The sequence below is a fragment of the Epargyreus clarus genome, unplaced genomic scaffold (assembly GCF_041222505.1).
Source record: "Epargyreus clarus isolate Ecla_fem2 unplaced genomic scaffold, WU_Ecla_fem_2.2 ptg000004l, whole genome shotgun sequence".
Classification (NCBI taxonomy): Eukaryota; Metazoa; Arthropoda; class Insecta; order Lepidoptera; family Hesperiidae; genus Epargyreus; species Epargyreus clarus.
This window is the reverse complement of record NW_027332212.1, coordinates 1206832-1466330: the sequence shown is the minus strand read 5'-3', so window position 1 is coordinate 1466330 and position 259499 is coordinate 1206832. Positions and strand designations below refer to the sequence as shown.

Genomic DNA, 259499 nt, shown 5'->3' with positions numbered 1-259499 from the left:
TAACTATGTAGTTATGAGGCATTCCAACCTAGTCGTCATATGTAGTAATAGTTGTGCGGCTGTCCTCAGGCTTACTCTCTGAGGTGGAATACCACTGTCTATAAACAGCAGTTGCTACTTAGCATTAGATCGACTGCACGCTCTTGGCTACTTCGATATAAAATAAACTAAACAATTTAAACAAATTTGTAAACATAAACGTAAGCCAAGCATGAAATGCAAAAAATAATCGTAAGGAAAACAAATAGATAAGATCGGGATAAGGAAGCTCCTTCAAAGATGCCGTTCCGTTTTCATTTCTATGTGACAGTTCGACTGCGCCGCTTTATCTCACGCTGAGCTGATTGGGAAAGATGCCCCCATGTGAGAGCTTACGGGAGCTTTTCCAAGCTTTTAAATTCACCCCAATATAGTATATTTCACAAAGTTATATCTCTACACAAAAAATCTATGTGACTGCATATACGCTTGGTTAATTAAAATTTTCTATAATAGAAAACTTAATGGATTCTACAATAAATATGTATTTCAGAAACACGCCAAAAAATTAAAAAAGTTTTAAAAACAGGCTTTTTAGTGACATTATTCTTCCCAGATTTTGGTACCTATATCATGGGGATGAATATAAAGCTATTAGCCCGCATGCTTGAGACATCATATGGGATTTAGAATGACATCTTATGAATAACGAATTTAAAGTCAGATATAATATTTCTAACATTGCGTGAATTGTATGAGTAAAAGAGAATTATAATGTATTGGTGTGCTCCGTGAACTACATAGATGAAATTATATAATTAACGTTACATTCTGTTGTTGTAAATATAATAAATTGTGATATGGACCTATAAGTTACCTTCAAAAATTCAAAAATAAAAATCGAAAATAATTATTTCTTTAACAATAAATTGGTTTACATAATAAGTGATTTGAGCCGCCTAGTAAACATCCTCCGCCTAGTACCTTAACCTTAAAACTTATACATTTTCCCGAGCCTGTGATGTCTTTGGAAAACCCACCTCTATTAAACCATAGACATTTTACGATTTTTCATTACAAAATTGATTGATTGGCAACAGTGGGGCAAGAAGTTAATTACATTTCTTAGAACACTACAACGCAGCGGAGATACTGAGAATGTAGCTTTAAAGGGGGAAATGTGTAACTAACATTAATTTTATTGACAGCTGAAGTACTTCTGCTAATAGCGACTACGCTACTATTAGATAGTATTTACTTAACCTTTTCAGGGGGCTTATTGCTTGTTTGGAAACAAAACAACTGACATGGGCTACTACCTCATGTATCTACCTCCATCAATCCATATAAAAATACACTCTCTATATTGGTAGAATACACTCCAGACATTCCTCAATTGTGGAGAGAGACTCAAGCCCAACAATACAAGGCCAATAATGACAACGAAGTCTTAGAAAAGTTTATATAAAATAGTTACACCGCAGCTTTGCCTATATTTCCTAAATTACTAATCATTCTTGTAGGAAAAGAAATTTAAAAACATTATATAACCACTATTTGATGTTGAAAGCAAACGGAGCTGTTACCATGAAAACATATTCCTACCTAACCTCGACTCGTTTCCCGCCAAAATTCATATCGTCATAACCATAAACAATAGAACGGAGTTTTCTAATATTATCTGTTGCTTAACTGTACGAAGAGTTGGGCGTACACTGGCGTCTAATAAAAACGAATGGTACAATAAATTTTATTCTAAGCGCGTGCTATTTTTAAATTTATATTCTGCTTTCGCCTTATTTATTGCACCCGCCGGAATTATGTTAACCGGATACAATTATCCTTAAGTCGCGTAGTTTTCTTTTAATTTAGAAGCGAAGAATCTTAGTTGCCAGGGTTTATGTAAGAATTAACTGGAGTAGATTTCTTGGAATGTGTTGTTTTAAATCTTTTATCTTTGTTTAAGTATATTTACAATCTGCTTTTAAGAACGTATTAATCTATAATTATGAAATAAATACTTATTACACCATATTTATTAATCATATCTGAGGTAATATTAGCAGGTATGTTTACTTCTCTCTTTCTCTTTGCTCTCTGTAATAGAACTAGAAAATCTTAGACCCGTTTGAAAAATAAACGCAATCCATAGACACTGAGACGACCATGAGAAAAATTGACCGTATTTAGATAGCATTCAAAACCTTATGCCTTGCATTTGAATATCTAAAACTCGGATCGTAACCCATACATTTCCACCGAAATAGTAACCATAGCCATCCTCTTACGTTTAATGCAAATGATTCCGTTGGATAAACATCTCAAGACTCGGGAAATGAAAAGTTTTATTGGCGTTGCTCGTTCGCGCCAAATCGTACCCTTTTATTTTATCTGTAATACAATTTCCAGAACGCCCACAGACTATACTCTAACTGCACATTCAGCCACAGATAACGGATAGTTGCAACTAACTTACTAATGCTAACCAATTACTTTGTGAACGATCATAATGCTGTTTCTAAACTTAATTATATTCTCCCTTTTCCATATTGTTGGTAAAACGTATTTTTCTGTGTAACTGAATATATTATTTCTTGCTTATTTTTCAATTTCCTTTTTTCAAAGCTTTAGAATACTTAATGGATCATTTTCATTCTGAGATAAGATCATTTATAGTAGAAAAGAAGAATAATACTTATTTCAATAACATTACAAAATATTTACAAAATCCTCTGTGCTAAGGTGAACGTATTAATATGTGCTCCGTTTACCAAGACTTACAAAATATTACTTTTTACGCCTTCATAAGCGCATACACACGCACCAACTTTATGTCTGAGCTAAACGGGAATAAAACATACGTAATATATGTATAATACACGCGTTAACGAAGTTTGAGATCCGTCCATAAGTTTTCATGAATTTCTTGTCCAAAAGTTCTCATCAAATTCATCATGATGAAGGTAATGTAGAATGCATTACGTTCTGATGACACAACTGCCAAATTCAATTTTTCGACTCCTTTATAGTAAAGTTTTTCCTATCATGCGGGTTTGTACCCCGGCGTGCTTCTGATCCGCACTCAGATTCTACCATTTCATAGAGAGTTTTCCTGTCATTTAAGCCCATCTAAACCCGTGAATAAGAATAAAAGTGTGTTTTTTTAGGTTTTGAAAGTCTTATTTATTTTTAATTTTTTAGTCTGTGACAAACTTATAAATTGGGGAATTAATTAATCTAATAAGAATAATGGGAAACTGTTATCAAATTGCATTGTCATCGGTCATTGAAACGTGTTCAAAGTTTCAAATTAATCAGAGTTGTGGAAATTGGTGAAAATTGAACTCAAAGATTCCGTTACATAGATACACCCAAGATTAAGATTTAAGATTTTACGTGTGAAATTCGAAACCCGTCCGAAACGGACGTCGTAACTTCAGGAAGGGATTTCCCGAAACTTCGGATCATACTATGAATTTTGGGCGTATAGAATAAACCATCAATTTAAGGGTAACACCCAACAAGGGCGTTAAACCCTTCAAGCTTTATCGTAATGACTAACAATTCATTCAAGTGAGGTGTGGCGTACGAGCGTTTACCCTAAAAAGTAGAAATTTAGGCCTTACACGATATATATTGAGGCTGACATAATCTTCTACGTATCTATATTATTTTAAAGCTATTTTGTCTGTATTTTCAAGCGTCATACCATGAAAGCAAGAGCAATTTGTTTAGAAGCTTATGATTAGACTTAAAAATTGTTATGTATGTTAAGATTAAAACTACTTCGCAACAATCCGCTACAAATATGTATGATGGTATATTTTTAAACCATGCAGTATGTACCACCCTCCCTCCCTCAAAGGATGCATGCAGATGCAAAAATTAAAAATATACACCACCATACATACCACCACCAACACGTGTTTCGCTCCAAAACGGAGCATCATCAGGGTAAGTTGACTCTACGACAGTTAATCGCTAAGTCAAGTGTTATGTATGTATTCGACAACCCGCGTGGTGAAGAAAATACCATACCGATCTGAACCAAACGGCCCAGGTTCAATTCCCGGCCAGACACATATCTAAATGATGTACATCTAATTTTTCTATGTCTGTACATTTTTGTATTTGTCAGTGTGTGTCCATGGTACATAACAATGAAACCACCTTTTTTCATAGCTCAAAAATGTTTAAACTCCTAATTACGTGAAATCTTCCTTTGATTTGTATTTTTTCATTTTTACAGTTCTTCAATTTACTTTTAATCCACCACCATGGCCATGAAGCTTAAGTTAGTTCTCCTAAAATAAACACAACACAAATCTGTCTAGGACATTCAGAATGAAGCCTAAGCCGGCCCTTTGAAGGCGTTATCTTAATGACTAACAATCCATTCGAGCGAGACGACCGAGCTTCTAAAACTGGAAATTTTAACCCAATTTTAGCCTAAATATAATTAATTATTATTAAACGCCCGGTTTTATGCCTTATATAGGTACGTATACAGGGTTACTGATAATTCGATACATTCCCTTGGAGGGGTAAAAGTAGAGCTCATTTGAAATAGGTTTTGTCATAAAGTACCCTAGCTGATAGTGATTTGTTTTTGAGATATTCAAATGAGCTCTACTTTTACCCCTCCAAGGGAATGTATCGAATTATCAGTAACCCTGTATATGAATTAATAACGGTTTCTAAACTGATAGTCCTTTTTTTTTGTTTACGAGGGGAAACCTTCAAAAGGTACCCTATGCCGTGGAACTGATAGTCCTATGCCAGGATTTTATCCCGTGTCTTGGATGCTATGGTCACACATAAAGGCGAATACCATCAAATCACGAATTACCCAGTCCCAGAACGGAAATCTAAATTAATTATTTAAATAACTGTCTGGCCGAAAATCGAACCCGGAACAGTCAGACAGATTTGGACCATCATAGTTCCATTATTTTGACTAAGTTGTTCCAATGGACTGATTTATAACCTCAGGGGGCATCAACGGCTCCTAGATAGAACTCTATAACCCTATTTAGGATTATTTACATATGCCCATAGGCGACAGTACCATATGACTTAACTTACCGTCAAGTTTTTTTTTAGGAGTAGCAGACGAGCATGCAGTCCACCTAATGTTAAGTGGCTACTGCCGCCCATGGACATCCGTAATCAACCCCAGATAGGATTAGATATTCCTACCTTAGGTCGGCCACAGTTGCGCCGCTACCCCTGAGGACTAAGCTGGAACGCCTCGGAAAAGTATGTCTCCCTTTACCACACCCTTCGAAACGGAACACAGCAGCGCCTAACACTGCTGTTATAAAGTAAAAATAGGTGTGGTGGTAGTGCCGCCGGAGTCGAACCACAAAGGGTTCTACCACCTTCAAAGACAAGTAAGACTACATGTTCATTGTTAGACCTAGTTTAAACAAAAATATCTCTGGTTAACCACACCTTCACAGAACACAGTAGCACTTAACAGCTATTATAAGAGGGTAAGGCGTGCCTGGTGAGCCCGCAGTCACGAAGATCCCTATAAATAAAGAATCTACCTAAACATAACTCGAAATATCCAATATCCAAGCCTTTCTTTTGTGTACTTTCAACGAAACAAACAAATGTCAAGGGTTTAGCGTTACGGGCACATAAATCAAAACCCGGCCCGGATATTGCGTTACCAAAAGCTGTGATCAAATTATTATGTGCCTAATTCAAGCTCATATTTACAGCCTCCACAATGAAGGCTTTCAGCGGACACTAGCCTATTGTGAAACTGAAAAAACAGCAAAATGGCTGCCCGCCGCCGTATTTGTTTTTGTAATGGTGGACTTCCGAGCGGTGCGGCGTGCGGCTCCGGCGTGGGGCTGCGGCTTGCGGCTATATGACGCGGTAAATGTATGATTTGTATATACTATCCAGAATTTAATCCTTATAAGACACCTTATAAGACCGACACGGACAGTGTTGCTTATAAGGATATATAGCAATAATATAGGGTGCGTTTTTTTTTTCAAAATTAACTCGTTCGATTCCCGGCTAGGGAAAAAGCTATTTATAAAACTTATAAAGCAGTTTTTGTGTTTTTATCGAAATCGGCCTCGTAACTCCTTTCAGCATTTTTCGCTAATCCTTATACGATTGAGATTCGGTCCTGAAGGTCCATTTGCATACTTAGAAACCCTTCAATAGTTACATATTCTTGACAATTTTTTATGTAATAAGAATGTATGATTGTAATAAAGTGTGGAAACAGCATAGACAAAACAAATACAAGTCTGTGTACAGACAAACAGACTTATTACATAAAGAATAAAACTTTACAAAACCATCCGTATACATCGTAGCCGCACGCCGCAGCCGCAAGCCGCAACCGCACGCCGCGCCCAGCGCCGTACCATTACTCAAATCACCGGCGAACAAGACCTCATCTATCAAAGTCGGACCGTTAAAAAACGTTCACGCACATTTTTAGGTGACTTTGTTCTGTATTGGAGTTTTTACATCGCTTTTTCGGTTTATGGGGTAACAATACACGCTGGGTATTTTATTTAGGTATGATATGTTAGTGTATAGACATATTATTATACAGAAAAAATCTACGTAAAGGTTTTTTGTAACTAGAATGAGACGGTATTACAGAAATACATATTTCTGTCTTATAACAGGAATGTGAAGCCGCTGTTTTGGCTTGAGTATAAAATTTCACCACCATTCATATTGAATACACCGGTACATGGTTACTACCGTCCACTAATAGTCATGACTGACATTTGTAAATAATCTCAAAAACTGTCAAGTACCCTATTGGCAACACTAGGAGAACAGAGCGTACATCTACGCCACATAATCATAGCGTTCACTCCACCGTTAGGCAAAAAAAAGGTGTGATGATTAGTCATTGCTTGTGATTGTACCATCGAATTAAGCCGTGAAAACCCTTCAATTTTATTAAACGTTAACAAAACACTATTCACCCAAAATTTAACAACAATGACACAAGAACTAAGCAAGCTTACATCTGCGCCGCGGGATGACAAGCGTATAGTAGTCTCCCTCCACTCCGGCTTCCTCGAGAACGTATTCAATTCAGTGTTGACCCTAATTAAAGTTTAAAAACGTTGTGACGTTATAACTAGGCCTCTTACTACACTACTACTCTTACACCTTTCAAGCCAGATCATAAAAACCCTACTCTGATATTAAAAGGGAAAAATAGGTGTGGCGGTAGTACCGCTAAATTCAAATAAGTAGTCTATAATAATTATATCGTTCACTCCACCGTTAGGCAAAAATAGGTGTGATAACTAGTCAATGCTGTTGATGGTCCCATTAAGACGTGATGAGTTCTTTCAATTTTATAAACAAACCGTTTTCTTCAAAATTTCAGCAACAATGACAGTAAGAACAGAGCGAGCTTACATCTGCGCGCGGGATGACAAGCGTCTAGGATTCTGTTCGCTCAGACTCCTCCGCTCCGGCTTCCTCGAGAACGAATTCAATTCAGCGCTGGCCGTCATCTTGTCTCGTTAGAGCTTTGAGAGAACGTGTTTTAATTATAGCCGACTGTGCTTTTCACTATGATAGAAAAGTCTGAGGAATTAAGACTTAATTGTTTATTGGCTACAGAGTTAGTATGATGCGGTCCTATGCTATAATGTTTTTTCCATTTACATATCATCTACAGAGCCAATATCAATATCGTAAAAAGAAAATAATCCAAGTTGAACTATCTAAGATATCTTATTTGACCAGATGGGTTATTATTATAAGAATAATTTAAATACGACGTGAAGATATGGGATCCTAGAGACTAACAACTACGTGTGTAAAAATGTTATTAATTAATTATTAATTCTGCTAATATAATATTTTTTTTATATAATATACAATTAGCAGACGAGCATGCAGTCCACCTGATGGTAAGTGGCTACTGCCGCCCGTGGTCATCTGTAATCAACCCCAGATACGATTAGATATTCTTCTAAGGTCGGCCATAGAAGCGCCGCTACCCCTGAGGACTAAGCTGGAACGCCTCGGAAAAGTCTGTCTCCCTTACCAGACCCTTCAAACCGGAACACAGCAGCGCCTAACACGGCTGTTATTAGGTAGAAATAGGTGTGGCGGTGGTGCGGCCGGAGTCGAACCACAAAGGGTTCTACCACCTTCAAGTTTAAAATTGAAACCTATATATCAAATAATAACCGCATGTGTTCGTACATTCATATGTAGCCCAATTTCTTAGAGAAACAGTTGTGCAATAGAATTGGCCACTCAGTGAATAGCTTGGCTCATCGCAGCTTACATCTGTGACGCGCGAGGCCAGTTGCTTGACAAGCGACACGCTCGCTTGTTGCTGAATAGCTAAATACAGATTTACCAACAAATTCTATAAGAATATTCTTACGATTGAATAGGGAATTGTGTGTGGTCTATGGAACTGAAACATTCAACTCAATGGTAAATTGTTACTGCCGCCCAATGATAGTTATGAATGGGAAGTTAATCCTAAATAGGATTGAATTTTTAGAAGTAGGTAGACCGAAGATGGTCCGATCGGAGAGGTTACTCACACTTTTTCTAACATGAAACGGTTCATTTGTTTCCATGCAAAGTTGTGGGTGCCAGCTAACTTAGGAGCATCATTAGGAGTGGCAACGTAGTCCTCAGAAGAATAATACATTTGTGATCAGCTTCAGGTAGTCCTCTTGTTTTATATGGAAATGAATACAGATATCATTCTTATAAAAATGGAATGTACTAAGGCGTAGTAATATTAAAAAAAATGCGAAATTTGTGACGTAAAAATTTAAGATTTTTTTCCAATATTTACCACACATCCGAAACATCATTAAAACACTTTCAATCAAATCAAAAATTAAGCCTCATAGTACACTAACAAAAAAAAAACAACCAGATACCAAAAAGAAAAGAACAAAAGAATACTTTCGCAAAACAGGTCGGCTCTGTCAATCGTTTAGCACAGTGCCTGTACACTGTGGATGCCGTGCTTTTAATTTTCCAATTTGACTGTACACGCGAAGCCTAAAATCATAACCCTCGCGCTAAACAAAACTTAATGGTATGTGAAACTAAATTGCCACGAATAAATATTAGTCAAGTGCACTGTTTATGGCCATAATAAAAACTATTTTAACCGAATGGCCGGGATACAGCGTGAAAATGTTGCACAGTGAATTGAAAACGTCGTTTTTCTATTTTAAAATTTGTAAACAGTAAATAGAAATGTAATCGGCAGAATTGGCGAGCGGCTACTTGGTTACCCCTCCGGGAGTCGAGCCTTCTGGTCGCTGGCCAAAGCTGTCGAGGGTAATTTCTGCCGGTCTTCACTACCGCCCCTGCGGAAACCAGATGATTCTCTGGCCCACACGGCAAAGGGGAAAGCCGATCTTCTTGGTACCCTCTTTGCCTCAAACTTGACTCTTGATGACACAGGGGCCACACGGCCTACCATCCCGCGGTGTGAGAGCTCTATGCCGGATATTCGCTTTACGCAGAAGGCTGTCAGGCGAGCTCTATTGTCCCTCGATATCAAGAAGTCGAGCGGGCCAGACGAAATCCCCGCAGTGGTGCTCAGGACGTGCGCTCCCGAGTTGGCTCCCGTCTTAACGCGCCTATTCTCGCTTTCCTACACCACAGGACAAGTACCGTCTTCGTGGAAGGTTGCCCTTGTACACCCTATTCCCAAAAAGGGTGACCGCAGCGACCCGGCCAACTATAGGCCTATAGCGATAACCTCCCTGCTCTCAAAAGCTATGGAGCGTGTTGTAAACACGCAGCTCCTTAGGTACCTGGAAGAGCACCGGCTGATCAGCGATCACCAATATGGTTTTCGCAAGGGCCGATCAGCTGGTGATCTTCTTGCGTACCTCACTCACCGTTGGGCGCAGGCTGTTGAGAGCAACGGGGAGGCGTTGGCCGTAAGCCTGGACGTCGTCGTTGGCCGTAAGGCCTTTGACCGGGTCTGGCATAGGGCCCTTCTCGCGAAGTTACCATCTTATGGTCTTCCCGAGAAGTTGTGCACATGGACAGCCAGCTTTCTGTCTGAGCGGCATATTAAGGTCGTAATTGACGGGTGCTGCTCAGACACGAAGCTCATCAACGCTGGCGTGCCCCAAGGGTCTGTATTATCTCCCACGCTTTTTATTCTGCATATCAATGATATGCTGCTAAAAATCGGTGGCATTCATTGCTATGCAGATGATAGCACGGGAGATGCTGTGTACACAGGCCGTGCGAACACCTCTCGGACATTCGTGGAAGAAAGCAGAATCCGACTTGTGTCTGAAATCGAGAACTCTCTGGAGCGGGTCTCGGAATGGGGTCGTCTTAACCTTGTTGAGTTCAACCCCTCGAAGACACAAGACTGCGCGTTTACCGCTAAAAAAATTTCGTCATCGTCGCCATTCGTCATAGCGACTAAGTTCCAAAGTACCCCGCTCACCATTGGTACAAGTGTAGGGATCCTGGGAGTCGACATCTCGTGCGACGTGCAGTATCGGAGTCATTTGGAAGTTAAAGCCAAGTTGGCTTCAAAGAAACTGGGCGTCCTAAACAGAGCCAAGCAGTACTTCACTGGGGGGCAACTCCTGCTGCTTTATAAAGCGCAAGTGAGGCCCCACATGGAGTACTGCTCGCATCTCTGGGCAGGGGCACCACAATACCAACTTAACCCACTTGACTCCGTACAGAAACGCGCGGTGCGAATCGTCGATGACCCAGCGATCTCTGATCGGTTAGAACCCTTAAGCCTTCGGAGGGACATAGGTTCCCTCTGCGTGTTCTACCGACTTTACAATGGTGAGTGTTCTGAGGAACTGTTTGATCTGGTGCCTACGTCGCCTTTCCTTCATCGCACCACTCGCCGAAGGATGAAGTTCCATCCACATCAACTGGACCCGTGGCGGTCCTCCACGGTTCGGTTTAATAGATCATTTTTGCCGCGTACGTGCAAAATGTGGAATGAACTTCCTCCTGAGGTATTCCCTCAGGACTATGACATGGGGCTCTTCAAGAGGGGTGTAAAAAGAGCTCTCCTTCAAAGCCGGCGATGCATTGGCGACTCCTCTGGTGTTGCAAATGTCCATAGGCGACGGTGACTGCTTTCCATCAGGCAGCCCGTCTGCCTTATCGTTAGGTTACATATAAAAAAAAAAAAAAAAAAAATTGGAACTTGGAGGCTGTTAAGAATATTAACAATGGTTTATTGATTTACTCCTATTATTGTTATTATTACCTAATCAGTCAATAAAAAAAATTAAACATGACAATTTCGAGTGTTCAAAAATTGACAAATGTAACATGATTTTATAATTAAAGTACAAAAACAAATGAATACACGTCTCATTTTCTTAGCGAAATGAAAATGAACTTTTCCAGTACAAAAAAGAAAACCAAGTTTTAGAAAATAGGATTCTTCTAAAACTTCAAAGTTTTCTTTAACCTTAAAGCTGCCTCGATTAAGTTTGGAGCGGTTGGATATTAAACCGGGTCTAGGAACTAATTTCGACCTAAACCAAGTTCGCGGCTCTGTTGTTGGAGTACTTCGTCCCTTGGCGCTTCCATCCGTTCTTATGTACAAATAACGCTTTAAATAAATAATTTTATATACTAATCGCTCACTAAGATGTAGTGTTGTGGATAGTATAGTCGTATACCAAGATAAACACAATACCTATACTTGGAACATCATTAAGATGTTTACCTAGCCGAGTATTAAACCCGGAACCTTGAGCCGAACCTAAGGTAGGCCTCTAATGTTTTCGGAGTTTGCAGGCAGCAGTGGCTTACGATCCGACGTAATATATGTACACTCTTTGGCCACTTTAGTCATAAACCAATATAGTAATAACGAATCAAATTGTGTAATTGTAACTCAGGTTAAGTTATAAAAAACAATGCAAAGCGCATTGTTTTTTATAACTCTATAAACTTAATAATAATATAAATACTAACAACTCTTTCTGGTCGTCAGTGTAGAACTGTAGACCCATGGTCACCGGATATGCATGTTATGTTGCTCAAACTGAGAAGCGAACCGCCTTGAAAACATTTGTTACATCGGCCCCTCGCAGTGAAATCTGACCTCGAATGCCAAGGTCTTGTAATAAATTAAGGGTGATCGCATTTGGCAACTAACCCAAAAATCGGGGAGATTTCCTAAAAAATTAGGGCTTATTGTTTTTCCACATACCGGCTTTAACTATTCACCCACTGTTGAACACGAGTCTACCCCTGTGATTCGGGTAGGTTTCGAGGGTATTATACTACAGTACTCCAATTTGGACTGGTAAAGGAAGGTACGATAAGGTATTGGACTTCCTGCTGAATGTTTTTATACGGTCCAAAAGATTTCCAACAAGGTTTAAGATAAGAATCCAGTGACAAAACTCAGGATCGATGACTTAATGTTTGTTCCGACGCAAAAAAACATAGTTACAAAACTCATAATTTTTAGTTAAACTTAAACGAAAATCTTCACAGTCTTCAAATTCCTACAGAAACTAGGACACGAAAATAAAACAGAACTCCACGTATATCTAAAATATCTATCCTGGTTTAACGACTAAAACAGATGTTAAGTAATATTATTTTGAAAAAATACTCAATAAGCTGTTACTGTCCCAAATTCTTATTATCCAAACTATTATTAACTAAACTACCAAGTATAATTTTAACAGTAAATTTAACATAGTAAATACATCATAGACATGTATGTACTTACAAATCTCATCTAAACATGTGTTAATTATTTGCATGTATTTGCAAAGGCTCTTAGTAATTATTATGGACACAAACGCCTATCCCTAGATACATAACTGGGAATTAATTCGGGAATTCAATACAGGAAATTAATTTAGTACTACACGCACCAATCTAGAATACTAGGTTAATAATATTGACTAATTTATATTGGATGATTATTTATTTTATTTTTGTATGGTTACTGAAATTTAAATTGAACTAATAACTAATTACACACATGTGAATACAAAGTTGTAATATAATTTTGAGATAGAGTTAAATTTATTAATACATTTTCGAACTAGTCATATGTTTGTTCGTGTGTTGGAATGAGACGAATACTATTATATGTAAGGAACCAGACTTTATATCATAGAAGAGATCTTACTGCTGGCAAGTAAGAATAATTTCCCAAAGAACATTTACATTAATAATTAAAACAGGAAAGGATTACAAATTTATTTGTATAGTAAAATTGATTTTGTCTTACGAAGGTGGTAGAACAACAACATTGTAGAACATTGTTGTGTTTTAGTTTGGAGAAGTCAGGAGACACTTATATGAAACGTTACAGAATGGGTAGTAACGGATACTAGATTACTATTAGCACGCTGATTCTATCTGGGGTTGAATATAAACGAGGCTGCTAGAACCAGAGTGGCCTAACAGCATTTTAATGATTTTCGAGCTATCTGTATTTTCGTAGTTAACAATGTTGTATAGTCCGCGTAAAACTGCTAGTCTGCTCTGAATATAGAAATAAATCGAGTCGCCATAGTAAATTGTATGACTACACCTCCTCGCAACTTCAGAGCGGACTATACACTTTTACTTTTCTCCATATTGTAAATCATGTTTATGTAGTTAGGCTACTCTGGTTCTAACAACCTCAAATGTCCACAAACGGCAGTTACCACATAAGTGGACTATACAATAAAAAAAGAAAGGTAATCGTGTCCACGTCACGTCTCGGTCTGTGAAGGCACCACGCACGCCTGTCGCCCGAGCTTACTATGAAGACTTGTATAATCGATTGATCGCATAAAATTATTATGACTGTCGAAAGCAACAGCGTGGTTTCCACGCAAACTCAGTCGCTTTGTAATAAGCCTTTTATGTTTTACTAGTTCCGCGACTTTCGCGTGGACTGGACTGAGTAAATGGTCCGTTAAAGTAAAATTGCATGAATCTTCTCCATGAAAAACCTTGTAGAACGTTTAGATATACCAAGTTCTAGGTTTAGGGTTCAGTAGGAATAAGAGTAAACCTTATTTATTTGCCACAAAGCTCTATCTCTTGAACCGTATTAGATAGACACTTGAAATTTTACAGAATGGGTTTCGGCCAATACATTACAATCTTTATTGAACCAAGTTATACCTTCATTTGTTATACAATTATGTCAACTTTGTAGCAATTAATTCTAATTTCGGTTAATTATTTATTATGTAATTGCATTAAGGCTAGATCAACATACATCTGTAACCAATTCAAATTAATACATAATTAATTCTCAATCACGCGTTTCAATATTAAGACAACCAATAACATTTTGTTACATATATTCATTTGTAATACCAGATATTTACTCAGATACATGTACACTATATATTATTATTATGTTTCACATATTTGTGATGTATGCTTACAAGGAGTCTTTGATACTGATAAGTCATTACACATTTATTGTAAATTAAATTCCTAGTTATTAAGTTAAGATGGCTCATATAAATGTAATAATCGTTGGTAATTTAATAAATAAATATAGGAGGAAGAGTGCACGACCTAATTCTGCCTGATAACAGTAGTGTTAAGCGCTGCTGTGTTCCCCTTTTATCCACTGTATAAAAATTAACCACTATATTATCGTGGCCATGTTAAGAGTACCATCTGGTCAAATAAAGTCATCTTTATTCACCTTTGCACACATCTACGAGTATCATATATACCACGCCTGAATAAAATGTAGTTGTAAGTAAACGTCTCCAATTTAAAGTGACCATATATGTCTGTCCTTCAAAGACAGTCTAGGACACAACTATAACAGTCATGAAACACGCATTTGAAAATGGAAAATGGTCAAGCGCTACATAAAATACTTTTATATCAGTCTGTATAGTAATTATAGTTAGAAACATAAAAATGTCGTAAGTGCATCTCAAACAACGTGGTACCGACGAAAACAAACATGTTGGCTTGTTACGTTATTTTTAACAATGGCCCGTTCTGAAGTATAACAATGCAAGGCGCTACGTCTCAACGAAGTCGGACGAACCTCAATAGGACCTTAAATATTTAGCTACGAACATTCTACGAGGCTACGGCGTAGCATGTACTACGGGCTACGAAATGGGAGTGAATATGAAAAACTTTCAATTCATACTTTCATGGGCGGTTTAGTTTTAGATTGGGGATTATTAGGATGTTAGTGAAATTTAGTTTTGAAATGTACTCGTAACACATGTATTTTATAGAAAATACAAGATTATATGTGTAGTTATTCGGCGAATACATATTAGGCTTTTTTTATTATAAATCTTAACATAAACAAGTAAATCTTTACACGAAACTCCTATTCAAATCAGTTCAGACGTAAGTTTGTACTGGCAACCAGCAGAAGTTAAATGGTTTACCACTAGTACCTAAATAAATTTTGCGAATAATCTGTATCATATTCCACCAATCACTATCCATATTAAGTAACGTAGTCGAATATACTAAAGTCCCTACCTTTTTTTTTATAATGTTACCCCTACCATGTTATGGGAAGAGACCCCGTGCCCAAAATGTGTCCCATACACATATGATCGTATTACAGTTTTCCTACAAGGCACGGGTTTCCTATTAGAATTAGAAGAATTTCTCACAACTTTAAGAAGATTATGAAGCTGACCTTTCCGGGTTGATAATGATGCCGTACAAATGCGGTACAAATTATAACTTTGTGGTTGAATCTCCGTCTCTTAATCCAAAGTCCAAGGTACGATTTTTTTCCAAGTTATGTTCATACGAGCTTTTGCCCGCGGCTTCGCTCGCGTTACGAAGTAATATTTTCATCCCCTATTTTATCCTCTTGAGGGTAGAATTGATCAAAATCCTTTCTTAGCGGATGCCTACATCATAACATCTACCTGCATGCCAAATTTCAGCCCGACCCGTCCAGTGGTTTGGGCTGTGCGTTGATAGATCACTATGTCAGTCAGTCACCTTTGAGTTATATATATTTAGATTAAAAATTAGTGATCACTAGCTACAACAGTGAAGTAAACCATTGTGTAGAAACCTTTCGTGTATGTAGAGTCTAACAATTCGCATTTAGTCGAAGACCCTTGAGACAGTAATAGATCGAAAAAATGCAGTGATTACTTCCAATCTACTCTAGTAGCCACTCTTTAGTACTATCATTAACACGAAAAATATTGCCAATAATCTCTCATTCCAAATACACACAAAGGTTAGACGCAAAATATAATATTTATTGTATATGTAACAAATAAACATTATTATCATGGAGATGTATAAAGGGTACATAGAAACAAAATCAGAGGCGGGTTCAATTCAAACCTTTCCTTTGAAGGCTTCTAACAGTTAATATAAAAAGGAAAACCGTACCTGCTGTTAACTGTACGTTTTTATTTTAAAATAATGTCAGTAAAACTCTTTTTAATTTTAACATGTAAAATGTATATTTTTTGACATTACAACCCTAACGAAAAATGCCTGTCACTTGAATTGCTAAGCTGTTAATGTTCATTAATATAAAGGTCACAAGCTGTAGTTTATTGTACGTACTGCCTCACCTATAGCCTAAAGCCTACAATACAAATATAGCCGTCTAGCGCACCAGCTAGCCCTGGCGGTGTTCTGCCTTTTCCGGTAGGTGGCGTTACGAAATTGTTTTCTTTATTATATTTTCATGTATTGAGAAAAGTATTTTATAAATAACTCAACTACAGTTATCGTCAATCCGTTTATGACTTGTAACTGGTTATTGTAACTAGTCACCTCACATAGACACATAGATATCTTGTGGTGTAGAGCTAAGCTAAGCTCAGCTCTACACCACAATCTGTCGTCGTCGTCAAACCATTACTATCCCACTGCTAAGCACGAGCATTCTCTCAAAGTGAGAGCGACTTAGACCATCGTCGACCACGCTGGCCATGTGTGAATAGGTAGACTTTGTGAAGTGTGTGCACCTTTGAGAACTTCTTTAAACAATCCCCAGGTGTGTATTTCTCCTTACGACACCGTTATATCTAGAAATAATTAGTTCCTAATACACATATAATTTCAATAAATCAAAAGTTTGCCTGCGTTTGTACTTCAGCCTTCTCGACTGAGAGGTTGGGTTTCAACCAGTAAACTATTACTATCTTTTTAGTAGACATCTAAAATCACCCTGAATGAACTGAACAACCCTCCTGAACAATAATGTGCAACTGTCCCTGACGACTAAAGTATTACGCTCCGTCTAGAAGCCCTTACGAAATCCTCTAAACCGGAGCACAGCAGCTGTTAAACCTTATGTTATAAGTATAAATTGATATAACAGTGGTTACACCCCATTCTAACCACGAAAACTCCTAACACTTTCTAAAAATAGTGTAATTAAGAAAAAAATCTTAAAAAGAAATCCCATAACAATAACCTCAATGGTAATCTTAAAAAGCAGTTAAGATAATTCTAGAGCTATTATTTTTAAACAGTACAGACTGAAAAAGTAGAGTGCTTATTATGTCGTTAGTGCAATTACTTACATAAGAAGGCTCGTTAGTGTTTAAAAACTCTATTTTCTTAGTTCCCGGTGAAAAATGGTCACTATCTGTGATACTAACACTTAAAAGAAAAACCAGTCGAATGCGTTATCTTTCAATGTTTCTTTAAATTTTATAAACTTAAGGTGGTAGAACGCACAGTGGTACGACTCCGGCTGCACCACCGCCACACCTATTTCTCCTTCATAACAGTAGTGTTAAACGCTGCCGAGTTTAGGATTTGAAGGATTGTAAGGTAGACATAGTTATCCGAGGCGTTCCAACTTATTCCTCAGAGGTAACGGTGCATCTGTGGCCGACCTCAGGTAAGAATCCTATCTGTGGTTGATAACCGACTTCCATGGGCGGCAATAGCCACCCAATAGCAATGGCAATAGCCACCATCAGGTGGACTGCATGCTCGTCAGCTACTTCTATGTTTTAAAAAAAACAGCGTCACATGGATCGTCAAATATACCGTACATTTTTACATACCTATTATACTATACAATATACTTTTACATGTCGGGTAGTTAAAGGTCAAAATCCTTAGTGGCCATAGAATACTGTACAAAAAGTTGCTTTCGCTCGCATTAGCATATGAACTATCAATCATTATTCGCATAATCTAGGACGAAAAGTGTATACCAAGTATTCTGGGTAAAGCTGAATGACATGGCATACCCTAGAGCTTTATTATATAAGGTTTAGGTAGATTTTTAAGCTTCATCATTAACGAAAGTTAACATAATTGTTCCATATATATTTTTTTTAATTCTTTGAACATAAATATATAGAACTGATTTAATTTTGTTTAAATTGAATGAAGATTGAATCCTGAACCAGCGCATTGATTTGGTGATCACTGTGCAATACAGGGTAATGTTTATTTTTAGTTGGTGTGTAGGAGACACTATGGGTGACGCGGATTATTACAATATGCATCACAATAAGATAGATAGATATATAAAATTGAGATATCTGTCTATGATGGCATAATAATTTCAATTATTATACGTATTCACTCTATAAGCCTTTTTTGCCTTTCCAGCATTGATAAATACTTTCCAGTGACGATATGACTTTAAAAATAAATTATACGTCATATTTTTGCAATATGACGTATAATACCACTTTATATAAATAATTTCTAAAAAACTAATTACATCTCGGATTCAATTTATGATATTTGTTTCATTCGTTTTAGATAAAACCGTTTACATGATAGTCCAAATCGAATACATGTGTTATGTCATTGTTAATTTAATAGTTGTCATCTTGTACGTACTCTTTTCGAGTCAAAAATAAGTGTGGCAGTAGTACCAGATGAACCACGGAGTTCTACAGCCCACAAACGAGAGCAGAGCCGCGGAATGCTACTAGAGAACAATGCGTTCTTGTCTTTGAAGTAGATATCTTGCGAACAAAAGGATATGCTTTTGTCGACAAAGGGATAAATTTAGCTCCTTTTAAGTGTTTCAACTTCATTCATGGATTAATATTGTAACATAATTGTAATTAGAAATAGTTAAAACTTAGATCGAGTTAAAGTTGGTTAAAATGTGTGTAAATAAGAAATGTGCCTAAAAATTCTTATAATTTATATACAGCAACGCTGTAACTACAAGACGTCTTCCAATTCTACCCTGTAAAAAATCTGCAATCTCCAATATAACTTATATTCTATAGTTCTCAAATTAAAATTAAAATTGTCCTTTATGTATCCTACTTGCAATTAAAATATCATCTATCACATGTATTTTATACAAATTTATTTCGACTGAGTTACATATGAGACAACTTATATTCCCTCAGAAGTGTCATTTTTTTTTTAATAAGAACCTGACTGCTTAAAAATATCTAATCCTATCTGGGGTTGATTACAGATGTCCATGGGCGGCAGTAGCCACTTACCATCAGGTGAACTACATTCTCGTCTGCTACTCCTATATTATAATAAAAACAAACGATACGCTCGACAAAACATTACCATCCGCCGACGGAAAAAAGCATACATTTCCTGACACAAAATGCTACGCCTATCTCAAAAATCGAACACCTGTTCCGATATCGATTAAAATTCTAAATGGGTCGATGTTATTGTACTCAAATAATTACCGCCTCACTATCTGATAAGACAATGTATGGTTTGCGTCACATTATAATAGGATTTGATTGCGTTGACCGATGACCGATATTCTGAGTAGCCTCCGTTTTATCTTGTTATGGACGGCGTGTTATCTTTGAAGCTATGTTTTATAAATGGGCGTTACCTTGCAGGAATTCAAGTTACAAAGAATAAAGACGGGATAAAATTCTTAGAATAGTACACTCAAAGGTACAAACGGTATACCTATTTTTGTATAGGATTTTCTTGTCATTCCTATTTCTGGAAAGGATTTTCTTCTTTTTATAATAGTGGTGTGAGAAAAGATCATGCAATCTGGTGATAAAAGGCTGTTTACGCTCATGGTTTGATGTAATAACATGCTATAAACTGCTTTTGGTGGCGGTGGACCCTCTGGAGTCCAACCACAAAGGGTTAAACTTTAAGTTCGACTCCGAAGGGACTACCATCACATATATTTATGTAAGGAAGATATCTTTGTTGGGTAATTGAGAGTTAAGTTGTTCATGTAATCCTACTTTGAAATAAATATTTTGACTTTGACTTTGACATCCTCGAAACAACTCCAACCCCACCTAAGGTTGATTATAGATGTTCAAGAATTTACATATGCTATATTAATGATCTTTGACCAGATTTAGCTCGTTTTGTTCGACATTTATCCGTTATTGTAGATTTTACGGAAGCTAAGTCCATAAACATATACAGAATTTTAAACTTTATAAAATTTAAAATTGGACTACGATATTCTTTATGTATTTATATGACCGCTACGCGTATCATCAAAAAACTTGAAATCAAATGCTTTGCTGCGTTTTTATGTGAAAAGAAATTAATAATATCTTTTAAAACAGTACAATAAGAAGTAGTAGAAGGAAAGTTTCTGATATTTTTCTTTTGCAACGAAACTTATAAGGATTAGATTAGCTTTTAATTAAATTTTCCGGCTTAGTCCTATTTAAAATCAATTTGTATGCCGTTATTAACTCCGCCAACTGAAATTTATTCGCCCTTCAGCTAGTTTTGGCGTATTCCGATCTGATATGTTCGGCTTATGGAAGTAAGCCTATTTTTGCCACGTTATACGTTTTTCACTTAGAAAAATATTTAGTTTCATTTTTTATTAGGTTGTAAAAGAAAATGTTATTGGTACGTGATGTGAGTCCTACATGAAAATTACTATTTCGTGTTAAATAAAAAAAAAAACAACTTGCGCATTTTTTAATTTGACCGTAAAACACATGGTATTCTATTTCTTATTTTTTGTGTACCTTTAAATAATATTTTATTCATTTAAAATGACATTTTATAATAGAATACAGCTAAATAGTTTGGTATTCATTTTAATACAAAGATTGAATGTACTTAAAATATTATTAAAAATGTTAAGCGTACCTGTGACATACATATCAAAAGGATTAATATTAAGTTCAGAATTGAAAGTATTTAATTTTGATAAATTCAAAAACATAAGTTAGGTTATAAAATTAGGTTGTAAGACAGCTAGACAGTATTATATATAAAAAAACGTACTTTATAGCCCTAAATAACCAATAAACCTTAACTTTCATACATTCAAGTGACAAAGTAGAAAGATATGAAATATACGTCAATACTACAACGAAACTGTTGCGTATCGCTCACCAATCACTCCATATTGAATGGATATTGTCAACGTCAAACCGAACAAACGGACAGGCCAAATCTACGTTTACATACACATATTAATCTCCATTTTCCACCAGGATTAACCGGACACAGATATAGTCCGGTCTTTCTCTGATAAAGAGCAGATTATTGATTGAAAGTAACTCCCTTTATGTATGTAGTTGACATGGCGTTTCGACGCTACACATACACATTTCTCAATAGGATCACATTTAAACAAATTAATAACGTCATTTGGTTATCCTCGTACTGTAGACATTCACCATCAGTATGGCGAGTATTCAGCTAGGTCTAATTAAGGACAGATACAACTTAACAGATAATAAATACGTTTTATCGTCACGTGGCGGATAACCAGAGGATGTTACAATGAAAAACCTTTGTCTTAGACGTGGTTTCTCTCATGAGGTTTATAAAGCGGCGTGTGGAGAGCACATTATCGGAATGGTACGTACCGGTTGGTTTAGTGGGTAGCTCGGAGGGCGAAGCGGCTCAGCCGCTAGCAGCCATTCCCAATGAGACCACGTGATAGGAAATTGTAAACAAATTGCATTAGTGATTATCGGTGATACGTAGGGTCGGTCGCGGGGCGGGCGCGCGAGCTGGGCGCGGCGCGGAACGTGACTGCCAGATGTAGTGACGCGAGCCCCTAAGAGCCTCCCCATCGATTAAAACGCGAACCTTCCACTCATTCGAATACGACTCCAGACGTATCGAGTAATATCGAATACCGTTGAATGAAAACTGTTCTAGTATTTCGCTCAATATATGTAGTTAAATTTTTTGGGGTATTGTAATCTTCTCCTAAAGTCAAGTTATTAAATCACAAATTTTCACGTGAGATTTCACATCATGAGAAAAAAACAGTTAAAGTTAAAGGTTACAATTAAGTTTAATAATCTATTAAAATTACAACATAAATGTTTGCTATCAATCCTAAATCACTTAATATCAGAATAGAGTGTGCCACAATTGCGGGCTGATACTGTATGTCTTCATAATTATAGTGAACTAACCTCACCGTTTAAAAATCAAAAGAAAAGTGTCACATATTGTTATATGTATTCTATTTTTGAATCTATAACCTACCGCCAGTATTAAAATACCTTACCATTACGTAGTTTACTACCACGTGACAGCTAAATCAGTATGTCACTGTCAAATTTCTACCCAAAATGCGAATACCTTCTTTCTTTGAAAGATATCTTAATTGACAGATTCAAATGTAATATTTCGATGTATTTTTAATTTTAGAACATAATATAACCGTTTATTTAATCTTTATCTGTATTTAAAAGACAATATAATCGTCCTAACTCATTCGATTAACTCGCAACTCGATTCGTCGCTTGTCTCGATGTCGGTCCGCGCGGCGACACGCATGCGCCGGTCGATTCCACACTCGGTCAGTGGGCCGGTATGAGTTCCTGTTGAAAACAAACAGGCTCCGGGCAGACGGCGAGGCGCCGTGTCACTTAACCTGCACCTGTGGAGTGTCAAAAAGTTAACCTGAACCTCAACTACACAGAACATACACTAAAGCCGTAGGACAGCTGACTTATATAGGGCGATCGTCCTCAGGAGTAGCATGCATCTGTGACCAGTTTCGTCTACCTGGTCTATATGGGTCTGGTTACCTATGTCTATGGGCAGCAGTGACCACTTATTATAAGGTGGACTGTATGCTCGTTTGCTACTTAAATCTTAAATAAAAAATCGAGAAATCAAAAACATACAACTCATTACTTATTTGGTCACTCCGAGATACTACTTTGTCATTGAGCAAAACCGTCAGAATGTCCGATTCAGTAGGAGCGACATCAGTTTTACCTACTAACTCCCCCCCGGTGGCCGTCCCCAGCATTGTGTGGAGAACTCCGGAATCTCATAGGAATGCAACCTGAGTCCTCTGAGCGCGGTACCCCCGCTTGGCGCTACCCGGGATATCTTTATGCTCGTCCCACACCTTTTTTGGGTGCTTACAACCGGCGTCTATAATAAATCAACGCCAAGTGAGACTGAACTCCTACCTGAAGTCGCCGTTCCAACTGACACGTTACCTATCCTTAAGGTTTAATTTGAAACGCTTTAATTAAGTGTGTAATTATAATTATAAAAACGTAATAACTTAATATTAATATTACACACTTCATTTGGGGCTTTGTCACAGCCTGACGTCACATATTTATGTATTTTTCAAATATTTCTATTGCCGTATGCAAATGTTACGCAAACATAATCTTTACGACAACATATCATGCAAGCGAATCGTTTAAAATGTATTTAGGTTCATTCATCATGATACACGGGGTTCTATGATTTACATATAAAACAATAGCAAAGGTGCGGTGTAGACCGTTTTAATGCGAACTAGTTTTATGTAGTTAATTTTTAATGACCGATCGAAGTTTCGGTTTCGGTCAAATTTCGGCAAAAAAGAGGTTTCGGTCGAAGCTTCGAATTCCAGGAATTAATGGAAAAATATGTAAATTTTCATAAATAAATTTTCATTTCTGTTTCGGTTGGTCATAAGTAATTGTTAACTTATGATCAGTGAGATCAATAATACGTCTCATGTAGAACACAAATTATTGTTACAAAGAATTTAAACTTTGTTCAACTTTATGACCGAGAAATACGTAACGTAAGAGAATCAAGTAAACATTAGTAGCAAATACGCATTCACTTATCTAAAGTGGTGACTGCTGACAATGCTGACTGATCTGTTATCAAACCACCTATCTACCACGTGAGAAAGTAATAATCCAATACTTTTTCTCCTTTTTTTTTGTTTTTGAGGGGGAAACTTTCAAAAGTTACCCGACGACGTGGGAGCGACGCCGGGTTATGTGGGATTTTTACCGCACTAAAACCCCTCCGGTGGCCGTCCTCAGCGCTTGGTGGAGAACTCCAGGATCTCCAATGGAACACAACCGGAGTCCTCCGAGCGCAATGCCCCGGTTGGGCTCTGCCCTGGGGGAGCACTTTACGCTCATCCCGCACAACTGGTGCTTACGACGGCATGCGACCGCACATGCCGCCGTCCCTCCCGGGGTTGCTTTCTGGAAGGTTTGAGCTTCCACTCTTGCCGCCGGCAACCCCGGAAGCCCCCTTATAGTCGCCTCTTACGACATGCAGGGGACACCGTAACCCTATTCTAGTCCCGGAACTACAGGGACACCGCGCCGGTGTCCCTGTCGTTTCTCCTAAAAAAGACCGACCTGGAGAAAACTGACCAACGAAAATAATATCCACGAGGTGTCCTAATCCTTCTATTTACATGTAATTTCAGAACCATATGCTCTTGTAAATGGGTTGCAACCAATCAGGAAACTAAGCCAGAAACTTAGGTGTAGCAATTGACTGGCGGGTGGAACTAATCTCCAGTAATCTCCCTTTATTGGCAACCATCTTAACTATTACTTAACCTAATTTCGACTCACTCGCCAACCGTTGAGTTAAACTCATCTATCTTACCAGATTGTTACAAAATAGATCAGTTGAGTTCGGTATCAATCAATTTTTAAAAATTGAAAATCAAAAGAAAAGTTTTCTTGGATACAAGTCTTTGTTTAACAAAGAAAATCATTACTACACAGTCGCCATTTTATAAATTTTGATGTTATTTTATTTTATTTCAAAAAAATATTATAAATAGTAAAGACAAGTTTGAACAGCACAGCACATGATTTGAGTAAAATTACAATTTAATAAAATAAACTAAGTAGTTAGAATCCTATTTCTTCCGCTTGTAATAACCTGCCACGGAGTTCGGAGATGAAGGCCTTTGTGGTACGACTTCAGCAGCATCACCGGCACACCTATTGCTGCCTCATAATATCAGTGGTGCTGTCTTGTTCCGCTTTAAAGGGTATGCAAACAGAGAGTATTCCGAAGCGTTCCAACGTAGTCCTTCAAAAAAGGGGTAGCAACCATGGGCTTCCGTAGCTAGTTATAATCAGGTTAAATGCTTGATCGTTTGCTACATTTGTATTATAAAGCGACAAACAACTTCCATTGAATATAATTATAAATACTATTATACTAGTTCGTTCAACTGCGATAACAGTGACATAGTCATAACTCCAAGAGTTAGAGAACATCGCAACTGGCGATTGGCTAGCGACTGTTGAAATGGAAATCGAGTAGAACTTTGTCGTTGTTTCAATAGGGAGGACACTCTAAGCAAGTTTATCAGAAAAGTAAATGCGTTTCCTGTCTTTTTAAATGTTTAATTGATAGATTATATTTAGTAGCCTGAACTTATTAATAGAGACAGTTTTTAGCGTATGATTGCTAACCAATTAAAGTTACTAATACCAAAACAAGTAAAATTAAGAACAAGCAACAGAAATGGCTTTAAAACGATTTTTTTATTATTATAATTTTAATAGTGGTTTAAAACCACCGATTTATACTTCAATTTTAACAATATCCACAGACCATCTTAGCTTTGCGTTATAGCAAATAAATGTATTTTGTCAAAAGTTCATAAGAGTAAAGTATGATTTACTCAACATCTAGAATTCGGTGTAATCGGTTAGTGTTTTAGCGCCAACTTGGATCTAAACGTCATCATGTTCCGACAGTTGACTCAAAGCTAACCATAATCCCTTCGTAAAATGGAAATCCCACGGAACTTCGTCGCTCTAGCCGGAACATTTGTGAGAATACCTCAAAGAAAGTTTTATTCGAAAAGTGGATACTGTTGCTGACCTGTCCGACGGAGACTACGATAAACTATTTTAAATCCAAAAACTGACATCTCTAAAAAAACTAATACTTACAACATTCTGATTTTTAAATGTGGTAGACTTAATACCAGAAGCATAAAAAAATGGTGAGATGTTCCTATATAACAAAACTGTGCAATTAGAAACAATTTTTTGATACGTTTCCCCTAAGGAGTCATAATAGTGATTGTATGAATGCAATAGGACAAAAATATGTTTTGTAGTTCTATAAGATATATAGTACAAAACGACTGTTTCCGGTCTTAACCGTGCCTAGTAATAAAACAATAATAATTTGATTATTTATATTTTGTAGCTCGCTTATAACCAGTAAGACAAGTACCTAACAGTGCTTGTTCGACTTTTGTATTGTTCCACGATCGGCATTTGTTTTCAGAATGGAATTTTCGTCCGGCGGTCCGGCGGACTCGCCCGAGCCGGAAAACGTTCTGAAATTAGTTTGCGAAATAGTTTTCTTTAACCATGTTTGGGACGAGGCAGTTTAATCGATTGGTGAGCTTAAAGTAAAATGGCAGTAAAGTACTTTAAGTATTAGGATAGATGCATGTAACCTGAAGTTGAAATACCTCTCATAAACGTATTTCTTACACATTAAACTCAAAAGACAATTGTGTTTACTGGTATAAGTCAGAATTAGGACTAGCGCTGCCATACTAAAACAGTAAAAATGATAGCCAAGTGCATATTAGGACATCCACGGAACAAAATTGATGCCATCTTTTGATGGTTTCCTTCTCTACTAAATCAAGTCATCATTTATTTGTACTATGAACATATGACGTCAAAATATCACCAAATGTCTAGGATTCGAACGCCAGCCCCAACGCTAAAACACTGAATCTCAATCCACTAGTCTATAACTACTTAATACCTGAATAAAGTTCCTTAACCGTATTAATTGGTTCTAAAAATTCTTCCTAAGTTTTCTTTAGCAAACATTTTAAAGTGAATTGGCTACGTAGAGCGCATACGAAAGGCTCTAATAAAGTGGGCGCAAACGCACGGACGGACCAATGTAAATAAGTCGAAGTGAGCCGAAAAGCCACTTGCAGGTGGTCGATCAACGGCTTAGATGCTTAGGGATGTGACGTGTTTGTGACTTATTGTCGATAATTTAAGAAAATTAACGGTGAGTGTTTGGTACCAAGATAAAATCTAGTTATTTTATTTATTGTGAAAACAAGATATAAATTAGGTTAATTACAACAATAACATTTATTCAATGTATTGGCATTTTTTTGTATAAAAGCCTCAATATCAATTTGTTAAATTATAATCTCCTTTTAACATTTTTTTAATACTTGTATAACTATTTTAACGTAACTATGTAAACAATCATGCTAATTTAATTACAGGTATTTCATAGCCGCATTTTAACAAAGCCTCAAGTACTGACACTATCTGTTTAAAGGATTACTGAAGCCCAGAAAAATGACTTAAAAAGTATGAATTTACATTTATAATATTTTATACTACGTCCAATATTTTTTAACATATTGCTCTCAATATTACTACAAAAATATTCATGACATAATTTATATTTCTGGGAAGAAAATATTTATATAATACACATATTACACAGAACATCCGCATAGTTACAAGAAACAATTCTATTTATATATTGACGTCATCTTTCATAATGAAACATAATAAGTCTCCCCAAATACAAATAGACTAGAAGGACAATCTAATATTGTGCTATACATCAAACCATGCAAATGAACTATGCCTACGACTTCCAACAATGGCCAAAAGAGAGCGGGCCTAGTCATGTTAACTAAATCGCTAATTGATTCCATTCGATGTAACAGTTGTATCGATATCTGTTGGCAGCGGCCCAACACTGGGCGCAAGACGGCCGACAGATTAAAAACGAACCCATTATTTTGGAGATTGCAACATGATGGAATGACGAATTGCATTTTTTAGGTAGGGTTCCGTTGGATTTTATGACCCGTGATGTATAAAAATATATATACCTATTTTAGAACTAGATGTGTATTTCTCACAATTTATTTTCAGTGAATAGGTGATAAAAATGAATCCAATGGGTACCATGGCATATTTTAAATGTTTAATTAAAAAATACTTATTTGTGTAGATTTAACTTTTCGTTTTAAAGTTCTGAATGCATATTAGAAAGTGTCTCTTAACGTTCTTATTGAAATAAATTACTTTAAATCACTAATAACAGCATTTTAAAAGAATTTTTATTTACATTTCAAACGTATGTAAAATCTACCGATAAAAGTTTTGCAGTTCGTACAGATTTTACATGCCAATTTAGTATTTTTATTTTCGATGGAATCGCTCCAAAACTCACGTATAGTTTTAGGAAAGGAATGAATAGAATATTCGTAGTATTTGCATTGCGTAGCGTAGCTTCCATTGAAGGTCGGTGCTGTAGCCTCTTGTTTACGCGTTGCCCGTAGCACGATGCTCGTAGCCTCTTGTTTGTAGCTCCAGCTCGTAGAGCCGTGGCTCGAGGTCGTAGAAGCGTAGCTAGAGCTCGTAGACCGTAGCGTAGCGTACTCGAGCTTAGAGTAATCGATTCACGAGATTTGGTAAACCTAGTTGCTTAATACCTAGAGTAGATTACAGGATTACAAGTATACTGCACGTATATATTACCTGTCTACGCTCTTTGTTCATAATCCCAACCCCTAAATAACTAAAGAGAATTTTAAAGTATTTTCTACTTTTTACAAGATATACTACTTACGGCATTTCGTTATTTCTGTAACTATTATTAAATTCTAAATGAACAAATAAAGTAAATAGACATATACGAGTACTTTTATTGTAAACTAAAAAGTAAGTCAATAGTAAGGCACATCAAATGTAAACTAAAGATGTAAAAACTAATTATAAATAATACATATGTTCGAACTAAATCTTACCTAACAACATCCTTAATAACACATGCACACATACATCGTAGATATTCGTGACAAATAGGTGTGATGATGGTACCTTTGACATCGTAATGCCTTTTGATTTCTTGCTCTCGGTAACTGTTCTATGAATACTTACGAGTAATTCATCCATGACAAGGAAGGCATTGCAAACTTACACTTGAAGTATTAAAAGTACTGAGAAGATTACTCGGCTTATATAGTTCATGAGAGGCTTGTATTTGTCACTTTAAACAGCGGCGTTTAGAAGTTTCGCGGCTCGAAGTGGCAAATGCTTGCGAACGCTTAATTCGCACCGCTACACAAAGTTTGCTGTCACAATTAACTGTACCAAGTGAATTTTGTAAATTTACGCTGCCAAGACTGCTTGTACTATTTTTTAAATGGCAAACGAAAATTCTGTTCCGTTTGAAATACCTATGAATTCTATTTTTATACAACTGAAGACTAAGTTTGGACCATGCTTACGGTGCATATGTAACGCATGGTTTAGGCATGCGTGACAAACAGATATTACAGATATAATTCACATACACATACATACAAATAAGAGTAGGCTACTATTCAGTATGGCAACACACCTTTAATCTAATATAAGATCTAAATAGCAATCCGTTCTGTAATATCGGTTGTTAATCGTTTATTGGTCAATAACTGGTGGGCAAAATGTTTCTTTGCTAATTCTACTAAAAGATAGTTGATCTTAATTAATATAAAATGACCGTACAAAAAACTTTTTATTCCGATAAACACGACTATTAAAAGTTTGTTTATACTGCCTTTGTTTCGTTCAGTTGTTAATTCGTATAAAAATATGATTATGAAAAAAATCGTAGTAATATATTCAATCAATGCTTATGAATATTGGCAATAGTCTAATCCTTGGTTATTTCACTCTCTAACACCTTTCGCCACAGAGTTACACTGTAGAATTAATTTTGCAGCTTAAAATTATTTTTACGTCCACTTCAAGGCCGCTATTTTAGATGTATAACCATGAAAACAACGTAATTTTATTCTAAATTCTCATCGTAAACACAAAAACTTGCTTTGCTGACCGTACTCCCTTCATATTTTATAGTAATTCATCTCGTCTAGACTTACTTTACGGCTTATTTCATCAGAGCTCATCACAGATGGCTAGCTTTTTACTACGGACCTCGTCTGTTAGGTACTGTTGGGAATGCTAAGTATAATATATGCAACTTTGTAACATTTGATACGTACACGTCGTGTGTGAGGTAGCAAGTGAGCAAGATAGGGCGTCATTTAATTCATACTTCCATGTAACGTATACGATAATATAGTTGTGGTTATGACAACAGTCGCAAGTGTTAGAAATATGTTCAAATTATTTTATTACTATTATTTTAATTAATTATTTTGTATTATTTTCAAGTGTTATTTTCATAATAATAAGTGCCCATTTATGTAGTCACTGGTTGGTACGATTATATGAATTGGCAGAAAAAAAGAAAAATAACGCTCTTGACGTTGGAGTTGTATTTTGCGCGGGAATAATAAAAGTGGTAAATTGGATCAAGAAATAGTTTTACTTACTTGTAATTGTTCTATTACAAGTAAGTAAGTAACCATATAGTTGGCGCTGACGATAAAAAGCTGTCCGAAAACGAACAGGTAAACCACTTTTATTAGTAGTAGGCATAAGCAGTGGGCAGCATTAATGAGTACCAAAAGTACCAACAAAGTGTACCGTATTTAGTCAATAATTGTGATCCATAATCCTAATACAAAATCCATATTATTTATTTTATTAGACAGATTAAATATTAAATGACCAACATTTCTGATGTTAAATGGTCACTCCTACTCACGTTACCAATTTTCTGTTAGTACCTACCAGAAATCGGTCAGTTCGGTCACATATGTGTTCCTACTCCTGAGAAATATAGCAGACAGAAAAATAAATGTGCCTTACTGTATTAGAAATTACTATTACTATACAAGAATGTGTGAAATCTACCAACCCGCACTTACTCGGTGTGGTGGATTAAACCCTTCCCACTGAGAGCAAACCCATGCCCAGCAATGGGACAAAATTGGATTATAAATAACAAGCAATTTGTCTATTAAAATACGGGCCCAAGCCACCACCGACGGATGCTGGCTAGCCATTTTTTATCCACAAAAATACATCGCAAAGTTTTTTATCCATATTCATCTTAGCTCGTTCCGCGGGATCAGCGCATTGGATTTGTTTTCCGAACTGAGCCGCGCTACGCCAGTATTATTTTTCTCATTGCTCCAAATTGAAATAGCTCGCGAAACTTTATTCAATTTATTTAGGTACTCGGAAAAAATTTAAATGGTATTAGAAGTTGTGTTCGGTTTGTGGGCCTGTTTATGTATATAAATGGTGCGCAAATGGAGTGGAACGGAATATGATAAGTATAGTATACAGTATAGTAGTAGCAATGCTATAATGTTTTAGTAATAATAGAGCTATTAGTGGTTCATATACACTAGCACATCCGGAACACCAGCTGTTTTCTGGTTAGAAGGATATAAGGAAATTGTAATAACAGGCATTCCACCTTCAGGTAAAACTCCAATCCTACGAACATCCTACGAAGGGTTAATTACTAATATCTATAAAAAACAATGTCCATTTACCGTCATCCGGTTTGCATTTATACTGTGTTTGCTATTATAAAAAATCGAAGAGAAGGTAGGATAATTTTAAATAAACAAATAAACGCCATTTTAAAGTTACTTAACGTAATTTTATCACTAATTATTTCCTATCTAGACAACGTTGGTAAAATGTTAATTTAAAATTTCACCACAGCAGCCTTCAATAAGTTGTTTGACAAACACCAAAATAATCCAATTTATCATTCCATCCCGCAACTTGGTAACTGTCATCATAGTTAACGTCTCAAAAGGTCCGTCTGTTCACAAGTCCTTTATAATTGGAGTCGAATTGATTTACTAATTGTTTTAGGTACAAAGGGGTGTCTCTCCGACGATATAATTACGCTACGAATACTACAAGATGAAAATTATTTATACAACGATGCTTTAATGATGTTTAGCTAAATGTTTGAAGTTATATGTTTGGTATAATAATTATAATCAGTACTTAATAATAAATAGTGAGATATATCTATCAGTAGTTAAAGAATCGACGTATTTAATTGCAACGTTTTTACGTTCTTGTACAGTACCCTTACCATGAGCTTTCAAAACATCCCACAATTTTACGTTACGTTTACTCAATGCATTATTCTGTTCCATTTGCTTTAATAGGCTGAGTAAACGTAACAATAAGTGCTCAAGTCTTTTTGTCTACCTCACATGTTCGCAAAAAAGAGAAACAAAACATAAAGCGACCTTTTGTCAATTAAAGACATTTAATGTTACGTTACTGACACTATAGTTCTGATACAATTTACTAGATGCGCTGATTTGGAATTGTATGGGCAAATACGTAAACAAATACCAAAACAGTCACATTTGTCAAAAAGTAAAAACTCATGGTAAGGTACTGGTCTGGTACTGCTAGACACGGCCAACCAGTACCGGAAAGCCGTAGATTTCGCCCTAAAAGTGGGCAAAACCTGGAGCCCTCCTGGAGCTGGAGTTTATTGTATGAAGGGCAGGATAAATGGAAAATCTGTATAGAATACTTACATGAGTACAAGGTTTCCGACAAACTTTAATGTATTATAGTTCGCGTCCAAACTTCTAGTCCGCTCTGAAGCTGTTGCGAGCAGGTGTAGTCATACAATTTGCTATGGCGACACAATTCTATATTCAGAGCGGATTAGCAGTTTTACGCGGATTATACCTATCTAATTGTAACAATCTGAATCAACGGCTTAACGTGTCTCCCGAAGGACGCAAGCCGAAGCGCAAATTAGCAGTCGCCGATCATTATCCTAAGAATTTTGAAAGACCTCTGGAATACGGATGTAAAGAGGACACCATCATAGACATATGAGCACGAGAACGTTAAGTAAAGCGTTTACACAAAACTAAAACTTGAACTTACGCTATGTTATGCTTAACTTTGATCCACCCCGTAAGTTTTGGGGCGAACAGAATTTAAATCCCACCCTGGGCGCCTATGAGCGGCTACGTCACGGCAAATACTTCCTTGTATGTGACGTAGTCTTCACGAGGCACAAAAACTTATATTTGAGCCATCGTTTAGGTACTCGTAAATGAATCCTGAATATAAATCAATAGAACGATGCAGCAGTAAAGATCAGTTTTTAGTTTGATTTCATAAAATAACAAAATCAAATTAAAATTAATTTTCAAATTACCTAAATACAAATAGCTTAAATCCTCAAACTTTTTACGAAGATTACTATAGTCTTTATCGCTCATAGATATTACGCCCTAAATTCGCTTTCAACGTCCTAATACAATACCATATAGTTCCCAGCGCACGCTTAACATAACAATTACTTCACAGCTTCTCAAGAAAATTTATGCTTGTTTACAAAGTACAATTAAGAGTTTCCGCTCTCGTGGGCCTCAGTTCAGAAACCGGAGCGCCGGAGCGGATTAATTAATTATTTAGGGTGGTCGTGAAGGGTTGTTTTTGTACATCTTGGGATTTAGACGTACTTGATACTGGTGTGGGCGTGTGCTCTTGTTAAATCTTTAGTCTTGTGACTTTAGAATTTTGTGTTGGAATTGCATTAAAAATATTCTGGTTAGATTTTGAATCACGTAACATTTTGTAGGTGGTAAAACTCTTTGGTTTGCTGGCAGAGGAGCAACCTTCTGCTTTAAAACATGGCATTATATTTTATGTTTTGGTTTGATATGTGTGATAATGCTTATTACCTATATTTACAAATCTTAGTATTGTATCGGACCGAGATGTATCTTATATCAACACATCTAAGTCATATATCTCATGAGTCGTGAGCGACACGCGAGCGTGAATCCAATTGGATTATTTAGGCTAGATTTTATTAAAAAATTACAGGGAGTGTGATACTTTTTGTGCGTAAATTGAAATGTTGTGTAGTAACTACCTAGCATTAAATGTACGAGTAACTTAATTTAACGAAGTCTTTGTTAATTTGAATATTTACTTAAACTAGCCGACAGGAAATTACGTAGATGACTAGTAACGAAAGATTCTTGAACATTTGTCCCCCAAGGGACTTAACAGAAGAGTAAAAGGTGATATAAATAAAACACGTCATATTTTTAAACATTTATTGTACATTACAGTTTCGTAACATAATACAATATAAGCATTTCTATAACAGCATGCACGATATACCTATCTTGAATTTCATACATCCGTTTTGCACAAACGAATCAAGATCAAATGTTTTGAACCACTAATCCTATTGGTATTATTGTGTGACAGCATAGTATGGAGAATTATTATTGGCAGACTATAGCCTACTATAAGTACTTATTTACGCGTACATAACCTCACCATACAGCGATAAAAAGTAGGCAAGGTGTGGGTAAATAGTGTCTCATTAGCTTCTTGTAGCTGCATTATGGTAACTATAAGAAAGTGTATTTGCAATAGAATGGCGGCCTCACGCGCGATTTCACAGTAGTTGCCTGCGATGTGGTCAGTATCGTCCACACTTGATTTGGACGATATTGTGGCCCGTGTGAATTAAACTATGGACTTACCCTTACTTTATTTAATATGTATTTGTAGCCCGAATGTTGGGAGGTATTCTATCAGGTGGTTGTTTAGCAATTTTTTGGTACATAAACCTTATCTTTCTTATACGTTAATCAATTTATAACAAGTTATACTACTGTAATATAATCAGTAATTTAATGCTGTCACATAATAACCCCACATCGCATTACACTGCTAATAATTTAATATTATTATAGTAATAATCTTCGAAGTATGTAAGTGATATACTATTATTAATAATACATAACATATATTACGTTTATCTACATTTTAACGACAATTATGTTAGTGAGCTTGTGTTTTTATTACAAATATATATTTTATAAAGTATTAGGTTTTTATGAAGCATAGAAATAAGATCCTTTCTTATATTTGTACCTTAAGATGCATAGAATCATGTGGTATTTACTGTACGCTAATGTGCATTGTACCTTAGGGTATAAAGTACATTCGGCTAGTATACCTTAAAGTACATTAAGATAAGGTATGGTACCTAAGGATATAATGGTATTTTAATAGATTTAGCTATATTTCCTCTCCTTTTAAATATTAAACAAGCCTTTTAATACCATAACCGAATTTAATTTTAAAAACACAAGCCCATAAGATTACTTTTCTAAAGGAATGATATTAATAAAAAAATAAAAATACATAAAACTAACATTTAAAGGGGCTCTATAGTGGACAGGAGACTAACTAAACATAAAATATAACTACACGTCTAAAATATCAATATTCAAGTTTAAAACAATGTTGATTGGTGATTTATAGAAAAAATCTCAATAGAATTTAGCTATTGGTAAAGAAATTTATCGAATATTTTTAGTCATCAATTCATAGTAAATAGGGCTTCTAAAAACAATAATTGGAGTATATTGTAACTTTCAAAGGATTGATTATAAAAGTGTAGCGTCCTTTCGCATTTCTCTACATTTTGTTAAATTGTAAGAAGTTACAAATTGTAAAAAAATCTTTCAAAATCTATGTATTTCTTAGTAATGTGAAACATTGTAATTTTAGAGAGTTAGAGAAATATTATAGATATAATACTATTACAGAATATAAGAGTCAGATAAATTTCTCTATAATAAACATTCTAATGCCAATTCATTCACAAACTCCTTTCAATATAATAAGATCGTTTTAAATAGGTTTTTTAACTAATTTTTGTGCAATAGCTAATTTGAACTAATAAAATTTTCAAACATAAATGTTGCATTGAGATTCGTGTGGTATGTTACCGACTTTCCCGTAAAGAGTGGTGAAAGTTCAGCTTGGTGGTGACTGACCACTGTTGGTGTCTTTATAACAAGTACATGTGTCCCGATGATAACACTTGAAAAACGGATAGGATCATTTCTTCCTTTTTTAGGGTTCAGTACACTAAGGGTAAAGATTGTCTGTCTGTTTGTCTGTCTCAGGGCTCTATCTTTTGAACGAGTAGACACTTAATTTTTCACAGTGTATTACTATGGCAACTATAACAACAAATACTAAAATAAAAAAATGAAATTGTACGGAACTTATTTGTACGGTACAAAACCCTCCAAGTGCGAGTTCGACTTGCAACTAGCCCATTACTAAAATATAAGCTATTCCAAATTCATAATGTAGATTTTATATTATTTACGCAAGCTCATAATAACTCCCTCACACTTCTCAAATAAATTTTTCAACCCGTTTCTCTAGTGTTATCAAAGCCGTCACTAAGCAGGAATGCCTAATGTTCTATAGTTGCATAAGTTCCTCTTTTAACAATAATGTGGTACAATCATGTATTTTTACTATATATTTAACAAAATATTTTATTTAACTGCCCCGCATGATTTACAAACATAAATAAAAAAATATATCAACGACAAAAATAAAAGGAATCTCGCATCTTAGGAAATTGCTTCGTGTTGTTGACAAAATTAATATATACACAATGTATTATGTAACACGCCATTTACCTATAGTTCAACTGTATCCAAACCGCTTGCAGAATCCTGGAAATAAAAGAAGCAAATTAAAACTCCTTCAGATATATTTAAAATACATAAGTGCAAGTATTTCCTAATGTCCACAGTTTGTTTTTTTTAATCAACACTGTTGATTTTGACGTAATCCTGGGGGTGTTGCGTTCTCTCTACATATCTCCGACGACAATTGATTGATTTCGTAGGCTTATTTGGGCGCCGGCAGCGTATTCACATTGATGTAAATTTTTCTAATTGGTCCAATGCAATTGCCGGAGTACCACAAGGTGGCGTGTTGTCTTCCCTCCTTTTTACGATTTTCATTAATTTTTGCTTTTTACATCTATATGCAAACGAGCGTGCAATCCATCTGATGGCAAGTGGCTACAACCGCCCATGAACATATGTAATCAACCCCAGATCCAAGTAGATTCCTACCTGAGGTCAACCAAAGATGCATCTGACCAAACCAGAATACAGGGAACTTAGCAAGTGCTATTATGAAGCAGAAATAGATATGGCGGTGATGCCGCCAGAGTTGGACCAGAGAGGTTTCTACCACCTTTAAGGTACAGTGACACCGTGTTCTGAGTTCAAATCTATAATATCTTCATAAGTTTCGGGATGTCAACAGAATTTTACGGCTTTAAGTTTGAAACTAGAAAAAATGCAGTTACACTAACGTTTTCATTGGATAGATGTTTTCTCAAATAAATATATGCCATGTGTCATCGATGCCTCCTAAGTGGAACCAATAAATTCTACCTCCTGTCAAATTATATACCTCAGTGTTTGTTACTTACAGTGAGCAGTGATCGTTTAACATCTGGTCTCGTAGAGGCCGGAGCGGCCGATGTAGCGCACCCATTTGATCACGTCGTGGTCGGAGTAGTTCAGCTTCGGCTCGAACACCTTCAGGTAGCGGACCTGGAACAATATATGAATAATGTGGATACTAAAGTAAGGATATCCTTGGTACTTTGCTTAGCGCATGTGTGCTATATTATTTGCCAGTAGAAGTGATGTGTAGAAGTATCTGTTTTGAAATATGTGAATTGTTACCTTGTGACCTTGTTATATTGGGTTATTTTAAAACACACTCGAATCCTCTATTTTATAAATTGAAAGTGCAAATTTGATGGTAACTGAGCACTGCTGTCCACAAACACCTATAATCAACTCCAATTAGATTTGGAGCCCTACTTGTGATCGGCCACAGATACCCCTGAATTCTATTTTAGAACTCCACATATTTCTGTGTCACATGTGCTGTCACTTCAAAACAGCAATTAGCAGACCTGAATTGCTATTATATGTTATAAAAGGAAAATAAACGTGAGGTTTGCCGCAGTTGAAAACCTAAAAGATTTAAAATCACTAAATTACCTTGAAGCCGGAGGGCGCGAAGGGTACCTCGAAGCCCATGGAGATGGGCGGGCGGGTCCATTTCTTCTTGGTATCAGTTTCCAGCAGCTCAATCTCAGCTGAAAGTTGTGTCTCCTTCATGCCAGCCATGCGCTTGATCCTAGAAATAGATAAAAAACGATTGTTAATCATACGTCCAAACACCAGAATCTTTATTGTTTGACTCAGAGAAACAACAGGATCTAAATTCATAATTTATAGGCCTGCCCGAACCTCACTCATACCTGTAAACTTCTATGTGTTAGACTGGTATAAGCTGAGCTATGCAAATCATTGAACTTGATTTTGATTTCCATATGTATGTAGCTTCATTCCAGCACACTCTCACAATAATGTTCGCATTTATTATGTAATAACCAGAGACATTTGGGGTAAAAAGAAGCGAACACTCCCTATTAATATTTTTAATGTACATAGAGGTACAGTCTTTCAAAGATAGTAATAATTTTAGATTTTTTGCTACTTGCATGAGAATTATACTGTTCTACAAATAATAATTGGAAAATTTGAATAGTTTAAGTTCATATTTATTTCCTTTTCTTTTCAACTTGAGTCAAATTCAAAGCAACAAAAATCCACTCACTTCCAAACAATAGCATTCTCCGAGGCCTTATACTTCGCCTTGCCCTTCAGACAGATGAGCTGCACGCCGCTAGTGTTGAGCGGCGTGGGGATCTTCACCTCGATCTTCTGGCCGAGCAGCGACGGCTTGAAGTTGGACTTCAGCACCACCTTCACCTCCATCTTGGTGCGGCCCACCTCGCGCACCAGCGGGATCACGCGGAACGGTAGCGAGATGTCTTTGGTAGTGCGGTATCTGAATCGAACAAAAATATCTTTTATAAGGTGTATGTAATGAAATTGCCCAACGGAATTTGAAATTAAACCAAAATAGGATTGTAACCGAGATTGAAGTGGGGTATAAATTTCTTGAGTGACTCTTTTTGCATATATAACCACCCAAGAGCATTTGGAATTAAACCAAAATATGAATGCAATCGTGATTGAAGTATACTACAGATGTCTTAAGTGCATCAACACTATACAAACTTTATTCCTAGTGTTGAGATGTTAAATCTATATTTAATTGATCTCACAGACCTACTTAGAAATTTAATAGTCAAATACAAAGTGCATTTTAAGACATTATCCTTTTACTAAAAGAATGCAGTCACACTAATCTCATTAAACAACCATTCTAACTGACCTTATGCTTACACCTTACACTAGTAGAGAAGACGCATTTAACTTTCATCAACCCTTATACTCTCATATACTAATGATCTCATACTCCAACCACTACAAAGGTCACATTCCGAATGGCCTCACACTTTAAATCTCACACATATACAAAGAGTATGTGAACCTGATACTGCCTAACCTTTCAGATCAATCTCATTTGTCCACTAGAACTGACCTCATAAGCTCGAACTCCCCGTCAGGCGGTATGAATGAGATGGAGTGCTCGGTCTCGAACTTGCTGAGCTTGACGCACTGGTGGAACTGGCAGTCGTCGATCACCACCACCGGCTTGCCCGCGCGCGCCGGGTCGCTGTCCGCGTTGCCGGATATACCACCTGCATACAAACACATTAGCATAATATATGCAAATTTAACCATAGTAGTGAAGATATGGGAAAGTAAGGATATAGTATCCAAAATTGCATCAAAGGATTGAATTCATGAATGAGTATATTACATGAGTATGAGTACATTATGTTACTTAAATTGGAATTTAGATATTAACACTTAGGTTGACATTTAATTGTTAAAAACATTTAAATTCAAATATTTTCTCAAATTTACCTTTGCACTCAAATAGACCAAAAAGATATAAATAAGTTGCCCCATTCTTTCAAAAAATTGTATATTATGGCAAATACCAAACCAAATTTAGCTAAGCTGTTAAAATCCCTGTAGCCAATACCCATCAGTGAACTCCCTATGACAGATTAAGAACAAACCACTCACCATTGCCCTTCCCCTTGGCCTCCATAACAATCTTGTCATTGATGCCAAACTTGCACTCCGGCATGCCAGATAAATAAGACTTCATGACCACCTTACCAGCCACATGAGCTGACAGGACTTGACCTAAAAATGAAAATTGAGGATAAGGCAAATTTTGTAAAAAACTATTTAATAATAGTATTTGATTGAATGCAAACTGCACAAACAGTCTACTGTGTGTGTGTACTTCATCTATGGGCTAACATAATAAATCTCACCTTGTGGTGACATGAGCAGGTTGACATACTCCAGCACATCTAAGAACAGTTCATTGCGTCTATACTTGATACCTTCCCGACGCCATCCGATTTGACCAGTCACCTAAAGCAACAAAAATATTTATATATATAAAAATCAATTGCTGTTTGTTAGTCTCGCTAAAACTCGAGAATGGCTGGACCGATTTGGCTAATTTTAGTTTAGAAACATTTGTGGATGTCTAGGGATGGTTTAAAAGGTGAGTAAATATGAAATATATTTCATAAATAGATTCCGAGGCGGTACAAAGTTTGCCGGGTCAGCTAGTTATTGCAATATAACTAACATTTACTTGCATATCATGTCTGGCCACAGTATTCTGGCCAAAACCTAATTGATAAGCTGCTTGATGAATTAAAAAGAAGATTGATAAATTGAAAAGCTGCTATAAAACAAACACAAATTTAACTACCTATGTTATTAAAAAATACAGTTTTCAATATTAGCTAATAAGGGAACTTAAAATATTATAAAAAAACAAAAGCTAGCAAAATTTAATCATAATTAAAATAATAAAATTAGCAAAGGCATTCTTCACTTCCTATTAACTCAAAATATTGTTACTGGGATATGTGACATATACTCTTTATGATTATAATTCTTGAGCATATATTAGTCACCCAGGCCAAAGGTTATCATGACAATATTTATGATCTAGACGGCAAACCCAATTTAGGTTACAGTCATAAATAATAGTTATTTGATAAACTGCGGCAAACTTCACAAATGCCAACAATACATTGAACCTATTTGTCATGTCATTAACTTTTCATACCCCTGGTTCTTAAACTTATGCAAATATTTTTTTAATTAGACAAAAAATTTTGTACGTATGATATATTCTATGTGAATAACTCCAACAATTCCTGTGAAATGATTTATTTTTACATGAGAGATTATTCAGATTTTGCAAGACTGTCATGTACAGTGAAATTACAAAAAATATTTATATTTTTTCATATGAATTATATTAATGCAAGCTTTCATACCCTGATTTTCAAAAAATCATGCCTTAATACACATTTGTGTTACATAAGAAATTCCTGTGCAAAATTGCACTACCTATACACCTAAAATTATCAATCAGTCAATATGTCAGTATTGGGGTTTACATATAGATGTTTATGTTTATAGATGTTAAATTTTAACCATTCTGTAACATAATTAAAATACCTGTGATGTAATCTGTGCCTGTTCCTCCTTCGAAGCAGACTTGATACCCTGCTGGGTGATGAAGGTCTTCAGTACTCCAGTATCAGAGTTTTGTGGGTATCCGAAGTCAAGGATCTCTGAAAAATTGGACTTTATTTATATTTTCATCATCTGATGATAGGTTTCTACAAATTATATGTAAATAGGAAGGCAGGGAGAATCTTTTTTTGTTCACGATTTTTCATCTCAAACCTCTTGCAACATTTTGCCGTTTTCAAAAATAAATGCCAGTAATACACTTCTGACAGTTTTGAGGAAAAAAGTAGAGAAAAAACATTACATCATGATTTAAGACTGATTTAAACCCAAACCTGTAGTTTTCCTTAAGTGATATATGTTCAAATTTTTGCAAAGTAACACCTAATACAATTAACTATGTCTTCAAAATACATAAAGTATAATTGTAAATGGGTACTAGTATAATTTTACTGTAGTAGTGACAATTTTTTTGTTTGCTGTCAATTATTGAGTTGGCTTTAAGTTAATTGACTTTAAGTTAATTGACAGCGGAGAACTTGGCCTCAAAAGCAGTGGATTCTGGGTTTCATCCCTTAGCCAGAAATTAAATAATGAATTTGGCTAACAATTCTGGATTTGGGTGGAACAAAACCTAGTGTTTGTCTATGAGTGTAGAAAACCTCAATTAATATCATTATAACTATCTCAAAGCTTAAAAATTACTTAGTAATCTCACCATCAAGAAGCTCATAGATAAGAACAAAGTTGTTCTTGATGTTCTCCTCAGAAATCTTGCCGAAGTATGACTGCATCACATCAATGATCTTCAGCAGGAACTCAAACACCATAGCTGCATTCACATTTTGCTTGGTGACGGCCGCCAACCATATGTTTGCACGCTGTAACATGTAATATGTATTGTTAACCTTTGCATTATAAATGTATTATAATATCCTCAACAAAAGCATTGACTAAAAGTAAGTCTTTGATATGATTTTCAGAGGTTAAAAATGTTTAAATGATAAAAAATTTAATACAACCCAGTTATTTTGTTGAAGAGAAAAACAAAAGGTTCTTATAAAATTGAAGTAGGAATTTCCCATCAACATCAACTTAGGATTATGATCTACCACACCCCTCAAACCAGAACAGCAGTCCTTATTACACTTTGAGATGTTAGTGAGACCGTGGTACCATAGTCGCACTGATGGTGTAACCTACATGAGGTATACAGACCTAGATAATACAAGACAAATCTACATTAGTTTTTCGCAATCCAATAAGATCATTTAATAAGATCAAGATTGAAGATGGTAGAATCATTTGTGGTTCAACTACTGAGACATCACTGCTACACCTATGTCTGCCTAATAACATCAGTGTCAATTGCTATTGTATTCCGCTTTGAAGGGTATGGTAAGGGAAACATATTTACCTGAGAAGTTCCAACTTAGCCCTCAGGGGTAGCAATGCATTTCTAACCAATCTGAAGTAGGAACCTTATCTTATGTGGGATTGATCACAGATGTCCGTGGGCGACTGTAGCCACTTACTATTACTCGAACTGCTCGTTTGCTCCTTCCATATTATATATAAAAAAAATTAAGAAATCAAAGTCACCTTGATATGGAAGAACGATGTCCGAGCGATGTTAGTGACCGGCGATCGGACCTGCTGCCGCGCGTGGATCACGTTCACCCGGAATGCGTCCACCGCGTTCCGCCCGATGTCATCCCGGTACACCCTCGAGATCAGCACCTCCCCCTTGTGGTTGTACACGAACAACCCCCCGATCATCTTGAATCACCTACATCGACCAACGCGTTAGACAGCCAGGATAATATCTCTAATGGACCCTCGAAATGGATAAGTCGATTACGAATCAATAAAGCAGGATATGACCAATAAAACATAACCGATACCCAAGGGCTACTAAATTGATCACTCACCTTTTACTCCCAGCGAACAAACATTGGACCTTTCAACTAAAGATTAGCGGAATATTATCAACGGTAATGTTGAAATACTCTCATCTTTTCACATAAAATACTTAAGGCGATAGGTCGATACCCGCCCCCAAAATGAAACGTCAATAGGTAGCAAAAGCTGCTAAAGTAGCAAAAGTGACATTTAAGGGCTGTTCCACTCAACGACCACTACGACTGCATCATATGGACGTCTGAATTTAATAGACAAAAAGAAGTTATTAAAGACTGCGGTCGCTATAATCATCAAATAAAGCCAATGTTAAGACGATAGATAATATACTCGATACAAAATAAACGATTTCGTACTTTATGTAATAAATTATTAGTTTACATAAACCTTGATGAATAGTCAAATATTTAAAAGAAACGCATTTATTAAGCAATATTAACAACAAACAATTTTTAACTACAAAACGTAAATACGCTCAAATTAATATTTTAAGTGTCCGTGAAACTAGCACAGCATTTGCCAGCAGAGCACTAAAAAATGAGAGTTCTATTCGCATGCACATGAGTTCTATAGTTCCTGATAGTTTTCAGGAATAGTTCTGGCGATTTCACGGAGATAAAGCAGAATGAAATAATGCTCTGCTAACTTCACACAGCAGAGCATTTTCTACAAAATTGAAAAAAAAGCTATTGATTAGTGTAATTAGCTAATACCTGTAGTTCCTAATAGTTTTCAGTGATAGTTCTCGCGAAATAAACTTAAAAAATAATTTATTGATAAAATAAATTGACAAAAATTTAACCAAACAAAATCTGCAAAAAGGTTATTTAAAAGTGGAAACTCGTCGAATTTGCAAAGCCTAGTAATAAAATGATACATTTGTACAATAACTGACCCAGGAACTCACACTAAAGTGCCAGCACAGCATAATAGAATAGTACAAATCGGAAAGATTTTCGACTAAACTTTTTCTAATATTATTTTCACGTACCCAGGGGGAAGGAACTCAGCGGTTTTACATAGGCTAGTAATATGGCTACAATTTAAAAATATAACCAATCCCAGAACTCACACTAAAGTGCCAGCAGAGCATACTAGAATAGCAAAAATCGGATGGATTTTCGACAAATTTTTTTTTTTCAATAATGTCTACGTCATCAGATGGCGGGAACTCATCGGTTTTATGTAGACTAATAACATAGCTACAATTTAAAAATATAACTAATCCCAGAACCCACACTAAAGTGCCAGCAGAGCATACTAGAATAGCAAAAATCGGATGGAATTTCGACAAATATATTTTTTTCAATCATGTCCACGTAACCAGATGGCAAGAACTCATCGGTTTTATGTAGACTAGTAACAAAGCTACAATTTAAAAATATAACCAATCCCAGAACTCACACTAAAGTGCCAGCAGAGCATACTAGAATAGAAAAAATCGGATGGATTATCGACAAATATTTTTTTTTCAATCATGTCCACGTAACCAGATGGCGGAAACTCATCGGTTTTATGTAGACTAGTAACATAGCTACAATTTAAAAATATAACTAATCCCAGAACTCACACTAAAGTGCCAGCAGAGCATACTAGAATAGGAAAAATCGGATGGATTTTCGACAAATATTTTATTTAAATTATTTACACGTAACCAGATGACGGGAACTCATCGGCTTTATGTAGACTAGTAACATAGCTACAATTTAAAAATATAACTAATCCCAGAACTCACACTAAAGTGCCAGCAGAGCATACTAGAATAGCAAAAATCGGATGGAATTTCGACAAATATTTTTTTTTCAATCATGTCCACGTAACATGATGGCAAGAACTCATCGGTTTTATGTAGACTAGTAACAAAGCTACAATTTAAAAAAAATTAACCAATCCCAGAACTCACACTAAAGTGCCAGCAGAGCATACTAGAATAGCAAAAATCGGATGGAATTTCGACAAATATTTTTTTTTCAATCATGTCAACGTAACCAGATGGCAAGAACTCATCGGTTTTATGTAGACTAGTAACAAAGCTACAATTTAAAAATATAACTAATCCCAGAACTCACACTAAAGTGCCAGCAGAGCATACTAGAATAGGAAAAATAGAATGGATTTTCGACAAATATTTTATTTAAATTATTTACACGTAACCAGATGGCAAGAACTCATCGGTTTTATGTAGACTAGTAACAAAGCTACAATTTAAAAATATAACCAATTCCAGAACTCACACTAATGTGCCAGCAGAGCATACTAGAATAGCAAAAATCAGATGAATTTTCGACAAATATTTTTTTAAAATTATTTACACGTAACCAGATGACGGGAACTCATCGGCTTTATGTAGACTAGTAACAAAGCTACAATTTAAAAATATAACCAATCCCAGAACTCACACCAAAGTGCCAGCAGAGCATACTAGAATAGCAAAAATCGGATGGAATTTCGACAAATATTTTTTTTTCTATCATATCCACGTAACCAGATGGCAAGAACTCATCGGTTTTATGTAGACTAAAAACAAAGCTACAATTTAAAAATATAACCAATCCCAGAACTCACACTAAAGTGCCAGCAGAGCATACTAGAATAACAAAAATCGGATGGATTTTCGACAAATATTTTATTTAAATTATTTACACGTAACCAGATGACGGGAACTCATCGGTTTTATGTAGACTAGTAACAAAGCTACAATTTAAAAATATAACCAATCCCAGAACTCACACTAAAGTGCCAGCAGAGCATACTAGAATAGCAAAAATCGGATGGAATTTCGACAAATATTTTTTTTTCAATCATGTCCACGTAACCAGATGGCGAGAACTCATCGGTTTTATGTAGACTAGTAACAAAGCTACAATTTAAAAATATAACCAATCCCAGAACTCTCAAAAAAGTGCCAGCAGAGCATACTAGAGTAACAAAAATCGGATGAATTTTTGACAAATATTTTTTTCCAATCATGTCCACGTAACCAGATGGCGAGAACTCATCGGTTTTATGTAGACTAGTAACAAAGCTACAATTTAAAAATATAACCAATCCCAGAACTCACACTAAAGTGCCAGCAGAGCATACTAGAATAGCAAAAATCATATGGAATTTCGACAAATATTTTTTTTTCAATCATGCCTACGTAACCAGATGGCGGGAACTCATCGGTTTTATATAGATGAGTAACATAGCTACAATTCAAAAATATAACCAATCCCAGAACTCACACTAAAGTGCCAGCAGAGCATGCTAGAATAACAAAAATCGGATGGATTTTCGACAAATATTTTATTTAAATTATTTACACGTAACCAGATGACGGGAACTCATCGGCTTTATGTAGACTAATAACATAGCTACAATTTAAAAATATAACTAATCCCAGAACCCACACTAAAGTGCCAGCAGAGCATACTAGAATAGGAAAAATCGGATGGATTTTCGACAAATATTTTATTTAAATTATTTACACGTAACCAGATGACAAAAACTCATCGGCTTTATGTAGAATAGTAACATAGCTACAATTTAAAAATATAACTAATCCAAGAACTCACACTAAAGTGCCAGCAGAGCATACTAGAATAGCAAAAATCGGATGGATTTTCGACAAATATTTTATTTAAAATATTTACACGTAACCAGATGACGGGAACTCATCGACTTTATGTAGACTAAAAACATAGCTACAATTTAAAAATACAGCTAATCCCAGAACTCACACTAAAGTGCCAGCAGAGCATACTAGAATAGCAAAAATCAGATGGATTTTCGACAAATATTTTATTTAAATTATTTACACGTAACCAGATGAAGGGAACTCATCGGTTTTATGTAGACTAGTAACAAAGCTACAATTTATAAATATAACCAATCCCAGAACTCACACTAAAGTGCCAGCAAAGCATACTAGAATAACAAAAATCGGATGGAGTTTCGACAAATATTTTTTTTATTATTTCCACGTAACCAGATAGCGGGAACTCATCGGTTTTATATAGACTAGCAACAAAGCTACAATTTAAAAATATAACCAATCCCAGAACTCACACTAAAGTGCTAGCAGAGCATACTAGAATAGCAAAAATCGGATGGAGTTTCGACAAATATTTTTTTTCAATCATGTCCTCGAAACCAGATGGCGAGAACTCATCGGTTTTAAGTAGACGAGAAAAATAGCTACAATTTAAAAATACAACCAATCCCAGAACTCACACTAAAGTGCCAGCAGAGCATACTAGAATAGGAAAAATCGGATGGATTTTCGACAAATATATTTTTACAATGATGTCCACGTAACCAGATGGCGGGAACTCATCGGTTTCATATAAACTAGTAACAAATCTACAATTCAAAAATATAACCAATCCCAGAACTCACACTAAAGTGCCAGAAGAGCATACTAGAATAACAAAAATCGGATGGATTTTCGACAAATATTTTATTTAAATTATTTACACGTAACCAGATGACGGGAACTCATCGGTTTTATGTAGACTAAAAACAAAGCTACAATTTAAAAATATAACCAATCCCAGAACTCACACTAAAGTGCCAGCAGAGCATACCAGAATAGCAAAAATCGGATGGAATTTCGACAAATATTTTTTTTTCAATCATGTCAACGTAACCAGATGGCAAGAACTCATCGGTTTTATGTAGACTAGTAACATAGCTACAATTTAAAAATATAACTAATCCCAGAACTCACACTAAAGTGCCAGCAGAGCATACTATAATAGCAAAAATCGGATGGATTTTCGACAAATATTTTATTTAAAATATTTACACGTAACCATATGACGGGAACTCATCGACTTTATGTAGACTAAAAACATAGCTACTAGAATAACAAAAATCGGATGGATTTTCGACAAACATATTTTTACAATCATGTCCTCGTAACCAGATAGCGGGAACTCATCGGTTTTATATAGACTAGTAATATAACTACAATTTAAAAATATAACCGATCCCAGAACCCACACTAAAGTGCCAGCAGAGCATAATAGAATAACAAAAATCGGATGGATTTTCGACAAATTTTTTTTTTTCAATCATGTCCACGTAACCAGATACAATTATTGTTGGCTACTGGCTACAATTATTTGTTGAAAATTCATCCGATTTTTGCTATTCTAATATGCTCCGCCGGCACTTTAGTGTGAGTTCTGTGATATGTTATATTTTTTAATTGTAGCTATGTTACTAATGTATACAAAACCGATGAGTGCCCGTCATCTGGTTACGTGGAAATAATTTAAATAAAATATTTGTTGAAACTCCATCCGATTTTTGCCATTCTAGTATGCTGTGCTGGCACTTTAGTGTGAGTTCTGGGATTGGTTATGTTTATAAATTGTAGTTATATCACTACTCTATATAAAACCGATGAGTTCCCGTCATCTGGTTACGTGTAAATAATTTTAAAAAAATATTTGTCGAAAATCCATCCGATTTTTGCTATTCTAGTATGCTCTGCTGGCACTTTAGTGTGAGTTCTGGGATTGGTTATATTTTTAAATTGTAGCTTTGTTACTAGTCTACATAAAACCGATGAGTTCTTGCCATCTGGTTACGTTGACATGATTGAAAAAAAAATATTTGTCGAAATTCTATCCGATTTTTGCTATTCTAGTATGCTCTGCTGGCACTTTAGTGTGAGTTCTGGGATTGGTTATATTTTTAAATTGTAGCTTTGTTACTAGTCTACATAAAACCGATGAGTTCTCGCCATCTGGTTACGTGGACATGATTGAAAAAGAATATTTGTCGAAAATTCATCCGATTTTTGTTACTCTAGTATGCTCTGCTGGCACTTTTTTGAGAGTTCTGGGATTGGTTATATTTTTAAATTGTAGCTATGTTGCTAGTCTATATAAAACCGATGAGTTCCCGCTATCTGGTTACGTGGAAATAATAAAAAAAAATATTTGTCGAAACTCCATCCGATTTTTGTTATTCTAGTATGCTTTGCTGGCACTTTAGTGTGAGTTCTGGGATTAGTTATATTTATAAATTGTAGCTTTGTTACTAGTCTACATAAAACCGATGAGTTCCCGTCATCTGGTTACGTGTAAATAATTTAAATAAAATATTTGTCGAAAATCCATCAGATTTTTTATATTCTAGTATGCTCTGCTGGCACTTTAGTGTGAGTTCTGGGATTGGTTATATTTTTAAATTGTAGCTTTGTTACTAGTCTACATAAAACCGATGAGTTCCCGTCATCTGGTTACGTGTAAATAATTTAAATAAAATATTTGTTGAAAATCCATCCGATTTTTGCTATTCTAGTATGCTCTGCTGGCACTTTAGTGTGAGTTCTGGGATTGGTTATATTTTTAAATTTTAGCTTTGTTACTAGTCTACATAAAACCGATGAGTTCCCGTCATCTGGTTACGTGTAAATATTTTAAATAAAATATTTGTCGAAAATCCATCCGATTTTTGCTATTCTAGTATGCTCTGCTGGCACTTTAGTGTGAGTTCTGGGATTAGTTATACTTTTAAATTGTAGCTATGTTACTAGTCTACATAAAGCCGATGAGTTCCCGTCATCTGGTTACGTGGACATGATTGAAAAAAAAATATTTGTCGAAATTCCATATGATTTTTGCTATTCTAGTATGCTCTGCTGGCACTTTAGTGTGAGTTCTGGGATTGGTTATATTTTTAAATTGTAGCTTTGTTACTAGTCTACATAAAACCGATGAGTTCCCGTCATCTGGTTACGTGTAAATAATTTAAATAAAATATTTGTCGAAAATCCATCCGATTTTTCCTATTCTAGTATGCTCTGCTGGCACTTTAGTGTAAGTTCTGGGATTAGTTATATTTTTAAATTGTAGCTTTGTTACTAGTCTACATAAAACCGATGAGTTCTTGCCATCTGGTTACGTTGACATGATTGAAAAAAAAATATTTGTCGAAATTCCATCCGATTTTTGCTATTCTAGTATGCTCTGCTGGCACTTTAGTGTGAGTTCTGGGATTGGTTAATTTTTTTTAAATTGTAGCTTTGTTACTAGTCTACATAAAACCGATGAGTTCTTGCCATCTGGTTACGTTGACATGATTGAAAAAAAAATATTTGTCGAAATTCCATCCAATTTTTGCTATTCTAGTATGCTCTGCTGGCACTTTAGTGTGAGTTCTGGGATTGGTTATATTTTTAAATTGTAGCTTTGTTACTAGTCTACATAAAGCCGATGAGTTCCTGTCATCTGGTTACGTGTAAATAATTTAAATAAAATATTTGTCGAAACTCCATCCGATTTTTGCTATTCTAGTATGCTCTGCTAGCACTTTAGTGTGAGTTCTGGGATTGGTTATATTTTTAAATTGTAGCTTTGTTACTAGTCTACATAAAACCGATGAGTTCCCGTCATCTGGTTACGTGTAAATAATTTAAATAAAATATTTGTCGAAAATCCATCCGATTTTTGCTATTCTAGTATGCTCTGCTGGCACTTTAGTGTGAGTTCTGGGATTGGTTATATTTTTAAATTGTAGCTTTGTTACTAGTCTACATAAAACCGATGAGTTCTCGTCATCTGGTTACGTGGACATGATTGGAAAAAAATATTTGTCAAAAATTCATCCGATTTTTGTTACTCTAGTATGCTCTGCTGGCACTTTTTTGAGAGTTCTGGGATTGGTTATATTTTTAAATTGTAGCTTTGTTACTAGTCTACATAAAACCGACGAGTTCTTGCCATCTGGTTACGTTGACATGATTGAAAAAAAAATATTTGTCGAAATTCCATCCGATTTTTGCTATTCTAGTATGCTCTGCTGGCACTTTAGTGTGAGTTCTGGGATTGGTTATATTTTTAAATTGTAGCTTTGTTACTAGTCTACATAAAACCGATGAGTTCCCGTCATCTGGTTACGTGTAAATAATTTAAATAAAATATTTGTCGAAAATCCATCCGATTTTTGTTATTCTAGTATGCTCTGCTGGCACTTTAGTGTGAGTTCTGGGAATGGTTATATTTTTAAATTGTAGATATGTTACTAGTTTATATGAAACCGATGAGTTCCCGCCATCTGGTTACGTGGACATGATTGAAAAAATATATTTGTCGAAAATCCATCCGATTTTTCCTATTCTAGTATGCTCTGCTGGCACTTTAGTGTGAGTTCTGGGATTGGTTATATTTTTAAATTGTAGCTTTGTTACTAGTCTACATAAAACCGATGAGTTCTTGCCATCTGGTTACGTTGACATGATTGAAAAAAAAATATTTGTCGAAATTCCATCCGATTTTTGCTATTCTAGTATGCTCTGCTGGCACTTTAGTGTGAGTTCTGGGATTAGTTATATTTTTAAATTGTAGCTTTGTTACTAGTCTACATAAAACCGATGAGTTCTTGCCATCTGGTTACGTTGACATGATTGAAAAAAAAATATTTGTCGAAATTCCATCCAATTTTTGCTATTCTAGTATGCTCTGCTGGCACTTTAGTGTGAGTTCTGGGATTGGTTATATTTTTAAATTGTAGCTTTGTTACTAGTCTACATAAAACCGATGAGTTCCCGTCATCTGGTTACGTGTAAATAATTTAAATAAAATATTTGTCGAAAATCCATCCGATTTTTGTTATTCTAGTATGCTCTGCTGGCACTTTAGTGTGAGTTCTGGGATTGGTTATATTTTTAAATTGTAGATATGTTACTAGTTTATATGAAACCGATGAGTTCCCGCCATCTGGTTACGTGGACATGATTGTAAAAATATATTTGTCGAAAATCCATCCGATTTTTCCTATTCTAGTATGCTCTGCTGGCACTTTAGTGTGAGTTCTGGGATTAGTTATATTTTTAAATTGTAGCTTTGTTACTAGTCTACATAAAACCGATGAGTTCTTGCCATCTGGTTACGTTGACATGATTGAAAAAAAAATATTTGTCGAAATTCCATCCGATTTTTGCTATTCTAGTATGCTCTGCTGGCACTTTAGTGTGAGTTCTGGGATTGGTTATATTTTTAAATTGTAGCTTTGTTACTAGTTTACATAAAACCGATGAGTTCCCGTCATCTGGTTACGTGTAAATAATTTAAATAAAATATTTGTCGAAAATCCATCCGATTTTTGTTATTCTAGTATGCTCTGCTGGCACTTTAGTGTGAGTTCTGGGATTGGTTATATTTTTAAATTTTAGCTTTGTTACTAGTCTACATAAAACCGATGAGTTCCCGTCATCTGGTTACGTGTAAATATTTTAAATAAAATATTTGTCGAAAATCCATCCGATTTTTGCTATTCTAGTATGCTCTGCTGGCACTTTAGTGTGAGTTCTGGGATTAGTTATATTTTTAAATTGTAGCTTTGTTACTAGTCTACATAAAACCGATTAGTTCTTGCCATCTGGTTACGTTGACATGATTGAAAAAAAAATATTTGTCGAAATTCCATCCGATTTTTGCTATTCTAGTATGCTCTGCTGGCACTTTAGTGTGAGTTCTGGGATTAGTTATATTTTTAAATTGTAGCTTTGTTACTAGTCTACATAAAACCGATGAGTTCCCGTCATCTGGTTACATGTAAATAATTTAAATAAAATATTTGTCGAAAATCCATCCGATTTTTGTTATTCTAGTATGCTCTGCTGGCACTTTAGTGTGAGTTCTGGGATTGGTTATATTTTTAAATTGTAGATATGTTACTAGTTTATATGAAACCGATGAGTTCCCGTCATCTGGTTACGTGGACATGATTGTAAAAATATATTTGTCGAAAATCCATCCGATTATTCCTATTCTAGTATGCTCTGCTGGCACTTTAGTGTGAGTTCTGGGATTGGTTATATTTTTGAATTGTAGCTATGTTACTCATCTATATAAAACCGATGAGTTCCCGTCATCTGGTTACGTGTAAATAATTTAAATAAAATATTTGTCGAAAATCCATCCGATTTTTGCTATTCTAGTATGCTCTGCTGGCACTTTAGTGTGAGTTCTGGGATTAGTTATATTTTTAAATTGTAGCTATGTTACTAGTCTACATAAAACCAATGAGTTCCCGCCATCTGGTTACGTAGACATGATTGAAAAAAAAATATTTGTCGAAAATCCATCCGATTTTTGCTATTCTAGTATGCTCTGCTTGCACTTTAGTGTGAGTTCTGGGATTAGTTATATTTTTAAATTGTAGCTATGTTACTAGTCTACATAAAACCGATGAGTTTTCGCCATCTGGTTACGTGGACATGATTGAAAAAAAATATTTGTCGAAACTCCATCCGATTTTTGTTACTCTAGTATGCTCTGCTGGCACTTTTTTGAGAGTTCTGGGATTGATTATATTTTTAAATTGTAGCTATGTTACTAGTCTATATAAAACCGATGAATTCCCGCTATTTGGTTACGTGGAAATAATTAAAAAAAATATTTTTCGAAACTCCATCCGATTTTTGTTATTCTAGTATGCTTTGCTGGCACTTTAGTGTGAGTTCTGGGATTGGTTATATTTTTAAATTGTAGCCATATTACTAGCCTATGTAAAACCGCTGAGTTCCTTCCCCCTGGGTACGTGAAAATAATATTAAAAAAAGTTTTGTCGAAAATCTTTCCGATTTGTACTATTCTATTATGCTGTGTTGGCACTTTAGTGTGAGTTCCTGGGTCAGTTATTGTACAAATGTATCATTTTATTACTAGGCTTTGCAAATTCGACGTGTTTCCACTTTTAAATAACCTTTTTGCAGATTTTGTTTGGTTAAATTTTTGTCAATTTATTTTATCAATAAATTATTTTTTAAGTTTATTTCGCGAGAACTATCACTGAAAACTATTAGGAACTCCAGGTATTAGCTAATTACACTAATCAATAGCTTTTTTTTCAATTTTGTAGAAAATGCTCTGCTGTGTGAAGTTAGCAGAGCATTATTTCATTCTGCTTTATCTCCGTGAAATCGCCAGAACTATTCCTGAAAACTATCAGGTACTATAGAACTCATGTGCATGCGAATAGAACTCTCATTTTTTAGTACTCTGCTGGCAAATGCTGTGCTAAGTTCACCAACATATATTTTAACGCCTTTTCAGCCCCAGAGCAACACTATAAAATGTATGCGTTTTTGGAACTAACGTTTTTCCTACATAATGCATAATTGCATAAAACCCTCTATCTATTAATTGATAAGTATTTTATAAATAATATGCATATGATTTTTGATAAAGAAAATGATTTTATATAAGTAACCCAAATGAAGGAAGGGTACGATTAAATATACGTAGTATTGATATGGTCGTAGTATAAGCTTAATGTTTTGGATGAATATTTTACTTCCCTTGTTATTCGAAATTAATAAAAAGTAAGACAATATTTCTATGAAAAAGTCAAATATTTTGTCTATGGTGTGAGATTTGGGTCGATTATGTCATGGCGGGTTAGACGTTTTCGGCGCTTGGTTTTATTGAATTTGTTTTGAATTACGCCGTCAATGATCTCGTTTTATCCGCTGTCGTTTAACTCTTACGGTCTCTGTATACTGGTAATCGTTTCGTAAATATTTCAAATGCTGAAACAATTGCAAATGGGCCTTCGCGCGTTCATGCTCCTTGCATCCAAAGTATGGAGTTGTTTTTGTTACATGTTTAGAAAGCAATATCGAGCGGTAAATATAAATAATGTCCAGTTCTAAAGTGTTAATTGTTGTTTTATACGAGTTTTGTGTCTCACGTGGTGTTTGCTTTTCAGTTGGCTCAATATCAATCTGTCAAATATGAAATATATCCACTTTCTCCCGTATCTCGACACAGGCTGAGTAAGTACACAATATGTTTTTATCAGTGGTTATTATTGTAATTGTGAACCATCGTACGATTTGCATCCGCAAATAGCTATCAGGGTGTAATTCATGTTGCTATCACTGAAGAGTACTCGTCCACTCATGTTTTAAGAGGACAGTGTACTATCAGTTTTAGAATGTCTATGTACTGCCACACCAGCATTTCCGTTCCTTTTAAACCTAGAAATTATTTATAATTCATATAACATAATCATAACCAAATCGAAATTTCAGTCAAACATTTTTAAAATCTGTCATTAGGAAATTCTTCTAAGAATTATGTGTTATTATTTCCCTAGCATATCATCAGCATATGGTACATAGATACCGAAAATATATAGGTTGTTGGATTGAACAAACAGCTGCGGTTGTTAAGGAAACACCATTGTGTATTAGCTACGCCGCAGAGGTTCCATCATTGAACTGTTTTCCTCAACAAACTTGTTGATCTAACTCAAATTATTTGCTTGTTATTTACTTACAAGTTTATGCTTTAAATATTTTATTTATTGTGCCTTTTACATTGCAATATAAAAGTAGCTGGAATTTTCTATGCTCATATCCTCATTTTTATGACAATAAAATAAAACAAAAACTACTCTTAAAACTTTGTTAGTATACTTTATGTATGATATAGATTTTTTAAATACAATTTTCTTGAAAATCTATTTAAAAAGGAAAGGTCCGTCATGATTCATTATGGTCTATCATGATTTCCAAGGTTTTTTTGGTGAAGAAGACTGGTTATTGTTGCACTTGGACATCCATAAACAAAATATGACTGTGGTCCCACCTGATATTGTTTGTATGTGTTGAAAGCCTGTGAGGATCTTAGTCCTTGAAATGTGTTCTGTGACTCCATTACCACACCCTTAATGTTGGAACACAGCAACATTTAACATCAGTAATATATCCAGTAGTAGGTGTGGTGGTGGTGCCACTACCCAAACCACAATTAGTTCCAACTACCAACCAGCTACCAACCACCAGGGGCGAATTTTGTATATTTTGTAAAACTATATTTAATGCAGCGTTATCATTATCACACCCATTTCTCCCTCTGCAAAGTAAATTTTTTTATCTGCAAATATTTCTAATAAGATTATCACACATGAAATATGTACAATGCAAGTGATAAAACAAGAATAGGTACATATGTTATTTTTCTCAATAGATATCACTTATTATGCTACAATGGACCTTATCTACACCTTATTATCATAAATAGGAACATATGCAATCATGTCCAATTGTTTTATCAATATACTAAGCTTAGACAGTGGGTTTGTCGTCATAAATAATATAAGAATTTGTTTTATTGTAGGATGCTGGAAATTGTATATGAGAAATATGGATAAAGAAGATAAATAAAAGAGAAATGTCTTTGGGTTTTGTAAAATATTGTATATTTCTATAATGTGTTATTTCTATAATTCCTATGATAAGGATAAAGTGCCATAAAATATTATATCTAGCTAACAGGGGTATAATAATATCAACATACATTTCAACTTCCAAATCATATAAACAATTTGAAAATTGTATCCCATATTTTATCACCTATGATTCACAATGTTATCTAAATTATCAGTAGATTTTTACAATTGCTTATAAATTAATTTAAATGTTCCTTTACTTCCTATATACTGTACTCTGTTATTCAAAAAGTGCTCTGTAAAGAACCTATTTTAAATAAAAAAAATTGATTTCATTTGATTTGACTCTATTAACAACTTAAATATATTGCTTCGTCAAAATGATTCAATGCATAAACATCTCAAGCAACAAATATGCAAAAGTATAATCATATATTGACTAGACTGAGACCTAATGTAGCTGATATGTATGTATGTGACATCCAAAGAATTGATAACAATATATCTTATTTTATGTAAATATTTATGTGTTTTTCAACTGATTAACATCTTGGGCTGTATGTATCTGATATAGTCCAATAACTGATAACAAAAATCTACGTAATCAAGTGCATAGATTTATTTACGAGCCCTTTCATCTTGCCCTTTTAAGTACTGTTTGAGTTTACTGTCCTGAAAATGTAAGGTCATAATTGTGCATTCAAATTTACCATTGTCATTATTAAAGAATAATATGTTAATTCTGTAATTAGCGAAATATTTATTTCACACCATTATTCTCTTATTGTATGATGCAATTAATGTTACTTGTACATATACAGTTTTTATATCTTTACACCAGCGTCCATTATAAGCTTAAAGGGGAAAATGAGCATATATTGCTGCAAATATATATAAATGCCTTTGGGCTAATGTCCCTTACAAATTGATTAAGGTGTTTCGGCAACAGTTTAGCCTGTAGAAAATAACAGTTTATAGCTTATTTATTTCAATATTGTGTTCTTAGCTGTAAATGTAAAGTTGTTTGATAAATATAGAGGATAGGGCATTATTAGAAAGAATATCCTTGTTAACCTTAATACATTATGAATGACTCTAACATTATAATATAGTCTGGTATGAATCAAGTTCCTATTAAAGATATGGAAAGAAATATTATGTACTTGTGTTTATAGCTTCAACTTCAATGAAGGTTATTTGTTTGTATGTAAAAGATGCTGAATAAATAATTTAAAACAAGAGTTTTCAAATAAATGCAAAATACTATTTACTAACCAACGCCAGTTTCGTTTTATAAAATACAGACAGACAGTCCAAAAATAAAAAAGTTTTGTTTTCTTACAAAAAAGCATTTGAATTTATGAAGGAAAATCACGACTAATTTAATTAATTGTAAAGAGATTTGTAGATAACGTCTGCTGAGTAATAATTACGTAAAGTTATTATAAAATATTACAACACAGTTCAGTAGAATAAAAAGTTCGTGAAAACTCTGTAAAGGCCAAATGCCAGTCAATAACAAAACGTTGAAGGGGGTGGGGGTTGTTTTGAATGGCTTCGTAGCGTTAGCCCGCCACCCTTATTGCGCCACTACTACGAATGATTACACACGAATTTACTAGCCTTTATCTGTCACAATGCACTGCACCCTCGAGCATTGCAATTTGTTACGCGTGCAAGATTAAATTTAAATGAAATTTCTGTTGAAATTATTAGACTTGCGATTACTATACATAGAAGGCGATTACCGTATGTTCTCTCCTGTTAATTAATGCAGCAAAGCTGTGATAAAAAGGCATCATCACCTTGTTTTCATATCAATGCTATAAGGCTTATGACTCCGAAGGTACGAGTATTAATCCTCGCATTAGAAATTAATGATCACTTGCTTGAACGATGGATGACAGAAGGAAAGTAATTCTGCGTGCCTGATTGTTCTCGTTATATCCCGAGAAACTCTTCAAATCACAACAAAACAGTCAACAGCGCTTTACGCTGATATTACAAGCATAAAAGGGCTTTTCTGTACCATATTTTAAAATGTAATAGACTAGCTTTTGCCCGCGATTTCACCCACGTGGGAATCGTTTTCCTATGTGTTGATCCAAATAACAAAACTTTCCGTGAACCAAATTACATTCGAATCCGTTCAGTAGTTTTCGTGAAAAAGAAACGAAAATCCATCTATGCATTCTCACAATATTTCACGTTCATGATATTAGTAAGATATGAGCTTAATTCGTTTATATACAGTATGGCATACATCTATTGTAGTATTACCCAATGATATATTCCACATATACATATATGTATATTATTGTTCCAGGTCTAGTTAAAAGGAAAATGCTCGTTCTCGACCTGGACGAGACGCTGATCCACTCGCACCACGATGCGATGCTGCGGCCGACCGTGAAGCCGGGCACGCCGCCGGACTTCGTGCTCAAAGTCACGATAGACAAACACCCAGTCAGATTCTTCGTTCATAAACGGCCTCATGTCGATTATTTCTTGGATATTGTGAGTTTTGTTTATATATAACTAGCAGTAGCCTCGGCTCGCCCTTTTTGTTCAATCATAATAAAATATAGCTTATAGCACTACTGAATAGTGTAGCTTTCGGAGTTTTACCGAAAATTAGCCCTTACAAACAAACAATTGAAGTTACAAACTTTACCTTTTCATATTATTACTATAGATGTAGAAATGAATAATCTCTTGCTTAAAATAGCGAAGAAAAACATCTTGAGCATATCTGAAAAATCTAAAAAAGGTTTCAAAGGTATGTGGAGTCTACCACTTGGCTAGCGCGATGGTATAGTCCAATGGCCTAATCCTTATCATTCAAACGGGAGAACCATGGCCAGCGGTAGAACAGTAATGGTTTGATCTCATATAATATAGGAGTAGCAGACGAGCATGCAATCCACCTGATGTGAACTAACTACTGCCGCCCAAAAACATCTTCAATCAACCTTAGACGAGACCAGATTTCCACCTAAGGTCGGCCACAGATGCACCGCTATGCCTGTAGACTACGCAGGAATGCCTCAGAAAAGTCTCCTGTACCATAAATCCGTTCATGTTAATCTTTTTTTTTTTCGCGGTTTTGTATGTCAAGTTTGCGTTTGAATTGCTCTTATGTAGTCTCTTTTGTCATCGGTTATTTATTGGATGGAGCTTAATATATAGCTAGGCTTTTTAGGTCACCTTATTATGTTTAATATGTTTTTGGTTAAACATTTGATAGAATTTGACAGAAGCCCAGATAAATTGTTAATTGAAAAGAAGTAACTAATAAAATAGTATTTTTCTTAAAAATGAATTCCTTTGTTTAGTTTTTCGCTTATCATCATTACTTTGGAGAATTAGACCTTTATGACACTACATGTATCTATATCTATAATATAGGATTTGTTATATTAATATCCTTTTATCAAAATCGGACCCGTAATCCACGCACACTAGAAAAAATCGTGTATAAATCAGATATGCCAATGGTGCATCTTCACACTCTCACTTCACACAGTTACCTAGATGTATACCTAATAAGTTTACATAAAAAATGGTTATGTTTGAAGGTTTCCCAGTGGTACGAGTTAGTGGTGTTCACGGCGTCGATGGAGATATACGGCGCGGCGGTCGCCGACAAGCTGGACAACGGCCGGGGGATCCTGCGGCGGCGGTTCTACAGGTTGACATTTTGTTTTATTAGGTGGCACTAGCAAAAAAGCCTGGAGATACTGAATATCTCTATAGTTATGGACTACTGATAGATAATATAAATAATGTATTAAATTATTGCATAATTTATCCTATCAGCAAAGTATATTTTGTAATTTTATACATATCAGTTGAAGATTTATTGCAGTTTGATAGTAGTGGATAAATTTTATGCATTATTTAGTCTTATTACTTATTAAAATTTTAATTATAATCTTATTTGATTAATTTTATTTTCAGTTATAATCTTATTATAATTGCATGTATTTGTATTTTGTATTACAGACAGCACTGCACGGCTGAGCACGGGTCATACACAAAGAACCTGTCGTCAATATGTGACGACCTCAACAGGGTGTTCATATTGGACAACTCGCCCGGGGCCTATCGGGACTTCCCAGGTTTGTTGATTGACATAATAATATTGTATCCATAATATAATCCATAGTTAAATAACATGAACTATGGAATTATTAGGTTGTGGTTGCACAAAGAGTTGTAAAAAAATTTAAGAGATGACTTAAAAGTAGCAGAACTCTCCAATATCCATTTGCAAGTAAAAACTTATTACATCTGTTTATGCCAAATAACAATAGTGTTAAACGCTGCTATGGTTTCCAGGGTGATTAGGGATGCGTCTTATGAGAAGACTTTACTTTTAGGAGTAGCAATGCATTAGTAGCCAAACTCGAGTAGGACAGGAATCTTAGTACTGATAATATTATGTGTTCTAAGCAAACCGGTTTGCTTGGTCTTGGGTTATAAATTGCTAAGTAAAAATTACAAAAATATTCTCAGAGGTATGTGAAGTCTAGTGTCTACCAATACGCACTGGCCAGCGCGATAACATGGTCTTATCCTTCTCACTCATCAGTGGGAGAGTAACGGGCTGACGACGATCTACGTAGATTATAAAAATAAAAATAAAATAAAAATTTATTCAAGAAATGCTTATAACTAGGTATTACAAAACATCGTTAATACTAAACATTTCTTTGTATATTTTCTATTTATGCAGTGATTGGTGCCATCCTAGTAAGCATTTAAAAATGCCTGTAGCAGGAGGCTCCGCTCTTCCATATCTCTAACCGTTATTAATATGAAATGTTGAAGCCATAATCATATTGTAGGGTTACAAACATTTAAGATAGAAAAAAAAAGGTTTACATAAGTATTTTCTATCGCCAATAATTTAGTTACAAAGTACGAGTGTGTGTGTTTGTGTGCGTGGGTGGGTGTTGTGTGTGTGTGTGCGCGCGTGGGTGTGTGTTGTGTGTGCGTGGGTGTGTGTGTGTGTGTGTTTGTGTGTGGATGTGTGTATGGGTGGGTAAGTAGGTGTGTGGGTGCGCGTGTGATTGTGTTATTTATTTATGTTTGTATGAAAGATAGAGAGTATGTATGCTTTACGTCTGTTGAAATAAAAGAGATTCAGTTTCATTGTAACTTAAAGTTTTAATCCAATTTATTATTTTTTGTTTACAGTTTCTGCTTAACAGCGTGTGAATAACAGATTATAAATCGGTTGTTTCCATTTTAGACATAGATTAGTAAAGATTACTCACTTCTAACAAGAAAATGTAACCAGTTTTGACAATTGAAATTGTCACTGTCATCTATTTTCATGTTTGAAAAATATTTCAAAAATGTAGTTTTTAGATCATTTACGAATGAAACGATATTTCTCCGCACTTTTTCTTCCATTTCATGTAATTGCACCACATAACTGCGCATGTCAGCATTGTTTCGCGTAAATTACACCATGACTGCCATTAAAAGGCCGACACATTTATCAGCCGTTTAAGCCATTTAATGGCTTCCTTTAATTACAAGGCGATGAGATATGTATACTTATCTATGTTTGCAGATAACGCGATCCCGATCAAGTCGTGGTTCTCGGACCCGCTGGACGTGGCGCTGCTGAACCTGCTGCCGGTGCTGGACGCGCTGCGCTTCACGCACGACGTGCGCTCCGTGCTCTCGCGCAACCTGCACCTGCACCGCCTCTGGTAGCCGGTACGTCACTATATGCCCGTTATACATGTTCGATCTATCCAATGCTTTGCCTATTAAAGATTGACGTTTATTAATTCCTGTATACTAGAAATTGTAACACGCTTTAGTACACGTGAGGAAGTCGTACAAAATAAAAAGTTTTTTGAAAGTGGTTAGACTCCGGCTGCATCACCGTCACACCTATTTCTGCCTTATAACAGCAGTGATAGGCGCTGCCGTGTTCTGGTTTGAAGGATCTGATAAGGGCTTTTCCGACGCGTTTCATATGGGTATATGTAATCCTATTTGGGGTTGATTACAGATGTATATGGGTTGCCACTTACCATCAAATGGACTGCATGCTAGTCTGCTACTTCTATATTATTCTATATCATGTTTTGTCTATTAAAGATTGACGTTTATCAATACTAGAAATTGTAACATTATCTAGTACACGTAAACAAGTTGTACAACGTAAACAATATAAACACCACTTTATTTTACGAAAATAACATACAGTATGTGAAACAAAAACAAGTGTTGCAACACTTCTTAATAGATCCCCGAATATACCATTTCATGTGACGGAAACGCCGCTTCATAAATCCGAAATTAGTTCTCCATAAGTCCGACTGTGTTTTTCTAAAACATGGGAATTAATACTTATAGATTAAATTTAAATCCTGATATTTTTTTCTCATTTCAGATGGCAACCAGCTTTTGTACAAATGTGTGGGGCCGCTGACCAGCGCTCCCGGATCCTATTTATTATTATTTTTTCACTTGTTAGGCCCTCCAGCTTCTATTCAAATATACATATAGATTTAATATAGTTGAATAATGTTTTTTAAGTTTGTTTCTAAAACTGATTTAGTGTAATATACATATACAATGTATATTTCTAAGTCGCCTACGTGTGTAGGTTGTGAGCGTTTGAGAAACGCTGTTTTAATTAACTGTGCGTTCGGAAACTTATAAGTTGTTGTCACCTTCTTGCGTATGGCAATAGAAAGAGACGGATGTATGTAAATTGATTGGGCCTTGTGTACAATACTGGGTTGGGATGTTCGGTATAGACTGTACTTTTCGTATTAAGCTTTTTTAGTCGTTTTGTAATTAGTTTCGTACGAAATAAATAATTTTAATATTAGCAATTGCATAGCAAATTTTGTACAAGCATTTTATGGATGTTTGTTTTTTTTAATAATACTCAGAACTTCACGAATTTTGTACTAATTTCATGGTTTATATAAAAATAACATATCTGCCACGTAATATGTACATAAATTAACAGTTTTTCTAATTCTCAGCATTGCCTTTGGATGTGTGTTACAAGGGTACAAAAAGTTCAGTCTATGTTTAACTGACTGAATATTACGATTTTGCGTTCTATTATTGCATTATTCTTGTAACTAGCATATTCTGGAGAATAAGGACAGTTGTCAACAAAAGTACTCCAATAAAAATGAATTATTAAAATATAATCAAGTCATTTATAAATTGATGTACTTTTTTGGCTGACTGTACTAAACATTCTAGTCCATCATAATGTCAACCATCTCACTCTTATGGTAATCGAATGAGTGAGAAAAAGCTAACCGCTACGTTAGGCGCAATAATCTTAATTTTATTTATTGGTGTCGACGTCAAGATATGGTAATATTGATTGGTATTGGAACTTTATTACTAACTGTCATTAAAATATATTTTCTCTACTATATTCTGTGCTGAATTTATGATCTGTTTTATCTTGAATTTTGCACAAAGTATAAGATGGGATTAAAAATGAGTTGACGTGTTGGTTAAAATGTACTTCAATATCCACACATGAATAAAATATTAACGACATTGAACAAAAGTATTTGTAGGTCCCTCATAACCCCACATCAGAAATTGTGTTATTGTTAATGCCATTAATGACATCGCAGAGAGACGAATACGCAAACACGCAGTTTTAGAATCGAAATCAAATTCATCCGGGTACCTCATAAAATATATTTGAAAATATATAACCAATTCTTAATGCGATCCTGAACATCTCTTAAAACTATCAGCTTTAGTCCGATCATTTTTAAATTCAATGTCTGATCGAATGTCAACTGTGGCATTTTAAAACAGAAGACATGTAGTAACTCGGAATAAGGCTTGAAATAAATTCACCAAAACAGCCCAATCTAAGCTCACCTTTTAAACGTAGAATATTGATACAGAATATAGAACATACATGGAAAGTAATACAAAATTTTGGACTATGTCTATAATAAAATTATTGTGTGGATTTTTAGAAGTAATTTTAAGTAACATGCCGCCTTTACTTTGATTTATTTCACTGGATTTTCACAAAGCAACGCTGAATGTGGGCGTGGTTTTTATATTAAACATTGATTTTGGTCATTAACCAACCAAATAATGGACTTCGGGTATCTATATATAGATATAATATCTAAGATAAAAGTACTATAAAAAGCTTAATTTGAGTTTAACAAGAAATTTAACTTCAATGGTGCCGTTTTGTTCAATAAATTATACATGTGACAAACGCTTTAAATTACATAATTATCGGATTATATATATTTTTTTTAAATTAAAGTTTAGGTGGTTATTTTCTGATCAAGCTATCTAACGACGTTTGCGTCGATCTATCTGGTATTATATTGTTAAATATTTTTCATAAATTATTGATATATATTTATTTATATTAATACCCGACGTCCATTTTTTTTCAAGCCAATGGCTATAGTAGAGTAAGCAGTGTAACACGGGCGCTGTGAAACGCTGAGTAGTACCACACTAGGACGGAGATAGTATATAGTTTTAATATATTAATTGATCACAAACACACGAATTTTATTACGGGACAATCCAAATTGAACGTGGAATATAATACACTAGATTTTATAAGTACCTACAGTTTCTAGCACCAATATTAAATTTCCAAATTTTAAAGTTCTTAAATTAATTGTAACCTTTCAATAGATTACAATTATTACTAAAAACATCCCGCTTTTCCAAAATAAGTAAATACATTTTATATATATATAACATCTGATTTAACGTTCAATATGGATAAACCCTTACTTAGTCTTAGTACTTATGTCACACACAATTAATGTATACTTATTATCTCATTTATACTAACTACAATTAAATTTAAGAACAAAATTATTTAATTTTTTGAGTTAACCCAAAAGCTGGGTTTAATTCCAGCAATGATTTCATGGACCAAATTCAAATGTTGGGTTCGAATATGTAATTATGGTTATCATCAACGTAAATTTCACTTTATTCTTAGGTATTGATGGAGTGACGTGGGGTTTTATCAAAAAGCCGTACCTTGATTCCGACCCATGTAAAAAAAACAATTTCCATTCAAATATATTGAGTATACTGCGTCTAATTGATATATTTTAGTAACCAAATGTCTAGTTTCTCTTTCTGAAGGTCACTTTAAAACCAACGATTCCTTTGTACAACAATAGCTATAATGCATATCTTTGACCCGTTTGTCACCACATCCCACAATAACCATCAACTACGACCAAATCTTTAACCATCTCAAAGATTAGTCAAAATTTTAAAATCACAGGCACTTCTTTTATATATGTACATATAAACGTTAAAGTCAATGCAATGTAAACACTTAGTATAAAATAATAAATAATTCTCTATAAAGCCCACCGCAGACCTGTGCAATGTAACACTGATCCGTTGTAGTGTGATGCTAACTTTATGACAATAGTGTAAAGTATACTACGTAACTTTCATGTACAAATCTGTACCGAATAATCAGTTGATATTTGATTTCGTTTACTCGATAACGTTCGTTATGGTTGCTTTTCGTTTGCGATCGGTCTTATGATAAGATGTCGTCTTAAGTATTGATGTTTGAAAGCGGACCTCGTTCTTGATTTAGGAGTTTTCACTGCCACAACGGTATTCACGTCAAGGCGGACTAAGATAAGCATTTAGATACTCGCCTAGTATAGACGAATTGATGCAAATACGAGCATGTAAACCACGCGTCGGGTATATTCGTCTGGGTTTGACTATAAAATCTGCGAAATCTATGCGAGTATCTAAATTTGGCATTAGAGTGCGGTACACAAACGATTTTAGAACTTAATATTATGTAGAAAGTAATTGTTTTTTAATGTTAGTAGTTAATAAACTCTGCAATACTAAAGAACGTTATTTGGTAAACAGTTAGAAAGTTTATAACATATGTTACATTTATAAGTAGACTATGATAGTCTTAGAAACGCTTTCGTACTCTGTCAGAATTATGGACGTTATTCCTTGTGTAATGGGGACGATGTTGGCGCGAACGTTCTGATGGGAGATTTACAATTGTGTACTGTATTTACCAGTCTAAATTAGTGCGTTATATTTTAGTTCAAATCTCTAAGTATGTCAATTAAATTATAAACTAATAGATACATATTTATTTATTTATACGTTACAAATAGAGGAGAAATGACGCCCCAGATAATAAACATAAATATGAATTTATTGTAAATTAATATGTTAAAAATGTCAGTTCACAATTTTGTATGATACAGTTAATACTCAAAATATTATGATTCTATTATAATATAACCTTTGGCAAACGTACACTTCGGTTCATTTCTAAAGTTGAAGAATAAAACAGAATAATAATGTTTGTCCCACTCTTATATTATCTTTACAATATTTATATTCATCAATAAACTTTTTATTTCACAAAACCGTATCTATCAAAATATATGTTGAAAACATTACCAAGGGCTTACATAGGTACTTAATTAAGACACTACCTCAAATCAAAAATCTAGGAACATTGAACAGTCATATATTTAGAGATTTGAACGCACCTACCTTTTATTATATGATAGGATAATGTTTTATTAAAACCAAATAATTAAAATTTCAATAATTGTGAGAACTTTGATTATGGCAATCGTTTTTCGTTGGTATTGAACTGATTCCACTGCACTTATTAATTTTAAACAATATAATTATTATTACAAAGACCTTGCGGTTCGAGGATGTATGAGCATCTTGTAATTATTACTATAACAAATATTGGAATCAATTCATTTCCAACGTGGCTTTTAGAATGGGTCATGTGGCATACTTGGAACTGTAAGGGTGAACAGTAGAATGTATAAGCAACTTTTACGGGCAAGAGTGTGGAAAAATAAATCTGATTGAAACTCTTTTTACGTCTTACAGCTCGCACTGGTCTGTCCAATTGAAGACGGCCTATAGCGTACTCCGCCATGCTGGTCGGATCGGTGGAGTAGTATACAAGTGAATAAATGCATAAAGAATTTCTTGTGAGACACGTCGTGTAACATATTGTTTAATGTTACAATACGCTCATTTAAGACTCACTATTCAGGAGAGTTGTTAAAGATTAAAGTCCGAATGATACACGAGAACATTTTAGGTCTAAACGAATTGTTGCCAAAAAACTATTTGTAAACATTATAACCAGACAATCGTGCTGTTTTGTCACGGTTGTCAATTTGCCACATTCCCCATTTATATTTGTCCTAACTTTTGTTCCTAAACTGTGGGCATACGCGCTTACATTTTCGGATATTTTTTTTCTACTGTTTTTGTATAGGATTTTGAAAGAAATTAGGTTCTAGCGTGAAAACGTCATATATTCACTATATTGATGTAACATTAACAGTATTCAGTGAGTTGCGTCACAGTAAAATTCTGTAATTGCTTTATTTGTGTTAACTGACGCATTTTGTACAATGTCTAAGATCTATTAGGTTAAAATAATAAACCAACACTCATTTTATGATGTATGACTACTGCATCCGCTCTGAAGTCCCAAAGCTCGTAACTATTTATACGAAATCCTTAAAAAGCTTGTCCAACTTAAAAAAGCAGTCATTCTAACACTACGCAATTTTGCTGTTTTATTTTATTATATTTCAACTTTTAGATGTTAAAGGGCCTAACGTTAGCGTACACAAGGCCCTTTTATAGATACAGACAGTTTAAAATTTAATCAATTTCCAAAATAGACGTTTTCACAAACACTTAAATTGTATATACATTTTTTTATTATTCACTCCCTCTCATATAAGTTAATGAAAGTCGATAAAAAAGTTTAAACTTTAATCATGATTTTGTAAATATAGTTTTTCTTTAGCATATCAAATGTTCCACTGTTGAAATCCACAGGGTGATTTGTTTACGAAGTGAGATTAAAAAGGAAAAAACAATTTTCTGTTACAACCAATGACCTTCACCTGTTAGGTAATTCTGTATTTGTTCTTAATTTTAAATATTTCGTTTACAATTAAAAAATGTGTATAATTGTAACAATTGTGTTGATAAATACAAATACTGGAATGTCTAATAATTGTGAATTATAATTAAGCAATAATCACACAAGATGTAGCACAATTTAAATACAGACGAAATTTATTTTTCTAAACCTTTTCTTGAGCTCTTGTTTTATCATAATAAATCATGACTGAACTGTAATACCTGTACCCATATACACCGGACCCGGACCAAACATACCGGACATGATAATGTTACATTATAATAACAAATTTTGGTTCCTAAACAACCCACCACAGGCACTGCATGTAGATGTGTATGGGCAAACTCTATATTGAAGGTCAGCTCCATAGGTTGTATCAAACGCTACAACAGTTCTATGAGTAAAACATTGATGCAATCCAGCCAGCTAATTATTAAGCAAATAAAACCAAAGGAACTCAATGTTATTCATAACATTCAACTGCTGCTTCAACTTTTGCTTATAATACTATCTAGATGATGTCATAAGGCAACATTATGAAACACTAACCACATGCTTTTATATGATAAAACAATGCTAATAGATATTATTATATATTTTGTTTTTACCATGACCTAGACACCTGTGTATTGTCTATGAACGTTGACAAAATTTAGTTTCGGCAAAAAAGGCAATGACAATTATTTTTTTGGAATTTCAAATACATTTCAGGCTTAATGTTGGGTAGTTATAAAATCATTTAAAGTAACACCTGTATACGTTTAATAAAAAAATAACTGCATAATAGTCATGAATGTATAAGAAAGTAATGATATTCTAAAAAAATATTTGAAATAGCCTTCTATAAAATTATTTTCTGTACAAGATACAAGTAACATGTCAGACACGGTCTGGCTATGTAAAAGTTAAAAATGTTAAACTGTGTGACAATTTTGTGGTCACAACTGGTTGTTCAAAGTTCAAAGCGATTTGTAATATAGAAATATTAAATCGATTTCAAAATACGGTACTTTTATTTATAATCAATTTTACTTTGAATGTACATAATCCCCCATTCCATTATTTTAACTCCCCAATATAAAACCTATGTATAGAACTAAACTTATGGACTTTGCGCGATAGGAAATATAACTCGGCTCGGAATAACAGGAACAATATCACTCTTTTCTTGAATAAATCATCAAATAGGCCACTTCGATATTATGTAGATACTGCAACCCATGGATGCCAATTATAAGGATGATAAAGTAATTCACATTATGTCCAATGTATTATGCATACATGCAAAGTTAGATGCATCTACTTAATTAAAAAAGATGCTCTGAATATTGACAGGGAGATGTTAACTTTTTTGCAATAGAACTTTTCAATGCCGTATAAAATAATGATGTATAATAAAAAACCAAAATATTTGATGAACTGTTTAATTTGAGACTACTTCACTGAATTTTTGTTAAAGGTGACCAGATATTTTATCTATTGACAATAATGTTTTTTTTACAAAAGTTTTAAGACATTAATTTAGTTCAACTTATCATGGGAGCTCCTAATACAATAAAGTCCACATATAAATTAATCTGTACATAAACAATTGAACTAGGCCAGAAAAATTTCAAGTTTATTAACAACCATAATATGCTCCCACGTCTATACTTTTTATATTAATCTCCAATTTATTTGATTTTAACACTTTTATAATGGTCTAGTTATTAAAGACCTTTTTTTGGCACTTGCCATTTATAAGTTTCATTGAAATATAGTATTTATATATATATTTATTTTTTGAGTTTTTATAACTCACAGTCAGTACTTCCACTTATTTTTAAGTGCTTGCAACTATGATGTCAACATACATTGATTCTTAGGAGATATATTAACATATAAAATTGTGAATTATCCCCTACATAGATTCTATAATAAAAAGAAAAGGATTTTACATAAACATGAATCACATCACAAATTGACATATGAAACTAGAATTTTAAAGTCAAAAATAAATTGTGAAGAAAAAACACTTTTAGAGGGTCAGAAAATATAATACAATGTCAAAATGTCTAACATGCAATAGAACAACAAAACTGATGTGTTCTCTACTAATGTGAAATGAATAAAAGTAAGGTATAACACTTGTAAAGAATTAGCAAATCTTAGCAGTCCTTATAATCAATACAAATAAGTCAAAAGCATGTTCTTATTTTCCAATAAGTTCATTGCAAGGAATAAAAATGTCAATAAAGCTTTGTGCCTCTTAGAGGATAGAAATTCTCTTTCGTTTAAAATCATAAGATTATTATTATTGCAATGAACAATACTTCTAAACTTAGCAACATAAGCAGTATCATTGATCTTAAAGTGCCTTTACACGCAACAATTTATGCAGCACTGCATGTATAATACAGGAGCAATGCAAATGGTTACAATACTGATGCTGGCCATCTAGTAATAATTGTTGTATGTAAAGGAATATAGTTATTAACTTGTTCAACAGTTGTGTGGATACTGCATGAATATGTACATTATACAGTAAATCTTAAAGCGCTCAGTATCAACAACTTTGTTGGTCTTGACATAATAAAAGAAAATTACATAAATGGATTCTTTGAACATTCATGGTTATTATATGCATCTAAATTCCTTTAAAAAGATGCACATAGTGATAATTTTTTTGTGTCTGTATTGGGAAATGTTATTTTTGTGTCTGTATTGGGAATTAGTACTGAATTACAGAACATCTAATGAATTTTCCAAAAGCTTGTTATTACCCACAAGATTATATAATATTGTGATATTGCAAATAGAATTTTCTAGTCTACAACAATATAAGATGAATTTTTCGTAAATTGTAGATATTATTTGACAACTACATTTTTAAAGAATTTTTAATGGTCTGAAAACCAACAACAAAAATTTAATGCTATCACAACTCTTTATAAGTAAATATCATCCAGTATCCATACCGCTATTACCTGAACCACCCACCATCCAACTAGCCAATATATATATCACAAATAGTTTACCGATATATCTTCAGTGTGACTTGTCCATTTCAAACATTTTAAGTCACTAAAATTCATTTGTTTTAAAGATTTCAATGACAGTCAACGTTTTAAAACTTATTAAAAAATACTCTGTCCAAACAAGTTGCTACAAAACTAGTGGGTCTACACAACATTTTTAAGGATTTACTCTTCAAATTACAACTGTACATCAATCAATAGCTGCTGAATCTCAGCTGCTCATCTAACAGAATGATACTTATGACACGGAGAAGGCTTTTTCTGAAAAAGACTTTACGTATGCTTCATGTAATTTGTTGACAAAATCCGCATCGTGTTTCAGTAAGTAGTTGAAGGCTTGAAGAAGCTGGTTCCTAGTCAGTGGCTCGGGAGTGGGCTGGATTTCAGTTCCAGTAGTAGCAGTGAACATTGTTGGAGGCATCAGTGCTGGCTTTTGTTGATTGGCCAAGGAATTAATGATTGGAAACACACCTACCTCCTCTAGCTTTCCACCATTATATGAACTTACTGGATGAACTATATCTTGTGTTGAATTCAGATAAGTAGCTAATGGAGATGTCTGCTTCGGTGAAGAGATGTGCATGAGGTTCAATTCGCTTTCTAAAGGATTGGGACCATTTGCATCAACTCCGTCCATTGATTGAATATTCTTCATATTCTGTATCCTTTGTTGGTTCGGTTTCTCAATTGGAGTAGACTTCATAGGAAACCCAGCATTTGGCCTCATAGTCGAATCTATGGAGATGTTCCCATTTGAGTTTAGAACTTCTTGGGGTGTAACAGACCGCTGTTGTTTCTCTATGTGTTCTACAGAGTGTGCTGGATTACTCATAAGCCTTTGAAGGAGGAGAGGACCCTCCCTTACATCCGAAGGTCTCGGGCCGAAAATACCAGGAGAAGGGAGAGACGAAACTGCAGGCATTTGCACCGCCGCGCCGCTGCCCGCTTTGGCGAAGAAATCCATAACGCTTTGAGAGGTCATGTCGGGTGCCCGAGACGGAGTCGATTCGGCTTTACTAGCTAAACCCTTATTCGAATTATAATCATCTTGCGCCTTGCTAAGCATGCTAAATATATCTACCGGAGCACTGGACTTGGCGGGCGCACTGTAAACGGGAGTTTGAGGCATATTTTCGACGGGAGCTTGTTTCATGGACTCTTTTACGAGTGTATTCAATTTAGTTGCAACTCTGACACATTCGTCCTTATCGTAAAACCATATGCCGTAAATGCGACACTTCGCATTCCTATACAGTAGAAAAGGTTCTTTCAATTGTAATTCTATACCTTTCGACACTGGCTCGATGAGGTTATTCGTGTTCAACCTGTTCATAATCACCAAGCTGTGGTAGGGCTCACCATTTCTACTATACACAAACAAAGCACCTTCTATATTCGTTTTTTCCCATTCATTCTCTTCAAAAGTGTAAAGTGCGACGTGGGTAGCACTGTCAACTATTTCTTTCGCATATGGATCTGCCCTCTTTAGAGCTGCAAAATTCATACGTAAGCCGGTGTCAGCCATTTTATACCAACAAAACACTAAATATTTTTTACAGAACGAGCAAGCATCACAATCACAGCAAAATGACAAGAACGAACGAATTCGCCATTTTCATTGCCGTTCCGTTGTCGGTGCACGCAGTATCAGATTGGGAACGTGGCTGGAATTCAAACTTAAATTTAAATTATTTTACTTCCTCGTAGAAAGTAATAAAAATACTTTGAGGAAAATTAACGATCAATTACTTAATATAAAATAATATGAGTAGGCTTATTACCATTTTTTTTATAAACTTGATTTATCAATAAAACGAAACGTTATCATATTATGAGTATCTGACCCGGCCTTACAAATAACAATATGCACCGTAATATTAAGCATAAATTAAAATAATATTCATCTGCTATAATATTACATTACATATTAAATATAAAAATATTTTAATTTGGATTTTCTTTTGTGGGCTATATTCAACATAAATTAACATAAAGTGATTAATGATTTCTGCCTAACATTAAACTTCACCTATAAGGGCTCGTACACAAAACTGCAATGCGACGCGATGCGAATTCGCAACGCAGAAAATTGCGACACGAATTGCTGCGATGCGATATCGTGCGGCATAGCGTCTCCCAGGGTGACCATTCTTTCGACAACCGTCAACCGTACGGAACGTATTTTGAAAATTAGGTCGCGACATGGATAGTAAAAAGAAGTGTGCACTTTTGTTATTGCTTAAGAGATACAGGAAAGAGTAACAAACAAATTTTGGGTTCATCCATTTATAATATATAATTTATTTTATATTTAGTTTCCCAAAGAATAGGGCGCTCCTCAATCAGTAATATAAAAAAGTCAACGACGTACTTTGTCATTTTTTTACATTAAAGTATAGGTACGTCTTCCCACCTAACAAATACAGGTCTGCACGTCTTCCCCACACGCTGTCTCAAAAAGAACTAAAAATGGCGTCAACAAGTGTGACGAAACATCGCAGGAATGTGCGATACGAATTAATTCGCAAGTTCTTGCGATGCGTCGAGGGAGCTCGCAGATTTTTACGATGCGACGTCGCATCGCAGTTTTGTGTACGAGCACTAACATAGAACAGAAAAGCAAGTTTGTTTCTTGACCTATAACCATAACGACTCAGTTATATAAGAATCATCTTCTTCAGAGTTTTCCAAAATATCTAAGTCATTTAAGGGACCCACATATAAATGCCATTTAAGGGAGCACTTTAACTTATTTCATTACTAGTTTTTGCCCGCGGCTTCGCCTGCGTTTCAAAGAAAATAATATAACATACTAACATACATAAAACTGTAAATTCGTACCTTGAACTTTACTAAAGATCATCACTTGATCAAATACATAGTTCACGATTCAATCCTTACTAATATCGATTAAAATAATCGATGTTTTGGATCCAAAAGATCGATTCTCCGATTAATCGATCTTTGATCGCCACCCCTAGTTCCCGTGGGATTTCCGGGATAAAAAACTATCCTATGGCCTTTCTCGGGTCTCAAACTATCTTTGTACAAAATTTCATAAAAATCGGTTCAGTGGTTTAGGCGTGAACAAGAGACAACCAGACAGACAGACAGACAGAGTTACTTAAGGATTTATAATATTAGTAAGAGAGTAAGGATAAGGATAAGGAAGTAAGGATCTCATTTAAACCGAACCTAAACCCCATTGCAGAGTACGATATAATTATTTATTTATATAATGTTTATGTATGTTAACAATAACTTATTAATTTCATTGGTGTTTCCTGTGTGTTGATACAGGTCGGTGATGTTGAGGCTACCTGTAATATTGAAGGATAGTATCTAAAATATCTAAATCAAAAATTAATACAGGATATAACAACATTTAATAGATATAATAACATTTAATAGATCATGTTTAAAAACGTCGCTTTTAAAGTTGGCTGCGGTCAAATCATATATGAAAATAATAACAAATCTGCTCTTTTACTCTCTAGTTAGCAACTTTACATGGCTCACCATACTTATCTATGCGGCTCACATGGCCTTTTTGTTTGATGAAATTATATTCATTTAAGTCGTAAGTATTGTATGTGGTGTGGGGGTAAGGTGATTGACCGCAGATAAGATTCCAGACACTTCTAGTCCTATTTGAGATTCATCGCAGAATATATCCATGTTACCAAAATAACGTTTACTTTCATACATAAGCCAAGCAATACTTATAGATTGTTAGTTCATTCGTAGCCAAGTTCCATTATAATAAAATATCGACATGCTCTTAGACATTCAGCAAATTAAGTAGTTCATTGCTATGCGAGCTGAAATTGCAGAGTCGTTGTTAGTACTTGATAGGGTTATCGGGGTTAGTATAAACATCTTTTGTGTAGTTAACAAACGAAACGTATACGTCAGTATTGTCATATTTCTCTCAAACGTCAATGTCATTATATAGTTTACGCGTGTTGTAGATGGTGGTGTGATTAGAACTTATAAAAGTTTTAAATTAATTGAAACGTTTTTAACTTTTGTAAAATTAGTAAAAAAGTTTGGCTGCAGCAAATGATAATCTTAATCTACTTGAAAGAAGATTCCAATCATAATTCCAAATTTAATTTAAAGATTGCATTTGAAATTTTGTAGTTTTAGACGACGTAAACAATTGTGTTCTATTCGATTTAGTTTTTTTTGTATACGACCATGGCCGAAGCGAAGGTGTTGGTGATAGGTGGCGGCGGTCGCGAGCACGCGCTTTGCTGGAAGTTGTCCGACTCGCCGTTCGTTAAACAAATATACTGCGCACCGGGCAGCGTCGGCATTTCTGCCACTAACAAGGTGGAAAGTGTAGACATTGACATCAAGGACTATCCAGTAAGTTACTTAAAATGAAAAAACTTAAAAAATATATTAAATCGGTTATATTTCAAGTAATATAAAATATTTCATTGAATAGTTGTGTTGCAAAATAGCTAATACTAAAGCCTAAAAAAACACAGCTGTTTTTAAATTGTTACATGTATGAATATCTTGAAAGCTATCATTTGTTAGGACATTTTATATATTAAATCGAACAAGCTTAATATGAAAGCAGTCCTTCTTCAAATGAAATCAAATCAAATCATTTTTTTTTATTCAAAATAGGTTCTTTACAGATCACATTTTGAATGTCAACACAACTACCACCACTTCACAAGGTATTTCGTTATGGAGAAGAAGCGGCGAAAGAAACTCCATAACACACATCTTTTTAAAAAATTGTTTTTTACAATGTTAAATTTAACCTAATGGTACATGTGGAGCTGGAACTACTTCAGACCACACCATTTTGTCAGTCAAATAATCACTTAGCTTATAGTATGCTTTTTTACATAGCGTTTGTCAGCCTTCAAAATATATGTTCCTTTCAAATTATAGATATAAAATTAAATATACAGTAGGTTATGGTGATAGTGTGAGACTTTATATACATTTATGGTTGTGAAGCTCTGACATCATTTTTGTGAATTGAGATAAAGCAAAACTTTAATATTGCAGGCTTCAAAAATAGGAGTGTATATGAAATATATCTGTTTTTCAGGATACAAAAAAGCTTCATAATTTTACTTCATATCAAAAAGATTTTATTTGTTTTCTTAAAAATTAATTAAGCTGTTATTATGACCCATTGTGAAATTATATATTGACAAAATAAATAAAAAGCTCATATTTTTATAAACCCCTATGGATTGAAGCCTGCAAAATGTAATATGGTAGAACCCTTTGTGGTATGACTCCAGCGGCACCACTGTGCTGTAAAAAAATATATCGTTAATTATTGTAGTATAACATTTAATCTCCCATGTTAGAGGATCTATCTATACATGGCATCTCAGGCTTTCAAATAGATGTGAGTAAATTAAAACCTTAACTTTTCTTTGATGTTCCTTATTCATAATTAAATTTATTTAAATACATAAGAGGTCTACCAAACCAACTTAATGTAATAGATGACTTACTACTATATAAACCTTTCTTATGTTTAGTCACTGTTTTCTTGTGTGTTCAATGACAATAACTGGTGAATGATGATGTGTAGCATAAATCTTTTGTTTAATATAAAGATAACATTTGACATTTAAGAAATTAATGGACAATAAACCTCTTATCTATAATATGAGAAATAAATCAGTACCAATTTTAACTTGTTACACAGCAATAAAAAGTGTATTATTGCAATGAGATATGAAAATATTTTATTGACCGACTTTAAGTACGGAATTTTAATAACCAATTTATCTTACTTTAAAAAACTAAATTAAAAAATTAATTAATTGTGCAGGACTTATGATTAGTAAAATATAATTTGTCCATATAATATGTTATTGCAGAGGAAGGAAATGTGAGGTATTTTAATTTTTTGCTACATTTGTTAAAAAAGGGGCACATGTATCAATATGTAGATGCATCAAATGGAAAATTATGTGTTACAAACCAAAAAAAATATTACAAAATAATAAGTATGAAATGATTTGACACATCATGAAATGTAGTGTAACATAAAGTAACATATCAGAAACATAAAAGTGATAGCTTTCTGCCAAATTTGCATTATTTACTAATCAACTTTATGGTGTTCATTTTTTTAATGTTGGTTTTGTCAATGATCATTCTAATAATTTTTACAAACACCACAAAAGAAGTTATACTTTAAAAATGAGCTTATTAATTTCATAAAACCATCTTACTATTTAAACAAAATGAATTTCATACAAATGGACTAATTAAATGTTGTTTCATCTTTTTAGGCTCTTGCAAAATGGTCCAAAGACCATTCAATAGACCTGGTCATTGTAGGCCCAGAGGACCCTCTCGCAAATGGCATAGTGGACGCTTTGACTCCACATGGCATCAAGTGTTTTGGCCCCACGAAGGCTGGTGCAGAGATTGAAGCCAACAAGGAGTGGTCTAAAAAGTTCATGAATAAGTACCAGATACCAACTGCGAGGTTCCAGTCTTTCACCAATGCAGATGCAGCTAAGGAATTCATTAATAGGTACTATTATGAATACATAGATTAGTAAAGATTACTCACTCCTAACAAGAAAATGTACCCAGTTTTGAGAATTGAAGTAGTTGCATAAAAAAGTTTTGCCACGTCTCCATGCTAAAATGTCCTTAAAATATTTGAAATAATTATTTATTTATTGTAATGTATTGTATGTAAATTACGCAGTAGTATATTGTTCGTAAATTTTCTCTTAAAATGTTTTTATTTGTCAAGAATAAAAAAAAAGAACTTACTAATAAGCCGTTTGTGGCTTCATTCAATTTCAAGGCGGCGAAGTATCTTTATTAATCTATGTATGAATATGATACATTTAGTGAGTAAAGTTTTTTTAATAGATTTAGGTTCTTTAAATATTCTAATGTTACATAAAACACCATGAAAAAACATATAAATTATATTCACATAATTGATAGATTTGTTCATAATAATTTTCATTTCATGAAATTAATGTGCAACAATGTCTGTCACATTTTTATTTATCAAATTACTGAGAGGATTAATTTATTACTAGACACATATTAAAAAAAATAGTCTTTCAACTATTTATCCCATATTATTACCATATTTTACCACATCGGAAGTGTGGTAAATTAGAGCTATGTATAGTAAAGGTAATTAATTTTATTTCAGTGCACCATATCCAGCTCTAGTAGTGAAAGCGTCGGGTTTGGCCGCCGGTAAGGGAGTGGTGGTGGCTTCTAACAAGGAAGAAGCATGCCACGCCGTGGACGAGATTCTCACTGACGCCAAATATGGTGCCGCGGGCCAAACGCTGGTTGTCGAGGAACTCTTAGAAGGGGATGAAGTATCGGTAAGTAGAGAACTTTGATATTACTGGATATATCAAGCTTTTGGCGCTTCCTCTTGTGTAGATTTATAAAAAAGTGCTTTCTCCACTGATAGCCCAACACTAGGATCTCCTATGTTGAATGAACACATGAACACATACAAAGGCGAATACACAAACACCCAGACCCAGAACAGAGATCTAAATTCATCATTCTGATGTCTGTCTCAAGATCGAACCCGAAACCTTTCTATGCGTCAGACTATCGACACAATGTCATCGACATAATTAATTGATTTTCATATATATTATGAAGTAATTTCTATACTTATTTCAACTAATTGCTGAACTTGTGTACAAAATGGCATTTAATCGTTACGTCGGCTTGATAAGGGGGTCAAATAAATAAGCACTTATAAATACCACGCTCAATGGGGTCCCAGATAAGATAAGGGGATTTCAAAAATAATTATAAAAAACTACATCTATTCTATTGACGTATTTTTATTATATGTTTACCAAGTTTTTCTTTGGTTATTGTTGCTATGTTATGTAAGATTTTTTATACAAATAGAAAAATCATCATAAAAAAAATAGATAATGAGCATGGATTGACTGATCGTAAGTAGCCACTGCTCATAGACATCTGTAATCAACGGTACTACTACAGATAAGATCAGAGTCTTACCTGAAGCCAGCAATAGATGCATTGCTACCCCTGACGATTAAGGTGGAACACCTTGGAAAACTATGTCTCCCTTACCACCATCCCTTCAAACCATGACACAGCTACGCTTAACACTACTGTTATTAGGCAGAAACATGTATGGCGTCAGTGCCTTATAACACAAAGTGTTCTACCGAAATAAAGTTATTATGATCGATCGGGCGTTTCTTCGGGAAAATCATATTGTTTCATTAATAAAATCCCAGATAGTGGAGTGCCTGGAGCATTCAAAACCGTAAAACCTCGGATTAGAGTTATAGTGAATGATTTAATATGATCACATCGATCATATTAATTCTTTATAAAACTGTAAATTGCAATGTTTACCAAATTTTTTTTGTGCACTTACTCCATTTTTAAATGTTTAAACAAATTATTATAAAAAAATAATGTTTGACCATATATTTTCATTTTAAACAGTTTTTTTTATTTATATGTTAAATCTAACCTGAGTAGACATATAGGAACATTTTTCAAAGATACCTGTGTTTAAAAATAGCAGTAGAGGGATCTCGAACAGGTAGAAAAACGTGGAGGGGAGAGCCTTTTGGAGAGAGGGGAGGCGCTTCACTAAGACCTTATAGAAATGAATTAAGAAGTCCATACACTATTAAGTTAGCCTGACATATGATTCAACTTGGTCTGGTCAAATCGCTACGTAATTATACTACGTGGGTATAATATAACAATGTCAATATATGAACCAAACTCTTTATCGTTTCACGCGTGTTTTTCGTGGCTCAAGCCTCTGACCTACGTCATGTCGTAGTTACGATTCGTATCGTTTTAATATTTCCATTGGGAATAAAATAAAAGTTTTTTATATTATAGGATATTATAGGAGTAGCAGACGAGCATCAAAATCCACCTAATGCTAAGAGGCTACTGCTGCCCGTGGACATTTGTAACTAATTACAGCTAAAATGATATCCTACCTGATGTCGGCCATACGTGCTCCATTAAACTTGAGAAATATGTTGGAGTGCCTCGGAAAAGTATATCTCCCTTACCACACCCTTTAAATCAGAAACAGCAGCGCTTACTCTGCTATTATTAGGCCGAAATAGGTGTGGCGGTGGTGCCGCCGGAGTCGAACCACAGAGGATTCTACCTTGTAAACCTAAACCTTGTTATATAAATGTGAAATTTTGTTAAAGGCAAATATATAAAAATTCAAGTACATGAAAACAAAAAACAAATAGTCAACAATTTGATCTGTTTAGTCAGGAATCGAACTTGGAATCCAATGCGTCTCAGACCAGCAAGCTTCCGCTCTGTCATGCCCGCGAACTACACACAATTTCATAAAATACTACAACAGTTAACAATGACTTTCTAGGTCCTAGCGTTCACGGACGGCGAGACGGTGTCAATAATGCCGCCAGCGCAGGACCACAAGCGCATAGGCGACGGGGACACCGGCCCCAACACCGGCGGTATGGGTGCCTACTGCCCCTGCCCACTCATCACACCGGACCAGCTCGCTGACGTTAAAGACCAGGTGTTGAAGAGGGCGGTGGATGGCTTGAAGGCGGAAGGTGTTAAGTATGTTGGTAAGTTGGGTTAAAGACTATAATAAGAAATCACTTATGTAGTAGGGGGTGATAGTTTTAGGGAAAAATTGAAGAGATACTTTTGTAAAAGAATCGTTATTTGTTGTTGGTTTCGTAACAAATACTTTATGCAAAGTATCTAATCTTTAGCTAATTCTTTTTGGATGAAAATCAAATACCATCGCTTTACAAAGCGTTTCATTTCTGTAGAAAATTACATATCTATATGTTTCATATGGTTTCATATGAAAAATATATGAATATATACAATAGAATGGAAATTGATATAGATAGATAGTAATTTAAAATTGAACTAATATTTAGCATTTGATTCACTAACACATTTTAGAAGGGGATTGTACAGTGGACATAAAGTTAATATTATAATAGTTTCAATCAAAATTCACCTTGTGTATATTTTTATTTGTATCAATCATACTTTCGCCTTGAGTCGTTTCGTACTATCTCAGTTGATTTCACGTTACCCTGTGACGAAGTGTATGTCCCCGTTATCAGTCGTGTAAAATATTCCATTGTTTATAGTAGATTCCTGGGCGATATGTTATTTCGCTAAGGTTGAGGGCAAGAGGTCCGGAAAGATGACCTGTGGCTGTGAATTTTAGTTTATACATAGATGAAATTTATATACGTATGACACTATTGAACCATGACTACGCTGAGTGATGAAGGATTACATTTTTTTAATAATTTATTTTAGGGCAACAATGTTTGTTTCGGTTATGTCGTTTTAAAGGTGGAGAAGGTAGAATAATTTTAAGGGAACTTTTTACGATTATAATGTATAGAAGGATAGACTGAACTCCTCCCAGTGCGATGGAGAAATAGTTTATATGTAAGGTGTCGTTTTAAAACATAATAAAAATACATTGCTAAGCTCCTAGCTTAAATTAGGCAATGAAGATCAAGCAATCTCATTGGTGTATTTGACGTACATGTGGGAAGTCAGAATCTTAGAGAATTAAATTTCAAGAAACCTTTTTTGTGCCAGTTTACATGTTGTAAGGATCACGATAATCATGTCTCTTGCTTTTAAGCTCACAGTTGGGTTTTGCATGTCAGTCCGTAAATGTTAGTTTTAACTGAAATAATATCACTATGCTATAAGCAATTACAAACTAGTACATAATGTTCGTATGTACAAGATATCTAATATATATTAAAATGGCAATACCCAATAAAGATAATCAAGTGTCACCTATTTCCAATAACACACTCACACATATACAAGCACTACCCTTTACTACAGTAAATATGAGCTGATTATCTAGTTTTTTCTAGTATTATCTTACAATGTGAGGGAGTGTAACATAAACATACATGTAAGTAGTATCGCACGAGTCATCCCTATCTAGAGAACTTTCAACCTAATAAAATATAACGATATTATCAACAGCTTGTGATTTATTCGCCCTTTATCGCAAAGGTGGTGCCCACACTTACATAATTCCTTCAACTGTAATAAGTAGATATAGTTTGCAAACAGCCTATAAATTGTTTGGCGCCTGTGCACAGCCTAAGTCGGATGCACGCGCTCCTGACATGATATCGGGTAGCGACAAATGATTGATTGATCGATATGATGGAACAAGGGCGGTATATCTTTATTTAACTTGATTTCATCATACTTTTGGTCCTCTGAGCCGGACATATGATAAAATAGTAAGATTTTATGACGAAAAGAAGTGTTTTTGTTGTAATTAAATTGATAAAGAACAGACAAATAACAACATATTGATAAAACTTACTGAGTTTGTTGCCACCTAAGAAAGTTTTATTTTGGCTACCCACTGACCTGACCTTCAACACTGACACACAAAGACGCGATTTTCTTTGTCTTTGAAAGGCTCGTGTTGACGTAACCTGACCCCTCGGATAAGCTGGTAACTCGACGAGGACTGTGCTAACTAGTTCGTTATCATCAATATCGGAGGTGGCGTGTCATCGCCCTCTGGCCTGGCCTGATGTTTGCCAAGTTTTACTGGCATAGGCTTATTTTATACATTTTTGTGATGCAACTACGGGTTAAAGGTCGTAGAACCTTTTAGTATGCAATTTCCCTACCTACGTTTGGTTCTAGCGGTACTGTTAAATTCTACTTTTTATTTGATAGGTGTGGCACTGGAGAGATTTTTATATCAAATCAAATCAAATTTTTTTATTCAAATTATTTTGTTTACAGAGCACTTTTTGAATGTCAATACAACTACCACCACTTCACAAGGTGTTTCGTTATGGAGAAGAAGCGGCGAAAGAAACTCCATAACACACATCTTTGTCAAAAACATATGTGGAGCTGGAGCTAATTCAGACCACACCGTTTTGTCAGTCAAATAATCACTTACTTTGTAGTACGCTTTTTTACATAGCCTTAGTTTAACGACATGTTTGAACTTTTTTCTATGAGATTCAAATGTGGTCGGGTATTTTATTGTAGTAACGAATACAGTTGTCCATGAAAGATCTAGCCATCTTACATAATCTATGTTTAGGAATTGCTAATTTATTTCTATTTCTTGTATTAAAGTTATGGTGGTTACTATTTTTTTCAAACATATCAGTGTGTTTTCTTACATACATAATATTTTCATAAATGTATTGACTATGCACCGTCAATATATGAATAGTGGGAAACAGTTCTCTTAGGGACTCACCACGCCGCAGACTATATATTGACCTTATTGCTCTTTTTTGAATAGTAAATATAGAGTCTATGTCAGCAGCACTACCCCACAGTAGAAGGCCATAAGACATAATGCTGTGAAAGTAACTGAAATAGACAAGTCTGGCAGTGGGGATGTCTGTTAACTGTCTAATTCTTCTGACTGCAAAAGCTGCAGTACTAAGTCTGCTGGACAAAGCAGAGATGTGGGGACCCCACTAGAGTTTAGAATCAATGGTTATCCCCAAGAAAATAGTTTCATTGATGAATTGCGAAGTCTCACCATTTAGAGCGACATTCATCCCCGTACTCCTTACATTTGGTAGCATAAATTTAATACATTTAGTTTTATTATAATTCAAGAGTAGGTTGTTTGCATCAAACCAGTTCTGAATCAAGCAAAGAGTTTGATTAATATCGTTCGTATCCTGTGATTGTCGTTTTACTCTAAACACTAAGGAAGTGTCATCAGCAAACAAAACAACCTCAGATAAATCCTTTACTACATTTGGCAAATCATTTATATAAACTAAACATAGAAACGGACCTAGGATGAAGCCCTGAGGTACACCTATTTCAATATTAGAACCTGCTGATAATGCTCCATTTACTTGCACTCGTTGGACTCTATTGTTTAAATAAGAATTTATCAACTTTAGAGAATTTCCCTGAATACCATAATATTGTAATTTTAGCAATAAGGTTTTATGATCAACACAATCAAAAGCTTTAGCTTTAGACAAGTCACAAAAAATACCTATAGCATCATGTGCTTGTTCCCAACAATCAAAAATATGTCGCAGCAATTGAACACCAGCATCTGTGGTAGAACGGTATTTAGTAAAGCCAAATTGCTTTTGGTGTAAAAGATTATTTAGTTTAAAATGAAGCAACATTTGGGGTAAGAGGATCTTTTCAAAAATTTTACTTAGAACAAGCAGTACTGAGATAGGTCTATAATTGTTGGGATCTTTAGTATCACGTGCCTTAAACAATGGAATTATTTTGCTATGTTTCATTAAATCAGGGAAACAACCCTGATCAACACACGAGTAGAATAACGCTTTCTTCTTCTCTTTGACCAAAGTTTGGTAGGCCTCTAATCCTCTCTCGCATGGTCGTAGTAAAAGGCTTCCTAATAGGTGATCACTATTCGGATAATGGATGCACAATAATATATAGACTAAGTTCACTCACCCCTATATATGCTTTATCCACCTATTATTTAAACGACAAAAGTCTTTTTTGTACATCCGTCACAATAATCCGATTAATTAACTGGGAAGGTCCAATATTTTGGATGCGTTAAAGAGACATGGGTTCAAGCATGAAACGAAGGGGGACAGTGGGCATTTCACTATAGGTCTATGAGTGTGAAAAGATTTTATTTATTTTGCACCTTAACGTATCATGAAAATATTTTTTTTCAATCGTAGCCAATTGTAGAACACTGGACAACTTAAGCGGCGATGTCAATAAACTCCGTACATATTGGTCATTCACAAAACATATTTTAACACAATTATGATTATAACATTGTTATTTGTTTTCACGCAAATGTCGTAGCTACCTACTGAGGCTACTTACGCAAAACCATTTTATTATTATAATAATCGGGATCGTTCAATTAAGGATGATACAATGAGCTGATAACCAATGCCACTAACAACGCTAGCTAAGAACTTGATAAATATTGATAACGCGTAACAAACATGTGCTTTTCAAAAACTATACCTAAGTTTTACCACTTAAGTGTGTAAGATATAAAGTTTAATTTTAATTAACAGTAATATAATTTAAAATAACGAATATTCTTCCTAATTAGTAAAGAGTTAAAGTTGAATATGATTCGATAGGAGCTATGAGATTGTTGTTATGAGTAAAGATGAAAAATGTTGCGTCTGTTGTTTTGCGATATATATTGTTGATGTAAGTAAACAGATTTATTTGTAAGACGCTGAACAATGTCAAGGTTCAATGCGTTGTGACGCTGCAATGATGTCATTGAAGTTTTTGAAATTTGAGAGAAATGCTTATTTGTGTAACAATAATAGTTTAACATACACGACGGCAATAGATAATTATAAGGGAATTTATAAGTTTTTTATATTTCTTTATTGACAAACCGACTAATACTAATATTCGTCATGTGGTCTTGATACCTACTTGTTAAAGAAATAAAGCCGTCACTACATATTAACAGTCAATAGTATAATTGTGGAAAAAGTGTGGGGCGCTTTTCGAAAACTGGTAAATGGAGCACACCACGCTTTTTCACAATTATACTATTTACTGGTTCTTAATTGATTCCTGGATTAAAAATTATTTCCCAGTTTTTAGTTGATTTAAACATAAAAGCGTGTTTTTTAGTTTTTTAAATTATATTTATTACTTTATATTGAGTCAAATATACTTGCAGAAGAGTTTCAATTTAATCGTTACCTGAATTATTTTGTTATTTAATTATACATGTACATGGGCGCTGTCAATAACCGTTTATCAGTAGGTGGACTATATACTCTTTAATTATTTTAATTTCATAAAAGAAAAATAATACCTAAAAGATAAAAGATTCGTCTGTGAAGATTACAAACAATTTTAATCCTTTCAGGTGTACTGTATGCTGGATTGATGATTACTAAGTCGGGGCCGATGGTGTTGGAGTTCAACTGTCGCTTTGGCGACCCCGAGACCCAGGTTCTCATGATGCTTCTTGAGTCAGATCTTTATACTGTTATGAAGGTAAATAAAATGGTTCTGAATATTTCACTTGTTTAGAATGCTTTAAGATAAAAAAATAATAAGGCTATATGATCGGTCGAGATTTGAACTGTAACTTTCTTCTATCTACTTCTATCGCTTAGAGCGAAGCTAATAGTAACTATACTCAATCAGTTCTTTCAAGTTTGATTAAAGTTTTATATTTGTATTCAGGCATGTGTCGACGGCACATTAAATCAATTGCAAGTGACATGGAACACGAGGTTATCAGCGGTGGGAGTTGTCATCGCTTCCAAGGGTTACCCTGAAACATCTACAAAGGGTTGCGTTATCAGTGGTAAGTTAAAAAATACCAAATTTATAAATTATTAAATATCAAGAGTTGCATTAATTAAAATAATATAAAATCATCAACTGCATTTAACATTTAATTATATGTGTTATGATTAAATATTCTTAGTAACAACGGTGTTAGTAACAACATTAGAAAGTTTATTTAAAATCTATTTACTTAATTTTATTTAGGATAGTATCTTTCCATGATGTCTATATTTCAATCCATTTGGAGATGCAATATTTAAATAATTTATCACATTTCTTTTGTAAAAACTACTAGTTGATAGTATGATTGTATAGCATTATTAGGTAAGATTTTTTTAACGTAAACCAATCCAAAATTGTTTGACTTTTAGTCGTCATGATCTTGAAAGCCTTAAATTTTGTTCGTAAATTAATGAGTGAACTAAAGTATTAACTTTTTTTTTATATGATAGAGAAGTAGCAGACGAGCATACAGTCCACCTGATGGTAAGTGGCTACTGCCGCCCATGGACATCTGTAATCAACCCCAGATAGAATTAGATATTCCTACCTGAGGTCGGCCGCAGATGCGCCGCTACCCCTGAGGACAAAGCTGGAACGCCACGGAAAAGTATGTCTCCCTTACCACACCCTTCAAACCGGAACACAGCAGCGCCTAACACTGCTGTTATTAGGCAGAAATAGGTGTGGCCGTGGTGCCGCCGGAGTCGAACCACAAAGGGTTCTACCACCTTCAACGTGTACGGTGTACCTACAGGTCTATCGCAAGCTTCGTCGACGCCGGGCGTGGTGGTGTTCCACAGCGGCGTGTCGCGCGGCGCGAACGGCTCGCTGGTGACGTGGGGCGGCCGCGTGCTGCTGGCGGCCGCGCGCGCCGGCTCGCTGCGCGCCGCCGCCGCCGCCGCCACCGCCGCCGCGGAGGGCATCGACTTCCCCGGCAAGCAGTACAGGAAGGACATCGCGCACCGGGCCTTCTCCAAGTGAGTTATTTTATCGTTTTGCGGTTGACATATCTTCGAGAGGATGAGAGAGATATTTTCGATCGTCGCAGATCCTAAGCGTCCTATGCACCCAATGTCCCCCGATAGGCGATGTTAAAAGAATATAAAGTTTCTTTTTGAAGTAAGTGCAATGTGGTTTGTAATTTTAATTTAATTACTCGAGAAACTCACAAGCTTTGTCTTGATTCGACGTGACCGATAACGGTACAGCAAACAAACAATATGGGAAGGATATAGTGTACCGTATCTCCAAACGAGTGTTTCGATTTCACTCGTTGCGGGTCTGTCCCAAGTCTTGTCTATGTCCGGCGTATCGCGCGACGTCAACGATTCGCTGGTGACGTGGGACAGCCGCGTGCTGCTGGCGGCCGCGGAGGGCATGACTTCACCGGCAAGCAGTACAGGAAGGACATCGCGCACCGGGCCTTCTCCAAGTGAGTATATTTATGATTTTGATTGGGATGAACCCGTGACGATGTAAAGTCACGGGTTCGTCCCAAGTCTCTTCCGCGACGGTTGTGTCACGTGACACGAACTAACGACACGCTGCGCGCCGCCGCCGTCGCGAATATCAACTTCAACAAGAAACAGGATTGAAACGATACCGCGTGTAAGTGTTTTTCCTAGGTATCAATTTAATTTGTTGCGGGCTTATCGGAAGTCTCGTCTACTATGAACTGACCCAACATAGTGCTAAAACGTAGTAATGAATCTGTAATCGAATCGATGTGTTGATTATGATTGTTTTTGAGCGGCACTAATTGTCAGGTGCGCTGTATCTTCTTGACGACCCGCGTGGCGGAGCGGCCAACATACCGGTCTGACGCGCAAAGGGTCCCGGGTTCGATCCCCGGCCAGACAGATATCAAAATGATGAATTTAGATTTCTGTTTCTGGGTCTGGGTGTTCGTGTATTTGTCTATGTGTGTGTCCATGGCACCCACGATACAGGGAATCCTAGTGTGGGGCTGTGAGTGTAGAAAGCGTTTTTACTAGTTTAATTTTATAAGTAAAGACTTTAAACTATTGCATCTTAAGAAATCAATTATAAATTATACATATCTGGTTTAAACTATAATATATGACAAGAGATTTTATAATTTTACTATGTCAGTACAATCATGATTACTTACACTCCTCATGATGGTATTATAATTTTATTTATAATTCATGAACATTTCAAGTGTAAATAGTTACTGTTTGTTGCTTGTTTCAGCATGCAATCTCTCGGACAATGAATGGGTAACATATGAAGTAGTTACACGAGAAACTTATATCTTTATATGTTTTTTGTTACATTTCATTATTTTGCTTGTTGTGTCCAATGCATTTATTTTGCAATAAAAGTTCTTTCACATTTGTGTGCATTTCATTTTCATTGGCTTGTAATAAATGTCTTGGCATTACTGTTGTTTTGTTGTCATAATTCCTAAGGTTTATTACATTTTCAAATGCATGTCAAATTGTGTGTTGTGCACGTTCATGTATGTAGTTGTATGTTTCTTTTTGTATAGTACATAAGTTATTATAAGATGGTTGTATTAGTTCATTTCAAACACACGTTTGTGTTTTATCTTAGTTGTTGTAGATTAGTCTTAGAAATACTTGTTTTAGACATAGTTTTAGTATACGATTGCATATTTAAAGGATTCTGGTTTTAGTTTTACTACTTACCGAAAGAGGAGTGAGTACAACACCTATTTTGAATCACTAAATCGAAGCTTTTTTAAAATATATTGTATATACGAGCACAATCCTCAAATAGAGGTCTTATTGCTTGCACTAGTGAGACTTGTTCTCCTGCAAAGAATCACCTGTGTAACAATTATTTCGTAAATATATTAATTTGACAACAAATTTCGACTGAAATTAAAAACGAAAAGTTATTTTTTAAAAGCGCCTTATAAAATGATATAGCAATTACTACAGTAGGGTAAGGGAATGTTGTGTTTGTTTCTTAAATCTATACATATTTTTATAAAAAGTATATGTAAATAGTAAACAACTGTAAACGTTAAAGAAAGACATTTCTTTCGTGGACCATTGTCCTACCTAATTCTAAGCCACCTAATTTGTAGATAAGGTATTAAACAAATATCTATATAACTTATTAAAGATGGCAACACAAATTCTTGAATCAAATGACTGAAGACTTCGAACGAAGAATTCTTAAATATTACCATAAAATATTTTCTCAGACATTTCCACTTAATATCTCAGAGGTTACATGCGGTAAATATATATATAAGAACCAGTTTATTATATTGACTCTATCCATCTGTCGAACAAGATTAAAGGCCTATCCTACCTACAAAGCGGTGTGGAAATCCACGCCGCAGCGACGCCCGTGCGTCACATCGAGCCCACATCTAAATAATGACAATTTCCGTCATATTGACTCTTATTTATCTCTTGAACAGGATCAACGGCCTATCCTACCTTCAAAGTGGTGTTGACATCGACGCCGCAGCAACACTGGTGCGTCTGATCGAGCCGCTGGCGACAGGCACGCACCGGCGCGGCGTGCTCGGCCGCCTCGGCTGCTACAGCGGGCTGTTCCAGCTGTCCGCCATGGACCCCGGCCTCAAGGACCCCGTGCTCGTACAGGGTACGGACGGCGTGGGCACTAAGCTGAAGGTGGGATTAATGTACTAACTGTACTAACACTATTATGGACATAACATGTGTGGTCTGAAATAATAACATATATATAATGCCAACAACATTAATAATATATATACGAACACGCTGCCATGTGTGCTGTTGATAATAATACTGCAGATATGAACCTAGGTTTTGATGACCTGTTGTTCAAGCAAGGTACAGATGGCATGATAACTAAGTCATTGTTCTCATAAAGGATGTGTTATCGTCCTTAAGTTGGATTGCTATTTTAAAGGTCTTAGGTATGTAATGACTTGTTTCGTATGGCGACGATAAATATTTTGTCTACTTGTTCGTTATCTACTTTATATCAAATGACAGCGTAAAACAACGTTAACCATTTCACCATGTTTAACAGCTAGCGGAAACGATGAAGAAGTACGACACGATAGGGCAGGACCTGGTGGCGATGTGCGTGAACGACATCCTGTGCGCGGGCGCGGAGCCCTTCGCCTTCCTCGACTACATGGCGTGCGGGAGGCTGCAGGTCGACGTCGCTACGATTATCGTAAAAGGGATTGCTGATGCCTGCGTACTCTCTGGATGTGCGCTGTTGGGTGAGTGTTTAATGGTTTTGTTCCGAATTTATGGTTCAACTGTAATGTTATTATCCCTCTTACTACTCGTATTTAACAGATTTAGCAGTAACATTACTGTAAACAGTGTATTTTTAGTAGCAAGAGTATAGTAGAGTGAGGTAAGGTAGAATTATGGTCTAAGTTCCGATGTTGTGTTTTAACTGAAATATTTATTTTATAAATAATTATCAATGATAGACCATAAAGTCTTATAATATTTTACCAAGTTACCTATTAAGACATCTCTAAGTATTTTCTATTAATATCGAATTAATGTATCTAATACAGTAGGCTGTTTGTTATTTGATTGTGTAACAAACAGTCTAAAATTCAAAATTCCAATTATGTTCGATTCAACTTTCAAAAGTCAATTTCTAGATATTATCTTTTTCTTGTATCTTAATGTTATAGTCAATGGCAATCTCTTTCATATTTCGGAGTTCGGCTCCATGTATATTTATTTATTTTATGAATACTATAATGTGAAGTGCAACTAATGTCTGCTGGATCTACGCAATCCCTAATTGAGACCATTTATGTAATAAAAATGTTATTTTCTGCTTGTGACATAACACTACATGTTCGTGATATAATGATAAGTGAACATTATATAACACAAGAACAATGTCTACTTACTTATGTGATAAAACAAAGAAGTGCAGTGTCAGAGGACGCCACCTTCATTATATGATTATTTTGCAGTTTAAGTTAGCGTAGAATTACTCATTAGTCTTAAATTAGGCTAGATTGTAATTAATATAAAGTACCTATTACTCACTTGGTAATTTATATAAACAAAAAAAAATCTGTAGGTGGCGAGACAGCGGAGATGCCAACAATGTACGACGTGGGCAAGTACGACCTGGCGGGGTTCGCGGTGGGCGTGGTGGACAACCTGCGCCAGCTGCCGCGCCGCCGCGACATCCGCGCGGGCGACGTGGTGCTCGCACTGCCCTCTACCGGCGTGCATAGCAACGGGTACAGCCTCGTGCAACGCATCGTGGCCGAGAGTGGACATAGGTGAGGCGGATTTACTTTTGTATTGTCCGCGCCAAACTGCTAGTCCGTTCTGAAATTGTTGCACGCAGGTGTAGTTAGAGAGCCAATGGGATTGAACACAACTACAAGTAATATAGTATACTCCATAGCAACAGTAAGGGCACACTAACGCAGCTATGTATATAACTGTAAAAAAGGAGGTTCTATATTCGTCCCCTATGTATGTATGTACGAGGGTACGTTTTTAAGTTCGCGGAATGAGGGACAAGGAGCGAAAATAAAATGTCAAAATTATTTTTCTTTTTCTACATATTCTCCTGCAAGACGAATGCATTTTTCAGATCTTTGTATTAACTTATTTAAACCCTCATAAAAAAATGTTTTGTCCTTGTCGGAAAAATACGAGGAAATTGCGTCCTTTACTTCTTCGTCTGTAGAAAATTTCTTTCCACGAAGCTCTTTTTTCATTTTTGGAAAGAGATAACAATCGCTGGGAGCCAGGTCTGGACTATAGGGTGGGTGATTTAAAATATCAAAGCCCACCTTATGCAGGGCAGCCAGTGCAATACGGCTCTTGTATACGGGCGCATTGTCGTGCAACAGCAGGACACCTCTGGATAATTTTCCTAGTCTTTTTGCTTTGATGGCTTCTTTTAACCGCTCCAAGATTGTTGCGTAATATTCTCCGGTTATAGAGACACCTTTATCTTTGTAATCTATTAACAAAATTCCTTCTGCATCCCAAAAGACTGTCGCCATGAGTTTGCCGGCCGATTGTGACACCTTAAACTTTTTAGGAGGTGCTGTACCCTTTTTATGCCACTGCATGGAGTCTTGTTTAGACTCAGGTTCATAATGGTGAACCCAAGTTTCATCTCCAGTAACAATTCGATTCAGTACAATATCCTTATCTTCTCCACAGAGGTTCAAAAACGCACGGGAACATTCAACGCGCTGTTGTTTCTGAGGCGGCGTGAGCATTCTCGGCACCCACCGCGCGCTGACCTTAGTCATGCCAAGATGGTCATGCAGAATTTTAAAAATGGTTGTATCCGATACTCCAACCATTTCTGCAAGCTGTTTCTTCTTTAGCCGAGCATCTTCCAGTACTAATTTTTCGACTTCCGCTATCGTTTCCGGAATGGTCACCTCAACAGACCGTCCTGGTCGTGGGTCGTCTTCAAGTGAATCCCTGCCTTGCTTAAAATGGGTGGTTCCACTTGTAAACCATCGTTTTTCCAGGGCTAGAGTCCCCGTAAACCGATGACATCTCTTCCATTATGATTTGCACAGACTTTCCTTGCTTGGTAAGGAACTTTATAACGGCGCGATGCTCGATTTTCTCCATACTTCCAATTTTCTTCCGGATTGAGTTGTTTAATTGTCGATAGTTTTAAAACTAATGATGCAATTGTGATAAAACTTTATATTTATACTATTTATGAGTCACTTAACACGTACCGCCCTTAACGAGCCCGCTATCCCCCCTCCAACCCTGCCATTCCGCGGACTTAAAAACGCACCCTCGTATGTCCGCGATTTTTCAAAAACAACTCATCGAATTTGGACGGGATTTTGAGTATTATGGCAATTGAATTGCAATTAATGATAACTCATTTCGACTGCTCGTTAAATAAAAACTGTACTATTTCAGCCTATGAATGTAGCTAATAGATTTGTTGCTGACTAATAGTTACCGCATATATTGCAATTATTTTACTAGAAATAATTACTTTACTAGACAAACATACAGTGTATATAGCTTAAGTAATTATCTTAATAAAAAATCTGTACACCATTTCATTATTTATGCATATAGTAAATAAAACTTCCAACATTTTTTTTTACATTTGCAGCTTCCACGAGAAAGCGCCATTCTCAGAAAAGGGCAGGTCCTTTGGTGAAGAGTTCCTTGAACCAACTGGCATTTACGTGCAGGCCCTATTGCCGGCTATCAAGAAGGACCTGATCAAGGGCCTGGCGCACATCACCGGGGGTGGATTGCTGGAGAACATCCCCAGGATCCTACCACCCGGCGTCAGGGTCAAGCTGGATGCTACCAAGTTCAAGATTAAGCCGCTCTTCGGATGGTTGCAGGCTAAGGGTGAGTGTTATTTGGCAATATGTTAACATAAGTTTAGGTAGAAATAACTATTATAGCACTCTGTGACCTAAACCCGCATTTTAGCCACGCATTTCTGTGTCCAAAGTAGCCGATTTTTACACCGTACGAATATTAATACACTACCCTCACAATTGTAAAAAAAAAACATAGCTATGAACGTTTCATACTTTTAAATGCCATTTAAAATTAAAAGTGAGTAATGAGTATTTTGTTTAAAGCTATAATTATTTTAATATTTTATTTTGGACGTATTTATAAATGTTTTTGCCATTGTGTACATACTAAGCAATAGCATCACTATAAGACTAACTATTGGGCTTTATCGAATTTTATTGTTTGTTTTGACTGTGTATTTTCGCTACACACCATAGTAGGAGATATTTAAATTAGGAATCATTATCAAAATTAGCCATAATACTACTCCAGTAGAATCTTGACTAAGCGACCTATCTATTTTTATTAATGCAGTTGAAAAACGATGAATTTGTAAAATTCTCTCTTAATTATTTTCATTGTAAAAAAATATATCACAGTAAATAGTTAAGGCAAGTTCATAAAGAGATACCTCACAATAAAAAGTATATTTGTATGGTATTTATGCTTCTTTAAATAGTTCTCCATCGAAGAAAAAATAGTATCTGTTGGTTTCGTTATCTTATTTACCACCAGTCTTACTCAGTAACTTCTACTGCAGGCGGAGTGTCAGACTTCGAGATGCTGCGTACATTCAACTGTGGAGTCGGTATGGTGGCCATCGTGGATCCAGTCTGTGTAAAAGAAGTAATACAACTAATGGAAGCCGATGTTGATATCATTGGTTCTGTCGAGGCTATCGGCAAAGAAGGTAAGATTTGCTTTAGATAATTTTCGGTTTGGTTTTTTACTTATTTAAATTTTTCTTCCCTCTAGCATGCCATATTCTTCCAATGGCAAAGACAATTGGTTTAGTTTAGTTGTCTATTACATTCGGTTAAGTCAACCATATGATATAATAATTTTAATATCTTGTGTCTTTATAATATTTTGCTTATTACTGTATTTTTAATCATATACGAGTAGCAAACGTGTATCAAATCAAATCATTTTTTTTTTAATTCAAAATAGGTTCTTTACAGAGCACTTTTTGAATGTCAATACAACTACCAACACTTCACAAGGTGTTTCGTTATGGAGAAGAAGCGGCGAAAGAAACTCCATAACACACATCTTTTAAAAAAAAATGTTTTTACAATGTTAAACGTAACCTAATGGTACATGTGGAGCTGGAACTACTTCAGACCACACCGTTTTGTCAGTCAAATAATTACTTAGTTTATAGTATGTTTTTTTATATAGCGTTTGTTTAACGACATGTTTGAACTTTTTTCTGTGAGATTCAAAAGGTGGTCAGGTATTTTATTGTAGTAGCGAATACAGTTACCCATGAAAGATCTAGCCACTTTTCATAATCTATGTTTAGGAATTGCTAATTTATTTCTATATCTAGTATTAAAGTTATGGTGGTTACTATTTTTTTCAAACATATCAGTGTGTTTTCTTATATACATAATATTTTCATAGATGTATTGACTATGTACCGTCAATATGTTAATAGTGGGAAACAGTTCTCTCAGGGACTCACCACGTCGCAGGCTATATATTGACCTTATTATTATCCACTCCGGAGTTGAACTTAACCGATTTCTTCGACTTATTAGAACGAACAAACGAACTCTTGATTTTGTCTATCAATTTTTAATAACAATTTTTAAAGTCTGTTTTCTTTCTCTAAAGTTTGCGATCTTGTCATGTTAGTTATAAAATTTTTATGTGTTCTGTAGGTGGTCACCAAGTAGTAGTGGATAATTTCAAGGCTGCGATGGCTCCGCTGGTCGCGCCGTACTCGTCGGACAGCCAGGCCGCGCAGAAGTCGCTCTCGTACAAGGACAGCGGCGTTGACATCGAGGCGGGGGACTCTCTCGTGTCGCTCATCAAGCCCTTAGCTAGGTGAGTGTAGTCTATTGAGTCTCGGGCTTTAGGATTTCATCATCATCATCAACCCATTACTTTCCCACTGCTGGGCATGGGTCTCCTCTCAGAATAAGAAGGATTAGGCCATACTCTACCGCGCTGGCCAAGTGCGTATTGGTAGACTTCACATACCTTTGAGACATCTTTTTTCATAAATCTCTCAGGTATGCAGGTTACTTTGCTATGTTTTCCTTCACCGTTTTAAGCAAGTGTGCCTGGGATTTGAACCTAGGACCCCTCGATCGAGAGGTCGAGTTTCTTAACCACTAGGCTATCACTGCTGTCTTTGGGATTTAGCTTTCCATAAATGCACTTTTAGAAGTAGATGATAGTGGTGTGTAGTGTAAATGGAGTATGAAATAATAGGAGATCTGATTTGTATTTTTACTTAAATACACTCAATGGTGATGAATAATGATTGTAAATTTGATGTAAATATTTTTCAGATCAACGTCTCGGGCGGGAGTTTTAGGTGGTCTTGGAGGTTTTGGTGGTTGCTTTCAGCTCAAAGCAATTGAACAGGAATATAAAGTAAGTTTTTAATTATTAATAACTTTCATGTTTGCAGGTTTTCATTGAAATTTTCTTAATTTGTATATCTTTTGAACTAAGAGTTGTGAACCAACCAGTGAACCAACCAGTGAACCAACTGTAAATTGATTTTTCAGTTTATTGTATATACAGGGTGAATTTTTCAAAGAGGCCTTCAGAGCTAAATCCGAAACTATAAGGATTAGCGAAAAATGCTCAGTGGAGTTACGGAGCCGATTTTGACAACAACTAAAACTGCATCATTCGTTTTTTAAAATGTCTTTTTCCTTAGCCGGGAATCGAACGAGTTTTAAATGTATTTTTATTCAGTTTTTAATTAGCACCTGTCATAATTACTTCACATGTCTTCGTCTCCCCTAGGACCCCGTGCTAGTGCTAGCGGCGGACGGCGTGGGCACGAAGCTCCAGATCGCTCAGCGGACCAACCGGCACGACACGATCGGCGTGGACCTAGTAGCGATGTGTGTCAACGACATCCTGTGCAACGGCGCCGCGCCGCTCACCTTCCTCGACTACTTCGCGTGCGGCTCGCTCGATGTCCACGTCGCCAAGAGTGTGGTTGCTGGGGTTGCTGATGGTTGTAGACAGGCCTCTGCTGCACTCATTGGTGAGTGATCTGGAGTTTTTAATGGAGGAGTGGTAAAATAATGGCGGCGGTGACTGATTGACTTTCGAGCGGTTATTTGGAATATTTTAATAAGGATGTTTACCTGTACATTGTTATGGATGTTTAAGATTAATGGTGTGTTGTACCATTATTATATTGCAATTTTTTTTTAACATTGATTTGACGTTATTGTTGATAGGTTAATTTTTCATTAAGTTCATTAAAAAGCTAATCAAATGTACTCATAGTCATCTTTAGAATAAATAATCACATAAATATATCTGCCTTATTATTGTCTAGGCGGCGAGACGGCGGAGATGCCGGGCATGTACGCGGCGGGTGCATATGACATCGCCGGCTTCGCGCTCGGCGTGGTCGAGCGCTCGCACATCCTGCCCAAGATCAACGACATCACTGTGAGTACCCACCCAACTATATTTCGCCTACTATTTTCATTTCTATCCACAGATTATTAAACAAACAAACGCTTTCTACATTCACAGCCCCAGACTAGGATTCTCTGTGTCGTGGGTGCCATGGACACATACATAGACAAATACACAAACACCCAGACCCAGAAACAGAAATGAAAATTCATCATTCAGATATCTGTCTGGCCGGGGATCGAACCCGGGACCCTTTGCGCGTCAGACCGGTGTGGTGACCGCTCCGCCACGCAGGTCGTCTTGAGTTAGAGATGTACAGATTGAGTTAGAGATATTCAAATTGCGACATACTATGCTATACTTTTTTACACAATCGATCTTTTAAAATAAATGTCCAAAATGTTTATTATTATTATCGTACATCTGTCCAATCATGTAGCTTGCGGGTGCGTAATCACTCACACCATTATGTGTCTCGTAGGTAAAATTTTAATCGGCGAATGAAGGCACATATGTGTGTATAACCCCTATCTGTTATCCTCAAAATAATTACAATTGTTCATAGGTGGGCGACATTATCATTGGATTACCGTCTAACGGCGTGCACAGTAACGGGTTCAGTCTTATTCACAAGCTGATGAAGAAAGCTGCGCTCACGTTTGCTGACAAGGCACCGTTCAGCAGGGAGGGGCTCACATTGGGTACGTCTATTATAAAGATATTATAAAGTCTGATGTTAGGTTAGATAGATAGACTCGATACTGAGACGAGTGAAAAAAAAAATCTCGAGGTTCTTCCCGAGAACTTTCGAGAAGCGTGAATGTGATAGCTTTCTTGCCTTCTCGTTTTCGCGTTCGTCTATTCTCCGATCATTATAGGTATTTTTGCCCGCTTCAAAGGGTTTTTCTGTGAGAAAAGAGAACGGTATCACATGAGTGTAGATGCCTACCCGGTTCTCGCTTAATTTCTCGGCTAGATTTCTCGGCGATACTTCTCGCGTGAGTCTGTAGCCGGCTTTAGACTAAGCCTTTCCAGTGATGATATAATGTTTGTGTTTGTTGTCAGGCGAGGAGCTGATAAAGCCGACGCGCATCTACGTGAGCAGCGTGCTGCCGGCGCTGCAGCGCGGCAAGGTGAAGGCCGTGGCGCACGTGACGGGCGGCGGCCTGCTCGAGAACATCCCGCGCGTCATCCCGCGCTCCGTGCGCGCCTGGCTCAACGCGCACTGGTGGAACGTGCACCCGGTATGGATTTATTAGTGGTGGTTTCGTTCGGTTAAGCTTCAGCCATATAAGTGGTTGTGTGTTCATGCCCACGAAATAAGAACAATCTAAAAATGGAGCAATGAGTTAAATAACGTTGTATAACTTTGTGGCAACTCTTCGAAATATGGCGCTACTAGTATTTGGAATCGCGCTATCGAAGTTTTCTAAACATTCTGAATACAAGCCCCCTCCCATAATAACCAACCGTCGTAGTAGGATATATGCTAAATTTATTAATATTACAAGTAATTGAAAATGTTTTTGGTCCATAAGCGCTTAAAACTAATATTATGCAAAAAATAACTGCTAAAGTTAAAAAAATATGAAATATAGTTTTAATATATTTTATAGTTTCTAATAGAGATTGTCAAAATAAATTTCAAATAAAAAGTTACAACTCTGACGGCGTGTCTAATAAACATGAAGAATTTTATATATAAGGCCACGATTGTCAAACTTATATCAAGTTAGACGAGGTGCTGTTTATAAAGGATCGATAATTCTTAGGTGTTCGCGTGGATAGCGGACACGGGCGCGGTGCAGGACGACGAGATGCTGCGCACCTTCAACTGCGGCATCGGCATGGTGCTCATCGTGGCGCCCGAGGACCAGGCAGACGTGAGTTGCATTTGTTTCTGTTTTTCTTTTCTTCAGTGTGAAAGGCAAAGGTATCAGAATATTTAAACATGCCTACATGCGTGCATCGACAAGCGATAACAAAAGTGTGTTAAATTAATATTGTAATTTGATAGTTTTATGATTATTGATAGAGTTGAATTCGTTTGCTAGTCGATGTAAAAATGTTTTTTAAATTAAAAACAGAACTTTTTTACTTGTCCTACATCTGGAATTCCTCTTGACAAGATTTTTTTAATTTCCAGTGAAAGAATTTTATTACAACATTTAATGAAAGTGATAGTTGATAAGTGTAGGTTATCAAAACAAACTTTTTATTGTTAATACATCATTTTGTTGGACCTTCTGTCTGTTTTTACTGTTTAAAGACATGTTTATTATTATTTATATTGAAACAATATTAAAAATGTACCTTGTTATATCAGGTGATGAACATAACCCGTTCGTTCGGCGCGATGGTGATCGGCAGTATCCAGGCGCGGCCGGCGGGCGGCGCGCGTGTTGTGGTCGACAACTTCGCCTCCGCCGTCGATTTCACGAGGCGAATGCCGCTCATGCCCAAGAAGCGGGTGAGTGCTGCGTGCAATACAATTGTAGCTTTTATACATTTAATCTTTGATACATATACAGGGTGAATTTTTAAAACGGGCCTTCAGGGCCAAATCCGAAACTGTAAGGATTAGCGAAAAATGCTGAAAGGAGTTACGAGGCCGATTTTGATAAAAACTAAAACTGCATCATTAGTTTTTTTTAATATTTTTTTCCTTAGCCGGGAATCGAACGAGTTCATTTTGAAAAAAAATGACACCTCTATTTTATTCCACTATCTGATAGTGTCGCTTATAAGGATCAAATTCTGGGAAGTAATGTTATGTGACAAATTAAAGGGAAAGGAAAATTTTGAAGAAAATACATATTTTTCCATACATTGGCATACTAATCCTTAAGGATTATACATAACAAATGATTTATGTATAATTCTTTAGAAACAGACATAAGTCATACCATTGAAGAATTTGGTGGTTAATCAACTAATTATTCGATGTTATGACTATGACATACGGCTTAGTATGAGAAAGTAATAGTTTGGCAAATAAGTTACCGCCGTTTTTAGGATTGATTTTTTAATGAAAATAGATAACTGATTAAATAGTAAATTCTTATTGTTTGTTGATTACAACTTCGTTTCAACGTTAAATATGATTTTCTATATCTCTTTTTTTAGTAATCACTCGGATTTGACTATAAAAAGTAATTCTCGCAAATTTTCAACTTTACATCTGTATTAATCGATACTCCGCCCATAGCAAGTAAATCTATTTTAATGGTCCTAAAAATAACCTTAGCTAAGTCGGACATAAAAATATAAATTATTGGGAAACAAAACGTCCATTTCGAATGATTAGAAACATTGAGCCAAAAAAAATGTTAATACACGAAATGTTTAAATTGATGAATGGCGGGAACTTAACTGCCAAATTAATATGAAAAAATATGTATTTTCTTAAAATTGAGGCTTTTCTTTTAGTTTGTCATTTATCATTACTTCCCAGATTTTGATCCTTATAAGCAACACTATCAGATAGTGGAATAATATAGAGGGTTCATTTTTTTTTCAAAATGAACTCGTTCGATTCCCGGCTAGGGAAAAAGTTATTTTAAAAAAGTAATGATGCAGTTTTAGTTTTTATCAAAATCGGCCTCGTAACTCCTTTCAGCATTTTTCGCTAATTCTTATAGTTTCCGATTTGGCCCTGAAGGCCCGTTTTAAAAATTCACCCTGTATACTATACATATAGTATTGTTAAAATTGTTTAGGGCAGGGGTTCCCAAAGTGTGCGCCGCGGCGCCCTGGTGCGCCGTAGAAAGTAAAGAGGGGCGCCGTGAGTCGATCCTCTAATCATTGGACACCACAAATATTGGCGTTTTGGTCATCGATTCAAAATGAATATCCAAATTTAACATCCACAGCATTAAAAAATTTCATTCCGTTTGCAACATCATATCTATGTGAAGCTGGGTTTTCAGATGTAGCTGTGATAAAGAACAAATATCGGATCAATGTGGAGCAAGAAATGAGAATAGCAGTGTCAAGTGATATTCCCCGCTTTGAAAAACTGCGCGGAGATCACTTAGCTCACCCTTCACATTGATTTGACTGAATAAATATCGTATTTTATTTTTGTTATCCTCAAGTCTTTCTTGTTGTTTTCCGTTTAAATTATTTTATAATAACGTATTGTACAATTTCATATTGTGGTGTTTTAAATTTCGTTTTGATCAACCTAAGGTAACTACTATTATTGTAGTTACCTATTTCTTTCGACTGTCTTCTTCAAATAGTTAGCTAGGACAGGGCACAGGGCACCGTGAAAGAATATTAAACTTGTAACTGCGCCGCGGGTTACAAAAGATTGGGAACCCCTGGTTTAGGGTATAAATTTTCAGTTATATGTAGGACAGGTTGTTTTTTAAACGCGGGGAAAGTCGCGGGTGCTGCATATAATCTAACTTGGTTATATGTTGCTGGTAAAAAGCAAAGTTGGTCTTCCAAACGAGTCGTGAGAAAAAAATATACATGGTGAATTTTCATGTGAGTCTTCATGGCTAAATCCATAATTATAAGAAATAGCAAAAAATGCAGAAAGGAGTTACGAGGTTGATTTTTATTCTTAAAACTAAAACTCACTGGATTTTTAAAAATATTTCTATAGCCATCGAGTTCATTTTGAAAAAAAAATCATCTGTATTATTCCACCATCGCATAGTGTCGCTTATAAGGATTAAATTCTGGGAAGTAATGATATATAATAAAATTGCAATCGATGAAAAATATTTTCGTCAGTATTTCATTTAGATTATTAGTAACAAAATGATGTGTACGGCGTTGATCAGGTGGCGGTGCTGGTGTCGGGGTCGGGCAGCAACCTGCAGGCGCTGCTGGACAGCACGCGCGACGCGGCGCAGTGCGTGTGCGCGGACGTGTGCCTCGTGCTCAGCAACCGCCCCGGCGTGCGCGCGCTGCAGCGGGCGCAGGACGCGCAAGTGCCGGCGTTGGTGCGTACCGGCCATTATTTTTACAGGCCGAACGCAGTCTAGGCGATTTGAACTATGTATGGACGACGCCTAAGTCACATTCAGATGACACATTATACCCCTATTTGGTCGTCAATTTTGCTATTACGCAGCACTCTGCACAAAACTTACGCTAAACCACAATAATAATCTCGTTACTCAACTGAAATCTTACTGTAAGCTCAATTCGTCATTAAAACTTAAATGGGTAATGCTGCGTTATGATTTAAGGTATGACAGGTGACATAATGATGGCGTTATGAGTTAAGGAGATGTTTTACTAAAGTAGAATTATTCTTAGTAAAAGCATGATGTATTATGTTCCAGGTGTTCAACCACAAGAATTACGAAAGTCGCGAGGAGTTTGACCGCACCATATCGGCGACGCTCGAGTCACACAAGATCGACATTGTATGTCTAGCCGGCTACATGAGGCTGCTATCCGCTGAATTCGTTCGGAAGTAAGTTAAACTATACTTTTTTTTAACAAATATAGTAATTCAAAATGATGTTATTTATATTTAACCATAAATTTACCATTCGACATTATGATGCATGAGTGTGAATAATCTAGGTACGAAAGCTATTTCTTTGGACGACATTCATATTTAGATTATTTAATCACACCGGAATGGGTGTTTCTAAACATCATACATGACACCCACAAAATAGAAAATTATCGTATATTTTAATAGTATTTTTTGTGGATTTATGTATAAAATATTTATTATTCAATTACAGATGGAAGGGACGACTTATCAACATCCACCCATCACTCCTGCCGCGTCACCCAGGTCTCCACGCCCAGAGGCAGTGCCTCGAAGCCGGCGACACAAAGTCCGGATGTACTGTGCATTTCGTTGATGTGAGTAGAGGAACTATTATAAGAGTATGAAACCCATATGTGTAATTAAATTGTGTAGGGATGTCGATCTCTTTAAGTAGTTCCATAGATATTTGTAATCAACTCCAATTTGGAAGAATATTCATCGAAGTCGATTATAGACACATTCTAGTTTTTGATTGTTTGTTCAAGCGCCTTCATAATACCAACTTTACAGCTGAATTTATACTACTATCTTATGTATATTAATATTTGACATGCTAACATTGTATCAATATCAATTAATATTTTTTTCGATGATCAAGTTTTATTTGGCTACTGTGTTAGCTAATGGCATTATTTCTAATCTTAGAGAGTTATAGTGGTAGTGTTGACAGTGTCGTATAACTAATATCTTCTTCTTAAAGTGCCTCTTCATACTATTGAAGGTTGGCTATCAGCTTCTTGCTACCCTCCTTGCTTTTAGCTCTGCGAAATAGCTCAGCGGCGCTGGCTATTCCGGGCCACTTTCGGATGTTGCGTAACCACGACTTCTTTCTCCTGCCAACCTTCCGTCTTCCAGCGTATAACTAATATACAATTATGTTATTCCAGGAGGGCATGGACACGGGCCCGATCATAACGCAGGAGGAGGTGCCGGTGCTAGCGGGCGACACCGAGGAGACGCTGTCGGAGCGCATCCTGCACGCCGAGCACCGCGCCTACCCGCGCGCACTGCGCCTGCTCGCCGCCGGCCGCGCGAGACTGTCGTCACAGGGCACCATCATCTGGAACTGATCCCGTCTTACGATACCGTTACGTCACGCTATCGAAAACAATGCCATGTGTGAAGAAATAAAACTAGCCGCAAGCAGCTGTTTTGTTCCTTTCGTTACTTGTGCTATAAAAATCAGGGCATTTTTCTTGTCACGTGGGATTATTCTGGACAGTAATGTTCTTCCGTTTCTCTACCAGTGTATGTAACACATGACAGGTAAATTATATATAACAACATAGGATGCAATTGATACACGAATGAAATCCCGCGTGATAGGAAAAAGGCTCTTAGGTATGTCACGTTTTTGATTAAGTAACAAAATTCAAACCTGCATAAATAGTCTTATGCCTATGTGACGCAATTTATCTATGATTTCTTGAGTGATAACTTTATTTATGTAAATTTATTACAAAGCCTAATTTTTTTTAATAACATTTTTTTTTTTCAAAATCATATATGATGCTCACTTTGAAGGTTCCTCATAATATTGTTTTTAAGGAAAAATGTTTATTGCATTCCAGTAATGTTAAATTATGTAAAGACTTATGCACGTATGTACGTACTGCATAATATATAAAAGATTGACGCTATATATGTTTAGAAAGAAAATAATAAAGGTTTAAAATATTATCTGGTGCCTAAAAAGCATAACTGTCATTTTATACTGATAATAGATATTATATAAACATATTATGTCTTGTCTTCCACATGAGTGAAATTATGATAATAATGTATAATTGTTCTCGAATAATAAATAATTGTAATCAAAATATGTAAAATTTCAGACTTTTAGAATAAGATGTCTCGAATCCATATATTAAACATGTTTCCTATATGAAGTTATTTTTACGAAGTATATTAAATGTTAACGCCATTAAATAAGTAGGTTAATTTTTAAAATAAAATATTGTTTAGCAACTACTGATTTTATTTATAATATCACAGATTTTGTTTCACAAATCTAGTTTGGGATTACAAAAACAAAATAACAGAATATCTTTTGTTACTATCTTTATCTTTGCTTTATCAGCATTTATAACTACACAGTTTAATCAAAAAATAAAAGAGCAGTGTACAAAAACAGACAAAAAGTACTATAGAAGATTTAAAGAGCTTTCTATTAAATAGAGAGAAGATTTTTCTGACCATAGGGGCTGCTGGAAGAAATTCCAGGTTGGAATAAGTAGTCCTTTGTACTACATTTCTTTTTAATGCTCTATTTATTTGTTATGTTCTGTGTACACAAATTTGTTAATAAATAAATAAGATTTGATTCGTCTAGCATTCTACAAAAAGATATATTATGATTAGTCTCTACTAATTTTGTACATTTTTCTTCTTGTCTTTAAAAGATACTAAATCACTAAAGACTTTGAAGATCATACTAATAATATCTTCATTCTCTGCAACAACAACTGCAGGCTTCACAACCTTCACTTCCTGTACTTTTTTAACAGAATGCATTCCTTTCTCAAGAACATCCTGACATATGTTTTCAAATTCTACATGAAGTTTTTGCTTGTTTAACAAAGGTACTATTAAATTATACGTGTTAATTTTAATGTTAATTGATTTGGCTAAATCTCGGTTGCTGCTACATATTTTGTTCCATTTTATTTGATCTTCCTCACTTAATGGGTGTGGACCTAAATACATCCTTTCCTCTTTAATCTCTTGTTTAAGAGCTTCTATATCTTGTTCTATTTCCTTGCTCATGGTAATCCATTCTGGGGTGAATCCATTATTTATAAGCACCTGGTAAATAATTACAATTAAAAGTAAAATCATCATGTGCGTAATATACCTAGAGTGCACAAAGGAAAATGTTCAAAATGGTTAATTTGCACAACTTGTCTGGATTCAGATTCAACATAATTATCTTTTAATGTTACATCCAAAATGATTAAAAAGATGCCATCGCCTTAAATGCTACATCTTCTTAAGAATATGACTAATATGGACATTATCAATGTTAGATACTTATGGACATAGATATTACTAATAGAGTAACCATTTAGTACTTTTTATTTACATTTTATATAATTATTAAAATATCCATTTAACTTTATATTCTGAAAACATAATTAATTAATTTTACCTCATTTAATTTATGTGTTGTGAAATCAACATATGGATTCCTGTTCTGATCTTTCAAGGGCTTTCCTTTGCCACTTAAATTTTCAAACTCTCCTTTGGACATAGACTCTTGTATCAGGTCCTCTACAAGTCTATCAAAGCCATACTTGGTTTTAATATCATGTTTCTTAGCATACTGGTCTTTCTTCATGAGAGTATTGTCAGATGCTACAGCCTTGGCTAATCTGTGCTCCATTACATTGATGGCTGCCTTTTGAGCACGGGATTGAGCCCACTGCTTTTGTCTTTGGAATGGTGTGCCATAACCCACACCTTCAAAGCTTAAGTATTGACGGTGCTGTGGTGCTGTATGCTAAAATTATTAAATAAATTAAAATCATTAAATAAATTAATTTTTATAACAAGTAAATAAGGCTTAATATATCAACACCCATATAATATCCAAGTTTATCATTACTGCAAAGGGGTTCTAAAATCAAATTAGAATAGAGTTAATAGTTGTCGTAGCTATAAGTTTTTTCATGCACTGCTCCCTAAAATATGATGTATATTATTTTTACAGCTTACATAAAAAAATGTAGAAATTTTAGTCCTGATTTAACTAATTAAAGGAATAGATAGATTTAGAGTAATACCCTGATGTCATACACAATCTGCTCCACTTCATCTTTCTTACTGGAGCCAGTGTTGTGCTTGGAAAGCACTCGGAAGGCATTCTCTATGGCCACAAATTTGTCTATATTGGCCTCAGGTGACCCGGAGTCAGGGTGGTACTTCTTGGCTAGCTCCAAGAAGGCATTTCGGACAACATCCTGCTTCGAGTGGACAGGTATGTTGAGGAGTTTGTAACATTCCTGTGAACATATGTATTTTATATATATAATTCTCAAAATTGTAACAATAGACAGACTTATTGCCAAGCCAACTTTCTATCTTTGTGAAGTTTGTGTACATTATTTAAAGAGACTTAAATAACTTCAAAAATATTTTATGTAGTCTAGAATAATAAGTGGTTTATATTTTACTCAAGCACACAAACAACCATAATTTAATTACATTTAGGTTATATATTCCATTGTATCATAATTGATGAGATAATGCATTTTTTCTCTTGCAATGGACTACCAGGTATTTGGCAATATATAATTAAAATAAATAGAACACCAATAATTTGTGGACCGCAAGTTCACTGCCAGGTGTGGTGTGGAGCATGTTACACCTATTGCTTCATGCCGGCAAAAAATATTTAGATTATAATAATAAGATTACTTAGATTCTAATAACTTACTTCAATACTCTTTTGATTTATCGTGGTTATTGTTCTAGACGTAAAGTAATGGTAAATATTGGATGGATGTATGCGAAGAAATGGGTTTATTGTTTTGTTCATTTTGATCACATTATTTTTGTTTATTGCGTAATTCTAAACCATTTCCTAAATAAATATTTTTCTCTTTATTGATATTTTTCTTCTGGATATTTTTGACATTGACAATCATTTGTGTCAGTCAGTGTCAATTTATCAGCTGATTTCAGATTTGTGATTATAAGTATTATGTTCAACAAAATATTTGGGTATTGTTTTAGACACATTTTTATTTGCATTTGTAAATGTGTAGAATAAATTTTGTCATTGTTGATTTTAGTATTTAGATAAACTTTAATAATAGAATACATATATATTGTACTGTTTTATCTGTAGACTTAGCAAGGTCAGAAACCGCTTGATGTTGAAATGTAATGTTAATTATGACATTTGACATTTTGTGAAACGAGTGGGAAGCGCTTGCCGCAGTTTTTCCTTTTTATTTGTGAATTAATAGTGAGTTTTCGGGTGATAATTGGTTAGTAAAAAGTTCTTGTATGTTAGTGAAAAGTGATACGCTTTTAAAACATTTTAGGACGTTAAATGTGTTGAAAAAATGCCTCTGACGGCAGATGAAATCGCGAACCGCTATCCAATTCATTGGTTGGTGTGGAATAATCGAACTGAGGAGTTGAAGAAAGTGCTCGAAGCTAATCAGGTATAGTCTTTTTCTTTAATTAAAATTAAAAGGTGTGAAATTTAATTGAATTAGGTTATGTTGGTCATCTTGTTATATTTTGTTGTGTACACACGTCAACCTATATCTATCGTTTTTTTTTTACCGAAGTCACGTGACTTTCTGTTATATTTGCAGTAAATTGCAATGGTCGTGTATAGCTGTTGATTTTCATAATCCATTTATAAACTTCCTTAGGTTTATTCATGAAAATGAAATCATCTTCAGTATTGTTTTAAAGCTAATATAGGTTTAATGCTAATAGTCCATTGTATTGTTTTATCGCTTAATATAAAGCCATAACAATACAACCTTAAAATTAATTAATTAATTATGTGACCATATGAGTGACTAATAATTTGCATTTTAGAATACATTTTTATTATTTTATTGTATGTTTTGTATATTCCTATATTCCCTACGATCTATTGACTTTACACCAATAAGAGAACAAAACTTGTTTCTTAAATTAATTCCAAACATGTAGGGTGTAAATTCATTATAATTATGATGGCCAGAATAAAAACACATTTTAATATTTAAAATTATAATGTATTGTATGTTATGTATTAAATTATTTAATGTTGTTATTGTTTATAGCTTCAGGGTTAATTCTTTCTTTTTGAATTATATTAATGACATATATTTCTAACTCTAATGGAGTAACAAATAGTTCTTAACATTTTAGAACAAGACTTCTTGTTGTAGGATGCCATACATATCCCTACAATTTCAAATATTTTATATATCCAGTGATTTTTATTTATAATATGTCTTCACATCAAGTAATTTATTCATTAGTTTGCTACATTAAATTCTAAGGCAGTCCTATGCTTACTATTTGCCAATATACATGCCATTGGTTGAATCTGTGGGCACATAGTCATCAACTATCAATTCATCATTTCAAATGCTCAATTCAAATTCAAATTTAATCAATTTCTGTCCCATTGCTAGGTGGTCTCTATTCAGTGTTAATGAAAAGATTTGATTTAAATATACCATAGTAAGATTGCCAAATGCAGATTGCTAGAATTCACACAACTTTGAGAACTTGCATAATAAGTAAGTAAGTAAGTACATAAATAGGGAGATGTCTACCCTTATCAATGGTGAAATACAGGTTTTTGGTGGCAATACCTGGGAGGACCTTTTTCAAAAAGTTCACAGACTATTTTGTCAACCTTTTTTATTTCTTTGCTGACTAATTTGTATAATGAGCAGCAATATAAACTCTCAATTCAACTTCAATGCCTTGTGCATCCCTAGGTTTTGAACCCACACCTCTGGAGTGGAAAGTGAAATTTATACCAATATTCAATGAGGTAATATACATTACAAAGTGTTAATTAACATATTTCCCCAAATTTTGTTCTCATTAACATAAACTGATATAGCAAGGCTATGGTTATTTTTTGTTTAAAAACAAAATATTTGTGTAAAACTGTATTACACTAAGTAGGTAGTAATACAATTTTGATAAAATAATTGTAAACTTGAATCCACAAATTCTTAACTAATCTATAAATATTAAAAATGTCTTGAATTATGATTATGTCTTACCTAATATAATTACATAACATTCATTTTTGGACAAATACATCTTCATTCTAATTAAATTAACATATTTCAGGAATTATGTATGAGGCGTTAATAGGATTATTGTTAATCCACGCTTCATTGTCTAATTAGTAACCAAATTAGGGCAGAATCTATAAATATACATATTATTTGTTGAGGAAACATTTGCATATATTTCTGCACAGTTATTGTAATGATTTGTACACAATGTATTTAAGTAAATCATACTGTAGACAATGTAGTAATTTATGTATGTAGCAAGAATGTATCAATCACATTCTCTAGAATTTCTGTCCCTTATTTAAATGGCACATGCTGTAAAATTTTACATGTAGAAGATTTTTTCATGTACAACACAAAATTATGTATTGATTTTAAAAGTAGACACATAGCTTGGAATTTATTAAACAAATTTTAATTGCTATTAAATTGGGCACATTATGAAAATTCCATACTTTTAACTATTTGGTCGAATTTTTAAAATTATCTGCTAAATAGATTAGTGATATTAGTAAAATGCAATCCAAGACGAGTATGATGGGGTTGTGTTACTAGTCACATTAAAAATAATCCTATTATCATGATGAAGCCATAGAGTATGTCTGGGCGCTCCCTCTGTGATACTTATTGCCTTTATATGAATAGGTAGGCGGATTCAATTGGTTATCAGTAAAGCTGAGTAATGTCTATTGGCTATTAAATTAAAATCAATATATTCATTCTTTACCTATAGTTTGTATGGATCTGCTTGTTGAATTAGGCCATGGGCCAATGAAGCAGATAAAATGTTTTGAGTAAGAGAGTAAATTGGGAGCTCTCACCACCTTTTCTTACACAGATTAAAAGCCAAATAGTTAGGGGCAAACATTTGAGTGATCCTTAAATTATATTAATTATTTAAAAAAAAACCTTATTAAATACAACTTTTGTATGCATCAATACTAAAAATTTTGTGGTACCCATTGTAAAAATACTCACTTATAAAAAGCGCAAGTAATTATGTGTACAGTATTTTTTCGCGAAGTCTTTACTTTTAATTAAGTCCGTGAATCAATTCAAAGGTTATTTTTTCGGAGTATAGTAACCTTAGCTCCAATTTATGTACTTATTTTTATTCTCCCAGCGAGGCTTGTGCGATCTACTTCAGCTATCGCGGTCTTAAATCTGAATTCGTAATTTCGTTTCGCTGAAGTTACGATAAGGAAAAGAAATACGACGAGTTCAGTAGTTTTAGCGCAAATGTTTCATCATTGTAAATATATTTCATTTAAAATATGCTTTATCTTTTTTTTTTTTTTCTAAAATACTAAATATATTTATATAATTATCACTCTTTAGTAAACATGTATTTGTGTATTAAAATAATAAATTGATTGATAAACATGTGGCGATTTCCCACTACACCTCAAGGGATGGCGCTACACGTCTCTGAATCACGCTATCGAAGTTTTCTCAACATCTTGTACAAGTACATATGCAAGTTCTGAAACTGAGACTGTCGGAGCAATGCCGCTCCCCGGGCATGATCATCTAGCCCGGCGGGAGATTTCCCTTTGCCAGAGACATTTAGACATGATTTTATTTTTTTTAACGTTGCAAGAGTTATTATAAATGATTTATTATGAATTTGGTATCAACTTCAAATCAATTGTAATAAGTGCATACCGTAATAAGAGACGCGATTGGTATTCGCCGATGAATGGATAAATAGCTTGATGTTTGTGTCATGTAGCATTAGAACCCTTACAAATATTCTCACCTGTTAAGCTTAGGCCATAAGTAAATACACTAGTACTAGCAGTAAGTATAAAGCATCTAAATAACTGGCTTTGATATATCTAAATTAACACGTGAAATGAGGTTTTGGCGAAGACTGTTAATTTTATTTCTTTTAAAAATGTTCTATTTTAAAAGGCGAAATTGTAAATTTCGTAAAGAACAGCTGTGTTTAGTAATATATTTTATCTTTTGGTATCATTTTTCTTAGTGGTAAATGAGTAGTATTAAAGAACTGCAAAACAATTCTATATACGAGTAAATCTTTATGAGCTTAGATTTATAGTGGTTATTGTGGGGATTTTAGGATATCTTTATTTTAATAATACAACCATGTATAACACTACTGCGGTAGTTGGCAATCTTAATGTTGATAGGAGATCTAGGGTTGCCACATGTTCCGGAAGTCGGGAAAAACTGGGAAGTATGCGAAATGTTTCATGTTAAGTGTACGTACATTACCTTCTGTCATGGTTTCCGTATAACGTCTAAATCTATGTTAAAGTTATCATCTGGCTACCCCTTGCCCTTTTTATGATTGCCTTATCCTTTTTTTAAAGATATTTTTTATATATAATATGTTACCTACAAAATGATTTGCAGATTGTGAGTAATTTTTCAGCATCAACAAAAATATACTCATTTTTTCCCAGAAAGTGCAGGAAAATATGTGCTTGGCAACCCTTGTTTCCTCGTGGGTTATGGGTCAGCGACCCTTTCTGGCAAAGGGCCATAAAACTAGCGAGACATGGACGTGGGCGCCAGATTTCAGATAGATATCCTTTCCGTAACTTAATGTTCAGGATACGATGCCAAAAAACCTTTTGCCAAAAAAATCTGACTTTGAAAAAAGGAGATTGCCCTCGATTCGATTTATACATATGTAATGGTTTATCCATGATGTCTTCGGTTCTTTTTATCGTCTAATAAATTTAGCTTTGAAATAGATGTATACTAAATACTTGTACATTTGAAAATACTTTCCTTGTAAGTTGAGGGAGGAATTCAGAGTATGCTATTCACTCAAGTTAATGTCAGTCATACTCATACATATTTCACGCGTCTCTAATTTACACAGTGATGTTCGTGTTAGATGTTAATTATCACATTTCTACGGCGGAGGAAAACAACATGCCTACATGCTTTTTTAAAACATTGTTGTCGCAAACGAGCATGCAGTCCATCTGATGATAAGTGGTCACATTTCTACCCACGAATGAATACCATTGAATATAGAAAGGAACTGAAGCCTGAAGAATATTACAGATACTTTGCTACTCCTGAGAATAAGAGTGGTCGCCTTGTCTAGTCAACCGGCTTCAACAGTTCCACGGAAATGCAAAATCTGCTTTAAGGTAGAAATACGCATAAAGAGTTACCACCTCTCTGATCGAACTATACTGGATCTAGTCTACCTCATAATTCTTAAAAATATTTACAAAAATGGCCTAGTAAGAATCCTGTGTTTATCTTTGGATACCCTCTAAAATATCGATAAATCGTAAAAATCGTTTTCAAAATATGTAAGATGTCAACCAAACCGTAGGCATTGCTTAAACCCTTCTAATTCTAATGTTTTGACGATGATAACGATGGATGTATGAAGCATATCTTACGGTCTTATAACAGTACCCCGTTTCCAGTTCACAGCGGACGACATCGAGCTGCGTGACCCTCGGGGGCGGACGCCGCTGCTCCTGGCGGTGACACTCAGCAACATCGAGGCGGTGCGGGCGCTCATAGAGGCCAACGCTGATGTTAACTGCGAGAAGGATGGCTGGACAGGTACAGTTCATGGCTTGTGTGACATATACTAATTGATTTATGGTAGCAACGTGTGGTGTTACGTGTAAGGCAAGTATGTATGCGGCAGTGACCACTTACTATTAGGACTTCATGTTTTTTTATCTTAAGAAAAACATGTGTGCGTGGAGTTAAGTAGATATATTCATAACAATACAGAACAATGTTACAATTCTTCGAATGTAGTACAGTTCTTCGATTGCGGGGTTCTGCTGCAACTTCGACCGTAAAATTTATTTCGTTTCAAAGTTTGGTTAACAAAAATACTATCGTTTTAAGTTAGCCTTCAAGAGCAGCAAAGTAACTAACATGCCTGGAGGCGTAGGTACAATATAACAGTAACACATTATAATCTAAAGAAGGCACTATTGTCACTAGTAAAATATTTTTATAACAAACAAGCATGTGCTTGCCCCATTTTGCGCGGAGACAAGTGTTCCTATTGTTTTCTTTTTGCCTTTGCCCGGCTGCGGGTTAATTGAGTGCGCCCTTGCGACCCGTTCACATCAAGGTTAGGTTATTTTACGACTTGAGTATATACTAGTACTACTTTAGCGATAAAAACTTACGGAATTTATAGCACCCTGTAGTTTCATTCTAAGTTAATGTTACGACTTTAAGGTAATTGAGACTAGGCTTCATGTCAATTGCCCGGTTATTTCTGGATTTTCTTACTACTAACGTCATCTTTAGCAATTTCCTAAGGTAACGGAAGCGCTAATGAAAATGTGTCATTACTGATTCTCAGAGCGATTGCGTTTGATATACTAATTGGGCATGTTTTATTCAGTACGCTGTTTCTACAAAGCTATGAGTCCTCAACACATCATTAACCAACACATTACTATCAATCTGCTGGGATATTATTCTTAAACTCAATTTTTATGAAATTGAAGTAGCGAATTAGCATGCAGCTAATCTGATGTACTTACTGTGATAATAGGATGACACGACTCGAAAATGCTGATTTACTCTGTAATTTGGTCGAAAATGGTGAGAAAGGAGAATTAGGTGTCCGTTAATGTTATTACAGCCGGAAGATTTCCATCGCAGACAGAAACACGTGTGCCTCTGAAGTGGAATCACAAATTATACCAACCCTTATAATTAGTGAATTCTGGTTTCCAGCGGTTCAAGAGGCGACGGCGACGGGCGATGCGGAGCTGCTCTCGCTGGTGCTGTGCAGGCGCGACTACCAGCGGCACGTGGTCCGCTCCAGCGGTATACCGGATCTGCTGCACAGGCTGAGCCTCGCGCCAGACTTCTACGTGGAGATGAAGTGGGAGTTCACTAGTTGGGGTGAGTTTTGTTACGTGGCACTTTTGAATAAGTTAATCCTTTATAAAGATGGAAGTCTTAAGTGAGAACAATATTTTAAGTTAAGGTACAGTAATAAATAAAAATTAAACATCAAAAATTTGGAACCAAACTATAATTTGGTTCGTAGACTGCATTAGCTGTTTAATATTATGTGAACTATACATGTTTTTGTTATTTCTATTAACATAAACAGTCTAATCAATTTAAATTTACTGATAAGCACATTATACCGAGTTATATATTGATAATATATCAAATTGACCTACATTGATATTGATTGACAAACATGGTAGTGTACAAAAATTTTAAATCGTGACATATGCTAGTGAAAAGTATTTATGTAATGTAAATTTTTCCATTAAAACTCTTTAGAACATAATGAATTAACATTATAAAATATTATCCTGAGAATTTGTTTGGAATGTCACATGTATCTTGCTTTACTTCCTTCAAATCAAAATTTAAGATAATCTCTACTTCGGAAATCGAACCGCAAAAAATTTATCTTAATACTTAAGTTAATAGTACCATTGCTAAATCATAAAATAGTATTTTTATATATACATAGTATGAATCGTATCCTAGTATGTACATAACACAAAGTATGTTAGTTAAAATGTAAATAATTGTGTTCCAGTGCCCCTAGTGTCTCGTATCTGTCCGTTCGACACGTACAAGGTGTACAAGCGCGGCGGGAACGTGCGCGTCGACACCACGCTCATCGGCTTCGAGAACAACCGCTGGCAGCGCGGCGACAGGACTTATATCTTCAGAGGACAGGGTACGAGTATAGATGGACTAAATATAGTTATATATTTATATAGACTAATATAGATATAGTTTATATTATAATTTTCTCTGACTACTATAAAATGGTAGTCATTTACATTTTTTTCCAGAAATGCAAACATGTATTTAATTCTCTACCAAATGAAAAATAATCGGTAACCTGTCGATAAAATTAACAGAACTTTACACTTTTGATGGCTCCAACATCGACGACCAGAAACCTTGTATACTATATGAAAATAAAATAAGTAATAACACATTTACAATCAAAGAAATTTAAAATAAAGCAAAATAACAAAAGTATTCAAAGTGGATGATAGCGTCATTTTCTTTTTTTTATTAATACTGTATCTTGAATAAATAAAAACAACCATGTTATGTTTCAAGGTCGCACAGCTAGTCTTGTGGAGTTGGATCACGAGCTAGGAACGTCATGGTGCGAGTACCTAGAGTCAGCCGGGGACGTGCGAGAGTGGCCACCGACGCCGCAGCACATCATCCAGCAACGTCTCTCTGCTCCCATTGCTATCAATTATCTTGACACGGATAAGATTAGTTTTGAGAGGTGAGTAAAACAGTGGTGAGAAAAACAGTGTTTATGTTTATCTACTTAAGTAGATTTTATATTAAAATTCTGTCGGTGCTGCCCTTAAGGAGTAAATCCCAATTTTGTATGCGAGTAAATTGTCTGTGCGCGTGAATGTATTTGCGTGCGTTTACATTCATGCGGATGTCCATGATATTTATGAAATTGCACTTTTTATTGTAAAGATGTATGTAAATTGCTAAAGATATTATATAATTAGATGTATTTATAGTTACAAAAATATAATTGGAATTCTTAAAGTTGGTCTGGTTTTTAGCGATTATACGCAGCAACTGATGTGTATACTAAATTAATACCCGAAAAAGACTAAGTATATAATACATCATTAAAACGAAGGAAAGTGAACGAATGGCTAAATGTACGTTCGGTTCCCCAGAAACAAATGCGGCATCTGGGGCTGGCGGCAGGACAAGACGGAGAGCGTGAACGGGTACGAGTGCAAGGTGTTCAGCGCGAACAACGTGGAGCTGGTGTCGCGCACGCGCGCCGAGCACCTGCAGCACGTGCCGCGCGACCGCCGCGCCACGCGCTCGCCGCGCCCGCCGCTCGCCGGCCTCATGGCGCTCGTCGACACCGACCGCTCCGCCTCGCCCACGCCGCCCGACACGCACTCGCCGCTGCTCACGCCGGACGTGGTGAGACACACACCTTAGTATAATAGAAGCTGTTTTAGCAGGACGGAATAGCTGCAGGGATTTTTTTACCACGCTTTTATTAGCTTGAGTTGTATCTATATATGTATGTATGTATGTATGTAACGGAATCTTTGAACTCGATTTTTACCCACTTTGAATGGTCCGATTTGCAACACCAAAGGAGTCGCTAATGCAACTCCGGCTTTATGGTGCTACTGTGTTTTGGTTTAAAAGTTATGGTAATTGTCAAACCTATAACCCTTGTTTGTGTTCAAGAAGAGATTTTTATGATATAATATAATATTTTATTGATCTCAGGGGAAGCAAGACTGTCTTTAGTGAATGTCGGGTAATATTTTATCCCATTTTGGGGTTAATTACAGATGCATGTGAACTTGTCCATAACATAAAACTTAATTAAGTGTCCATATCATTAAAAACCACTGCTAGGCATTTATCATCTATAGTTTAGTATGGTCGTGTATACAGCTTATTTCCGAAACTCTCACTCAAATTATGTTTAGTGTGAAATGCAAAGTGCAGTCGATGTTCAAAACGAGGATAATACGGAATCCAAATATCCCGCGGTAGAGCAGGGTACCGCGTCACACCCCGCGAATACCTCGCCGCTCGTGAAGTTTGCACAGCCACTTGCAACTACCCCCTCCGAAACTGAATCACTGTTGAGTCAGGATGGAGTGAGCATAAAAATATGTCAATAATTATCGTAATAAAATGTTGTTCTATTATCGTTATAGAAACATTAATTATAGTGGTTTGCATTAATTTTATTTAGTTAGTAACTGGACTAACTAATAAAAATATTTTCAACTACTCATACTCATAGTCACAATGAATGTTAGTGTAATGTATTTTAATGAAATTTATGTAAGAATTATGTAAAGTTTTGTACGCAGACATTAATTTTTAACTTAAGTATTCATTGTAGTCTCTATTTTTGTAAAATGTAGTTATCATTGTATTAATTGTAATGTCTTAAAAATGCGTCCATTGCTTTAATTTATCATCTATAATTACTTCACAGAATTAGAAAAATGTTAGATCCTTAATTGACGCAAAAATCGTGTGTTTTTTTAATGAAAAAATCATTCAAATTTGGTTGTACAAACAATTTTTCAAAATCTAATTATACAGTTCAGTTTTTTTCTAAATTGACTTGCGTGAATATTTTTAACATCTTTTCCTATTCCTTAAAGTCACATATTTCAAACGTCAAAAGTCCAAACGCGGATGAAAAATTAACAAGGGATAAGAACATTCTTGTATACAAATGCAATACTGTGCAACCAATTCATCAATTACTTTTGGAGTCAACAAAAAAGTACAGAATATTTTTTATAAATAAAAATATATCCTTAATGTCGGTAGGAGGAGCCGCCGAAGCGCAGCCGGTCCACAGAGCAGCTGCGGCCGGTCACGTGGTACGAATACTTCGGCGACGAGCCGCTCGGCGAGCGCGACATCGGCCGCCAGAAGGAGATCACCACTAAGGTGCAGAAGTTCAAGGCCACGCTCTGGCTCTCCGAGGACTATCCGTTGGAGGTGAATTATATTTTTGATACTACTGTCTCTGGCGTAGGATTTGTCGTGACGAATGTACCAAAAAAAAGAGCAGTAGAAAAATCAATTAAGTAGACATAACTAAATAATTCATTCTACGCTTTCTACGCTCACACACTATGATTTTTTTTGTATCCTGCGTGCTTTGAATATACACATAGATGTGAACATCTGTCGACTTAATACATTTATATTTGAAAATTAAGATTAATATTTATTGTTTTATTTTTTCAGTTACAAGAACAAATAATGCCAATTTTGGACCTGATGGCCGCTATTTCATCCCCGCATTTCGCGAAGTTAAAGGATTTCATACAAATGCAACTGCCCGCCGGATTTCCAGTCAAGATTGGTAAGACACTCCTAAAGTTGGCAAAATTACTTTTGACCCTGTATTTTTAGTGTGATGGCGACATGTTCCAAATCGAATTATCGAAATATATTTTATAAAGTAAGTTCTTTAGGGAATTAATTTTACATGTAAATAATTTATCACCGCATTGCATTCAAAATTCGGTTTTAATCTAACTTCGGAACGAACTTAGTCCTATTTTTATTTTATTTTATTTTATTCGGAAAACATATAATGCTTAAAAACTAAGTTACTTACAATATAATTACATACTACACCATTTAATAGTTTATGCATATAATACTAGGATTTTATGCGTTGTTAATATGCATAATTATACATAATATTATAATGGTATGGCCATTAATCTATGTTTATCATTTAGGTATCTGCTTCACTTAGTATCAATTCCTGAATCATCCGAGTATCACATCTATATTTCCTGTAACGCATCTAAACACATAAACGTTTAAGTAGAGTCTCGTGTACCCCGCAGAAATCCCCCTCTTCCACGTGCTGAACGCGCGCATCACGTTCGGCAACATATTCGCGACGGAGAGCGCGGTGCCGCACGTGGAGTGCATCGCGGCGGGCGCGCGGCTCGCGTGCGTGCTGGACGACGCGTGCTTCGCGGTGGGGCGCGGCTACCGCGACGCCGCGGCGCCCGACGACCGCCTCGCCGCCGGCCTCGACGATGAGGAGAGCCTGCTGCAGTACGCGATACAGCAGAGCTTGATGGAGGCTGGCACGCATGATGATCAGGTGCGGTGGTGTTTGTTTTGTCCCTATAGTCCCGGGACTAGAGACGACGTGCGTGCGGACGACGCGTGCTTCGCGGTGGGGCGCGGGTACCGCCTCGCCGCCGAGCTGGACGACGAGGAGAGCCTCCTGCAGTACGCGATCCAGCAGAGCTTGATGGAGGCCGGCACGCACGACGATCAGGTGGGGTGGTGCTGATGGAATTTGGTAGTGATTGTAACATCCATTATTTTACACTGATATTATTGCAGTATTGATACATTGAATTATATAATATGTAATTACGATAGGAAGGACATTTAAATGAATTTCACAATGAAAACTATTGTCGTGAGTACGTACACACAGCGTCGGTTCATGTAGAAGCACTGGGGTGGAGTATACTAAAACTTTCACTGAATTGTTAGTACCTTGCTAGCAAACGTGTTTAGCACATAAAAATATTAAAAAAAAACTATTTTTATATAATACCAATAGTCAATCATTTTAGTTATAGAGTAAACAACAATATGTACGGAATACGGTTTTAATTTTTACATATCTAGAAAAACAGAACAAATTTTATTTTCAACATAGAACGAAGTTGTGCGTTTAGGTTAATTTCAAGTTAAGTTTAATTGCCCTTTGAAAAGCGATATCCATAATGTGTGAGAAATGTTGTTTTCTGCTTCTACAGGTGGACGTATGGGAGGCCCTACGGGGCACGCGGCCCGCGTCCCCCGCGCCGCGCCCTCCGCCCTCGCCCACACAGCTGCTGGCGCACGAGGAGCGACAGCTGCAGAGGTAACCCTCCCCCCGATACCCGCCTGTCACCCGCGTGCCCCATCCCGTCACCCACTCGAGCCATTCCAACCCCCGTGCGTCCGGTCTCGTCACCCGTGCGTCGGGACGGAACATGTCGCGAGGGTGACGAGCCCGTCTCGTCACGTTCCGTCACCCGCCCGTCATCCGTATTCATACCCCACTCTGTTACCCTTTTCTCATCCGTATGATCCTTGATTGATGGACTTCCGTACCCAAACGTTCTTCAGTCAGGGTGAATGTAATTTATTACCTACCTACCTATCCTGTGCATTCGTCACTTTCAATCTACTTACACGGTTATGGTACAGTGCTATCATTCCATTCTGTGACTCTGTCAATCAATTCATTATTCGATCGCTTTCCATTCCTGCCACTTCCCGGGCAATCTAATCCATCACCCGACTTCATGTAACATCTTGTAGAATATTATTATCATAATATAGACCTATTTATATATTTCTTTCACATCAGTCTTACACACATTTTTACATTTTACAGACGCGGCCGAATTTAATATCATGCTACTTTACATGAAACTGTATAATATTTCCATACATTCACATCTGAAACATTAAAACTCATTCAGTTGCAAAAAAATAAATCTCTTTGTTTTAATTTTGTAAAACTAAGAATTAGAAAATATCATCATCATACTCTTACTATAGTCATAATGTATTGAATTTTCCAGACGAGTTGTTTGCTTACTTAAATTGAATATTTCTAAATAATATTAATTATAAAGTGTTTTATTTTATATAATTATCATATCACTTTACATTTTAATGTCCATTAACAAAGTAACTAATTAACTTATGCTCTATTTGGCTTCACTATTACATATCTTAGTGTATGATTTTATATTCATTATCTACATTTGTTGTACATTGTATAGTCATTAAATCATTTATTAAACAAAGTAACCAAATATTCTTCAAAATTGGGTTCACACATGAGGCTTTGTAGACATAACTTAAATAAAAGGATAATTAAACGGATGTACTACTAGGAAACGTATATCGCGTATAAGAAGTCGATTCGGTTACTTTGTGACATTTCCATGTTCATGTATCCGTATCGCTAGTCCACGTACCGCCAGTAATGCGCTAGTGTCCCGCCAGAGCGATAGAGGCGTCGCTGGCGATCTCGAAGGGCGCGCAGTCGCCGGACGTGTCGCCGGACGGGTCGGTCGACGGGTCCGCGGACGGATCGGACACAGAGTTGCGGGCGGCGCTGCGGGCATCTGCTCGCGAACATGCAGCTCGCGACCGACAGCTGCAAGATGAACAGCGGGCGTTGGATGAAGTGTTGCGGTTGTCGCTACTCGAGAAATAAGGTGAGTGTTGCTGAGTATTAATATCACAGTCGGTGGACGGGTGATGAGATGCACGCGACGCTTCGGGCGCTCGACAACTACTTGCAGTGCTTGTTGTTCGATAAGTAAAGCTGGCTACTTTATGATCGTGAGGAGCAGATGGATTGCTTGATGGGTCCGCGGACGGATCGGACACGGAATTGCGGGTGACACTGCGGGCATCTGCTTGCGAACAGCGGGCGCTGATTGATGAATTGCGATCGTCACTTCTAGATAAGTAAGAATGGGTCTTGCTATGTATTATAATCGTATCATCGGTATTGTATATAATTATGTCTCATTCTTTGGTACCCCTTCCAGCCCAAATGGTTAAACGGATGTTAACATATAGGAAGTCGTCGTACTTGTGCAAATTTCTTTTTTTATGATAATTACTAGTTATAACTTATCAGTCTATGTGACGTACCACTGTGATGTATAAAGTTATTCCTAAACGAAAAATATTTACTCCAGATTTGTCATTTTCAGATCTCATTATATTAAGTGCGTCCACCAAAAGACTTAACGCCTGGGACGAGGCCAGCGACGTCCTGCGAGCTTGGCCGCCATCTTGGCCCTTATCACGTGAGCGTTAAAGACTATATTCGTGTACCTGTTCCTCTGGTACTTTGTGTGTTTACAAGATTCCGTTGATGAATATTTTGTATAATGTCCCGAGATGATCAATATTGATTGACAACATTTAATTATTATTAAGACCGCTTATTTAATTAAAAATGAGAATAAATAATAATTGATGCGATTGACGTTCTCAATATTTTTTTGTATCGAGTTACGAGATTGATCGCCTAGGGACTATATAATACTGGTAAAATGATGACTTAGTAACTGAAATGTTTGCAGTGAACTATACACGAAGTGCGTAAATAATAGACTCCTCAAAGGCAACAATTTCTCATATTGAAATGTCTGTAAACTAAACAGACGACAAGACACGGATAGGCAGACCGATACTCGCAGATAAAAAAAAACTATAATATTTATAAACATGGCATCACATTAGATTTAAATAACTGATGTAACACCACAAGGATTTTCTTGTAATAGGAGTCCATTTACTTACTTTGTCTATGGTTGTGCGATTGTATTGCTGTATGGTTGACAACTTTAGCGTAAAATAATAAAGCTCATTATTGTTTAATGTACTTTGAAAGACACATCAGTGACATTCATTTAAACTGTCCGTTACGTTAGCATGTAGCTAATTCAAAAGCAATATCATATCCATATTACTGTGATTGAAGGCAATATGAGATCCATATCGCTTTTGCACTATTTACCAACCCTCACAATCAATCACTTAATATAATCTGAAAGTACTTCACTATTAGCAAAAGAGATATGTATTTTCAAGTGTTTGAAATTTCATATAACGAAAATTCAGAATAGTATAAATGAAATTATGAAGCGTTTAATTAAAAAATAATACATGATTTCTATGTCGAATTAATATCCCAAAAGACAGTTTATAGATGTCACTGTTGTGCCTCTCGTGTAACTATATTAAATGTAAACGTCCTTCTTAGATATAAGTTCATCTCCATGCTTCCTATTTGCGTGAGAATTTAGTACTATAACGTTAGGTTATACGAACTTATATTAGGTTTATTTATTGTTTTATTATAGTGAGTTTATTTTATTACGGTTTCTACTAAACTATGGGAATATGTCTTGATTAGGTGCGTATATAAATCATTGTGTTATTTATAATATACTACCAAATTTGTTTGTTGTCCTTTTGGTTCGCTTCCTTGAAACTTAAGGGTCTAGAAAGTATCTTGAATGGTTTAAGCATGTTTATAAATTCCTTAGATGAGGTTGAGTTCATCTGAACTGTATATGTTCGTAAGGGCGCTTTTCCTATCGTGTGTTTCTAGGCCAGCACGCGCGTGCCACACGCACACATGAATAACCTCGTCACAGTGTCATCGCGGCCCGTATGCGTGTATGGCACAATAGGATGCGAGTGGCATGTGTGCGGGCGGGACGCGCGTGCGGGCGTAAACACGTGCGACGGGAAAAGTGCCCTAATGTGTAAAATGTAAGAAGCAATACGAGACAAAAAATACGCTGGTCTTCTCATTTTTAATACTATGAAATTGATTTATCAATAATTGCATGTACGTAGGCAATATATTGTTGAAAACCAAATAATAAGTAATTTTTGACAGTTTGGGCTTACCGTACCGGACAGTTCAGGTAACGGCAGATGGCCGCATTTCGGTATGGAGAAAAATTTTAAGTGTTCAGTACTTTTCGAACAGAAAAAAAGACAGGAATAAAAAATGTCACTGAAAAAGATGACAAGAATAAATTAATACATTTATTTTGAAAGGAACGTAGACGTGACGTTTTACGTGACGAAGAAGTTTTAAATGACGGTCAATAAAAAATAAATTTAATAATAATTTAATTAATTTGCATGTAGAGTATTGATTTTTATGTTTATACCAGTGACTAGAATATAAAAAATACGTAAGATGTAATTCGGTCTAAGTCCAGTCAAGACCGGTATCTGTTTTCAGATGTTTCATACTAGTAGTTTGAATAAAAGCAATATATTGTTCGTAATGTATGTAACCTATGTAAGGGCTTAATCGTTTGTAATGGCCGCGGGTCTTGTACTAAATTACGGAAATAATATTACGACTAAGAAGCGGAACTATTTTTTCTTCGGCTTGTACGTGTAACACGGTATAACTGTTTTATTTCCAAATTAATGAGATCGAGGTTTGGTACGTAATTGTCACGGTTACGGCGCCCGAAAATTAAACTGTACCCTTACCAGGAGTTTTACGTTTTGACAAATATGACTGTTTTGGTATTTGTTTACGTATTGGTCCATACTATTTCCAAGTTCTGACACAATCCGCTAGGGGCGCTGATTCGAATTTGTATGGGCAAATACGTAAACAAATACCAAAACAGTCATATTTGTCAAAACGTAAAAACTCCTGGTAAGGGTACTGAACACGATCGGAAGTCGGGTGGATAAAGTAGAAAGAGTACACGGGATTAGTTTAGTCCATCATAGGTCCAAGATTTGTTCGTCTTTCATAAAGTAATTTTACTGTACGAGTATACGCCTGCGTATATGTGGTTTACTTGTGTGAAATATTAAAAAGATATGCGCGTGAGTAATGTTATATTAAATATTCGAGTGTCCCAAGTTTAACCCCAATATTTCGTAGGATTTATAATTAAAATATTCTCAATTATATTAAAGACTAATTTATTATTAAAACCAAATAAATTATGGTCTCTTAGCGTCAATATTATTCGCTACAGTGCTGTAGTGTCGTATTGAATATATTTTAAATTTAAACTAAATATATTTAAAAGTTACTTAGGTATATTTTTTAGAATATATTTTATTAGAAACATTTTGTTGTGTAAAGATAGAGTCGTTTGATTAAGCCTTTGTGTTTTAATATTAATAAACTATCAGTATTGTGCATTAAATTTAATTGGGAGATGAATTTTAGAATAATTGATTGTAAACTGTGTAATTTATTTTTATTGAGCATCAATACATATTGCACATTAAAAATAATTATGAAATTCAATCAATATATTTGTTAATAGCAATATTAAGGTCCAAATGAAATCATGTAAAGCTTGTTTCAATAAATATTGTAGAAGGCAATAGAAATTTTGTTATGTGGGCAAACTAACATTATTGAAATAAGTTATACATACATATACGAGGGTACGTTTTTAAGTTCGCGGAATGAGGGTCAAGGAGCGAAAATAAAATGTCAAAATTATTTTTCTTTTTCTACATATTCTCCTGCAAGACGAATGCATTTTTCAGATCTTTGTATTTAACTTATTTAAACCCTCATAAAAAAATGTTTTGTCCTTGTCGGAAAAATACGAGGAAATTGCGTCCTTTACTTCTTCGTCTGTAGAAAATTTCTTTCCACGAAGCTCTTTTTTCATTTTTGGAAAGAGATAATAATCGCTGGGAGCCAGGTCTGGACTATAGGGTGGGTGATTTAAAATATCAAAGCCCACCTTATGCAGGGTAGCCAGTGCAATACGGCTCTTGTATACGGGCGCATTGTCGTGCAACAGCAGGACACCTCTGGATAATTTTCCTCGTCTTTTTTCTTTGATGGCTTCTTTTAACCGCTCCAAGATTGTTGCGTAATATTCTCCGGTTATAGAGACACCTTTATCTTTGTAATCTATTAACAAAATTCCTTCTGCATCCCAAAAGACTGTCGCCATGAGTTTGCCGGCCGATTGTGACACCTTAAACTTTTTAGGAGGTGCTGTACCCTTTTTATGCCACTGCATGGAGTCTTGTTTAGACTCAGGTTCATAATGGTGAACCCAAGTTTCATCTCCAGTAACAATTCGATTCAGTACAATATCCTTATCTTCTCCACAGAGGTTCAAAAACGCACGGGAACATTCAACGCGCTGTTGTTTCTGAGGCGGCGTGAGCATTCTCGGCACCCACCGCGCGCTGACCTTAGTCATGCCAAGATGGTCATGCAGAATTTTAAAAATGGTTGTATCCGATACTCCAACCATTTCTGCAAGCTGTTTCTTCTTTAACCGAGCATCTTCCAGTACTAATTTTTCGACTTCCGCTATCGTTTCCGGAATGGTCACCTCAACAGACCGTCCTGGTCGTGGGTCGTCTTCAAGTGAATCCCTGCCTTGCTTAAAAAGGTTGTTCCACTTGTAAACCATCGTTTTTCCAGGGCAAGAGTCCCCGTAAACCGATGACATCTCTTCCATTATGATTTGCACAGACTTTCCTTGCTTGGTAAGGAACTTTATAACGGCGCGATGCTCGATTTTCTCCATACTTCCAATTTTCTTCCGGATTGAGTTGTTTAATTGTCGATAGTTTTAAAACTAATGATGCAATTGTGATAAAACTTTATATTTATACTATTTATGAGTCACTTAACACGTACCGCTCTTAACGAGCCCGCTATCCCCCCTCCAACCCTGCCATTCCGCGGACTTAAAAACGCACCCTCGTAATTATGACTTTGTACTCAACTGCTGTATGCATGAGAATTGGGCACAGGTTTTTCTATTTATATGTTTTCCGTGTTAAAAAGTATATATACAATTATTTATTATTGCTTTCAGTCGTAGATGTTCCAGGATTGATTTTTGAAATTTAGAAGTCTGGTACTTTTAAAAAATAATTACAATGTACTCTTATGTCCGTTAAATGAATAGCCTAAGAATTTACTTTGCTTGTGAATGTGTATGAAGTTCACCAAATGGAATAAATAACATAATATAATTTATACAATGGCCCTTTGGACATTTTTGTCAAATAATAGTGCAGGCAGGAGTCCACACCACATCACATTGACATATTTAAAGACAATCACAATTAGATACATATTTATTTTTTATTAAACTAATTCAGTAGACCAAATCGGCAATACTTTAGGTTAGGGTTCGGTGTCCAGTGCAATAAGTATATAATTATATTTTAATAATTAATATTTTATTACATAGACCTTGCATGAGGCGTTCTAACTGTGTCCTCGGGGGTAGCTATGATGCTATGCTCTTTAGTTAGAACACTAGTGTTTGTGGGCTGCTGTGGCCACTGATGGTCGACTGCAGTTTCTTTGCTATTTTTTATCACATTAAATTGTATATAAGAAATGTTGATATACTTTGAACATCAAAAGGTTTTACCTTGAAAGTGATTAGTATATTAAGCTTTCGGACATTGCCTAGTTGATTTTTGCGGAGTGAATTTGGTGTAGAAGTGGTATTGGTATATTAGGAAGCCTCTATAAGTTAAGTTTTAAAATAAATTGTTTCAGTATTTCTATCTTTTGTTTATCAAATTATTCACAAACGGTATTAAAAAAGCAAATTTTATTTTCTTATAATTGGAAGGAATACATTAAAATACACTTAATTAGAAGTATTACTTCAAGTTCACTCCGCCTTAGCTATGTTAACCTGTAATTTATAAATAAGTATTTAAAATAATATTAGCTTAATTTTACACTGAAATGAAATTCCTCGGACCTTTGGTTTGATTTAGTTTATTAACAATTATCTCCCTAGTTTTGTTATAGGATCTGCTATTGAATTACTGGTAATTTTAAATTATTTAATATGATGCATTTCGTGTGTGTTCATGTACTATTGTCATCAATGTGTCTCATATAATAGTTAACTAGATTTAACAGCTAAAAAGGGACTCGATATTTTTTTTTTGGAAATAGTAGTATAAAGTGGATATATTGTCATATAAAAATCGTCGGTGGGTCAGATAGTAACAAGTTATACCATAATAGTAAAGTATGTACACTATAACTAATCTTTATATGCAGATATAATACTTTTTTCTAAGGAAACTTATCATCCCAAGCGGCTAATCGGTATTTACTATTTACAGTAAAATATGACTTTTCTTTTCAGGTTTTAAATGTGAAAATACAATTTCCAAAGAAAAATGTTGGGTCCATTATTATCTATGCAAAATAAAATTTTGTATTTTCATACTTAATCGACATTATATAATATACCTCTTAACGATATTTGACGTTTAATTCTAAATATTAATTTGTTTTTAAGCAAACATTGAATATATGAAGATTGCTTACATTTACATCATTTTTTGCAAAGGAGCTTTTAGATAGATAGTTGCAATATCATATTAATGATAATTATCTTTAGTAAATTATCATAATATAGTGCTACGATTAGTTAATATTTTTCATAAATAATGTTCACTTTGAATCTTTATTGCATTTCACGACAAGTCCACATTAAAATCCTTACGGCTCAATTTATTTATAGACAAAGTACATGACAGATACAGTCACAGTTAAATATTATGGCATAGAATATAAATATATATTTATATTTAGCGTGCATAAGTGAACGGATCTGCTCAGACGCAGCCGATAATGTTTCGTTTGTGTGTGTGTTTTCACGTGTTTATTGCCATTGCAATACTGTTATCGAAAATTTACGAGATTACTGGAAGACACGCGTTTGGTAGGTATGACATCCGCCTTAGCTGTGTCTGCCATGTAATATTGTGGTAGATGATGAACAGAACTTAGTTATTTTTTTATTTAATTTCTTATCACGTGATTTAGGTCACGTGACGTGACTTCGTGAAATGCAATAAAATTTAGATTAATTGACACATCTGTCTATTGTGATGTAGATATTTTATTTCACGTGTACGATGTTTGAAAAGCGCTAAAAATGTAAGTTAACAAAAATATTACCTACAGCGCTTTATCTGAGCTGTGATTTCGCTAGTGAAGCATGTACAGTCGTCACAATTTAATAGGCCCGTTTTGACTCATGCCATCGCTACGGCACTAAGCATGTTATATACAAATCGAGAACCAAAAAGCAGATTTTTATGACAAATCGATTACAACCCTATATCGTATAGATTACTTAACATTTTGTAAACAGAATATTTGTTTAATATTTTTGTGAATCGTCTAAAGATTAGTAAAAAGGAGAAAAGAAAATGAATTATTTTGTAATTTAAAAATTTGTCATTATCAGAATCATCGCTCGTGCTATCGTAACCTGTATTTTTTTTATCATTTTGTCACTAAGGAACAAAGTTCGATTATTATGGTCGTAAACTGCCTACTCATAGTTAGTTCAAAACATTAATTACATTAGGATTACATTTGTCAAAAGGGGCGAATTAAATTGTGACGACTATAAACACTTGAGGATATTGCGTACGTCTGTAATGTAATGAATAGTGACATCTGCCTAAATTGAAATAGTCTGAATGGTATCTGATCACTGCCATTTGTTAGAAGAAATTGATATTCGTATTGTAAGTGATTGTAGGCTAATGCCGCCTCTTTTTGAACCCGTTGCGGTGTCTCCATTCGTCTCCATCGTGTGTTGTTATATTACGATCCATCGGTAGAAGAATTTCTTTGGCGTAAAGAAAAATAAATTTATGATTATTATTGAAATATATTGCCTTATTAAGAAACAATAGTTAACCTTTAAGCTAATATTGATAGTGACAATATTGACAAACAGTTAATATTATGTAATTGATCGCTTTTTTTATCTACAACTCTGGTTCTGCCACTTTCATGTGAAGGTTAATGCACACCATCTCTGTAATGCATCTATAAAAATATATATTCGAAAATGCAATGCTATTTTGCAATGATATTTTTTTTATAAGAAGATCTTTGAAAACTACTCGTTGACTCAGTAGCTCCCCCTAGGCATTAATTTGGACATATCCGCTAGATGGCGTTGCTATTCTTTTTTAAATTTATACCATGCATTACAACATAGAATCATTCAGCCTTTGAAACATCTTAAATTGTTATAACGATTATCTATTTGTAATAATTTTAACCTTGTATATGTTTTAACGTTGTTTTAATTCAATGCTTTATTCTTAGACGTACGCAAGAAATTCAAGATAATCTCATCTACCTATATTCTTGTATTATCCATATGTATATCGTTTTCCAGAAAATTATGTACAACCTTATGGAATTGTATTATAATGAATTATAATTATATTTCTGTACATTGTCTTTTATTGTTCTCATTTTAATTATTGTTTTTTTTTTAAAGGAATGGTGATGTTTTTTCTTGTACATTATTAACATATGTTTTTTTTTTTTATATTAGTGTCATGTATACTCGTATTGTGTTAGGTACATGTAATATATTAATATTACGTACATGTAGTACACAAATAGTGTTGCAGGTGATATATAGGGAATGGGGTTTTGTGAAAAAAATAATTGACACAAGATTATCTATGTATTTAAAATTTAATTTTCGTTACTTATATACAAATTACAACATTCACTATTATAATAGGTATTAGTTCGTCCTATATTTACATATGTAATAGTACACTTTAGAAGCGTAATTTTTTTATTCAAGTCAATTAATTACATCAGGAAACTTTTGGAATAGTGAGTACTCACGAACGATAATATCCAACAACTTTACTTCACTTAACGGGGATAGAACCGGATGAAACCGGTTGTAACCGGACACGGCCGGTCTTACACAACCCTTACACACGAAACCGGAATAGAAAAAATGGAATTGTACACTAGAAAAGTAGTTACACCGATAATTTGATATTTATTATAGATACTTATCGGTATTTTTGCGTACACCGGCATTCGATCCCCGTTTCACACTGTATTGTACTTACTAATTCTAAAAATCGATAAGGTTCCCAGGGAAAGTAACGAGAACAATTAAAATCGTCGAAAACTTAAAAAATAACGAAATAAATACTTTTTTGTTAATAAAATTGTCCAATTCACCGATTCACATTAACGTAATGTTTATAGTATAGGGAATAGGAATTCACTTATCTGCAAAAAGACATCAAAAAGCTTTTAATTTTTTATTAATTATATTATTATGTAGAATGTAATTGAATATTTACAAATCGTTATGTCTGTGAAGTTTGGTAAAATGTAATATGGTTTAAAATTTTAATGGCAAAATTCTTCATACCTTAACGCAATATAAAATAGAAATGGAATATTATGTACACAAAGGGCACAAAACTTTATAAACTTGATATGTAACGAGTAATCCCGTCTGTCTCGTTGTACATAGTTCTCAGCATATAGATATACCCACGGTCACAGATTCAACTTAAACGACTATGCCATAAGAACCAATTCAGTTCGCGGTTACGACGGAAACGCCATCTCGAACGCTTCTCACCGCCAGCGGTGCGTTATTGATCTATTTAACTTGCGATACGTTGCGTCGAGTGTAGAAAATGTTCTGTCGTATTTGAGAATTGCGGATCCTTAGAACTTAATACTAAGCATTTATTCTTAAAATGTGTATCCGCTGTGCAAACTAAACACGCACCAAAGCTAACTTTTGCATTGCTCAATAAGTGTAGCTACAAATTCCTTTCCGTGCCTATTGTATCAGATCAATAATAATTACCACACAGGTTCACGAAATGTATTTAATTAGTTTATCAGTTCTCAATCATGAATTACATTAACGCGAATCGGTATTATACGATATTACGACGCTATCGCAGACAAGCTGACTTAAATGAGAGCAGCAATGTCAAAGTGGACAATCATTAAGCTAGGACAACACAAGTGGTGGACACGGGAGACAAGCCCTAATGTTAAATGTACCTTATCATAAACCTGTCAACAACATCGATTCATAAAATACTGAAAACTTACTCAATTATCAATTTACTTTAAAATATTGTACCTCTATTTCCTACTGACAGTGGACGAAAATTTTAAAAGTAAATTACGATACGGGCGCCGACGACACAATTATAATACTAATACATTTAAACGTTAACTGTGATGTAGATTTACTTATTTATTACAAGTCTATATAAGGTGTATCACTCGGCCCTATCTTATTCTACGTGAGTGAAGGAGATCGTAAAACTGCTGTCCTGCTCTCATTTTAGTCCGTGTCAAAGTCGACAACTCCGACGAATGCTCACGACTTGATCATTAGTCGAGTAAATATACAAGTGAACTTTTCAATATTAATCGCGTTAGCTTTTCATTACTGTGAAATATTATTCGTGTCACTCTCGTAATTGAGTCGAGATCAGAGCGACAGCCTCCGCTGTTTGGTTAAGTCTATTTTGTGTCATATCAGCTCGCTTGGAGTTGCCGACTTGCGACAGTCTGTCTATAAATAATACGGGCACGTACGTAGCTTGAATTTGAAATTAACCGCCACGAAATCGATATTCACAGTAGCATTAAGTAGGTTTTTGTATAATAGAAACATTTGCAATTTAACAATGGCAATATTGACTGTCGAGTTTTACAAAATCTTTAAAAACAACAAAATATACTTAAATATAACATAGTTTATGTACAACAACTATTAATAAATTTTAATCTAATGTACATAAATAAAACTTTAACGAGTAACAGCTTACGACCGAAAAGGACAGTCAAGGACGAAGCGTAGGGTCGGTTTGAATTTCAAATTCAATCACTGGGTGCGCCCATACATAAATTAAATGCACCGTACCTCTTAACTTGTCTAACTACGATATACACAGTCCACATTGGATTGCACTCATTTGGAACTAGACCGCGCGGTTACACGCGTTCACATATCACAACTAAACAATAATTTATGCTCTACGCACTTCATTCCGTCTTTACCCGATTTGATGCACCATCTTATTAATAATGGATATGATATTTAATTTAAGAGCGTCTACAATTCCAAACGGTATTCAATCAGATGCCATAAAATTCAGAAGCCCCGCTCGATTGTTACAAAATTTAATATATCGTATTACTTCAGTTCAATTTCACAAAACAAATTTAAGCATCAATTCCAAGTAAATTTGTATTAACAAAGGCGTATAGACGATTGAATAGAATAGAGACTTAACTGCTGTGAATACAATACCAACTCTTATTAGGAGAGGCATTTAAATCTAAGCGATGGTATTGTCTCCATAATAAGAAGTACATAGCAATTAGTCGCTAGATAGTAAATAAAGGCATTGTGTTAAAGAAAAAGAAGTAAAAACAATGACTGTACTTTAGTTTATTACATCAAGCTCTTGTGACTAAGTTCAATGAATAAAACGGACAAAGCAAGCGGGTTTTCTTAAATTGTAATACCTCCCTAGGCACAAAGAATTAAATACAGTCTTAGTTATTTAATTCCTTCCTTAGTTAGGTATTGATACGTAGTGCGTATGAGCTTTTAGCATAGGGATGCTCTGTTGGATTCATTACCAATTAGAATGTAGAGTAGACACTCTCGAGGTGGGTTAATATGAATTAGCAATTCCGTTCCAGTGGTCGGACGTACACTGTGTGAACTTGTCTAAAGAAGTACTCTAAGTACAATGATTGTAATTAGTTTTAAACACAATGTAAGGTAATTGAAAGGAAATATTATGCGCTTGTATACAGCATAATACAACTACTTCTGAAATTGTTTTGTATAATAGTCAGAAAAATATACAGAATATTTTCTGTATTGCATCAACATTGGCTCAACATGACTTGATATTTTCACTTCAACATGTAATTTAAAAAACATTAGTGCTGTGTCTATGCTACGTACATTTGGCGCCATTGATTTAAACTATTTTTTATGCGGCAACATTTTAAGCTGATGGCGTATTTTTAATCCTAAAAGCAACGCCGTTGTTCAAATTACTCATTCATGTGTACTTTTCAATTTGGGTCATGTCGGTTTGGCGCGACGTACAGCGTCGTTTTCCATTTAAAATGTTTTTTTCTAGTGTCAACTTTGCCACAGATAAAACATCGTTGAAGTGCAGCTAGATTTTTTTTATTTTTTTAGCGTTAAGTGCACGTCAGGCCAACATGTCGCACATGATAAGACTAGGTATATCTTTAGTATTACGGCCAAGTTTTTAAATTAAATGGTATTTTATTTTTATTGCACTCTAAAGTCAAGTTCACAAGCTACGACTGGTTGGCGTCCGCGTGGGACGATCTTAGCGAGTTAACGACACGGGGAGCTAACAACTTCGGACGGATCATTTCGTTCACCAATCTGATGGGGTTTGCGAGGTTGATTGAAAACGAACCATATTTCTTTACACATTGATAACATTGTGTGCTTTCAACCAATTTTGTTATTTTAAGCCGCTTTAAGCATTAAATTTGGCTGCATAAGAATATTGTCATATCGGAAAATATTTACGAGTTCAATAAAATTAGGTACAAAAAGTAGGTTACAAAAAAGTGTTATTTAAATCTAGCATAATATATGTTGAAAAATAAAAACAAAACAATTAAAAACCAATTTAGAACAGTCATAAAAGTAATAGCCATCATTACTCGGTAATTATTTCATATTGCTTAAAATACCTACTGTTGTATGAGTAACGTCATGAATTTAACATAACGTAACAATCCATATGCCATAAGTCCACTCACTATTTAAAAAAAGCTCTGCACTTGAAAAATTGTTCCAGTCCAAATTCAAAGGAATACGAGGCTATATGAAGGTCGGTCCTCATCTATGGCCTTTGAACGACCTTATGTTGAGTTAGTTTCTAGATCATTGCTAATTCTTATTACAACAAATCAATTGAGCTTTGTTTAAAATTATATTTCACACAAGCTCTTTCCGTGAAATTGTGATGTTTTGCTAACAACTAGATAAAATTTTGAGGGTGGTGCAGCCTTAATTCATAAATAATTCAGTACTTTGAGGGATTAGCCGATACACATATTTTTTTCTTGTTTATAATATTACTACAGAAGTTATTATCTCTCCCTTTGTATCAAGGAACATAAGTCACACTTCATGCACACCCCCATATCGTGAGTTATAAATGGATGACTCGTAAATACCCAGGATAATAAGTATTTCCTGTCCCTCACTACTTGACAATCAATGGCAATAAAACAAGCCGTATCTATTTAAAAAAAATCAAGCGAACATTTACTTTAAATATAACTAAGTATTGCTTCTGTGGATTATGAATTGATAATATTTATAGTGTATCTATGTCATTATATTTTACATAAGTGGACCTTTGGCTTAAGATTTAAAAATGGATTGTTTGGGTGCAAATATATTATGTCCAAAAGAATTGCAGTGCTATTAGATATTCTAAATTCGATATATATTCACATAACGTTACAACACTAATCGTTGACAATATAGCAATATGTTATTTTTATAAAACAAATAGAATTACAGTTTAAAATGTGAAACATAAACAGAGATGTTATACAAACAAAAATAGGGCATCAAAACAATTGCATTGTGCAATTTAACACTGTATGTACTAAAACTTAAAAATAAGAGAGTAACCATAACATTTATAAATTAGCCAATCTAAACTCAACGTTACAATAGGTACTAAATAGTGCCAATATTACAATCCAAGTAGTCCCCATCGGTACGAACACAACACTAGTCCTCCGAACATGACCCCACTTACGAATAGTTCACAACTCCATTCGATACTACGAATCCATCGACACTCCTAAGCATAGTGGCCATCGATCACAATAGACAATATTTACGGAATTAAAGATAGATCGGTTACGGTATGAATTCATCGAGACATAGTAGGGTAGGCTTCATATCGTTAATTTGAAATTAAGTAACGGTTTTACACTCCCCTTATTTTGGTTGTAGCGTGGGTGTCTCGGATAAAGACAAGTATACAAACATCGATGCCTAGAATGTAGTTACTGGCAACTCAACATTAAGATTAAATTAGATTAATAAAATAGGCCTAGAAACCAATTATATTAATCTGTAGGAGAATAAAGTCAGGTTACTTAGTGGATTATACGTAAAAAGGTCAATAAAACAATCAATAGAGTCTAGTTGTCACAATAATTTAAGATCGAGTTGTTCTTGTATTTCAGAATGATTACAAAAAAATTGAGCCCCATAACCGAGCAATCCTAACCGTAATATCGTGAATGGGGATCGATGTAGCCACTAGTTACCCGTTAAACCAGCTCCGTCCAGCTCCCCGCTCAGTGGTGCGCGGGCGGCCCGCGCGGCGCCCGCGGTCAGTCGCCCGTCGCCGTCACCGTCGTCCAACTCCACGGGCTGTTGTAGCCCTTCTGGCTGGAAAGAAACAAGACTATTAGTATTTAGTATGCATTACAAAATATTATATACATTATAATATAGGTATGTATACACGAAGATGCTAGAGCTAAGTTTAACCTCTGTCGCACATGATGGCTAAGTTAGGTGCTGTCTAGAGTTAAGAAGACGCTTTTACATTCTTTTGTTGAAATAAATCATTGAATGTCACCTGACCTCCGTTTAGAATAGTATCTCTACCTCTTTTCCCGATTACGGAAAAAGCGACTAAAGACAATCAAAGCCAGTTCTGGCTAATGTCATTCCAAAGACCGTAGCCAAACGCCTTCTTGTGAAGTTATTCAACTACTGTGATCGCTAACAAGCGGCTAAGCGCTACGGATAAATACCTAATTCTAGGAGTGTAGTTTAAAGTTAGCATGACACTGATTAAATCATATTGGTTTAAAGGTGAGCCAGGGACTTTGAATAAATCGTAGAGGTTCAAAGTTAGTGAGGGAGTCTGAATAAATCGTACTGGTTAAAACGTAGTCAGGTACTCTGAATAAATCGCTGTGGTAGTTTGAAGTTATAGCATTTTGTGGTACAACTGCGGTGGCATACAGCACCTGTATAGAGGTACGTTTAGTTTTAAACGATAAATCATAGAGTAATCCCCAGGATCAGCAACGTATCTATGATGGCTTTCACATAGGAATTTTATCTTATTTGGATGTTGATCTCAAAAATACGGCATGTTTGTTTGAGATTTAATTGAATATATTTAGAATTAATTTAGGTGGTATAGATATTGTACATTTTTTGTATTTCGACTGCCGCTTCGAATATGTTGCGTTCTAATTTAGTAATAATTGCAGTGACACATGTGTCATCGTGCTCAGATATCTCCTGTTCAATTGGCATTGTGAGGTTGATGACTACTTCACATGATGCATCGGAATAGAAAAGTGCAACTTTCGTCACATAAAAAAATCGATGCGAAAATATATAACTTTGCGTGTTTTACTCGTAATATAAGAACGTCACTCCAACTTGTGTTTCATTCATAGCAAAGTCAGTTTTGAGTCAAATAAATGAAAATTTAACGCTGTCACGGAAACGGCGTGACGGGCTGTCTCGTGGAGCGTCCCACAAAAATTGGCAGCCAACAGCGTTTCAGATATAGTTCAAATGAAGAGCTGTGGCGGTCGTTTATCATAGAGCTAAGGAAATCCTTTTTGATTTTAAGTGTATCTATATTAATATTTTAGTAATGTTATGTTCATATCGTATCCTATCGTTTTATGTGATTTCACAGGCAATGCTGAGTATTATTATTTGATAAAATATCTCGTCACTGCATTTCAATTTTTTGTAAAAAAAACCCGTTTTCAAGCCTATAATAGTTTTTTAAATTTTATGTTAAGAAAGGAAATCGTTTTGTTTTTATAAACTTTAGTCTTCAGGTGAAATTTCAATTGTACAGGATTACAAATATTATATTATTTACTTTGATCGCAGATACTAATTAAAATTTATTTTGTTTAAATATTTAATAGGTACTCAATAAGGCTCACAGCTGTAAAAGGATGATCCGTAAATAGCATCAAGAACTTGGGTAACGTTAAATTACCATCGTCAATACCGTATCCAAACTCGGCTCTACAAGCAGAATCTCCACAGAGAGTACGAGTACATCGGCGATCGGAGTGCAATGCACGCGAACTTGACCTACTTGGAAGTTATGAATTATTTACTTAATGAATTTCAACACGCACGCACAGAATTGCGAGTTGCTGCCGTTCTTAAAATACAGTAATTACGCGTGACGTAGCGTTACAGTTAGAGCGGACTGAAGCGGTTATTAAAACGCTATCAGGTTATAGCCACGATGGAACAGTTTTGAATATCAATATTTTTTAGTATTGCATATTAAAATACACGAATACATTAGAGAGAATTGATCTACTTAATGTAGGCAAATCTTTAAGAAGTCACATATGAGTCTACTAGAAAACCCAAATTTTGTTACATATGTCAGCTTATATAATTTATATAGACACATTATAAAGTCACTCAGATATTTAGTAAATACAAGGTGTTTATGGCAAAATATGAGTTTAATAATATTTGAGCAGGACTTCGGGATAATCGCGTAAACTGACACCATACCTTGTGGTTACTCGGAACAGCGTGGCCAGCCGCGACGTGCGACGCGCCTAAAGTAGAAATCATTCGCGATCGTTGAATGGCGAGCAAAAACGTATGAGTTATTCGTTCTGCGGCGAAGTAATTGCTGATCATCTTCATATTTTGCGCCGATGCGAGAAATCGCTGACTTGCTTTTGGATGCGGTTTTACTCTTTTATTTTCAGTACTAAAGTATTCGGATTGTTTCGAAGAAAAATATGTAGGTAGGTATAAAATAGTTCCAGCAAGTAGCCGTTTTGTAGTATTTGATTGTTATGTTTTGTAGAGTTTTTTTTAAGTTGGAATAAGTATTGTTAGATCGGGGAGGCAGTATCGCTGCACCGCCGCACTTTTTATTTCTCTCATCCAAACAAATATATCTTTCGAGATAAATGAAGTAACTCAAATGTGGATTACACAGATGAAATAGAGTGTGCATACGCGCGCCTCTGTGTATACGTTCATGAAACATATTATTTTTTTGGAATGGTTTCGTAGTCGTTTCCAATTAGCTTATTTCAAGTTTTTAAAGAGTATACGGAACTTATTTTAAATAACCCCACTAATAACTTGTACGTGAATGGCATATGAAAATTTGCAGACGTAAGTATTATTTGCTCTGCGGCAAAGTAATTGCCTGCCGCGTGCTTCTATTTGACGTGAGAAAACATTACGAACGCTCGCTTTTATACGCTGCTTTATTTGTTCATGTACTTCCTAAAAGAAATTTGATGTTTTAATGCAAATGAATAAAATGACAGCTGAATATGGATATTAGCTTAATGTTTTGTACAGGGAAATTATGCGTGCGTTTGTAAACAAGGAATTTATTTAATAGCCCGCTCATTGAAAGAGTAAGGTTTAGTATCATATTTACTCACATAATGTAGTTAAAAACCTTTTTATTATCGAGTGGATATTTTTGATGTTGTCATCTTATGAACGGTTGTGGTTAGTGCGACCATATATTTTTTCCCTATGCGTGACTTAGCTATTTTATAGAGTATCTTTTTTGTATGGTAGAGTCACTAAGTATGCTGTATATAACGGTTAATAATATCTCCTATAAAATTCAAATTAAGTGAATAGGAACTTATCTTACATACCTACAATCTACTCGTACACTACATACATCTTTTGTTAGTTACTTTTTTCATAGTAATTAATTTCCTAACTGGAATATATTTTATATTCACGACCATGTTAAAAATGTATAACATCCTTAATCTGTAACACCAGATTCATAACACCATTTAGACAACGTTGTATTGTATATCTTATATGTACCTATTTAATACATAAATATGACCTCCTGTATACCTAAAGAGTGTAATAAAACTGGATTCGTTTCTCGTTCCATCTATATATTGCGTGAACGAAAAACATACAAAAGCAGCCATTTAAAAAAAAATCTTTATGAAGACGGGTCATACTTTGACAATTGAACAATACAACAGAACGATAGTTAGTTCATTAAAAGTTGAATATGAGTAGGTAGATAACAACTGTTTCATCTGTAAAAAGTTAAAACTGTAAATACAAAGTTTTGTATGCCGTACCTACTGGGCCGCCGTAAAAATGTTATTTGTTTCAACTCGGAGAGCTGAATAAAAACGAATACAAAAACCTTTCAGAAAAAGCCTTTGTTCGATAAGAGTACGCGTGCGCTGAAAAACGTAACTTTTTTAACTAATCCACACGTTGATTCAAAAAAACTACGCCAAAACCTTGGAAAAAATACAACCCGCGTCACAAACAATATTTCCCTATTTTTGGCGCCCATTTTTGTTTAGGCTTTCAGTTTTTTTTCGTGGAAATAGCGGACGAGCTTTCAGTCTGCTTGATATTAAACAGGCTATACTGTCTATGGTGATACGACACATAGACAAATATGAGCTAAATAGTAAACACTACAGAAAATATACACAGGTGTAATTATGTACATAAATATCTAAAGTATATCATCGTGGCTTTAAACTACTCCCTTAATATTTTCAAACAAGAAAAAACTATTTTTAGTAAAATCTTTAAAAATAAAGTATTCTGGATTAAAATTTCCTACGTTTGTAAATCTTAAAAAACATAATATTAGTTAAATATCATAAGACTGTGCTATTCCTGGTACATATTATGTAATATGTACATATAGCTGCCTTATAACAGCAGTTTTTAGCGCTGTCACTATACCTACTTAGAGTTTTTCGCTAATCCCGTATTCTGGCTTAAAATATATGGTAAAGCAGAGACTATTTGGCAACTCCAAATTACACAGACTATTATTCAGTCCATGCTTGCTATTTCAATTTCGTATGAAAACATGACGTCACATAACCTGACAGCATGACAGGGATGATGGCCATCTACATAATGCCCACAAGAGCGCGCAAAGTAAATATTACTTGGTAAGTGATCATTCGGTTAATGGACGGGGGACGAAGTAGGTCACAGGTGTGAACGTTCAAAGCATCGCATCCTTTATGTGTGAAGTGGGTCCAGAGGATGTACCTAGTTTTTGCTTTCAGATAATTGTAGGCAGCAGTTGGAGTATGTGTTTACCGGACAAAAGGACGGGCACGTTTTTCGAATGTATATATATTGTACAAAGATCTATTTCTTTGGCAAGAGCTGTGGTCACAAGGGTCTTGAGTTAGACCTGAGCATTATGTCATAAGAGGTATCGTTAGATCCCTTTGGTAACACTGGGTACATAAAAATTCTAAAAAATCAAAACGACATAAAGACGCCGTATTATTTTCGACGAGAAAAATGGTGCATATTTACATAGTCGGGGTTTTGGGTTTTGAAAATATGTAACTTGTTGTTTACGTTACTGTTTTATATACCTTAAGATATTTTGTGTATGACTGAGTATGATCCTTCACGATTGAAAAAAATGTAGAGAGCTATACAACTGTTCTACGATAGAATGAAGTGCTTAACCAATACTGACGTCATTATCGTAGTAAAACCACGTTTGTTACTTCCATCGTATGAAATATTTTATTCTAATTTCTATATTCTGAGCTGTGTGCCAACAATATTTAAATACATGTGTAATTACGTATGAGTAGAGAATTATAATTATTTCAAATTATAACTCCTTTAAAATAAAATTAAAATATTTTCCTACAAAAATATCCGGCTGCAGATTACAAGCGGGTATTTTAGTTAAAACCTGTCGAGGTACATTATATTAATGGTAGCTGAAGTAATTACGGCTAAATTACAAGCTAAAGAGGCATTTTCGTCAAATTAAAGCCTGAAAATAGCAGAGTAATTGTAATTAAACGAGTTAAAAAAGTTTGAAAGATTTTAAATACCTAACTTAAATCGCGACGGCCATTTAGTGGCAGCTCTACCCAGCAGTGTAGCTTGAATAATTTACTACCCATTTTGAAATTGTTTTACTAATTACTAAATAGCACAGCGATTGCAGTACAGATTTTTTATAACGTAGAAAAGAATAGAGCTTGTAAACAGGCATGGAGTTCACTTGATAGTAACTGGGGCCCTACCACCATCTTTTAAAAACAACCATAGTTCAGGAAAGTTGTATGTCAATATTGCATCAACATTACTTTGTTCCGTACTACGACCTCCTTAAAACAGTTTTGTTTTAATCCTGCCGAGCGATGTAAATTTAAACCCTTATTCATTTTTCGCTTATTAATTGTATGAAACCAACTGAAATTGTCATATTTTGCTTAAAAAAATAAATTTCTGGCAAAAAAAGAGTGCTTATTGTAATATTACAAAACAATCCTACTATAACGAGGTGGTGGTACGAAATTTCAATGTATGATTAAACTAATATTGTTTTAAGTAATGGTACAGGGGACCTCTGTACCCTTACCATGAGTTTTTACGTTTTGACAAATATGACTGTTTTGGTATTTGTTTACGTATTGGTCAGTACAATTTCCAAGTTCTGGCACAATCCGCTAGGGGCGCTGATTGGATTTTGTATGGGAAAATACGAAATACCAAAACCGTCATATTTGTCAAAACGTAAAAGCTCATGGTAAGAGTACTGGTCACTACCTCCACTGACATAAGTATTAACCCCAAATAGGAATGTAGTGCAATTTATTGTTAATTGTGCTTACCGATGATTAAGATCTGTCACTACGTAAAAGTTTTTTCCTTACCCCATCTTTCAAACCAATAAATTAGAACTTGTCACTCCTGTTATAAGACAAAAATATGTCTGTCAGAGATACCGCTAGAGTACCGGTAGGACTCTCTATAATTAGAGAGTACTACCATCTTTACGACACAGCGTCTCTTGGTCAACAGTAGGCAATACTCAAACATTATTTAATGTTAGGATCATAAACTGATGTTAAATACAGTGCTTTATGAAAATGCTATAATGAGGATGGCTCAAACGGAGAGTTCTATACGCAATAAACAAAATAACGTATCAATCGTTAAAAATTCTAACTTTGTGTGTGTCCATGGCACCCATAGCCATAGCCTATGTTATCCTGGGCTACGAATAGCGAGCATCTTCACTTATTACAAGTAATTCACAAAATAAACGACGGAAATAGTTACTGAGAACGTTATATAATGTAATGACAGCGAGTTTTATGTTACAGGAAGCGGGGAATGGACGCCTTGACCTATTTCGCCGGCCTCGAAACCCGAGATGGCAAACTGATACTAGGATGGGTAAACAAAATGATGGTCTGTTGTCTCATGTTATATAGATTGATCTTAGATAGAATAGATTGTAATTGAGTGCGTGAATGAGAGTGTGGGTGTAATAAAGTGTGTTGATAGGTAAATGGCAAGTACGTAAACATTTGATCTGTGTGAGTGCTTGCTTTTGAGGGGTCCAGATTTTGCGTCACACATACGCATGTTAAAGGAGGACATCGCGGGGAAGTCTACCAGCGACTTTTAGTTAATGTGACGATTATATTGAGGATTGGGATACGGGATCGATTATAACCTAAAACTTTATTACTTTGAGAGATGACTCGAGCCCAATTGTGGAGTAGTTGTGGGTTAATATATTAAGATCTATGCATTAATTTAATTGGAGAATTGTGGCGTTCGCTCCATGTCACCTCTATTGTTGCAGAGACTCATGCCCAGTAATGTGATAAACAGAGTTTCAGTCTTATACGTTATCAGGCAATGGTTAGTTAGTAGTAGTACTAGTTAGTTCTGTTAGTTGTTTAGGTACTCAAATGAGTATGTACAAATGTCCTTAAAGATAAGGAATGGAATGAGGAAACTCTATACAAAGTTACTAAGTCACTACTTCACTACAAAGGATTCAGCTAAAGAGATCTAAGTGTGTGTTGAAGTACATACAAGTAGGTACTATTGTGTGTGTGTACCTATGGTTATTTATATATGGTAAATGCGATGCTGACTGTATTTGTCTTAACATTATCAAAGCCCTACTGTCAATTTAAACAAACAAAATGTTAATTATCATAATTAATATACCCTTCATAGTTAAGTAATAGGACGAGTTTACACCAATAAATTAATAACCGATAGGAGCATTTGCGCATAAAATTAATTATAGCCGTTCTTAGGTTTTAGCGGCAGTTAAAGTTACAGAGATAGGTACAGTAAGTGGGACATAACCTCGTGATGCTGAGTAACCGTAAAATGTAGACGTTAAGCAACTTTGTGGAAGAATGGCCCGAGGAATATTGATCATCTTAAAGTTTGAAACAAAGTGTTACGAGTATGATGGCTACGTTGTATGAAATCCAGATGTGATTTTTACGTCTATATGCTTTTAGTGGAAATAAAACTTTATGGTCAATTATTTAAGGCATGCACTAAGGTATACTAGGTTGTGTATCAAAATGTGGCTCCATTTATTTATAAAATTTTAAATTGTTACTTTTTAATAACTCAAATGAGCAAATTGTTTTAAAATAAATTTTAATTCATCTTCAAAATAAGTTTAAAATATGAATAGATTAAATCATTTTTACAGTTTTGTTTACTTTTACCTATAAATGTAGTTTTATGATGTGATAAATACAAGTAAAATTAATCGTAGTTTATCTGACAGAAGTTTATTTTCCTGTCATAACTCTCATACTAATGTGTTTTTACGAGTTAAAGAGCGCTTCCGAGGTTATATCTACTCCACGTGCACGTCCGCCACATCTATTAAGTTCTCTTATGTTGTGGTGTTAACCTTTTTTCAAAGCTTATTTTGGCGGATATTGGAACTTAAGGCGTTCTAAGTTCCCATGGATAGGGACGGTGCCTCTATGACAAAAGAAAACGCACCAAAGGCATAATTCTACAGTTCCAAATGTTCCCAATCTGTATCCTCCTTTAGAGGCGCTCTTCAGTGACAAAGTAACACGATGGTTACGTGTTAAATATGACATGTGTGTGGCATTTTGAACGTTTATATAATATTCAATTTATTAGGAGTTAAAACCGGCAACATAACTGTATGGTCCACATAGTCATAAATGTCCAATATTCAACTTTGAATTTTGTTTAGAACTTGGAAAATTCTGCCAATTTTATAAGTATTTTAAATTCATCTTTTTATAATATATTAGAGTACCAGACGAGACGGATGCAGTCCATCTGATGGTAAGTGGCTAATGCTGCCCATGGACTTTCTAAACCCTTTAAACCTTCGTTCCAACTTAATCCTCTTTGTTATTACATTTGTCTCTTTTATATTGGACGTATTTCCATATGATACAGCGACTTCATATCAGATAGATTGAATAGTAATTAGCTACTCTACATAAAAATACGCGACAACAATGTGTGCACATTGTAGACGTAGAGAAAGCGTCGATCAGTCACCGTAATCTAATTAAACTCTCTATCAACTTTCCGTTTTTCTGTCAATAGTATCGTGCTCGTATACTTGACTACAGATCGTATACTTTTACACAAATCAAACCGTTAAATGGACCATTTAAAGTTAATTTAATACCAATAATAAAACGAAATCAATTATAATAAAATTATAATTGATTATGATAATCAATTATAATTTTATTTTACATCATAAAGACCTACATACATACTCGTAGGTACATACATTTTTTATGATAATCAATAAATAATGAAAATAATTAGTTATCATAAAAAATATTTATAATACTTAAATGTAAAAGTAGTACAGGTGCAGATATTCTACAATTTATCTATTGAATTACCTAGGCATTCTAGCAATGCCTGTGTTTTCTAAGATCTAAACGTATGATAACATTGCCTTTGCTGAGAACTTTTAAGGACTATATGACTTTTAAAGGTGAACTCTCTGAAGTACGTGTCTAATGTTTTCTTACGACCGTTAGTAAAATTTATCTTCACAAATTTTTGCCCACCACAGTAAAAAAATTGCAATTTCTGTAGCCAAAAATCATCTAATTTTAGTATTTGGTAGGCAAAAGTTGGCTAAGGTAGATAATTATTCAATCAGGATTTATTCTTAAAATAAACAATTAACAATTTCAATATAAAATGCGGAAAATTATAGTCTCATAATTAAATATTATTATGACAGCAACTCGTACATACTCGTTACAAACGGAAAGATAAATGAGACATCATAAATCGTACGTCCCTGAAGATATTGCGACTAGATTGGCATTTGGGAAAAATGCCAAAAAATGCAGACTGTAATTCTTAAGTTTTGTCCCCATAAAGTCCATCGTATTGGTACCGACTACCAACACAGCATTCGTGTGCGTTTTGTTGGCCCGCATCATTTAAAATCCGAAATTTTTTTCTTGTGTTGTGGACAAGGTCATGATCATCCTCAATGTAAACTGCACATCCGTCGATAAAGTTTCAGAGCATGATCGCTATGTTACCATCGGAAAAATTCTCATAACAATACGATAAACAATAGTGCAAAATAAAAATTTTCGAATTCGATTAAATTCACGCTTCCCTAAATTCATCGTACGAAATGTTCGAAACTTCGACGAAACATGGATCACTTGCATACAGAGTAGAGACTCTTTGATTGTTGAATTTCGTACCCTGCAGAAATTATATTGCGTAACAATAATAAAGGTGTTACGAGTATTTCTATGGGAAATCAAATACCCTAATGGGCCATCTCTTAATATTAACCACTCAAACTTTATCACAATTTTTTTCGTTATATCGGACGATATTTACCTACATGGTAACTAATGGAAAAAATATTAAAGTTTTACAGGTACATGCTCATATTACGTGTTTTCTAGTCGTAATATATCTTTGTTCACGATTGTGGAAGTTAATACTTCGGTCCGGAAAACCTACAATGTTCTAGATGCTCTATTTATGGGCAAGCAATTTCGTTTCTATTATGTTGACGGCACCAATAAGGGCAGAGAAAGTCTGAAACACTAGACGAGTGATAGTAATTCCACAATGGACTACTTTTCAGTGAAACGGGGACATAACTCTGAGAACACAGTGCGTAGAATTATTTATCTTTATCTGTTGTTTTGTAGTTCTGTTGCGCTGCCAAATATTATTGATTTTGTGGCATGTTTTCATATGTAAATATATCACGCTTTCACATATTTAGTCCGAATATTAAACATACGTATGTGAAAAAAAGAAGATCAATATCTGAAAGATACTTGGTATCTGTTAATGTACATATTTCAACACAATATATCTTTAATGATGGATTATTAAGCGGAAAATATGGTTACAAGTTGCAAAATTCTGCTGTAAATTTCGTATTCAAAGTCTAATATAATCATATTATATATACTCTGTTATCTGTTCTATCTATATCACCAAAGACGTCACCACCACCTACTATAGTTACCATCACTGAAATGAGATAGTGCCAAAGGGTATAAGGTACCTTAAAATGCAATTAAAACGATACGTTGATTCCACAATTATCTTATTTTTCAACGCCGTAAAGGATACACTCATGTATTTTAATGGATTATTATTTTTTAATACACCTTTTGTAGTTAGCATCCGTTTATAGTACAAAATATCCTTTTATAAACAAAATAGGCATGTGCCTGTTCTGTTGCAAGTGTTCTAATAGATCGTATCTTACGTTTACAGCGAGATAACATAGTAATACGGCCGTGTTCCGCGTAATTTATAGCTTAATTGCTTATACGCGATTCTGATACCGAATTACGACAGAATGTAAATGTTAACAAATTTTATGTTTCGTAATTATAATACGTATGTATGTATTTTACTTTTACGCGGAGTATTTAATAATATTGAGAAACTACCTTTTCTAATAAAAAAATGTTATTATATGTAAAAGTAATTCTCATATTTTAAAAATATATTCTTAATGGCGAAACATATTTTAGATATGAGTATATTAAAGTCTGGTCATTAAATGATTTATTTTTATTAGGTTCGAAAATGTATTAAATATAGCGTTTGAAATGTACATAAAAACGGTTGTTTATGCCGAAAAAAAGTACAGCTTTAAAATGTTAAGGAGTTTAAAAAGGAAAAAATAACTTAGCTTTAATATCAAAATATATCTAAATTGACAGATAAGTATTGGAAGTTTATTTTAATAATTCTTCAAGTTCCAATAGCAGACCACTATAGACTATGATGTGTAGTTGAAATAATACTCCACTGGATACGATTTTTCTTAATTGAGAGACACCTGCGACGTTCTCAAACACTCTCCTTAATTATTGATCAAACTCTACATTATATTTAATATCTAATTCAAATTTATATTTTCATCTCTATTTTCCTACTTTATTACAAATCTTGTTATCTTTCCTTAGCTCTTTTTAATTTAAGTAACCTTCGTATGTCAAAAGTCGTCAAAAAATATTTACGAAAGTAGGTAGACAGATATTTTTACAGAGCGCCCGTAACGCCCTCTATGTGTACTTTCGTCCTGCGTCCTGACGACCCTTCGCCGACCCTTACGAAACTAAGTCAGTGGAACATTGCAAACACGGCCGGGTCTTGTTAGGGACTCAATTTTTGATAACGGTATTACAGTATCAATATTTATTCAATTGGATATACGGTTTAGTGTCTTGTTATTATAATTCGTAGTCTTATTAAAATTAAATTATGTTGTTTTTGTACAAAATTGCTAGTATTTAAAAACATGTTCTAAAATAAAAGCCTTAACTTTGGTTATTTACTAATATAAGTCAGGTTTATTTATAAAGACAAAATTGCAAAATATATTATTTAATATCATTAATAATGAAAATTATTTATGTATAGAGATCGGTGTATCTAATAATGAATTTGACTTATTAGTTACTTAGTTCTTTTTTATTTTTCTTTCTTTTAATTTTTTCTCACCACCACCACTCTCTCATCCACTCATGTCCTATATACTTTGTATTTTATTTTTACTACGACTGCGTTTAATGTCTAGGAATCCTCTAGCATGAAGCTTTCTAACGAACTAGCTTCCTTTCTGGCAACGGTTGGAGTGAATGAACTGATAATTTATCAATTATTTACTCATTAATTTGTACTTACTACCAATACTTTAACCTAGGGACGTTTTTACATAAAATGTGCTCAGTTCCATGAAGAAGCAAGGCAGTCTACCAATCATTGATCTGTTTACCACTAAAATGTTACGACTCATAAGTATCCTTATATAGGATTTTAAGTTGGTATAACCCGTTAAGGTTCGACTCCGGCGGCACCACCGCCTCATCTATTTCAGCCTAATAACAGCAGTGTTAAGCGCCCTTGTGTTCTACTTTGAAGGGTGTGGTAAGGGAGACATTTATTCAAGAATTTTCAACTCTTCAGGGGTAGCTACGTATCTGTTGCCAATCTTAGGTAGGAATCTAATTTTATCGGGGGTTGATTACAGATGTTCATGGGCGATAGTAACCATTTACCATCATGTAGACTGCATGCTCTTTACTACTCGTATAAGTGGTAGATTATAAAAGAAATATAAGTATCGTTATTTAGCTTTACATGTAACTAAATAAAAACACAAGGATTTAGCAAGACAGTGTAAGATCTTCGTAATCGTCCTCAACATTACAAGCAACATTTTTATACCTATCGTAAAATTATATTTTCCGTTTCCTTTAAAAATACTAGTCATGGTATTCGGTTTACCTACAATTAGAATTCGTACTTGGAACATAGAAAAAGTACAGATGGAATGTATGACAAATGTTATTTAAAAAAATACAGAAGGACGTAATTTTAGTGACTATGATTTTGGTGCCAATTTTAAAAGCCTTTTGTACACAATATGCGAAGTGAGTGGGTGACTAAACATTAAATTGAAATAAATCATTATTTAGAGCGTCATTGCGATATATGTCATGTCTGTCTGTTTTATTGCGTCTGAGACCGAAAAGTAAGTGGCTATATACCGCACATTTATTACCGTCTATAATATTAAAATTGCTAACTGCGGGGAACAGTCATAAATTGTAGACATTGTCATACAGTTATATTTCAAAACGTTTAATAACCTATATTTGGTTTTCACATCCATAAAGAAAACAGCTTTCTTATACCAATACCATAAGCGTAGCTGTAACCGATGTCAAATTAGGAACTTTCGTTTCAAACGAACGAAAACCGCACTCGTTTCGTCATTAATGACAAATCCATAAGTGACGAAATAAAACTGTCATTATTCGTCACTTCTTATCGATTCGTTTTGTTAACGGTTGGCGATACATATCTAGTGTATCGATACGGTATAATATATGAATAAACGGTTTTTAGCTACGATATGGTACACAGCTGGTTAAATTGGTATTTACCGCGGTGTCGAGCGCTAGATTCGTTGAGTTATGGCGAAGCGACGTGAAATGTCAGCGTTCAGAATGCAACCTTTTGATCAGCCGCCATGTGGCCGGGTGTGGCAACTGGCAACTGGCAAGGTCTGCACTTTAATGATGATACGCAACCTAAATTAAAATGTATGTGTGTTGCATTTATATTTTTTTATAATATAGAGGTCCATATAAACAAGCAGTCCACTTGATGGTAAGCTACTACCCATGGATATCTATAATTAACCTCAGATAAGATAAGAGTCCTATTTGAGGTTGGCCACACATGCATTGCTACCCTTGAGCACTAAGTTGGAATCCCTCGAATAAGTACGTCATACGGCAGAAATGGATGTGTTGTGGTGCACCCTAAATCACAAAGGGCTTTACAGTTTAAACTGGGCGGAATGTTATTTTAACTGTTGCAGCTGATGGTCTACCGAGAATTTATGGGTTCGATAAACCGCTTGACAGACAACCTAATTTTAATGACATAAATGTACTTCACTTTCTTATCAATAGACTTCTTAAATGAGACATTTTTAACCGTCTTATAACACAGGTTCTCAAAACGTCGCATATTTTTTTTAATGTTGATTTGATTTTTATGAAGCACCTTTTGAAAATGTGATCTTGTTGACCTCGGCTTATTCTTAGCCCCTTGGGATAAAACAAGACGCAACAGATACATTATTTTCCCATTTCAGATCAGAGTGTATTCTCACGGTATTGTATAGACATTATTTCAATGCATTCAATCTAGTTCTCATATTTTTATTAGTTAAGGAGGGATGAAACCCAAGGGTCATCTATACCATATGAAATTGCACATACTTGTATATAAAGGTCAAGACAATAATATTTTTATTGTCTGTTCCATATTTAGAACGTTGAATGAACATATAACTAAATATGGGCATATAGAAAGAGTCTTAGTTACTACCAAAAATATCGCACAGCGTTTTAAAATTGTTACATTTAATAAGACGATTAGAGTATTTTTATATTATCTGCGCGTTAATTAACTTGAACTCTACATATTACAGATTGTTTTGTTTGTATGTATATGGGTGTATGAAATGAAGGTTTCTACCTTTCCAACTGCTAAGGCATGCTATAAAAATAACAATAATTTATTATAACACGGATGAATTCGATTACCTACCTTTATTTAATATCATTCCCAAATTAAAAATGAAATTCGCCATAATTTTTACGAAAATCCAAATATCGTTAATTATTATTGATTTATTATTGATTGCGTTTTTCAGTACTTCTTCGTATTAAATACCACTTCTCAAATGATATTTTAAAGTTACTTTAAATTTAATTTACCTAATATAATTTGTTAGAGCATTATAATTACATTTTTGTTTCCATATATATATAATACTATTGTAAGACAACGTGGTCCTTGTCAATTTTTGTTATTTTGAATGCCATGTCCTATATTATACACCGCGGTTACTTAAAGTTAGCCCTTGGGAATGGTAACCGGACTTAACGCTACAACCAATCCAATCACTTTATTCCGATCAAAACCTAACCTTCATATATGAAAGGGATGCTGAATTGATTCAAGGATGAAGGAACCAGTCTTGGTTGCATGGGAAAGCAGCTGTAACATTTCGCATCTCTGCAACCGCGTCTGCATAAATTAAGCCCTCGTATATACTCGTATTATAAATCTCAGACCGTTGAGGTACTTCCGTTTTTATTTTTTTACTTATATCTGCGTATGATAATCATTATGATGTTTTAATACTTATCGTTTAAATCAATGCGAATAGATTATAATCATATTTTTTGATACATGAGACTTATAGGACTAAACATGTATTTAATGAATATTTTCTCTAATAAACTTGGCAAACAAACTACCTAATCTTAGTAAAGGACAGTGTTGTGGCAATAGTGGTGAAGATGTTGATCTTATGCGTGTTAATGATGGCTACTGGTCCAATTAAAGGCAGAACTTTAAAAAAATAATTGACAAAATAGATCTTACAATGAGGCATATAAGTAAGCCTGCGAAATAATTAGAAAGTAGTCGAAAATATATTCTTCTAATTCTGAAAAATTCCTAACCCCTAAAAGGCATGGACATAAGTATCTATTTAATTGAGGTCACTTAAACGTACCATTAGTTATGAGGTTTTACGTGTTTAAAAAAATGACTGTTTTTGTATTTCTTTACGTATTTGCCCATACATTTTCAATCAGCGTCCCTAGCCGACTGTATCAGAACTGATTGGAAATGTATGGGAACTACGTAGACAAATACAAACAGTCATTTTTGTATAAACTCTGTACCCTTAGTATGGGTTTTTATACTAAGGGTACAGAGTTGCTAGCTCGTTTGTTGTTTTTTGAAAGAAAGACAAACAAACGTTAGGTACCTTAGGTACATGTGAAATGCTCTAATAGTACAGATGTTTGTAGTGTAGCACTCTGTCGGCTAGTGCAGAGCGGTGCTCCCAGGGCAATTGCAGTCAATTGGCTCTCGACCCAGGCGGCACTGCTCCACCTCGCGGTTACACTTTGTACTAATCACGCTTTATTGATAGGACCTTTGCTTGCAATATCATATTTTCTACATAGAATGTGCTTTATGCACGTGCAGTTGGTAATTTGAAAATAAACCTAATTTCAACAGGAATGTCGGGGATCTTATAATGTGTTGAAAACATAACACAGCAGCACTTAACACTGCTGTTACGAGGCAGAAATAAGTGTGGCGGTGGTGCCGCCGGAGTCGAACCACAAAGAGTTCTACCACCTTCAGAAAATTAATATTTTAATTATTTAGACGTTTCACCGACTGTAGGTAGTATCTGGATCCATGAGAGGTGCAACTAAAAAAGGACGTTAATAGGTAAGATTTCAAAAATTTCAAAAAAGATTTCAAGACTAAAAAAGACGAAACCGATTAACTATAATAATATAAGGCTTATGTTATTAGAAAAATGTGGGTAGAAACATACGCATGTTGGTAGTAAAAATATGTTGTAGATTATTTATTTATGCGAAATAAATATGAAATGGTTGACAAGTGGATAATAGATGGCGTTATTAATACGCAACTCTTTGATATGGTATCAGTTTCTCTTTATTCGCCAAAAAAGTAACTTCAAAAATGTTATTTTAATCGACAACCAAAAATGTTACGAATTTTCTAAATTATTTCAACGGATATTACGAACTGTCCGTTGTGTCAACTTCTGACGTTTACAATTCGCAAAGTGTCACGGATCTGCGAAATTAATTAACATTTGATTTCCGAATCAGAGCAGATGTTCCGGCAAAAATTAGGGCTGCCAAAAAGTACACGAGGAATTTCATCCGAATTTACGGCGCTCGCAAAAAAGAGAATAAATTCTCTTTCCTGGCAAAGTAAAGAACTGTTCTCACAGCTGGCGTATAACGATAATGCGGATAACTTTTCGGTAAGTGGTCACTATTATTAGTTAGATATTAGAAATATCACTTGTTTAAACGATAAATTGTAAAATTAAAACATCGTGAGGACACCTACACTTCCTCATTGTTTCTAAAAAGGTTTATATGAAGTCTACAAATCGCACTTCACCAGCGCGGTGGAACAGACACTTTGAGAAGAGATCCGAGCAGTGGGACAATAATGGGTTGATGACGCTGGGGCCTCTGCACATGTTCATAGACATTTGTAATCAATCCCAAATAGGATTGCAATCCTACCACGACCTGGTCGTTTAAGTCGAGCCCGACCATCACTTTACCTAAGCTTAATTGATGTAAAAATCTGTAGAAGCGAGAATATCGTACCTCGCTTGGGATACATCAAGAGGTTAAATAAAGGGGGAAGTGCCGTAGGGGTGTACACATCGGGGGTAGGGGGCGCGTGGGGAGTTCCATTAAGATGTGTACTCACTAGAGCATGCGCGTAATGTATCATGCTAGAGTCAGACCAGTTACACAACATGTCGCAAACTGCACTGCTGTAATAAAGGTTTAAGGGTTACGTATATGTATGTATGATGGAACGGAAACCTTGTAGAATCATTCTCGTGTCTGTCTGTCTATGTGTCATAGTCTATATGCTTTGCATTTATTGGGCGAGCATGTTATAATAAATTTTAAGGAGAGAATTTACTACGTACCTATTAACAAAGGAATTCTTATATTAGAGATTAATTAGGGAGAAACATACAAAAAATACGCTCTTTCTATTGGAAGTTTTATGAATAAATAAAAAGGTGTAAGTTTAAGATGTATTAAAAAATAAACAAATATTGAAAAAATACAAATATTTATTCCTTATTGCGGAAAAGTCAAGGCGTCAGTGTTTGTGGGGACAGTTAAACGCAGTCCCTAAATTCCTGCGGGTAACTGAATAGTAAATAAATCCTTCCAAACGACTGAGTCGCACTTGGCCAAGTACTAGGTACATACTAGAACAAAGTGTGTAGTGGCAAGTAGGTACTTAGTTCTAAATGTAGTGTGAAGAGTATTTACGTTAAGTTTGCTCCACATAGTATATATTTACATAAGAAACATTTTTTTAAGAAAACAAAAGATAACAGGTGTAGTGAGAGAGAGACACGAGGTTTGTTTTTATAATATAGGGGCAGACGAGCATGCAGTCCACCTGATGGTAAGTGGCTACTGTCGCTAATGGATATTTGTAATCAACCCCAGATAGGATTAGATATTCCTACCTGAGGTCGGCCACAGTATGTCTCCCTTCAAACCAGAACACAGCAGCGTTTAACACTGCTGTTATGAGTTAGAAAAAGCTGTGGCGGTCGGTAGTGCCACCGACGTCGAACTACAAAGGGTGGTATTTTCAAAAATTATATTGCAACTTAGTCATCAGGAGTAGCAACGCATTTTTTTTAATACACAAGTAGTAAACGAGTATGCGAGTTGGCGTAATAGTATTGTCAATGGATATCTATAATCAATCCCAGATAGAACAGGAGTCCCAACTTAGGTCACCCACAAACGCTATGTTGCTTCTATTCAGAACTAAGTTGAAACCTCTTGTATATGTATATCTCTTACCATACTTTTTATACAGAAAGCAGCAGCGTTTAACACTGCGTTTATAAAGCAGAAATAAGTAGAAATATAAATAAAACAAAAATATAAATATTCCATTAGATTTAAATGAACGATTCAATTAAGCACAATTGATCTGAGAGCCTACTTTATTGAACTTATTTACTGAATAAACGTTCAAATTGAGTTTGAACTTAACTCAATGGAAGCTCGAACGAATGAACGGTCTATCTCATTTTATTGGCTTATTTCTCTTATAAAGTTCGATTCCGTATTATATAAGTTTTATTATGAAACCATCTGGCTCCGTTATTACATTACAATTTAATATTAAATCCAGCAACTATATTGGTTTAGTTTTTAAACCAATGTAATAATGTTTTATTGAAGTAGAAAATGTGTCTACAGTCCAATTGATAGATTAGTTGTTATTACCGCCTAGACATCTGTAATTTTACTATGGGTTACAAAAAGTATTTTGAGTCTTTATCTCCTGGTGACTACAGATATTTGCTACCCCTGAGAACTTGTCAAGCCAGATTCACTTTGTAGTTTTCATAAAGAATCCTCTCTAAATGGAATATCCTAATGGATCTCTATAGTGTGTCCTAATGGATTTCGATCACGGTTGTGTGTTTTGCTTTTCGTGCACCATCTTGGAACACCAAAATAAATCTGTATAGTACGAAAATGACAACTCGCGTGGAAGGGCGGTCACCAAACTATCCTGACAGTTATAATGGTATCCGAGTTCGATCCCCGGCCAGTCAAGATCTAGGTCAGAAGTCTACAAAATGAATTTATATTATATTTATTTACCATGGATTTAGGTCTAGGCAGTCAAAATTGCGCGTTTCACGCTCATACAATTTTCACTCCCATACACGCTAGCAAACGCACGTTCTGCTAGTCAAGGCGGAAATTGCTCTGCGGAGTAATGTCAGCATTGTGGCAGTGAGCTCTGTAGACTGTGCTTCGAAGTCAGAAACACCAACATCGACGTTTGTATATGTATAGCTCTCCACTAAAGGATTCGTCCGAGTTTGAGGATGAATTCGCATGTGTATAGTTATATATAAAGGATGACCACGCACACTCGCATATCATCCGATTTATATACCTATCCTCATAGATTAGTAAAGATTACTCACTCCTAACAAGATAATGTGCCCAGTTTTAAGAATTGAAATAGTTTCGTAAAAAAGTTTTGCCACGTCTCCGTGCTAATATGTCCCTAAAATATTTGAAATAATTATTTATTTATCATGTAAATTACGCAGTATTAGTTATTTATTTGTAAATTTTCTCTAAAAATGTTTTTATTTGTCAAGAATTCAAAAAAAGAACTTACTAATAAGCCGTTTGTGGCTTCATTCAATTTTAAGGCGGCGAAGTATCTTTACTAATCTATGCCTATCCTATAGACAATAACAGCGCACCCCCGGGCCCGTAATTCTTCATTCAACCATCCAACCAATCCATTTATCATTAAAAAAAAGTGGATGAGGAGATATGTCCTCAGTTTTGGAAATTAAGTTTCGTCTTAATCGGTCAAACTGTGTCCGGGATTAAGACAGAAAGATGAACGTAGAAACAAAAAATTGGACAATGTATGTGTGATAAATTTGTTAATTTGGCATTAGATAATTAATTAAATTTTGAAATTATCTCCATACTAACTCTATTACAATCTCTATAATCTTATACATTTTTTTTTATTTAAAAATGGTTAAATTAATTGTCTGTAGGTATTCACTGACATGGGCAGAATATTTACCAACCTATAAATTAGAAAATAAAAATAATTATAAAGAAGGCGCAAACGACATAAGTATAATTGATATTATGAAAACAAATCCAGGAATTTTACCGGGAATTTTTTGCGTAACACAAGAATAGTTCTTGTGTTACGCAAAAAATTCCCGGTAACAAATCGTCGCTTTCACCAGTAAGTACACACCTTTATTAGTGGGGACATACGTAGGTTTTATTATATTGCCCGTTTTGCCGCCCGTCATAACAACGTTACGTCGTGGTGCTAATAGGATTGCCAGGAGCAACGTTGATTTCATGAAGCTAATTGTTTGTTTGTATCTCTTTGATGTTGACAACAAAAATAGAGGCGTACATTATGTTTCTTTTGTATAATCTATATATATAAAAGAAAGTCGTGTTAGTTACTCCACTTATAACTCAAGAACGGCTGAACCGATTTGGCTGAAAATTGGTGGAGAGGTAGCTTAGAACCAGGAGACGGACATAGGATACTTTTTATCCCGTTCGACCGCGTTTCCGTGAAGTCATTTTATAACTCAAGAACGGCTGAACCAATTTGACTGAAAATTAATCGAGAGGTAGCTTAGAAGCAGGAAAAGGACATAGGATACTTTTTATCCCGTTCGACCGCGTTTTCGTGAAGCATTTTATAACTCAACAACGGCTGAACCAATTTGACTGAAAATTGGTGGAGAGGTAGCTTAGAACCAGGAGACGGACATAGGATACTTTTTATCCTGTTCGACCGCGTTTCCGTGAATAAATAAGAGTTGAAAGTTTGTATTAAAGTCCCCCAGTTTTGATGCAAATCTATATGAAAATTGGTATTTGATAGGATTTCGATAGAAAGTAATTAAATATCTATTTTACGATATTTGCAAAATCAACCCTTAAGTTGGTTAAGTAGGGGTTGGAATTTTATATTAAAATCCGTTAATTTGGAAGCAAAAACTGTAAAAATTTGCATTTGGCTTTAGAAGACACTTCGTTTAGAAATCGGCAGATTTTGAAGCAAAGTCTATGAAAATTGGAATTTAGCTTTTTGATTCAAAATAATAGAACACATTTTTCACCGTTTTTGGAAAATCAACCTTTAGGGTCGTTTAATCGGGTATGGAACTTTAATTTAATATCCGTTAATTTGGAGCACTAAGAAAATTATCATAAGACATAATGAAGCATCTGAGTCACTGTTTGTTTTTTTAGATCAACCCTTAAGACTGTTATAAATCGCCTTTCTATTTACACACCTGTTTCAGCATTTTTAGCTATTCAACAACCCGATTAGAGTACTATAAGTAAATAAACTTTCTTTAAAAAAAACCGTTATTGAAGTTATAGGTACTTCTTTTCGCGTGTTTGTAAAAAAAATAACAAAAAATACAACCGACTTCTATGTCACTACAAAGTAAAAAATAATTCGAACGAAATATATTGAGCGCCGACTTCAGAAATATGTACTAAACCAACATTTATTTGAATTATTTTTTACTATGTAGTGACAGAAGTCGGTTGTATTTTTTGTTAATTTTTTTTTTTACCCTTTTTAGTGATGACATAATAACATTTATATTAATACAATATAAAATTGTATAAACGTGATCATGAATTAAGGTACGGTCTGAATTTACATTGATTGGAACCGCCCGCTCGCAGGGCGCTGCCGCGCCCTGCCCGCTTAGTTTTATATTGTCTTATGTGTTCCAACCTAACCTAACTAAATAGTCAATGATTTGCAATTTCATTAGAACCTCCTACACCAAATATCTTCAAACACGACTCAATTATTCCCATCGGTTGAGGAGTTACATATTTTGTCTCCGAGCCACATTATCAGACCCTTAAATAGTCAATGATGAACTGACTTTGCAATTTCGTTAGAACTTACACCAAATATCTTCAAACACAACTCAAATATCCCCATCGGTTGAGGAGTTACATATTTTGTCTCCGAGCCACATTATCAGACCCTTAAATAGTCAATGATGAACTGACTTTGTAATTTCATTAGAACCTACAATAAAAAATAACACAATAAAAAAATAATTATTAAAATCGGTTCACTAACGGCGGAGTAATTCGTGTACATACATAAAAAAAGATACCGGCCGAATTGATAACCACCTCCTTTTTGAAGTCGGTAAAAAAATAACAGAGTGCAGAGAGGTAGAGTGAATTTTATTTAATTGTATTTTTTATTTTCCTGTTCTCCTGTGGCCATTTCCTAATATTTACCAGTAGTTTATGGACATAATACATAAATTACACGAGTGAAACCACGAGGTACAGATAGTCACTCATAATTAGGTGGTACGAAGTTCACCGGGTCATCTAGTATTACATAAGTAACATTTCCGTCGGAAAATACTTGTCATACGACAAATGAAATGTTATGTTTATTTTATCTTCTTGTATAATATAGGTATCGTATTAAGTCTATTTTTGTTTTGTAACAGCAGTAGCAAGTGCTGCGTTTTTGTTTGAAGTGTAAGGGAGCTCCGCTTACATAAAGGGTTTTAACGTAGCGTTAAGGGTCGCAACGGATCTGTGGTCGACCTTAAGAAGGGCATCAATCCTGTCTGAGCGTTTTTGTGGATAATAGTTTTAGTCTAAGCAACACCATGTGAGTCGCCAATGCATTGACGGCTTTGGACGAGAGTTCTTCTTGCAACCTTTTTGAAGACGGAGCACTTTGGGAATACTCACATGGGTATATCTATATGAAAGTGCTACCACATTGACATCCACATGAATCCTTAACTATCTTCTACCTTCACCTTAATTATAATCATTCTTGAACCTTAATTAATGAATCACAATAACGTCTGTTGATCCAAACTTGAGGAGTACGTAGCCAAACTATTCAGAACGGATTGGGTACCAAGTGTGTTCGTGATGTTTGCGAACATTTCGACAGACACTTGACCCGTATTCGTACTTATGCTATAAATTGGAATCGGCTTAGTCGAAAGTTGGATTTAGTAGATTTAGGGTACCGGCTGACTTACATTTGAAGGTGGTAGAATGCTTTGTGGTTCGTCTGTAACAGCACCGCTGCCGTACCTATTTCTACCTAATAACAGTAGTTTTAAGCGCTGCTGTATTCTGGTTTGAAGGGTGTAGTAAGGGTGGTGGTATCTAATCCTATCTGAAGTTGATTACAGATGTCAATGGGCGTCACTTACTAACAGGTGGACAGCATATTCGTTCGCTACTTTTATAAAATAACAAACCCTGAAGTATTAATAATAAATATAATTATATTTTAATGTGAGTGCTGTCTGTGTGTATGTTGTGAATAGAGTTTTAAGTGTAGATATATAGTGTAGACAGGGTGGGCTAGCAAACAAATTTACAAGAGCTACGGGGCATGTTTGTGATCGTTTCGACAACCCTTGACCCCTGCAGGACGCTTGAATGGTCTAAATATACAAGCCTACGATGGTACCTAGTAGGTAATAGGTACTAACTATATGTGGGAGAATGCTTCATTTCATATATAAATATTCCGTTTTTAAAATCACATGATATTAATTTCGAACTACCGCTCCGTATTAACAATTGGCTACCTGTATCATGGTATAAAAAAGGGGCGCGCAACAATCATATTTTAGCGTGATAACACGTTTAGAATTTTTAACTTTCATATAATTTTTATTTCAAGGGATGTTAAATATATAGACCGGCAATAAAAATATAGGATGGTCCCCAGGGCCGCAATTTACTTTAAAGCAATGTCAATTTATTATCAACTAGATTTTTTAACAACTTACACAACAGATGGGCGTTTTACGTATTGGCTTTTACAGATACAGGTTTAGGTTAGCCGCCTGTTCTTCTAAATTCTGTCCTTCATGACAACTATGCACGATTGCCGCAGTCCCAAATCAATCTAGAGGTCCAACGTGAGGTTGGCCAAATTACTAACCCTGAGAACTAGTTTGAAAAATCACTGCCTCACCAGGTCTGTAGCCTCACCACACCCATCAAGTGTGGGTGGTGCGTAGAGCAAATAATCGGTATAATAGAGTAAGAATTCTAATAAAAGATAACTAGATGTTCCTCTCGAGTCGGAAAATAATCCCTCGTAGTACCTTCCAATTTAATAAATATTATATTATTGACCTAAGATACACAGCTATAAGCCTCCGTTGCCATGTAAATTAATCGGATTTCAGTATAAGGTAGGGTATTACTTTTTAAGAATACTTGATATTTGTTACGTAGATCGAAAAACCCGCTTCCTAAGTACTCCATTGAAATACATAGTTATAAGTAAATAAGCCCCTCAAAGTAACAATAGGGCTTACAAATAAATATAGGCGTGTTTTCAAAGAAAATAATCTTCTTACATATTTTCCTTTTCATTATTGCACGACTCATGATGCGAAGCATCAGAGAGTGCTTTACGATCGAAAAATTTTTTTCGCTTCATTTTGGCGGCTATTTTTATTATTATAGCCTTGATAGTTCACGGAATCCAGATATTTTGCATACTATTGTCGAGATAATTTAATGGAGATTAATTCCATACTTTTTAAAAATTGATTTACTGCAATAGAATTGGAAAAGAACACCAAACTAGGTAAAAAAATTTTCCTGTCCGTCATGTGTGAAACCTGAAAACACTGTAACTTGTGAAAAAATCCATCAATTGAGTTAATTTTTTTTTTTAAATTCTAATCGACGATTGTAGGTCACTGAATGCAAATGATTAATTAATTCAGTGTCGTTTAATTGCAATTAATAAAAAACGAAAACTACAAGACTGTATATCTATAGATATTATGTACATTTATTCCACCAGGGGCGCTTGTGCAGTTCCTTCTTCCTACTACAGCTGTTTTTTCGGCAATTAATTTTGAACGACTTAAGTTTTTTTTTTATATTTCATAATTAAATGAGCATTATGAGTCGTGCACTTTTGGATTTTCCAATTTTTTTCTTCTATTCGTATTTGGGCTTTAATATTTTTGCCAGCATTTTTGTTTACGTAATAACAGTATTTTTTTAAACCACCTTGATATAAATTTTGTATATATTTATTTCACGTTATCTTTAAATTCCTGTTTAAAAATAAAAAAAAAATATGTAAAATGTAGTCAATATTTTTCAAGATTATGCCAGATTTGATAAGGTCAAATTAAATTAGATGAATAAATTGTTTGAATAACATTTTTACGTTTTCTGTCTAGTTTTCTTATTGTTTAAATAATTGTGTTGTTGTAAAAACGGAAATCAAAATTTATTTTGAATTACCTATTGTATATATACAACGGACCTAGTGAGAAGACTTAAACGGACTAAACCCTTTGAGCTTGTGACATGACACAGTGTAGTGTTAGTGAAATAGTGATAAGTGAACATTATAGAACACAAGAACAATGTGTCTACTCCCTTATGTGTTAAAACAAAGAAGTGCAGTGTCAGAGGACGCCACCTTCATTATATGATTATTTAGCAGTTTAAGTTAGCGTAGAATTACTCATTAGTCATAAATTAGGCTAGATCGTAATTAATATAAAGTACCTATTAGTCACTTGGTACTTTATACAAACAAAAAAAAAAAAAAAAAACCTATTGTATGAAACTAAATATAGTTGAAGTTAAATGAAGGTAAGGGTGACACCTAACATTAATTTAACCTGATTATGGACATAACCCTCTGTTCGACTGCACCACCAGTTTCTGTCTTAACACCACTGTTAAGACAACCTTAACTAACCTCGACTAGGTCCTAGTTTGTAGATATTTGAGGTTGCTTACATATGCCTACCGTCACTGCATCACCGTTTATGTCGATTGTAAAAACTATTAATAAAATAATTCATAAAATACAATTCAAGTATTATTATTTCATTTTATACTGGCAGATTCTTTTAAAATATTAGGCCCAATCAAAATACATCTATCTCTAAATAAATTTATCTAGTACTGGCGTATTTAAAACAGATAATGTCGTTTCACAAAACTCACTTACGTACATTTAACACGAATATCCGGCCACGCATGGGGTGTTACTTTAGGGAGGGGTGTCACCGGGGGGTGTGGGGTGGCCACCCCTAGGCGGCAACTTTTTATGTTCCTTCCTAACTAATTGGCTTTATTGCCTTCACGATACATAATTAGGCATCGGGCTTAGCAGCAATATTTATTTATTGATCTTTATTATTTTATTTGATAAGATATTTTTGGATTTCTGCGAAATGAACGTAATTAATTGTTTATGTTACGTATTTGCTAATATTTATAGAGTAACATTAAGGTGTTTTGTTTTTCTTACTCTGAGATGATAGATAATTCGGATTAGATTGTGATGTTTATAGACCATGCACTCATAGCTATGTAGTAGATAGTCTAATAATAAGAATGCATTTTATTGTTATTATTCTAGTTATTGTTATTTAGTGAAATTTAAGTTATACTATAGCTTAATTAATATAAAAAGATACAATTTCTGTAAACTAAAATGAATACGGATTTAAAAAAAAAAAATTAATTAGATTTTGCTACTAATCATTTCTGCTTTGATACAAATAAAATAAAACTAAATGCTATTGTTAAAATATATAAATACACATAGTACATCTTTTTTATAATATAGGAATAGCAGACGAGCATGCAGTCCACCTGATGGTAAGTGGCCGCCCATGGACATTTGTAATCAACCCCAGATAGGATTAGATATTCCTACCTGAGGTCGGCCACAGAAGCTCTACCCTTGAGGACTAAGCTGGAACGCCTCGGAAAAGTATGTCTCCCTTACCACACCCTTCAAAACGGAACACAGCAGCCCTAGCACTACTGTTATTAGGCAGAAATAGGTGTGGTGGTGGTGCCGCCGGAGTCCAACCACAAAGGGTTCTACCACCTTCAACATATACACACATATATGTGTGTGTATATGTTCTAAGCATGGTACATAGCTGGGATGTTCACAGACTCATACATAATGTCGGATACAGATAAAAGATGGCGCCAGGTTGCGTCCATTTCGACTCACCGCGGATATTCATGTGGGCCCTTTGTCTTTGTGCATTCAAAGCTCCATCAACTGAATACTGAGTGAATTACATTATTTTTTAAGGCTGATGAAATTAAAAAAGAATGACTACTCTTTGAGTTTCATACTGTTTTTCTGTGTGATGTGTGCTTTGGAAACATACAAAGAATACTTAAATACAAATAGGCGTAAGTAGAATAGTAGTCGTTTAGATGTTTGCGTGGCCGAGGATAGAATATAGACCGCTTGCTTATAGTCTAGACCACCTCCTTAAGTAACCGCTCCACCACCGTTACAACACTGTTGACAGGATTCTTCATAATTTTATGGTACTCGAACTTTTTGTGGTTCCATCCCAGTGAATACAATACCAACTATAGTTCTTTCTAATAGGATAGTATCCTTGTACAAATGGTTTAAGAGAATCATGAGTAATTAGGGCTACGTGTGCCTAATTTAAATGGGTCTTTGATGTCATTTCCATTAAATCCTATTAGTACCTAATAGGCCCATTTATAAAATTTGTTGCCTACAATAATAAAACTGTAGATTATAAGTTGCGTAAGATATCGTGTACCTACTTAAGCAACCTACGGACTTCCTACATAAAATCCCAAACGACTACACGAGGCTCTTAATTTAGGTGATATAAATAGATTGTTTATGGAGCTTTTTGCTGAATGTTATTATAGAAAAATCATAACTGAGCTCAGATATACTTTATCAAAAGAAATGAGGTCGCTACGTTTCACCTACAGGACAATGTTATTGCTGAATGTTATAATAGAAAATAATTATAGTTAAAAAACTAATGACCACGCTAAAATCGCATCAGGAAATTCGTTAATCCTGATTCCCGACGAACCTGATGAGGAGAATGGGATAAAATGATTAAAATTGTGTATTGTCATCAGTTCTTAATAATTGTTCAAAATTTTAAATTAATCGGACCGTTCAAAGTGGGTAAAAATCGAGTTCAAAGATTCCCTTACATACATACATACATACAGGTCAAGCTAATAAAAGCGTTGTAAAAATCATAATTAAGCTCCCACATACATTTAGTTTTATCAAAAGATATGAGAACTAGTGTCGCTACACATCTCACCATAAACAAGGTTTATCATGTACGCTATGCATTTATTTCGCAGTCACATTTTTGGACAAAAAGATCTGTTTGAATCCAGTTGCTGCGGAAGCCCATTTCGTCCTTTTGTTCGGTGCATGTGCATAAATTGTTTATCTTATGCATCGGAACATGCACGGGGATGTGTTCTATTTTTTAACAGAGACATGACATATGTGTTGTTTTTAAAAAAATGGGTTCACTTTATAATTGAGTTTGCAATTGAAGTAACAAATAGAAATGCAGCAAAGTTACTATTCTACTATGCATTGTTTTGTCTACCAAAAATTGTCAGTTGATAGGCAGGTAGGTACATATTACAAACTCCGTGAAGGACGGCGGTATGTGGTCGCATACCGTCGTAAACACCAGACGGTGTGGTGAGTCCTGGAGGTCAACTAGGAGGAGCCCGATGGGGCAACGCGTTCAGAGGACTCCGGTTGCGTTCCGTAGGAGATTCCGGAGTCCTCTTGGCAACGCTGAGGACGGCCACCGGGGGGGTTTTAGTGCGGTAAGAATCCCACATAACCCCGTGTCGCTCCTACGACACTGGGTACCTTTTGAAGGTTTCCCCCTCGTAAACAAAAAAAAGGTACATATAACAAATTTCAATCTTTGAGAAAGAAAAAATACAGATTGAATATTAATAACGGGCGCTAGAATGTCTTACCACTTTTCCCATTGGTACCACCCAGGTTGCTACCACCCAGAACTACCTAAGTTGGAATATCTTGTATAAATAAAGGTCTCACGTACCATGTAGGTACTCCAATTTAGAACATAGCAGCGCTTAATATTGCTGTGAGACAGACAGACAATATAAAGCAGAGTTAAATATATTTCGTAGACAGTGCAGGGTTTGCGACATTATATCATATTTCATTACTCTCTACATTCTAAGATTTCTGTTAACCATGTTGTATATCAACGTAACGTAAATAAATATTATTTATTTCTAAAATCTAATTACCCATAAAAATAAACTAACTACAAAATAGCTAGTTACCTATGTAAGGTCAGCAATTTATTTTCAAATGTTTTATAGTTATTTTCTATACTAAATGGATTTCGTCCAATTAATATATGTGTCGAATTGAAAATTCTACGAATTTTTCAAATTCGATTGTTCAAGAACGGCTGTGAATTATATTATAACAAAATCGATAATCGATTCGATAATTACTTAGTTATAACATTTACATCACAAAATCAAATAATCTTATAAAAATAATTATACTTGGAACATAGAACAACAATAATGCGATTTCAATCTCATTCTATTAGACGATTCCTTAATAAATACGAAGCGATTTGTACTATAATACATATGAATATGTCACGTTACAATGCCGCATATGTAGTAAACCGGATTACGAGCTCCGCTAACGAGCGCGCAATGCATTGCGTAATTGATTAATTCGTCTCGTGTTATGTAACCGTAGATGTACGTGGTAGGTACATGAGGGTAGCATTCAGAGTAAGGTTACATGTTTGAGAATTTCTATAATTAGTTTTAGTTTGATGCAACACTGACACATATTATTTAGAGCTCTACCCGCGTTTTTTCTGCTACAACACATGTCACGGGAAAACAAGAAAGCTCTACATCGCTCTACATAGCTACAAGCTCTACATCGAGTCAGAAAAACACGATTTTTTTTAAATTTTACCTAAGGTTGAAAACAAATCCGTTGTTACACATAAGGACTAATTCAGAACGTCTTTTACACCTAACACGACTATATAACACATCAGATATAAGATGTGACAGAAATGCTTCTGCAGTTGAACGACAAGATTCTTTACCGCCTTTAATTAATCTTCTAATACCCTTATTGATAGGCACAAATGTCTTATTTGCATTTAATTATGTCACTATTTCATCCAAAAACTGCCACAAACAACGACCAAAAAAAATCTTTAGAACATAAAAATAAATAAACACGTCTAACTTGTAAGAGCGAGGCCCGAACCGAGCTAACCCAATCAGCGATCGAACGTAACCTTGTCACTTCTGACATCCTGAATCCAATTACCATGTAGCCCTCCCCTAATATTACACGCTTTGTTAAACTCGTCGTCAACCCATTACAGTCCCACTACTGGGTACGTCTCTCCTATCAGAGTCTGAGGGGGTTTAGTGTAGAACTCCTAGGTGAGGGAGACATACTTTTCCGAGGCGTTTCAGCTTATCCTCAGCGGTAGCGGCGCTTCTTTGGCCGACCTCAGGTAGGAATAGGCCTATGGAAAAGAGTAAGTAAAGCAAGTAACTTTATCTCAGGTTTTATTTCACCGTTAAAGCAAGTGCTTTGAAATGATGTAGCTTTTGGATTGGACTTTTCTACATGAAGCCCATCACAAATGCAAAGATACTCGAGGATTAAGACGATCGCTTCATATGTATTTACGTTAGCTGGAATCTAGACCTCTCTACCGAAACGCATGTTTCAGGCAAGAAATACTTCTGATAATGGTACCTTCCACACGGTTCCTACTACATTTCAAAGTTAACAGCTCTTTCCCCTGCCGTTATATTGCAGAATTGGATGTGACAGTCAAAAGTTGAACCACAAAGGGTTCCTCTCTTTGTGTAGAAAACGTCAGGCGTGAATTTTCCCAGTGAGCTCACACCAAGAATTCCTACGTTATACATTTCCTCTCGCGGCGCTATCGATCTGGGGACGGCGCGTCACAGCGTAAGATATGGCATATAATGTATATACGTTGTACATACGAACAATGTTCTTACGGTTCACTTGAGACGAACTTTTGTGTAGCGTGTTGGAAATGCCGCAGAGATATGTTTCTCTAATAATAATAATATAGAGTCTTATGTATTAAGATTGTGCTTTGGGCTATGCCCCGTTTTGTTGGAAAATATTTATATGTCATAGGTTTTTAAAATCGCCAAAAAGGAGGAGGAGGTTCCCTGTAATGATTTTAAAATTTATAAATAGAAGACAATGGACAGTTATAAAAAACCCAAGATAAGATTAGAGTTCTACGTGAGGTCACCTGCAGATGAGTTACTACTCCTGGAAGCTGTCAGAACTTCGGATAACTTGGTCTCCCTTACCACACCCTTCAAATAAGAAGACAACAGCGCTTAACACTCCTATTATACAAAATGTATAACTGTTGTTATAAGGTCCGAGAAACTTTGAAAGAGTAGGGTTTAAAGCAATCAATAACTTAGCCCAAGTGACGGTTAGCGTACTTTATACAACTTTGATTTTTTTTTTATAATATTGGAGTAGCAGACGAGCATGCAGTCCACGTGATGGTAAGTGGCTACTGCCGCCCATGGACATTTGTAATCAACCCCCGATAGGATTAGATATTCCTACCTAAGGTCGGCCACAGATGCGCCGCTACCCCTGAGGACTAAGCTGGAACGCCTCGGAAAAGTCTGTCTCCCTTACCACACCCTTCAAAACGGAACACAGCAGCGCCTAACACTACTGTTATTAGGTAGAATTAGGTGTGGCTGTGGTGCCATATGTGGTGCCGGAGTCGAACCTTACAGGGTTCTACCACCCTCAAATTTGATACCCAAATCAGGCCGCCTTCCCCACCAAAGTGGTAATTAACTCCTTATAAGTATATACAAAGACTAGTACAAACCTTTATAGTAAGGCCAGAATTAGATCCCCTTGGTACATCTGCGTCATAGTTTAACTAGAGTAAAACTTAAAAGGTCAAACAGCCGAACTTGGAAGGTTACGCAGTACCCTTCGCACACACTGTACTGGTAGAAGATATACACACAAGTAGAGATCTTTGTGTAGCAATCTTATCGATCCCAAAGCGCCCGTCACACGGATAACACACATGTAACAATTTACGTGAACTCCTTGATACGAGCTTTCGCACTATACGACACGACTACGACATATTGGGTTGTGATTGTTGAATAAAATACGACATTAGTTTAATATTTTTGAGCGACATCTAAGGCTTTAAAAATATATAAGCGTGTAATTGTGAAAATTTTAGGAAAATAATTTACAAACTATGAGAATGAGTTAAACTTTTACAGTGTCAGAAGTAAATAATCATTAACACGGTTCAAGAATGTTGTCAATGGCATTTGGAATAAAGAAATTCGACAATGAAATTGTTCAATCCAAGAAGTTAAACCTATGGAGCGACGAAGGTAAAATCTAATAACGGTGTTCCTATAGACTGCTATGCGAATTTTTCAATTAACTTTCACTAAAACTCCTGTTTTTTATTTGTTGCTAGATATCTATGGGTTTCTGAACCTCCGGACTCATATAACCTAAAAATCGTGTCGTATGCCATAAAGGATCGCGACTGAACCACGTCATAGTCTTACGTCGTAAAGTAAGCTCGCCCTACAGTCGTATCCGTATGACGCCCTTTGACCTATAAACAGAGGTCGGCTACAAGCAGGAGAGAACCATTCATTATAAAAACGTTAGTTTTACTTTTTCCTTCCTGTTAATTACATAACGTATGATTTATATAATTGGATACAACGTTTGTGTAATTGGATAAATGTATATTTTTATAAGTGTGCATATTTTTATAAGGGTTTCGGTTTCTATTTCCAGAGGGAATTATTTTGTGGGAAATAAATGTTTTCTTTTTGCTGTAATTTGTAGCCTTCTAAAATATATTTTATTGTACAATATGTTGTTCGTTATACGTGGTAACTTTGATAACCCTTTTCTGCAAAGTGATAGGCTCTACTAATACAGCGTCATCAAATTTAAAAACCTGGTTATTCGGGTATGATTTGGGCATCTTTCAGGTTTTTATATGTGGTTTGAAGTTGAGCCCATTTCTACCGCGGACATAGATTTGGGTTTGGTCTAGCCGTGTTACTTTGCAGAAAACTGACGTCACTACAGCGTGTAATTTATCTATGTGTTTCTTTAGGGTTCTGTACCCAAAGGGTAAAAACGGAACCATATTACTAAGCCTGAGCTGTCTGTCCTTCTGTCACGGGGCTCTCTTGAAGCGTAATAGATAGGCACTTGAAATTTTCACAGTGTATGTACCGTGGCCGCTATAACAACAAATACTAAACATAAAAATAGCTTAAATTAAATGGCGATTAAAACAATAACAAATACGAAAAATAAAAAAAAATGGAACTTTGGTCATACGTTACCCGCCGCGTGCAAGTTCGAAGTGCACTTGGCTAATTATTTGAAAAGCCTACATTTTGACCATTATATTATAGCAGAGCGCACTATCATAGTAGTATCCCACAATTTGTCCTTGGCACAAATCGACATTCTTCTGTGTCAGGGTAATAAACGGTATTTCAGCCGCCCTAAGGTTGGTGACATTTGCTTAGATTTTCTCGTGACTCTGCATAATTGATTTTAAGTTGAATACATTCATGTTTGGAAATAAATAAAATGCATTTGGAATAAGTAAATGATTAAGAACTTTTTATGAAATAATACGTTTTTTGTAAAACCATATTAAATTTTGTAGATGTTTAACAACCTTTCTTACGTATTTTTTAAATCATTATTCATTATAATTTTGGATTCAGGACGAACGCGTAAGCCTTAAAAGAATATATTTTAGTAAAAATCCCATAAATAACTTGCTTTTAACTGCTAATTTGTTCTTTGTTGAATGAATGATGAGTAATATCAGGAATTTGTGTTAATTTTTTGCTACCGTTTGTTTTAGCAGAAAGTAGCGACTAGAATGTGTGTTAATCAAACAGCTGATGCGTCATTGCTTTGCAAATTCAATTTGCATATATGTATGTATAATTAAAGTTTGCGTACAGAGAAAAAATCCGTTCATAAAATGTAAATGATTTTTTACAGCACTGGGTTTCATATTGACATATTAGAATGACATGTATTTGAAATTTAAATTAGGCGTTAGGGTCAGCAATTAAAGACAGGACAGATTTTTTATACAGGACAAATTTATCAATGACAAACTTTTTTACAGGAAAATTTGATGTTTATGATATCCATTAGTCCTAATAGTTCAAATGCTTATTGCTATGTTAGCTTGTGGCTAATTAAATAAAGTCAACGCAGTAGATGGACTACCCATATTCCATCTTTACTAGATTTTTACGCTTTCTTCACTCATAGACCCATACTAAGATTCCCTATGTCGAGGTCGCCATGGACACACGCAAGACGAAAACAAACACCCACAACCAGAACAGGAATCTAAATTCATTATTTATTATTTAGATGGCCGGGCATCGAACCTGGAACCCTGCGTCAGTTCGGTATGGTAACCGTTCCGCCACACGGGTCGTCAAATAAACGTATCGTATTTGAAGCGTTCGTCGCTCCGTGTGACGCCCTTTGACCTACAAACGGAGGTCGGCTTCATGCGAGAGGGACGCATCGCTAAAAACGGATACGTTCATTAATTTTAGTTTCCTGCAGTGAGTCGTGTAAAAAATGTTATGGAATTTTTTATTTTCATTTTTTGTGTTTTTGTGATGATGCGTGAAAGTATTTTTTTTATCAGGAAGCCAAGGCTTATGTTTTTCAAGTATATTTATGTATGTTATCTTTTGGGGTTTGACTGCAAAGGCACCACCGCCACACTTATTTTTACTTAATAACAGTTTTTAATAAAGTTTTTTGTTTTGAGGAGGAGGATCCGAGGAGATCCAACTTAGTCCTCAGGGGTAACAAGAACAACGCATGTGTAGCTGACCTCAGGTAAGATTTTAATCTTATCTAGAGTTGATTACAGATATGGCCACTTACCATCAGATGGATTGCATAGTCTTTTGATGCTTCATGCTTCTTGCATGATGTTTGAAATAGTATATTTACGTTATATTATTTTATGCCAAAATTATCGCGAAATTGAGTCTTTTATCATATTTTGAAGGTAGACTCCTATGTGGTTCGACTCCGACGGCAACACCGACCGCCACAGCTATTTCTACCTCATAACAGCAGTGTTAAACGCTGCTGTGTTCTGGTTTGAAGTAAGGGAGACATACTTTGGCGATGCGTTCCAGCGGCGCATCTGTGGCCAACCGAAGGTAGGGATATCTAATCCTATCTGGGATTGATTACAGATGTCCATGGGCGGCAGTAGCCACTTACCATCAGATGGACTGCATGCTCGTCTGCTACTCTTATATTATAAAAATTGTACTTACGGCACGCGGCTTTAATATCTTTCCCGTTACATATTAAAATATTTATGTATGTAAGTATAATTCCCACAAGGATGTCGGGTACATCCGATTGTTCTCAGTGATTAAAGGTCGTAATTTGCCGGAAGTGTATACACGGATTGTTTTCTTGAAGCGGATAATGACGCGATCCGTCTCTGTCCCCCGCCCCGATATCAATGACAGCGAAATATTGAGGTAGGCTGAGACTATTATAATTTTGTTTAGGCTTGAATTACAGTACAGCTTGTGTTTGGACTTTGTGGATTCAATTTAGTTATGGGTATTGTAACATTACCTATATAAAGATAGTGCTATAAACTATTTATTAATTGATATTGGTATTCGAAATCGCTACCTTCTTGCTTTAAAAGGGAAAGAAATTATTGCTATAAAAACTTTTCATAAGTATACAAAGTCTTCTAGCTTACACTTGGCCAGCGTGACACTATGACCTAAATCCTACTCACTCTGACAGGAGACCCATGCCCAGCAGTGGTATTAATTTGTAAAAAGGATTACCTACATGAAGGCTAAAAATGTTCCACATAACAAAAATTAAAAATGCAACCATAAAATACGATTTCCTAACTTTGATGCTATTATTATTGTTTTTGGGCAAAGCCAATATAAGAAAAATATATGCTTTTGGGTGTATTGGCTTTTGGATTACCGGACACGTCGACCAAACCTATTTATGTTATAGATAATAGTTATGAGGTGAAGAACTAATTTCCTTGAAGCATGTACTTATGTCTATTACACGAAATAAAATTTAAGTGTCGAGCCATAATTTCAAAATAATTAGCTTTTCTACGTTCGAAATTTCACCTTTCTCTGATAATGATTTCTTAATTTGTTTTGAAATTAATGTTCTTATGCTAGGTTTGTAAATACTTCTGCAGTTCCGGGACTAGAATAGGGCTACAGTATCCCCTGCTTGTCGTAAGAGTCGACTTAAAGGGGGCTTTTGGGATTGCAGACAGCAAGAGCGGGAGCTCGAACCGTCCAGTAAGCGACCACGGGAACAACGGCGGTATGTGTGGTCGCATATTGTCGTAAACACCAGATGGTGTGGGAGAAGCGAAAACTACTCCCCCAGGCCAGAGCCCGATCGGGGCATCGCGCTTGGAGGCTTCTGGTTGTGTTCCGTCGGAGATCCCGGAGTTCTCCAACTAGCGTTGAGGCGGCCACCGGGGTTAGTGCGGCAAAAATTCCTCAACCCGGCGTCGCTACCACGTCGCCGGGTACCTTTTGAAGGTTTCTCCCTCGTAAAGAAAAAAAAGGTTTGAAAATAATTAATAAATAATATACACAGGGCTTTTTAACTTTTATAATTTAATAGCTAAATAATAGGGGTTTGAAATTGTTAAGTGTAAAGAAATAATTAAAGGCACTTTTTTTATATGAATATTTAATGGCCTCTGCTTCATTCGTTTTTCACAAGAATTAAAAATGAAAGAAGGAGTCCGCAATCTTCATTTGAATAAAAAATTATATTAAGTAATGCTGGAAGTATTGTAAGTAACGTAAATATATTCTGCCCATTATTTGTTTAGTTACATATAATTTGAATATGTATGTTGTGTATATAAATAATTGTTAATTCCTATAACTTTGCGTATTTCCATAGGTCTCCGGCTCGGTGCCAGGATTTGCGAGCCTCATTTTTGTCCGTGTGGGCAGGAGGTGGACACGTTGGGTCGGCATGGCTTGTCCTGTACCAGGAGTGCCGGCAGGTTGTATCGTCACGGGACTCTGAACAGTTTGATTCGTCGGGCACTTGCTACCGTCTCTATACCTGCGACGTTAGAACCTCCAGGCCTTTTTAGAGACGATGGCAAGAGACCCGATGGAATCACTCTAGTTCCATGGAGTCTCGGACGACCGTATGGGACGCGACGTGCGTCACCACGTCGACACCTTGACCCCATCGCACGTAAGCAATACATCTGTGTCTGCGGGGGCCGCAGCCGACCATGCCCAAACTCTCAAGCGCCGTAAATATAATAATTTATTAGACAATTATTTGTTTGCGGCGCTTGCAATAGAGACAATGGGTCCATGGTCATCTGACATGAAAAAAATCATGTCAGATATGTTGACCAAGCTTGTAACTGCTTCCGGGGACCAAAAAGCTGGCGGCTACTTTGCTCAAAGGCTAAGCCTTGCCGTTCAACAAGGAAACGCCGCCAGCGTTTTGGGAACCATGCCTCACACGGCAATTTTAGATGGTTTATTTTATTTATGATTTTATCTTTTTTTTACTCTTGATTATATATATTGTTAATTCTTTAGGAATATTCTATTCATCTTAATACGGCTCTTTGTAACGTTATTTATAGTACATTACGAGCGCACGGAAACGGATGCAATTCATAATGCATAGATATCTTATCGGCGGGCACCCGGCAGCGTGTAGGCCAAGTTCGAGCTATGATTAGCTGGAGAATTTATGAACGCATATTGTAATTGGTCGCTAGAGGCAGAACTTAAACATTATGTACGCTTCTGGGAAAATAATGTCGGCAAAAGTTGATTTACTATTTTTTTGGTTTATAAAATGATATCAATCAATATATTTTGTAGTTTAATATAATATTGTCTTTTTATTTAATATTACATTTATTTGTGATACAAGTATCACTTCAATCAAACATAATCAAGTGTAACAAGTATCTGTTGTAGAATAATAAACTCAAATAAACCGAAGAGCTTTAGTCTGGCTTTTAAATTTATTATTTCAGTGTTGTATTAGCATTGTAGCGTTGTTATAGGACATTTTTAAACGGGCTAGTTATGTCGACGAAAGGCTTAGGAAAACTAGAAACCAAAATTTAGATAAGATTTCTACTCTATTTGGAATAAGCAACATCCATGAGTGGCATTGACTTCTACTGGATATTTTCTAGATCTTGTTGTTTGATGACCCCTGTGCTGTGATCACCATACCGGTCTTATACGCTAGGGATCCGGGATAAAATTTAAATTCCTGCTCCGAACTGGGTATCTGTGTACTCAGATTTGTATTCCTAAGAACTACCATATAAAAATTCTGTGTGCAGAGAGCGTTATTCATTTTATTACATAAAATACAAAGATCCAACCCCGATATTACATTGAAACATCAGAATCCCATAAGCCCCTCGCTGATTCACCGTAAGCCGGATTTGCTACTGTTTGAGTTAGACATTTATTGGTGTCCTTTACCGATTGCGGTTTCCATTCGAAGGGTCACTGATGCTAGCTTCGATAAAGTTTCCACAGGTTTTCGTGTTGCATATCCTCGTATAATGTAACGGAAGTATTTAAACCGATTTAGATAGGGTTAGGTTGAAATACCAAACGGTTGGGAATCAGTTACTTTATTTATTGCAACCGATCGAGCACGCTTTAATATGTAAATATTGTAAACTGTATTTATTCAGTAGTTTGAATATTTATTCACTAAGACACGTTCGTTGACTTTTACTTGCAATTTGCATGTTTTATAGAAGTCCTAAATAATAATTCTGCAATATGAACATCAATCACGGATATATCCGCCATATACTTTTTTATGTTTTGGGGAAAATAGCAAAGTGGTTATTCCATACGTATAAGTCTTACTAACTACACTGTATAGAAGTATAAATTCTTAAACATAATTAAACATACTTGATACGCATAACAACATAACAATTTTGATAACAATAATTGGCAAACGTTTATAACTTGCATAAACAGAATAGATTAAACACGAATATAGGAACATCCAAAACAGTTTTGAATAAAGAGCCGAGCATTCCAGCAAATAATAAAAAGAACGGAGTACTTCTCAACATACTGTACAAATTGGTAATTCCGGGCTTAAACAAGCGTCGTCGCTGAGCTCTCCGCCAAAGAGCACTTATGTAAAAGTAATTTGATGACAGGGCAACTTGGCGCAGTTTTTACACTCCAAAATGGTTATTTAAAGGAGGCGTTTCATTGAAAACGTGAAACGAGCAAGGATTTTTTTGTGTCTGGACTGAAAAAGATAGTGGAAAGGAATTCCATGTAAATTGTTTTGGAAATCTGTCTAGTTGGGGAGACGGATATGTACGCAACTTTCATGGAAAGATAGAAGACTCAATTCCAAAACCTTATTATGACTTGAAATTATTTTTTAGAAAAATACATACGAGGCATTACGAACTTCCCTTCATGTGTAAATATCAATTTTATTTATTATGTCGCAAGAACAAATGCGTATACTATCTACTGGATAGTATGTGAACACTACCTCTTTGCCTAAGTTGCTACCCCTGACTACTCATTTGGGGTGCATATACCATATGTATACATATTTACTTGATTTCAAGTTTTAAAGTAAAATACAGCACTTAGCGCTGTTTTAAGATATAATTATATTTCGGATTAGCAGTTATTTCGAAGTCTCTACAAAGGGCTCCACCACGAAGGCTTTCTTCTATCAAAAGATCACATATCATCTCGTAGCTTATTCGTAGAGTGTAAGACAAGGCGAGAACACGTTGAGTGCCCGCTCACGTGGAATTCGTAAATGAAAATTTACTTTCGTACGTGGGTGGATACGGGTGGTCAGTTGCAAAAGAATTTTCGGCAATTTCGAGTTCGTTTTCAAAGTCATGTTAGAAAGGGTGAAGGGGACTATACCTACGGCTTTATAACGCCTGTTTAATATTAGGGACCTGGGTAGAATTATCGGTTTTATGGAAATAACTTACTGATTACCGTATTGTCGGTTCAAAAGTTTTTCTCCATACTAATTAATATAACTCTATCGATTGATAGATTTAATTTGTATGTATTGTGTATTGTATCCCTTTTGATTGTTATTTTTTTATTCTAGTAATTTATTATTGTAATATTTATTAGTTTTATAGAATTGCTAATGGCTACTTCAGCGCGCGTCGTTACTCCTGAGGAAAGATCTGGAGTGTTTCATGTATTTGTCACCTTATAGGTGATGTTTAAAACAGAATACATCAGAGCTTGATGGTGCTGTCAGAAATGTCTATTTGTGTACTTACCTATATCGTAACGGCGTTATCTATAGCATCATAACACGAAATATATCCATGTAACCATCAACTACACTACGTGTTCTTTTGATCCTGTTCCATATACATCTCTACTATACTTACTTAATCATCAATGGTCATTGATATTACAATGGCATACTAAAAGAAACAGAAATAAAATGCAATAAATGAATCCAAATAGGAATAAAAGTATGACTACTGTTCAGACGAAGTGCCTTGCGGTGGCAGGCATTTGTGGTTAGTAGGTGCGACATAGGTCACCTACCATAATGGGCATATCGTATCGTATATCAAGTGGGTTATTAACATTAGTTAAAAGCAACACATTTATATTTATAACTCAAATAAATATAAAGTAAATGCTTTATAGCGAATAATTTTATGTTTTCGTATAAGATGTAGGTTAAATTGTCTTTTAAGGTATAATATAGAATTTTTTGTTGTTCGATTTCGGCGGCACCACCGCCATACCTATTTTCAAAATAGTATAGCACTGCTGTGTTTTAGTTTGTTGTATAATTCAGACATACTAGAGTTAACTTCTACAGAGCGTGTCAGACGAAATATTTTCCTCTTTGTAGCATATCTGTGGCCGTTCTCGGGCAAGACTAAAATCCTTTTTGGAGTTAAATATAGATCTACGTGTGATAAAGACCAATTATAATGAGGACTGCTTTGTTACTTCAATTACAAAAATGCAAGTTTTTAATAATCGCTATTATAATTTCATCACGTAGACTTTACTTTCCGTAAAATTAGCAAGTTTTAGACTAAGCTGAAATGCCTCGGAAAAGTATGTCTCTTTTACCACATCCTTTAAACCAGAACACAGCAGCGATTAACGCTGCCTTTATGAGGCAGAAATAAGTGTGGCGTCGGTGCCGCCGGAGTCGAAACACAAAGGGTTCTACCACCTTCAAAAAAGCTTCTGTAAAATTTGCTTTTTGTAAAATTTGCTTCCTATAAATCCCGTACCAAAAACATCGAACTGTTTATTTGTACTACGCGACATGATTCCCGCTATATTGATATTTACATACGTTTTGCATGTTATTCCTGTCAGTTTGTTTATGTTTTTTGAGAATACATTTGTATTGGTTTTCGGATGCGGGTCGTCGTATGTTTATTAAAATCTGTGAGCAGGTACAACTTTGATTTGCAAATCCGTTTATGTGGGCAACAGATATTATCTTATATGTAAAATTCCCGTGTCATAGTGTTAGTTACCGTACTCCTCCGAAACGGCTTTACCGATTTCACCAAATTTTATATGCATATACTTATGCATAATCATGCATAAGACTTATGTAAAATAAAATAAAATTAAACATAAAAATAAACACAAAAATCTTGCACATAACATTCTCTTACACGTTAAGTGGACGCATATTCAAGAGTCTTATTAATTTAAAAAGCTTTCCAGACAGAAAGCTCCTTGAAAGCGTGTACGCTGTAAGTTGTAACAGTGAATGCAAGTAAGCTCGCATAAAGCTCGGCGCTTACGATCTTTCCGCTTATAAGCGCGAGTAACAGGGTTGGCGGCTTCTGATATATTTTAGTTCTGCATTTTTATATAATTTATTTATTTTTATTTATTTATTTATTGAAATAAATAAATAAAAAATAATAACTAGCAAATATTATAAAAGAGAAAAATGACTGTATAATAATATAGCCTATGGTTGCTAACTTTGAAGATCGGTTGAGATCTACACAAATCGCGGAACTATGAATTCTTCGATAAATAAATAATATTATTATATAACTGTATAATTTGATAAACATACATCAGGTAAATAATATAATATCGGTAAATAATATTATATTACATACCATATCATTCTAAAGTGTAAATATTTATGAGCCTAATGTTATGATTGAAATAAAAAAGTTTTTATGTCATTACGAAACGACAACCGGTTGGGAGACGAATATTTAGTTTTGTACAAAATAATTAGCATGAACCTTGACTTCGTAAGTCTGAAAAAATCTATGTTTCTTTATTTTTAGGGCTTTGTACCTTAAAAGGAATAAAGAAATCCTTAGGAATATGATCACTTTGTTCTCCGTCTGTCTGTCTGTTGTCAACACTATTTAGTTCAGGACTGCGCAGTGTTAAATATCACGTTTAAATTTGTATGTAATTAAACCAGTTATTAAACGCACGTAAAAGATATCATCCTTTTCTTGGCAAATTCACAAGGGAATCAAAATTAATTGAGTATTTCCTGTTAATCTAAAATCATTAAAATTTGCCACTACATAATTCATTATAAGGCATGTTAAAGGAAATCCAACTTATTATTTGATATTGGTACGGAATCCTCAGTGCGCACTCCAACTTATACTTGGTCGCTTATTTTACTACAGATTCACAATTTTGTTCAATTTATCTAGATTCATATTTTTTTATAATTGAAGGTGGTAGGCAGCCCTAACTGCATGCGGCTCTTAGCAACAACCTTGGCCGGACCGTTGAACCCTAGTCTGCAACAGTATGTATTACGCCGCGACAACGCTGCACCGAAACCTACTACAGTGCAACCTCGATATAACAAATCGGAGGGGAACAAGAAAATATTCGTAATATCAAGTAATTCGTTGAAATGAGGTTTGTTATGTTGAGGTTAGATTGGTCTAAAATTCGTTATAAAGAGGTAAAAGAATAGTTTTACACTTATCTTTAAATTTTAAAATTGTAGCCAATGTACTTGCGGGAATCCCGAACTTATTAGCTATGTCTAATTTTTTCGTCATGGGATTTTGGTCAACATAATTAATGATGTTTCGCTATTCTGCGACCGATAAGGAACACCTTTTACGTTTCTGAGCCATTTTAACTTAAATCTTTAACAATAGTGACGAGCAGAGGTGTTTACATTACTTTCCATCAAAACAACAATGATTACTTTACAAACAAAAGCGTGTCGAAACATGTCGAGACATGAATCACATTATAAGAATAAGAGTTATATTATTGGTGGAAACTTTATATAAAGGTTTTGGGTTGGCAAAATTCGTTAATTAGAGGTATGAATACTTTTTCTTGATAGTTGAAAATTCGTTATTAAGAGGTTGTACGCAAAGAATGTTCGCAATGTAAAGGTATATTTTATATTGACTCTTATGGACAATTCAAGGGGATTACGAAGAATTTGTTAAATCGAGGAAGTCGTTATATTGAGGTACGTTATATTAAGGTTGCACTGTATTTAAAGCCCAAACACTGTCGTACAACCAATGTACGGTTGTACGACCAAGGTTATCTGTGGACTGACCTTGGATCCTTCGAATACAACTAATAGATTAATGGCAACCTTAGATAGTTTGTAGGATGGTGTATATTTTCATTATATTCAAAGTGTACGTGTTACAAGTAAGAGAAATTTATACCTATACTGTGTATTGGATAGTATACAGATGGTCGTGAATTATTCCCAAGTACTTTATCCTAATTTTAAAGCAGTGTTATTCAAAATGTGCGTCGTGCGTGGTCGCGAAACCTAAGTAAAAAATAACAACGTCTAAAAGATATTTTTTTTTACTATTATATTTGGCGATGTGAACACTGTAAATCCGATTTACATACTTATTATATTTTACCCATATGTAACTGTGAAAAAGATTATGGTACTGATCTCGACGAATTACATATTAAATAATTTGTAAATATTCGTGATCAGCTCGTAATTTATCGTAGTCTGTTCCTATCTTCTCTAATTATACATGTACATATTTTACCACCAATCCATGAAATGTATAATGGTAAGTACGAGGTGGTAGCAGCCCTCGATGGAAGCAAAAAGTTTTTTCTATTACATTCGTCAATGAAATTTCAAATCTATCCAAAAGTTATATATCCCACCATCGTGTTTGAAATAACGGCCTGATGAAATAACTGACAATTTAAATTTTTCAGATGAGCTTAAAGCCGTACAGAGTAGGGGATATCGTTAATTCTGCAAACCCCTTTGAAACGGATATCCGTAATTGCATCTGACTAGGGAATGTCCGAAAAATTACCCGAATTACGGATTTTGCGAATATTGAACTACGGATATCGGATAACTGAATTACGGATTTGAGCATATAAAGAACAAACTCAAATTAAGCTCATTATAATTAAGTTAATAATTGATCTATCCAATTTTTATTTACCGAAGATATTTGACGATGTGTTAGACAATATTCGCGTTTGAGGTTAATGGGCATGATGACAAATTTTGAAGTCCCCGTTTATAATGTAGGTACATGTCTACTGATTCCAAAAATCTTATTATTTCGACAAATTTTGAATTAAGCGCGAAATCGCTCACGGGTGTCATGGCGTCCGCGAGTGACGTCACGCTTCAATATCCCATAGAAAATTTCAAGCAATACGGTAAAACGTCATTTCGCCCCGATTAGCGTTTTAGACAAGATGGCCGAGTGCATTATTTTATACTTTTATTTTATTGAAAATATAATGAATCCTAAAGTTTTTATTAAAACTGGGCTTTTTTTGAGAATGCTTTCAACATATTGGTTTTAAGTAAAGCATTTATTCTTCGATTTTTTAATACAATCATCATGCCCATTAGATTTACCACTTAACACCAGGCTCCATTTATCAGCTTTGAATTATTATCTACATATTATAACGTACATACATATGTACATGCCTCCTTCTTTGGCATGCCCCGCAGTCCAAAAGGTTTGACGTATTTTCACATGAGGTTTTGTAGGAGTCTAATTTGTAGGAGTGACAGTTACTTTTCGTTTTAGTAAATTATTTTTAAACAGTCGATTGTTTTACAATAGTCACAATTCATAAGCCCATTCTTAGCGCGCATCGTATAAGGTATTCTGTGCTTTGCGCTTTCTATGCCAACCAGTTTAAACAATGCCTTGTCTGTCAGTTTATTGAAGGGGGTTCTAAAGTACGATGTCTCACCCCTAGTGCATGTGGGTCCCAGCCTTGACCGGTTGTGTTCAACCTCGCTCCACGAATAGCTTTTTACTGGCTCCATTCATATCTGGGATCTCTTTATCAGTTTCATTGATATATTTTAATCGTTATCATTGCAATTTGATCCAAAAAATCTGATAGGACGCTTTGAACTTCAAATGACTGTATGACGTACGTAAGAGGCGACCGTCAAAGCCCGCATGAGTGGCAATGCATTTGTGATCGGCTTTACCATATTCTGTATGGAGTTGGTTACAGATGATGCGCAGTAATGACCACTTACCATCGGAAAGACTGTATGTGCATTTGCTACTTCAATTCAATACAAAAAATCCTTATGAAAAGGATTTTGTTATTCTGTCATTATTAAATGGTGAAGTTAAAGTCTCACTGCTGGTTACTAGTTTCATCAGAATGAAAATGATTTAGGTCACAGTCCATCATTATGATTAACCAATTAGTATATTTATACATTCCTTTTGTGAACATTATGAATTCTTAGCTATGTAGGTTTTCTTCTAACATTTTTCTTAATAAGTCAATTCTTTTCTAAGGCATTTAAACCTCGGACCTCCAAAGAAAAAGCTTTATGAAATAATATTATAATTTCATAAGCTCCAAATATGATCCTACTTGAACTACATACTCTACCTGACTCTATAATGACTCTACTATGTAATTTTTCCACAAAAGTTCCCTATTTAGCTCTATGCAAACGCGGTTGCAGACAGCCCTAAGTGCAAACGGCTCTTAGCAACAACCTTGGGTGGTTCCATTGAACCTCGCTCGCAACATCAGTATGTATAGCGTTAGCGTTCGAGACCTTTGTACTACTGAGTCCTGGACTTGGAATATAACCAATGGACTTTTTTATACACAAGTAGGTATAAAATGAGGCTGTTGTTCATATGATGGTAAGCCACTACCATCCATAGATGTGAAATCTACCCCAGGTTTTTTTTTATATAATATAGGAGTAGCAGACGAGCATGCAGTCCACCTGATGGTAAGTGGCTACTGCCGCCCATGGACATCTGTAATCAACCCAAGATAGGATTAGATATTCCTACCTGAGGTCGGTCACAGATTCGCCACTACCCCTGAGGTCTCCCTTACCACATCCTTCAAACCAGAACACAGCAGCGCTTTACACTGCTGTTATAAGGCAGAAATAGGTGTGGCGGTGGTGCCGCCGGAGTCGAACCACAAAGATCTGACCGGCTGAAGAACTGGGTACAAAAGGCTAAGTTGGAACGCCTTGCCTAGCTTAGATTGATGTCTCAATAACTGCCTTAAAACAACAACGCTTTACACCGTTACAACAGTAACCGAAGCTTAATAACAATTAAGTAAAAATAAATGAATGGCGATGGCTACGGAATCGAACCACCTTTAAATAAGTTTCCGCAAAAGAATGCCTAATGTAACTATAATACCCTTTATCCAAAAATAATGTTAGATAGAAACAGGCGGAGTTAGTGTTGCCGTGGTCAAAACACTATCAATATAAAGGTTATGTGGAAGCAGTTAAAAATTTAGTTACAATATTTGATGCATAGGTACATACTAAAACAGTAACTTAATAAAAAAATGTAAAAATGTATAATAACGACCCATTTTGATTTATCTTTACAAGTTAAGTATCCACCATTACCTAAACCCTAACAATAAACCAACCTTATCTTCAGTCGAATACCCCTATCCATAATATTCGTAGAGCTTATTATGCAATAAAGTATACAGCGCCGGAATAATACTCTACATTTGTAGAGTCGCGGGTGCAAGTGTTATAGAACTGAGATTATGGGAGTAGGATCGCATGCAAATACATTGACACGCTCCGCCGAGACCTAATTCCGAGACATTGGACCCACAAATAGGGGTGAGCGACCTGATGTAGAGATGTAGAGTTTAGCTTTTCACGATTACGTGAAAAACGGTAACTTGAATGTATTTTGAGTTGTTATTTGATTATGGTCGATAGTCACATATGAACGCTTTTACTAACTAAACAATGAAGGCTAAAGGGTGAAGATGGTAGAACCTTAGAATATTTTTCGATTTCAGAGGCATCAGCGTCACATCTATTTCAATCTTATAAATTATATATTATAAACGCTGGTTAATTTTAAATTAGTAGATTCTTATAAAACTGACAAACTTATGAAGTTGTCTATCATCTTTAAAGCAAGCCTTTACTTCTTAACGCATTTGAAAATCAGAAATGCATGTTCGGGTTTAGAATTAAGATCACAGCGTGGGACCTCAATTTACATGTCACGCATTGAATTATGAGTGCCCCTATTTGAAATGTAACATTACAATGGTGAGGGAGTTCAAGGCTGACCTAAGAAGCATATTTGTAAGAATTTGGATGCACATTGAGTTATTTGTTACAAAGGATGAACACCGTGATGTTCTCAATCGTTGATGTACGTAGTTTTAGAAATGACTAGGTCTATTGTGATGCTTCTAAAAGCAATAAAAACAACCTACGTGTCTGTTTGTTAAATTTTAAGATAATTCGTTACAATTTTTTAATGCCTTTCAAAGATAGGAATGGTACTTCAATAACTCGTATAACACTAATAAATCAGTTTTATTATCATTAACTAAGATGTAGTTGCACTCTCAGAGTTAAAAGGGTTAAGTCCACCTTTTTTTTTTTTTTTTTTTGTTTACGAGGGGGAAACCTTCAAAAGGTACCCGGTGCCGTGGGAGCGACACAGGGTTATGTGGGATTTTTACCGCACTAAAACCCCCCCGGTGGCCTTCCTCTACGTTGCCAAGAGGACTCCGGGATCTCCTACGGAACGCAACCGGAGTCCTCTGAACGCGTCGCCCCTTCGGGCTCCACCCAGGTAAGCTCCAGGACTCGCCACACCGTCTGGTGTTTACGACGGTATGCGACCACACACACCGCCGTCCTTCCCGGAGTTGCTTACCGGGCGGCTCGACCTCCCAATCTTGCCACCCGCAACCCCGGAAGCCCCCTTTTAGTCGCCTCTTACGACAGGCAGGGGATACCGTAGCCCTATTCTAGTCCCGGGACTACAGGGACACCGCGCCGGGAGGCGCTATCTGCGCCTTCGGCGCCTCCTTCTCCGCGCGGGATCGGCGCGCTCCCTGGCCCGTTCGGCGTCCTCCTTGGTGAGCATAACGCGCTCGCAGAATGCAACCACGCTATCCCACGCCTCGCCAGAACGGACCATTGCCGCGACGACAGCCTCCGGGGAGAGGTCTGGTCCTATCCGTTGCACCAGGATCCGCCGCTCGGACTGCCACGCTGGACAGTGCTCGAGCGTGTGCTGCGCGGAATCCTGGGCATGCCCGCAGTGGTGGCACTGCGCTGTCGCTTCCCTGCCTATTCTATGCAGATACTCACCGAAGCAGCCATGTCCGGTGAGCATCTGTGTCAGCCGGTAGGTGACGCATTTCCTCCTTTTGAGCCATGCTCGGAAGTTGGGCAGTACTGCACGGACTACACGTTGGCGTGCGCCCCGTGGCTCCTGTAGCCGCTCACGCCAGCGTCTTAACGCGCGCCAGCTGGCTGGGTTAAGTCCACCTACCTGACCAAGAGCGGATTCGTTAGTTCGAAACTTTAAAAAAAAAATTCTTGCAGGCGTTTTAAACTTTCAGGCATAAAGGATTCCTGAAGTTTTTCATTACCGTTAATTAGTAAAACACACAACGAAAAATAGTTCGGGTCTAGGATTCACTACGTTAGTTTTTCGATGTGATGTCCAAACCCTATGCTTGCGGCTGCATTTTAAACCAAAAAGTTATTACAGCTTTATATTGTTACGTGTACACTGTTTTATATTAAATAATAGCATAAAAGCATTGTATTGTCCCAAAACGTTGAACCTACGAATGGGGTGAGCGACCCGACGTGGGCGACCGTAGATTTTTGCGATTACGTAAAAAGCACTCGAAATGCATTATGTCAGTGGTTTTATTGCTTCGGATTACAATTTTAAATCTGTTATTGAAAATTTACGCTTTTTGAATCAAATGTATTGAAATGTAAGCTTTGGCGATGGTGATAAAATGTATAACATTGATTTCTTTATACAGTAGAAATAGGAAATAGATATCCTGTTATAAATATAAATTGATATGTTGAAAAGAATACGGGATTTACCTACTTTAAAATTTAAATAAACCAGTAGTATAACTTGCTAATAAATTTTGTTTAAATATTTGGTGGAAGAGAAAAACACTAAGTTAAAGTTTATATTTTACTTCGGTCTCATTTTATTTTAACTACATATTGATCTAATTGAAACTGTACGTTCCATAGAGGTTTTATAACTAATTCGAGTAGAAAATTGAATCTACTAATAGGGGTGATTCAATCGACTTGAGCTAAGATGAATATTACGATTTTGCTCTTATATTTTTTTTTTAAGTACAGTTGTACCGTACCGCCTTTAATTTTTCTGCATATCCCTAAGCTTGACTGGGAGATAATGCACTTAGCATAAAGTCCGCCTTTTGCACCACACCACTGTTTTAACATGGTCAATAAAGAGTAAATAAAATAATATAAATAAAATAATTTTTCCCGTACTCGTAACTGCTAACTTCAATTATTGTATGTGTTTGTAACATTTTGTTGCCAATCATGATAATATTTAAAAACACAAATTATACCGATATTCATAATATTAAGTATAAGAATAAATAAGTAAATTACAATTAAGTTCTTTTCATACAGAACCAAGAATATTCAATTTACCTATGTTAGCACTTATTAAAATAAATGTCTTTAAAGGAAAACATAAAATGCAAATGCTGTTTCCAATTTGATAACAAGAGGTACACGATATAGTTATTAGTTTACGCTAATACTACTATTGTACTACTATGAAAATCACAATAATTCAGAGAAACAATTTTCCACGAATACGTACTACTGAAGACTAAGTTGTACTCTTACTGTTCTATTTTATAGTAGTTACAACCCTACTATATATTATCATTTTACAGCAACAAAAATGTAAAATGCACGTTCTACTAAGACCTAATTCCGAGCAAAACATTGAATCTACAAGATGGGGTGAGCGACCTGCCCGAGACGGCTGCCAAGAGGAATATTTAACAAAATTACGTTTTTGCTATTACGTAAAACTGAACTTTAGACGAGAAACTTTTGAACATAAGTCTTCGGATTACCTTTTCAGTAGGTAGGCAGATAAAGTTATGTTGTCCGTGTCTGATTATGTAAGAATTACGAATAATTAACGGTTTTAAGTTTAAAAGTTAATGAACTTTGGTAATATTCTGAAATTTGGAAAGCTTTTCTTAGCAAACGAGCATGCATTCGACCCTGTAAGTGATTGCCATTGATCTGTATGTACTCGGAAATATGATTGCAGTCCTGACTCTTAAAGGCTAAGTTGGAGAGATTCGTATAAGTATAATGATCTCAGCCGTATTTTCCTTAATGTTAAAATAAATTGTAGCGTAGTAGATACATTTATTATTTTTTCTAATACCGATTGCATTACTTTACTTTATTGAAAACTTATAATAAATGATATAAATAGCTCAAACGTATAAACTTTTAATTAGCTATGAATCTGGATTATTATCGAAGTTATTAGCTTCCATTGCACTAATGCATCAACAGAGGCCAGTAACTATTTTCAATCGCATTTATTTTAATAGAATGTCGGCCATAGCAATAAAATAACAATCGCTCAGACTGAAACGGCCATAAAATCAATTTATGCTAATACTTTCAACTGCGGCAGCCATTTTGAATCTGTGTTGAATATAAATGTACTTGTCAATAGTGTAATTATACTTTTTTTTGCATAAAATACACATGTTACCGACTGTAGGGTTCAAGGTTAGTGTGTTTAGCATATTTACATTCACAGATTATACAAACGCAATGCAAGAATAGTAAGTGCGAAATTGAAAGAAGATAGGATATTCTGCTTTCATTGCGGTTAGCGACATGGTATTAATACTATATCTATATATTTATAAATAGGTAATAACTATGTAGCTTTGATTAGCACGATTTCCTCTCTTCCCATGTATGTAGTTGGAGCGAAAAAAATATAGATTTATGATAATAAGAACGAAGTTGTTTCTATATAAGAGCGGTTATTTAGGAACTATACAAAATCAATTTTAAAGCCGATTTTCAGTAGTTGTTATTGAATATATAAATAGGAAGGAAGGTTTTCAATTGCTACTTTTTTACACGATCTTTATGGCGTTTTGTTTTAAACCCAATGGAATTTTTATTTACGTTGCAGCGTCAGTATATTTTGTGTGCATGTATTTATTTTGACCGTAGCTATGTGGCATACGCATTTTGAATTCGAGCGACGCTCAAAGGAATGTCAATTCGTTCGTTGCGGAATTTATAAAAACGTTAATAAAATTTTTCCGTTAGAAATAGATAACAGGAACAGGAAACAGAGCTTTTTATTTTGTTATTTAGAAAACATTGTTTCACGAAATAAACATTCTTTAATACGACACCAAAGAAACATTTTTAAGTAATTCATATAATTTATAAAATGGATAATCTACTTAATTGCTTTGAAATAGTTAATTTACGTTTAACTTTGAGTATACAATTAAATTTAAATGGTCAATTTGACGAGAGACAGAAATAACTACGTAACATAACGTTTTCGTGTAATAAGGAAGGGACGTTGAATGATACTATCGTAAAATGCATTTAGTTTTACAGTTTTGGTGTCCGACTGGTCTGCGGGGCTCGCGGCGTGTGGTTTTGGTATAGGGTGGGCGACCACTGGAAGAGATGAGCGATAAGATATACCTATAGTTTGTGAGTGGGATAAAAATGGGAAACGATTTAGGGGGTATACCACAGACCTATATTTTTTTCTGTGGGGTATACGTAAGTTATTTTATAACGGTGTCTATAAATATTAATGAAGTTTTATTATTGTTCATTTAAAAATGTAATTAGATAATCAGTCAATCGAAATATACATATTGGCACTGAAATTAAAGTGAACATTTCATAAAAAATATATACTTACTAGGAATCTTATATTACAGAATGACTTCTATATAATTATATTTATTTATTACATAGGACTAAAGATAATATTTCATAAAGTAATAGAAATAAATAATTATTTGTTAAACTATTTAACCATCGCATCACCTATTTAAAAATATTATTAATGTGAAAATTGTAACAAATTTTATCTTTTTATATCTTAGAAATAAAGTCATACTATTTTCGTCTAATAAGGAAGTGAACGTGAAGGTATAAAATCGTAAAAACCTCGGCTTAATTTATTTTTACGGTTCGCAGCGGAACGGTGTGCGACCGCAGCAGCGTGCGGTTCGGGCCGCGGTTCATTGTTCATGCTAGCTGTAGATTATCGACTTTTATACGATACAAAAATATAATTAAGTATACTTCCGCTTCATATTATTTATATATTTAAGTCATTGGTATACGCATATAATATAAAACCATCAGTATGATTGCTTATAGAAATGATTTCCCATCTTCGATCACTAACAGAAACCGAAGTTTCCCATGGGGTGAAATTCATTATTTGATCTAAGCGATATGGGATAATCGCACACTTGTCAGAAAAAAATTTTTCGTCCTCGTATCGTAATGTACTATTATAGCACTCTGTGACCTAAACCCGCATTTTAGCCACGCATTTCTGTGTCCAAAGTAGCCGATTTTTACACCGTAAGAATATTAATACACTACCCTCACAGTTGAAAAAAATAAACATAGCTATGAACGTTTCATACTTTTAAATGCCATTTAAAAATTAAAAGTGAGTAATGAGTATTTTGTTTAAAGCTATAATTATTTTAATATTTTATTTTGGACGTATTTATAAATATTTTTGCCATTGTGTACATACTAAGCAATAGCATCACTATAAGACTAACTATTGGGCTTTATCGAATTTTATTGTTTGTTTTGACTGTGTTTGTTTTATTTTCGCTACACACCATAGTAGGAGATATTTAAATTAGGAATCGTTATCAAAATTAGCCATAATACTACTCCAGTAGAATCTCGACTAAGCGACCTATTTGTTGTCGTATTTGTGGCATTCGGATTATCGAAAATTTGGATAATTGAGTTTATGAAGAAAAGCTATTTAAACCGATTTAGGAAGGTGATGTTTTTCGACTATATGTTTGTTACGTATGTATTTTTCATTCTTGGCAAACTCAAACGACTTCATTAATTTTGATACATGATGAGTCGCTGAATTCGTCTAAATTGTGGCGATAACATAGGTTATATTTTTAGCAATCGGGTTTTTGTTTTTTATAGTATGTTGCGCTATTTTGTTGCGATTTGGCGACTTTCCGGAATTTAAATGCACAAGTCACACAAAATGTGGCTGATCTGTAAGGGTTATTACAAAGTTACTTGTTCACGTTTCACAATACGAACAATTGCGAATATTTATAACTAAGGTCCGGATAATCGATTTTCTACTGTATCACTACTATTAGTTATGTATTAGTACATTATGTGATTGCTTATCATGTTTCTTTAATACGCCTGTATGTAGCCTAAATGGCTTGATAGATTTCGACGTATGTGTGGTGTTAGATTTGTCTTTATCACAAGTGCAGAATAATTACTAAATTTTCTAAATTTCAATGGTTTTGGTTGTGTCACATTTTTATTGCTTTTTTAGTTCATAATTTTTAGTTTCAATCATTTATAAGTTTCAAAATAATTATCATATTTCTTCACAAGTATAAGCGGGTTTATGTCACAAGAGCTATAAAATAGTATACGATACTTGTGACAAAAGTAGCCTATTATCTGCACGGCGTTTAGCACCCTCGCTGCGCTCGGGCGCTAACCTCACGCCGTGCAAAAATAGGCTACTTTGGCCACGCGTATCGTAATGTACTATTTAAAAGGTTATAAAATGACAAGAAATCGGCGTTCATAAACCTTCATTATTATAAGAAAGAACGTTCCTTGTATAACATACTACTCGTACTAATGTCACTTTTGTTTTATTGTATTACATATTATTGAGCATATGAAAGGAAAATCCAATGAAAAGAAATTTCCTATTTAATAGTAAAGAGACAATTACCTATAATTGTTCTACAGTTCCTCTGTCCAAATGGCCTGTGACCGCAACTCAGCGCGCGGTTAGGAGGACGTTCATTGTTCGAGCTATAAATTACGTAAGGGATAATTGCCCTAAAATGTGGCACTTACTCAAAAAATTATAGCTAAGTTATATAGATTTTTCATTATTTAAGTATAGGCGTTAATATCTTCGGTCATACTTTATATATTTTTAGAATTAAAGTAACCAAAGTCAAAATTGAGAATTTTATTTATAAATTGTGTCAATTTAAATGTAACGCAATCTATAACCCTCCTTATATAAGTAACAAATATTTTGCGATTACTGTTTCAATTACAAAATAAAATTACTATTGTAAAAACAAAATAATATTTATTTCTTACAAATAATTTAATGATTATTTGCACCGATTTATTAATCAAATCACTTTCTATTTTATTAATAAATATATTTTTTTGTAAAAAACTCCTGTGCGCTACAAAAAATGACAACCAGTCCGCCATTACAAGATTCCCATTTAGTACCACGTGATTAGTAGCTATAGGTGGACAACAGTCTTAACGCTGCGGTGGCGGCACGCTGTTTTACGAGGCGGACATCTCCGCGCTACGCAGTCCCGAACTCTGACTGTGATTTATTATCTGTGGCTAGCGGCTGTCTAGCAGATCGGTGAGTGCATTCACCTTTGCGGCTCAACTTTACCTAGTAAACCTTTGGAGATAACCTAGTGAATGTATGTTTTACGTAATGTTTTGCTAATAGCATGATTTGTTTAAGCTTGAAGGACCCGTGTCGATTGTGATAGTGCTACAGCTGTTACTTATAGTAGTGTTAAACGCTACCGTATTTTAGTTTCGAGGGAGTGTTAGTGATTCGTATATGAGTAGTTTAAACTGAATACTTAGTGGTAGTAACCATAACGGATCTATGGTTAAAGTCAGATAAGACTTTAATAGGATGGACAGGTGGACTGCATAGTGGTGGACTTTAATGTCATATCTAGCAAATCATTATAAAAAAACCCGACTGCCTAAAAGCACAACCTATGTCACTGTAGAAGTCACTGTCATTGTTTTTTTTTATATAATAATATAGGAGTAGCAGACGAGCATGCAGTCCACCTGATAAGTGGCTACTGCCGCCCATGGACATCTGTAATCAACCCCAGATAGGATTACATATTCCTACCTGAGGTCGGCCATAGAAGCGCCGCTACCCTTGAGGACTAAGCTGAAACGCCTCGGAAAAGTATGTCTCCCTTTCCACACGCTCAAAACGGAACACAGCAGCGCCTAACACTGCTGTTATTAGGCAGAAATAGGTGTGGCGGTGGTGCCGCCGGAGTCGAGCCACAAAGAGTTCTACCACCTTCAAACAATGTAGAAGAATACAAGAACACTTGCTAGAGCTATAGCGTGCTAAAGATAGAACATACACGCATACGGTCATACACATACATACATACGTACTAAAAAACATTACCTTCTGCAGTCAGTTCAAAAACACAGTAAATTTAAAAATACCTATTTATAATCTTTATCTGCACCTTACGCTTAAGAACTACCTTAAAACCGGAATTTATAAGTTTATCCTAAATACAGCTTCGTAAGTTACGAGTAAGATCCTCAAGATCGTCTTAAGCTAGAGCACTAAACGGAACGCTGTTCTTAACAATAAGATGCTAACTGCATCTAAGATGCTTGAACTCGACAAAGGAAATGTGTTTTGAACGTTTAACTTTATTCAAGACGGCATACAACGATAACTTTGTACTAAATAATTTTTGACTAACGTTTTTAGTAAGACCATTTTGTTATTCGTATTCTTCTTAAGAAACCCTTTTATTTGATAACCGTATTTAGGGGGTGTATAAAAAATCGGTCCGCCGATCGTTTGAGTTAGGTGTTCTAAATTTCACCTTCAACCTTTACATACGTATGATCTAACAAGGCAAGTTTAGTAAAATCTTGTAATAAACGGAGAATCACGTATTATCTCTAATGCATAAGGCATATTGGTCCCCATGGCATATCTTGTAGAGTTTCGGGATTTCGATTCCGTGTGAAGTAGTTATTTAAATTTAGAATTTAGATATCCGTTGTAGGTTTATATGTTTATGTACTTTTCTATGTGTGTGTAACCAATAAAAAACACCAATAAAAAGGGAATTCAATTGTAACGGCCAATCCCACTAAACTCGAGAAACATCTGCTTCTTAAAGACAAGTAGGCGTCAATTAGAAATTAGAAATTAAATTAGAAATTAATTATTACTTGCTAAGCGGTGAAGGAAAACATCGTTCGGAAACCTGCATACCTGAGAGATTAATAAAAAAAATCTCAAAGGTATGTAAAGTCTACCCATACGCACTTGGCCAGCGCGGTGGACTATGACCTAATCTCATTATGAGAGGAGACCCGTGCCCAGCAGTGGGACGGTAATGTGTTGATGATGAAGGCGTCAATACCATCATATTAATTTAAGTCTTGGGTGTGATGGTTGGGTCTAAGGGTGTGATGAGGGAGAGACACTTACTGACTTGAAATTTACTTACGAGAAATTCAAATTTAGTCGCCAGGGTAAGTGTATTTGTTCACGATCTTATGAAGGTGGACTTCCTTCATAAGGGGTTTATTACTATGAACCTTGGACTATAATTATCATCAGGCGGACTGTATGCTTATATGCAACTTCAATTTCATAGACGGCGTTGCTCCAACCACTGAGTGGTAAAACCAAATAGACTGCCAAACAAAGAACTGTCCTTATTCCATTACGCAATGTTATGGATCCGAAGTGCATTGGATTGTAAGATCTCAAACCCACAACGAATTAGAACATCATGTGCCGTCATACAATGGAGTCGCGGTGCGCGGGTCAACGGCCCACCCCTCTCGCTCGCACACCCCTCTCGCTCGCACCAATGCAACTAATTCTATATAACCTCCCATATACTAATATCTTAACTTTCTTAGAAAAGCTGGAAGAGAAAATTGTACCTAGATAGGTAGGTATCTAGGTATATAACAGTTTCTGTTCAAACGGTGTGGAATGAGTTTTCGAATTGGCTTCAATTTCTCCAACATGATGGAAAAGGAAAACTATCAGGAAACTAAATCTGTGTAATAAAGCTCATTTCAAATGAATACATGAAAAATACGTCTGTGAAGTGAATTTGAGACTGAAAAGTGAAACTTTTTAAGGGTATATTGCGGAGCCAAGGTAAAGGCGGTAAAAAGTGGTAAATCCTTTAATGTTTGACCAGGGTCTACCACCGCCACCACCTACTACCACCTACCACCTATTTCCAGCGTGAAGAAGCTCTTGCGTTATCTTAGAAGGGTGTGACAGCCGGTTGACTTATATATAAGGCGACCGTCTTAGTCCTCGGGATCAGCAACGCATCTTCGATCGCATCGATCCACTTCAGGTACAACCCCTGTTTTGAGCAAAGGATGGCAAATAGGCCTCCTGTTTAAATGATTGTAAAAGAGATCATAAAAGTCTATAGGCGGAACACTACCAACAGATGAACTACATGCTCATTTATTGTTATGTAAAACACCAACTAGTAATTACTTATTGTAAAACAAAAAAAACCCGACTACTTAAATAAATAGGTAGCCTATTTAACCTAATTTTGACAAGTCTGACGATATCTCATAAGTTAAAGTCTGTCAGCTAAAGGCTGTAGGGCGCAGCAAGAATGAGACATACATAATTACCAACACACGCTATAAACCTTACCCTCCACAGGCGGGTTACAAAAATTAAACCAAAACAAAACAGTAACACGCATCATAATTATTGACGCCAGTTTTTCGTTTCTGATCGAAAAGCTTTCTGTTTCGTAAATGAAGTCAGACAGCTCGAATGCGCTCAATAAGCCCCAACCCTTGCTGTCAGTTTCAATTACTGCCACTTCGAAACAAATTAAGAGCAATAACGATGAAAAAAATGTCATGCGTAAATAAATAATATATGTACTGTATTTATAGTCCTACTAGTGGTGCCCGCGGCTTCGTCCGCATTTTAAAGATATAATATGACATACATAAAACCGAAAATTTGTACCTGCATTGGAATGACAGTGGTGCCATCTGTCGGAAATTGGTCTTACCAACTCCCAAACCTTCGTGGGCTCTTGGACAACAACTTTGCTAAAGATCATCACTCGATCAAATGCATAGTTTCCGATTCTATAACTACTTACGAATCAAAAATTAATTAAAAAAGCCTTTTCCCATGGACTAAATTGTGAATCTAAACCATTCTCAAGTCCCCTTGAACACACACAACAAATTTCAAGTAAGTGGTCACTGCTGCCCATGGACTTCTTCAAATAACTACATATAACGATGTATCGATGGCGGTATCCACACCCTTTCATCGAAGCGCAAGAATTTTAAGCTAGAATTAGGTGTTGCGCTGGCACCTCCTCTATCCGTAATGGTTCTACCACCTTTCGACACAAAAATATGAGTTCAGAAACCCTCAGACCAACGGAAATCCAAATTCGATTAGATTTAGATATATATGTGTTGTCGGGAATCAAACCCGCATCCTCCGCGTTCCACTGTTTTTTGTAGTTTATGAAAATGTGTGATATTTACAAACTATTGTATAATTTATTATACTTTCGGTAAGTACGTAAGTTGTACAAAATCCGATAGTAGGTACTCCTATATTGTGGCGTACATGAACCTCACATAAACCGCACGAGGTCATTCGTAAATGCGTCATTTTACCTAAACACTAATATAGGACGTCTTGTAAGTATGTCTGCGTTACATCACTACTTAGAATAGAACACACTTCCTGCTATAAGATGAAAATGTGGCCTTTCAGTTCAGCTGTAATAGGGACCTTTGTGTCTTCTACTCTGAAGGTTCAGGAACAAATCATAAGCTTCTGTTTTTGTTTATTTTTTATTAATTGCATGTCAGGGTATTAACTATTATTGGATTTAACAGTGAAATAATTTTAAGTTTACAAGGCGATTACCATTGTAAGTTGTAATGTTAATATACTTCATGAGCGCTGTAGAACTTTTTTTGATTACGAGGGGGAAATATTCAAAAGGTGCCCAATGCCGTGGGAGCGACACAGGGTTATGTGGGATTCTTACCATACTAAAACCCCTCGGTGGCAGTCCATCTCCAAGGGACGCAACCGGAGTCCTCTAAGCGTGTGGCCCAGCACTATAGGATTAGCCAAAATCCCTTATTCTAAGAGAAGATCTGTGCCCAGTAGTTATATTACAGTAAGGTTAAGCAAAGTAGCGAAAGCGTTATAAAATAAAATGAATCTACCTTCGAAAGTTAATGAGTAACTTTCGTCAATATAAAAATGTTAGTGGGCGGAGCCGCGGGGCACGGCTAGTTAGCCTGTAAGATAATGTACAGTTCGTTAGCAAGCAGTTTTACATTGTAACTGTACTCATATCGCTATTGTTAGGGTTGACAGTTGACTTCTATTTCAATTTATAAGTGTTCAATGTTCTAAAGTTCAAAACAACATGTTACGTTGTCACTTTCGTCATAAGTATTTTTGGCCTATAATCGCAGTGTCGAGCAATTGTGCTCTTGTTTGCTAGATACGGCACACATTTCCTTGTAGCTGGGATTTAGACTACCCTATGGTATCATGTGCCTATTGTAAAAGGCGACTAAAAGGTGATTTCTGAACTTATGGGCGGCAAGAATGGGGAGCACGATCTGTCTAGCCAGTAACTCTGGGGGAGACGACGGTATGTGTAACCTCATCTTGTCGTAAACGCCCGAAAATGTGGTGAGCGTAAATGCTCACCTGCACAAAGTTTGATCTGGTCACCATGTTTGGAGGATTCCGGTTGTGCTCCGTTGGCGATCCCGGAGTCCTCGAATTCCTTTATGTAGCACTTAGGCCACCGAGGGGGGTTTACCATAGTGTGATTCCCACATAATCCGGTGTGTCTCCAAAGAAGTATTTTTGGTGAAGTCACCAAACAGCTGACCGCAAGCATGTTTTTAAAGTAATTTCATAAAAACTAACATATATTATTATCGACATTGCGGCGGTGCTAAGCTTGACTAATATTACATTGTAAATCTTTCCCATCTGGCAACCCTGCAGTGTAGCTGTAGTTAATGGCAGTAACTTAAAAACTGGGTCAGTTGAACTGGTATTACCAATAACAGTGGGTAATTATGAGCACTAAATTCTAGCACGTTTACTAGAATTATCGCTCAAAACTGTGTTCACTTTTTTAGTGGTTAAGCGAATTTTCGCGAAATAATTAGTAATAATGTTGTACACGAGTACGTTCGTTGGAAATCATTAAAATATTTGCCATGTACTGTCTAAAAGTAGAAATAATATTTTGTATGTTTTGGTATAGATGAGTGATAGGAATTTGAATTTGGCCTGGCTGTCGCTTTAATTTATTTTGATTTCTACACACGAATATCTGACAATGTTCGTCAGTGACAGTTTTTTTTAAAAGATCAAAGCAATTTTTCAAAAGATTATCAAATCCCTGTTTTTTGTACATGGTGTTACGTATTGATAACATAACATAAATAACGGCATTGAATCATTATAGTCACTGGTATTTTGTTTTACTAACAGACCATCTACGGATAAAGCATTTGATCTTTCTGCCAGTGTCTGTTTTTAATTTGTAATATAATGGAACTGTTAATATCAAGAGATAATATAATAGTTCAACGAATAAGCGTGATTAAAGACTGCATTTGAGTTACTAACAGATGAGACTCCAGTCAAACACAAACCTACATGTAAAAAATTATATACAAAGAACTTTACATAAAACCAAATGAAATTTGTTTATAGCGTGACCAATTATTATTATCGGCCTAAACTACCAATCAACGCTGAAACTATGCTGCAATGTTACAAAAATAAAAAGCTGCCAAGTGCGAGTCGGACATGCACATGAAGGGTTCCGTGTGACTATTGGACGACCGTATGTCAAAATTACATTGGAGCAAAAACATAAAAATATCGTCGAGAAGAACATGTATGTCGTATGGACCCGCTTAAACTTTTTAGTTTATTATTTGTTGTTATAGGAGCAATTTTTGTAAAATTTAAAGTGTTTTCCTACGGTTCAAATGATAAAAAACTCGTTAAAAATAGTTTTTAGTACGTATTAATTAATTTTTACTTCTTTTTATTTTTAGTATTATCTACGAATATTTAGTAATGGTTCCATTGGCAGTCTTTTGGCATGGAACCCTAAAACCTAACAAGCTATAATTATCTTCCGGTACTAAAACTAAGTTTAATTAGACAGGATGCCGACGTATTTAATTTGTCAAAGTATTGGTAATGATGTATAAATAATGAGGTATAAACACCGTTTATCTGGATTTTTATTAGCATTCAGAAATTGCACATCCTTCCTTATAATTTAAATACGATTATGCGTAATCTGTTTGTTCCGCTTTCTCGGTTCAAATAATTAACCGATAACAATTTAGCTACCTTGTAATATGTATTATGAAGATAGATAAATATAGGGTACATTCGACTTAAAACTACATATATAACGAAAAAAAAATGATGACGATTGATGGTGCCACTTATCAGTGTCAAAACCAAAGACTTCGTTAGTTACTTGATTTACTTCCATGCCGTGCTTTTAATCATACAAAACTTATTAAAAATCTGTATATCTGTTAAAATGCCTGGTATTACATTCTTCAAATCAAAATGGCAACAACAACACTGTTAGCGGTAACAGCGGTATAGTCTCAGAGGAACCACCAAGAAACCTAACATCTTCTTAGCAAGCCTACAATACGACTAAATATAATATCAAAGGATAAGAATATGAGTGAAACTATCAAAGACAATATTTGACTATCATTATTCTACCAATATTGACCTATCGTTAGTCCCAAAACTCAACAGCTGATCGGATTATTATCGCAACTGCCAAACCACAGCCAATATTGTCCAACTAATCAGGTGGCGTTCCAAAATGTTAATAGGACTGGCTATGCGACAGCAATCAAGATACTGGAAATACTAATGGTGATTGTGATTTTCGCACTCACTTGAAAATAAATTCATTTATCATGTGGAAATAGACATACTTTTTGACGCTTGCAATATGGTTGTGGGTGATATGAATACATGCTAAAATATGTTCTTTAAGGATCTACTTAAAGAAAACAATTAATCTAATTCCAAAGTTCCATAGTTTGTAAAAAGACTGGAGATCCAATTTTATAAGCATTCGCCGAATAAAGTCCGCCGTAGGCAAAATCTTATAAGAATGAGAAGCGCGTTGTTCAAATGCGGTATTACACATTTCTGCCGCGATCGCACTATGGGAATTAGTCACTCCAAACCTCTAGAACTTGCTTAATTTGTTTGGTACAATTTGGTACACAAACCCTCTATCCACACGTTTGCATTTGTGATGGCTTGTTGAGGTTTGACAAACGTGTGTCATCACTCTTCCTGAAGAAATATAATTTTAGAAAACTACTTAGGTACCTTCACAACGTTTTATTTCACCGTTAAAGCAAGATAGTTATTTAAATATAGAAATAATTCCGAAAATCTGACATGCATTTTAAACCCATATATTAAGCCGAAATTATAACACAGCCATCACCGAATATTCAATAGCGTACGCGCTGTCAATCCTTAGCTAATAAACGCATGGCTTATTGATTCCTATGGCGTATCGGATACCGGTACCAATATAATTATCTCGCGAGAGACAGAGATAAACTGATTGGGATGGGGATGACGGGGGGAATGACGAGTGGGATGTTTAGTCTGGCGAGCGGTGTTTTGTCTAGCGACCGATACTGCACGCTAATTGCAATTAGCACGTAGCTTCCTATATCCCTACATACACAGTACAGGGTGTTACGAAACCTGTTAGGAAATGTAAACACTATGAGAACAGTTAAATTTTATTTTTAAACTTTAGCTTAAGGTTTTATTTAAGTTAAGGAACACTAAGTGAATTGTGATTCGAATGGTTAAATAAAAAAAATACTGAATTTTTTTTTGGAATTAAAAAATATAATATATTGCTATCACACCTTATGTCTTCAAGTAAAATAATAGGCGGCATTTAAATATTTCATTTCTTTAAATTAACAAAAGTCATTTATACATTATTATTTTAATCTTTATAATTAATTCTACAAAATGAGTGAATAACAAGTCTAGTGTATATTCAAGTGGTGACAATATTTTACGCTTTATAACTTAAAAATCCGTTTAACAACAACTTTTGTTATGAACAACATTTGTTTTCAGCAAATGACCGAGCTAGTTTGGCAATTCGCATTATTTTTTTTGAAACCTTCTATGCAGTTGAGCACGATTCCTAAAACAAATTTCCCTCTTGTGGTTTCAACACTTGGTTTCTGAAGCACCCTGTATAGATAGGGCGGTAAATTTGATCAGACTACAGACTAACAAATGTAGATAGGTACCTACATAGATATGTATGGACCGGACGTTGGTCTTGTTTGATGTAGCGTAAATGAATTTCGCACTACTAGCATGGGTGTTGGGTTTATACCCTTCGCATAAATTAATTGGACTGTCAGCAAGGTAGTATGGAAGTTCGATTCTGGTTTGCTAGAACGGCATAGGCAAACGTATTTTTGCTTCATAGCAGCAAGTAGTGTGTTTTAAAGATGGCAGAACTTTATGTGGTTCGACTCCGGTGGCACCTAGTGCCATAACTATTTCTAGCTAATAACAGTGTTACACGCTGCTGTGTTGTGGTTTGAAGGGTGTGGTGAAGGAGACGTACTTTGCAGAGGCCTTCCAGCATAGTCATGTGGTCATGTGCGGTTGGTTACAGATTCGCATGGGCGGCAGTAGTAAGTGACCATCAAGCGGACTGCATGCTCGTCTGCTACTCCTATATTATAAAAGAAAGTCTAGCGCTACTGGGTTCTGGTTTGAAGGTTAGGTTCATTAGGTGTTCCAACTTAGTTTTAAGAGACGCAAAGACTCTTTGAAAAGTACCTATTTAGATTATTTCTACGTGGTTTGACTGTGGTGCCAACTTAACATTTATTTTTAGTTTATATTTATACTTGTTGTTTTCTGGTTTGAAGGTTAGGTTCATTAGATGTTCAGACTTAGTTGAACACTCAAGTCAATGTTGGGTAGTTGGATTGCTGCCACATGGCTCTAGTGCTCAGTTATCATTTGATGGACTATATGGCCGTTTATCACATGAAATAAATACCAATGAAATAAATATATTTTATTGATCTAATTTTAAATCCGTTACAATCTTAAACGTGGTAGTGTCATAATGGTAGAGCCCTACGTGGTTCGACTTTGGAAGTTTCAATGCCATACCTATTTGTGTCATTATAGCCTTCTAAGTTCAAAACACTTAGTATAAAATTTCAATTGAGGACACCATTAATCAGATAGAAAGCTCGACAGCTCGATCTCCGTACATTATAATGTCAAATTTAAGTTCATAAAGGACCACCAGACGCGCTGTATGTAGGTTTATATGGGCGATGTAGCTGTCAGACTGTCGATTCAATTGATGGAGTCCTCGTTGGACATCTCTTATTATATTAGCATATATATATGCACATGTATTGAAATTTGAAAGGGTAAATTTGAAGTGTGTGATAAAGAAAATACACATATAAGAGGCGTTCTAATTTAGTCTTCTGCGGAAGCATTGCATCTGTGGTCGTCCACAGGTACGTCTCAAATAGTATTCGGAGATAGGTAATTAAAGTTGTTCATGACGGTACTAGACACTAACCATCAAGCGCTCATTTGCTACTCCCATATTATAAAAAATAATATAAATAAAATCAGATGTTATTCTATTTAATGTACATTTCCACAGCCCACCGGCGTCGTCACGTTACACTCTGTAAATCACCGTATCGCGTTTCAGAGGACAACGGGCACGTGCCCTTTCAAGACAAAACAACAAATTACCCGTTAATTGAAACTCATTTGACCCTTAACGCGACGTGCTAAAGTGCAGATTGCGATATCAAAGTTTAGTTAAGTTTTGTTTGTGAAATCGTCAAGTTTTAGGTTCGTATGAAAAGGTGGTAGAGTTTGGATTTGAATGGTTTATTGTTTGGTGGTTTCGCGTGCTCCTGTTTTGTCATTTTGTGCATGTTCTTGACGGCTTGAGGATTGTTAGTAGGGTTGGTGCGAAGTGGGATTTTTTATAAGTTTGGATTACCGAATGAGCTTGCAGTTCGCCTGATAGTAAATTGTTCCTGCTACCCATGAACTTGTGCAAACAACTCTATATAGAACAGGTTCAAATTGAATCCGGTCATAGATGCATTGGCAATCTGGTGGACTAAGGTGGTCATATGTAAGTGAACCGTTATGAATGTAAATTCGGACAAAACACACAAAAAAGACTGAAGATATGTCAGGTAATTAAAATAATGTACTATACAAGAATACCCTATGCATATCTGTTAATTTGAATACTAATGTATATGAATTCATATGAGTGTATATGAAAATATTAATTTGAATACTAAATATTCGATAGCGGTGTTTCTTTTTTATTCAAAAATATATCAATGTAAAGACATTTCGCAGGCATGTTACAATATTATAATAGTTTTCTTTTCACCAAATTGCGACGTGTATGTCTATTTCTTTGGCGTGGGCTAAAGAAATATCAAAAATTTCAAAAAATCACAACTGCGCCTTTAATTAGATATTATTTTTCGGCGCAGCATATGTATCCTGTTTACGCAGTCGGGTTTCTCGTCTTTGAAAACATATGACAACCCTACGGGGACCCACATTTTAATTGACAGTAAAAACAGGGGTGGGGCCGCTATAAATGCACTTGTTGAAGCAAAGGAATGCGGTGGGAATAACTTAATTGGGCCCTTGTGGGGCTCTGTTCAATATCACTTTGAACATGCTAACTTTGGTAAGATATCGCCCCTTATTCGAATCATGAGTATTAGAAATAAAAAGCGATGTTATATTAAATGGGATAAGTATGGAATAAGTAGTACATATAAATATGGGTTGATTTACGTCGCTTGTCTCTTTTGGTCCATCTCACTACCAATGTATTATTAGAATTAATATTCATTTGTAAGGACACTTGGATTTATTCGTTACACCATTAAATAATTTCGGTCTGAAGAATTTTCTAATCCATCAGGCGTTACGACTTCGTTCTAGGGACTTCAGATTTTCTTCGAGAGCAAAAATACATATATAAGTTAGAATATTTAGAAATGGCTCACCAAAACTTTTTATATAATTAACTGAAGAAGGGAAGTAATATAGCCCATGTCACTCCCACAATTTGGACGAATCCAACAACACCGTATAACATATACGGTGTCGTTGGATTCGTCAAGGACTTTGGCCTGTAAGACGTAGCAAGAATAGGTACATGCTTGTACGTTAACCGAAGTATCAACATTTTAGTATCTTACAACTACTAGAATATATTACTATTCTACGGTAGGTATTATGATACATAAACAACACAAGGTGTGCAGCCTACAATTAATTACAACAAAAACAACGTACAGGGAAGGGCATTTTTAATTGTCAAAGGCTGAATCGAATTAGCGAACATACTAGCGCCACATTTTAGGGCTCTGACACACGTCACGTTTCCACGTTATTTCGTGACAGCCAAGCGGGTCACATCATTGAAGCTTTTAGAGCGGTTTGAAGTGGTTTTAAGCGGTTTTAAACTAGTGGGTCTAAAGTGGTTTCCTTAATTATACCTTTTTGGAGGCGTTAGAGAAAAAAGTGAATCTTATGTAATGCGCACGTTCGTCACACGAGAACGACAATACGAAGTTAACAGTGGTGTTTTTCATATGTAGTATAGCTATATTTTTTATTTATTTAATAATTTTCTAATGTAATAATAGTTTTAAATATAAAAAAAATATAAAAATAAGTATAAAAAATCTAATAAAATAATTTTAAATGTAAAACTATTATTACATTATAAAAATATTAGTAATAATCATTTTCTATCTATTAGCTATTATGTTGCTTATTTATATGATAAAATATGTGTACAAATACTAAAATGGTGAGGGTGAAGGACCTCAGTATAAGGAGTATAAGTCCATTTTTGGGACAGACGATATAAACACGGTTAGAAACGAAATTTCAACAATAGCAATGTTTTATTTATTTAATTACGTATAAAGCTTCCCATAAATAAACTTAAGGTTAGATTTACGGCGTGAAGGTAAAGTCAGGTACAAATTAGAACGGCCTGACTGGCGACGACTGACGACGATCACTGAATATTTAACTTCGTAGGACAATCTTTAGCGTTTAAATATTTAATCTGACTAAACATGGGACACGAGATAGTAATTACTGGGTAAGCAACGAGTGAGTACACTTTAGGACTTTAATTTGTCGATGCAAATACGGAATGAATTTGAACTTGAAATGTCTGCGGATGACGTATTTGTCTTTGTCGAATCGTTAGACAGACTTCATAATATTCATACGTACTACTTCATACATTTATGAGAATAAATTAAGAAAAAACGCTTTCTACACTCACAGCCCCACACTAGGATTCCCTGTGTCGGGGGTGCCATGGACACGCACATATACTACCACTCAGACCCAGACATAGAAATCTAAATTCATCATTTAGATATCTGTCTGGCCTGGGATTGAACCCGGGACCATCTGCGCGTCAGACCGGTATGGTGACCGCCACGCGGGTCGTCCAATAACACTTGATCAAAGTTCAAAAACTAATATTGGGATTAAAATATATCTAATAATAATATCTTTAAATGGCCAATTTCCACTTCACATTACTTTCATAAATAATAATCTCTCACAAAACAAAATTCAAGCTTCGAATAGATTCTGCAAAATTCAAACATTCTTTCTTGACAGAATTCTTATTGAACCTAATATCATATCACCATAATAGAATAATCACCATTTCGCAAGGTGTTTCGTTTATGGTAATAGTTTAGGTGGCAAGAAGCGGCAAAAGAAACTTCATAATCGGCTTTGAGAATTCGATTAAAATCATTGTTTTTTTTTTGCTTTATAATATTTGTCTCAGGTTTTCTTTGCCTATCCTATTTAGATATTTCTGATGATTCCCTACTACATTTATTTGTCTTAATGGCAATTTAATTCTAAAATTGCTCAAACTTAATTAACAAATTAATTCTAAACTTTTTCACGCTAGCTTATTTGATAGTTTCTAACGGTAACTTTACTTTAGCTCCTAATCCGACAATAATTGCTTACAAAGTAACTAAACTACGTACCGTAAATAAAAGTACTTATAATTGTACTTATCCGGCTGTGTGCTAAGCTCCTATACTATTTTTTCTCAGAGCGCGCTATGTTCAACCCGGTTCGCTAACACAGTTACAATTAAGATTAATTGATTCAATGCTGTAATTATTTTAGTGCGGATCGTCCGAGCGCGGTACTTTCTGTTTTTTCTCTTTTTATTTTTTATTTTCCTGTTACGATAAGGCGGATTGTGAACTGAGCGCACTTTCTGCGCTTTTATTTTCAATACGCGTGCGCTTTTTCGTGTAAAAGTTCGAGCGTTCGATTTGTCGATACCAATATAGAATTATTAAGATGAATGGTTTCACTTAAGTTTATTCATGTAGTAAAAATCTACATGTTAAATATCAGTCTTACTTTTGTAAGACACTTTTATAGAGATTTAAACGAAGATGAATAGACGGAGTTTAACATCTACCTTACGCATCGATATAATCAGACGTGAAAAGTAAATAATATGGAATTTGTCATTTTATGTAGGTATATATGTTCTTAATCAAATTATAAATATTTAGAGTTATAATATGAATATCTTAAACACGCGTTTATTTCTGTAAAATAATGTTAAAAATACGATTGAAATTTACTCCGATATCCATTTAATAATGCGATTCTAAGAGAAATAAGCGCGCAACTAGATACTATTGCGCGTTTATTTCTCTTAAACGCGCGTTGAAAACGCGCCGTGTTTAAACATCCTAAAGCAAAACTATTATATCGAGGATGTGTCTCATTTTTTCCTACGTTTTTTTCTGTTTCATTCTTATTAACTTATTGGAGCAATGCGTTTGCTAAATTGTTGCACGATACATAAATTGTGGACGAATGATTGATTACTTCTTCATTAAAATGTATTAAAGGCAAACGTATTTAATGAAAGGTTAGCGTTCTTGTGTACGGAATACGGTGAATGAAAAATGAATGGTTAAAAAGTGGTCCAATTAGAAATATTACGATGTGAATGTCTTTTTTCGGTGGTAAGTCTCACCCCCATTATCCATGTAGATTTCTAATATACATAATATATTTTAATGTGTCATGATGCTTGTCTTTGTAGTTACAATTTTAGTATTAAAATAAATTAGCATGACTTTGCAGTTCGAGTGATGGTAACAGGGAATTGGTTGATAGCTGATGATAAGTCACCTGTCACTGTGACTTAGTAACGAATGATAAATGACTTCAAGGAGTCTTTTAAATGTTACATTTAACTCACATGCGATTTGAATAAGTAACTCAGAACGCTATCATAATTACTCGTATTAAAAAAATTTTCAACCATAGAGGTTGTGTACTGTCATATTAAATTAGTCTTAGTTGCAACCCGCTAAGACTAATTTAATATGACATTTGCTTTTTGTCTCTTCCTTGCACCCTGAAAAAACTGGAACATAATTATTCTAGTACGCTGCTTCAATACATTTTTTTATGAAAATTATTCTTATTAATTAAATTTTACATTTAAAGTTCTAAACAGATAGAGCATAGGTACTCTACATATATTGGGAATAGGTAGAGTTTGCAGCAAAAACAAGAAAGAGACTTGTAGAGTTTGAAGACAAAAAGACACGTTTCTATAACTTGAACATACAAAAATTGTTATTAAACCGTCAATTAAATATATCTAATACATTCTCTTGAATTTAAATGTTCGAATAATAGGCTAGTTTGAGTCAAACAGAACAATGCGTTCTGTTCCCTTATTTGGTGACAAACAGACTGACAACGCGAAGCTTTGTTTATGTGAATGAGTGCTGTCTTGTATGGGAGGAACAGTGTGAATTAAACCTTAGAGTTAGTTCCATAAGGTACAATTTTATGGGTAGAGCGAGTTATGTGGGAACTTTTAACGTATAGGTACTAGTTATAGGAACATTCATCATCAATTCAATATTGTTTCACTGTTGTGTTTGTGGTCTAAATAGGAAGGGCTTTGGATACAATCCACTATGCTGGCTCAGTGCGGATTCATTGGCTATTCATGTATTTAACTCTAAGGCATTTTGGTTACCTCACGATTTTTCAGATCTAGTTATAGGAAATTATAATTATTGGTAAGTACGTAATGACGATTTCCAATAAATAGAGGATGACTGGGATTTGAAACCGGACTTGCGGAATGTTACTTCAAAATCCTTACCAGTAGACTATCGTTACTTTTTTTCGAAAAAAATAAACATGTAGGTTGTAGGTACCTACATGTTCGCTCATTGTTCCTGACGTTGTAACTTTTAATTTTTCTAAATTACCGTGCAAAATTTAAATAGGTTCACATAGTTGTTACGGTTCCTTAAAACCGGATACGGCTAGATTTAGCCAGATAAAACAATCACGTGTCCTATACAATACGTATTACTAAGCGAGACTATCTTAATGAGGTTAAAATTTCTTTTGAAAATACAAGGACATTTTAGAAATAAAAATGGTCGGTTCATAAGTAAGTATATACTGTACATACATAAGATATATAATATATATATATGTATATATATATATACACATTACACACATAAGATACATTCCAGAGAGCAACAGGGTAATAAAATGTCTAATAAACGCATTCCACAAAGTCTGTAATAAATATTTTTAATTTTGCTTAATAAATAAATGAAATAAAAATTACCTATCTATTAAATAAGATAGGTGTGTGAAGTTCTTCAATTATTATCTCTATAAGGTAGCCTGGTAGCTTAATCTATAGCTGTGACCATTTATAGCGCTTAATCGGGTCTAAAAAACAAAAACGAGGTGCTAAAGCGAAAAAATAGTTTATAGTTCACGCTATCTGTGAGACACGTGCAATATGTAACATTTAAGCGTAGCAAGTCTAATCACCGATTATATTTAATATGAGTATGTAGAAATGGGTGTTATTACGTTGTAAATGATATTCTCGTGCGTGCAAACGATTTAGATAAATCATATGTAAAACTTGTAAATGGTAGTATTGAAAGTAATATATGTATTTTTATATGATGTGGAATCTTTTAGGTATTTTATGTTTAGTGGTGAATCGAAACTGAACTTGAAGGGATTTAAATTAACAATAAATCGAGACCGCATTTGAAGTGGTTTTTAAAAAGGAGAATGTATTTTTATACGGATGACTCGCGTGGCGAGCGGTATCATACCGGTCTGACGTACAGAGGTTTTAAGTTCGATTCCCGGCTACATACGAGTAGAACCACAAAGGGTTCTACCATCTTCAAAAGTATTTATAGTAAAAGTAGCCAATGTAGTTACCATATAGACCAAGAACTATACGATTTTATATTTAAGAATCAAACAGATCCAACGCATTTCAATATTAAACGCAAAATACCCACATCGTCTGGTAAAATACACTCCATCCGTATATTTGTCTTAACAAATCGTCAGATTAACTTTCTGCTAGGAAAGCTGCAATGCTTTCTACACTTTCATCTCGGCGTTGCAATATGATCTCTAACGCAATATAATATCTTAACGTCGTTTAACGCTAATCGACAGAAAATTGCGTTAAATGGATTCTGATGGTGTATGTTACTTGTTACTTTATAAGGGAAAGTTTTTATATAAGATTATGTTTCTTTTTCTTGTATGTTTTATCTTTTTTAATACTTGAAAAACATTATATTTCATTAGTGGCTGGACCCTGTGTGGTTCGAGGAGGTATCACAACGTAACATGTTTTGGTTTGTAGAGTAATGTATACTTAAATTGATAACTCAAATACTTGTTTTGAAGGTGGTAGAACCCTTTGTGGTTCGACTCCGGCGGCACCACCGCCACACCTATTTCTATCTAATAACATCAGTGTTAGGCGCTGCTGTGTTCCGTTTTGAAGGGTGTGGTAAGGGAGACAGACTTTTCCTCAGGGGTAGCGGCGCATCTGTGGCCCATCTCATGTAGGAATATCTAATCCTATCTGGGGTTGATTACAGATGTCCATGGGCGGCAGTAGCCACTTACCATCAGGTGGACTGTAAGCTCGTAGCAGACGACTATATTATATTATATTACTATATTATAAAAAAAACTTGACCGGGGATCGAATACTAAAACTCCCTGCATGTCAGATCGCTAAAACGATTGTGATGGCTCCGACATGTGTCGTATTCGGTTTATTATATACCACTTGAAATACATGTTTCCAAATACAATTGGAATAAAAATTCCTATAATTTAGTAAATTAAATAAGTAATTCTTATGTTCATTAATTAAAGATCTAATAAGACATTGATAAACCCACAATCAAAATAAAACCATTTTAATTTGATTGTGGCCCCACAGTGTCACTAATGCTGGTCTCCTTTCACAGTGGATTTAATAGATATACCTGAATATTGTACTTAGAATTGAAAAAATCTATTCAGGCTTTGAGTATCTAATATTTTTTGAGTGTGGGTAGATTAAAAAAGAAAACACGATAGATATGGCGTTCACAACACAAAGAAAGTGGGGGAGGGTATAGGCGTAAAAATCGTTTATTTTTCCCAATACGTAGGTATTTAATAACGACCCTCGGTGACAAACGCGGCGTAGATCAAAGGAAAAAATATTTTCCATCCACACAACGGTAGGGAACCACCGTTATTGAACCTGGGACCCTCCGGTTATGTTTTGTACAGGCCGCTGACAAGCCAACAAAGTAAAACAAACGCGTTCTCTATGGCCGGTAGGTATTGCTTTGTCATCGGTACGTTTCCGGGTTTTGAATTGAGAAACGGTTTGTCTATGGCTATACGGTAGGTATACCTATAAAGGTGCTTACTACAATGATATTTTATATTATGTCTATGGCTTACTAGTAGTTTCGTTTCAAATGTTATTGAATGTGTCGACTTTGCCTTATGATTCTGCTTGTGTTTTTAGAAACTTTACTAAGAAACAAAATAAGTATAAATATGGTATATTTTTGTATTTACACTTTGTAGGTTTGTTAGAAAGTTAGTTAATAACACGCCCAACTTACAATATTATTTTAAAAGTATTAATTATTTCATTAATATACCCTTGATAATATAAGGAAACCCCTATACGTGATTCAAATAAACATAGTACACAGTAAGAAATTACGTAACTAGATTTATGGACTTAAAACTTATTTTTGTACTGAGCTATGAAATATCTCATTAAGAACTTCTTTTAAAGAAATATCCTTATGTTACTAATCTCAAACATGGCCACCTTTTGTCACCTATTGAAATAAATTCTTCGTCCCGTTGTTAGAACATGGAATTATTTCAAAAATTTATAAAAAGAACAACAAAATCAAAAATGGCCGGCGCATGAATGAGTCGCGTAGCGGCAGTGACCTTGCCTACTCGCGGCTGTTGCACCGCACGCGTCCCCCGCACGCAAATTATCGAACCCCACTGCACTTCCTTCCTCCCCCGATGCGCTGTTGTACTATGTTTTGATTGTGCTGGTAAGATTACGAAATCTAATTTTGTTATTTTTAGTTTGTAAGTATAAGGTCGCTTTTTACGTTATTTTAAGATTAAAAAAATAAATAACTAAAAAAATATTTACAACATTTTACTCGAATAATGCTCGCTATTTATTTTACTGTCCGCACGATTAAAAAAAAAGGAGATTATGAAGGGAAACAAGTGAAACAACAGATAATAAGCACAATGAACGTCTTGAAATTAATTAAGTTTTGAATTACAAAAGCTTGTAAGAAAGTCAGAGGAGATTCGTGATATAATTTATGAATGAAATAAATGAAACCCCAAAGAAGGTAGGTATTTATTAATAGAAAATAACCTGATTCCTGACACCTTCTTAACAAGACAAAAACTTTTTTTATAATTACACGATCTCCTGAGTAATGTTTATTGAGATATCTATGAATTACGTAAGATACCTACATATATCTTACCAGGTCATGGCCACATTCTAGGCAAAAGAAGGTCAGGAGGTCAAGGTAAAGAGATCTAACCACCTGGGTGCGAATTGTCTCAAGTTACATACACATTGATATATTCCAAGCTTATTTATTTTATCGTCTCATTCACTCGTATTTACCAAATTAAGACATATTTATACACCCGAAATCAATATAATTAATTTCATGAATAAATAAACAACACAAAATTATCTCATTTAATATTTTAAGCCGTAAAAGATAATTTAAAAGTGTCATAACCATAAACACCAATAAAAATTCTTAAAAATCACCTTCATAAAAATAATGTTAGCAGGAAAACATCACTATGATTTTGAGTCCATTAAATTGGTGTCGTATTTTTTACGGTGGGTCTTTTATCTAAATTAGATGTGGTCGTGGGTTGTGTTGCCCCTTTTGTGAGGTCGCTGACATGGTGGCGCGTGCCAAGCCCCAGTTTGAAGATGCCGCCATCATTTTTTGTGCAAGGTGCGAACAGATGCACCTTTAAACCTTTTTTTATCATGTGTTGATATTTGGAACTTATTAAGATTCGTTTAATTAATAGGCTATCTTAATTTTGGTATTTGGAATGTAATGATGTACGAGATGTTTTTATATATTTGATCCGTTTAAGTAGTGTATGATATCTCTATTACACTAAACATTGTATATGTAAATACTAGATTCCTATGTATATTTTGCTTGCAGTAGCATTACCATGAGTTGGCATAGAAACGCCACTATAGAAATGGTAAATAGAAAACTATTGTCATTTTGCTAGTGAATAACATAACTACTATCGTTACGGTATTTCTTGACAACGTCTGTCAAATTAATGACTCATGGGACCGAATTTGTATGGCAATAGATCATAATGACATTCGCTAGCGATTTGATTTCGATAGGTTTTTTACGTATCGAGTTACGTCACTACGGATTTTAGTTCTACGAGTAACCACTAGAGGCGCTGTACAATTTTTCATACATTTATTTTACGCAGTCGCTAGCGAGTAATACTTTTGTAAACTCATGGTAGTCCTACTGATCTATTTTCTTTTTGACAGTAGCGAAACAAAAAAAGAACAAGCACACAAACTGTTACACGTCTAACATTGGTAAAGATAAAAAGAAATAGTTAAGGATAACGAAGTAAGGATTTTATGATAAAACATGATTAATAATAGGCGTGTAGCTAATTAACTCACAATAAAAAAATAATGATGATAGTAGTAGTGAAAGCAGGCAAAATGTAAAATGCCTAAACCCAATCCCGCAGCACTGCAAAAACCAACAAAATCAAGAAAAAGCAACCTCAAAAATGTTCCAAGAATGGAAAAACACCATAACTTTAAAATAACAATTGGAATCAAAAGCTTTGTTAAAGGTGATAGAAACCCAGATTTGTGGAGTAGTTAAAAGGATATAAGGAGCAAGCTAGATTCGTAATTTGTAGTAATGGAACATTAGTACCAAGCAGCCAAGCGGGGCACATAACCACAAATCTTGATCCGAAGATATATGGCCGTTCTGTCATTAGATCGGATAGCGTTGCTCGTTAATGTTACCGCAGCATCTGTTATGTTCAATTCTGTGAGTACTTAGGATTTAAAGGACCTCTTAATGATAGACTAGAACTTAGTGATTATTATAACACTAAATAATACGTCAACTATCCTTAAGCTCGTATTTAAGCATTTTGAATTTAACTACGGGAACGCTTACAAAATTATCAGCTACGATAATTTGAGATTTGAGAGATTGAGAAAATCTTGCTATAAAGCTAACAGGTTTTGCTCTGATTAGTGTTTTTTTCGTCGTCTTAATATAATTAGCGATGTATTTCTTTTTTGAATACTTTATCGTAGAATCGGCACAAATTCGTTGAATATGGAGATAGGAAAAGCTATTACTATTAACACAAACTTCTTAACATGTAAAGTTACTTAAATTCTTTACGTAAAACCTACAAATTCTAATGAGTAGGTACCTACGCATAATTTGGTATTCCATGATTGTACGTTCGGTACACAGCTAGCAAATGAAGCTAATTTAGAATTCAGTTAATTACGTACGATCCTTAAAGCGGGGCTCGTTACTCGCTACCCTTATTTTTCATATATTTTCTGTGTTTATTTACAAGATTACCTTTGAACATCGCTGGTTGAAGTATTTGAGAATGAGAGTAGCAAACCAGAATGATACAAATTCCGGTTGTGTTATTAAGGGGAGGCCAAAAGCCAACAGCTTATTGTTTACTTACTGATAGTGCTTCTACTGCTGGCCAAGTAAAATAGGCGTCATATCAGAAGTCGAATATTACGTACGTTATTCATGATCTTTAGCACATAATTGTCTCTAAATTTGCATGCCGACAAGGTATTTTAAGAAAGATGTAATAATTGAAGAACTTTTCTAACCGTATTCTAGCAAATAAATAATTGTGAATCTCACAAAGTATATCATCCTCAGTATACCACTGAAATAGATACTACATAATGCAGAAATAAATAGGTTTTGTCAGAGCCTTCCGAGTCGAACTAATAATCAAGAGTTCTACCACTCCTGTAGGGAATAGCATTTTCAAAATTGTTTCTCTCTCGTCGATCAGTTTTCCTCACTACTGAGGGTCGTGACTGCGATGATTCTCGGTGAGCACAGTTCGTAATATCACGCCATTTGCTGCGGTTCTCGGCTGTTTGCATAGCATCATGAACTGAGGTTTGGAGAGAGATGTCCGAAATTGATCGGACCAACGTATCGGGCTTCGTCCCCGAGGTCTCTTTCCTTCGATCTTACCGGTGACCATACGTTTTTCGAGATTGCCACCGGATTTTCTGGCTATGTGACCGAAGTACTCAAGGATCCTCTGAAGGCAGACAGTAGAGAGCCTTGTTGTAATGGATAGTTATTTCAGTATCGATCGGTCCTGTGCGCTGTCCATCAATTTGTTTAATAGTCTGAAATTAATAATCAAATTTATATTATTTACGAAACTCCGTCCACGAAAATTCGTTCCATTATCAAATCTGAAATTAGTCGATCCGTTCCCAAATTCCCTATTTAGCACAGAACTATCAATAAAACACGAGGTTACAGAACTAATCCATTAGTTCACGAAACATAATACTAATATTATACTACGTTTATTTGGTTTCCCTGTATATTAGACGTGAATTTAGTATTCAGCTGGTTCCTCAAGCTAATTCCGCCTTCCAGTGAAGTGTGAGTCACGTTCTAATAATATTAACGTTTCAGGAGTACTAGTACCATAAGTAGGTATTACATGTACTGAATATTCAATAGGTTTATAATAAACAGTACTAGTTCTAGGGTTATGAGATTTGGTTCGCCCGCTGGCTGTCGGGAGTTCAAATCCCAGATTTCTCACTTTCAAAGTGAACTCTTAAAGGCTGATGGATATAAATGTGACGAAAAAATATTGCGAAGAATCCTTAATGACATCTGTTTGCGAAATCTACGAATCCGTACTTGGCCAGCGTGATAGATTAAGACCTACATCTTATTCATTTTGAAAGTATACCCGTACCCCGTATATTATTTGATAATTTTAGGTTTTTGATGTGTACTTTTCAATTGGGAACATGTCCACTTTCAAAACAAGAAAATTCTCCGTGCTGGCCAAGTGTAATTTGGTAGAGTTATTATTTTTGATTACATTATAAATTCATAGGTAAGTAGTCCTCAATGTATGAAGCAATAAGTGATTGTTTTGAATTCTAAGTTTGAAACCGGACCTCAGGCTTGGGAGGCGTCATATCACATTATGACTACAATTTTATTGCAGGTATTAAAGGTTTCTTTACACACACTTTATTACAAGCGGCGAGAGGTCTATGATTATTTATTCAAAGATGTAATTCACACTTATTTTGTCGTAAAATAATTTATGTAAGCAGCAATAACAATAAGTATAGGAATATATACACGTCTACAGGTATATTACGTATATAAACAGTAATGTCCTTCTGTAATAGAAGGTTAATTTAGTACTTGCATAATTGAAGTTTTGGATCCATGCAAAAGTAAATTTGACGCCAAAAGTCACAATTGAGTTTTCGAAGATCAACTCAAGAAACGGCGGTAGATATACTCTACTGGAGGCAGTAAACCCTTTGAGAATAACCCGGATATCGACGTCTACAAACTATATTTCGGAGACCTGAAAGGGTCAGTGTTTAGGACGAGCGTTTCCATGCGTGAAATCATATTAGATGAAAATTTCAAATTCAGTTTTGAACAGGCTAAAAGCCATATAAAATAGGATTTTGCTGGGAATTGAGTAATAGCGTTCATCCTGTCCGACACAGGACACCCGAAGTAGGAAATGTCCGAAATATCGGAGGAACTTCCGAATTTTTTGCGTAGGTACAGTATGAACCATAATTATAGTTTAATACTAGACAATGCTAACATATTATATTAAAAAATGACTTCTATTTTGTGTTCTGCCTTTCTAAGAATAAACTTAGATAGATTATGAATATCTAAGTATAGAGAACAAATTGTACTACGCTTGTACCCATTTCCTAAGTACCCATTGTGTAACTTAGGTACCTCCTAAGTTACATATATTTACTGTTCAAAATGTCGCTCAGAATATTTAGGAAGTACCTAAGCAAGTGCTTATTACAACACTCATTAAGTAGAAGCTACTTGCAACTCTCGTTAATTTATCAATGTCCCACTGCTGGGCATGGGTCTCTTCTCAGGTCCACCCCGCTGTCTAATTGCGAATTGCTTCACACATCTTTGAAAACATTTTTTAAAGACTCAGGCGGGTAGATTTTATCACGCCGTTTTTCTTTACTAATGTTATAAGTAACAATTATGTTTTTACGCACATAATTTTACAGAATCAGAGCTACGTGGGATATGAATTTCGGACCAAACTTCAAGAGGACTTTCAACCTTCTTCGCTACATCACCGTATTCCTTCCAAAAAGCAAGGCAGCTGCAAAATCGATACCACCTGACGAGTCGGCCTACATCCCTAAGGAAGTCTTGATACTACCAACAGCTGATGCGGCGTTGCCGTTGTCGTATTTGCGCGGGGTTGCCGCTCCGTCGCCGAGGCGATCGACCGACTCCCCTCTCCTCAACCGTCTGAAACTGTTGCCTTTTATAGACGGTGGGAACATACTTTTTGTTCGGCTATTTGGGTCAGGTGCGAATTTTTGGGTATTGCACGCGGTTTGCAATGATGATGCAATGATGTGTCTATTTCTAAGTGTACCGTTGGCTATATATATACGGTAATATTCGGCTTCAACAAAGTTTCAAACGTTATAGTTTCTTAGAAATATTAAAATATAGTTATTGAAGTTTGGTAATGCGTAGGATGTTTATAATGGTAGGTTCTGGTGGTACTACCATAGCACTCAAAGGTAACACGTATTTGTGACCGATTTTATGTTGGACTCTTCTTCATTGAGTTTTTTGATGTTGAGTCGATTCATCAACATATTTTTGTCCCACCGTTGGGCAAAGATCTCTTAGAATTAAATGGTCATAGACCATAGTCCACTAATTTATCTAAGTCCAGATTGATAGACTTCACTTATCTTTGATAACTTTGTGCTGCGCCCAGTAGACTACCATTGCCATTGTAGAGTTGATTGCAGATGACTAAATGCTATGTTGGTCCGTTAAGTCTATATAAATGAAATAGTTTAAATAATTTAAAACAGATACAGTTTTACTTCTTTCATATAAATACATATAAAATAATAAACTTTCTAAAACTTAAGCGTGAGTGGGTATTTAATGGTTATCATTAGAACTCTACGGTCTACAGTGCCTCTATCGACAGTAATTGTTTATAGTCACACTTGCTTGTGGTTAATAACTATCGTTAAAGTATTGATTATATGCTTTACCTAAATAAATGTTCAAGCTACGCACACTTAAGTATAAGTCTATAAGTCATTTAACATCAGTACCCTTACCAGGAGTTTTTACGTTTCGACAAATATTACTGTTTTGGTATTAGTTTACGTATTTGCCCATACAAATCCCAATCAGCGCCCCTAGCGGATTGTGTCAGAACTAGGAAATCGTATTAGCCCATACGTAAGCAAATACCAAAACAGTCATATTTGTCGAAACGTAAAACCTCCTGGTAAGTGTACAGAATCGTGTTACACGTAAAAACATATTGTGTTTTTAAATTCAGTCCACCTGATGGTACGTGATCACCGTCTATCCCGGACCTTTCAATGAAGTTCCATAAGGAACCAAGGTTCTTATTGAAGCTGATCTTGATCAGCTTGTGGTTACGAATATTTATGCGTTGCCAATCCTGAGACCTTAGTTGGACGCCTTATATTTAAGACAGCCGTTTGGTTATATGAATATAAAATTATAAAAAAAAAGGAAATCACTTGGTTATTTACGTGGTCTTTAATGTCTTTTAAATAGTAATTCAAGTAGTCTTTGCAAACAAAATATAAAGAAAAATAAGTATCTAACGTTTATAGACTGTATAGTACTTAAATAAACAATCCCTCTCAGCTCTATCATTTATGTCGGCACCATAGATACCTATTCGTAGAAATGACTTAGCGAAAACAGTAACGCTTGCTTACAAAATAATTAATTAAAGTTGAAACGTTAATCACATAAAGGACTAATTAAATTTTGTGGCGTAATTTGATAAATGTATCTAATTAATTATTTTCCAGGTATTTTACACTCGGTTGGCAAGCGCCTGTGAAATGAGTTGAATATTTGAAAATAAAAGGTGGTTATCATATTACACGCGGGATTTTATAACAAGAGCTTCGTAACGAATGGGCGAATACGCAAAAATGAAATTTCATTTTTCCCGGAATTAAATATAAATATTTTTTCTAGAAAAGGGTATGTTTTTACATCATCATGAACTTATTTCTGTTGGTTTTGTAACGTAGAAGTAGTAAATGAGCATGCAGTTTACCTGATAGTAAGAGGCCACTGTCGCTCATGAGTAAGCAACTCTCCAGGATTAAGGTGGACTTTATCGTACTACTGAACAAGGATTTCCTTTTAGAATGAGAAGATTTAGGTCATGGTCGATCATGATGGTAGTGTCGATTTTTAGAAAATTTGCAGCTCGGTAGAAAGCTTGCTTGATTTTTCCAAGTTGTATATTAAAAATTACTCAAGGACATCGCGAGGAAACCCAAATGAGTAGTTTCCCCATAAAGCTTTTAAAGGCGTGTGAAGTCTGCCAATCCCTACTTGGCCATCGTTTCAATATCGGACCAAAATTCAGGCCATCGCACCAAGCCATATAAACAAAATGTACCAAACTTCAAAACCTAATTACATCAACCGAAATTACTGTCGTACGGATCCAAACCTCCATTGACATATATGCACATTAAAAGCGTTCTTCTTATCACGCGTGTCCCGCCAGCACGCGTGCCACTCGCATACCATCGTTAAGTATACACATACACGATTTTAAGGCGGTAGAACCCTTTGTGGTTCGACTCCGGCACCACCACCGCCACACCTATTTCTACCTAATAACAGCAGTGTTAGGCATTGCTGTGTTCCGTTTTGAAGGATGTGGTAAGGGAGACATACTTTTCCGAGGCGTTCCAACTTAGTCCTCAGGGGTAGCGGCCCACCTGTGGCCGACCTCAGGTAGGAATACCTAATCCTATCTGGGGTTGATTACAAATGTTCATGGGCGGTAGTAGCCACTTACCATCAGGTGGACTGCATGCTCGTCTGCTACTCCTATATTATAAAAAAAAACACGGATCGGAAGAGACTGCAGCAAGTTCATGTGTGCGTGTGACACGTGGGGGCGGCGGTGAACACGCGTGACACGAAATCGCCTATAAATTTAGCGAAGTGATTAAAATATAATCATCATCAAACCAGTACATACATACACGGGTCGCGAAGAGACTGCAGCGAGTTCATGTGTGCGTGTGACACGCGCGTGCGGCGGTAAATACGCGTGACTCGAAATCACCTTTAAATTTAGCGAAGCAAATAAAATATAATCATCATCAACCCATTATTGTCCCACTGCTGGGCACGGATCTCCTATCAGAATGAGAAGGATTAGACCATAGTCCACCGCGCTGGCCAAGTTCGTATTGGTAGACTTCACATACCTTTAAGTTTTTTTTTATATAAATCTCTCAGGTGTGCAGGTTTCCTTACGATGTTTTCCTTCACTGTTTAAGCAAGTGATAATTGATTTTTAATACGCTTTGAAAAATCAGAGGGCGTGCCTGGTATTTGAACCTTGGACCCCTCGTTTGAGGCCGAGTTCCTTAATCATTAGACTATAACTGCTTTTATAATAAAACAAGCTTTTGCCCACGGCTTCGCTCGCGTTACGAAGTAATATTTTCATGCCCTATTTTATCTCCTTGGGGGTAGAATTGATCAAAATCCTTTCTTAGCGGATGCCTACGTCATAACATCTACCTGCATGCCAAATTTCAGCCCGATCCGTCCAGTGGTTTGGGCTGTGCGTTGATAAATCACTATGTCAGTCAGTCACCTTTGAGTTATATATATTTAAAATATAATTCTGTACTAAAATCCAAAGTCCTGGCATACGAGTCTTGGCGCTGTCTGTCAGCCAGGCATCATTAACACATTTTATTTGCAACATTAATTGTGACTATTCGCAACTCCAAACTTTCCTTCAGCGACGCCAAATGGCTGCTGTGGACGTTAACAGCGCATTATGGAGCTCAGTTGTGTAATAAAGTTGGCGCTTAGAAGGCTTAATGGGGGCTAGGTAACGCGAGACCTATAATATACCATTTTCTTAACATAAAACCTAAAAGTTTCGCGGGTAGTCGCGGATAATATACGCAAATTTAGTGTGCTCCTTATTTTTCGTAATTAAAATTGTTAATTAGTGTTAGTTTTTACTGCAAATGTATTAATTTGTGTGATAAACCCTATTGCACTCATTGCCATTACACACTTTCCTGTTATCTATCCTGAATTACATATTTTGGCATATAATCTCTCCTGCCTAACAATGGACAGTCAGCTGTCAAGCAATTTAGAAGAGCTGGAAAAGTTATTTTCTTCACGTATGGCCAGTTATGAAGAAAAATTGCAGAAGTTCTCAGCTGGTGTGAGTCCTGTACATCCTGACATCACTTCATTGTCCCGTGAGTTCAGTGAATTCAAGTCTTTTGTTTGGCAGACATTAAATAAATTAAAATCCCAAATGGAACTCCTAACGCTGGGTTTGGACAGACATGAAACTGTCATGCGCAGAAAGGTCTTGTTGTTCCACGGGCTACCTGAAAAACAAAATGAAAAACCAGTGGATATAATTTATAAAGTCATATCCGACCAAATGAAGGTGACCGATATACTGCCGGAGAACTTACATGTCTGTCACCGCCTGGGTTCCTACAATGGGAAGAATAGGCCAATTCTTGTAAGGTTCCATGAAGTCCAACATCGACAGTCCGTTTGGGAAGAGAAAACAGCTCTGAAGAGCACCGGAATCACCATTTCTGAATTTCTTACTCAAGCGCGGCATAAAGCTTTCATGGCAGCGCGGAAGCACTTTGGTGTAAAGAACTCCTGGACTTCAGAGGGTAAAATTGTGGTTCTCCTTCCAAACAAATCCAGGCAAAGGATTGAAACCATGGCTGCACTTCAGTCACTGATAGCCTCATATCCTCCTGTGAGCGAATCGGTTCATTCAACACACACGCAATTGTCTCCACAAAGTGCCGCTTCGAAAACTGTAACTGCTGCCCGGAAAACTCGACGTCGATAAGTTTTTACTGAACTTGTTTCACAATGTTTACAAGACAACTTCAATATCCTTTTACCATCATAAGTACACTGTAAACCTCTTGTATTTGGCCGCATAACACTACACAAATTTATAACTTAACTTGTCGGTATGCTAAAAACAATAGTAATCACTTATTTACCTTTTTTAACTTTATTTCCATATAATATTAGTTAAGTTACTTCTTAAGGATTAATTTTGCATGCTGACAGCTGAGTTGTCAAGAGTGACAAGTAACAAGTATGGAAATTTTTAAGATCATGTCGTTTGACTTTGACAACGTCAATACACAATAATAGTAACGTTCCGTTCTATGTCTTTTATTATTTCTCCTTTTTATTTGTGAGTGTTTGAATCAATATCAAAATTACACAAGATTTTACTTTTATTTTTTTTACCACAGTTTAATATTGTATACTTGTTCTTTTTCTTTTTTTTTTTATTTTCTCTGCATTGTGTAGTGTAGTGTGTAGTAGTTTTTTTTTTTTTTTTGTCAATGTTTATTTTACTTTTAATTGCGCGTTCTTACTCAGTGGTAAAATAACACTCATTTATTTTTTGTTGTTGTTATTGTTTTTTTTTTTTTTAATTTTTGTTTTTATGTTTTCTCTGTTTTGTGTATGTATTTAATGTCTTGTTAAGTGTCATGTGTATTCATCATTTCTTTAAAATGGTTTATTTTCAGAAATATGATTCTTCTGAAAGTAGATGTCATTGTAAGATATTTCTTTCACCAACCCTAATGGGGAGTGCTAGGGGTCTATGCACATATTATATATTTTTCATTCGTTAAACAAAATTGTATGTATATTTAAATATTTATTGTTATATTTATATAAATTAGTTTTATTATTTCTATAACTTAATTATTACTTATGAATGACTTAATTGATATTAATGATAGTTTTTTCTCCTGCTCTTCGTCATCCTGTAGCTTTGTTAGTGCGGACAGTGACGCTGCTTCCGCTTGTCTAACTCTGCATGAACAAATTTCCGCTTCTTACTCCAGTTACTTAACCAATTTTAATGTTGCTCATGTAAATGCGCAAAGTATTCCTGCACATTATTCTGATCTTCTGGCATCCTTTAGTACCACACACTTGGACGCGTTACTAATTTCGGAATCCTTTCTCAAACCCTCTCTTCTTTCCTCCCAGTTCGCGTTACCAGGATACGCCCTTATACGTAATGATAGAACAGGTAAAGGCTGTGGAGGTGTATGTATTTACCTACGCGCTGACATACCGTTTAAGGTGGTGAGTGCTTCTCCTTCACAATACAGTGAATCAGCTGAATACCTGTTTCTTGAACTTACGCTTCACTCATCTAAAGTGTTACTAGGGGTATTATATTGTCCTAATCTCAATATTGATTACTTTAGCACTTTAGATGACATTTTAGCTGATATGTGCCCCATTTTTGACCACATCCTATTAATGGGAGATTTTAACACATGCTTATTAAAAAATGACTTTCGTGCATTAAAATTGCAATCTCTTCTAGCTTCATATAATCTTCAGATTCTGCCACTTGGGCCAACTCATCATTTTCCAAATTGCACCCCGTCTCTCCTTGATCTCATGATTGTTTCTTCACCTGGTAACGTCGATACACATGGGCAACTCACTTCTTCTTTTTCATATCACGATCTTGTGTATTTATCGTATCACATTCGTACTTCTAAGCGTAGATCGCAATATCTCACACTTCGCAGTTACAAGGGCATTGACTTGGAGGCATTGCGACGTGATGCTGATGCTATTGACTGGGTAGCACTCATAAATAGCGACAACATAGATGACAAAGTCCGTGAATTCAATCACCAAATTCTCAAACTGTACGACAGCCATGCACCTCTTAAACGCGTTAAGGTTAAGCACGCTCCAGCTCCGTGGCTTACTTCTGCTATTAAAGAATGTATGGCACTTAGAGATAAGGCCAAAAAAGGTTGAAACGTTGTCCTTCTGAGCAGAATCTGACCACGTTTAAGTGCTTACGGAATCGCTGTAATCGTCTGTGTAGGGATGCAAAGAGACGCTACTTCCACGACTCTCTTGTTAACCGTAGCTCCGCTGAGGCTTGGAAGTTCCTTAAATCTGTAGGAATATGCAAGTCTGAGTCTTTTGTTAATAGTGGCTTGGACCTAAATCAATTAAATAAATATTTCTCTCTTTTGCCTTATTGTTTGGATCCCGTCACTAAAAACAAAACATTATTAACACTTTCCAATATCCCAAAACCATCTTGTTCACCTTTTAGCCTCACGGTAGCTACGGAAGAAGACGTTAAAAAAGCAATTAAATCTATAACTTCGACCGCGGTTGGAAATGACAATTTGTGCTCAAAAATGATCATATTAATCCTTGATAATATCCTTCCTATAATTTCCCATATATTGAATTTTTCTTTATCCTCCTGTACCTTCCCTATCGTCTGGAAGCAGGCAAACATTATCTCTTTGCCGAAAAACACGAACCCCGTTTCATTTACGGATTTCCGTCCTATCTCTATCCTGCCATTTCTTTCAAAAGTACTTGAGCACATTGTCCGCAAGCAACTTTCCACTTTTCTAATTAATAATTCTCTTCTCAGCCCCTACCAATCTGGTTTCCGGCCCGGTCATAGCACCGTAACTGCGCTGCTGAATGTCACTGATGATGTTCGGTGGGCGATTGAGAACAAATCTCTTACTGTACTGGTTCTTTTGGACTTCAGCAGTGCTTTTACTTCCGTAGACTTCGACATCCTTACTGGAGTTCTCAGTTCTATTAATGTCTCATCTTCTGCCGTTACATGGTTTAATTCCTATCTTCGAGGACGATCACAGCGGGTCTCCCAGGGGGAGTATTTCTCGGACTGGTGTGAGCTCACTGCTGGTGTTCCTCAGGGTGGCGTTCTCTCTCCATTACTTTTCTCTATTTTCATTAATTCCATTACAAAAATAATTTCCTCAAATTTCCATCTTTATGCAGATGATTTGCAGCTATACCGTCACTTCACTGTACTTAACGCCGTCAGCGAAATTAACGTATTAAATAATGATCTCTCGCGGATAAGTGAATGGGCTAAATCATTCGGTATTTTGGTGAATCCCAGAAAATCGCAAGCAATTATTATTGGTAGTAGATACCATCGAAATTTACTGGATTTTAGTACATTACCAAAAATAATTATTGATGGTGTTCAAATCCAATTATCTAACACAGTTAAAAACCTTGGTGTTGCTTTGAATGCCAATTTATCGTGGGATACACATGTGCGAGAAGTAAGTCGCAAGGTCTACTTTTCTCTACACTCGCTTAAATGTCTTCAAGGTTTCTTGCCCTTTAAAACAAAAGTTTCTCTAACTCAAACTCTTATTCAACCGATTTTAGATTACGCGGACGCTTGCTATTTAGATGCCACAGAGGAGCTATTAAATAAACTTGAGCGCTTGCAAAATCTGTGTATTAGATTCATCTTTGGTTTAAGAAAGTTCGATCGCGTCTCCCATTTCCGCAAGGATCTCAAGTGGCTCCCAATCCGTTTTCGCAGGAATACTCGTATCCTCTGTCTCCTTTATAATATCCTAAAAAATCCATCCTCTCCCTCTTATCTGAAACACCGTTTTTCGTATACACGGCCTTCTCTGGCACCCTGTAGATCTCATCTGAAATCCCTTCTTAATTATCCTTCCCACAAAACTTCTTTCTACTCCCGCTCCTTTTCCGTCCATGCAGTTAGATTATGGAATTCACTACCGCCCCATATTCGTCTCTCTAACAATATCTCTTTGTTCAAAAGAAAAGTAAAAGAGCATTATTTATCTCTGTCATAATTAAGTATATATGTGTATGTTTATATTATGTGTATATATTATTGTATATATTTTGTGTATGTATTTGTATATATTTATATGTCTATGATATATATCTTTCCTTATCCATTTTGTGCACATTATATTTGCTATCATATAAATTTTCCGACCATAGGGGCTGCTGGAAGAAATTTCAGTTTGGAATAAGTAGTCCTCTGTACTATATTTCTTTATAATGCTCTTTATTTTATTATGTTTCTGTGTACATAAATAAATAAATAAGGGAATAAAATTGAGTAAGTAAGTAAGTACCTACTTTTAATTTTTTTTTTGGAATAGAATAAAAAAGTGCTTTTTATTCTAAATTAATTTTTTGCTACCATAATGGTGTACCTAAGTACCACGTTTTTTCACATAACAATAAACACGTTATTATTTACCTTGAAAGGGGCTGTTTCCTAAGCCTTTTACGGAGGCAATGTAGATTTTAGTGGTCATTTCATACGTCACTTTTACCTAGAAATTATTTAAGTAGGTTCTAAATAGCTTCTAAAGATTTAGTTTATTAAACGGCTTGCTTCGTGAATATCGTGAACTCAGAACAAAAACCGCTCAGACAAAGAATATACAGCATCTCCGACGTAGCTAACCAAGGTCTTCTGATTTGTGTATTACACACGAATAACGCATGCAAAATCTAACATGAATTGTTACGTTTTTTATGCAATTGAAATAACAAACAAACATTCAGACCACGAGATACATACAACGCAAATGCATTGCTAGTTACTATTACTAAGTACCTATAAGGACTAATGCATAACATCGTAAAGTGTAATTCTATGTACCTGTTTTATGAGCAATATTACTGATTACTGTATCTACATTTTCACACATTTCAAATCTATTAAGAAGCAGAAACACAAGATTTCGCCGCAGTCAAATCACGCAGGATTTTACTGGCTCCCAAGGTCACACAAGTCTATCCTTTTATTCTGGGGTTGTAAGGCAATAAACTAGACTTTATGGGAAGTAGGCACAGCAGTAGGTAGTTAGGTACATGAGTAACTACAGTCGTTAGGCTTTTGTGGAGCGATAAAAATGAGTAGCGTCGTGTAATGGTAATGTACTAGCCTTGATTATTTAAAATACATTAGGGAATACATTATTCGACAAATGTTGATGATAATGAGTATTTAGGGAATTCAGGAAAATACCTAACCTACTATTTCAACCGATAACGATCTATTAGTAGAAAAAGTAGAAAATACAAGTTGAATAAAATAGTAGGCATACGTATATGTATCTATAAAACGAATACATTTAATTTTGTTTCTGTAAAATCGCAAAATATTACCCTCTTTCACAAAGAATTAATTAATTGATTATATTGTTGTTATGTCACAAATGAATATTTTTCCTCCGATTATTCCTCCTCCTCTATCGAAATATGTTTTCGATAGAGGAGGAGGAATATTCGGCTCTATGTATTTTTGATACCAATATACACATGTTTTCTGAAACTTACACACAACATTTAACTAAAATCAGTTTTGGTGTATCAGTGTTTGGCGTATATTATACGAATATGATTATTTCAAGTAAACACAAAAATAAAGTTACCTAATTAATATTATAAGAAAATATTTCAACGTAATATATTTTTAAAGGTATAAGATAGAGACTTTTAATATTAAGTTCGGAGGATTAGATATTTCAACATTTATATTAATAAAAACGTAAAATTACTTGAAACTTAGTTATTTTTAAAAGCTTGCTGAACTCGTCTAAATCTTTAATTAATTCCGAAGGAGAAATTACTTAAGTATATGAAACAGAAATTTCTTTTAATTTCAAACTAAAATTAAGAAGTGTAATCTGCAGGGTTCGTAAACATTTTTCAATTACTAAATTGAAGTACTTAAATGACCGAGAGTGAAATGAGAAACCTGTGATTAGTATAGTAGCTACGAGTAAGTGGAATGAGATTTCTTTGCTAGAGATCCGAGGTTCGAAATGAATTTCGGACGATATATAGAAATCGATATAGATATTAGAATATTATTGTAATAACATTTTTTAATTTTGATGGAAAACATAGTAAGAAAACTATGTGCCATATATTATACTTAATTTTACATGATATTGTCATATGTCACAAATGAAACTGTGTCAAATCAGAGAAAAGGGATGAATCCCTTAGTGCTAACTTTAAGGACTGCATCTAATAAGTTTGAGGTAAAAATAGTCAACAAATCCTATGGGTGAAATGGAGTCTACTGCTAGATTAACCTAACTGTTGGATTAAGTTAGGGTTCTAATTCCGTGTAAATCGAGATTTCAACCACTAAGCCGCTTGCGAAATTAAAGCTAGAAAAACAAACACTGATAGCCTATCGCTTACCTATTAAACTATACCTAGTTATATCTGTTTTTTTTTGCGAATAGTGAGGCTATCGTTGTATGAAAAGGTATCGTTGATAAGTACTTTTTTATTTAAAAAGCTTTTGAATAGCAAACAGGTTTAGCGTCCAAATGATAAGTGACCAATACTCCTCAGACATATTTTAATCATATCCAATTTCTATGGAAGTCCTTCCTGAAGTCGTTCGCCTTACGTACTCGTAAGTATCTCTGCATGATAAAAAATCGTAAATTCAAACGTGACAGCGTTAAAATGTAATTATAATATAAGGAATTGCAGTTCGAGCCCAACCAATGTTTCTACAATAGTACATATATAAATAACCTTTAACTACGATCATTTTGTGCATATCAAGGCTAAGTAAGACGTGCAACATATTATACATAAATACAAACTTTTATGTTGTTCTGAAATAACGTCTTTAAAAACGAAACTTTGGATCAGGACCTAACTTATTATTTATCACTACGACAAAATGATTTAACGAGTTGTTTACAACACGTGTTTGCTGTTTACGCGAAAGTTTCAAACTCGATTCACGTTTATGAACTTATACATTATATTTATGTACTAAAACTTTCCAAAAATATGGCGTGGCTGGGCACTATAGCTTGATTCTAACAAATATTATAAATGGGAATGTGAGTTTGTCCGTCTGTTTGCTACCCTTTAACTATTCAACCGATCATTGTGAAATGTAGCATATACGTTGTCAGGGATCCAGAAAAGGACATAGAATACCTTTTATCCCGAAATAAGTAATGTTCCCGAGGGATAGGATATTACCTTTTAAGTGTCCACATGTATAGAATTAGGAACTACGTAGATAGAGCTAACTCCTCGGAAACACGCTGTTAAGATTCATTTAAGAAATTATAAGAATGTAAACATTTTATTGTGAAACGAATTACCGTACCAATAAGTATTCATATGTTGGGAATAGCGTGACTCTAAAAACAAAAAAAAAATGCCAATATTTTATATTTCGGCATACTAAAACAAATACACGTAACATCAACGAGAACGAAGCCGCGGGCAAAAGCTAGCATAAATATACATGGCTCGTGTCTGCTTCGGTTGATGTCACGGTGATCTGGTTTATTTTGCGATCAAAGGAACCGAATGTACAGTTTTAGGAGAATCGTATGATCTTTTTTGGTAATAGCGTATGTTTTATGTGAAAGAAATAAACTGGCGTCGAGTTCGTCTGATGTTAAGTCATGGACATCAGTAAGCTACCAAAAAGGACGGGGGTCTAATGCGATGCCATCCTTGAGGATTGAACGACTCATAAATATGATGCTTTCAAGCCATTTAAACTAGAAGAGCTGTTATGCGATTATCTTATTTGAAGGTAAGTAAAGCAGCTTTCTTATGATAATAAATAAAACAAAAAATAAATAAATAAAAAATAATAAAACTTGATAAAACTATAATCAGTTACAGCCTGGATCTCTTAGACTCGTAAAGCAGTAGGTTTCTTGTTTTCATCGCAGTTATATACTGTTTCTCGTACCGCTTCCATTAATCGTAGATGGAATCGAACGTCAAGAGAATAAGACGATTTTGCAGCACTAATGCTCTCTTTTAAATGGACTAATTTCAGTTGATAACTACAAAACCTTAGATGGACTGCATGCAGTGTCCTAAATAGCGTCACACCGTTCCTACAAGAAGTAGATGATTCAGGATTAAATCCAAGAAATAGGCAGTAGTGTCTTTTTCCCAAGTTCGGTGTATCTACGATCCCCAAAACGCACTGCCGTGGTGACTGAGACCTTTTTTAATTTAATTAAATTAAATTATGTAATAATGTAGTTCTTCTTGTGACATATCAGCTTAATATTGCTGTTATAAAGTAAATCTATACGTGGAGCGGACTCGAACTAAATTCTATTGTTTGACTGACGAGACGTGGAGCGGTCACACTGGTCTGACGCGTAGAGGGTCCCAGGTTCGATCCCCGGCCAGACAGATATCTAAAGGATGAATTCAGATTTCTGGTTCTGGAACTGAGCATTTGTATATTTTTCTACGTGTGTCCATGGTATCCACGATATAGGGAATTCTGGGGTTTGTGAGAAAGCGTCTTTTTTATTTAAGATCTAAGTTGCAAGACCGTTACCCACTTGAATAAATGCTGTTGTATGTATATCCAAGCGGCTCCACATCCGACATCAAGAGATAAGAGCTCACTTTCCACTAACAATGACGATCGCACAGACAGATCTACACACAAAGCATGTACCGACGGACGGACAAAGACCGTGTACTATTATTATGCTAATCCCGGAGCTAAAACGAATTTCTAATTCGATACATGTTTTGGTGATCCGTGGCAAAATTGGAAAATGTTTTGGAATCTAAAGTTGACGTGTTTGTGTGTTGGCATTTTTAGGAGCATAGAAAGTGCTTAGTTCTGCTGATATTAAACGAATCAAAACAAAAAAATGTATACGCCCGTGTAATTTTGATATTGGGGAGGCAAATTTTGGATAGATCGACTATTAATGTACGTTATAGTATAATCTTAGTAGGGTTTTTGACGTTAATAATCTGACAACGTTTATAAGGTGTTTCGTTTATGGAGAAAACTGGCGAAAATTCTTTTACTCCATGTGATAATATGTGGTCCCTGCCATCCATGAAAAATTGTAAACAAATCCCGATAGGAGTCCTATCTAAGCATGGTCACAGATAGGTACGATACTACCCATTAGGACTACGTTCGAATGTATCGTATATCTCTCGTATACCTCGTACCTCGTATCTCTCCCTCTAAGTCTCTACTAGTCTAACTAACTAACTAAGTCTCCCTCTAATCACATCTTTCAAACCAGAAAACAGCAGTGCAGTGCAACAGAAATAGGTGTGCTGAGAAATAACAGAAATATGATGATCAAATACAACTGAATTCTAATAATATAATAATATACGGAACACTCTAGCGTGTAAAACCAAATTCGCACGTGACTGGCATTTTAAACAGGCACCTAACATAGCTGATCGTTTCCGAAATAGATTTACAGATTATTGTTATGAAAATTTATTACGAGGTCGCATATTATCTGGAACAAAATCTAAAGTAGAATCGAATGAACAAGGTCTTATGTATTAAATTAAAGGCTTAAAATAATTCGTATAATTTAAACCTTCTAGTAATTACTAGGTTCGCTGGATTTCCGTTATACCCAGCACATTCTTGGATTTTTCTTTATATCGATAGTTTTAGTAATGTCGTCTGTATAAATCGGCCAACTGCGAGGTGTTGATGGTGCTATATAGCAAAATAATATTTTTTGGTACAAAAAGATTACCTACCTTTCTTTCGATTCGGAATCCTCATCCCGAAACGTTTAATTACACTTTATTTAATTAATTCTCTAATTGTGACTTGTGAATACTTTTATTTTCTAGATATGGGAGTCATCTTTATACAGAGAAGACTCTCTCTATATACGTCCATAATAGAATCTTCATGCATTTTTAGAGTCTTTATTATTTATTTATTTCTATATAATTTCCTGTACCTACTAATAGAAACTGTTTTACGATTAATCCATACAAGTTACACAGAAAAAGACAAACTATGAATGAATTGGCTGACGACAAGGTTGAAAAGGTAAAAAAGGGTTAAAAATGTAACGTAACGATACCGTTACGTTAATTAGTCACGCCACGGCGTTACGTCAATCAGTTGAACAAACTTCGGTCAACAAACTTAACCTTCCCAAGCCGTTCATTCATCTTGGCCTATTAAATGAACGATACTTGTTTACATTCATTCATCTGGTACCTATAAGTGTTTCTTGGAATATTATGTTTGCATTATCTGTGGTTATATCGTTTGTAAATATTATGTATAAGAATAAAGAATTGTGGGAAGGACGAACCGAAGGTGCTATGAGCTGATAGATTTCGTAAATTTTACAAGTTTTTTTTTATAATATGGGAGTAGCAGACGAGCATACAGTCCACGTGATGTTAAGTGGCTACTGCCGCCCATGGACATCTGTAATCAACCCCAGATAGGATTAGATGTCTAGATGATGATTAGATGAGGTCAGCCACAGATGCGCCGCTACCCCTGAGGACTAAGCTGGAACGCCTCGGCAAATTCTGTCTCCCTTACCACACCCTTCAAACTGGAACACAGCGGCGCCTAACACTGCTGTTATTAGGTAGAGATAGGTGTGGGGGTGGTGCCGCCGGAGTCGAACCACAAAGGGTTCTACCACCTTCAAACAAACAGGTGTTGTAAAACACGTAATGAATATATCCATATTAAAAATATCTTTATAAATATCCCTTACTTCAACTTCACTTTTACGTAACGATATGCATTTATGGCTGTAGTATGCAGATTTTGTTTCAGCTGAGGTTGGCAAAAAATTGACGACCTTTTTCCACAGACTTATTTTCAAAAATCGCCTACATAATTTGGCCGATATTTACAGGCGACCTATATTTCCCCAAACTATTCCTAAAAATAAAAAATGTAGTATGTAATCTAGTAATACTTCACTGCACATGAGGCGTTTTAACGAATAAAACCCTATTGCTGAGTACCTACTGTTAAAAAAATCACATACATAAGTATATTCAACAAGGTGGTAGAACTGTAGTTTGAAGTGATTGGTAATGGAGACACTTTTCCGAGTCATTCCAGGGGTAATATCCATAATCATTTGTGGCCGACCTCAAGTAGAAATCAGATCTTATTTGGGATTGATTACAGATGTCAATATGCTACAGGTGCCACGTACCATCATGTGGACTGCATGCTCGTCTACTACTTCTATATTATAAAAAAAAATCACGCTTGTTATGCTCACGATTTATCCTCCCAACTATTATACTACTACTAGGTATAACTACTGATACTAGATTGAATCCTCCCAAAACATGGCTACAATATTGTACGAATATTATATTTCATACAATATTATACAGCAGCTGGTATTTAAAATAGAGCAGAAAATTATAATAATTTAAACATGAAATGAAACTATTTTTAGAACCCACCAATAAATACGTCATTTAAATACGCACTAATTATTTATAAATTCATTAATATTTCATGAACTGCATTTAACCTTCAGCGACCGTATTGTATTAAGAACAGTCAATAAACTTAAGTTAACATACTTGGCCTTTCATTGAATTGTTTATATACTCGTAGTTATAGAATTAATTCGTGTGTTTTACTGCGCTGTTTAACTACGGAAGTAAGAACCTAATCATGATATATATATAAATGGACGTAATTATGCAAAATAGATCCAACCACAAAAACTAGTTTTTGGGAAAAAATAGGTATTTTAGTAAAAGTTAAATTGCTTAATTTATGGTTGGTATTTCAAAAGAAAAAAAAGTACCATGCATCTTGAATATCTGTTGCATATGTGAAAGTTGATGTGTAGATGACGTTTTTGATAAAAACTAAAAAACGGTTTTTGTGGGTTGGATCCATTTTGCATAACTACGTCCAAAAGGTCATGATAAATAGAAGTCAAGTGCTTGTCTATGATTAGTAAGTTGCCTGTTCAATTTTTATGTTTATTTGCTTGTCGAAACTCGTTTCTGTATGACAATTACGATGATTATGAGAATTTGATTTTTCTTCTGTGTTAAAATATTAATCCTTATTTAATTCTTTAAATAGAACATTAGGAAAACGTATTTTATATAGGTACCACACATGGACCACATTCGCTAATCAACCTCATATGAGACCCAATTCTGCCAGAAATCTATTACAAATGCGTTGCTTCCTCTTACAATTAAGTTGAAATGAGAAAACGTGTAACGAATTGAAAAAATAGTTAAATCATGCACCAAAGGTAATAGCAACCTATATATGTTTAGTTTCGTTGAAAAATTATTTATCAATCTACCTACACTAATATTATTAAGAGGAAAACTTTGTTTGTTTGTTTGGTTGTAATGAATAGGCTCAAAAACTACTGGACCGATATTAAAAATTCTTTCACCATTCGAAAGCTACATTATCTACGAGTAACATAGGCTATTTCATACAAAATATATTTGATAAATAGATTTTGAGGCGGTAAAAAGTTTGCCGGGTCAGCTAGTAAAAGATAAAATTTATATCATGTTCTGTAACCCACCTTGCTTTTCTTTTTTAGTTTTCTTTTTCAACATCATTGAAGTGTCAAGTTTATTAAAGACTAAAAATATTTTAATGAGTAGTCCACAGATAAAAAAATAGCACATAGATATTAATGAATGCGCAATTTACGCAGTTTGCTGATTGCGAGCGAAGCCGGGCGTGACCTGAAAGTCTAATGACGTCATGTTTAATTACCGCTCATAATTACAAGGTCCGTCTCTCTATAATATGAAGCAGATACTGAAATATACTAGATACAGTGAAAAACGTAGAGTAACGGAGTAGAGTATATATCAAGAGCATGTACTAAAAGTAGGTAACAACTTAATATCAAAATATGAATTGAGCCTTTCCATTTGAAACTTTAGGGGAATCATAGTATTTTTGACCTTGCGTAGGATTTGTCTTCCTGAGATAGATAACAGATGTCAAAACGCAATTATGTAATACTTAGTTAATTACGGGACAAAAATACAGTTAAACAAAAGCTTTCAGGTTCCGAATGAGTTAAACGTCTGCCATTGGCGCAGTAACTTTTCTTTTTATTTAATTTAACTCATATTCGTAAAATACCTGGAGTTTAATAAACATGTTATTACTGAAACCTTAAATGCACTTGACAAAACCTTAAAATATCAGCGTCAATTTAAAACGGAACTTTTTACTTGACATCAATCGAGGTACAGTCAAGAAAAACATGACAAATTAATCCACCCAAATTTGGAAGGAACCATCCACTCATTCGTCAAGTAAAAGAAAAAGAAAATATTCCACCGTCATCAACCGCATTCGGAATTCAAAAAAGTTTTAAAATCGTCCTTGAGCGCGCCAAAACAGTGACAGATAACAAAAGTTTAAGTATGTAATGACAGCTCGAACGAAAGAATTCACTTAATTTACGTAAGAACCATTTCGGCAATACCAGGAACACATCTCTCATTCGGTTACAGACCAAATCAATCAATTCCTGTAACGCACTCACACGTACGAAATTCCCGGGACGCAATCAATGTAGCTTAGCTCGGGCAAGGCTGTGTGTGTGCGAGAGGGACAGACATATACGTGTAGCGGTCGACGGGACAAGGACGCAAACTGCCAATTTTACTGGGCCATCACAAATTTTACTGCAGCGTGCATCGAGTTTAATTAAATTCATGTAACAATAACATGTCGTAATTTGGTTACGTGTTACTAAAATAAACAAAGCCGAGTTAAATTGCAAAGTGCGAATACGTTTAAACTTTTTTACCAATAGGTATTTTTGGGATTTCTTAATATAAAGGAAATCGAGCTTAAATACCTAACAATTAACATCTTCAAAAATCGAATACGTAAAGTGTTTTAAATGTCGTATCTTTATGAAAAACAGATAGGTACATATTAAATTTATACATACATACATACATACAAATAACTCATTTAACGATAATATTTAAAAGTTAAGGTATTGACAAACCTTATTGTTGAAATTAAAATAGAAGTCGGCAAAACTACTACTTATTGCCGATTTTCTTATTGAAAAACTCGGTAATGTTTAAATCAATAGTAATTAAATAAAAAGCCATTTAGGTACCTACATTATGTCACACCGAACTACGCTTCTACTTTTACCTACTAACTACCTACAAGAAAACCGCATAATTTACTTCCAACGTCATTTCTTACCTCGTCGAATGAGGTTGAACCACGTCAGCGCTAAGTATCGTAAACAACTTAATAATTTAACATGGAAAGCACAGGAAAACTGTGAGAGTCTACATAATTATAATATTGTCTTGTGGTGGGAGGTAGTGTGGGAAGCTCTAATGGCAGCCACCCTCTTCCACGATACTTCAAAGCTTTATTCTAGACACCATAATAATGGGTTTAGAATCCTTTATGTAAGTTTAACGTATTAATTGGAGAACCATTTATACTGTCAATTCCAGTTGACACTTTTATCTATTTTGTTATACGGTTTACGTTTTCTTTTTATTTTCTAGTTTACAAAATGATTTTAGGAAATGTCTTCTTAATTCCTAAGATTTATTTATTGTGGATTATCTTGAAACTACAATTATTTAATTGAATATTACGTTACAATAATAAAAACATTCACAAACGGTGAAAACAAAGGACCAATAAAATTGATAGCTAAAAAAAGAAATCTATAGTGTCTTGAGAAAATCTTTGTTTTCGTTCTTGGTTCAGAGATAAAAGCCAATTAGGCTTCGGATTACAATATTATCGACCAATCGGAGGCGAGAAGGTATGACATCAACCAATCAGCGTAAAACATGAAAAACAAGACGTGGGCCCGTAATAGACAGGAGATAAACCTAATTAGCTGTATTGATGGAGAAACGAGATGTGTTTGGATATCGTTTAGAAGGCACGAAATGTTTGAGATCGGAAAGATTTTTATTTACGTTATAAATGATTTATATAAATTTGCAAGAAGTTTTGGGATAATTGACCCGTGTAGCGGAGCTTTCGTCATGCCTGTCTGACATCATGTGAGTTCCTGGTTCCATCCCCGACCAGGCATATTTCTAAATGATGGAATGATTTCTGTTCTGAGTCTGGGTGTCTTTGTTGTTTGTCTGGTTGTGGGTGATTTGTCTGGGTGTCTATGCTACCTATGGCACCGGAAAAATCCTAGTAATGGGGGTTATGAGTCTAGAAAACGTTATACATAATTATGCCCTCACAATCTTTTTAGTAACATCATATATTCTATCTTATTCATTAATACAATCTTCTTGCTACATCAGCGTACTTCATTCTTACAAATTTACACTTTGTATGTTAAAATCAGTAAAGCTGTCTGGGATGCAGGGTATGCCAAAAATGATACATAAGTAGAGTAGATACATACATAAATATACTTCCGTTCAAATAACATTACCTACCGAAGTCGGTAAACAGTAAAAGAAAAGTCCACACGACAAGAAATTAAAAATTCCAGGCCAAGTCTTTGATGTCTGTTACCTATCTATGAAAATAACCCTTCCAATAAAATATTTAAACCATTCAAATTGTCTACAAAGTATTGTCTTTGCGACAGCATAATTTGTGTTATTAGGTACAAAGCGACCCGTGCATGTAGGTTAGCGTTTGACGGTTAACTTCCATAGTTCATTACTTATTTACCAAAAATTGACAGTTTGACGTTTATATCCTCGTAATAACCCTTTTGCTACCGTGGCCGTTTATGGACTATTACGGTAAAAAACCAAAACGGGGTTAGTAATAAAGTGAATAACTTTCCTTATAAAATGTTATCGTTTTATGAAGTATGACGAACTAATTCTATGGCACATGGTGGATGCTTTTTTGAGCTGACAAATCGAATTTCTCAATATAGAAAATGTTGTTACCTAAATCGTCTCAATTCTCTACTTGTGTTTATAGTAAAACTGAACGTATATTTTAATGTCCATTTGTGCGTACTTCAGCATTAGTCGAATAATCACATTTTTATTAAATAATTGGACTATGCTATTTTGTAAAATGTAAAATTCAAATGAATAGATAACTATACTTAGTGGCAAAGCTCCGTAATATCTATATCCAAAAATGTTTTGACGTTCACAACTTAAAATGAGATTAAGATGAATGTTTAACTTATTATATAAAAAATAAGCGTGTATTTAACCCTACTGTGCGTATAATCTATTGAGTAATACATGTATTATTTATTGAATATGATTGAAACGTCAGGAATGATGGGTCGCTTCACGGATATCGATTACCCATCAATCCAAGGTATTTATTACGTTCACATGAAAATAAACTCAACATGACAGATTCCCACGCCAGTATACACAATTTGCTGAAGTCTACGTATAAATTATTAAAGAAAGCGTTTATCGATAACGGCTTTGTGCACATGAGTTTAAGAAATCGTGAATATTTTTTTTATAATATTGAAGTAGCAAGGTGTGTAGTGGGCCATCAGGGCCACCTGACACAATGGCTCCTGTCACTAATATAGGCACATTGGTAATCAACCACAGCTAAGATAAGACACCTACCTGTGGTGGTCACAGGCGCGTTGCTACGCCTGAGGATGTATATCTCTCTTACCCTTCAAAGCTGAACACAGCAGCGGTCAAACTAATGTTATTAGGTAGAGATAAATAAATAAATGGGTATTGCGCTGGTGTCTCCAGGTCTCTCCAGAAAGGTTGAAAAGTGATTTCGCGAACGATGCAGGAAAAGTTTAAACGTAAATATTGACGTAACCCCGTGAAAATCAATATAAATTTTCTTATCTCAGGATGTTTACAAAAATAAAAAGCACTAAGTAAACTGTAACTAAAGCCACAACTTCAATTTTACATTAGTGTTTGACGAAATAACATAAACAAAAAGTTCCTTTTAAATGAATAAAAATAGTTTTACCTGATAAAAAATGCGCATACAAAATTTGAAATAAAACAAGTTTTCATAGCAGAAACCAATTTATCAAAGTTTTTATTCAAACGCAAAAGAAAAATGCAGCGCATTTGAACGTAGGTAACTAGACCGGCGTTTCTTCCTTAGGACTCCTACACATTAGCGTTTTACGGCGTACGAGTTTTATAAACGTATACGAAACGCTGTCACTACAACGCAGCGCGTAACTCGCGTTGTTCTCTTATCGATTAGATATTATCATCAACAAAATACTACTACTGGTTCATAGGAATGAAAAAGAAATCATCCCTAATAAAAACTTTGAAGGTGGTTCGACTCCAACAGCACCACCGCCACACCTATTTCTGCCTCATAACAGCAGTGTTAAGCGCTGCTGTCTTTCAGTTTGAAGGGTGTAGTAAGGGCTTCGATCACTAATAAGAACTAGATACACAATCAGCGACAAAAAAACGGGGCGACGAAAAGAGCACCCAAATAGACATTTGGGTGCACAAACCTGTCAAAGTGATAGCTTATGACAGCTAGCTTATGTCGTAAAAATTTATTGCTTTTGGTAAGCAGTTTTTAACAACTTTAAATAATAGTGATAAGGTTGATTTTGCATTAATTTTAGATTCTGTCGCTTAGAATTTTATAAACACGTTTGAGGCCACTTTTCAAGTTCATTTTTGTATGGGATTGTGTATCTAGTTCTTATTTGTGATCGAAGAGTAAGGGAGACATTCTTTTGCGAGGCGTTCTAGCTTAGTCCTCAGGGGTAGCGGCGCATCTGTGACCTCAGGTAGGAATACCTAATCCTATCTGGGTTTGATTACAGATGTCCATGGGCAGTAGCCACTCCCTATCAGGACTGCATGCTCGTCTGCTATAGGAGTATATTATAAAAAATATATAGGTATATGAGCATGAGGTTGTGGTACCGTCGCGTATACGAAGCGTTGTCGCATCGTTTGCGCTGCGCATACGTCTATCGAACGCCCACGTTGAAGCTATTATACTTAAATGCTAGTGTGTAGGAACCTTTAACTTTACATTCTCTGCATTCGTTATAATTCATACAATTTCTTCTTTTGGAAATTCGTTTTCCTTTCTCGGCAATGTTAATTTTTTATGCAGCTCGCTTATATATTCAGTTTCTCAGCGACCTACATTCAGATATGTCATTTAGTTGGTAGATCAATAGCGTAGAATTAGCTGGAACTTGCAATTTAAGTTTAAATATTAACGGTTGACCGTATTACCCGGTTTACTACGACAGAACAATAAATTATAAATGTCAGGTTATATTTAAAATTGTAAACGTTTTCCGATCGATTTCCTAGTCCCATTCTAAGTGGGTTAGCTAAGTTACTTGTCTTCGGATTGCAGTTATAGCATAAAGAATGAAAGTAAAATAGGAATCGGTATCATTTTATGAATTATGAAAATGGTTGAAATTTGCAATTTCATGGCGTGATCAGGAAAAATGATGAGGGTGTTTTTTTTAGATCACCGACATCTAAAACGGTCACCATAATGATGGTAAGTTTCAAATATGTGTGAAATCTATGATCAGAAACACAGTAAGGACTATTTGTATTGCCTTAAAAAAATAATAAAACATAAATACAGATAAAAATAGCTAAGTAGCGTAATTAATAAGAGGCCACCGTATTCAAAGACTCCTACTAAGACAAAGATTGCAAAGTATTCCGGCGTCTAAAATATTATTTCTCGTCTGTTTTTCCGAAAAGTGGAACAAGACGACATCCAACGCTAAATTAGATATTTTATGTGAAGTCTTATGTTTCAATGCGATACTGAAAGACATTTTCGGGTCAACCGAACGCCCTGTTTATCTACTCTGTCAAAACTAATAATGTCAGATTATTCAAAAACATGTGTTTTTGTGTTATAACAGCAAATTTAAAAACAAGATACTTAATGTTATGTAGTCACTGTCGCTCAGAATTGTCACTGAATCTAAATAATCATGGACAATAGGGTCAGTTATGTCTGATGACGGGGTTATAGATTTGGCAAAGAGGAGGGTCCAGAAGTGGCGTAGAGTGTAATCGAAATTCGTCATCAAAAAGTTCCTCCTGTTTAAAGAATTGGTTTTCTCATCTATGCTAAGGGGGATCTCGAGACACACTAATGGTATTAGTAGACTTCTCAAACCTTTGGGAAATTATTCAAAGACTTCTCAGATACGCAGGTTTCATCAAGAAGTTTTCTTTCGCTGTTAAAGCAAGTGATAATTAGTTTTTATACGCACATAACTGAAAATTTAAGGGTGCCTGGGACTTAACGTCGAACCCATCGATCGCGAGGCCGAGTTTCATCCACTAGGCTGCATTCGTAAAATTTCATGTTTACGTATATTTTTTTTTCATTAAAAGTACTTACATACATATCTTCCGACTTATTTATAATATAAATATTGATTGTATGGTTTCTTACTAAACTTTGTTTAAACATAACAGGACAGGTTTATAAATTACATATTTGTACAGCTAGTGTCGATGATGTACATAAATATATCGACAAATGTTAGTTTAAAATAGTTGATATATACAGTTATGGAGTTTCTTGTAAACGTTTTTGGCAAAATAAATGTTGCTTAAACTTGATATAATAATTATATGACTAAAAACGTGGGCTGTTTTTAATCTTTATTTTTATGTCCAATTAGAAACAAAAACGACTATGGATTTTTTTTCTAACAAGACCATTTATTGGTGTCATCTTTGTCTTTGCTCACCAATGACGTCATTAGAGGATGCAAAACAAAGTTCATCTTAGAAATTGCCTCGAAATTTAAGTAATTTAACGGAATAATTAATTTTACTAATTAATTGTGGTATCATTAGTAATGTCCTTATTACAATTGTAATTCATTGGCTATAATTATATGGCTCTGTAATCTCCATATGGCTCTATATTGTCTCTACATGGTTTCAAATGGAAACCAAATAGTTTACTAATTATTGGTAGATATTAAATATCGAAAGTACCATGATATAGGCAATGCTTAGTTATCCTGTTTACAAGTGAACATAATGGTCTATTGTCTTTATATGGCTTCAGATAAGAAACCTATAGTTATACACCAATTCACCATCATTAATGTGACATTTTATTTGTGTGCGTCACTAGACGCATTTTAGACGTATTAGTGGAAGTCAAAAACAGGAGAATAGAAAAGAACATTGGGCTGTAGTCAAGAACTAAGGGGATTGAATTGGAGTTACGTGAGATCGGCTACTCATACGTTGCTAATAAGGACAAAATTAACATTTACATCATTGCTAATACAAGTAGTAAGGTCTTCTACAATTCTAGCATATTACGTCGTCTTGGAATTTTAGGTCAGAAAATAAGCGAATTATTCACGGGGTCCGAGATACAATCACTCAATCAATTAATTATCACTTGCGTACACGGTGAAGAACGTCGTATCACGCCTGAGAGTTTTAAAAAAGTTCTCAAGGGTGTGTGTAGTCTACCAATTTACACTTGTCCAACGCAATGGCAAAACCCCCTGTCACTCTGAGAAGAAACCTGTGCCCAGCAGCAGAACAGTAATGGTTTGAGGAAGAAACTCTTAACTGAAAAAGATACGTACTATTGACAAGTTAGAAAAGACACCGATCAAAAATAGTAAATAGGGCAAAGGAATTGAGCAGTATTTTAGTGATGTCGTCTATTTAAGGCTACGCCGGGTTAAGCTGAGTTTGGATATAATCGATACGGCGAAAATAGCGGACCACGTACCTTCGTCAGTACAGCCTAACCGAACTGAGATTGATACCTACTTCATTAGAATCCAAATGTGTCCATTATTAAACTAAAAAGAAATTTTAACTTTCAACCCTCTCCATTGTGACTTCAACCTTGAATGCAGTAGAATTCTTACTGGTTCGAGTTCGAAGGCGTTGAAAGTAGACCCGAAACCTATTTCTGCCTGGTAATAGCAGTGTTAGTTACTGTGCTCTGGTTCGGAAGGTATGGGAGATATATGGGGGTGTTCCAATCTAGTCCTCAGAAATAGCAACACGCGTATGGTTTATCTATTAGGACTTAGTTGAAATGCCTGGTAAAAATGTCTCTCCCTTACACCCTTCAAACGAAAATACGAAAGTTAAGACTGCTGTTCTAATTCAAAAATAGATGCGACGGTGGTATCTTCAAAATGAACTATTCTATAAACTGTGAACTTTACGTAAACCTTAACGTTGAAAAACATGCTCATTGCTAGGGCACCTACAAACACTTATTTTTTACATCTAATGATCTTACGTCCCGCTTAAATAGACAAAAGCAAAATATTCTAATGTTGTAATAATTACTTTCTAATGTAATTCCTTGCATGTAGAACGACTAGAATAATTTAGTTAATAGAATTTAAAATATACGATCGCGTGATGCTGATACATTGGGCTTCTTATTTTATACTTATTGTTTAACGTACAAGTTTTGAAAACGACTGATTTAAATAGCTATTTGGATATAAGGCAAAGATTTATTTATTTGTAACTTTATTTTTTTTATTATAAATACTTAATAAGAAATGTATTTATTTTGTAGACATTTGCAGGGGTACTTACGAGTATAAGTTGTCAGATTTTTTACAAGATTGAAGTAGTAAGTTAGATATTGATGATGACTACCTATATATGATTGGGTAGAACCCAGTCCAGTAAACTTATTACTTATGGCAATGGATATTTGTAACCAAAGCCATGTATAACAGAGGTTTCATCTGTCAATTACAGATGTGTTGTCACTCACGACGATTAAGATAGTCTTCTCGTATAAGACAGTAGTTAGAAAAAACCCTATGTATCGGATTTGGAACTTTATTGAACGCAATTTCTTATTATTTTTGACTGATATAACCTCCCCTTGTGACTTTTTGAGGGATTTGAGGAAAACACAACTAAACTACAGTCATTAAAGTAAAAAGAGATGAATAGAAATAAAGCCTTATCATATATTAAGATAACATCTCTTCTTTCCGTATTTATGACAAACAATTTCTTTTTCCTTCAATGCAGAACTTTAAATAATTATATGAAATATAATTTTAATTATGCTCTTAAAAGTTTAAATGCTCGTATATGAACATAAATATAATCACACTTAATCGTTACAAAGAACTACTCGTAGGTATGTTATAGCATTTTGCAAATGAATATAATAGTTTTAGTTATAGATAAATATTTTAGTTCGATAGATGACATTAAATGGTAAGTTTATGTAGATAATATTATACATGAAATGATAGAGATAACGCCATTATCCGTTACGCGCAAAAGTATAATGAAACAAGTTTTAATAATTAAGAATAATATCCATTTTTCATTCTTTAAAAGAGCTAATATAATTTATAACTGACATGTAGTTTAGTTATGCGATTCGATGCTTACATCATTTAAGAGATTAAATAATTAAACAAAGAGTAATTTATTTTCTAATATGGTAAACAGATAGACAATATGCAAACAAATTCATATAATTAAAGTCGATTTGCAATTTCAGATAGATCCCTCAGAATTGTTTTCTTTTCCTATGTCACCTACTTCTTGTTTTCCTATAGCCTACGTCTGTACCATTATTGCTTTTGCGAGACTGTTGCATAAAGATACAGAAGTGAGAATGTCATAAACTTCTTTTTATCCTAAAACAAATCTAGATGCCTTGTGTGAACTAAGAATCGGTACACGCAGTTACACCACAGATTTCTGGTAGAACCCTTCGTATTTCGATTGCGGCGAGAACACTGCCACTTCTATTTCCACCTTACAACCGGCATACTTATCAAAGACGTCGCAACCTAGCCTTTAGGTTTCGGGTTCTTCAGGCAACATTGGCTAACTCTAATCGAATTTGGGGAAGATTATTTTTGTCTAAACGCGCAATGGCCATTTTACATCGCGAGTTGGGGTCGTTTGCTAGTTCAAAGGCATATAAAAAGGATCCGCGTTAAGTAATTAACAATTATCAAATGATTAATATTCTTGCTTAATAGCATTATTTTTTGTACAAAATAATTTGACTAAAGTTACGAACACGTGTTTGAAACATAATCCAAGATTAATTGCACGTGATTTACGTTACACGGTGTCAAGGCTTTTAATATTAACGAAATCGAGATAAGCTGAAATGCCTACGAAAAACTGCTTTATTAAGCAACCAAATAACGCATTATTTTATTTTATAAGTTTTGAAGACGTAATATTCGATGTTAAATTGACCATTGGTTTCTGTATTATCTATAGAAATTATAAAAATAGTAAGTCATTCCGTATTTAAGTATTAAGTTTATGTCAACTTAAACTAATCTCATTACCTAATTTATGGAATTATGAGATTTATCGTCCGCTAAATTAAATATAGAAAAGTCAGTCGTAGATATCTGTTACACGATAAATGGTTACCTTACATTTTAGTATACATAATTATAGTAAGATATATAAAAGCATATATTATGAAAACAGCCACTTACTTGCCAAATAAGGGATGCCACAAGTGGAATGAGGCTGGGTCGTGCGGATGTGGCGGCATGTGCGGTGGCGGCTCACCCAGCGGCGTAGTGCTGCCCACTTCCGTCTCCTCGCGCCGCCGCCCCATCGAGGACGCCGACGTGGAGGCCCTCCGCGAAGGCACACCCGACGCACCAGCCGCTGCAGGATCCATTAGATTCTGCAGCGATTTCACACTTATCCGCGGCCGCGGCGAATCCTGAGACCCGGCGCTCCCACTCCTCGGATGTCCCTGCTCAGATTGCTTGTAAGCTTGCAGATAATTGTTATTCGGGTAAAACGGCGACGTCGGACTCTTCTGCTGCCCCGTCCGCGGCGACCGCTGACTGCCCATCATTTGCGGATTGAAATATGGTATTTGCAACCCGGGCAGAGGCATGTTCGGTCGTAGATTAGGATTCATGCCCGGATACATGCCCTGCAGGAACGGATTGTGCCCCATGGACCGTTGGTTGTTGTAATTGTGCGCGATCGGACTCGTCCGAGCCGCTTGCGTTTTGCTCTGGTGATTTTTAGTGGAATGTACGTAAGGATTTTGGACGTCCGATTGTGAAGATTTGGACATGTCCTTCATTGGCGCTTCCATCGATCCAGATTTTGGCCGTCCGGAAGATGAGGCATTCGCTCGCGCCATGGCCTCTTGCCACATGGCAAATTGCAATCGATTCTCATAATCCATTGGCGGCATCATTGGAAAACCACCCGGCCCCATAAACCGCGCAGCTGGATTGAACGCTTGAGATAAATCAGAATAATTGGGCCCGTTGTAACCAGAAGAATTTAAGGCTTTCATGAAATCCATGTTTTGTGAACAAGCATTTAAAGCTTCTAGTTGACTTAAGTACGGTAACCACATCATGTGATTGAATGCCGCGGACGTCGCCGCATCTATGTCACCTGCCAGGTTTTCTGTATTAGGTGTATTTGGCGTATTTCTCGGTTGGGGCGTTGGAGTCGTTTGATCTGGCTGTGGCTGAGGCGTCGAGGATTTCTCTCCACTCGATGTGGATTTAGGGGATTTGGGAGTCGTAGAAGTTGGCTCCTTTTTCTCCTTAAAATCTTTAGTCTCACTTTTAAACTCTTTAGACTCCCTCTTCAGTTTTTTCGTTTGTAGGTCGTTTTCTAGTATGTTTTCAAGTTGGGTTAATGATACGACCAAAATATCTGGATCTTGTAGTATGGCCGGGAATGCGAAAGCTTCAGGCAATCTTAATTCAGGCCTTTGTATTAACAGTGCCGGTATCTCGCGACCCGGGGCGGCAAGAATATGATTTAGTCTTTCTTTAGGAACTAACAATGGATCTGGAATGTTAAAGTCGGGGCTCGTCTTTAAAACTTGCAATTGTTTCAATGGACTAGTTTCATCACTGGATTTGTGTACAGGAGTGGGGGTGCTAGCTTTTTTACACTTAACCGTTTCTGATACCTGATCATCGCTGCACTTCATATTGTATACTTTGCTAATTTTAGCTAAGTCTTCGGTGGAATGCCTTTTTTGTCTTTTTTCCTGAGGCTCTCCGAATTCTTTATTTAACTTTCTCATTTCATCAGAGCAGCTAGTAATTGTAGGGCTGGCTGATTTTCTATGTTTGCCTAAGTTTAATGGTTCACATTGTTGCTTAGTTATCGTTACCTCTGACGTATACATTTTAGGAGACGGAGAAGATAAAAGTGATTCTAGGAACAAGGTGTGCTTACTTTTGGTAGGTGGCATAGTGAATATTTCTGGTGAAGAGGGTACGGCTGGGATCCCACTTGGCTGTGGTGATTGCATTGCATCCGATTCTCTCGACGGCGCTCGCGGTAGGTCCATCCTTCTCGGCGATGCGTGCGGTGTGGGCAATCTACGATGTACGCTCAAGTCCCTTGGCTGCTCGTCACTTTTATCGGATAAGTTATCTTCTATATTAGTGTTTGACGTGTCAATATCCGTAGTGACTGTAAGTGGCGTTGAGACATGTTCAACGTGTTTAACGCTTAAATCTGTCGGCGTCGTCTCCTCATTACGAGTAGACTCGCCTAATGATTCCGTAAAATCATTCGACTCTACATTTGCCGCATTGTTTTCCATATTATTTTGTTCAGATATCTCCGAATGTGCATCATCACTGCCCGTTTCCAGTCGTTGTGTGGGACATATATCTTCACAAACGTTACCATTGTTAGTATCACTAGGCATCGTCATTTCGCTTTGATCTGGTAATGATTGTGGCTGCGACTCCTCGAATGTTTTATCATTAAAAGTCTCGTGAGCTTCAGGTACTGGTTCAGTATACATAACGTCGGTTGCTTCGACGTTATTTTCTAGCCTCTTATCTGCATTTTGATCATAGTCTATATGGTTAACTTGGTTTGCTTCCTGCAACTCAGAGGCAGCTGCAAGGGTATCCATAGCACAATCCGCATGCTGGTCAGGGACGTATACTTCACCCGGAATGTAGCTTTGGTCAACCTCGCGATGCTCAGGAGGGGGGAGGTGATCTCCTATATGATGTAGATGTAGTAATCCTTGAGCAGCGGTAATACTACTACGGCCCGGCGATTCAAGAGATTCTAACCGATCTATAATATCGGCTACAGGGGCGCCACTTAGCAATATGTCTTCTTCCACTTCTTGATACTCTCCAGATCCGTGAACCAGGTTTGCTAACTTATCCAAAGTTTGACCAAGAATCTGGTTGTCTTCACAACCTTTTTCGACTAGCGACTCCAACAGCGCCTCGTCGTGTGGCCCACCGAGTTCAGGAAGGTAATGTGCTTCGCTGATAGTTTCAAACAGGTCCTTGTGTGCTACCATATCGTTAGGAAAGTCCTCGACTCCTCCTCGATCTTGAGCCGTTTTGCTCTCGAAAAACATTTCGTCCGGAGGTTTCGGCTCCCCGAGCTCGAAGGACATGACTTCGCGAGCCACTTCCTCAGAGGGAAGGAAGGAGTAGGGGGCGGAGCCCTCGAGCTCGAGGAGCCGCTCGTCGCGCTGCTGATTGAATTCGAGCTCCGCCACGGCTAGCAGGTTGTCCAGCGGCGTGGGCTCGGGCGGCGCCCTCGGCACCGCAATGGTGTGCGAGGGGATGTGCGACTCCAGGTCGGGCTGTAGCCAGGCCGCGGGGGCCGGCAGCGGGGCGGACGGGGAGCGCGCGCGTCGGGGGCGGCCGCAGCGGCGACGCCGGCGCCGACGGTGGCGGCGCTCGCGCGGGGCGGGCGGCGAAACGCGGATCGAGTCGTAGATTTCGGTGCACGGGATAACGCGCCAGCCGGTCGCCGTGCGAGCGATGCGGATGCGGTTGCGCGGGTCGTACTCCTCACAGATCACCTCCTGCACGGTGCCGTCGAGTTGGCGCGCCCAGAGGAAGACGGGGCGCAGGCGCGGGGTCGCCGCTGGCGGGGCGGTCGCGAGGCGCGGGGCCTGGCTGCGCGCGCGGCGCTGCGAGCGGGTTCGGGGGACGCGGGAACAGGGCGCGCTGCGGCTGCGCGCGGCATCGAGGCGGGCGGCGCGAGGCTCGCCGCCGCCGCCGGGCGCTCGCGGAGACACTCCGGCCGCCGCAAGACGACTCTCAGGCGACGACCGCGCGGACGCGGCCCCGAGGCGGACTGGCGGCCGGCGGCTCGCCCCGCCCCGCGCCGCCGCGCCCCGCCCAGCATCGATCCGCGCCGCCTGCACGCCCTGCACCCGCACGTAAACACGCCGCGCGGCCGGAGCCCGCGCCCCCGCCGCCCGCGGGCCCCGCGCCCGCTCTACGTGCCCTCGTTAATCTTAAATCCATATCTGTGCGCTGTGGCGCCGGGCTCGCCCGCCCCCGGCCGGACTCGCGAGCCGGTCTCTCCGCTTCCGACGATTTACGCTGCACTCGCCTAAATTACTCCTTCGCCCACGCAGCCGACTTCGTCGCTTGAACGATTTAACCCTATTACCTAAACGGAAAGCGATTCGCACGAATGGTACGATGCACGACATAAACATTGCAAAGGTCATTCTAGGTCGTTGATATCGCGTTGCTCTCGGTGAAACTGCGAAGCGCCACAGACGTTTATAAGCGCTTAGGTACGTCTCGCATAGTATGATAGTAGGCATCCCGGTATCGTAACCGCAAGTTAAAGCGTAATCGGTTTCTATACCGTACGAGGAGTAGGGGAGACGGGCCTCGGTTGCGTTTTGTGGTCGGCAAACGTTTTACGATAATAAACAATATCCTCATCTGAGGTATTTCATTCAGAGTTTTAAAATTATAATATCCAAGGAAGGGAATTTTATGAAGCTATTGTATAGCCAATTTGACTTTAATTTTATGTACATCGAAGGCAAAGCTGAATCAACTGAGTTACTCCATGTTTTATGTTCGGGTTCTATTTTTTTTCTTCTAAGCTTCGACAGAAAATAAATTAAATAAGACTTTAATTCATAAAATAAAGAATCAATTGGAATTGAATAAAACATTCGTATTAGTAGAGTAGATTGCACAAATACTATGCAACATAACTTCTACAAACATCCAAAAGATGGCGACTCCGAACTATAATTTCCAGAATTGCCTGCAGATGGAGGTGTCAGTACTTGGGATATTACGATGCTTGCAATAGATGTCGTGGTTTTAATAGTAAATAACAAGTATTTTAGATTGTTCTCCTTTCTTAAATAATGAGGATAAAATTCAGAATAATCTAAATACTCTTACAAATACTAATCTTGACTTTTTTCTATCACTTGATTATATTTTTCCTAATTTCATTGCATCTTTATAATACGGTTCATAACGATTCTTCCTGATGCCTAAGTCACCATTCCTCCATCGCACCATTCGCCGAAGGATGAAGTTCCATCCACATCAGCTGGACTCGTGGGGCTCTTCAAAAAAGGTGCAAAAATAGCTCAAAGCCGGCGAGGCATTGGCGACTCCTCTAGAGTTGCAAATGTCCATAGGCGACGTTGACTACTTTCCATCAAGTAGAACATCTGCTTAATCGTTAAGTTAAACAATAAAAAAAAACAAACGCAATAAAAATAAATTATATAGGCATTTTAATTTTAATTTTGCTATATAGCTGTGAGAACGTTGAGACAAGAGCAAATAAAACATATTTGGAACAATAATCCTTTATTCTTTAAATATACACAGAGAGTGCACAGACTATATTTATTAATTATATCCAGAACAATAATATAAGCAATAAAAATATTTAAAAAAATCCTACAATAGACATTATTAATATATTATATCTAAAAATAGTTAAATGCGATTAGTTTAAAAAGTAAATGTCATAAGGTTTTAAGTAGTTACTTAATTGTGACTGGTAAAATTAAAATATTAGGAAATATAGTCAATTAGTCATATTTAAGCTTCAGAAGTACCTTTCATTGCCGAATTAGAGAAACGTGAAACAACGCAGAATAATACTACTCAGTATCCCTGTTCTTATCATCTACATACAGGGTCCATGTAGATAGCTCACAGTTATGTGTACGGTGCAGGTTTACGTTATTCAAAAACATTTCAATTAGTATAGAAGAAAAATCGATCTTCTCATTTTATTATCGACTAGGAAGGATAAGTCGTTCTTATATTTAAACGTGCACATAAACTTATTGAATTCAGAAACTATCTTTATTATGTTTATAATGAATGTAGGAATTTACTTGCGGAAATCCTTAGTCGGTGGAAACGGAACGGAAATGTAAAAGCGTTTCATGCTATAATTTGTCATGAGTTGGAAAATCAATTTCTAAACTTAAACACTATTGAGGTAGAATTGATAAACGGAGATATCCACTCATTTACAGCTTTAGCAGACGTACTTTCAGCATCCTATGCGTTTTGGAAAAGCATCGATTCTTTATTTAGTTTTGGTTTGCTAAGTACTATCGGTTGTGCTCTTAAAAACGCACTTTTAGAAAGAGTTTAAGTGTTTTTTTTTACAAATATACGCATTAACGGACTATTCTTCGTCGTAAAATGAAAGTAACACTTCATTTGTGAATCCATATTTTTTACACCCTATTTCTCAGCAAGATATTGAATGTGTTGACATATCTACAAGACATTGATCGTGTCGTGTTAAATTAAACCATATTTTTGTACACAATATTTTGACAGACACGGCTCGCACCTATTGTCATCGGTTCCTGATAATTGTTTAAAATTTTAAATTAATCGGACCGTTCAAAGTGGGTAAAAATCGAGTTCAAAGATTCCGTTACATAGTTACATACATACATACAACCCAAGGTAATAAAAGCGTGGTAAAAATACTTTTAGTAGTGGCAAATATATATAATTAGCTACTTCAAGCTTTATATAATTCATTTCTATTTATAGATTAATAATGCACGTAAGTAACATCATCATCATCATAAGAATAAATTAAGAACATTCATATAAGTACCCATATACAATAACAAAATTCTTATAGACATTTTCTAAATGCAAAGTTCGGTGGTACTATTTCGAATCGGTGGCAAGTGTTAAACCACACTATAAGTAGCGATCACAAGTTGTTACATAACACGCTTCGAAAGTAATTCAATAGATATATGAGATAAAACATTTAAATATAACTTTATAAAGAATATATATACTTTTAACTAACCTAATTAATTTGATTTGATTTGATTTAAGAATTAAAAATTATACAAGCCCATAATATCATACAAGTCCCATACAATCTCACATACAATTCCTTAGCATTTTAGTTTATTTTTTCAACATTCCCCTTATTTAATATCAGTACTTTGAATGTACCCCATCAGTCCAAAGTGTGGTCCGCTTTATACAGTTCATACACCTTTCCCACTGCTGGGCATGGGTCTCCCTTCGAAATAGTGCGGTCCCTTCGCAACCTTTTTGCCCAGAAGGACCACACAGCGGCTAAATAAGTGAACAGTGGGCCGCTTGGACTAAAATGTGTAGGTTGTCGACCACTGGCTTAGCCCATAATCTATCTCTGGTCACATTAGATCAATACTATTCAAGTGACCTCACATTTTACATCATAGGTCCAACAATAAGTCTATCTCATTGACTAAGTGCGGTTTGGTAGACTTCACACGCCTTTACGAATTTTACAAAAAAAATATCCTCTTAATATTTTTCTTCACAATACAAGCTACTGACAATTAATATCTACTACAACTCATACAACATAATACAACAAATAATCACTGTAAGACTTACTACAGAGAGTACACTTATATTTAAAACAACCATTTAACTACTCACTATGGAATGATATTTTATTATTTACTTTAATAAAACAACTACTAATATATTTGAATATGAATTCAATAAATTTTTTAATTATTTTTGTGACTTATCACTATTTTTCTTTGGTTTTGTAATGCGGTATTATTTTAATTTATAAATATCGGAAGCCGTTTACATGTAGGGAGATAGCACACATACTACAAAACAACACAAAAATACAGTACTCGTCATGAAGACAGTTATGATCGAGTTCACTTTTAAATGTTTTGTGTCGATATAGACTTTAATATATTACGAACTTATAGAATACTAGCTGACCCGGCAAATGTTGTGTTGCCATATAAATAAAAAAATATTAAGGGTGAACAATCCTTATCACTTAGGGGTATGTAAAATAGACAGTAGCCGATTCTCAGACCTACTGAATATGCATATAAAATTTGGTGAAAATCGGTAAAGCCGTTTCGGAGGAGTACGGTAACTAACATTGTAACATTTATGACATGAGAATTTTATATATAAGATAATATTGAGTAATATGGATTTAAAAAAGTTATAATGTGTAAATAATTTGTTAAAAAATAGAACCAAAAATTATAATTTAAATGAGTATTTTCTAATTAACTTTGATACACTAGTTGTTAAGTCTAAAAATATTCTTAAGAAAATTATTGTAACACTGTACTGTATTTCACCAATAAATGTGTTGTTTTCAAAATAAAACTTTAAACAGGTGGCGCTAGTGGACTGACAAATGTTTAGACACGAAAACTTGAGCTGAAATTATCATTAAAAGTAAACTCGACATGAATAATTACTTCGTCACAATATCGACACACACAAATATAAGTAATGTAGTATGTACGCCATTCACTGTATCGTGATATGATTTAGAACCTCCACCTCTGTCGGTAGGCTACTTTGTGTTCATGGATGGCTTTGATTAGCCACATGGATGCAATCAACACTGCCACTAAAGTCAGCCCAGCTGTTATGTAGTAGTGTTCGAGGTTTCCCACAGGCACGGGCCAATCCAGCGGTTTGTTTAGCTGAAAAATGCAAAGGAACAATTCTGAGAACAATGAACAATGCTTTGTTTTTATAACGAAGTAGGAAACTTGCATGCGGTCCACGTGAGGGTAAGTTACTACTGCCACCCATGGAAATGTGTAATCAATCCGTGATAAGATAATAAGGTTAACCTAACTATTGATCTACCTGACATCAATTACAAATGCTTTTGCTAGACATGGAGACTAATTTGGAACACCTCCAAAAAGTATGTGTCCCTTACCACACACTTCAAATCAGAAACAAAATGAACTCGTTCAAATCCCAGCTAGAGTATTTTTTTATATTTCTCTTGACATTTTTCATTTTTCCTTATAGTTTCAGACATGACCCTTTTTTTTTTTTTTCGTGGGGAAACCCTTCATGGGTTCCTCTCAGCTGCGGGGGCAGTGGAGAGAATATGCCGGACTCTTACCGGCTAAAACCCCACGGTGTTCCTCTGAACGCTCTTTGTCGGGACCACGGGTACGCTAATAGCACTCGTCCGCGGAAAGCCCACTTGATAAATTCACCCGATATAACTTTAAGATACTTTATTTAACTTTATTTTAAGTTTACTTTATTACTACTTTACTTTTTTTTCTACTTAATTTAATTTAATTTAACTATTAATTTCATCCACGTTTGCCTGTCTCCTTGAACATTGTGCAGACGATACGGAGCGAGCAAGACTTTTGGCTGTTTCCGGAGAAGACTCAGGCCACTGGTTGCACGCACTTCCCTCCCGAAATCTTGGCACCATTCTGGATGATTCGACACTGAGAATTTCAGTGGGTCTCCGGCTTGGTGCCAAGATTTGCGAACCTCATCATTGCCCATGTGGCCGAAGCGTGGATAAGAAAGGCCGACATGGTCTGTCCTGCTCCAGGAGCGCTGGCCGTTTATATAGACATGGCACATTAAACGACTTAATCCGCAGAGCTCTTGTCACCGTCTCTGTTCCAGCCTCATTAGAACCGAGTGGTTTGTGCAGAGACGACGGCAAGAGACCTGATGGTGCGACTCTTGTGCCGTGGAAATTGGGTCGCGCCCTGGTGTGGGATGTTACATGCGTGGACACTCTAGCCCCAACCTACATACATGACACCTGCAGTAGTGTTGGGGCAGCAGCCGACCGCGCTCAGTTTCTCAAGCGCCGCAAATATGCTACTATTATACAAGATTATGAGTTTGCGGCGCTTGCAATTGAGACGTTGGGTCCGTGGTCGGCTGACATGAAACTTTTCATGAAAGAGTTGTCCCATCGGCTTATCCTCGCTTCGGGTGACCAGAGGGCTGGCAGCTATTTTGCCCAAAAAATTAGCCTCGCCATACAGCGAGGCAACGCTGCCAGCGTTCTGGGCACTATGCCACAAGTTGGAGTTTTGGACGATATCTTTATCTTATAAGTTTAATTTATTTTTTAATATTAGTTAATTTGTAATTTAATTAGTATCATATGTTTATTATTATTTTATTACATATAATACTTGACATATAAATTAATAAAGCACATTTAACTAATATTATGAATCTGATAGTAACTCTGTCTGTCTGTCTGTCTGTTTGTCTCTTCTTCACGCCTAAGCCACTGAACCGATTTTAATGAATTTTGTACAAAGTCTAGTCTGCTCCGAGAAAGGACATAGGATGGTTTTTATACCGGAAATCCCACGGGAACTAGGAATGGTGATCTATGATCGATTAATCGGAGAATCGATCTTTTGGACCAAAAAGTCGATTATTTTAATCGAAAGTAGTAAGGATTGAATCGTAAACTATGCATTTCGAGCCCACGAAGGTTTCAGAGCTGGTACGACAAATTTTCGCCAGATGGCGCCACTGTCATTCCAATGAGGATACGAATTTTCAGTTTTATGTATATTAGTATGTCATATTATTTTCTTTTAAAGGCGGGCAAAGTCGCGGGCAGAAACTAGTTATTTATATTATACAAACCATTTTGGGGATAATTTCTTTCCAGAGACATCTATCAGGGTCCTTTTCACATAGATATGTTTTGGTTTTCATTGGCATGTCACATTCTTCCATCCTGTGGTCTGGACAACGTATGAACACACTCGGGGCTCCTAATTCATTGTGAGCAAAGCTGAAATACCGATAAAATGAGAGTTATAAAAAGGTGTGCGTTTAGATACAAGTGTGGTTCAAACAGTAAAAGATATAGGTCTAACTTTAACTGAGAGAAGTTTCTAGTTTTCTCCACCATACTGCCCCAAGTAGGGATGCGAGAACGAGTGTTAAATTATTACAAAAATCGATTATTTTTCCCTAGCTCCATGGCATATTGGTAAAGGGGAGAAAATGGCTAGTGGCGAACATTGTTTAAACAAGTTTTCAAATGGGCTACAATCCCTTCACTGACTAATATTGTGGTATGAATTTACCAAATTTTGTTAACTGATGGTATTCTGGAGTAATTTTGCTAAAATAATATTCAAGCATCTGAAAAATCTAGTGACACTTACCCACCACCCTTAACAGCACGATGGTACCTCGCATGCACTGGAAGCCATGTTTCCACCTTGCTGTAGGACACCTGCGTGAAGATGTATGCGTTGAAGGGTTGAGCGTACTCCGCTGGCACTTCTATGTTGACTCCATTGTTAGGGAATGCTGTGAGCTGGAAAATGTAGAACAGTAAAACTTATCATTTTTTTAATTTATGATTTTACTTATCCAAAGTAATCCAATTTATCTTTTAGGGGTAGCAATGCCTATGGTAGATGACAGAGAGGAATCTAATCTTATCTGGGGGTTGCAGATATCCATGGCTGTCAGTAGCCATTTACCATCACCACTAACAAGAGGTAGAGAGTGGAAGTAAATTGTTACCCTATATAGAAAGGAGTTCTATCTAAAGCCGATCACTTATGGGTTCCCTGTGAACTAAGATCATCCTCTCATGTACAAGTTATTTGCATGCCCTTTTGCAACTAACATTAACTAAAAAAATCCAATTCTAATTCAAATTCAAATCTCTTTTTCAACATCAACAAACTATCAGCGTTTCGGAAGGTGTGTTGTTATGGAGAAGAAGCGGCAAAAGAAACTTCATGTATGACACACACCTTTTCAGCTCTTCGGAGATCGCTCAGCTCATCTGGGTTAACAAACAGTCCAGCAGGGAGTCTTTGTTGTATACCGAGGACACAGGCATCATATAAATAGTACTGTGTACCCGAATTGTCATCTGAGTGGTTTTCAAAGACTAATTTGTATGTGAGGTTTCTGGAAAAAAGTAATATGGATTTCTTTCAAACTAAAGCAAGACTCACATGGCATTATAATTCACGTTTTTTGTCATATTTTATTTCGTATGCAAAATCAGGGGGATATTTGTGTAGCTGTTTTTCATTTGTGTAAAATAAATGATTAGTTGCAGTTTTCATATACCAACCACTCTGATTACACCGTATCACAGTCTGTGGGCTTAAGTTCCTTGGTGCTGTGTGCCATGAACGCGCGTAAACACAAGTACATAAATACCCGGAAGATAAATCTAAATAACATATTTCAATGTCCGATAGTAGCCATTATGTACCCATCGCAAAAATCTAAGAATATTTCTATGTATCCCGAGTATTGTATTGTATGAGTATTGTCGAGTATAAATTCGTATAATTAACTTACCGATGGAATCCGTTATTATACAGATGTTGACGCACAGTCATCGTAAAATTGCAAAAATTATGACTGTCCGCCGAATTTGGCAAACTTAAAATCAACAGTGATAATAAATATGTGTATTTATTTTGCATTTTTACTGCGCACTGTAACAATACTTAGCACGAAATAATGCGTTGCTGTCACTTGCAACACTTAATAAAAACTAATTTGATAATTTAAAATGAATTTCCATTTAATGTCTTCTTTTTCAAATTCAAAATAAAAGTATTTTCACATTTTTCACTTTTCCAATAAATCCCGATTGGATATGGAATGTCAAAGTCAAATGTCAAATAGGGATGTGTCCTAATAGACAAGTATTCGCAGATACAAATATAACTTAGCTCGGTTATCGAATGAACTTAAATGAATTAAAATCGGATCCATCCTGGATGGATGGATCCAATTTTAATCCGATATTACCGGACAAGTTAGAGTATCCATATATCCGATATTACAAGTAAACTACTTTTGATTACTGCTACGACTACGCGCTTAGAGTTCCGAATTTGGGGTTTAACGGTAAATGATGGATAAATATTTTTTTTTTTACAATTTAGGATAATATTGCCTGCATTGTTTTTTTAACAAGGTAGGATTTCAAAGTCTTTAAATTTCAAGGTCTTTAATTTGTATAATAAATGAGTAAATCAAAGATGTTCTGTATGTTTATTTTCCATGTCGTTGAGTATCGTATTTTGAAGTGGTCATACAGCTGAAATTCAACTCTGACGGAACTTAGGACGGATCTGCATTTGTAATTTCAAAGCCCTAAGATAAAATAGTCAAGTGTCAATTCGACGTTAAATATAAATGTTATTTTTTACGTTCATAATAATTATTGAAAGGCAAAGACAAACAATTTCATCCATTATTGGTTTATTAAATAAATAATATCTAATAAGTTATATGCATGTGCATGTGCATGTTTTTTTTATTACCTAGTGCAATTTTTCTATATTAATATTAGGAATCCATATATCTAGTATTATTAGGAATAGTCAAGAACAATGATTGAAATTAATTTTGTCGAAAAATATGCAAAAATGGCATAGAATACTAATCTATGAAAAAATGATATACGGATTTTATGCATAGGTCAATTCAGAAATATTTAACTGATCATAACTTAAATGTTGTTAACATTCACCATTCACCTATCTTAATAATATTATAATAGATTTTAATGCGTTTCGTTCGAGTGTTTCAAATGATAGTGTTTGATGTAGAAGTCGATAAGTACCTAACGAAGTAGATAATCAATGCAATATTGTAAAATTATTTACCTAAAATTATTGTTTGTTACAGTGAATGCAAATGTTAATGCGATTTTGGAGTTTTTTGGAGCTGTTTCCATCTTAAACTACTTTTTTCGCATTTTCGCATCATTTGAAACAGAAAAAACACTATGTAATATTTTTATAGTAGTGTTTGTGCACAATAGCTCTAGGAACTATCTATAAAGTGGTTTTTTAGCCTTTCCCATGATCATCCCATGGTGTAAATAGCGATGAAACCTGATAACCTTCAATACTAACTTTATGTGCATATACGAGTAGTTATCAACACAAAACACGCTCTGCGACGTCATTCAAAGAACGCGAAAAATGGCGGCGTTCAAACGTATCAAATTTTATCGATACTTTCAATAATTTAAAAAAATATATTTTAAACACCTAATAAATTGTTTATATTTTTTAACCGACTTCAAAAAGGAGGTGTTATCAATTCGGCCGGTATCTTTTTTTTTTCTATGTATGTACACGAATTACTCAGCCGTTAGTGGACCGATTTCAATATTTTTTTTATTAAACATATTAGACACGCTGTTTACATCCACCGAAATATATTGAGCGCCGACTTCAGAAATATGTAGTAAACATACATTTATTTTAATTATTTTTTACTTTGTAGTGACATAGAAGTCGGTTGTATTTTTTTGTTAAATTTTTTTACTATTTTAAAACGAAGTGATAAGTGATTAAAAATAATAAAATAAAAATGTGCATGTTTCCTATTATAAATAGTAACCGTACTTGAATGTATAAAACATTTAATCTCAGCACTGGCGGAAAAATAATTATCATTTGCATAAACGATGAAGGAAAACATCGTGAGGATACCTGCTTACTTGAGAAAAAAGTTATCTTAAAAACAGTTTTTAAAAGTATGTGAAGTCTGCCAATCACAACAATCATTCTTAGAGGAAACATGTATATAATAATACTCTATGGAGGAAACCTGTCCTCAGCAGTGGGACAATAATGGGTTGATGATGACTCGCGGACTAAGGCGCGGCCCACGCTGGGCTTCTGGTATTTGGGGCCCTAAAACAAAGAGTAATATTGTACAATTAGATCAACTTCTAGGCTAGGGCCTTATTTAACTTTCTGCCCCTGGCCGACAAGCTTAGTCCGCCACTACGTCTCAATAAAATGCCAAAATATTTTTGGTATGTTCAGTGCGGCTATAATTCTACGATCGTCCTTTGACCACAAAGAGCTTCCTGTATATTGCGTGAAACCATGTATTTGGCACATTAGTAAATAATGACTAGACACTATTTTATTACTCATTGTTTAAGAAGAGACGTTTGGGTAGGATGACGCATATTATGTAAATACTAATATTACGGAAAAAAACTACATTGGATGACATTTTTACAAAATTATAACTACTAAACTAAACCTGCGATCGTAAAATCAAT

The 259499-nt window shown here is 35.5% G+C and overlaps 8 protein-coding genes across 10 annotated transcripts; 3 read left to right on the top strand and 5 right to left on the bottom strand.

The window, feature by feature from the left end:
* Positions 1-36500: 36500 nt before the first annotated feature.
* On the bottom strand, positions 36501-43614 carry AP-2mu (adaptor protein complex 2, mu subunit). The gene is made up of 11 exons (XM_073092859.1): positions 43390-43614; positions 43061-43247; positions 42177-42339; positions 41444-41559; positions 40231-40333; positions 39974-40096; positions 39420-39579; positions 38586-38819; positions 37964-38102; positions 37381-37504; positions 36501-36607 (listed from the first exon to the last, which is right to left on the bottom strand). Exons 2-10 carry the CDS (start codon positions 43235-43237, stop codon positions 37397-37399), a joined length of 1323 nt encoding a protein of 440 aa, XP_072948960.1. The 5' UTR covers positions 43238-43247; positions 43390-43614; the 3' UTR covers positions 36501-36607; positions 37381-37396.
* Positions 43615-54750: 11136 nt separating this feature from the next.
* On the top strand, positions 54751-63630 carry Dd (CTD nuclear envelope phosphatase 1-like protein dullard). The gene is made up of 7 exons (XM_073092863.1): positions 54751-55004; positions 55088-55154; positions 58881-59071; positions 60133-60245; positions 60560-60675; positions 62139-62287; positions 62973-63630. The coding sequence occupies exons 1-6, from the start codon at positions 54906-54908 to the stop codon at positions 62282-62284; spliced, it is 732 nt and encodes a 243-aa protein (XP_072948964.1). The 5' UTR covers positions 54751-54905; the 3' UTR covers positions 62285-62287; positions 62973-63630.
* A 6315-nt stretch (positions 63631-69945) lies between these two features.
* DCP1 (decapping mRNA 1) lies at positions 69946-73183 on the bottom strand. The gene has a single exon (XM_073092862.1). It carries the CDS (start codon positions 73077-73079, stop codon positions 71793-71795), a length of 1287 nt encoding a protein of 428 aa, XP_072948963.1. The 5' UTR covers positions 73080-73183; the 3' UTR covers positions 69946-71792.
* A 2272-nt stretch (positions 73184-75455) lies between these two features.
* Positions 75456-105307, top strand: Gart (trifunctional purine biosynthetic protein adenosine-3 Gart). Of its 2 annotated transcripts, XM_073092857.1 has the most exons (24): positions 75456-75925; positions 77839-78086; positions 78732-78912; positions 80955-81168; positions 86460-86590; positions 86783-86906; positions 87648-87870; positions 90312-90528; positions 90914-91112; positions 91946-92153; positions 93989-94236; positions 94952-95101; positions 96078-96243; positions 96714-96798; positions 97180-97426; positions 97727-97842; positions 98378-98513; positions 98878-99056; positions 99585-99695; positions 100139-100282; positions 102609-102770; positions 103116-103249; positions 103530-103653; positions 104227-105307. In XM_073092857.1, exons 1-24 carry the CDS (start codon positions 75755-75757, stop codon positions 104407-104409), a joined length of 4101 nt encoding a protein of 1366 aa, XP_072948958.1. In that variant the 5' UTR covers positions 75456-75754; the 3' UTR covers positions 104410-105307. The 2 variants fall into 2 exon arrangements, with proteins under 2 accessions (XP_072948958.1, XP_072948959.1); XM_073092858.1 differs by lacking the exons at positions 90312-90528; positions 90914-91112; positions 91946-92153; ... (12 more) ...; positions 103530-103653; positions 104227-105307 and adding an exon at positions 89108-89250 and having other exon boundaries at positions 75478-75925.
* A 339-nt stretch (positions 105308-105646) lies between these two features.
* LOC140757253 (dnaJ homolog subfamily C member 28) lies at positions 105647-107959 on the bottom strand. Its single transcript, XM_073092856.1, has 4 exons — positions 107775-107959; positions 107122-107340; positions 106488-106838; positions 105647-106144 (listed from the first exon to the last, which is right to left on the bottom strand). Exons 1-4 carry the CDS (start codon positions 107874-107876, stop codon positions 105707-105709), a joined length of 1110 nt encoding a protein of 369 aa, XP_072948957.1. The 5' UTR covers positions 107877-107959; the 3' UTR covers positions 105647-105706.
* A 289-nt stretch (positions 107960-108248) lies between these two features.
* On the top strand, positions 108249-123271 carry LOC140757252 (ankyrin repeat domain-containing protein 13D). The gene is made up of 12 exons (XM_073092855.1): positions 108249-108510; positions 113529-113670; positions 114817-114987; positions 115646-115789; positions 116185-116362; positions 116781-117039; positions 118429-118602; positions 118855-118972; positions 119469-119734; positions 120408-120514; positions 121654-121868; positions 122376-123271. The coding sequence occupies exons 1-11, from the start codon at positions 108409-108411 to the stop codon at positions 121865-121867; spliced, it is 1875 nt and encodes a 624-aa protein (XP_072948956.1). The 5' UTR covers positions 108249-108408; the 3' UTR covers position 121868; positions 122376-123271.
* A 7409-nt stretch (positions 123272-130680) lies between these two features.
* On the bottom strand, positions 130681-248414 carry LOC140757246 (uncharacterized). Of its 2 annotated transcripts, none has more exons than XM_073092848.1 (2): positions 244823-248414; positions 130681-136496 (listed from the first exon to the last, which is right to left on the bottom strand). In XM_073092848.1, exons 1-2 carry the CDS (start codon positions 247753-247755, stop codon positions 136439-136441), a joined length of 2991 nt encoding a protein of 996 aa, XP_072948949.1. In that variant the 5' UTR covers positions 247756-248414; the 3' UTR covers positions 130681-136438. The 2 variants fall into 2 exon arrangements, with proteins under 2 accessions (XP_072948949.1, XP_072948950.1); XM_073092849.1 differs by having other exon boundaries at positions 130681-136492.
* Positions 248415-250199: 1785 nt separating this feature from the next.
* On the bottom strand, positions 250200-257074 carry PIG-X (Phosphatidylinositol glycan anchor biosynthesis class X). The gene is made up of 5 exons (XM_073092853.1): positions 256757-257074; positions 256195-256354; positions 255592-255746; positions 255062-255212; positions 250200-253101 (listed from the first exon to the last, which is right to left on the bottom strand). The coding sequence occupies exons 1-5, from the start codon at positions 256882-256884 to the stop codon at positions 252943-252945; spliced, it is 753 nt and encodes a 250-aa protein (XP_072948954.1). The 5' UTR covers positions 256885-257074; the 3' UTR covers positions 250200-252942.
* Positions 257075-259499: the final 2425 nt, after the last annotated feature.

What these genes read in the sequence shown, in the direction of transcription:
- DCP1 (XM_073092862.1), bottom strand. Translation starts at nt 73,079, where the DNA reads ATGGCTGACACCGGCTTACGTATGAATTTTGCAGCTCTAAAGAGGGCA.
- Dd (XM_073092863.1), top strand. Translation starts at nt 54,906, where the DNA reads ATGCTGAAACAATTGCAAATGGGCCTTCGCGCGTTCATGCTCCTTGCA. An exon ending in TCGATTATTTCTTGGATATT is followed by an intron (nt 59,072 to 60,132) that starts GTGAGTTTTGTT and finishes TTATGTTTGAAG; the next exon opens with GTTTCCCAGTGGTACGAGTT. An exon ending in GGCCTATCGGGACTTCCCAG is followed by an intron (nt 60,676 to 62,138) that starts GTTTGTTGATTG and finishes CTATGTTTGCAG; the next exon opens with ATAACGCGATCCCGATCAAG.
- LOC140757246 (XM_073092848.1), bottom strand. Translation starts at nt 247,755, where the DNA reads ATGTCCTTCGAGCTCGGGGAGCCGAAACCTCCGGACGAAATGTTTTTC. An exon ending in TGGCATCCCTTATTTGGCAA is followed by an intron (nt 136,497 to 244,822) that starts GTAAGTGGCTGT and finishes GTTTCTTTCCAG; the next exon opens with CCAGAAGGGCTACAACAGCC.
- PIG-X (XM_073092853.1), bottom strand. Translation starts at nt 256,884, where the DNA reads ATGCAAAATAAATACACATATTTATTATCACTGTTGATTTTAAGTTTG. An exon ending in TATAATAACGGATTCCATCG is followed by an intron (nt 256,355 to 256,756) that starts GTAAGTTAATTA and finishes ACTTTTTTCCAG; the next exon opens with AAACCTCACATACAAATTAG. An exon ending in AAGAAATTATCCCCAAAATG is followed by an intron (nt 253,102 to 255,061) that starts GTTTGTATAATA and finishes TGCATTTTTCAG; the next exon opens with CTAAACAAACCGCTGGATTG.
- LOC140757252 (XM_073092855.1), top strand. Translation starts at nt 108,409, where the DNA reads ATGCCTCTGACGGCAGATGAAATCGCGAACCGCTATCCAATTCATTGG. An exon ending in AAGTGCTCGAAGCTAATCAG is followed by an intron (nt 108,511 to 113,528) that starts GTATAGTCTTTT and finishes CCCCGTTTCCAG; the next exon opens with TTCACAGCGGACGACATCGA. An exon ending in CGAGAAGGATGGCTGGACAG is followed by an intron (nt 113,671 to 114,816) that starts GTACAGTTCATG and finishes TCTGGTTTCCAG; the next exon opens with CGGTTCAAGAGGCGACGGCG.
- AP-2mu (XM_073092859.1), bottom strand. Translation starts at nt 43,237, where the DNA reads ATGATCGGGGGGTTGTTCGTGTACAACCACAAGGGGGAGGTGCTGATC. An exon ending in CATCGTTCTTCCATATCAAG is followed by an intron (nt 42,340 to 43,060) that starts GTGACTTTGATT and finishes TACATGTTACAG; the next exon opens with CGTGCAAACATATGGTTGGC. An exon ending in GAGAATGCTATTGTTTGGAA is followed by an intron (nt 38,103 to 38,585) that starts GTGAGTGGATTT and finishes ATCTATTTCTAG; the next exon opens with GATCAAGCGCATGGCTGGCA.
- LOC140757253 (XM_073092856.1), bottom strand. Translation starts at nt 107,876, where the DNA reads ATGAACAAAACAATAAACCCATTTCTTCGCATACATCCATCCAATATT. An exon ending in TAAATCAAAAGAGTATTGAA is followed by an intron (nt 107,341 to 107,774) that starts GTAAGTTATTAG and finishes ATATGTTCACAG; the next exon opens with GAATGTTACAAACTCCTCAA. An exon ending in CAACACATAAATTAAATGAG is followed by an intron (nt 106,145 to 106,487) that starts GTAAAATTAATT and finishes ATTATTTACCAG; the next exon opens with GTGCTTATAAATAATGGATT.
- Gart (XM_073092857.1), top strand. Translation starts at nt 75,755, where the DNA reads ATGGCCGAAGCGAAGGTGTTGGTGATAGGTGGCGGCGGTCGCGAGCAC. An exon ending in GCTAAGGAATTCATTAATAG is followed by an intron (nt 78,087 to 78,731) that starts GTACTATTATGA and finishes ATTTTATTTCAG; the next exon opens with TGCACCATATCCAGCTCTAG. An exon ending in CTCTGGATGTGCGCTGTTGG is followed by an intron (nt 91,113 to 91,945) that starts GTGAGTGTTTAA and finishes AAAAATCTGTAG; the next exon opens with GTGGCGAGACAGCGGAGATG.